Below are 236,527 nucleotides of genomic sequence, written 5' to 3' on the forward strand. Positions count from 1 at the left end.
TTTCCATCACTGCCAACGTCAGCCTCATTGGCACTGTCAGTCTTTATAATTTTAGCGATTCTGGTGGGTGTGTAGTGGTATTGCACTAATGCTTTGATTTGCTTTTCTCTAATAACTAATAAAGTTGAGGATTTTCTGTATATGTTGTCCACTCTTGATATCTTTTGCAAAGTGCCCATTCAAGTCTTTGCCCATCTTTTTCTATTGGGTTGTCTGCCTTTTATTTTTATTATTATTTACTATGGGATTTCTTTATATATTCTGGATATGAGTATACTCTGTGGTTTACCTTTCACTTTTTTTTTTTTTTTTTTGGTTAAAACTGCTTAAATACCAAAGACCTCACAGGGAGTGGAAATACTGTCCTCATATACATCCTCATTATAATCCATTTTGGTCTAGGAAAACATCTTATTCCCCAAATCACCAAATCATAATCTGGGCTGTAAATTGAATCAAAAGGATAAGAAATGTGACTGCCTCTCCCATTTTGAAAAAGAAACAAGCTTTCAAAGGGTCCAATTCAAGAACAGACATCAGAAGAAGAACTTCTTAGCTCAGGAAGCCCTGCCCATTGACAGTGTCTTTTGTCCTATCTTGGGGGGGACACTTTTACTATGGTCATGTAGGTCTGGGACCCAGAAAGGGTTTTCTGCTTACTGACCTTTTCACTGTTAATGAAAAGGTGTTGTTTAATGACCAGAAGTTTCTAATTTTCACATAGTTCAGTTTATGTGTATGTGCATGCACATGTGTGTCTTGTTTGAGATATCTTCCCTCATCTCCAAAATGTTTTTCTGTGTTATCTACTAGAGGCTCAGTTGTTTTATCCTTCACATTTAGCTCTCCAATTCCCCTGGAATTGATTCCTTTTGAACTTTCTATTGAAGCATGATATACATGCAGCAGACTGCAAACTACACACACCCAAGCAACTGACATCCAGATCAAGAACAGGAGATTGCACATTCCAGAAGCACCCCTCTTGCCCTCTTCCAGCCACACCCTTGCCCCAAGGGTAACCACTAATCTAACATCTTGCGTAGATTGGCTTTGCCTAGTTTTGTATTTATGCAAAATGAAATTGTACATTATGCAACTCTTGCTTAACCTGTTTGTGTGTAGATGTAGTTCATTTATTCTCGTTGTTATATAGTTTCTCATTGTGTGAATATTCCAGTTTGTCTATTCTGCTGTTGATGAGCATTTGGGTTATTTTCAATTTGGAGCTATTATAAATAGTGCACCTACTAACATTATAATATATATCTTTTTTTTTTTTTTTTTTAATTTTTTTTTTTTTTTAATTGTATAGCTACTTTATTTATTTATTTATTTATTTTTGGCTGTGTTGGGTCTTCGGTTCGTGCGAGGGCTTTCTCTAGTTGCGGCAAGTGGGGGCCACTCTTCATCGCGGTGCGGGGACCGCTCTTCATCGCGGTGCGCGGGCCTTTCACTATCGCGGCCCCTCCCGTTGCGGGGCACAGGCTCCAGACGCGCAGGCTCAGTAGTTGTGGCTCACGGGCCCAGCTGCTCCGTGGCATGTGGGATCTTCCCAGACCAGGGCTCGAACCCGTGTCCCCTGCATTAGCAGGCAGATTCTCAACCACTGCGCCACCAGGGAAGCCCAATATCTTTAAGTGAACACATATACTGATATATACTTGGAAATAGAATTGTTGCACCATAGGGTTTACTTACTTTCAGCTTAAGTAGATACTACTAATTTTCCAAAGTGGTTGTACCAGTTTATACTCCTTACTGACGTTTGGTATCGCCTGTCTTTTTAAGTTTAGCCATTCTGGTGGGTTGGTAGTGGTATCCCATTGTGGTTTTCATTCTATTTCTCTGATTACTAACACAGTTGAGAACTTTAAAAACAATATATTTATTGTCCATTTAATTAGCTTTTGTGAAGTGTTTGTTTAGGTGTTTTGTCTGGTTTTCTATTGGGTTGTCCTTTTTTACTGATTTGTAGGTGCTTTTTTTTGGATAGAAGTCCTTGCGAGATAGAAGTACAGTGACTGTCTTCCCTCTGTCTGTGGCCTTTTCACTCTGTTAATGCTGTCTTTTGGTGAACAGAAGTTCTTCATTTTAACATAGTCTAATATACGAACTTTTCCCTATATGGTTAATGTTTTTTGAGTCCTCTTTAAGAAATCTTTGCCTATGCCAACACTATAGATCTTTTCTTCTAAAAGCTTTATTGTTTCCCCTTTCACATTTGGATTTGCAATCTGTCTGGAATAGATTTTCATACATACTCTGAGGTAGGGATCAAGATATGTTTTTTCCTCATCTGGGTATTCATTTGATCCAGCACCATTTATTGAAAAGCCCATCCTTTCACCATTGTGCTGCAGTGCTACCTTGTTCATAAATCAAATGTCTAAATATGTGAGGATTTAATTCTGGATTAGCTATTCTGTTCCATGGATTTAGTCGCCTATTTTTGCATACCATCTTACTGTCTTTATAATAATAAGCTCTATTTTAAAACTTGATGTTCACCTCAAAAAAGAGCCACTTTTTTTTTCAAGATTGTCTTGGTTATTATTGCCCTTTGCATTTTAATAGAAATTTTAGATAAATCTTGTATCTAAAAAAGAACCCATACTTTGATTTATATTGTATTGGATCTGTGGATGAAGGGAATTCTTTTTTTTTTTTTTTTTTTGCTGTGTTGGGTCTTCATTGCTGTGTGCGGGCTTTCTCTAGTTGTGGTGAGCACGGGCTACTCTTCGTTGCGGTGCATGGGCTTCTCTTTGCGGTGGCTTCTGTTGTGGAGCATGAGCTCTAGGCACGCGGGCTTCGGGAGTTGCAGCACGTGGGCTCAGTAGTTGTGGCTCATAGGCTCTAGAGCGCAGGCTCCAGTAGTTGTGGCGCATGGGCTTAGTTGCTCCGTGGCATGTGGGATCTTCCTGGACCAGAGATCGAACCTGTGTCCCCTGAATTGGCAGGTGGATTCTCAACCACTGTGCAAGCAGGGAAGTCCCTGAAGGGAATTCTTATCTTTACAATATTGAGTATTCCAATCCATAAACATTTATTTAGATCTTCTTTGGTTTCTCTTAGTGTTTTATAGCTTTTGTGTAGAAGTCCTATACCTCTTTTACTAGATTTATTCTAGTTATTTAATAGTTTCTGATGCTGTTGTAAACAGTATCTTCTATTTAAAAAATTCCATTTTCTAATCATTGAGTGCTGGTATATTGAAATACAGTTGATTTACAGTGGAAATACAATTGATACTGGCATTGTATCCAGCAGTCTTGCTGAAGTTATTTACTAATTCTAATCATTAATGTATAACTGTTCTTTTGGATTTTCTACATGCCTAACCCTGCTCTTTGAAAATAATGAGTGTTTTATTTCTGCCTTTCCAATTCTTATACCAGTGCTTTATTTTTTACCCTATTGCTTTGGCTGGGATCATCAGCACAATGTTGGATAGTCCTTTAGCAGGCATCACTTCATAGCCTGGGGGCAGGGGGGCGTAGGGGAGGGAACCCTCATCTCCTGATCAAAGTTAACACCACCAATAATGGAACAAGTCAAAAGTCTTGTATCACCTACTAGGATGCAATGACAAGAACACAGCATTGCTTTGGAGAGTCATGTCAAAGACACTTGACCTGAATGGAAATATGAAGAAACCTCAGACAAGCACACACTGAGGGACAGCCTACAAATAACTGGCCGGTCATCTTTAAAAGGTTCAAGGTCATGAAAGTCAAAGAACCAAGGAACTGTTCTAGATTGAAGGCTAGAGCCCTGATGAGTACATGCAGAGTGTGATCTAAATTGGACCCTTTTGCTAAGGGCATTATCAGGACAGCTGGCAAGACTTAAATCCAGTCAGAGGACTGATGGTAGGAATATACCAATTTCCTGATTCCCATGGTTATGTAGGAGAAGATCCTTGTTTATGGGAAATAACTTAAAGTATTTAGGAGGTGGTAGGATATTACATCGGTAATTTACTTTCAAATTGTTCAGGAAAACATTTCTTTGTACTATACTTGCAACTTTTCTGTAATTTTTGCCTTGTGATTGTTTCAAAATAAAGAACAAAACAATCCAAACTTCACTTCATTCCCGAGAGAACCACCAGGTGGAGTCCTTAGACCAGAGAGCTGATTTGACAAGCCCTTCTCTAATTCAATTAAAAACAAAAGGGTAAGCAATTATACACCAATAAAGATGTCAAAAAACAAAGAACAAAACAAAAAAAACAAAAGGGTTTATTTCTTTACTTTAAAAAAGGAAAGTAGTATGGGTTTCCCTTGCTTCAGCACACGAACAGGGACGTAAGCTATAGCTGGTTTTATTCATTTTAGGGTATCTCTAGGAAGTTGAGAACAGGTTTTCTTTTTTGATTGCATTTCTCTTAGCTAGGGTTTCTCAGCCTCCTCGGCACCGTTGACCTTTGGGGGCTGGATAACTCTTTGCTGTGGGGACTGTCTTGTGCGTTCCACGATGTTTAGCAGCATCCCTGGCCTCTACCCACTAGATGTCAGTACAGATGTCTCCAGGGAGACAAAAATCACCCCCTGGGTGAGAACCACTGTCTTTGCAATGAGATGTTCTCTGCTCTGGGCACGCTGGTGCCCATCTGCTCAACAGGACCACCCTTAGTGTAGCTGATACAGAGTGGGGGGTGCCTGGGGGGGCAGCTTTGGGTGGTAGGAGCTGCTGTGCCACGCAGCGGGTGCTGTTGCGTGCACGGACAAGCCGCAGAGCCTGGGGCGTCGGGACGGGCCTGAGACAACCAGCAGGACGGATAAAGCCTGGGCTCACCAAGGAAAGCAGCCGAGAAGTCTGGGACAGGGTGCAAACTCCTCCTTTCCCATGACAGTCGGCCCCTAGCTGCCTCTCAGCCGGCCGGGCAGAACCTTACGATGCCAGAGAATGGCTTTGGTGTATTACTTTCCATCACCTTTGCTTGTTCTTATTAAAATAACCTTCCTTTTACTTCACTTCTCCACCTCCTTCCCCTTTGCGTCCTGTAATCTAAACCTCCACCCCTCACCTGCTCCCAGGGGCCCCAGTGTGCCCCAAGCTTGCAGGCTTAAGGCCCCTCCAGCCACATTATCAATGATTTAAGTGCAATGAATGGCAGTCCCCCAAGTTCAAGGGAACTGCACCACTGGCCACATTTAGACTATGTTGCCCCCCGCCCCCCGCCGTTTTGTACTTAAAGCTCCGTTCACCCCTCTCCTTCCCACTATAAGTGCATCTCCTGTAAAAAGTGCAATTCTCCCCAGCCCTTTGAAGAGGTACAAGGTATAAAACCAGCAGTGGCCTGGAAGGGATGGGGACATGCATCTGGAGACCACTGTGAGGTGCCAAAGACTTTGGGGACAAGGTCAGAAAAATGTCATCCCCTGGCAATGAAGACAGTTTAAAACGAATGCCTCGTGGCCGCGTTTGGCCAGCTGCAGAAGTGACCATCCCTCCTGCCGGGAGCCGGCCTCCCTCCCGGGGCACACGATGGAGCACCCTCGCCAGTGTGCGGCCCCAGACAAGTCACTTCAGCTCTATGAGCCTCGGTCTGTGAAATGACGGGTTCAGAGGACGTGCCCCACGAGTCCATCACGCAAAACAAAATCCATAGACGTGTCCTGCCCCAACGGAGTCCAGATAATCTTAAGGTCGGACCATTTGCAAACAGGCATTTTATGTGGTCGGTCCCTTTTAACAAGGGGGTGATTGGTCCTTAGGCCTTTGTGAACACCTTCCCAACTCCACACTGCACTCGCCAGCCCCAGGACAGGCTGGCCCAGCCACTGCCGGGCGGGTACGTGCTGCCCGCTGGGCTTCTTGTAGGTGGTATCCTTTGGGAATAACAGGACTTGATTTCTGGTTCGGCTGCAAACATGTTAAACCATGAGTTCTCAGTGGACAAAAAGCTCTAGGGGCTAAAATGGTGCCCCGCACCAGAGGTGCTTAGCAAGCTGCCGGTTTTAATTCAATCAGGCTCCTGGTGGAGGTTGAATTCTTACTGATATTCTGCCCAGTCCTGGCTACTGTCTCCCAAACACACTCACTCAGTCCTTCATTACGTCACGTTGACAACTCGGGCCAAGTCCTGCTCGTGGCGGCAGCTAGCTGGCTGGTCACATGGCCTCCCCCGCTTTCCGAGAGCTGCACGCTGCTCCCCACCTCCGGCCACGTGGTCACTGGAAGGGCTCCGGGGCCACGTGTCCCTGTGGCCAGAGCTGGTGGAACCAGGCAAACACGGATGCAAGGCAGACGAACCCGGGCCTGAAGCAGATTCAGAAATCTTGTTTAGAGGGTTGGATGGGCACCAGTTTTTCTTGGGAGCTGTGAGTGGTCTTGTCATTGGTCCCATCAAGTGCACAGAGAGGAGGCACTGCTGCAATGAGAAGAGGGTCCAGGTGACACTTAATGCTGGTCCCAGGGCTCCCAAGCCCCGGCTGCACCTTTCCTGAAATTCCGAGACAACCCTGGAATCCCAAAACAACGGCCCTCCCCCACTTTTGTCTTTTCCCAAGTCAGTTCTAGTTGGTGCATTTCCTATATTTGCAGACAAAGGACTCCTAGTAAGTACAACTCCAACCTCAGAGAGGCCAGGGTAAAAATCCCATGCAGCGCGGAGCCCACGGGTGCGGGGATTTCAGCCATGGTGCGGAAGACAAGCTGTAACCTAATGAAATCACACTCGCAGCTCTAGGTGAAGAGGCTTGCAGTCTGGGCTCCTCCGGGACAGAAAGGAGGCGTCCTTACCTCCAGCCCCTCCACCCAACCAAGCTTTTGTGGCCTGAAGAGGGTCTGTTTGCCAAAGGACACCCTGGAGCTGGAACTTTGGGATTCTCCCACGACTTTGCTGCAGCATTATTCACTAAAGCTCAAAGACCTTGAAATAAAAGCACACATAAAGCCATTTCACACACTGGCCAGTACCCACGTTTCAACGTTGTGCCTTGGAAAGAAACACAGGCTCCTTTGCCATGAAATGTTAACTCTTTTATTAATTTAGGGTTAACACTGTATTTGCTTTGTGGATTTCATTTTCAGAGTTGTGGATTCAACAAACAACAGCTGGGCTCCCCCCCAGCTGACAGGGGACTCGTCAAACGTGTTACAGTCACAGAGGGGAGCAGGACGAAATGGAGAACGAGCTCGAAAAAATTTAAGGCAAATGTTACTCCCATATTAAAGGGACTTGATCAAGCAGATCTGTGCATATCAATGAAAATATATGAAATATTTGTCAAAATAATTAACATCGGTAAAAATTAGAACACGTAGCTTATAAAATACCCACACAGGTTTGGCAAAAATAAATCCAACCGTGTCGTTAGGCTCATAGCACACACAGACACAGGGGCGCCCACCTTAAGAACAAGTCTCCTGAAAAGCAGGGCCAATGTATTTTCAAAGCAATTCCACAAAATGGGACACGACAGACAATTAACAATTCACAGGCTGGGTTTACATTTTGGTAGGAAGAATTGCTTGGTCGTTGGGGCACCTTTTGGCCAGCACCCGGGACGCCTCCTGGGGACCCTCTGTGTTAGGCAGAGGTGACCGTTCATCTGGGCCATGAGACTCCCAGAGACACAGACAGGATGCAGAGACCAGGGACCTTCAGCTCCCTCAGAGGAAAGGGCGGCAGAGGAAGGAGGGTCCCTCCAACCCATCCGTTTGGGATTTGACTTTCTAAGCCATGGCAGCAGTTTCAGAAGTCGCTGATTATGTAGAAATAGATGCTCCATCCCCAGCGGTCGCACGTTTTAAGCCCCGAAATCTGTTTTATTTACAGTCTGACCAAACCGTCCCCCAGACTGTGGCAGGCAGATGAGCAGGTATGCCCCTCAGCCCTCCATCACGCAGGGGCACAGCCCAGGGGTCTGCGGGCTGCCCAAAAGCACGGGGAGAAGAGCAACGCACCAAGCATCCCGCCTTTCTGCTTTGGTCTCGAAGATTCAGTAAACTTACGGTCCCAGAAGCTGCTCTGAAGCCGGAGCTGTGGATTCCTGGAATTCGTTCCACTCCCGTTGTGAGTTAGCCAGAAGAACGGAGCCAGCAAGCAGGGTGTGAGAGGGCATCGCTGACACCTCCTCGAAGCCCTCACCCACCTGGCCTGGGCGCCCAGAGATGCTGCGGAAGGACCTCGCTCCTGGGGAGATAAAGCTGTCAGATGCAGGGCACCACTCCTGAAACGGACTCTGGCCGACAGCCTGGAGGAAGGTGGACGGACAGACAGGAGGGGCCCTGCCCTGTGCGGGCGGCCGGGCGCCCCTACCCGGCCAGGAGGCAGGTGCGGCAGCAGAACTGGATGAAGAGCTTGCGTTCGCAGAGCCGGTTGGACTTGACCATCTCGCAGAAGGTCTCATCGGCTGGGCCCCCGGGAAGGAGAGAGGAGGGACATGTCAGATTTGGGGGCCAGTTAGGATTGTTCCCATCACCCCACTCTGCTGGGGACATAGGGGGAGCAGGGGCGGCAGCCCTCCCAGTCACCCCCGTGATGTGTGGCGGGCCTGGCGCGGCGGAGGCCAGAGCTGAGTCTGGGAGACAAAAGCGGACTCGGGGTGGCAGGGGAGTGGGCAGGGCCTGGGGACACCTGGGCTGTGCCAGGGAGCCCTCGGGCTCCCTGTGTCTCTTCCTGGACAGCTGTGCTGGGGGACTTGGGAGGAAGATGGGGTCAGGCCTGGCAGGGGCAGGATGGAGGCTACGCCATGATCCCGGGGACACCCCAAATCGGGGAGGAAGGGGGTCACCAAGAGGGAAAGGCTGAGGGGGAAGGGAAGAGCCACGGAGGCCGGCCCCTCCCCTCGGCAGCTGGCTTTTGAGGATGTTGCCATTCATGGGAACCGGGAGACACCCCGGGGACAGCCTCACTTTCTCAGGCTGGATACATAACCCGAGGAGGTGGCTTCCTAAAGCAGGAGCTTCCTGGCCTTTGAAGGGACATAATTCTGCAAGCCAAGAAAACCACCTTGTGGTCCACAGGGCGTGCCCAGGGTGCTCTCTGCGGGCTTCGCGCTCTGCCAGGCTGGGGCCGGTGCCAGCTCCGTGCCCACGGACAGCATGGCACTGGCGGTTCCCCTCTCCTGCACGCCAGCCAGCTCACAGCGCCCAGAGCCAGCCCCAGGCTGCTCCTCCCTAGGCTTGCTGAGCCATGGAGGCTCCTTCTCGCCACGGCACGTCTGCCCGCGGCCCCTGCACTGGGTCTCCAGGCCAGAGTCCTCTGCCAAACTTTCTCTTGCCCGGAATCCCCAAATTGGTCTCCTCTGAGCTCCTGTTTTCACAGCCCATCCTTGCCTCTCCTCATCGGCTTAGAGCACCAGGGCTCTCCCACAGCACAGAGGCAGGTCCTTCCCATGGACACACGGGCCTTGACACATGTTCAGGGAGGCTGAGAGCCTTCAGGCCTCCTGACTTTGACCTCCAAGGTCTGGCCTCTCCTAACGCATGTCACCACACCCAGGCCACCTTGGGCTTATGGCAGGAGAGTGGGAACGGTACGAGAACAGAATCATTTGTAAGATTTACTCAACGGACCGACCCACACTAGCTGGGCTGGTGGTGGAAATGCCTCTCTGGTCAATGTGAGAGGCCTAAAGGGAAGGGAGGAGGCCCAGGGGAGAGCCAAGTGGTCATCGAGAGGAGGGGCCACAGGGCTGCCCAAGGGACTGCGGTCCCTGCGTCTTCTTTTCCTTTCTCTTCTGCCCGGGGCAGCCCCGGGGTGGCTCAGGGGCCGTCACCCACCCATGCTCACCGTTGCTGCACGTGTGGTTGGTGACGCACGAGGTTCCCAGCTGTGTGAAGCCTGTCTTACACCGGCTGCAGTTTCTGCTGGAGCCTTCACAGCTCAAGCAGCTCTCATCACACCTGCGGGGGAACACGGGTTCCCAGATGAGAAAGAGGCACAGCCACTCCAGGTCCCTTCCCAGAGCCCTCCCACCCTCCTGCACTGCACCCCCTGGCTGTAACCGTACCCCTCACGACGGCCCGAGACTCTGGCCAAGCATCTGCACGTCTCTCCTCTATTGCCCTGGGAGGGCGGAGACGGTCATGGCCAGTTGGCAGGAGAATGCCTGGAGCTGAGGATGGGCCCAGGTCTCTGAGCCTCCCTGTAGCTCACCTGGACGCCCTCCTGGGCACTGTGGCCACAGGTGGCTCCCTGAGGATGTCAGCATTGACTCTTGGGGCTCGGGGCCAGGCTCCCCCGAATGTGACAGACATGACCCTGGGGCTGGCCGGGGCTGAGCCTCCTTTGTGGTGACGTCGGCCTCCCCGCTGGGGACAGGGGGTGGGGATGCCCTTTCGACCTGTCCCGAAGACAGGACCCAGGACTATTGCTAACAGAGTGCCATGACCTTGGGGGTGGGAGGGTCAGCACACTCCACTGTCCCGTGCGTTTATCTGCGTCTGTCTGTGGCTGCGTCTGTGGCACTGGAGCTGAGCAGATGCTCTGGAGACTGTACGGCCAGCAAAGCCTAAACGACTCACCATCGGGCCCTTCACAGAAGAGCCTGCCGACGCCCCTTCCTGCTCTGGGCCATGTAGGGACCTGGGCTGTACCTGCTGCCTTCTCTGCGTCCAGCTCCAGGGACTGGGTCTCCCCAGACCCACCTCCCAGCTCCCTGTCAGTTGCAGGCCCAGCAGACCCGGGAGCAGGGCTCGGACAGGGTGGGCGGGGCATCGGGTAGGCAGCGCTTGGGACAGATGCCACCTCCCACGCAGCGACCAGACGCCAACAGCAAGGCTCACTGTAGGCCTCCTTCCTGAGCGGGCCTGTGCCGGCGTCAGATGCCACCATGGATTCTGCCTGCACAGGGCCTCCGGGACAGCAGGCCCTCAGCCTGGATGAGAGGTGGCTTTTGTTCTCCTGGGGTCACTGAGGGCGTCTCCAAACTGGAGATCGGGCCCATAGTTTATAAACGTGTAAACCCACAGGCAAACCGCATCCAGGAGCCCTTCCGACTTCCTCCTCCTGCAGCAAGAGCCTGCCCTCCCCCCTCACAGACCCTGGAGCGGGAGGACGGGGCCCGTCGTGCAGACTCTTACTGCGCACTTTGGGGAAGACCCCAGGGCCTGGCCCCTGTCCTGCTGCACTGCTCTGGCCGGGCCACAGGCCCCTCGTGCCACTGCACAGGAGACCACTCCCCCCAACTCCCGCTTCTCTTACAGATGATGTCCGCTAGTGACACGGGAGCTAGGGCCAAGCCAAGCCATGTAATTGGGGGTCAGCTGTCTCGAAGGCCGTGGCTGAGGGTTGCTTTGCTAGAAACAGTAAGAGGGCGGCTACAGCGGAGACCCGGCTGCACACAGCTCCCTTGCTTCTCCAAATTCAGCCTCACAGAGCCCCAGGATCTCCACGGCAGCCCCCGGGAGCTGTGTCGGTTTCCTTCAGCCATGTAACCAATGACCACAATGCAGCAGCTTAATCCACCACTGTTCAGCATCTCCCAGTTCCGCAAGCAGAAGCCTGGGCAGCCTCGGACGGGCTCTCTCTCGGGCTCACAAGGCCCCGGTCAGCTGTCGGCCAGCCTGGGCTCGGATCTGGAGGCCCCGGCTTGGGCAGGAATCTGGCATCAGGCTGCTCCCCCAACTGCCTCGGGGCCCCTGTTTCTCTGAGAGACCCTCTTGGCTCCTCCATCAAGGTTACCGTGCCTGGCAGGTGGTCCTCTTGGGCAGGGGGCTTTCAAGACGCCTCTGGTTCTGCTCCTTCTGTGGTACCGCCCTCACCCCCAAACACCACAGCGACTGTCCTGCCAAACTCTGCAGGAGGGCGCCCACTGCAGTCCTCTCCCTGCCCTGCTGCCGGGGCCACTTCCCCGCCTCCCGTCTTTAGGCTGTTCCAGGTGACAGTCAGATGGCAGAAATCTCGTCACACTGGGCACAGGACAGAGCAGAAGGCCTGCCTGAGTCTTGCCCTGCTTAAACATACCCAGGAGGGGCCGGGGGAGGGAGGGTGGTAGGAGGGTGGGGGGCAGACACCCCACCGAGTTGCTCTGTCTTCAAAGAGGTCCTTGCTCCCTCTTCTAGGTCCTCTTCCTAAGTCTTGGGGTGTCCGGTGCCTCTTTTGAGATACTTGTCATGGACTGTTCTCAGCCGTGGGCCTCAGCGTAACGGGTCTTGACTCGGCATCCAGGCCGCCAACCTAGCAGGCCTGCGTCCCGGCCTGGCTTTTCCCCATGAGCCCTGGCTGGCTGCTCGCTCCCTCGAGGCTGCCCTGGCCAGCACTCAGCATTCTGGGGCCTTCGGGAAGCCAGGCTCTCTGAACGCTGCTGCTGCCTCGGTGGGGAGAGGCCCTGCGGAACCAAGGCCATTTGTGCTTCCAGGGGAATCCACACTGAGGGGTCTTCAGAGCCCTGGGACTCGGGAGACGGGAATTCTCTGAAGTGCTGGCAATTCACCACCTTGGCGTCCCGTGCAGGGCGCTTCCTGGGGGTATATCTCTGAGACCTGCTGTGTCAGCCCCAGCACTGGAAGCTCCTCCAGGACTTAAAGCTTTGCCATGCGTGGAGGTGAGCACCCAGGGAGCTCCTGCCCTCCTCAGCCAAGGAGGGGCTCACGGGGGCTGCCTGCCCCCTGCCTCCTGGCGCTGGGGACCCCATAGCTTCTGGGTGCCCTGCGGGGGCTGTTTGCCGTACTCGTGGGAATTCCCAGCATCCTCTGAGAGCCAGGGTGTCTGACAAATGAAACCGATTATCACTGTGTAATTCCACATTGTCCCTGGCTGCCATACTTAGGGTAATCACCCTGGAACCAGCTGGCTGGTTAAAATGAAACTTTACTTCAGACACCGGTGCCGAGGGTCCTTCACGGGACTCAGCAAGGCTGGGTGAAGGTGGCTGGGAAGTGGGGCTGAAACCCTAACCCTCTTTGAGTGGGTCCCACAAGCGCAAGGACCAGGTGGTCTCTCATTTGCTCACGTAGGTTGTTGGTGTTTGTTTGTTTGTTTTAAAGAATAGGTTACAATCCAGAAGAGTTCTCAAACACAGCCTGAGGGGATCTCAAAGACCCCCCCCTGCAACTGTGGGCCCCCAGCTGTGAGCTGCCAGACGGGCATGGTCTCCCTGCACTGCTCTGAAGTGGGCGCCTGAGGCTCCCTCTTTGAGTCTACGTCAGAGGGACGGTCCCTTCCCCACTCCCACCACCACGATCTTCAAAGTCACCTGCAGACTCCTCATCGTCACTCTCACCCTAGACGAGACAGACTGCCCTGCCCTGTTCCTGGGCTCCAGGTGATGAGGCCTGACATGAGGCAACGTTCAGCAGGACAAGAGGACACCGAGCAGATGGCTTCTGCTTTCACTGCCCACATCCCGTGACAAGAGAGAACACTTCTCAGAGCCCCCAGAAAAGGACGGTGCGCCTTGCGGACACGCGGGAGGGAGCGGAAAAGGAGAACGAGCAGGGTTATAACATCTCTGCATTGCCTGGAAGCGGCTTTAGAATGAGGGAGTTGTCGGGATCTTGTATCTTCTCTAAATTATCCAATTTAAATTTTAAACAAATCCTACACGTGGTTTCCTTAATGACGTGCTGTGAACGCACTGTGGTCCATGGTGCAGGTGGGGCTCGCTGGAGTCTGCCCTGGGGTGGTGGCTCTGCCAGTCAGGACCCGTCCTCCGCATCCTGCCCTCCCAGCCACGCAGCGCCTGGTACACAGTAGGTCTCCACAGGTACTCAGGACGTGAACAAAGGCATGAGGGCCGCCGCCTGACTGTGACCTTGGCCATCACCACCTGTAGGGCCCCCTCCTCTGTAAACGGGTTCCTGTCTGCCCACTGTACCCACTGCTGTCGTGGAACATGGCCCACCCTGCCCCCAGCCCCTGGGACAGGGGCCACCAGACACAGCCCTCCTGCCACTCCTCCACGGGCACCGCTGACCGCCCTTCGCCGGCCATCGCGGGCTAAGTCAGGAGGACTTGCCTGGAAGGCGCACATACCTTCGGCACACTTTGTGGGGCAAGCCCGGCATCTCCTCTGGGTAGAACCCCTCGCCACAGGCTGGCACACATTTCCAGTCTTGGAAGTGGAAGTTTGGGGCACAGTGAATACACTCTTCTCTGCTGGGCCCTGAGGGGTGCGGGAAAAGCAGCAGAGGTCAGGGACCGCCCACCTGCCCATCACGTGTCCCAGACCTGCTGCAGCACCTGTGAGATCCAGGTCCTATTCAGACGCCCCAAGGCCACCACACAGCTAGATTCACCCAGGTGCCACTGTGCGTCTGCACTGGGCCCTCCTCGCCACTCCTGGGAGGTGGGCCTCATGCCCACATCTCATGGATGGGGACATGGAGGCTGCACCAAGCTCAGCACACCTCCCGCTGCCCGGGCCGCGTTCATCGGCCCTGATGCCAGGTGCCTCCTTTCCCAACAGGCCTGGGCCCGATTTCGGCTAGGGCAGCCACAGGTAGCTCTGAGTGCTCAAAATGTGGCCTGGCCAAACACACTTACACACTGGATTTCAGAGACATAGTTAAAAAAAAATGTGAAATAGCGCATTGATTTTTTAAAATATTGATTACATGTAGAAATGATAGTATTTAGATACAAGGGGTTAAATAAGATGTTATTAATTATTTTCACCTGTTTCTTGAGGGAACTTAAAGCTGCATCAGTAGCTCACATCGTATTTCTAGTGGACAGAACTTGGTGTAAGAATATGTGGGAAAAGGGAAAGAAGAGGTTTGGGGGCCTGGGGTGGACAGGTATTTGGTGTGAAGGATCAGGACTCTTTCAACAGAGAAAAAACAACTAAGGGCTTATGGGGTGAGGCGTGGGGACCAGAAAAGGCAAAAGCTCTGAATGAAGGATCAAGAGTCGTGAAGGAAAATCTGCAGCTCAGTCAAGAGGACTCATCAGCCTGGGAAGGCAGTGGCCCAGAGTGAAGAAACCGTGCTGTCCATCTGTCTGTCTGCCCATCTGTTCATTCATTCAGGCCAACAACAAGTCAGTGCTGGGTGTGCACTCCGTGTCAGACTCCCCAAGGAGCATCAGAGAGGCAGCGAGGTGGCCACTGGCTGATGTCTTAGAGGATTGAACTCAGGGAGAAACCATCTCAGATGCTCACGGAGACCACAGCCCCTCCTTAGACCTCCCCCCACTGTGGTCTTGTCTCGGCTCGAGGCCTGACAGCTGAGGCAGAGGTGTCCGGCCATCTTCCTGGAGTGACTTCTGGACCTACAGGGGGCCTCTGGGCTGCGTCATGGGAGGACTCCTTTGCAGACAGGGGTCTGCAGGGTGGCTCTGCCAGCCCCGAGACTTGGTGCTCTGGCAGCTGGTTTCTCCTTTCAGAACCATAGCTTCCAGCTTGGAAGGGGATTCTGAGCTCACCCAGGACTGAGCGTGAGGCAGAAGCGGGAGCCCTTGGGGTTCCAGGGCCTTCATGAGGAGTAGCTGCCCACCCGCCTGGGATCTCCACAGGGGTGTCCTCCCTCTGTTGCTGCAACGCAGTGGGAGAGCCGCCCCACAAATGCGTCCGGTTTATGTCCTTCTGGATGGACGGTTGCTCTTGTGCCGCCAACCCCCATCACTTATCTGCAGGGAGCATCTGGTGTTGGTGCCCCACCCAAACCCCGTCACCCATGTCCTACTGCCTGGGCCGCCAGGGTCCCCAGTACCTAAGGAGCTTCTGCAATGGGAAAGAACACTCATTCCTGTTTGTTCCTAGTTTAATGCTCAATTTGCTAAACTTAAAAGCGGATGAAACTCAGCTGGGGTTAGAAGAAGAGAAAGCCCTGGGATGGGCGGAGGCGACGGCCCCATGACAACGTGAAGGTGCTCAGTGCTGCTGAGGCGTGCACTTCAAAATGGTAGGTTTTATGTTCTGGATCTTTTAGCACGATGACAAAAGCTGAGTCAACAAAAATCTCCTAGAGCAACTATTTTCACTACCACTAAAAATTGTGAATTTTGTAACTCGAAGTCTCTCAGGGATTCCATTTAGTCACAAGGCTTTGCAGGCGTCAGACACTTGAAAAGCAGACACAGATCATAAAAATCGTAGCAAAACGGGTGATGCTTAGGCAGGATCCACTGCATCATTTGTGGGGCCAGGACAAACTGAAAACGCAGGGCCCTTATTCAAAAGGCAGGAAAAACGTGCTATGAAGGGTGCTAAGATACAAAACGCGTTCCTTTCTTCTGCCATCTCTCTCTTGACCTGTCATGGTGGTTTTTATCTGCTATTTCATGTCGTGCTCCCCTGGGTGAGGACCGGCCCTCATGCCCCTCAACCCCGCACACATGTGCCCCATTGGCTGCTAGCCACTGACCCACGCGCCACGCCATGCCGACCGGGTCCCCTGCACCCACCCAAGGCAGAGGGGTTCCCCAAGGGATCATATCCTCTGTGCCAGAGGCTCTGGGTACCTGGACCAGGATGGGAAGAGGCTTATTCCTATTGAGTCAACACTGAGTGTCCCAAGGTACTGCTGGCCTGAGGTGGGGACAGATGCCACCGTGCTCCATGCTGTACTTGTGCCTAACCACGACCCTCCCCACACTGCACCCAGGCCCCTCACAGGCGGGGAGCAACAGTGGTCACGGAGTGGGAGCTGGGAGGGGAGGGCCAGGTGGCCTAGGCCTCCAGGGGCTCCCGACAGGGACCTTGACAGGCAGTGAGAAGCCTTCAGCTCTGGAAGTGGGTGGAGTCCCTGTCCCAGCAGTGGCCGGGGTGGATGCACACGTCCCAGAGCATAGAGGGAACCCGGGCAGGCGGGTGTGGGGAGCAGGGGAGACCCCTGGACAGCCTGACCCCTCAAGTGACAAAGAGGTCGCTGGACTGGGTGAGAGAACCCACAGCGACTATAAAGCTGTTTGCCAGCAGGCAGTGTGGGGATGCAGAGAAATGAAACCACATTGAATAATTGAAATCAAAAGCATTATAAAGCCACACGCCTGAATTTTATGGATTCAAGTGACTATGAAATTTAAATAAGTGACATCGGTGATGCTCTTAATCAACCTGGGCTAAACAATGAGTCAAAGAAACAGAATGAAAATGACAGGCAACAAGGCAAACGCTAGGAAAGGCTGCTGAGCCCCTGCCTTTTGGGGGGTTGTCCCAGGAGGGGGCCCCAGGAAGGCACATCTTCCAAAGGCCTTGAGAGTGCTGGTCTTGGCCATGGCATGTCCACTTCTGGTCAAGGGTCAAGGGCCCCTTGACATGGGCTCACGTGGCCACACTGGGACGGCCGCCCCATCCTGCCATGCATCCCGGGACCCATGTTAACGGCATCAGTGACCTAGCAGAGACCTAATTCTTACATTGTTACTGCAGCAAAAACTCAACCTGATGTGGGTTTCTTAGAACAAGGACCAAAGCACTGGGTCAGGAAGGAGGGTCAAGAGGAGAAGATTCAATCAGAAATATATATGAGCCCACAAGCTCAGAATGTGCTACAATATCCTGGTGCCAACAACTTTGCAGCAGGAAACCCAACAAGACAATCATTCTCTGCGATTCTGCATAAAAACTGTGCCTGGAAGGCAGCTGTGCTATCATCTCTGTGGGAAATTACAATACACACAATATTGTTTACAGAGATCTTTTCCTCTTTTGAGTAAAATGTTCAAAATAGGGAAGATAGGTACAAGGAACTAAGGCTATGTTTTAAAAAGCCTTCTTCCTTCACCACGGGAACTTGCCCAGCCTCTCCCCGATGAATCATGAACCCCCGGCACTGCTACCCTGAGGCAAGGGCTGGGTTCCACGCAAGAGCTCATGAGCATCCCTGCCCGGCCTGAAAGCATCCCCTACCTGGCTGGGCTCCTGACACCGGGAAGCCCAGGCTGCTCCAAGTGGGCCCTTGTGGTTTTTCTTTCTTTCTTTCTTTCTTTTTTTTTTCAATTATAAAAATTGTGGTAAAATGTACGTAACATACAATTGACCATACTAACCATTTAAGCATACAGTTCAGTGGCATTAAGTACATTCATATTGTTATGCAAGCATCACCACCATCCATCCATCCCCAGAACTTTTTTATCTTCCCAAGCTGAACCTCTGTACCCATTAATCACTATCCCCCTTTCCCCTCTCCCAGCCCCTGGTAGGGCCTCTGGGTTTTAATGCTGCAACACCCACGGAAGCCCGTAAGTCCTAGGGCTTTCTGGGTTTCCAGGTAGTCAGCCCACCGGCCTGGGGAACTCGGGCTCCAAGTGTGGCCCCCGCAGGCCGTTAACTCACCCACGCAGGTCTGGCAGGTGGGATGGCATTCCCCGCACCTGATCAGCTCAGAGTCAAAGTAGGTGCCTGGCTCACAGTCTGGAATGCAGCTGCCCCGTGCAAGGCTGTTGAAAAGAAAAAAAAGGCACTCTTTTATATCCTTTCCAAAGCTCTAATTCAATTATGATTTGCCCTCAAATGCCTTTCATGAGAGGAAATGAAAGTTGCTAAAGCACAGCTCTTGGCGTCACTTAAGGTTCTGAACTAATGAAAGCGGCAAAGCTGTCGGGCAGCATCTCGAGTCCGGCTGGAAGGGACACCCGGGCCTGGAAGCAGAGTCTCCGCCTTCTGGTGGCCGGTGGTCCCGAAGCTCCTTCCCAAAGCCCCGTGGCCTCGGCCCCTGTGCGGGAGGCCATGCCCTCCACGCCTTCTGTGCTCTCCTGCTCTGTGACACCTTCTCTTCACTGACACCAATCACACTAGAACCCAAGGCCCACAAGGAGAACTTGAGCACGGGTGGGTCACCCCACTGGCTCGGTCTCACTGGGTGCAGCCCTGGGTGAAGCCTTGGCATTTGTGATGCGTGAGGGGGGTTGGCGGCAAGACTGACCCTGAGTCCCAGTGGGCTCCTGCCTCGCCCTTGCTGGAAACATTCTGTGCTTCACAATGAACCTGAGATAAAATCCGCTCCTGGGACCTAGCAGCCCTGCCTGCTGTGGCTCTGGCCTTCCTCCCTCACCTCGCTTGGCCAGGCAGTGAGCGCACGGCTTCTGGAGCAGACCCTCTGCCCCTTCCCAGCTGTGCAGCCCCGGCCCCGGGCAGGCCAGCCAACCTTCCTGCCCCTCCGTCCCCTCAGCTGTCCGTCAAGGCTCCTGCGTGGTCAGGTTGCTTTGAGGACAGAACCTTGGCAGGTGTCGGGCACCCAGCAGTGTTAAGTGGGTGTTGGCGGCCATGGCCGCTTCAGTTCCCAAGCTCACTGCTGCACATGCTGTAGATGGATCTGCTGCCTGACACATCAAACACGTGCCCCAGGGTCTGTGAGATCCAGAGGCTCCTGCGCTTGGTGGGGGGACGTCGGTGGGGCTGAAAGCATCTCTGTATCAAGGCGGAGGCCGACCCCAGGGCTCCCTCTCGTCCCGGCCCCCAGGCCACTGCACCAGCTGTTCAGTCAAGTCTTTACTAACGGATGTTCCCAGCCTAAAGAGATGGACGCACGGCTTGGCCGCCCTCACTGCTTCAGTGTGACCGATGATTTGAAGCCACAGCTAAAGGGGATACTGGGCAATAAAAGGAAGCTTTCTGTGGATTACGGCTGATGATGTTTCAGTGTCCACAGTCCTCTCTGACTGCTCGTCACGGCTGCACCGCTGCCTCCACCTGGGGGGCTGCTGCCCGAGAGGCATTTTCTCCCCAGGACACAGCTCCTGGCCTGAGCATCTGACCTCCTCTCCCCCACCGGACCCACAGGAGCAGGGACGAGCAACCCTCCCCAGCACATCCCCACTGGGAAACAGGCTCCAGGGAGCTGGAAACACAGTACCTCCCCCTGACACCCTGAGTCTCTGGCCTGGGTGGGGGGCCCTGCAGGAGGGTCCCGCAGCCGAGCTCCCAGGCCTCAGTGGCGGCCAGCTGAACCTCTCCGCCTTTCCCTTCTGGGGCTCCCCTTCCTCCACATGTCGCCCCTCCGCTCCTCATCCTGCCTCGTGCAGCTCCCCGGTTCAGAGAACGGGCATGACGTGCGACTCTGGGGTCCTGTTCCCCTTCCCTCCCCTGACTCCCAGGAGCGTGGGGCAGTGGACCCTCTTCTCTCCGATCCCCTGATCTGAGAGGGTGGGTGTGGGGCGGGCTTGGGGAACCTTAGTCATGCTGCTCCAGGAAACTGTTCCTCTCCCCGTTAGTAAAATGTGAAGAAGAATGCCATATATGTCACATACATCATAGGTTGCTGTGAAGATTAAATGAGGCAGTATTGGTGAGAGCAGCTGGAGTAAAATGCTTGTTTTCTTCCTTCACTCCTTACTGCAAAAGAATTCAACCCTGTGGGGCTGAATTTGAGGGGACAGGAGGGGAGGCTGCAGGACCGGCAGCATCCTGGTGCCCTGGGGGCCAGGTAGAAATGCAGAGTCACAGAGCCGCTGGGTCAGCACCTGAATTTTAACAGGAGCCCGGTGATGCCCCCCCGGCCCCGCCCCTGCTCACTGCCCTCGCTGACCCGTCCCTTTCTTCCTTAAAGTGCAAACCCTGGTTCAAGACTGGATCGCGGGAGGGTCCACAGCACAATTTCGAACAGAATGATTTCTAAGCTTCTAGATGGTAACTTCAGGGAACAAGTAATGTATACTTGGTGGCAGTAAACAGGCTACACCAACATCCCAAAATATTCCAGTAAAAAATCATTAGCTCGGTAAGATGCTTTTAAAGGAGACGTGGGCTGAGCTTGGTGGAGCCGGGCAAACCAGGAATCTACACAGTATCTCCAGGGAGCAAGCCCCCTCCGCCCTTCCCTCAGTCATCCAGACTGGGAAGGAAACTGGAGTGAGTGGGGCTCGGTGCCTAAGAAAGGGAGCTCTGTGCTTCGTTAGAACTCCCCACCCTTCCAGCCGCCAGCCCTACTTTCTATGAGAGGATCCACTCTCTCTCTTACCAGTTCTCCACATGTTGCATAAAATGTAGACATTTTCCCCATCCTCTGACTTTCTATCATAAACAGCAATCTCTAAGTGGAAATCTGATTTTGACTCGGAATCTGTATCCTGAAAGGCTCTGGGCCTCTGAAATTTTAGCTTTTAGGAAAAGGTGGCACACACTTGGTAAATCAATGGCAGACACTTATACCAGCATATACCCACGGCCGCGCCTCAGGTCTGAAGGGAGGGTCTTACCTGAATCCTTCTTTACAGACAGTACATTTCTCTGGTTCATCCATGCACTTTTTACAGCTTGGGTGGCATTTAAGGCAGTTTTTCTGATCTGGAGAAAAATAAGAGGAGGAAAAGAGAAGAGGTGGGAAGAGTGGATGTGGATCAAACCCGGGCAAACGAGACTCGGGTGTTTCAAAGTGGGGTTGATGGAACAGCCGTCACCGGCGTTGTCTCCAGACGGGTGACACGGTGACCGACCGCCAGAGGCATGTGGAGACCGCGTGCCCAGGTGTCAGATCACAGGCCTTGCACCTCTTTTCTGGAGTGAAGTCCTCACACGACCTTGAGGCTTGGAGGTGGGCCCTTTCCAGAGGAGACGTGCTCTAGTCCTGCATCTTCCCCCGGGACTGGAGCCAGCGGAGCAGAGTTTACCGAGGTGCCAGTCTTCCTAAGTGTGACCGGTGGGGCCTGCGGGTGCCCCTGAGCGACCCCACCCACCCAGGGCCCTCACAGGGGTCTTTGCTGACACGTTGGCGGTCACCTGCACAGACATGAATCTCCGACACCCACCATACCTTGCGGGAAGCCCTGGGTCTCGGTGATTACCCAGGTCACTCTTCCTGGCACCCGATCAGCACCACCCTGTGCTCGGGGCCTCCTCCTCGGGGCCCCACAGGTGGCATCACACACACGCTGCAGGGGCTCAGCGAGGGCGTCTGGGGGTGACCGAGCTGGCTGGTTCTTGCCCAGGGGTGGGGTGGGGGTAGGGATGGAGGAGCCTCTGCCCCGAAAACAGGTCTGGTTGCAGCCCAGGGCAGGCGTTTGCAAAGCCTGTGAAATGTGTCTTCTGTGACTCTTTGCGTCCCCTCTAAAGAGTGTGGTTATTCCATGGCTTTATATGTCCCTAAGGATTCCCTGGCTCCTTCCCCATAGGAGTGAGAGCAACGCTGTGACGGGACCCCTCCTGCAGGATGCGGGCCAGAGGCAAGCTCTGGGAAGCGCTGCCCCCTCCCTGCACAACGGCCAACACGTCGTCTGAAAACTGTCCTCCATCAATTTAACTCAAGCCCTCTCTTTGGCCTCTTCCAGGCCAAGGTGAGTGTTCAAACCTTGGCATGAGGTCCCAGCCCCAGAGCCCATCCACCCTACTTCCCAGGACAGGCAGGATGGCAGGACCCCTGTGCTGCTCTGAGTTCACTGGGTCATTGCTAGCTGTGGGCCCTCTGGCCTTGCTCAACTTCACTTCCCCATCTGCAAGGTGAGGAAAGCGTCGCCCCCCTCCTGGGAGTGTGGTCACTATGTAAAGTGCACAGCCAAGACCAACCTGTCCCCCTGAGCCCAGTTATGCCCGGCAGCAGGCTCCTCTTCATTCACGGAGACCCGCAAACCTCCCCGGCCTTAAACCCCAGTTTCAGCTGAGCGGCTCTTGCTGGGAGGGGCTTTCACCCAGTTCCAATCACCAAGGCCACAAGCCGGTGCTGGGTCCCGCACCCCGCCCAGCGCCCACATCCACTGCTCCAGGAGAGACTGCAGGGCATACCCGGAAGCCCTTCTATTTGGGTGTCTGAAATCGGTCTGAGCCTGAGAGCCGCTGGCTCAAGCTACCTCCCTGTCCATCCTGAATAATGGACATCGACCTACAGAAGTGTGACAACCCCAGACTACGGGGGCTCCATTTCTGAGTCACTTTGAACCATCCTGGCCAGGTTTGGGTGTGAACTGCTATGCACTACCAGGGTCCGAGGGCTTTGATTTCATCCTCTCTCCATCCCTCCCGTTAAGGGTCCTTTCTCAGGAGGACAGAGTACACAGGAAGCGGAGGGCGGGGAAAATTCTCCCAGGAGAGGGGACCCCAGCCCAGAGAGGGGCTGACTCCTCATTTCTAGGCCTGGGGACACACACTTACTTTCATCAGCATAAAATCCGGCGGGACAGAAGGTCACACAGGTGTTCACCTCCTGATGGTGGTAGAACCCGCGGCGGCAAGACAGGCACTGGGTGGGGCCCCGGCCCGAGCAGGTCTCGCATCCCTTGTGGCAGCGGCGGCAGCGGCGGGCTGCCATGTCCCCAAAGTAGCCCAAGGGGCACACGTTCACGCACTTCCTGTGGGAGCAGATCAGGAGAGGACTTTCCTACTGGCCCCAGCCCCACGCCTACCCGGCAGCACGGGGGTCAGGCCGAGGCAGGGCAGCTGGCCAGGAGGGAAACCTTAGCTGCCTCCCCGTCAGCAGACTCTGAGGAAACAGAGGCCCCAGGGCGGAGGTAAACCACTAATGCCCCTGAGAAGTTCCTGATGCAGGAGAGGGTTGAGGGCTTGCATGGGAACCTGGGACTCCTGCCCTTCCAAAGTTTCCCCGAGGGGGGCGGGGGCACTCGCAGGTTATGCTTGGCTTCCTTGGGCAACACCATGATGGTATCTGACTTTTGGAATGTTCAGCTCCGGCAAAACCCCACTGATAGTGCCCACGGGCAGTGAGCGGTCTCCAGGCTGTGTCCAGCCAGCAGAACAAACGTCTTCGCACAGCGCAGGGAGGGTGTGGCTGTGTCTGGGCCCCGAGGACACCGTGAGAGTCCCAGCCGCACCCCTGCCAGAGCCCTGGTGGGTATGTGCTCCCCAGGAGGGCTGCACCCCTGCCTGGGCGCTCAGGGATGGGGGCTCCTCATTCACGGCCGATTGTGCTGACTTTTAGAACAGTACTGGCCCTTAAGATGACATCTGTCTGCAGTTCCCACGTGGCTGTCATGCCCAATACGACCCGTTTTTGTTTAGCAAAATGGAAAGAAAAAAGTTTATAAGCACAGACAAAACAATGCCACGGCCTCTGAGTTCTCTGTCATGGTCACGCGTTATTTATGAGATGAGAATAAAAGGTTACAAAAACAAAAAATTCCCAAGCAGTGACCCTCAGGATGATCTCCTTTCCGGGGTGTTTGGTTAATTCCCAAGTATGGTGCCAGGCCGCGGGGGTGGAGAACACAGCTTGGCCACCTTGGCGGGACGCTGGGCGTCTCCAGGACACGCCGGGGCAGCCCAGCCCTTTACCTGCTGGTCTTGACGCTCCCCAGGCTGAAGTGGACACAGTTCAAGCACTGGTCTGCATTGGGGCCGTCACAGCCTTTGTCACCACACTCCGGATGGCACACACCTTGAAGAAACAAGCATTTCCTTTCACCCATAGAGAGGCTTTCTCAATCACGTCCAGTCTCCTAGGACCCCATGTCCGGGTCTCACAGGCCCCTGCTGGGCCAGAGCACCCACCCCTGCGGGACGCGCCTCAGCTGGGAGCCAAGCCTGGCTCTGGGCTCCAGTGTCAGAGGGTCTGATGACTCGAGACAGGGACGGCCCGAGGACAAGCAGGACAGCCGGTGGTGGGTGAGGACCCGGGTGGGTGAAGACGGGCATTGTGAGGTTCTAGAGGAGCAGCCACGGCGGGGCGGGAGGGGCAGGGGACAGCCTCATGCAGTGCCCTCCCCTGCAGCAGAGTTAACGATGCTGGACCAGCCACCAACTCTGATTTCCATCGTGAAGGACAGAGCAGCGTGATACGGGGCGTTGAGGGTTTGAAGGCGCTAAGGAAACTGCGGCCAAGCAGTGAAGATCCGACAGAAATTAAGCGGGAGAGGCTGGAATAGAATGCGCCATGTCCCTCACACGCGGTGAAGGAGGCAGGTGGGTTTCCATGTCCCTGGTGGGTCTGGGGTGGGCGGGAGCCGAGCCCTTTTCAGCTCCCCCCTCTCTCACCCTCAGAGGCGGGCATCCTGTCTTCCCTCGATCCCCAAATTCTAACTCTGGGAGCCTGTGTGGTGTTGTCAAAGCGACGGAGAAAAATGCGGGAGCTGGGGGACCCCATCGGGCCCCCCTGTCCTAGGTCTCCCCTCCACCTGCGCCACGGGGAAGAGCCCAGTTTGACTGGCTCTTGCCCTCAGGCCGGGCGGCCCCTCCACAGGTGTCCTCCTCACCTGGGGGCCAGGGCCGGTGCTGTGCTGGGACCCCCACCTCCCTTGCCCCCCAACGCTCTTCCTCCTCTGGGAGATGGTTCTGGAAAGCCTCCCCGTGTGGGGAGGGAGGGGCCCGGCGGGGCGTTATGAAAGTTTTTGAGTCCTTGGAAGAAAAAACAACCTTCTACAAGGTTTTAGTTGTCGGAGGGGGTGGGGAGTGAGTTCAGAAGCAAAGAAGAGGTGTCTTGCCAGCCACCAGAGTTTCCTGGGGACGTGAGGGAAAGACAAAAGTCCCCATTCTCTGCCACCCACAATGGGTCTTTGCTGAGGGGCACAAAGCCCTCTTCATTACTCTTTAAAGGGCCTCCAGACCTTCCCAGTGTTAGACTCAGCTGTATTTGGCTTCCCTCCCTGAAGGTTTACCGTTGCTGACATTTCCAAGGTTCTCATTGTGGGTCCCCCCGTGAACCCCTTTCAGAGCCGCGTTCATCCCTGGGGATGCACTAGACGCTCCTTGTGGTCTGGGTGGGGGAGGGCGCTGGGGTCGTGCTGGAGCACAAGGTGCCCCCACCCCTTCCCAGGCCCCAGACTCACTCGATTTGGGGATCGATTCTCATCTCACTTGATCCTTGTTCGCCTCATCCCAATCCACTTGTGGGGTCCAGCCCTCCCCGCTGAGCTGGCCTGACACCCCGCCTTCCCCTGCGGTCACCTCTCCCCGAGGCAGGCCTGTCTCACGTGAGAAAGTGAACCACTTCCTAGTCCTAAGGAGAAGTGGGGGGACAGGGAGGAGACGAAGCTCCCCGCCGGCAGGATCTGGTCTAGCGTGTCCACTGCCAACTTCCCAGCACCTGGAAAGGCGTTCAGCACAGGGCAGGCGCTCAATAAATATCTGCCGAGTGGCCGAGGGTGAGAGAACGGATGAAAGGAGAGGGGCAGAAACTGGGGAGGCGCAGTGCCCTCCCGTCCACACACAGGACGGGAGGGCCTCGGGGAAGGCCTGGTTCGCGGTGTGTGGACTTCACAGAGCCCCCTCCCTCCGGGGCCTCTCTGTGGGGCAGAGATTAGTCAGGAAGCCAGCGGGAGCCCCATGCAAGGCAGGGACGACCCAACAGCAAGGGCAGCGGGACCCCGCCAGGGCATCTAGGTGACGGCCATGTCCAGCCCTGCTTTGGAGAGCTCGGTAAGAACCACCGCCCCCATTCAGGGTGCTTGGGTCCATATCTGTAAGCGCCCTCCCCAGTACGGCTCTCTACCAGATGACCTCGACAAGCCCAATATCGAGACTCATTTCTGCCATGAAACATTCTTTTATTTACTTATTTATTGTTTTGGTCTCGCCTTGCGGCACGTGGGATCTTAGTTCCCCGACCAGGGATCGAACCTGTGCCCCCCTGCAGGGGAGCTCGGAGTTCTAACCACTCGACGGCCAGGGAAGTCCTGAAACTTTCTTGAATTACATCCACCTGCTTGGCCATCTTGTCCCAACGCCACCATCACTCCTAAGAATGCACCTGGGTGTTCTCTGGTACCGCTGTTAACTCATTCTCTGGGTGAGCACATGCTATTCACTACAATTTGTATTTGTGTCTCCTTTTCTCCTTTTCTCAATGAGCCCGAACGTTCCTCAGAGACCCACTACCTTCCCGTCTCACCTCCCAGGGCTCCAGCTACAGGGCAGCATGACCCTCGTGCTGAGCCGGCTGGATCACAGCTACTCCCTTCTGCAGGGTGTCAGACTGACACAGGCTTATTTGAAAACTCTACCTTGAATCCTTAGTGGAGCAAATCCAGGATAAAAAACATGCATAAACAAACATTAGAAAGCAACTGGGGAACTCTCGATGGGTTTTGTCATGGGCTTAGACCAATTCCTGGAGGACCAGGTGGATTCAGTAAGTATCACAGTCGTTCTCAGCATTCACGCCACCCAAGAGAAGTGCGCTGGGCCCCCTGTGTCACTAAGAGGCCCGAGGTGGGTGCCAGGGTAGAGCTGTCTGCACAGAGACCCCCTTATGGCAGGGCTGGTCTCTTCCTTGAGGGCCTGTGACCGGGGCATGTTACCTAATGCTTTAGCCCGCCTGTTGGGTGAGTGCTGACGTGCCGTGAGTCTGTGACCCACGCAGCCCTGCGGCCTGTGAATCAGCTACCCTGAGCCGTCAGGCCGTTGGGGCAACGTCTCCAGGCAAAGGCTGCCTGGACTCTCGGCTCCCCGCACGGCCCTGCGTGGCCAGGCACCCTGTCCTCAGCCCGTGTGTCCTCCTCTCCTGAAGCCCAGGCTCCCCTCTGTTCTCACGAGGTCCTGTCCTCCCCTTGCGGCTGCTCTCCTGTAGCAGCCCTAGCCCCTCCCCCTTCCTGCCATCACCCCAGCTCCCTAGCCCACAGCACCTGAGCACCCCAGACCTGCTGGATCAGTCCTGGGGTGCCCTGCAACCAAGCATCCTGGGAGAGTTACCGGGGACCTCGGTCTGGGCTCTCCAGTACTACCTCCCTCCACCCTGCTGCTCTGCAGATGGCTGGGTCCCAGCAGGCTGGCCATCCCCGCAAAGCCCTCTACCTTCAGGACCTCGGCCACTGACGTCTCCCAGGCACCTGACCCCGCCCTTCCTCCGGGCTGAACCCCCAAGCCTCCTGATCTCTTAGCAGCCCCCTAGGTTGCATTTCCACACCCTCATTAACTTTGGGAACCCCAGGCCCCACCACGACCCTGACCCTCCACCCACTCAGCCTCTGGCTGCCTCCCCTGCCCCCATCGCCAGGGGGTGACAGTGGTTGAGAGTGTCCCCTACCTGTGTCCACCTCACAGCTGACCCCTTCACAGGGCAGCTGTCCTGATGGCTCTGGCGAGGCACCTGACACCCCCATGAGCCCCCCCAGGAGCCCCGCTCCCCTTCCGTCCTGGGATCCTTACTGTCCACGGGCGGCTGGACTCCCCTCTCCACCCCTCACTCACCTCCTCCCCTTTACTCCTTGTCCCAGGGAGAGCTGGCTCTCCACCTGTGTGCCCCCATCACAGCGCTGCTTGGTGCCCCCCGCTGCCCGACGGAGGGTGGGGCCCAGAGCCCCCCACGCACTGTCTGCATGACCAGCTCAATGCCTCTGAGAGATGTCCCCGGCATGCAGCCACCCCTGCCAGCTCACCCCTCAGCTGTGCGTGAAGCTCCACAGAAAGCATCAACAGGGACTTCCCCGGTGGTGCAGTGGTTAAGAATCCGCACTCCCAATGCAGGGGGCCCGGGTTCGATTCCTGGTCAGGGAACTAGATCCCACATACGTGCCGCAACTAAGAGTTCACATGCCACAACTAAGGAGCCCAGCTGCTGGCAACTAAGGAGCCCACGTGCCGCAACTAAGGAGCCCACATGCTGCAACGAAGACCAGACGCAACCAAATAAATAAATAAGTAAATAAATATTTAGAAAGTCGTCGAAAATCATCGCCCCACCTCAAAATCTCCCCTGCCCAGCACCCTCTCTTTCTCCCTGGGCTTCTGCACCTGGGCTTGTTTGTCTGTGACTCAGAGGGCTTCCCCCAGGGCACCAACGAGATGCTCCTCCACACTGCTCCCCCCCCACAAGCCCTCTCCTCCTCTCCCTCCACGCCACACCCCTCCTGCCCCCTCCCCTCTCTTGCTCTTTCCTGCTGTGACTGGTGCACCCGCCCCACTTGCCCCTGAGATTGCACGGAACTTCCCCAAGTGTCGGAAACACACCTTAGTCCCAGAGACCCCTCTAACCACCTGGGCCAGGCTTGGGAAGGACTGAGCGGCCTGGGCTGCAGAACAATTAGAGTGAGATTCCAGGACAGTGTGAAGTTAGAGTCATAGCAGATTTTAAGGGAAAAAAAAAAAAAAAAATCAGTCCTTTATTAATAATTACTGAATCTTGCCACAGTTTATAAATCACAGGGGGAAACAGAGCAGATTAGTCCATACATAATTCAATGCTCCATTTTAAAGGCACGGTAGAAGAAATTTAAAATTGAATCGGCCATAATTTATGCTTGATCTGTATTGGTGGAATTCTCCATTTTGTTACTTTTTTTTTTCAGAAGCTATTAGATAACTCAAAGCATCAATATTCTTAGATCTCACCCATCATTTATCAAGTAGCTGTAACATTTAGCTAAGGAAAATATGCCCAACCAGAAAGGCTCTGTTTCTCACAAATCACTGGGATGGTTCAGGGGGAAAGGAAGAGCTTGCCACCTAGCACGCTGACCAAAACTGTGCCCAGCCCGGCGGCTGGGAACGTCCTTCTGCATGCTGCCCCAGCTCTCAGCGTGGAGCGCTGCAGGCCCAGAGCCGAGGGCCACCCTGCAGTGGTGCAGCAGGAGGAAGAGGATTTGCAACGAGGCATCTTTACTTCCCGTGAGAGGCTTGAGCTGCTTCTTGCAGCATCAGTGTCCTCTGACATCAGGTCTGAGACCCTGTGCTGGGTCTTTCTCCCAGCCCCTGGGCTGGTCAAGATCTCCACTGCCAGCAACTCCTGGCTGTGCTCACTCAGCCCAACCATCCTGGGCTCCCGGTAGCACCCTGGTCCTTCCCACATTCTGGTCACAAGGACTGAAAGTGGATGGACTTGGGAGAGGGTCAGGAGGCTGAGACGGAAGACGGGGGCCCCTGAGGAAAAGGGGGCGCCCCAGAGGAGTGTCACTAGCCAGGGGGCAAGTCCCCGTTCTGGTTGGGCATAGGGAACCTCTATTCCCGGCCTGGGAAGGTTGGCGAGTACTTACTGGTTTGAAGCATACTTACTGGTCTGTAAAATATTAGGAGAGCCATGGGAGGGAGGAGCTGTGAGTGCAAATTACCATCATTATTACGACTCCCAGGAAAGAGGAAGGCCTACAGCCCTAGCCCCGCCTTCCACCGGGAACAGCCCGCGTTTTAAGAGCTACACTGGAAAACCGAGCATCTCCTCTGGCCTCAGGTTCATTACCTGTGTAGTCCTCTTCGTCCTCGGGAACCTCAGCCTGGGACGGCGACAGGGCGGCCTTGGGTGGCTCTGGCTCTGGGGCCGAGAGCTCCAGCATCCGGGAGCGAGACTGATGGGCGCTGAAGGTGGTATAGGGGTGCTGGGCCGTGCCGTACAGGATGAGGCTCCACTCTTTCAATTTCCCTGGAAGGCACCGGACCCAGACTCACCCGAGGGTCAAGAGCCTCCTTCGGGAAGCCCTTGATGCGCTCTGGCCCCTTGGTCTGGCCGGGGGCCTCCGTCACCCACAGAAGTGCCTGGCCCTGCCCGGCTCAGGTCCCCGAGCCCTCCCCCGACAGCAGGGCTCTGAGCTCAGCATCTTCCCCTCCTCGTCACCTGGGAACCAGGAACCCACCTCCTGCCCAGGCCACAGTCTCCGTCTCTGGGTCTCGGCACAGCCTCCCCGCATTGGCCCCCACCCCCATGATGGGCAGCAGCCCCCTCCCCGTCTTGGAACATCCAGTGGGTGGATCTGGGGCGGGGCCTGGCACTCAGCCGTGTCCCATTGTCCCCAAATGTGGTAACTGGGTTACACTGAGGAGTCCTGCTTTTTGGATGCTCCACCCTGGGTCTCGGGCTCCCTCCATCCCAGTTAGTCCAGGGCAGGGGGGAAGTTTGGCGGGTGGCACAAACCCAAATGTCCGCCGAGGCCGGGCATGGGGAGGACCTCCTCAGAAACAGGAGAATGCCTGGCACCCACGCTGGTCTGGGTGTGGGGGGAGGACAGAGGCTCACGGGAGAGCAGCCGGCTGCGCCCGGGGATGGGGCAGGGGCAGCAGGGGGCAGCAGGCGCCCCCCCCCCAACCACCGCCTCCACCAGGGAGCGAGGCCCATGCCGCTCAGTGTCCTCAGGTGAGAACAGAAGGGGAAACCTGGCCTGCAACGTCCAGGCGGGATCCCTGATGTAATAAAGCACACAAGGGCCGGGTTGGACGTGACCATGGGCCATGGGCCGGCTTCCCTTCTCACCACGGTGTGCCCAGCATTTGGGACTGTGTGACCATGTCGGGGAGGTCACTGCTGTCACTGTCACTCAGGCGAGGGGCCGAAGGCCAGTGTGACCTGCCAGAGGACACGCGGCTCATGCTAATGGGCACCCCAGCCCCTCAGGGTTTATTGAGAAGAGGATCAACCCAACACGAATCGATTCTGTCCCACGGCGGGGCACAGAGCAGCACTGTTTCCTTTTAACCATCATCCCGGCCAACTAAGCCTCCAGGTCCTGAAAGCCTGCAGCCTCCAAAGCCCCTAAGTCAGGCCCTGCACTGCTCGGGCCTCTCCTGGCCTGGCCAGGATTGAAGGATGTGGGTCCTTCGATTTAAAAGAACCGTCCTGAGCTGACTGTCTCCCAGGACATGGTCTCCAAAGGGCTGGGCTCTTTCCGTGGCCATTTCCCTAATGCAGTGAGCGATGCTTACATGAGAAGTATTGGTGCTTCACACGGGTGCAGGTGCAGCAAACACAGGGCCTGTCTATGAACGATCATCCATTCTCAACTCCCGGGGATCAAACTAAAGCTACATTTCAAAACCACAAAGGCTCTGGACATTTGAACTGCCGAGTGATGAACTGTCATTAAGGGGGAGAATAAAAACTACAGGGCAGGGAACAAGGGCTCCGTGAGCTATAATTCGAATCGAGATTTATTTCAATCCTATATGATGTCTCCAAAAACACCCACCAAAGGCCTCATCACTAAAATTAGATTCTTATTTTCGGATAGAGTTTTGGTAGGACAAACAAGAGAAGAGGGGCTGATCCAAGCTTGGGATCGGCACACACCCTGTGTGAGGGGGGAGAACAGAATGAATTCCAAGAAACCAGGGAGCAGATCCTACGAGTTCTCATCACGAGGAAAAAACCCAGTTTTTTTCCTCTTTCCTTGTGTGTGTCTATAAGAGATGATGGATATTAACGAAACTTATTGGGGCAATCATTTCCCAATGTGTGTAAGTCATTATGCTGTATGCCTTACACTTATCAGTGCTACATGTCAATTATATCTCAATAAAGCTGAAAAGAAAAAAAAAAATCCAAGAAACCAGCAGTAGGAGCTGTCTTGCGGGAGGGGCCCGGGAGGGGAGACTGGGGTTCAGGAATGGAAGAGAGACTTCGTTTTTATTGTTTTCTCTTCCAGATTGTTTGATTAAAAAAAAAACAAAACCGTGGCATATATTATATTACCTTTCACATACATCAATTTTAAAAATTAAGTTTAATTTAAAAATCTAGAAACAAATTGGTTATATGGTCAAGGAAAAAAAAAAACACGAAAAAGCTGTGGTACTCAGGGCTTTTGATTTACATTTCCAAATAATCAACAAATGTGAATGGCTCAAAATCTACAAGTATAAAAGGGAACACAGTGGAAGTCCCCCTTCCAGCTGCTTCCCCATCTCTCTCCATGGCAACCGGTTCCCTGTTTCTTGAGCACCCTTCCGGTGGTGTTTTATTCTTATCCAAGCAAATATGAGCACATATTCTGCCCCGTCCCCTTTATCAACACACCTGGGAGCACCTTCTGCACTTTGCTTTTTCCATTAAAATGCATCTTGGTCATCTTTCCATCACTGCATCAGAGAGGTATCGCGTCACTTACTTAACAATCCCCTCTTGACAGGCATTTAACTTGTTTCCAAATGTTTGCAATTACAAACAGTGCCATAACTGTGGTCACACGAGGAGGTACCTGTTGAGGTTGGCAGAGCAAGGAGCCTGGAGCTGCAAAGTCTGGGTTTGAATCCTGGCTCTGCCACCGACTAGCTGTGTGGCCTTGGGCAAAGTACTTAATCTCTCTGTTCTTCAGTTTCCTCATCTGTAAAGTGGGGATAATAATAATAATATCTACCTCATAGAGTAGCTTGGGGGATTAAATGACTTTAATGATGGTAAGAGATTTAGAACAGTGACTGTCATATGGGAGCTGTTGCACAGAGTTTGTTAAATAAAATCTAAGGAGCATATCATTTCACATGTGTGTAAGTGTATCTGTAGTCTACATTGTTAAAAGTAGAATGGTGCGGGGGGAGGGGCAGGGATCAAAAAGGATGTGAATTTGTCATTTTGACAGACATTGCCAAACTGCCCTCCACGGAGTCTGGTCACATCACACCCCTGCCAGGAATATACCAACATACCTGTTTCCTCACAGCCTTGGACGGACAATCTGACAATTCAGAGAAGTTCACTTTGCATTTCTCTTATTGACACAAGAAGCTGAGCATCTTTTCAGATGATTAAGAGCTTGACATCTTTCTGATTTGATAAAATTGGAAGTAATTTATAAATTCAGAAATTTGCCAAAAATATTTGCCGGGGACAAGTGATGAAACTTTAAGATGCATTAAAAGTGCACTTTTGCCACGTTTGTACCAAAGATTTACAAGTGGACCAAGAAGATGGTTGCTCACACTTGGTTTAAATTTCTGTTCCTTCTCTCCGTCCGCAAGAGATATTCACTAGAGCCTCTGAGGGCCCAGGTGCCGTGCTGGTGACTTAGGAGCACAGAAGAAAGAGCGGCAGGGAGACGGCAGGAGGAGGGAAGGAGACCTCCCCTGTCCTAGAAGGTTCTGTGCGGACAACTTGACCTGAGGGTAAGGTTTAGACAGTGGTGATTCTAGAGACATTTTCCTCCTTTTTTTTTGTACTTAAAGGTGAACATGCTCTTTTTACTTCTACCAAGAGAGTCTCTGGTTTTTTTGCCTTCATAAGACATGAAAACAAGTATTCCAGTATATGGCATAATTTGAAGTGCAATTCTCTTTTTAAGTTATTTTTTCCTAGTTATAAAAGAGGGATGATTATTAAATACTGAAACAAATAAAGAAGAAAATAAAAATCACCTCTAACTTGTCTGGCATATTCTCCTCTTGGCTATTTTCTATGCGTGTTTGTTTGTCACATAGTTGAAATCACGCAGGACAGCAATTTCTCTTTCTTCTCTAACTCAGCATCATGTTAATCACATCCAGAAATCATTTCTTCACCCGTTTAATGTCTTCTCCCCTTCATCAGACCAGAGGTGTCATGTGGGCAGGAATGTGCCTTTCTTATGTGGCATACTGGCCTCAGCGTGTGGCAAGTTTCTGGTATGTGTGCTCAACAAATGTTTGCTAAATTAATACACTGATATCTTAAAATATCAGCAAACTATTTCACTGTATGAATATAAGCATTTTCTTAACCAATCTCTCATAATAGGTTATAACAGGACATGTGTTTCAGTTTCCTTTTCATTTTTGGTTTTATACATGAATTTGCAGGAAATATCACTTGCTGCATCTGAACTACTCTCCCCAGGTCGATTCCCTGAAGAGAATACAACATTGTGAAGGCTCTTGACACATAATGTTACGGGGCCCAATAACCCCTTCATGGAGTTTGGCATCTCATGAGGCTTGATTCAGAAACTGCCAGGTGAGAGACCACAGCGCACCTGGGAAGAAGCCCACCTGGTATACAGCCCGCCTCCAACCCGCAGTCCCACCTGGGGCGAGTCAGAAGGATCAGACACCAGTGACTTGACATCACAGGGTAAGGCAGAGACGCACAGGAACATGCAGCTCTGGGCTCTAGGCTTTAGGGTGGTCCTCTCCTCTCGCTGAGTCAACACTTATCCACGACCCCAAGGGTCCAGCCCACGCGAGGACCAGGTCCCACCACGCTCACCAAGCCCAGAGCCCGCCCTCGCTTTGAGGAGATGAGACACCTGGAGGGAAGAACCAAGGAAGAAGCAGAAGAAGAACGATCCAGGGCTACACCAGACCAGAGACCCAGTCCACACTCCACAGAACTGCCTTCCAGAGGTGGGAGGACTTTGGAATGTTGATCTGCTTTGGACAAAGCGTTTAACAAGAGTGTATTGATTACTAGTCAAGACGTCGGCATGCCTGTTCAAGCTTACCCTTACAAAACCCAACTAGCACCATTCATTCCTTAATTTCCTGGAAGAGGTCTGAAAAGATGCCCAAATCCAAATTCCCTGGCTTTCTCTCCATCAGATTCCTGAGCCCCTAGAAGAAAGAAGGGCAAATCCACCTGCTTAAACACTCAGGGCCAGCACTGCTTGTGAGAGGCAGAGGATAATCCTAGCTAGTACCCCGGAGGCTGCCGATAAATGGCTTTATCATCATTCACCATCTTCAATGCATTTCCCCCTCAATGAACTGAATTTGTAATGAACAAACAGGATTATTCCTATTCAAAGAAAGAACGAGAATTAAGGGAAGACTGAGGTTGAATTTGCCAATAGGGAAGTACCAGCAGTAATGAAGCTTTTCTCTTCCAGCATTCTGAATTAAGCATTAAAAATCCTTGAGAGGGGAATTTACAATTGGAGACAAACCAGCTAGGAGCGGGGGAAAGGTTTTGTTAGATTAAGGACTCCGAGCTAATACTTTTGAATTCCTGGGTTTTCTTTGGCCATAAGAGAAGCTATTAACAATAAAGAATTTACTAATTCTCCCCCCACCTCCCACCACATTTACAACATTCACAGAGAAATTCTTTAGTTGAAACACAGTAAAGAAAGAGAAGTCTATAATCAAGAAATATGTTTCAGTCTAAATAACACTCCAGGGGAAGCCTTTTCCTTCTGAGGTCTAGGGAACCTGTTTACAAAGTTTAACGCAGAGGTTTGGGTAGAAGGATAAAAAAGGCTCTCCTCCTTCTGTTTATAAAAATATACAAGGATGCTTTAAAAGGGTGAATTTTATGCTGTGTGAATTACATTTCAATAAAACCGTTATATGAACTATTATACACTCACAGAAATATCAACCTTTACTCAATGAATTTAACATAGTTATAAATGTGCTTTAAGTCCACATTATGGCAAACAAGAGGTAGGAAGATAGAGAGAATTTAGGAAATGGCCTAGAAAAGAAGAAGGAAGAGTGCGCACATGTATGTGTCCCCTATGGACATGCACACATACACACATGCGTGCACACCTCCAGAGCCGGAAGTAAAGCCAGGCAGATGGGAGAATCTTCCCTATGATCTCGTAGCCATAAAAACCCTTCAAGATGGTATTTTCAGTGCCAGAAGGAGGATCTCAGAATCCCAAGCGCCAGTGTTTCTTTGGGTGAAGTGTGGAAACACACATATCAGGTAAAGAACAATCATTTGTACAGTTTGGCAACACACAAAACTGCACTTTTCTTAATGGCACCTACAGGGTGAGATAGAGAACACTAAAATACCATCTTTCAACATTTTTCAGTTAGTTCAAAGTAATAAATTAACAGTTTGAAAAGACAAAGTCTGCTACACGGGTTATAACAGGACAGCGGTCCTTCCCGCCACCCTCTCCACCTTTCCGCGTCCTGCCCCAGACTCAGCCTCTCGTAAGGCTCCGAGGGGGCCCTTCTAGGGTAAATGCTCACGTGCTCCGTCCAAGCTCCTGAATTCTAGCCATTGTCCAATGCCTCCTTACCCAGGACATCGAGAATCCTTTCTCTTACACTATCCTCCACATGCCCACCCCACTCGCTCTTCATTTTCTGGGAGGTTTCCTCTTCCAACCTATCTCTTGCCTTTCTAATTTTTGCCTCATATTTTAAAATTTCAAGTCATTTATCTGGTCCTCCCAATGTTCCTTTTTAAAATGCAGCATCCTGTTCTTATTTCAGCACTGAAATGCTTTATCTTCCCTGAGGATACCTATGAGATAACAGAAATTATATATTGGTCTCTACCCCCGGTTCCTGGCACAGGGCTCCTAAAACCCTTGTCAATTCCCAAGTGAAAAAAATACTAGGAGCAACTTTTGTTCTAATGAGGTGACTCTGGTGGGCTCCTGGGTGGTTCCTGGATGGGGGCTGGTCACCAGAAAGACCAAGCCAGGATTCGGAGCTTGGACTTTTCAGCCCCACCCCCCATTTCTCTAGAGAGGGGAAAAGGGCTAAAAACGGAGTTTGTAATTGATCGCGCCTACATGAGGAGGCCTCCATAAAATCCCAATAGCATGGGGTTCAGGGAGCTGCTAGGTGGGTGAAGACATCAACCCAGCAGGGTGATGCGTCCCAACTCCACAAGGACAGAGGCTCCTGCACTAGGGACCCTCACAGACCCTGTGTATCTCTTCCTCTGGCTGTTCATTTGTACCCGTTTATCATAGCCTTTAATAAACTGGTAAATGTAAGCAACTGTTTCCCTGAGTTTTGTGAGCAGCTCTAGCAAATTAACTGAACCCAAGGAGGGGGTCTTTAGATCTACCGGGCAGCCGGTCAAAAGCACAGGTGATAACCCAGGCTTACAACGGGTGTCCGAAGTGTGTGTGTGTATGTGTGCGGGGGACAGTCTTGCGGGACTGAGCCCTTAGCCTGAGGGGCCTGACTCTGTCCCCGGGTAGGCGGTGCCAGAACTGAGTTGCATCGGAGGACGACGTCCAGATGGTGCTGCAGAGAACTGTTTGCTGTGGGGGGAAAACCCCACACATTTGGTGACTAGAAGTACCGGAAGTGAAGAGTTCTGTGTTAACAATAAAGGAGACACACAGGAGAGAAAACACAGGAGGGAAGAAGAACTGGCCTTTTCCCTACTTGGTTTTCTATCTTGTAACACCAACTACAGTTTTTTTGAAGTTTTGTTGTTGTTGTTGTTGTGCTTTTATTTGTTTGCTTTTCCTGCCTGAATTCCCTCTTACCTCTAAGTTTATTCTCTTCAGGGTTTGTGTCTGTTTTAATGTTGCATAATCTTCTCGAACGTGTGGCGGTCCTTCTATATTTAGCAGTGAGGCACTTAGAATGATTAGAAGTTCAGCATGCTGAAATGTGAAAACGCACTTTTTGTTTATTGATTTTGTATTCGGCAAACTTGCTAGCCTGAACAAAATGAGAAAGGAAATGTTATCCTTGCACGCCAGGTAGCTTAGATGTAAACGCTTGTTTTCATAGTAAATGCAAGCACTTCCTATCAGAAACAATGGAGATAAGAAGAAAATGTAATATCTTTAAAGTGCTGAAATGAAAAAAAAAAAATAGGGCTTCTCTGGTGGCGCAGTGGTCAAGAATCTGCCTGCCAATGCAGGGGACACGGGTTCGAGCCCTGGTCCAGGAAGATCCCACATGCCGTGGAGCGACTAAGCCCGTGCGCCACAACTACTGAGCCTGTGCTCTAGAGCCCACGAGCCACAACTACTGAAGCCCGTGCGCCTAGAGCCCGTGCTCTGCAACAAGAGAAGCCACCACAATGAGAAACCTATGCACCACAACAAAGAGTAGCCCCTGCCTGCCACAACTAGAGAAAGCCCGCGTGCAGCAACGAAGACCCAATGCAGCCAAAAATAAATAAACAAATAAAAAATACTGCCAACCTAGAATTCTATATCTAGAGAAAATAGCCATTCAAAAATGGGTGGAGGACTTCCCTGGTGGTGCAGTGGTTAAGAATCCACCTGCCAATGCAGGGGACACGGGTTCGAGCCCTGGTCTGGGAAGATCCCACATGCCGTGGAGCAACTAAGCCCGTGCGCCACAACTACTGAGCCTGCGCTCTAGAGCCTGCGAGCCACAAATATTGAGCCCACGTGCCCCAACTACTGAAGCCCGTGCGCCTAGAGCCTGTGCTCTGCAACAGGAGAAGCCACCGCAATGAGAAGCCCGTGCACCACAACGAAGAGCAGCCCTCGCTCACCACAACTTGAGAAAGCCCACACGCAGCAACAAACACCCAACGCAGCCAAAAATAAATTAATTTTAAAAAATGGGTGGAGTCACAGCACCATCACAATGACTTCCTCTAAGCAGAGTCAAAATCAGTGTGTCAATAAATAAACCTATTTTTAAAAACAAACTGAAAATGGGTTGAAATAAAGATATTTTGGAATAAATCCATGCAGAGCAAATTCACGGCCAGCAGACCAGCATGATAAGAAATGGTGAAAGAAGTTCTTCAGGCAGAAGGAAAATGGTCACAGATGAAAATCTGGATCTATAGGAAAGTACAGAGTACCAGAAATGGTGACCATGTAGGTAAATATAAGAGTAGCTTTTTTTTTTCTCTTAATTTCTTTAAAAGACAACGACTGTCTTTAAAGCAAAAATATCCCTGCAAGATGGAGTTTGTAATGTGTATAGAAGTAACATATAGCACACAACTACAGCAGAAAGTGGGGAGGAGTATTAACTCCAAGTCTACTGCGACAATCACAAAATAGGCTAAAAATCCTAAAGGAAATAAGATGGGATATTCAAAAATATTTAATCCAAAAAAAGACAGGAAAAGAGGAACTTTTTAAAAATACGGTTGGATTTAGTTTGTTAATATTGAACTTGGGATTTTCCTATTTACGTTCCCAAGTGACACTGGCTGAAAAGTCTCCATTCTCATAGTGGGCTGTTGGGAGTTGGTATCAAGGATACTCAGGCTTCATCAAACTAACTAGGGACTCTTTTTCCCTCTTTTTCTACTCTCTGGAAGAGTCTGTGGAATATTGACATTACATTTCTTCCATTTAAATGTTTAGGAGAATCTGCCAGTGCATCTATCCAGCCCTGAGTTTTCTTTTAAATTATAGAATCAATTTCTTTAATCACACAATTTTTTGTTTCTTCTTGTGTCAATTTTGCTGTTACATTATTTTTGGTCATTTCACTTAACATTTCATTTTTTTGGTCACAAAGTTGTTTATAATATCTTCTTATAATAACTTTGATGTATACAGGATCTATAATAACATTCTTCTTTTTCATTCGTGAAATTATATACAGATGACCCTTGAACAACGCAGGGGTCTGGGGTGCCAACCCCCACGTATAACTTTACAGCCAGCCTTGCATCTGCAGATTCAACCAACCACAGACTGCGTTGGACTGTAGTTCTTATTTACTGAAAAAAAAAAAAAAATCTGCATCTAAGTGGGCCTGCACAGTTCAAACCTGTGCTGTCCAAGGGTCAACTACATTCTCAGGTTTTTCCTTGACCAGTCTTCCCAGAGGTTTATCAATTTTATTAGTGTCTTCAAAGGGCCAACTCAGGGCTTTTGTCAATTCTCTTTACGTACGTTTGTTTTCTATTTCATTGATTTCTGCTAGTTTAAAAATTCCTTTTTCCTGCTGTCTTTGAGTTTATGTTGCTGGTCATTTTCTACCATCAATTTTTTTTTTTAACATCTTTATTGGAGTATAATTGCTTTACAATATTGTGTTAGTTTCTGCTGTATAACAAAGTGAATCAGCTATACATACACATACATCTCGATATCTCCTCCCTATTGCGTCTCCCTCCCACCCCTCTAGGTGGACACAAAGCACCTACCATCAATCTTTAGCCCTTCTTCTTTTCTAACACATGCAGTTGGGAACATTCATTCCTCTCTCATCTCTACTTCACCTGCATTACCTGTTTGGATATGCAGTATTTTTATTATCATCCAGTTCCAAAGATACCCTATTAAATTATTATCCTTTTTTTAAAATAAATTTATTTATTTAATTTATTTATTTTTGGCTGTGTTGGGTGTTTGTTGCTGCACACGGGCCTTCTGTAGTTTCAGCAGGCGGGGGATACTCTTCATTGTGGTGCGCGGGCTTCTCATTGTGGTCGCTTCTCTTGTTGTGGAGCACGGGCTCTAGGCGCATGGGCTTCAGTAGTTGTGGCACATGGGCTCAGTAGTTGTGGCTCGTGGGCTCTAGAGCACAGGCTCAGTACTTGTGGCACATGGGCTTAGTTGCTCCGTGGCATGTGGGATCTTCCCAGACCAGGGCTCGAACCTGTGTCCCCTGCATTGGCAGGTGGATTCTTAGCCACTGTGCCACCAGGGAAGTCCCTCCCTATTAAATTATGATTATTTTCCTTTGACACATGAGTTGTTTAGAAGTATTTTTTAACTATCAAATGTATGGGCTTTTTCTAGTTATCTTTTAAGTTTTGATTTCTTACCTGTAATCTCAGAGGACAGGGCTTATATACTACCAATCCTTGGAAATACTCTGAAGTTTGCCAAATGGCCTACTACGTGGCCAATTTTCATGAATAATCCACCTGTGATTGAAAGGCGAGTGTATTCTTTGGTTGTTGGGTGTAGGTCCATTGGTTAGATCTAAATTGTCAACTGTGAAGTTCAAATCTTCTCTTTCTACTGATTTTTGTTATTTTGTCTATCAAATATATTTGAGGTATGCTAAATCTCCCACCTTGTGTGTGAGTCTGTCTTTTTCTCTTTGGAGTTTTAACAAATTTTTGCATTATGTATTTCAAGGCCACGTTAGAATTGAACCAAATCTTTTATCAACGTGCAGTGACCCTCTTCAGCTTTGGGATTGCTTTTCGCCATAACATTTCTGTTTGTCTGATGTTAATGTAACTACATCAGCTTTCTTTGGTTAGCATTTGCTTGGTCTATCTTTTCCCATCCACTTTATTTTTAACTTTGCAGTTTTCTTATATTTTAGATATTGTTCTTACATATAGTTCCATCAGTCTGTCTTAGCAGGAAGAAGGCAGCATAATTAAACTAGGATAATCCAATAAGGCTTTAATAAAGAGACTATTTACAGAGGTGTCAGCAGAGCAAAACAGAGCCACAAGGGACGATGGAGTTCCCCGGGGCTAGAAACAGAAGGGGTGTTTAGCCCATAAGTGTACAATAGTCTACTGGCAAGGGGAGGGTGGGTCTGTGACCCCGAGGGATGCTGGAGGGATAAATAACTCTGAAAGAAACATCTCCTTCCTCCTTCCATTCTCCTGCTGGAGTTTCCCCCTGGCTGAATTCCACCACCAGCCACAGGCAGAGAGTCTGTGGATAGACCAGCCTCAGACAGAGTGGGGCAGACAGGAGTGGACAGGGGTCTGGTAGGTAAATCAAATACGCCTGGCACAACAGCAAACACATGTAAAAAATCTAATCTGACAATCTTTGTCTTCTAAATGAAGCAATCTATTTACCTTTATTGAAACTATCAATACACCTGGACTTATTTTCACAACTTGTTTTGTATATTTTAGTTGTTTTGCTAGTTGTCCTGTTCTTGGTCTTTCTGTTGCCAGATGCAGAAGCCCACAACATCTCTTAACATTTCGATTTTGTCTTTGTTTTGGGGTAATTCGTTAGCAATTTATGAAAAATATTTACCTTATACTAAAAAAAAAACCCCAAATCAAACAGATTCTGAAAAAGATCAAATCACAAACTGGGAATAAAAAAAGAATTATCGAAATTCTGGAAAAGAAATTTAAGATTATCTTAAAAATATATATAAGTCAAATAACAGACCAGAAAAAATATTTATAGGAGCTATGACCCGGAAAGGGTTATTACATTTGTATTTTACATGGAGTACCTATTAGCTTAATAACAATACTGACTATTCTCTGGACAAAAAGAGAAAGGGCAATTAAACACACACACACACACTTTGTACACAAACATTTGGAAAAGTGTTCACCCTCCTTAGTAATTATCACAACGCAAATTAAGGAAAGATATCATTTATCTCCTCGAGAGCTGGCAAATGAGTGCCTACTTGTGCCTGATGAAGTTGTATGTTGGTTCAACCATTTTGAAAAGCAAATTAGTTAAATGTATCCAGCGCAGGTATATTTGTGGTTTCCACCGCTTATTTATCCTAGTAATTTTACTTCTGGTGAACGATCCCAAGGAAATAATTTTAAATTTAGGAGAAAGCTTTCTGCACTAAGCTGTCTGTTTATAATAGCAAAAACTCCAGAAAACAATCTACGCATCCCAACGATAGAGGGATGCCTAAATAAATGATGGTATTTCTACTTGGCGAAGTATTATAAAAATACATAAAATGCTGCTCACAAAGGATATAAAATGACATGAAAAAGCGCTTGATATGCAAGTAACAGAAAGAAATACAAAGTTATGTACGCAGCACGGTTAGAACGCAGTAAAACATCAAGACGAAAAAACACCAAGTGGAAATATAGACATATTGAACATGATGTGCTTCTGAAAATAACAAAGTCAAATGTTCAAACATTAAATGCACTTACATATTCTTGGCGCAGGGGGTGGGGGGGGGGATCTGGCTGCCAGAATGCTGACCAGTGCAGGTGTACCTTTGTACCTGATGCAACAGTGGAGAACCTGAGGAAGGGGTTTCAGGAGAGCTCTTCCTCTTTCCATACATTTTATTTTTCATCTTCATCAACATTTTGTATTTTATTTGCAAAAATGAAATATTAAAGAAGAAACTCATCTCTTTGTTACATCCACGACCAGGCGAGACATAGGGTGATGAACAAAGCCACAACTCACGTACGTGCACCTGAACAAGCAGGGTGTCACGCTTCCTTTCCTCCTGAACTAGGAGACTTTGGGCAACAGCACCACCGTAACAGTCCCCTGAAAGAGCAGAAGGGAGGCAACGAGACCAACTGAAACACTGAGTCCTTTCGAAGCAAATGGGGTAAAAAATGGAACTTTTGGACAACCGTGTGTATGGTGCCTGGAAACCTCCCGGAGTCCTCAGTTCTTTCCAGGAAGCGGGAGCGATTCTCCATAATCACACTTTCCAGAAATGAGAGTTTAGTGACAAATGTGGAAGCCAGCACACAAGGCACATGCTTGAAATCTAAGCTGCCAGTATGAGATAAATTGAGCCATCAAACACAGATTGCAAAATCTCCATTCTTCTTTTGGAAGTGAAGTCTAGCTCAAAGCAGATGTCAATTCAACCGTGGTCAATAACACCAGCAAGAAAATGAGAACAGCTATGCTCTCAGGAGGAGGAAGTGTATGAAAGAGCTACTGAACAGAAATCAAGTGATAAATGGTATATTTATAAAGGGAATATTTCCTGCCACATCAATAAACACAGGATGTCACAGTCATCAACGACTGCAGCCCTCCAACGTGAGTCAGTGAGCCCTGAGGAAACTCAGGGCTGAAAAGAATACTTGCCTTCTAGCAGCCATCAGACTGCAGCCACTCCCTGCGGTGAGCCCTAAGGAAACTCAGGATGTGAAAATACAGGATACTGGCCCCAGATAGCTGAGGTGCATATCAAAGGAACGATTTCAGTGAGCCCAGACTCTTGCATCTTCCCATACATAGACAAGCGCTAAATTCCTTAACTTGAGATATCTGGCTTTCTTTATTTAACAATAATTTTTTGACTTTCCCAATTACCTGCTCTTTGTTGCAAAATTCCTATGTATCTTGGCTCCCCTCTCGCCCCGTCGGAGCAGTTTCTCAGAGTTATCGCAAACACTGTCTCCTGGGCTGCAGTCCTCATTTTGCCCCAAATACAACTTAACTCGCAGGTCTCACGTTGTGCATTTTTTAAAGTCATCACAAGAAACCATGGAACGTTTTATGATGAAAAAAGGGAAAGAACAGTCACACCGGAGAGACTAATTTCTACCTCTTTTAACTGATTATTAAACGGGTTACTGAGTGTGCATAGCTGAAAACAGTTGATTCAAATTATATGAGCTCTTGATTTAAACAAGGTTCAGGGCTGCGGGTACCTTCATTCCCTCCATCATCCAACACCTGCTCATTATAGCCACGTTCCAAGGGCTGAGCGCCAGGGAGAGAGGAGAGACCACATCCTGCACTTCCTGTAGTGCAGAATCACACCCAACCAGTTCTAATGGGATGCCCGTGATGACCCACCCCTCGCAGTAGTTCACGGGGATTACTGAAGCGCACACTTAGTCTGCCACTGACCACATGCTTTAGGCAACATTCTCTAGAGAGCAAGCACTGCGGCAAAGCCCAGGGGCTGAGGCTTCACCGGGAGGTGCAGTCCTGGGGCAACAGGAGTGCAGAGGAGGGGCGGCCGGGAAGGGGGAAACAAGTACCAAGCTGGCTGCAACTTCACACCAAAGCAGCAGGTTGCTAGGCCAGGGGAGGTCTTCCGAATGGGCATTGTGGGGCATGTGCGAAGGATGTAGGCCTTTCTCTCGGCTCTCCCTGGGCAAACCTCCCGTGCACTCCCAGGTGACCTGCCCCTCCACGTGGCTAGATGCTGGTGTGAACTAAAATATCACCTGCCATATCAGTGAACAAAGGATGTTGCAGCCATCAAGCCATGACATTACAGCCACCCTGACGTGAGCCCTGAGGAAACTCAGATGGAGACAAACGGGCTGCCCACTGCCACCCTCAGCCACTGCAGCCACCCACAACGGTGCACCCTAAGGGGACTCAGGATGGAGAAAAGCAGGATACTGGCCCCAGATAGCTGAGGTGCATATCAAAGGAATGACTTCAGGGAGCCCAGGATCTTGCATCTTTCTATACACAGAATAGCACTAAATTCCTTAACTTGAGATGTCTGGTTTTCTTTTAAAGATTTTTTTTTTGGATGTGGACTATTTTTAAAGTCTTTATTGAATTTTTTTACAATATTGCTTCTGTTTTATGTTTTGTTTTTTTGGCTCGAGGCATGTAGGATCTTAGCTCCCTGGCCAGGGATCGAACCTGCACCCCCTGCACTGGAAGGCGAAGTCTTAACCACTGGACTGCCAGAGAAATCCCTGGTTTTCTTTAATTAACAATAGTCTTCTGATGTTTTGACTACTTCATTGCAAAAACTCCTCTACATCCTGGCTTCCCCCTTGCCTCTTCCGAGCAGTCCCTCAGAACTATCTGCGAGGCTATGTCCCAGGCTTAAGTCCTCAGCTTTGCCAGCCAAGTAAAACATAACTCTCAACTTTTAGGTTGTGCTTTTTTTTTTTTCAGTCGACACTGGGAAGCCTGGATTTCACATGTCACTTGGAAGTGGAGAGAAAAGTTACAGCTTCCTCACGTCCTCTTGGGTTTGATTGGCCCCCTATGGCCAACGCAGCTCCTACCTGTGTGGGAACAAGGCAGCTGCGCCCTAGCTGAGCCTTCACCTCAGTGGAGGCTGGGGGAGCTGACGTGAGGCCAGACCTCTCCACTGGGCAAGAGGCGAGGCCCCAAGGCAGCGGGGCTGAGGCAATCTGGGGAGCACACGGCGAGTGCGGTGTGAGATGTAGGGAGTAAAGTGTAATCAACACACAGGATTCAATGCAGAAGGCATGAACTACCACGAGTAAAGTTCGAAAAGAATGACTTCCCTGGGCTTTCTTTGGTCCCTTCCCTTCCATTCAAGGGAGCATCGCAGCTTGCTAAGGCAGAAATGCAGAATGTGACACAGAAGAGAGAGCGTAACACTGAGAGTTATCAGTCAGTGCTTTAGATATTTCAGCTCATAACCCTAAAACCTCAAAATTCCTCACCAAGTATCTGTTCATATAAAATCTACATTTGAACCTCACCCAGGCCTGTGATGCAGATACTATTATTCGCGTCACACGTGTGCAGGAAGGGAGGTTCCAGAACCAGGTTCCAGAACCAGGCCAGAAAGTGGCCTGGCAGGAACTCAGATCACACCTGCCAGGCTCTGCTCTGGGCTCACCCCATGCAGGGTCCCCAGGCCTGAATGCTGCGCCTGACTCCGGGCTCTGCGGAGCCTGGTCTCCCTCTCGCCACCCGTTTCTCACAGACTCTGCCTCCTCTCAGTCAGGTCAGCGTGAATGGGGCGCAGGCTCCAGCTTCGTAACTCTCCTGGGCCCCTGCAGCTTTACTCCGCACGTTTTGGCAAACACACCAAATGCTGCCCGGACCTCTTTGATCTTGCCCCGGCTTCACCTTTCAGGTTTGGGGGAAGGAGAAACCCAAAGATGGGATTCCACGGAAGGGAGCCGGTGGAGTCAGGTGCTCTGGGCCAGGTCCAAAGAAAGCCAAGGCGTGTGGGAACATCTTACATGGCTCTGCCCCAGGACTCACTGCATGCACACAGAGCCACTCAGGGCCAGGGCAGTTCGCCGTGTATTATCTGCTCACAGCAGTTTCAAAACCAAGCTGTGAGCAAATTTTTGCTTCTTTTGTTTGGGAAAAATGTTGCTTAAGAAGAAGAAAGGATAGAAATGGACCTGCTGAGCTCCAAACTTGAAAGAATTGGCTGGATGGCAACCCAGCATGTCCTCAGCACAGCACCCCTGGATTCTGTTGTTTCCAAATTCCTGGGCTCTCCAGAATCACAGCCAGTTTAATCTTCTTCAAAGGTATGGAGACAGGTCTCTACCTGTTCCCTCTGGGCTGGAGCTTTCCCGGAGGGAAAATGGACCAGTTCCCAAAGGCAGCGGTTAGAACCTATATATGTGAGAAGAGGGGGAAAAGGGACTGAGCTTCCATGACAACCCATCCCGTGCCAGGTCATGCTGGAAATATTCATTCCCATTAGGTGCCCAAACATGCCCACGAGGGAGTTATTATCACTCACAAGGTCTCCTAGGCAGTAGTTGGTGGAGCTGGAACTGGGACCCAGGCCTTTTTACGCCTATATTCAGGCTCTCTATACCAGGTCATGCTGTGGCCCTACCTGCAGAATGCCAGGCACATTCTCGGCTTTGTTTTGTAATCCCCGGAACTTCTGCTTGTTTGCTTGTTATCCTGATATTTACCTTCCTGTCTCTGTTTTAATTTGTACTTTCTTCCATTACTGCAAAGATTAAATAGCTTTTGTTTACTGGTTGTCATTTTTCTTCATGAATTGCTCTTTCAAGCTCTTTGCCTATTTTTCTACTGGGATGCTTCACATATTTCTTAGCGATCTGTGAGACTTCTTAGTGATTCCTTACACATTAAGGCTATAATGGTATAAACCTCTGTTTGCAATCATCTAACCATGGGATTTGAGATGAAGAAGGTGTCTGCCTGTGTATGGAATTTTTTATACCAAATACTGTCGTAATTATCCCCCTTGGAAAAATGACTTTTTAGCATATTGAGAATTCAAATGATGACTGTTTACTGATTAGCAAGATTTAGTAAAGAAAAAAAAAAGTAGTTTGATTTTGTAAATAAGCAGTTAAACCAATGGCGATTAGACCTTATTCCTCCAAGTGGGTCTTGGAAAGAAATAAACCAATGAAATAAGAGCCCCTGATTGTGCTGTCTGGTCCTTGGGGAGGGACCAAGGCTCTGCTCAGGAGGGCTGGCTACTGGGATAAAAAGGAGTTTTGGGGTTGGGGGCAGAGCACTTTGTAAGGTCTGAGTCTCGGTCACAATTGAATGTATCCACCTTAAAGTATACTCATCCCAAAAAAAGGCCTTTACCTAAAGAGGTAAAATTGTCATTATATGCAGATGACATGATATTATATATAGAAAACCCTAAAGACTACACACAAAACTACTAAAACTGATAAACGAATTCAGCAAGGTAGCAGGATACAAGATTAACATACAGAAATCGGTTGCGTTTCTTTACACTAACAATGAAATAGAGAGGGAACGTTAAAAAAAAAAAACCCTTTTAAAATTGCATCAAAAAAATAAAATACGTGGGAATAAACCTGACCAAGGAGGTGAAAGAATTATATGCTGAGAACTATAAAACATTAATAAAAGAAATTTAAGATGATTCAAAGAAATGGAAATATATCCCATGTTCTTGGATTGGAAGAATTAACAATGTTAAAATGGCCATAATATCCAAAGCAATCTACAGAGTTAATGCTATCCCTATCAAATTATCTGTGACATTTTTCACAGAACTAGAACAAATAATCCTAAAATTTATATGGAACCATAAAAGACCCAGAATTGCCAAAGCAATCCTGAGAAAGAAGAACAAAGCAGGAGGAACAACTCTCCCAGACCTCAGACAATACTACAAAGCTACAGTAATCAAAACTGCATGGTACTGGCACAAAAACAGACATATGGATCAACAGAACAGAATAGAGCACCAAGAAATAAACCCACGCACCTACGGTCAATTAATCTTTGACAAAGGAGGCAAGATTATACAATGGGGAAAAGAAAGTCTCCACAGCAAGTGGTGTTGGGAAAGCTGGATGCATGCAAATCAATGAAGTTAGAACACACCCTTCCACCATACACAAAAATAAACTCAAAATGGCTTAAAGTCTTAAATATTAGACATGACACCATAAAACTCCTAGAAGAGAACATAGGCAAAACATTCTCTGACATAAATTGGACCAATGTTTTCTTAGGTGAGTCTCCCAAGGCAATAGAAATGAAAGTAAAAACAAACAAATGGGACCTAATCAAACTTACAAGGGCTTTTGCACAGCAAAGGAAACCATAAACAAAACAAAAAGACAACCTACAGACTGGGAGAAAATATTTGAAAATGATGCAACCGACAAGGGCTTAATTTCCAAAATATACAAGCAGCTCATACAACTCAATAACAAAAAAACAAATAACCCAATCAAAAAAGGGGAGAAGACCTAAACAGACATTTCTCCAAAGAAGACATACAGATGGCCAACAGGCACATGAAAAGATGCTCAACATCACTAATTATTAGAGAAATGCAAATCAAAACTACAGTGAGGTACTACCTCACACCAGTCGGAATGGTCATTATTAAAAAGTCTACAAATGCTGGAGAGGGTGTGGAGAAAAAGGAACCCTCCTACACTGTTAGTGGGAATGTAAATTGGTGCAGCCACTATGGAAAACAGTATGGAGGTTCCTCAAAAACTAAAAATAGAACTACCATATTACCCAGCAATCCCACTCCTGGGCATATACCCAGACAAAACTGTAATTCGAAAAGATACATGCACCCCTATGTTCAAAGCAGCACTATTCACAACAGCCAAGACATGGAAACAACCTAAATGTCCCTTGATGCTTGAATGGATAAAGAAGATGTGGTACATATGTATGATGGAATATTACTCAGCTATAAAAAAGAATGAAATAATGCCATTTGCAGCAACATGGATGGACCTAGAGATTATCTCACTAAATGGAGTAAGTCAGAAAGAGAGACAAATACCATATGATCTCACTTATATGTGGAATCTAAAATATGACACAAATGAACTTATCTACGAAACAGAAACAGACTCACAGACATAGAGAACAGACTTGTGGTTGCCAAGGGGGGAAGCGGGTCACGGAGGGATGGAGTGGGTGTCTGAATCACTTTGCTGTACAGCAGAAATTAACACAACATTGTAAATGAACTATATTTTAATAAAATAAATTAAAAAAAAAAAAAGAAAAAAAGTCCTCTACCTATACAATTGCCAATATGCAGGGGTGTGCTGGGCCGGCTCACATTGACTTAATACAGCTGACTGTTAACACTTTCAAGACTGTTGTGAGCGGGTTCTTAACATAACTATTATTAAAAATTAAACTACATAAAATTATGATTAAATTATATTGAGAACAAAGGTAACAAATATTCAGAAATCACCACTTCCTAATTACTTTATCTTGTCATTTCCTATACTCTGGGCGTTATTTACATCTATTCTGTCTACATGATGGAAATACTCTCTACTGGTGGCCTGTGCGTCTCCTTCCAACTCTATCTTCACAGTCAACACCTTGGTAGCTTGAAATCGGTCATGGTGGGAGAATTTATACGTGGAAATGGACAAATGCAACAAATAAGGACTTCATTTATTGTTGATTTTCTAGACTGAAAGTGACAGAGATAATGTTAATAACAGATTAAACTTAAAAGTGTGTTGTGTTTATAGTCATTACACTGGGAGTGGCATAAAAAATTATGAAAATATTCTTCGAGTTTTTGAAAAGTATTATCCCATTCAGCAAAAAAGTTGCTTGTGTTGTTGGCAAATGAATGAAGTTCAGACCTATATTTATGTCGCAAAGACAGCTGCTCATCAACTACATCCGTAGGTTGGCCATGGATAAGAGAGTTTGGTGAAAATTTTATTGATTGATTGATTGATGCATGCATGCCACACCTCGTGGCATGTGGGATCTTAGTTCCCTTAGTTCTTGAACCTGTGCCCCCTACAGTGGAAGCACAGAGTCTTAACCACTGTACTTCCAGGGAAGTCCCTGGTGAAAATTAATGAAAGCATTCTCTGAGTATCGATGGGCTACATGGAATTTACAGTATGAAGAGGGCATATTTTATTTTTATTTGTAAATCTTGTTCTACACGTACTTTGTGTCAGTAGTTTATAATAAACGTATGTGATATATAGACATACATAATTTCCCCCCAGAGCACTGGTAACTTGTTAAACACTTACCGTCACATGGGACAATATGGTTCCATGTGTGGGAAAATGGGGCCTGGATGGGATGCCTCAAAAAGTACCCAAATAAACAGGCCTCTTCATCACCAAGTAACGGAGCACGTACTCAATTCAACTGCAACATGTAAACAGGCTACAGCCACAGCCTGTTTTTGTAAAGCTCTGTTAGAAAACAGTAGGCTCTTCATTTACATATTTTCTGTGGTTGTTTTTGCACTAAAATGGCAGAGTTGTTGTTGTCACAGAGACCAGAAAGCCCTTCACAGAGAAAGTTTGCAGTCCTTGGGCTACAGATAAGTGAAAAAGACCATCTGCGAATGACTCAAGTTTGTACAAAATATTTTATAAATATTTTTCTAATTTTAATATTATGGTATTTTTTGCCAAACAGAAGTTTCTAATTTTATGGGTATAAATCTACCAAGATAATGATTTCCTTTCCAAATGGTGAGCCAATTGTCAATATCTTTTATTCAACGCTTTATTCTTTCCCCGCCAGATTGAAATGTTACACTTAGTGTGTCTACACGGCTCTATTTGTGGACTATCTATTCTGGTCCCCTTGACTCATCTGTCTATTCTGGCACCAATAGTTATTATAGTTTAAAAATATGTTAAATATCTGCATTTAATTCTTTCAGAATTTCTCTCCCTAGTCGCACTCTTACAGAGAACTTTATAATCATTCAGTCGAGCTCCCCACATCCCTTAATTTCATGGTGATATTTGCTGGGAGTGTTATAAAATGGTAGATTTGCTAAGAATGGATTAATCAATGATACTGAAGCCAGGCACAGAGTGTATAGGAAAAATCCTTAAAGATCGATAACTATCTATCCTAAGTGCCTATTGTGTTTCAAGAGCTCTGGCGGGTTAAAAAAATAAAGGACCATGCCCACACCTGTCAACCATAGTGAGGTCTCAGAAGTCAAGTGCTCCCTGGAGCCTCAGGCCAGGTGAGGCAGCCTCTCAGGAGAAGGGCTTCCTAGAAGCCCTGACCCTCATGCACAGCAGATGCTCCTGGTACCAGGCAACTGTCAGCCTTTGTTATTTCATTTGATTTTTAATCTTCTAATTGCAACACTTTAAAGTAAAAAACCCAACTACAAATATCCTAAAGCCAGACCCGTGAAAAGCACTGGCCACAGGGCTAAAGAGGAAAACATCCACGGAGAGTGCCTGCCGGGTGCACCTTGGGTGGGTGCGTGGGGACTCACCCACCGGGAGGGATGGAGTGGGCCGGGCCTGTCTGTGCAGAAGCACACCACCTGACTCCAGGCTGCGCCCTTACGCTAGATGAGCTCCGTCAGGCTCTATGTGGGGCTTGAACCAGCTTCCTCTACCACAGAAGGAGGATAAAAACACACAGTAATTGCCATGAGGAGTAAGCTTCATAACACTGAGCACCTCACATGTGCCGCTTCATTTAATCCCCCCAACAACCCTATGCAGAGGAGGCCTCGAGGCTCAGCGGGAGGAGTGACCCGTCCAGGGCCACTGCTGGCGAGACGCAGGACAGGGGTCTGCTGAGCAGGCTGGCTCCAGGGCTCAACTGCTAGGCTGTGCAGGTTCTTTAGAAACAAGCAAACACACACGCACACGTGCATACCCACCACACCCACACATGCACGCGCACACACATGGGTGAATGCACACACACGCACGTACATACCCACATGTATACAGATAACTTACCTATGGGCACACACATACACACATATGATACCCACTCCCATACGTGCAGGCACATACACACTTACTCACTTGCACACACAGAGTTTGGGACCCTGCCTTATTCCTTCATAGATTTTAGACTGACTGAGAGTAAGAAAGTCCAAAGAAACTAGTTCTTCAGTGGCGTACTGAACATTTTTTTTTTCACACTTGTGGAGAATTGAGGTGTATTTGCTCTAAAGCACCTACATCTTTATTTTATTTAATTGTGCAAACCCAATCTGCATAATAGTTTTTCCTTCTGACCACTTTGGAAGAGATGTTCCCCATACATGTATTTTAAAAAACTTTTCATGATGTGAATTTTCAAATAAACACAAAACAGGGAAAACAGTACAATGAATTCCCAACGTCCCAACAATCATGGACATTTGGCCCGTCCTACTTCGTCTGTTCATGCCCTCCCCATCCTCCACTTTCCCATCCTACACCCCTGGAGTGTTCTAAAGCTAATCCTAGACATCACTAACATTTCACTTGTAAATACTACGGTGTGTATCGCTAGCAATAAGACGTTTTTATTTTCATAAACCTTAATTCCTTATCGGCTAGGACTCTGTTTAAGATGCCCTGATTCTATATGGACTTTTAGCAATGAGATAACACCCAGTGCCTAATGGAAAATACATAAGCACTCATTATCATCATATTCCTCTCGTTCCTTCAATGAGAGTCTGGAAATGCTATGGAAACCAAGAGAAACCCGGCACATGTGGGTTGCTGCTCTTTTGGAAACAGAGACGATAAGAGGAAAAAAGAGAAATTTTAACTGAAGAGAAAAAGTGAATTCCCTGAGTTCAGAAGAACAACAGGATTTTTTAAAATGCCATCAATTGTCTCAGAAAGTCTATTTATTACGATGTGAATGCCAAGTACGTAAGACTAACTCCTGTTGGGGCCATTAAATAAGATATCTGGTGCTGATCACAGAAAGAGGATTGGAAGGATGCTTGATTATGCTTCCCATTTAAACATCGATGGCTCCTGACTCCCCCTCGCAGGGGAAGTGCAGGCCCTGCACAGAGAGAAACCACAGCCCCAGCAAAGTCTCCATGTGGGGCGCTGAGCAGGGTGCTCGGGGGTGCATAGGGGAGGGAGGAAGAAGCATGTTTCAGCCCTGTGCCTGCCCAGTGGACTCAGCGCGAAGCAGGTAAGTGTGTGAATGAGTGAGAAGACCAAGGGAGGACATCCCGGTGCTGCTCAAAGCTGGGCCGATCCCAGCCGAGCAGGGAGGACCCACAGCCTCACGCATGTGCAGGGGTGCCTGCAGGAGCCCCAGGTCACAGCGGTGCTGGGGGCCTCCCCGCACCCAGATGCGGAGCAGTGTGCACACCTGGGCCGGGAGGCTGGCCTGACGCCGGCAGGCGTACAGGCTTTGCCTTGTGCCCCAGGTGTGATCACCAACATGAGCTCGAGGTGAGGAGGGCGGATGGGGAGGTCCCGCCCCTCAATTACTGGGCCCGGGTCATCACGTCCAAGTGACCCCCTGAGGAAAGTTTGTCCATCCTCATCTTAAAGGGAAAGAGGTCCAGCATTGGGGCCAGATGTCGTTATGTATGAGTTTGCATCCCTCCCAAATTCATATGCTGAAATCCGACCCCCAGCCTTTGGGAGGTGATTAGGTCATGAGGGGGGCTCCTCAGGAATGAGATTAGTGCCCTCACGAAAGAGATCCCAGAGCGCTAGTGAGCTCTCCCTCTGCCCTGTGAGGACACAAGGAGAAGGTGGCCGTCTGCAACCTGGAAGAGGCCCCCACCAGAACCCGACCACACTGGCCCCTGATCTTGGGCTTCCAGCCTCCAGACTGTGAGAGAGACATGCCTGTTGTTGATAAGCACCCCAGTCTATGACACTCTGCTATAGCAGTCCGAACAACGACAACAGCGATTCAGGAAAGCAGGGGCACCAGGAGCCGACCCCAGGCCTGCCCCAGGCAGATGCAGGAGAATGAAGCACACGTTTCCCAAAGAATTGGAACTTTCTGCGTTCAGTGCCCAAACTGAAAAGCTAGAGCATTCGAGATGGAAACTTTGTAAAATGCAGCCACTCTTCCCTGAGAGATGTTCTGCAGGATGGGACCCCTGCTCTGCTCTGACGGTGCTGTCGGCAGCTTGCGGTGCTGGGCCTGGCCTCTCTCTATGTGGTGGTGGTGTGGCCTGTGGGGGAGGTGTTGGGGGAGGGGGTTCGGCCAGCCTACCTGCCTCTGGGGTGCCCTCCCCACCACACCTGAGCCCAGCCCTGCTCCCCCAGCGAGCGGCAAGGCAAGGTCCTAGTAGCCCCAAGTTGGGACTGATTAGATTTCAATAAAGGTGCGCTGAACATGGATGGGAATGATTGAAACACTACTTGGAAAGGCAACCCGGCTGTGAAGCAGGATTTGTACTCAGTCCCATCCCTAACTTGCCTCCGGAGGAGCGTAATCCCAGGAGAAGACACACCCTCTCCTTGGCCCAGGAACTGAAGAGAAAAAAGAATGAGTAATCTGCTCCTCAGTCGTAAAAAAAAGAGTTTTAAAACTAACAACATAAACCAGGCTCAGTGTGACAGGAGGTGAGTACTGCTTGAGGGAGCATGTCATTCAGACAACTCAGTTACTCAGTAAGCCCCGGGTCTTATCTCAGATTTTAGAGCACTCTCACCCAGCATACCACTAGAACTGAATTGGCTTTCTTTTTTTTAAGCAATTACGATGCAGAGATTTGAGGGGGACTGAAATGAACAGAGACGCAGCCTCGCACCCCAGGACCCATTCTTGGAATCACTGCAGAGGAAGGACAGGGGCCGTGCTTTCTGAGGGCAGTGACCGTGTGTTGTTGCTTTATTCCTGGCACGGAGGCCAACGGAGACCCGGTACCTACAGGCCACCTTGAGCTGACAACCAGGGAGGGAACGACATGCCCACTGGGACCCATCACAGCCTCGGCACCAACAGCATCTCGAAGGCCTGCATTTCTACTGGGCTTCAGGGTCTGCGTCAGGGGGAAACCCTAGTCTTCTGTGTCACCTTCGCAGGCTGCGGTCCCACCAGACTGAGCTGCACGGTTCAGGGTCTGGTTGCCACAGTTCTTACCCTCTCCCTCCCACCCCCATCCACGTGCAGAGACGCCGATGGAGCCAACGCAGACTTCGGCTGCGCTCAGGGAGGAGGTGCTAGGTAGTGCCTGAACGGCTGAGCAGGTGGCTGAACGGGCGGCCGAGATGGGGAGCCCGGCCTCGTCCTGCCCGGGAAGCAGGGCATGTGGTTTGTCAACAGCCACTGGCTACCAGTTTCCACAAGGCTGCCTCAGGAATGGTGTTTCTACAGGGTGGAGCTCAGACAAATGAACCCACCCCAGGGGCCGCTGTAGGAGCAAGGAGACCCTCTACGACAGCACTGAAGGAAGGGTCCCCACCCCCCAGAGTCCAGCAGGTCACAGAAGGTCAGAGCTAGAAGGTACCAGGGGGTGTGTATTCTGCACCGGTCTCAACCGGCCCAGGCCCAGATGCCACCCACACTCAGGGAGGGAGACGGCCTGTTTCAGGACTTAATTCGGGGTTGCCCCCCGCTCCGCTAAGCCTGTGTCCTCTGCAGCAGGCAGAGCGTCGGTCACGGGGTGATCACCCCTGTCCTCGTCCGTTCACCAAACATCTTCTGTGTCCATTACCAGCCATGCAGCAGGAGGCACTGGGGACACAGCAGCCGCCGGAGGACCAGACTCCAGAGAGCAAATGTCAGCAGGACAAAGGCAGAGCCAGCGCGTGCGGTGCAGGCCAGAGGCGGGGAGCAGATGGGCAGGATGGGGTGGTGGGGAGGTGCACGGCATGCAATTCTGCGCTGCACCGAAGCAGCCCCCAGCTCGGCACGTGCACCCGTGTGGAATCGTTACGGAAACAGATTCCCTTCCGGCGCCCACATCCTGCAGGCACAGGGTCACCCCACTCACCCCTGGGGGAGCCCGTCCACACGCGTGGCTTTCAAGACCCGCCATTTGCTCACAGCACTGAAATGTGTGCACCCGACCTCCAGGTCCACTTCTCTACCTGGATATGTCACAGACACCTTCAAACTGAGCTCCTGATCCTTCCCCCAGCACCCACTCCCCCGCGATGTCCCAGATCTAGGAAATTGCACTCCCTTCTCCTGACGCACAGGACAAACCTCCGGAGTCCTCAGGGCCCCCTCTCCTCTCGGAACCCACATCAGATCTGTCAGCATGTCCTCTTGACTCTACTTTAGGAACCAGCTGCTTTCAATACCTCCACTGCTGCCCACCCCGCCCCAGTCAGGGTCACCTTCACCTCACACTGTGATGGCCTCCTAACTGCCCCCTACCGCCTCTGCCCTCTCCCCACTCAGTCACTGCGATCCAGCTGTCAGAGTGACCCTGCCCACGTGGTGGTTCAGACCATCTCTCTCCTCTGCTCACAATCCCTCCAGGGCATCCCACCAACAACAATCCTGACGACAGCCCACAAAGCTCGGCGCAATCTGGCCTTGCCGCGTCTCGGGCACCACCGGGCACACTGCATCACCACCTGCGTGTCGACAAAACCCCAGGGGGAGCACTAGACGAGGAGGCCCGGGGTCTCCTAGGCGCCTGCCTGCTCCGCTCCCACCCAGCCCCACAGTAGGCTGTCTGGAGCTGGGTCTGGAAGAGGAGCGGGGTCCGGACAGGCCAGAGAGCGCGGAGGAGCCATCCAGGCCAGCGAGGCCCCTCCCAGGATGTGGACGTACCACACAGGCTACGGCCAGGAGAGCATGCAGCTCGGCTCCACGTCCCAGCCGAGGATGCTGAGGCCCAGAGAGGAGCCTGGACTTACTAAGTGCTGAGAAACATGAACACCCACGAGGCTCATCCCGCGCTTCCAACAGGCAGGCTGGCTGTGGCGTGTGGATGCACAGCCTTTGCTGCTCCCCTGCGTGAGTGGCCGGGCTGGTGCCGGCTGGCGCGGGGACTCTGCCTCTGCCCGTGGCGCAGGGGACGCATCGGCCTGACCCTTGCCCTTTAATAGGGCCAATGCACTCTGGGACTTTTAAAGGACTACTTGAGGAGCGTCTAGTTTTAAAAGACGTCAATTTCAAGTGATTTAAAATTTTAAGTTTTTGTATTTTCAGAATTTGTTCCACTAATGTATTGCATTAATAGTGATTATTTTAAAGGCAGAAAGAAAGTGATTTGGGGGGCGCATGGGGGACCTCGGAGACGACTTGATCACTTAAAGTCAATTTTTTTGCATAAAACAAGTCAATGCTCCTCTCTCCTCCCCAATTTAAAAAAAAAAATCCGTGAAACTGTTTTACAGAGAATCAGAAAAGAACCAGGGCAGAGGAAGGGTTTAGGGTCATCAAAAAGAAGAGCATGTCTGCAGAGAAGGCCGCAGGGAACAGCTGATCAGAGAAAACAAAGGCTGGGTAAAACTGTTCCACAGACAAGCCAGACTGGAGAACAGTCCCCGCACTCCACTAGGAACCCGACAGAGGGACTTTGGTAGAGCTCAGCACCTCGGTGGTGACTACAGGACAAGACATCACAGTTGCCTGCTTTTCCTTCCTGGTGTATGTACCCTGTCACCTAGATCAACGCCTGGCCAGTAGCAGGCATTTAATAAAGATCGGTTAAACAGACGATTATTAGCTAAGAGTTATGAAAGGGAGCAAAAATTACCAGAGAAGTAAACAATCTGAAAATATTTTAAAAACCATTCCATTTACAATAGCATCAAAAAGAATAAACTACCTAGGAACAAATATAACCAAGGAAGTAGCCTGAAAACTACAAAATACTGCTGAAAGAAGCCCTAAATAAATGGAAAGACATCTGTGTCCACGGATGGGAAAACTTCATGATGTTAAGACAGCGATACTCTCCAAGTTGACCCACATATTCAGCAAAATCTCTATCAAAATTCCAACTACCCTTTTTCCAGAAATTAACAAGCTGATCCTATAATTCATATGGAATTGCAAGGGACCCCAAATAGCCAAACCAATTTTGAAAAAGAAAAATTCAGAGGACGCACATATCCCTGATTTCAAAACTTACTACAAACCTTCAGTAATCAAAACAGTGTGTTAGGGGCTTCCCTGGTGGCGCAGTGGTTGAGAATCTGCCTGCCAATGCAGGGGACACGGGTTCGAGCCCTGGTCTGGGAAGATCCCACATGCCACGGAGCAACTGGGCCCGTGAGCCACAATTACTGAGCCTGCGCATCTGGAGCCTGTGCTCCGCAACAAGAGAGGCCGCGATAGTGAGAGGCCCGCGCACCGCGATGAAGAGTGGCCCCCGCTCGCCGCAATTAGAGAAAAGCCCTCGCACAGAAACGAAGACCGAACACAGCAAAAATAAATAAATAAATAAATTTAAAAACAGTGTGTTACTGACATAGGGAGAGACCTATGGACCAGTTGAGAGTCCAGAAACAAGATTATACATTTATGGCCAATTGATTTTAGACAAGGTGTCAAAACCATTCACTGGGGAAAGAATAGTCTTTTCAACAAATGGTGCTGGGACAACTGGACAGCCACATGCAAATGAATGAATTTGGACTCTTACCTCACACTACATACAAAAAGTAATTAAAAATGGATCCAAGTCCTAAACGTATAGAGCTAAAACTATAAAACTCTTAGAAGAAAACATAGGTTTCAGGACTTCCCTGGTGGTGCAGAGGTTAAGAATCCGCCTGCCAATGCAGGGGACATGGGTTCGAGCCCTGGTCCGGGAAGATCCCACATGCCGCGGAGCAACTAAGCCCGTGTGCCACAACTACGGAAGCTGGAGTGCCTAGAGCCTATGCTCCGCAACAAAAGAAGCCACCGCAATGAGAAGCCCACACACCGCAACAAAGAGTAGCCCCCACTCTCTGCAACCAGAGAAAGCCCACATGCAGCAATGAAGACCCAATGCAGCCAAACATAGATAAATAAAATAAAGTAAATTAAAAAAAAAAAACATAGGTTTCAATCTTCATGGCCTCAGATTAGGCAATGGTTTCTTAAATATGATGTTAAAAGTGAAGCAAAACTAGAAAAAATAAACTGAATTTCATCAAAGTAAAAAACCTGGGCTTCCCTGGTGGCGCAGTGGTTAAGAATCCGCCTGCCAATGCAGGGGACACGGGTTTGAGCCCTGGTCAGGGAAGATCCCACATGCCACGGAGCAACTAAGCCTGTGCGCCACGACTACTGAGCCTGCGCTCTAGAGCCTGCGAGCCACAGCTACTGAAACCCACACACCTAGAGCCGGTGCTCTGCAACAAGAGAAGCCACTGCAATGAGAAGCCCGCACACTGCAATGAAGAGTAGCTCCCACTTGCCACAACTAGAGAAAGTCGGTGCACACCAATGAAGACCCAATGCAGCCAAAAATAAATAAATGAAATAATTTTAAAAAGAAACAAAACTTTTGTGCACCAAAGGGCACTATCAATAAAGTGAAAGAAAAACCCACATAATGGGAGAAAAAATTTGCAAATCATATTATCTGATAAGGGTCTAGTATCCAGAATATTTAAAGAACTCTTACTCAACTCTTGTTGTATGATTATAACTCAATAATAAAAGACAAACAATCTAATTAAAAGTGGGCAAAAGACTTGAATAGACATGTCTCCAAAGAAGATATAAAATGCCAAGAAGCACATGAAAAGATGGTCAACATCACTAATCATAAGGGAAATGAAAATCAAAACCACAATGAGATACCACTTCTCATCCACTAGGATGGTTATAATTAAAAAAAAGTGCTGGCAGAGAAATTAAAATCCTCATATCTTGCTGACAGAAATGTAAAATGGTCTGGCCACTGTGAAACAGTTCGGCAGTTCCTCAAAAAGTTAAACACAGTTACCATATGACCTAGCAATTACACTCCTAGGTATACAGCCAAAAGAACTGAAAACACATGTCCACACAGAAACTTGTACATGGACGTTCATAATAGCTATAAAGTAGAAACAACCCACCTGTCCATCAACTGATGAATGAATAAACAAAATGTGGGAGAGTATTTAGTCATATAAAGGAAAGAAGCACTGACACCTGCTACAGTACGGACGAACCTTGAAAACATCAAGCTAAATGAAAGAAGCCAGTCACAAAAGGTCACGTGTTGTATGATTCCATTTATATGAAACGTCCAGAAGAGGCAAATCCAGAAACAGAAAATAGGTGAGGAGTTGCTAAGGGCTGGGAGGGGTGGGGGATGAGGGTGACCGTTTAATGGGTACTGGGATTTCCCTCTGGCGTGATGACAAAGTTCTGGAATTAGATCGTGGTGACGGCTGCACAACATTGTGAATGCACTGAAAGCCATGGAATTGTACACTTAAAAACAATTTGAGCAGTGACATTTATATTATGTAAATCTTACCTCCAAGAAAAAACAACACCAAAGAATGATCCAGGTACTGTAGTTGAATAAAAGTCTAGAGTTAACAAAAGGATTGAAATACAAAAGTTGCTGGGACTTTCCCAAGACCCACTGACCTTGTTTCTCTGGGTTGCGGACCTGGGACGGCATGTCCTGGATTTCCAGGGTCCATTCCCCCTCGGCCTTCTCTCCCCAACAGTGCACGGTCATGAACTCCCAGTTTGTAAAGCCTTCGTTGGAATGATCCAGCAACCTGCAATCGGAAACGTGGGGTCAGAACACAGGGTCCCCGAAGGGATGGTGGCCGGGGTGACCAGCCCACCGAGGGCTCTCCTGCCTGGGAATTATGCCCAGGTGACTGCAGAGCTGGCTGAAGTGCCTCCCAGGGCAGAAGGGGGCTGGCCCGTGGCTGGCCTGAAGGTGCAGGAGACGCTGATGCCTTCAGGCCCTGGCTGTGCAGCACAGCCCTGCACGGCACCTTCACCTCCGTGACCTCACTGGGTCTCCAAACACTCTAAAAGGAAGGCAGTCAGGCTGCACAGGTGCTGCCAGCATAAGGCAGGGGCTGGGTCAGCGGTGGGCTCCTCCCCCCACCCTAATTCGCAGATGAGAGGCCCCGGGAGTAGGGATCTTCTGCAGGTCCCCCCTCCAGTGACTGGCTGAGCTGGAATGCCCTCAAGGGCATTTTGACTCCTGTCCTGGGTTCTCTCCATCACCAACAAACGCCCCCATGTTCCACCCCAGGAGGGATCCTACAGAGCCCGTGACCCCCAGTTCCTGGATGGAGGTTGGGCCACACCATCCTTCCCCCAGAGCCACAAGATCATCACAAAGGAGGCCTTTCTAAAATGCTGGTTTATGGAACGAAGGAATCTTTCACATTTGTCTGAGAGCCAGCTCTTGTGGTTCTTCTCCAGAAGATACAAGTAAGAAAAAATGAACAACTACTCAAACTTGTGGGAAAGATGTTGTCCCTTAATCTCCAGGGCTTAGCAGGTTTCCACAGCTGCATTTGGGGGAGGGAATGCAACAGGCCTGGTGGTTTTCCACTGCGGGCAGGAGGCACCCCTGGGCGCTCCTCCCATGGCCTGTGTCCCCTGCAGGTGCAAGAGCCCCCTCAGTCCTTCCAGACTGGAAGAAGGTCCTTCCTGTTGGACCTTCGGCCCCGGTCCATTTTCTCACGCTTGGTTCAGGCAGAAACAGGGAGCAACTCATGGACACCCTCCCTCTGCAGCACCCAGGGCCCCTCAGTCTCTGTAGAAGGAACAGACTCCGGACCCTTCTGGACTCTTCCTTCACGGCCTAATTTTCTATCTCTATTTTGGAATAACAATTTTTTAATGTAGAGGCTCTTTACTGTTCATCAGAAATTCAGATATATGTTTTGTGTGATGTCAGATTCAATTCCCACTTGGGGGTTCTCCAAACATCCATTGTACAAAAATGTTTATCAAGGAAATGTGCTTTGCGTGGACAACAGTGCGGGGAGGGGAAATCCTCTACTTTCTTCTAAGAAACCACAAAGGTCAAGGCTGATCTTCACACACGATGCCAGACTGAATCTAAGGCACTGGGGACAGAACAAAGACAAGCTCTTTCAAGGGCTGAGGTACTTAAGACGTCAGCTTACTCGGAGCAAAAAACACCTGGAAACCCGAAAAAAGCTTCTGAATTAAGCAAGATGTGAAATAAAGTAGAAGGTAATCAATCCTGCACTTGATCTTAGCCAAAAGGCCGAGAAGCGATTGGATCCTAAAACACAAATTCTTGGTATAGTCACACAATCTGCCTTGGAAAAAACCAAATTCCCAAGACTCAGATGACGACCCCAGTGGCTCCGGATGGGTTGAACATGCTTGATGGCGCTGGCTCAGCGTGACCCAGGGAGCGGGCAGCTGTGAACCAGGCGAGCTCAGCAGTGCCCGCTCTCTCATCCCAGGGGCTCCAACCCTGGGCCTGAGCAGAGGGATGGAAGTTAGGAAGGGATGAACACAGAGCCGGGTGCTGGAAGGTTTCTGCTGACGGGTAGGCAGGTGTAAGCAGGATGGGAGCACAGCTAGCCCCTGAGCCAGGGACCATGCCAGTATTTCCACCTGTATCATCACATCCAGTTCTTGTAATACTCCTAACTGTGAAGGAGGGGTCACAGGACGTTTCCAGAGTTGAGGAGCAGTGGCCAGCTCCCAGGTGCCCCGCTGGGAGGTGAAGGAGCAGGTTGTGAGCTCAGGCCTCTGGGCTCCAGAGCCCACGCCGGCCCTCCCTGGTCACTGCGGCCCCCACCCCAAGCCTCCCCATGCTCAAGGTCAATGCAGGCCACCATTTGGGGTCTGCGCCCAGCTCCTGCCTCAGATTCAAGGGTTGCCAACTTGGATGCCTCTAGGCATCTGGCCTGGAGCAAACGGGGGTCCAGCGAGGTGACCTCACGAGAGCCTGGGCACGAGCGGCCCACGCCCGGCCTCAGTGCTGGTGCAAGGACAGGGCCCTGGGGTGCTCTAGTGAGTATTTGCCCTGGAACGTGAGCCCAGTATCGGACAGCTTCCGATTTTTCAAGAAGCACTAGAAATTTGGACTTTTAAAGGAAATCTCTAAAAGTTCTGATTAATAGTAACAGCAACTCTGGTTGCAACATAGCACAAAGCTGCAGCTTGCCAGCCGGCACCCTCAAAATACTCGTGCGCATGGTGGTCTCCCACGTGCAGAGGGTGTCCCGGGCCTACCTTCAGAGGGGAGATGCCACCTGTCACTCTTGTGCTATGAGTGGGGAGCCCAGCAGGGGCCAAGCTTGGTGCCCAAGCCGTGGGAGCTGATGAAGCCAGGGTCTGGTCTCCGGGTGTGTCCAGCGCACTGAGGACAAGCCCAGGGCTGGGCCCACCGTCTCCTGCCACAGAGGGACCGGGCTGCTGGGGAGGCAGCGGGTGGCAAAGAGGACACAGCACACTCCCCTCTCTCTGATGGAGGCCGACTGCCTCTCTCCGTGTCATGCAGAGCAGCCGGGGACAGAGGGGCATCAAGAGAAAGGGCCCCTCCTGCCTGGTCCTGTCTGGAGGCTGTCACTCACCCCCATTTCTGAATCCTGCAGCTGCAAGAAGGGCTGCAGCCCTGGGCAGGGACCCAAACGAGGCCAGGGGGCCCAGGTGGAGCACGCAGGCAGCGGGGGCTGCGGTCCAGCGGGCAGGGCTGTCTCAGGGTGCGTCCCAAGGGGTACTGGGCACGACTGCCAGTTCTGTTTTTCAAGAGAAGCGGGAAATGCTGATTTGTCCGTGAAACCTTTTTCCTCCTTCTGCCTCGTAGCTGGAAGGAGCCGGAAAAGGAGGCCCAGGCCCCTCTAGCCTCCCCCGAGCTCCCGATACCACTTCACTCTGATGACCTGCAAGTCACATAAATGCAGCAAAGCGCTTCTTCTTGTCTCGAAATCTGTCGAAGAAATGACTCCACAGCCTTGCACAAACAGGGCACCACAAACTGTACACCGGGCTCCAAGAGTTCAGAACCCCCCTGTCAGAGCATCTGCTCCACAGGGACCGTCCTAGTGCATCGGCAAGACCTCCGCAGAGAGAAGCCTCCTAACACCTGTGCGTCTCCCTCAGAGCCTCCTGCCCGTGCAGGCTCTACCCCAGGACACAAAACAGTGCTCCTCTGACACGCGTTCTCCCTTAAAATGCAGAATGAATACGATAAAAATTATCTCCAAGGACCTCAGCAATGAAGTCATAGCCAGAATTCCATGCATTTCTCCACTAAGCAACGAAACAACCACAAACCTTTGTCACTACTTACTGCCTGAAATGGAGAGTTTCCCAGGGCGGCTTCGAAGGGCAGGTTGCAGGAGGCTATTTTTTCAGGTTTGTTGGGTCTACGTGTGAGTGTCTTCAAGAGACAGAAACAGCTAGACCCCCAACGTGCCGGGTGCCTTGCAGGGCCACGTGACCTTGAGGTGAGCCCAGCTCCCGCCCCGGCCCCCCAGGCCAGCCTGGATTTACCTCTTTGCCAAAAGCTGAGACTTGGTCCCTGAGGGAGAAATCAAGTGGATCTGCAGGTCCCCTCGGCGTGGGTGGGAGACGGTGATTCGGGCCACCACATGCTCCAGGTAGCCCACACGCTGGTCGGAGTGGTCGGCGCAGGCGGTGGTCAGGGCGCTGGTCCTCAGCGTCTGCACCACGGGGATGCTCCTGGTGGAGGAGGGAGGGGCTTAGCACTTGGCACCTGAAGCCCTAAGTCGTGCACGAAGGGGACGGAGCCAGGCCTCCCGGCCGCAGCCCCTTGGTCTCACACTCAGAAGTGCCTGTCGGGGTTACATCACCTGCCCAGAAGAGGTTTATCGTTCTGGAATTTGCTTAGAGACATTTAAAGAATGTCTTCTTGTGCAGACTCGGCTAACGTACCCATGGATCCGCCCCCTCGGTGCCCTAACCCTTTGGCCAGCTCATCTCCTCAATGCCTGGGTTCTGCAAGGCTTTAAAACCCCAGCACTTCTGTCTCAAAGACTGGCCTTGAAGATATAAGTCGTGATGCTGAATGATAACAACAGCAAACATTTCCTGAGTTGGCTGTGTGCCGGACACCAGCCCCTGTTGTGAGAATTCACGAGGACCGACCGACCCGTTTGATCCAGAGAGAGATCAAGGACCGTGCCCAAGGTCACAGAGCTACTGAGAGGCAGAGCTGGGGTTTAAGACTCTGAGTCCCCAGAGGTGCCCAGCTTGTGTGGACCCACACTCGTGTTCAAGAAACCAGGAAAGAGGAGACGGACAAGGGACCCAGGGCCAGACCTGGCCTCTGGTGCTGAATGCACTGGTCGAGGCCACAGTGACTGGACAGGAGATGGTCTGCTCCGGACCGTCTGCTTGAAGGCTGGGGACCCCTTCCTCCCCCGCCCCGTGAAGGGAGTGGATGACAGTTCTCTGTACAAACTCAGGGGAGCTTTATCATCTGGGGTGGAATCTGAGGACAGGCACCAAGCCCCAGTCATTCAAGACTCAGATCCACCAGGATTTTCTCACGTGCTCCCCAGATGGAGCAGACAAGCCTGCACACGACGCTGCTGCAGAGCCCCGGCCGGGCCACCCTCTGAGTCTGCACCACCGCGGTCACCCTAATGGTCTGTAAACTGAACAAAGGCCACCCTCCGCCCAGCAGCACAGGAATAATTCCCCACCGCTTGGCCAGCGCTCTGTTTATTATGGGGAGCGCTTTTCCCATTATGCCTGACTTCCCTCTGGGGAGGTGCGGGGCTCGCAGCATGGGTTCAGCATCTCAGGAATTATGTCGCTTGGCTCGACTGGGCCCGAGTCATAAAAAACAATCAAAACACTTATAAACAGTGATGTAATTCCCTCAGAGACTCTCTAAATATTTGAAAACATGATTTGCATACATCCTAAATTGATTTAGAGATGCTGAGTTCTTCCATTGCCTTCTCCCAAGTTTCACTGTCTGTGTTTACAGGTCAGTGGGGCCCCCCGCTGCGGGAGACGCAGCGCAGAACAGAAAGCTCTGGAGAGTTCCAGCCCCGCCGGGCACACATGTATCTCGAGGTAAATTATTCCCGGCCCTCTTGCACTAAGAAGGCAGTGTGGGTGCTGGGGGGAGGGGACCCCTCCGTGTGAAGACTCACTGAACAATCCCATGCTCTCCTAGGCTGAAGAGCAAGATGTGGGTGAAACAGAAACAAAAGTCATAATGAAGTTTTAAACTCTGTACCTGCCCCCACTCCCGACCATTTGCCAATTAGGATGCGGAGCAATCACCCTGCTCTAGAAACAGACCTGGGATCCCAGCTAGGAAACCTTAATCCTAGGGATGAGGTGCAGGCATTCAGAGAATAGGAGCAGGAGAAAAAAAAAAGGGCAGCCCGACCCCCCTCACGGCCGCCTCCCTGGGCCAAGCCCTGGTGTGGACATCCAGAGGAAAGCGCAGCTCAGGGCGTGTGACGTCCTCAACAAGACTGTCAAAGCCTCTTGCAATCTGCTGTTTTTACTCCTGCTCAGGGACCCCAGCTGCCAGGCCCCGAGGTCACAAAGGTTGGCCAGTCTGACGCACAGAAGCTGCAGGGTTTAGGTTAAACAATGCATAGAAACACAAACACAGGTAAGTTGTACTTTAATCACCAAAACTGATTTAGAGAGATCTTACAGCTCCCAAGATAACCGAAAATGTTCCTCTGCTACTAAACTCCGAAACTGTTGTCTGTGCACAAAGCCATCTTCCCAGGACCTAGGGGAACCGAGGAGTAAAAGGTCCTATAAGACCTCCCTCCAGACCCAGTGATATTCAAGCTCTGGGGGCTGCCCTCCTTAGAAGAGGGCTCTGGGGACAGAGACGTGTCACTTCCTGCTAAGCCACACGTCAGACTTAATTATGGACCTTTCAGATGTTCCTTCATCCTAAGGCCCCTCAGCAGCTCCCTTCTCCTGAGGGGGGAGGGATACCAGCCCACAGGCTTCATAGTAACTTCCCGGTACCTCCATCCATTAGATAATACCATCTAATTGCTTGTAAATGCGTAGAAACAAGTTCGCAGTTTACTAAATTCAAGGCGCTAGCCAAATCACAACGCTTAGAATCTTATGGCATCAGTGACATTCAGAGCCAGAGGTAGAAATGTTTTCTAGTAAACCAAGTGGCTGGGAAAAGCAGGAGAAGGTGGGCCATGGGCAGAAGCTCTCTGCCTCCCCGCGTCTTTCTGCTCAAGCTGGGAAGCCACTACAGGTCAGCACACGGAGACCTCCTTTCACTGCACTTCGCTTAATTGCGTTCTGTACAAATTGAAGGTCTACAGCAACCCTGCGACAAGCAAGTCTGTCGGCGACACTTTTCCAAAAGCATTCGCTCACTTAGTGTCACGTTTTGGTAATTCTCACAATACTTCAAACACTTCAGTATTATTATTAAAAGTTCTGGTGGTCTGTGATGAGTGATCTTTGATGTTACTATTGCAAAAAGATTATGACTCGCTGAAGGCTCAGATCATGGTGACCCTTTTTTGGTGATAAAGTATCTTCTATTAAGGTATGTACATTGTCTTTTTAAACATAATGCTGTTGCACACTTAACAGACTACGGCACATTGGAAACGTAACTTTTATATGCACTGGGAAACCAAAAAATTCATGTGACTCGTTTTATTGCAGTGGTCTGGAACTGAACCAATGATACCTCTAAGGTCTGCCTGCATGCCTCACTCCCACCTTGAAGACCTCTCCCCAGCTCAGCTGCAAGGCCAGACCTGTGCCTTGGCCCCGAGCATCCCCAGGGTGACGCCACCTTTCCACGGGCAGGGCTGGGGCCAAGCGGGCCGTGCTCAGTTCCTCCCCCGACAGTCCTGAGGTCACGTGGAGCAGGAGACCCAGTGGAACCAGAAAGCAGCAGCGTCCTTCCCCCTGTGGTATTTGGCATCTGTCTGGGGGAGAGGAGGCTGCTGCAGAGCCGAGGACCATGACAACAGAGGGTCATCCAGGAAGGTCAACCAGGAAACCCCTGCATCGACCTTCTAAAGGGTCATGATTGGATGGAGAGGGGTTAATTGGGACAGACTTATTAGACTTAGGAAGGCAACATGGCCTGTGGGAGGGCCTGGGGCCATCTGTATGGGGACAGCAAGGAGGCTCTGAGTCACTTCCTGGGTCTATGTTCCAGGATGACCGTTTTTGGAAGGAGGGTCATGAGAGTCTGAGGCAGAGATTCTGTGACTTTCTTACTCAGGTTAGTTCACATTTAGGATTTTCCTTAGATGAAATTACTTTTGATTATCAAACCACAGATGATCATTTAGGCTGCAAATAAAATTTAGCTAAAAAAAAAAAAAAGAGGCCAATCCAGTATATTAATTTGGACAGGGCTGTCCATGATTAATTGGGCTATAAGGTGTTTTAAACGCACAGTGTTTAAATTTATGGTACATAGTTTTCTTCTATGTGAAATGAAGGGGCTAAATTAGCTGACTTTTAAACATTCCTTCCAATTCTAAGGTTCAGTCTGACGGGGGTGGGGGGAGACAATGAAATTACAGTCAATCCTCATGATCATGAGTCCATATTTGCAAATTCACCTACCCACTAAAATTTATTTATAACTTCAAATCAATACTTGTGGTGCTTTTGTGGTCATTTGCAGAGAGAGAGGCAAAATATGTGAACTGCCCAGCGTGTGTGTTCCCAGCTGAGGTCGAACAAGCTCATACTATGAACAAATGTCCTTCTGGTCTACCGAGTGCCACGTTTTTCACATTTTTGTGCTTTCTGTTGGTGGTTTCACTGTTTAAAATGGCCCCAAGCACAGCGCTGCAGTGCTGGCTGATGTCCTAAGCACAGGAAGGCACTGATGTGGCTTGTGGAGAAAATCCATGTGTTGGTTCAGGCATCGTCCAGGCCTGAGTTACAGTGCCGCCGACCATGGCTCACTGTCGACGAGTCAACTATACACTTTAAAGTGTCTCTAGACAGAAACACACATGAAACAAGTTTCTGTATTGACCGGTTGACAAAAGTGTCGTGACCAGAGGCTCCCAGGAATGATGGTGCTGCATTCATGAAGTCAGCATTTGTAGTGACGTCATAGAACTACTGTGAACAATGAGAATCACGGTATCGTTCAACTTCAACTGCTTGTCTTAGAAGTAGGGAGCGCTCACAATGTGGGGGAAACAGGTTTTTTCTTTTTTTTAGTTAATTATTTATTTATTTTTGGCTGCGTTGGGTCTTCGTTGTTGTGCGTGGGCTTTCTCTAGTTGTGGCGAGCAGGGGCTACATTTTGTTGTGGTGCGTGGACTTATCATTGAGGTGGCTAATCTTGTTGCAGGGCGCAGGCTCTAGGCATGTGGGCTTCAGCAGTTGTGGCACGCAGACTCAGCAGTTGTGGCGCACGGGCTTAGTTGCTCTGCGGCATGTGGGATCTTCGTGGACCAGGGCTCGAACCCGTGTCCCCTGCACTGGCAGGTGGATTCTTAACCACTGCGCCACCAGGGAAGCCTGGGGAAACAGGTTTGCATCAAAAAATAAGCTAAGGGGACTCCCCTGGTGGTCCAGTGATTAAGACTTCACTTTCCAATGCAAGGGGTGCAGGTTTGATCCCTGGTCAGGGAGCTAAGATGCCTTGTGGCCAAAAAACCAAAACATAAGACAGAAGCAATATTGCAACAAACTCAATAAAGATTTTAAAAAAATGGTCCACATCAAAAAGTCTTAAAAAAAAAAAAAAGCTAAGGAGGACAAGGGCTGCAGGAAAACAAACAGTTAACTAAAGGGATATGAGGAGACAGAACAAAGGTCGAGGGCCTGGGTATGGTCACCCCCAGCGCAGGACTGCAGAGCACCCCTTGAGTTTCCTTAAGGCACCCAGGCCCATGTAGGATGCCATGATGGAGGAAGCCAGGAGCAGCGGCCTCATACAGTAGCAGGCGGGCACGGATCGGATGCCCTGGAGAGGGGCTGGGAGGGCAGGGAACCTGCGCAGTACAGAGCAGGAAAGAGGGGCTTCTAGCTGCCTGAAGAGCCGTGAGCCCCAGTTGTGTGCCACAGCCCCCCTGCAGAGCCCTGGAGTCGGGCCGGCATGGGTCCAGCCACACAGGTGCTCCGGGCCAGCCCAGCTGACCTGCTGCACGACAGACACCAGGGCCCGGCCCCTTGGGTGGTGGCGGCTGACGGAGACTGCAAGAGCCTGCAGGTAGCCAGGGCCAAGCTGCCTTCCCGTCTCAGAGCCAGTGTGCCCCGCAGCCGGGATGCAGAGGGATGGAGGGAAGGTGTCCTGGGGGACATGGTTCCATCCTGCCTGAGCTCCTGGGATGCACTCCTGCCCAGAGGGACACGGTTCCCGGTCTTCCCTCCTGAGTAGAAGGACCAGGCCACCCTAGTGTGACCTTCAGAGAACGGTGTTCATTGGCATTAAGTGCAGGCGTCCTGGTGAGGGCTGTGGCCACACCTGCCAGTTCTGCGTGAGGTCGTGTGGGTTCTGAGCCAGGGGCCTGGGTGTCCGTGGTCACAACGAAGAGCACTGTCACCCCTCTATCCTCGCCCGCCCCTCGGCCCTAACCGGGCTGTCCTCCCCTGGGGTACATCCTGTTCAGGGAGACGGTCCCCAGGGCCATGACCCGAGGAGTCACAGGGCCACCCTCTCTGCAGATCCTGCCCGGGACCCAGCCTGTGCTCAGACATGAGCATGGCACCCACTGTGCCCTGGGGGACCACTCAGGCCCTGCTGGTGCCCCTCTGCTGGCCTGCTCCGTCCAGAACCACCCCCACCCTTGAGTCAGGCTCAGGCCAGGAGGAGCAGAAAGGCCAGCAGCACAGCAGGAGAGAGGCTGTGATGGGCGGGGGCTGGGGGCTGCCATCACAGACCCGTCGGGGGAGCTGTGCTCGTTCCCTTCTGAAGGAAGGCCATGCGGACACCCCTAGTGTGGATGCTGTACATCTAGGGACTGGGGGTGGGGGATTTAGCCTGTCTCTGTCGGGATCCCCCGCCCGAGAGACAGTAATAAGTCCCTGGGGTCATGGAGAAGGTCAGGGAGCCGCCAGGAGAGACGGGCCTGCAGGCATGGGCGCGGCGAGGAACGAGAGGGGCCAGGCCCCTCACTCCGAGGCGCTGCCAGATCTCCCTGGGCCGTCTCTTTACAGCCTGTCACCCACCCCCACCCCGGAACAGCCCCCCGCCCCACAGAACAGGCTGTGGTGTCTGACCCACCTCTCAGGCACCCACAGGGAAAGCACAGCCTACGCAGCTTTCAGGGAGTGCTGAGTGTCGGTGCAGCAGGAGGGGAAATCCCTTGAACTCGCTGGGCACTTTTGCGATTGAGAATGGCTTGTTACGGGCCTTACAGATGACACCGGTGAAAATATGAGCTGAGCCCGAGTCTCTGTTGTGACATTCAAACACACGTGGAAGACATTCTTGCCTGGTCTTGGGCACAGATGGTTTTAAATCTCCTTAGAACTTTTGTCAATTACAGGAAGGTAAATAGGATCATGAACAGTGCCATCTGCCTGTGCAAAATTATTTGAAAGTCTGTGGGTGTCAGATAGAGAAGGATAAAATGAACACTTTTATAGCCTTTCTAAAAAAGTGAAAAAGAAAATCAAGCTTAGTACAATTCCCGTGAATGAAAAAGAGGCCCAGCTTTTAAGTATCTTATTTGGCTCGCAGGATTTTCTAGCCGGCACTTCCCTTGCGTCTTTAAAAACCCAGGCTACGGCGAAACAGTTTATGACATCCATGTCTCCTAACTTCGTGCTGGAAAGACAACCGGAGTCTTCTAAAGCAAAGAGGACTTATGTACTGGTCTTCGGCTTCAGCAGGTTTGGAAGATTACCATCTAGACAGCTTGTGGTTTAGTGTGGCTTGTCTTTTATTAAAGAACTCACCCACCACACAAAAGATACTTCAAAACTAAAAGCTTTGAATATTTAGGTTTATCTATAGAGCAGACCATTTATTTCTAGATGTTCAAGAATTAACTGTGCACTAACCACATGCTGTTTACTTTTCTGGTATTTCATTAAACCAGACTGCGTGTGATGTCATTTTATAACAACTCTGCTTGTAAATACGTAGGTGAATGTGATGGATGACAATTATCAGGCCCTTACTGTGAGCCGGGCATTGTTCTAAGCACTCCGTGTGTATTCACTCATTCAAAACCCCCAACCAGGGTGTGAGGTTTGGGAGTTGTTTTAAATCCCCACGTCATAGATGAAGAAACTGAGGCTCAAAGGAGTTAAGAAGCAGCCGCGGCTGGCTGTCAGTGCTCTTCATTCCTGCCCTGCCCGTGACCACGGACACCCAGGCCCGCTGGCTCAGACGTCACCGCAGAACTGGCAGGTGTGGCCACAGTCCTTGCCGGGATGCCTGCACTTAATAGCAAGGAACACTGTTCTCTGAAGGTCACAGTAAGGTGGCCTGGTCCTTATACTCAGGTGGGAAGACAGGGAAACGTGTCCCATGGGTACATGGGTCCGCACAGGGCGGCCAAAGAGGCCCCCTCCCCCCTTCCTCCCTCTCTCTCTCGGTGTTCTTCTCCACTGGAAGCACTGAAGCCAGGTCTGGGACATTCACGGCATCCTAAGATTCCACCATGAGAAGGAAAATCCAGAAAGAGGCCAAGACAGTGGACAGCTGTCTCCGGGGACCCCTGGACCAAGAAACATCTGCAGAGAGGGAGCAGGGAGAGGCAGAGGGAGAAGCAGGCGTGTGGGAAGACTTCCTTTTCATCTGTAAGCTAAATGGTCCCAGCAGCTTAGGCAAAGCTACACAAGAACCCTGATGAAGGAAACCAGCCATAAGCACTGGGGGTGCTCAGCGGCCCTGGCTCAAGCGACCCTGGCAGGCAGGCTGCAGCTCTGCCGGGAGATGAAGCCATCAGGGCTAAACACGTATCTGCCTTCCAGGCGGGAGCACTTGGCTGTCTGTCTCTCTCTTGGCTCTTATGTCCTTGGGAACAACTGAATGTGCAGTTGAGGTTTGGGACAGCAGATTGGCTGAATATTCCAGAGAGTCTGAAACTGCTAAACGTAAAGATGATTTTCCCTTAGAAACAGAAGTGCGATTCTTCCCGTCTGCTGGAATTTGCGGGGACCTTTGCTCAAAGGACAGGAACAATGTCACACTGTGTGGTATGGCTGTGCCCCTCAACCCATGCTGTCTAGACTCCGTGTACCAGCACTTAAAAAACAAAATAAAATAAAAATAAAAACAACCCTTCGCCACCTAGGCACCACTCTCCCATCTTAAAACTATTTCTGGCAGGAGAAGAATGCTTCATTCAGGAGCTGCCCCAACGGGGAGGCCAGCGGAAAGGAAGGGCTGCAGCCTGGACGCGGCCGGGCAGAGGGCAGCCTCGCGGGTGGGACCCAGCCCCCGAGTCCAGCACCATCTAACCTGGAGCTTGAGTGTCTGTGTGCCAGGGGTCTTCCAAATAACCAAGCAAAAGAATGCAAAAGGCCTCTTAATCTCAGAAAACCTTCCACTTTCTCCTGAGTTTGACAGTCTAAGGCTCCCCAGAGAAAACGATGCTTTCAAATGTCAAGGCTGAGACTCGCCTGCTGGCCGACCAGCTCCTCAGGCCTTGGAGGGAAAACCCGGCAGTCAGTCTTCACAATTAGCAGCAGGAGGGAAATGCAATTTTTCAAAAGATCCTTCTGTGGCTATTCATCCAACAAATACCTTCTGAATTCCTACTGTATGCAAGGCATCAGCAAGAAACACTTTGCTCAACATTTTATAGCAGAAGGGCATATTATAAGAGGTAGATGTCTTTAAGGAAGGGGCGATCTCAAAGAGAGTGATCTATATTTGTTGATAAAGCAAGAATCCCTTTTAATCACCCCATCATTTCTTTTTTTTTCAAACACACATTTTCCAAAGGTAATAAACAGTTACAGATAGAAAGAAATGCATTCCATTCTTCATCAGATTTTAAAGCCTAGAGAAACACCATTCTGAAAAGGATAAAATGGACAGCGGCAACAGCAGAATTCAGGAGAATAATCTGATTTCCTCTCCTAATGGAATAGGGTTCTTGCTATTTTATTTACTTTATAGCTGATTTTTTTGGCCATGTGACACAGCCTGCAGGATGTTAATTTCCCAACCAGGGATTGAACCTGTGCCCCCTGCAGTGGAAGCGCGGAGTCTTAACCACTGGACTGCCAGGGAATTCCATACAGCTGATTTTTTTAAGAACTACCATATGACCCAGCAATCCCACCACTGGGCATATACCCTGAGAAAACCATAATTCAAAAAGAGTCATGTACCACAATGTTCACTGTAGCACTATTTACAGTAGCCAGGACATGGAAGCAGCCTAAATGTCCACTGACAGATGAATGGATAAAGAAGACGTGGCACATATATACAATGGAACTTTACTCAGCCATAAAAAGAAAAGAAATTGAATTATTTGTAGTGAGGTAGATGGACCTAAAGTCTGTCATACAAAGTGAAGTAAGTTAGAAAGAGAAAAACAAATACTATACGCTAACACATATATGGATTCAAAAAAAAAAAAAAAGGTTCTCATGAACCTAGGGGCAGGACAGGAATAAAGACACAGACATGGAGAATGGACTTGAGGATATGGGGAGGGGGAAGGGTAAGCTGGGATGAAGTGAGAGAGTGGCATGGACATATATACACTACCAAACGTAAAATAGATAGCTAGTGGGAAGCAGCCGCATAGCACAGGGAGATCAGCTTGGTGCTTTGTGACCACCTAGAGGGGTGGGATAGGGAGGGTGGGAGGGAGATGCAAGACGGAGGGGATATGGGGATATATGTATACATATAGCTGCTTCACTTTGCTATGCAGCAGAAACTAACACCACATTGTAAAGCAATTATACTACAATAAAGATGTTAAAAAAAAAAAATCCCAGTGTTTACACTTGAAGCTTATCTGAGTCCATGCTGTGCACTCTGAGCTTATCTGAGACACCGTGCTGATGTGCACTCTGGATACTAAACCCTCTCCTGCCACAGAGAAGAAGCGGGGCTGCCACCCTGGTCCAGGACCCACGGGGTCTCACTGCGGACTCTCGGGGCCGGTGGAGGTGCCAGAGCTACGGCTCCAGCCTCTAGGAGGCCGCTCAGCGCTGCTGCCCATCTCGCCCCCAGCCGGCAGGGCAGCTCCCAGGTCTGGGTGGCTCTGCTAAATATTACGGCTAAGAATTTCCGATCCTAGGCTGGGGTTCAGGCTGAGGGACGGACGCCTCAGAATGGAGCAATTGACAAAAGGGGAAACTACAATGACAGCAAAAGGCCTCAGAACAGTACTGGATTAAGAATCGATTCCTTTTCCTGTTTCACAATCCACAAGAAAAAAATGCACACATGTATACAGACGCACTGCACGCACCCACATACGCATGTCCCCACCAGTGTGCACAGGAATGCGTGTATGAACACCTATCTCCCCCATCCCCGAAATACCTTCCAGCAGAGTCCAAAGGACACACGGGAAGAGCCGAGCTCACCTGGGCCTCTTGTCTGTGACGGCGACACAGCTGTGCTGCAGGGGCACCGCAGTCCACTTCTTGGCCTCCACGACGAGGGCGTCCGCGTCTACCAAGCCAAATCCATAGAGGTGGCTAACTGAAAAGACAGGGCCTTCAGACCCCGCTCCCCACTGCCACCACCGTCCGGGGACAGGCCACCTGTGTCCCTCCAGGGCTGCAGGGCCCCTGCCAGCGCCTGAGAGCCCCGGGCCACAGCACCCGTCCTTCTGAGGACACTCCCAGCTGCTTTACTCTCTCAACTCTTTCAGGCCAGGAGTGAGGGCCAGAAAATACATCCCATTTTGGTGCAAAATAAAGGAAGTGTTGAGGGGGGGCTAATACTTTCTTTTTGTAAGATGAGGGCGAGTTTCTTTATACTAAAGGGACTTCCTGGCATCTGCGCTCCCCGAATTTTGAACCGGACAAGAAAAGCAAAACATGAGATGCCTTAGTTCACGCAACCACGACGTGCAATAAGCACAATAAAACAAGGCGCTGCTCATCTCTTTTGCCATTTGCTTTCCCTGCTGAATTTCTAGGGCATTCAGGGAGAGCAGCATCACCCAGCACACAGGCTGGCCCAAGCTGGTGTTTAATTTGGCCAACGCAGGAGAGTTTCAGAGGTGAATTTAAGAGGCAAGGTCAAGAACTAGATACAATCTCTTTTCCTATTTAATTAGGCCAAAATTGAAATGTAGGTCAGCTCTTGTTACAGCACACCACTACCACAAACATTCCTGCAAGACAAAGATGCATCAGGCCTAATCAATGGCCTCCTTATTAAAAGCAATGTCCCTCGGAACTTAGGGTAACAATGCTTGACCTATATTTTTCAAAGAGTAGTATCAGGCTTGGTGTCAAAATAGTTGGACCTGAGCTAAAGAAAAGGAAAAAAAGTCCTCCCTACCATACTATGGCTGAACGTAAATCTTTTTCAAGTATCTCTGGTAAGAAGCGAGACAAACAAAGCCAGTGGCACAGTCCTATAATAACCTGCTCAAGAGGCTCCAAATATCTGGGTTACAAGCCTGGACTGTGGGTTGATTTCATGGTACCTGTGTCTGTCCCAGGCTATGATGGGGATAGAGCCCTTTTAAAACACAAGGGCTTGATGAGAGAAGTTTTATAGTTAGAAAGTAACTTATATAACTATCTCAATGTCCTCCTTGTACAGGTGAGGAAACTGAGGGATAGTTTCAAAATCGTAGAGCTACCCAGGGCTAAGAATGCAAGTTGTCCTTAGGTGGCACATAAGCAAACATCATTTATCTTAATAATTATGGATTTGTTTTAATGTGCATTAGAAAAAACATAACTACACATCAAACCCATGATTAACTAGATGTAATAGAGCTTCCTTTTAAAATATATTTCTTTGTGTAAAAAAAATAAAAATAAAAATAGGCAAGCCCATTTAAAGAGAACCATGAAGTCAATACTGGTACAGGTGGCCCCTGACGTGGCAAAAGTCGTGAGGCTTAGCGAGCCCAGAACTTGAGTGACCTTAGGGTGCTTTCCTTAAACTACTGGATTTGTACTTTTCATTCTCGTGACACATAATTAATGTTATTTGGGGGTTCTTTTTGAGAAATTTATGTCCCCGCCTATACAGGCTCCAGGAGGTCAGGACCCACCCAGCCCCGGAGTCTTGGCCGCACCTTTATGACCAGCACCGTTCACCTTCCAGTCATTTGCTTTGAGGTGGGCCGGCCTGGACGTCTTCACCAGCAGGTGCTGGACGTCCCTCCAGGTCAGCTGGCTGCTGCAATGACACAAGGACAGACGGCTGTACTCACGTGGGTTTGTAAGGCGGCCGCAAGGCCCATCAGAGGTGGGGCGCTGGGAGCTGGCCTCGTGCCTGGACTTGAGGAAGGCTCCGCGGGCTCCCCTCCTTGTCAAGGGTCAACGTCACAGCCTCTTTGTAAAGAACGGTTTCTAGTCATCAAACCCTGAGATAAGATAGTACAATGGGTGACCAAAAACCCACAGTGTTAAAGCCCAGCCTTGCTACCACGATCCACCTGAGTCTGTATGAGGCTCTATGGCAAACTCTGGCCCCGGGGAGAGGACAGCCTTACATATCAGCACGTGTTGGGAGAATCTGGACTGGTCTTCACTATGTGAGTGAGCGTTCCGTGGGCCGGGGCACGCCCAGCCATCACCTACTCAGACCCCACGCCCAGGACCACTGCCCACACACTAGAATTTGAGATTTTAGTAATTCTACATTAACAATATATTCATTTTGGTGCAGAGTAGAAACATTTCATTAAAAGAACACTTGCTCATGATTAAAAATGCAGAGATGAGATATCTTGGACACTAAGATACATTTGCTTGCCTTTTCAACACTCCTCAAAACAGGATCCACCTGACAACGATGCTCTCAGAACCCTGCTCTGTCCACAGCGCTAGGACCGCGTCACAGACAAGAATGGGAGCTCCCTGGGGACTTCCCTGGCGGTCCAGTGGTTAGGACTCTGTGCTTCCACTGCAGGGGGCATGGGTTCGATCCTTGGTTGGGGAACTAAGATCCTGCAAGCCATGCAGCACGGCCAAAAAAAAAAAAAAAGAGCGGGAGCTCCCTGGACGTGGCCTTCACCACGTCTTCTTAAGTAGCACCTGCCCTGGCCAGTCCTCACAGGCATCTTTCCAACTGCCCACTCTTTGTGTGTGTGTGTGTGTCTGCAAATATACATAACATAAAATGTACCACCTCAACCGTTTTTAAGCGTACAGTTCAGTGCCATTAAATACATTCACCTTGCTATGCAGCCGTCACCACTGTGCGTCTCCAGAACGTGATCATCTTAACCCACTGAACCTCTGCCCCCATCAAACACTCACTCCCCATCCCTCCCCCTGGCCCCTGGCCAGGCCATCCTACTTTGTCTCTATGGATTTGATGACTCCAGGTGCCTCACACAAGTGGAGTCCCAAGGTATCTGTCCTTCTGTGACTGGCTTAGTTCACTCAGCATAATGTCCTCCAGGTTCGCCCACGTTGCTGCAGGGGTCAGAACCTCCTTCCTTCTCAAGGCCGAATGACATTCCATAGACCACATTCATCTATCGATGGACATCTGGGTTGCTTCCACCTTCTGCTATTGTGAGTAATGCTGCTGTGAACATGGCTGTATAAATATCTCTTCGAGTCTCTGCTCTCAGTCCTTTTGGGTGCACACTCACAAGTGGAATTGTTAAATTATATGGTAATTCTTTGTTTCATTTTTTGCGGAGCCATCACACTGTTTTTCACAACAGCTGCACTATTTTACTTTCCCAACAAATGCCCCCTCTTTGCCTGCTTTAGTACTAGAAGCTCACCTGTGGCTTGAGTCCTGGGGGGCCTGTGTACTCCTCCTCCCTGGGGGCTCCCGCTCTCTGGGGTCTAGCCCTGGCTTCCCCTGATTTCTCCACCACGCTCTCGACACTGTGCTGGTCCCCGGCCAGTCAGTGGCCTCCTGGCTGCCTATCCCAACTGTTCCCATCAGTACAGTTTCCAGACTTTTTCTTGGCACAAGCTGACCTGCTATCCTCCCCTTATCCACTGCCCTCCTGAGGACCACAGCCAGCCTCAACTGTTAGCGGAGGACCTGAGGCCCCGAGTGGCCCACGGCTTTGCCCTCTGGTGGAGAGGCGCATGCACAGGCTTTGGAGTCCAGACGGCAGATGTGCCTGCCGCCCTTTCCCCTGCTTGGCCGGGCTCGTCACCCCTCACATCCACAGGGTCCACCAAGGATGGAGAAAGCCAGCCCCCCGGGAGCTCAGCACAGATGCCAGGAAGCCTGGGCTTCAGACCTGACACAGAAAGGGTCCAGAAAGGGAGGATGTGAGAAACCATCTTACTAGGAGAAACTCCATTTCATTTTTGATGATAGTAATGAAATCACATATATAGTTGTATGAAAACATGTCTAAGAAATGGTGTTTAAAATGTTTTTTTAAATGAAGAAGGGATTGCTGGGCCTTGGGGGTGGTTCTCACACATAAGGCTCTTCCTTCATCCTTGTCACACACTGCTTCTCCCCCTAGGTGACCTGGCTTTGTCTGGCCTCCTTCCACAGCAAAATTGTTGCACACATGAGCAGCTGTCCAGACACCACCCCGGCCTCCAAAGCCCCTCAGCTGAGGCTGGCAGTGTCCCTGGTTACACCAAGTTCCTTCCTGGACCAACCCTATGCGTTTAAATGCTCTAAGTGGACACTGTTTCCAATGACGTGTGCTTGACCTACCACCTGTAAAATTCTGAGGATGAGCTAAAATGATGAGGCAGTGATTGGGGAATTCATGAGTCCACAGGCCAAGTTTAATGGGACAATCCGGCACAAAGCGGGGTTTGTTTTCTATTTAGTTTCAACTAACAAAACTCCTTGCATGTTTCCAATAAGGAAGGAAAGAAAATATAAAACAACGAATCACCAAGTATGTAAAAGCAACTTTCCACACAAGCAACTATTTAGCATTTTTTAAATGAGCCTCAGGACTCAGAAGCTATCATTTTGGCCTGAAAATCAAACATATTTCGCTCTTTCTTTGTGAAATGGGTAGCATTTGAGTTTTACGCTCTTTCGCCTGATGCAAATCAACAAGCAAACATACACAATTAGAAGGATTGCAGCCACCCAAATATAACTTCTGAATCATTTAAAATCTCATCTGCAGCAAATGACTCCTTCAAAGGGCTGGGTTGTTCTGAGCCAGTTTTGATAGTTAAATTAAAATCTGTTTTTGACCCCATGACTGTATGTGTAGTAGACTCTCTTTTTCTGAACCATCCACCCATTGACAACTCTAGGGGTTTTATTCAGCTTAAAGCAGATAAATCATCACCACTGTATTGTCAACTTATGAACTAAAGTTGACAAAGGGCAGCTGTATCAGCCTAAAGTGTGGTCTTGGGGTGCGGTGCAGGCTTGGGGCACCCCCTCGGTTCCCTGTGCTCCTACGAAGGGCAGGAGACTGTGAGCTTGAAAACGGGAGAGAAGGGAAGAAGCCACTCATGCCCGTGAAGGAGAAATCCTGACGTGAACCTGGATGACACTAGGCTGAGTGAAGTGAGCCAGACACAGAAGGACAAACACTGTGTGATCCCACAAATTCGAAGTCCGAGAGGAGTCAGGTTCATAAAGACAGAAACTAGAACGGTGGTTGGCAGGAGCTGGGGGAGGGGGAAATGGGGAGCGTTATGGGCTGAATTGCGTCCCTTCCCCAAAATCACACGTTGAGGCCCTGACCCCCAGGACCTCAGACGTGACTGCACTTGGAGATGGGGTCTGTAGAGAGGTGATTAAGGTGAAATGGGGTCATTAGGGTGGGCCCTGATCCAACATGACTGGTGTCCTTATAGAAGGATCTAAACACACACACACAGAGGCCATGTGAGGACACGGGGAGAAGGTGGCCACTGGCACGCCAAGGAGAGAGGCCTCAGAGGAAAACAGCCTTGCCGACACCACAATCTTAGACCTCTAGCCTCCAGAACTGTGAGATCGTACGTTTCTGTTGTTTAAGCCCCGCCTGTGGTGTTTCATTATGGCGGCCCCAGCAGACCACACAGGAAGCTGTCTGATGGGTACAGGGCTTCAGTCTGGGCAGACGAAAATGTTCTGCAGATGGCTGGCGGCGACGGTCACTCAACAGTGAATGTGCTTAACGAGCACCACCCTTAAAATGGTGTGTAAAATGTAAATTGTACGTTATGTGTATTTTACCACAATAAAAACTTTTTTAAAAAAAGGAAAAGGGGGGAAGGTAGGTGGGAACTTACTTTGCTTCCAGCGCCAAGGCGATGATGCCGGCCACCATGGGGGCCGAAACTGAGGTCCCGGTGTGGCCATCGGTGCAGCGCTGGCGCAGATCCGTGGTCACCTGGGCGGGGGCAGCAAGCAGCCAGGTCAGAGGCTGCTCAGGACACTGCCCCTGGGCAGGCGTGACCTTGGCCCCAGGGACGGAAGAGGTGCTATGCAGACACACCTTGGCAACGGAGGTTTCCGCGTGTCTGGCACCCCCTGCAGCAACAGGGTGATGGCGGGGTGGGAACGGGGTCAAGGCAACAGCCCCCCACCACTGCAGATGCAGCCCGAGACTCAACAGAGAGACAGAATGAAACAGAGGGGCCTCCGCGGCAAGACCCCCTGCCAGGGCCCCCATCAACAACCCCCAAGTCACTCCAGACTTCAGAGCAGGGAAACATGGGCAGGTGCCGTCTGGCCCAGAGAGCATCTCTGCCGTGAGCCAGAGGTCGGCCATTGGTCAGAGAAGGTCACAGAGCACTCTCCACCAGGACGTCCTCCCAGGTAGCTGACAGTGTCCCAGAGCACCCAGTTCTGTCTGCAGCAGGAGCTACACCTGTGCCCCTTGGTGACGGGGGTGGGCACTGATTCTGGGCCTCACCACAGTCCAGCCTGACTGCACCTTCCCTTTGAACTGAAACGGAGAAGCACGCGTGGGTACAGCTGGGAGATGCCTGTTGTGCTGGATGGGACACTGGCCGTAGTGTGACTCCCATGCATTTTGCAGGTGGAACTAAGGCTGCTAACCAGCTGACCTTAAATCGCGGATTTATCCTGGATTATCTAGCAGGCCCGATGTAACTACAGGGAGGGCTCTTAAAAGTCTGTCACAGAGGCTTACGAGGGACCTGACCCTCCCTGCTGGCTTTGAAGAGGGCGCTGGGGGGACAAAAGCCAGGAACATGGGTGGCCCGCAGAAGCTGGGAACAGCCCTCGGCAGCCAGCCCACACGGAAACAGGAGCTCAGTCCTATAACCACCAGGAACTAAGTTCTGTGAACACCCTGGATGAACAATGAATGGATTCTCCCTCCAGCCTCTGGAAAGGAATGCAGCCCGGCCAACACCTGGACATCAGCCTCGTGAGACCCAGTGGAGGCTGCAGCACTTCTGGCCCACAGAGCTGTGAGATGACACAGCTGTGCTGTTTCCAGCTGCGAAGTTTGGGACAATTTGTTATGACAGCAATAGGAGACTAATATACCCACCAACTGCTAGGCTCCAGCAACCCATCTGCAAAACCCTTGAGAACGAATTTCCCCCGTGGTAACAGTCCATATCCTCTTCCAAACACGGCATTTTCCTTCCTCATGATTCAGCTGGGCCGACCATCACCAGTGAGAGGGATCCAGCCCGTGTCACACACACAGAGGAAGATTCGACAGGGATGCTGGTGGAGACCAGCCTCCTCCCCCCTCCTAGTTCAGCAGGACCTTGACACTGGGGAGGGCAAGGGAGCAGGGATGAGGATGCAACCTCTCTGACCCCAGGATCTTCATCTGCAAAGGGGCTTAATGCCAAGTCCTTCACGGGGCTCCTGTGAAAGCACAGCTGGCACCTGGCACATACTTGTACTCAGTCAAAGGTGGCCAGTGAGGGAAACTGAGATTGTGTAGGCAGGAGACCAAGCTCCCAAGAGCAGGTAAGGCTCGTGGCTGGCTCTCCAGCCTCAGAGAAAGGGGCATGAGTAGAGGGGCCTCCCCACAGGGAGGGGATGGCTGAACCAAGGTGGGCAGCCCCTTCCTGAAACCCTACATCCTGCTTGGTACTTGGCCGTGTTCAGTGAGTGAATGAATGAGGGAGAGATGCCGCTTCAGGTGCAACTTATTTGATCACAAGCCCTGTCTCAGCACCGGGCAATCCCTCGCAGGTCGGCACTCGCTGGATGGTAGCAAGAGAAGAGGACGAGGGGTCCGAGCTCCAATTTCCATGGACACCTGCCTGAACGTGCAGACGCGAGCTGCCCACCATCCAGGGCAGGGGCTCACCCCCTGGCAGGGTCTCTGAGGGACTAAGGGACTCAGAGCAAACACCTGGCCTTGTTGAGTTGGGGGAAAAAACAAAAGCCAAAACAAAAAACAACCTGCCACCCATACTACCAGGGACGAGCACCAGGACAGCAGCTGCAATGGAGTGTGATTTTCTCTTTCACCCTCTGCCCAGTGACACCCTTCTTACCATACATTAGGGCTCAGAGAATTTTTTTAAAAAAGAAAAAGAAATTAAGGCATTTTGTAGCTAAGGCGTGTGCCCACGCATGCACACGTACACACATGCAGATGCCGTGTGATTAATTAAGCAAATAAAGCTGCAAGCCCTGCTCCCAGGGATGGGGAATGGCATCCACCCAGCACAGAGCCCCCGGCACACAGCACCTCCCTGCCCCCTCCAGCCAAGGCCTCTGTCAGGTTCTGCTTAATGGGACTCCAGCAAGTCCGTGTTCAAACGAGCTAGATTCCTAAATGAACAGGACACCATTCAGAATCTCAGCCCCATCCCAGGGGTGCACGGTCCAGTAGAAAAGGAAAATAAATTAATACCTTCGTGAACCAGCCCGGGCCGCTGCCAGGCTGGCGGTGGGAGGATCGCGGCTGACCTTCCCGCTGGTGCAGAGCAAATCAGGGAACGGGAAGCCTGCACGCTCCCGCAGAAAAATGTAAAAATATGCCTGCAAATAATGTCTAAAGATGTGGCCAGGCAACAGGAGAAATGAAAAGACGCCAGTGAGCTTTCAGGTTAAACCAGTTGGCCAGCTCCACGGTCTCCTTTTTTAAACGTCTAAAAACCATCTTAATGACTGTGCATTTGAATTCTGCATTGATTTCAACTTGAAACCCTCCCCTCTTACATTTTTTTAAAGTAGGAAAGCACGTAGGGAAGGAACAAGCACAAACTTCACCCATCACTAAACTAAAAGTTACTTTCTAAAAGATAAACCGCACTTATGTTCATTGAAGTGAGCGTAACCGACAGAAACCACTCTCAACCTGAAGTGTCTGGAAAAGTTCTTTTGTGAGGAAGGGAACACCTAGGACACTCGGATTTCTAAACTGTTTCAGTACAGAAGCAAGACTTTCTCTCACTCTGTTTTGCACGTTGAAACTGAACTGGCCAGTTGGATCCCAAGCGATGTGACCACAGAACGTAGAAAGCTAAAAAAAGACACCGTGCTGAGAATACACCCCGTTCTTAAAGGGTATTTTTAGATCCCTAGAGACAGAGAGGGTTTTAATTGGTATTTTGTGCCAAAATTAGAAAGGCAGGGTCTGAGGAAGGTTGCCAAGGGCCTGGGGTTTTCCTTGAGGCACAACTAGTTCCCTGACGGCAAGGCTGGGCCTGGGGCCAGGTACACACTGCCCTGACTGGCCCGTCCTCCTGGGAATGGGACGAGGAGCTCATCCCCCAGGGTTCCGCCGAGGACTCACGATTTTGCGCTCGTAGAAGGCCCCGCTGCTGTAGGTGGTGGCCAGGGTGGACGCACACTCCTCTAGGTACCAGGGCTTGTAGCCGTTCTCGGTGGTGCTGCTCACGGAGATGGTGTAGATGCTGTTGGTGTAGCCATCGCAGGAGCAGTGGTCCCCCTCTCGGCCGCCGTTCCCCGACGCCCAGACAAAAATGGAACCCAGGCCCTGCCGGCCCTGGAGGGGAGAGGACAGGTGTCAGTCCACACGGACCCCCAGCTGGTCTCACCCCTGTCCGGCGCCCCCCTCCGCCCCTGAAGAGGGAGGGGGCTGAGGAGGATGCACTCAGACCAGACAGAGGCCGCCCAGTGCGTGGTTTGTGGGCTGGTGGGCTCCGTCGTTCCAATTTTCATAGAGTGTTGGCGGCAACAGCTATGACACCGCAGAATCACAACGTCATACTGAGAAGCTGGCCCAGAAAGTCCTCCCTGTTCTTCATGGGAAAATCAAGGCCCTCACACAAGCTGTTCTGTCCCAGAGCAACACCAGTAATTTCCACCGCAATGACCCACGATCAAAAAGACCAAGCAGCGCCCTCAAGTACACTGAGATGAAAGCTGACGGCTGAATTTATGACGTTAATTTTTCTGGGGGAGGAAGAGGGCAAAAGTTCCAGAAAACCCAGCTGCAGAAGCATCCTTCCTGGAGAGCGAGCTCCTTGAAAAGCGGGTGGGCCCAGGATTTGCAGGAACAAGGGCCAAGGGCCAGAACACCCCGGGGCCATCCTAGGAGAGCGCCCCGGGGCTTCCCCACGGGTCAGCATTGAAGCGGCCACACTGCCAGTGCAACCAAGGCCAGCGGCTTCACCTGTGTGTAGGTTTTCACATTTAAGGACACACATGTGACAGCAAGTCTCTGGAAGACAGTAGCAGGTCAGGGGAGCTCCTGCAGCCTCTCCAACCCACACCCATGGGATCCAACCAACACTCATCCCAGCCACAAACACCAGCTAAAGAAGAACACCAGTTCCAAGACGGAACCGACCCGTTCGGTCCGAAAGGCTGGATGGTTGGTGGGCACAGCCAGGCCCAGAGAGCGGTGCCAATACCCGTCTCCACGTGGGCTGGCGGCTCCGGCATCCTTGCCAAGGATACTCCTGTCCAAACACACAGGAGGAAACTGACACTTAGGTCCAACAACTGGCCAATTTAAAGAAAATTTTCAACAAAATCATACAATTCCCCGTAGCCCGACCGAAGCGCTGCTTCTGACAGGATGCCTGACACACCCTTGAAGCTCAAGTCCACCCGGACTGAGGGCACCCACCCGCTCCAGAAGCACCCGGACACCCCACTTTTGGACCAAGTAGACCACAGGTCCCCACCCTTTTGTGCCTGTTTGTCTTCACTCCCACATCCCCACCAGTTCCAACCTGAGGCTCGAGGGACAGCCCAGTCCCAGGGCTCAAAACTGCCTCATCCACTCCGTTTTCCACATCTCGAAGGTAGACCTGCCCAAACGGCCAAGAGCTCGACAGAAAAGTTACTTACAGTTAGCAAAAAGGGCAACCTTCTGGAAAAAAGGCACAAAGGACTAAGGACATGCGTGTGTCTGTGCCCATAACTACCTGTAGGAAAAGATTAATCAGAAGCTCGTTCAAAGCAACGAAAATTGGAATGAAAGGGTGTTGAACCCATCAGAGCCTATCTTTATTTCACCTCCAACTCCTCACCTCACTCCAAATTATTTATCAAAGGCTGTCATTTTGCAAAGCAGGACAAGCGACCTTACTGCTCCAGCAGCATGGAGAATGGCCTCAAAAAGCACTTCTCACACTCGTGAGGAGAATCCCCGGGGGTCTCGCTACATCGCAGACGTGGGCTCAGCTGGTCCAGGTGAGCCCAAGATTCTGCACTTCTGACGGGCTCCCAGGTGATGCCAGCCCTGCTGCTTGGGACCCCACTTTGAATAACAGAGGCCTGAATGCCAAAGACTTGCATCTCTTCACCTGGCACTTTGCAGGTACCACTAGACCCATGAGTTCTCACAGGCATCAAGGCGTCCAAAGCCTCTTTCCCTTCTGAAAACAGTTTCCTGGAAAGGGAACGTGGGAACAAGGCAGAGGAAACACCCAGGTCTGAGCCATCTCTAAGGACTGCATTTTCACTTTCCGGGTCTTCCGTTCCTATGGAAGCCACAGGACAGAGGCTCTAGGGGACGTTTCAACCCCGGCTATGAACTTGCACTTCTGTTCAGGAAGCCACCACCTCAACCCCATCGGAACGTATTTGAGCATCTTGCCTGGGAAGCGGAGACCTCATCCACGGACTCAGAGGGCTAGCACATGCCCGGCATCTGGACAAAGCCAGTGCTTTCAGCCACAGTGACACTGACTCTCCCCTTCTGGGTGACAAGCCACATGATGACCAACATCAAACATATCTTTATGCCAAAGTACAGAGTCTGATGTCTCCTACCACCAACCCACACCATCTACCAAAGACGAAGCCAGATTTTACAGAAAAAGGATATAGGTGACAAACAACAGGGCGTCGAGGAGGAAAAACAGATGGGAGAATGTGGTTCGGTCTGAGATCATCAAATCTCTAGGAGGATTTTCAGTGACAACTTCAGACAGCTGCGATTTAAGGCTCCCTATGTGGCATATTTTATTCAGAATGACTAAAAAAAAAAAAATGAAATGACTTCAGTATTTCAAGAAACTGTGACAAGAATGGCGGGGAACCACATGGTCCTCTCCGCACCTTCCACACTCCCCTGAGAGCTGGATGAAGCCGGTGTTGCTCAGAATTCAGGATTGCTCCTCTGTGGGGCACCACGGGGGGATGGGCAGAGGGCGATAAGGGCTGCTTTCACTATAATCCTCTGGTACTATTTGATTTGTTAACTATTTATTAACCACATTTTAATCATGCATGGTTTACAATAAGGTAAGAACTTTTAAAATACGTTTAAAAAAATACAGATAATAAAATGGGCTTGACCTGGCCCCCCGTCCTGTTTCCTGTAGAAGCCAGAGTATAAACCCTGCCTTGGGGATGCCTGGACCTCCTGACCCAACCCTGCCAGCATCGCCGGGCCTCCCAGGGCCACCCGGACGCTGACCACAGCTCTGTGTCTGCTCCAAGAAGCTGTCCTTGCCCAGAAATCTGCCTTGCCACCCTGCTTGTAAGAGCTGGGTCATCTCCAGGACACCCCCCCACCCAGGCTTTCCTGACTCACAAGGACCCACAACTGATGACCACAGAGTGACTGGGCTGGACCTCCCGAGAGGAGCCTGCCAGCCTCCTCTGCTCCCCCTCAGCCGGTGGCTGGAGGGCCCATGCTCAGATGTTTGCTCGGTGTAGCCCCCAGTGGGGTCCACCCCACACATCCTAAACACACTGGGCTGCGAGCTGGCAGGGAGAGAACACGGCCAAGACCTGCTGCTTCGGGGGTTCTGGCTGAGCACACTCCCCGTGATGGACGCAGACCGCTCCACGGCTCGGGGTTCCTGTGAGCAGGTGGGCCGAGGCCCAGACTCCCCTTCCACCTGCACTGTCCCAGGTAACAGGCCAGGTGGTTAGTCTGGGATCCCCACCACCTACCTGCATACTCCCCTCAGCTGGGGGCAGTCAGGCTCCAAGGCTCAGAGCCAGGGGGCTGGTGAGTGACCAGCTGGTACTTTCCGGAACAGCTGCTCTGTAATGAGGTGACGTCCTTCTGCTCCCGTTGGTGGACGGCCGCTTCCCTGAGCCCCCAAATGACTTCTCCCTCGCTCTGGTCCTGGCACCATCGCTGTCCTGCTTTGGGGCTCTCCCCTGTCACTCTAATTCTGTGTGTATGCTGCTCACATTTATTTATTTTTTAAATTTTTTTTTTGGGGGGCCACACTGCACGGCATGTGGGATCTAGTTCCCCAACCAGGGATGGAACCCACACCCCCTGCAGTGGAAGCACGGAGTCTTAACCACTGGACCGCCAGGGAAGTCCCTCAAGTTTATTTACTGTTACCTACGTGACAAGATTTCTTCTTACCTATATGACATGTTGGTTGTTTAGTAAGACATACTTTGAAACAGCATGAAGATGGTCCCATATTTGTTTCTTAAAAAGGTGAGTGAACCCAGTTCCTTCTATATGCATAGAAGTGTTAAATAAAGAGCATTTGGAAGATCATCTTTGGGTTTGTCGGATTGAGAGTGTTTTTAATGTTATCTTTTTGGCTTTATTCCTTCTGATGTCTCACTGTTAAATATTTTCACTATTCCCCCCATCCCTGAGGCTCCCTTGCAGCTCTGAGTTACTCACACCTTTTTAATGCCGTACTCGAAGGCCTGTCTGGCCAGTCGGCCGGGCCCGTCCACGGTCTTCCCGTCGTCGTCCGGCCCCCAGCTCGCGCTGTAAATGTCGATGTAGTTGGGTCTGATGCCCAGGGACTTGGCCTCCACCACGTCGGTCACGTCTCCGTCCAGCATGCGGATGCCTGGAAGCACAGGCCCGTGACAGTCGCATGGAAGGTGGGTGGGTGGGTGAGGTTCCGTGCGGATGTTGGTCCCCGCATGGCCACTGGTCCCCGTGTGGACCGTGGTCCCCGCACAGCTGTCCGGGGTGCTGGGCACAGCATCCAGGCCCCATGCTTAGCTGGGACACCAAGCTACTGGAAACTCCTGCTCTTAGAACCTCGAAACTGTACTCAAACACAATGTCAGAGACATTCACGGCAAAACAAGAGTGAGATTAGGCCCGGGTGACATCAAAAACTCAACAAGAGTACTCACAGCCACATGGGTGCTGACCGAGGAAGGGGCTGAGGTCATCAGAGAACCAGCTCCTTATAGCTGGACAGCCTTAAAGGGGAGCAGCAGAGATAGACTTCAACACCGTCTGCTTTACCTGCCGGCTCTCCATCTATTTCCCTTCCCCTCGTCCCTGCCTACCATGGACTGAACGCTTGTGTCCCTCCAGATTCACATGCTGGAGCCCTAACCCCCGAAGTGAGGGCATCTGGAGGTGGGACTTTAGGAGGTAACTAGGTTTAGGTGAGGTCAGGAGGGTGGCCCCAGGGCAAGATTAGCACCCTTCGCTGGCTTCCTGTCCCCTCCACCGCGTGAGGACACGGATGGTGGTCGTCTGCCAGCCACCACGTGGGCCTCACGGGGAACCAGTGGGCCAGCACCTTGATCTTGGACTTCTAGCCTCCAGAACTGTGGGACGTAACTGTCTGTGATTTGGGCCTCCCGGTCTATGACCGCCCGAGTGATTCAGAACCTCAGGTGCCTGGCAGTAGGACAGCGTGGGGATGCCACCATCGTTCAGACACGGAGACGGCGGCACAGGACAAGTGGGGGTAGATGCCTTGTCACCCCCTCACCCACGGGAGGGACATGGGGCAGGCCACGGGGGAAGCCCTGCTTTGACCACCGGTCGTGACCAGCTAGTGACTACAAGAGCTACCTTGTCTCACTAAGCTTCTGTTTTCTATAAACTGTGATGATGAAAATTATTGTATCTATACAGGTGCCACAAACACTAAAAAGACGGTTCATATAAAGTGCCTGGAGTGCGGTAAGTACCCAGTGTGTGTCAGCAGCTGGTCTGACCCCACCTGTAAAAACGGGGATAGTGAAACCTACCTCCGGGGGTTGTTAATAACTACTTTTTACCTTTATTTTTAAAACATTTACTATTTGACATGTATGAAGGATTGCCTGGCACAAACGTGTTAGTTATAAAGCCTAATAAAATAACAGACACACATGAACATCCATCTAGGGAAAATATGAACTTGAGCCACTGTGGCCTCAACCCAGGCCCTGCCCCTCACGGAGGAAACTGCTCAGAATTTTGGACTAGTCTTTCCATTGCCTTTAAAAACGGGTGCTGTAATACAACTGTATGCATAATACACTGCTTAGCTTTGCTTGTACTGGGAATTCATCCTTTCTTGGTTATGTATGTTGTAAACATCTTCTCCCAGTTGATGCCTTGTCTTCTCACTTGTTATGGTGTCTTTTGATAAACAGAGGTTCTTAATTTCAAGAGAGTGGGAGCCAATTTCCCTTTGAAGATCAAGGGGGTTATTACGAGGGCCAAATCTTTTCTGGGTTTGTGGGCATCTGTCGTGGGTTGGTGCCACTTCTGCTGCATCAGCTCATCGCACTTTCTCCTTTCTCAGATTTCTGGGTGGACGAGGAGAGTCAGAGTAGCCCCAAGTACCATCCTTCCCAGTTGCTAGTCTGTGTGCCCAGGGCCTTTGCCTCTTTGGCTGCGTCAGAGACACTGGGCCCAGAGGCTCTTGGAGCCACGAACCCCAAGGAGGGGCCATAACCAGTACAGGACGTTGGCCACGTGGTGTGGCAAAGGCGGGGCCCCAGGCAAAATAAAGAGCAGCTCACAGCTGGGGGAAGAGAGCAGGGGTCAGACAGTCCTGGGGTGGAATCTCATCTCGGCTGCATGTGACCTTGGCCCAGGGTCTCAAAGTGTCCGAGCCCTTGTTTTCCACAAAACTTACCTGCCAGGGTAGTCGGGAGGATTAAATATTTGTTAAGGCCCTGGGGCCCTGTGCTTTTTGAGAAATGGCAGCTGCTTTCTTTATGCCCTTCTATTTGGCAATGGATTTTCCAGGGCAAGAGACCCCGCCGGTCACACTGTAGCCACAATCAATTCTGATGTCCTAGGGGTGACATTTAACCTGCTATCCTAGGGCTTCTCCATGCCAGTGATAGGTGTTGGGATGCCTCTTTTTGAACAGGAACAAGATGCCAAACGACATCTAAAATAAGTAAAAACATAAGACCAGAATGCTTTCCCAACACTTCTCACAATGCTCCTCATCTTGGAGGAAGAGTAACTGACGTGTGAGAAAGAAAGCATAACGTATTTAGATTTTAATGAAGCATCTATTTTCCCCAACACTGACAAGTTGCCAACAAGGAAAAGGTAAATATTTTCAGTGGAAACCTGCTGTTCCAATATTAGCTTTAAATGTGAATGGCTCTCTGGAAACGCCAAACTGAAGAAAACAGTCATTTCTCCAATGAAAAAATAAAGACCCATTTCCCATAAACTGTCAGGTACAAAAATAATGTGGACAAATCATTTGGATGGCAGAGCCACTCATGGTTGTTAGCGTGCTCACGACTCAGCAGTGGGCTGGGTTCAGGGCTCCCAGGGTAGGATGAGCAGGCCCGAGCCGTCCACTCCAAGGGCCAGTCTGTGGCACCAGATGGGAGGAGTGTGAGGAGGAGGAGGACGGGGCTTTGCAGGGTCCGACAGGTTTGCGTTTGGGTGGACAACTCCTAGTGCTGCCAGGGCTCAGCCCCCCAGGGAAGAATCACACAGCTTGCCTCACAGGAAACAATAAACTTTCCATAAACTGGCCTGCACCCAACGATAGCTTCAAGGCCCCAGGAGAACCTGATGAAAGCAATGATTTTACAAGTCTCTTGATGAAGTTAAAAAAACTAACCGGGACTTCCCTGGTGGCGCAGTGGTTAAGAATCCGCCTGCCAATGCAGGGCACACAGGTTCGAGCCCTGGTCCGGGAAGATCCCACATGCCACGGAGCAACTAAGCCCGTGCGCCACAACTACTGAACCTGTGCTCTACAGCCCGTGAGCCACAACTACTGAGCCCGTGTGCCACAACTACTGAAGCCCACGCGCCTCGAGCCTGTTTTCCACAACAAGAGAAGCCACCGCAATGAGAAGCCCGCGCACCACAACAAAGAGCAGCCCCTGCTTGCTGTAACTAGAGAAAGCCTGCGTGCAGCAACGAAGGCCCAACGCAGCCAAAAATAAATATAAATAAATAAATTTATTAAAAAAAAAGCCAAAACACTTTTTTTTTCATAGTGACCTGTCCTTCCTCTCTTTTCCTGCTCCAATTTATGGTGGGACTTTGCAAACCACAGGCTTGTATAAGGCAAGGCAAACCCGTGGACATGCAGATGACCATGTGAAGCAGCCCGAGACACAGCATTTCCCCTGAAAACGTCCTGAAGAAGTTCCATGTTCAAAGGCAATGGATTTGTCTTCTATGTCTGTGAGTCTCTTTCTGTTTTGTAAATAAGTTTATTTGTATTTTTTTTTTAGATTCCGCATATAGGCGACATCATATGATATTTGTCTTTTCCCAAAGGGGAAAAGGGTGGGGGATAAATTAGGAGTTTGGGATTAACATACACACACTACTAAATATAAAAGAGATAACCAACAAGGACCAACTGTATAGCACAGGGAACTCTACTCAATACTCTGTAATAACCTATATGGGAAAATAATCGGAAAAAGAATATTTATATATAAAATATATATAAGACTGAATCACTGTGCTGTACAGATGAAACTAACACAACAATGTAAATCAACTGTACTTCGATATAAAATAAATAAATAAACAATTTTTAAACAGTAAACAGTAAGATCAGAGTGTGCTGGATTTGGAGACGGGGTTTTTAAAGGGGTAATTAAGCTGAAATGAGGTCACATGGGTGGGCACCCATCCAACATGACTGGTGTCCTTTTAAGAAGAGGAAATTCTGACACAGACAACACAGACTAAGGGATGACCATGAGAAGACACAGCGAAAAGCAGCCGTGTGTGCTGGTCTAGAGAGAGGCCTCGGAAGAAACCAGATCTTCCGACACCTTGATCTTGGACTCACAGCCTCCATAACCAAGAGAAAATACACTTCTGTTGGTAAGCCCCAAAAAAGGTAACAGGAAGAACAGACACACACACATACACACACACACACACACACAAGAAGTCAGCTATCAGCCGGTTATTAATGTTTGCAGGAAGGCAGGGGAGTGGGGCACGGGGCCCACTTTTGTTTATTTAGAAGTAATGTATTTTGCCTTCAGCAAACGAATGGCAATGCTAGAGCAATAGAGGCAAGTAAAATGAGATTGTAGCTTCCTGAGTGTGACAAATAGGCCTCCCCAACAAATTTTGCTCATTAATTCTGAGTTTATTTTCATAAATCCACAGAGAATTGGTTTTTGGTTTTTTTTTCTCCCCCCACTAAAACTACAGTACATTCTGTTCTACCAACAGCCACTCTGGGCCAAGTGAGGTTGCAACAGTTGTTTAGAAATGCTAAAAACCTAAAAGGTTTCTGTTAACTCTCATTATGGCCTAAGACAAACAGGGCTCTCAGATCTCTAAATACACCCACATGTGACAGCCTCCTCCTAGGACCCGGGGGGGCCATGGTCGGCCGGGTTGTGAGCCACATCTGCACTTGCCATTGTCACACGAAGTGCCTGGAGACCCGCGGCCGACGGCCAAGCCAAGTTTCCCCTGGCCTCCTGCTAGGTTCCCAATCTCCCTCTGTAGTGGAAACACAGCTAGAGCCAGCGGTGCCCCAGTGAACTCACGGGCCTGTCCTGCCACGGAGCCCTGGGCCCCTCCTAGGTAGGTCTTGAACCGGGTCTCTTATTTTCTGTATTCTGATGCTTTGACCTCTTGGGGCCTTGCTGACCCTGCAGGGACTGACACCTCCATGCTCCAGGGCTGGCCAGTTCCTGGAGATGGTCCAGAACTCCCCCAGGAGCACATCTTTCCTACGCAAACCAACCAATCCAGAGCTCACACCCCCAAGCACCCCCCCCCCTTTATGGGGCTTTTACACTTGGGGTTACTCTCCACCTGCCCTAATCACCCCAGGGCCAGGTATCATACAAGCAGGGGCAGCCCCTAAGCCCTGAGCCCTGAAATGATTCAAACTAGCCCATCCTAAGCCTGCTCACCCCACCTCGCCCATTCTTTCCTGCAGAAACCACAATAAAGGCTGAAGCCCACAGGTCCCCTCGCTCCCTCTGCCTCCTGACCGACCCTGGTGCTTTTCCGCGTGTCCTCCACGCCAGGCATAACCCATCCTCTTGGGAACTGTGAGTAACAAACTCTGTTCAATGGCCATTGTCTCCTGATCTGTGGGCCTTGTCATACCTAAATAGTAATGAAAACTCTATTTTATAACAGGTCACTCTTTTATAATCAGGTTCTGCTGATTTTTCAGAGAACTATAAAAAAGTGGAAGAACCTCAGCAATGCTCTAGAGATTTGAAACCCAGACTGACTTTCGTGGTCTCTCCACCAGGGAGCAGGGGCCAGAGAACAAGGCGATCCAGTGAGAGCTGGCAGCTTGGGACAGGGGACAGAAGAGCATGATGGGGACCCGAGTATCCATCCTGCAAGTGGGAACACGAGGAGCCCTAGTGGATGTGCACCTGTGACAAGGACGTGAGCACATGCCCTGAGCTGGCCTTTGACAGAGACCAGAACACGGTGGCGATAAGACAGTCACACCCAGAACAGAGGCCACCGGCTTGTCACGTAGGCTTGGACTTGTTCCCTGTGCTCTCCCCGGCCTTTCTCACACACCCCCAGAAGCGGAGCTGCTTCCCACTCAGTGTCTGTGAGGACAACCTCAGGAACCCCAACACGCAGCCTAGAACCGGCTCACCTGTCCTTGGGGCGGGGGGCTGCAGGGCAGCGTGGCAGGGGCGTGGCCACCAGGGGGACACAGGGTACAGGAGCTGTGGCCACGCTTGTCCATCTCCTCCTTCCCAAGGCTCCTCTTAGCCTCGGGGTCCCAGACCCAGCAGGCGGGGGGTCTTTGATGAGAATGTGGGGCTACAGCTGCCCACAGTCACTAAATCCCCCCAAACCTCCCAAGGCATTTAGAATCCTCCTGCAGTGGAAAATGCACTTGGAGCCTTTGAAGATTAAACTGTAGCTTAAACTGTCCTCTTAAAACACTCATAAGCCTAAACTGCTTAATGGAAACACTAATGAGACTGAATTCTGTGAGTCTGAATTAACATAATTAAGTAATTTATGGGCAAGGATTAATTTAGCTGTAATGCACTTAACAGTCTCATGTTTGCGAAAAGAAAGGCATGATTCAGTTCCCCAGTCAAAACAGAGAACAAAAACACCAACAGGAATTTGCCTGCTGCTGTTTCACTTTTCCTTCCCAGAAACAGAGTCAACAGACTGAAAAGATGCACGTCCTTCATGCAGCCTGAGCAGAGAGTTTTTCAGTTTCAGGGCATCTGCCAGGCCCGGGAGGGGTTCCTGGCAGCCGCCCATGGCCCTGCTCCCTAACAGCCTTGGGATCTGTCCCTTGGGCCAGGGGTGCTTCTCCGAGCTGGACGCAGGACAGGTTGTGCTCCAGGTGACACCGTCCTGACCCAGGGAAGTCTCTGAATCTTGTTAAGCATCAGTTCAGGGGAGCAACTCCCCAAAAGACTGATGCCCTTTAGAGTTAAAGGGGTGAGGGCTTCACTGCCTGCCTTGCAGGTTCCCTGACAGAGCAAGTTCTGCTCAGGCCGGGGTGGGGTGGACAGCTGGCTGCCCAGAAAGCCTGTCTCACAGGGTGCTGGGAGGGGCCATGAAGCCAGGAGGACGTGATGCAGCGGCCGGGCTCACACCCAGGGGCCTCTCAAGGCACCGGCAGGGAGGGTCCTGTCTATGGAGCTCACCTGGCGGGTGAGATGAAGGAGATAATGATGATGATGATGATGATGATGATGATGGAGCTGAAGGCTGGTAGGTGCAGGCAAGTCTGAGCCCACCCACCACCAGTGCTGACCAGAAGCAGATGGGGAAAGAGGGAAGGGGCATTACAGGGAGTGAGAAGGGGAAGATCAAACATAGGGCTGAAAAAAAAAAAAAAGGTTAACAGAGTGAGAGAGTAAAGAGAGGTTAAGTGAGGAGAGAGGATGGGGTGAGGCCCGCCATCCTTTCCCTCCACCTCCCACGTTGCCCCATTATCGGAGGAAGGACAGAGTACACAGCTTAGTACATTTGAGGCTGAGAGAGAGAGCAAGGCTGAAATATCTTTGGAAGGAATGTGAATGCAAACAAGGAAAAGAATACACGTGCACACCATGGACCCTTCCTTCCTGCTTCTGTTCCTGCTCACAGGGCTTGGTGGCAGCTGTCCTCATCCGGCCACCACCGTGTCCAGCATCAGAGAACCACAGCCACAAAGGGACAACCCGGGCTTCAGGTCAGCAGGCCTGAGTTCACATCCTGGCTCTGCCTCAGCAGCTGTGTGGACCTGGACATGGCAGGGAACTTCTCTGGTTGTCACTTTCCCCTGGTGAAAAGTGGCCATGATAATATCCACCTTGCAGAACCATTCTGAGGATGAGATGCACAGACGAGTATACATGTCTGGTGCAGCATCTGGTAACTAACAGCAACCAGTGACAGCACTTAGCACCATCACAATAAAAATACTAAGGAGCTTGGACCACGAAGGAAAACCGAGCCCTCGGTCCACCTCTACTCAGGGCCCGAATCCCTAGAAATAACAGGAAAAAGAGAAGAAAACGAATAAAACTGTAACAGCCCTGGAAACAAGACTGGCAGATGATATGTCCAAGGAACTGCGGGAAGGCAGTGAGCAGATGGGATGAGGCTGCAGGAGGAAGCAGGGCCTGGGTGGGGAGGCTGCTGCCGAGGGGAGAGCAGTGCCAGAGGAGCAGGGCAGGGGCGCCCAGGGTGGGCGTGGGCAGCGGCAGGCTTCATTCAGAGGCCGAGAGGCAGGACAGAGCCCGGGGATGGGGAGGCCGCCACCGCCCTACCAGACTTCAACATCTTCTCTCAACACTCGATAGAACAGCCAGACAGAAAATTAGAAAGGATGAGGAAGAACTCAACACCATCAACCAACAGGTTCTCATAAACATTTTTAGAACATTCTACTCAACAACAGAATACACGTTATTCTCAAGGGCCCACAGAACATATTCCAAGAGAGATTAGACCCTGACCTCAATGAATTTAAGAGAACTGAACTCCTACAGAATGTGTTCTGCAACCACAATGGAATCCAACTAGTAACTGACTTACAGAGGGAAAATAGAAAAATCTCCAAGCAGCTGGAAACAAAACAACACACTTTTAAAAAATCCACGAGTCCAAGAGGAAGTCTCAAGGGAAAAACAAAACAGAACATTGAACTGAATGAAAAGGAAAATACAACATACCAAAATCTGTGAGACATGGCTACACTATTGCTAAGAGGGAGATTTCTGGCACCATTGTTCACATCAGAAGAGAAGAAAAGTCTCAAGTCAGTAACCGAAGCACCCACTTCAAGATCCTAGAAAAAGAGGAGCTAAATAAGCCCAAAGCAAAAGGAAGGAAGGAAATAATAAAGAGCAGAAAACAGTGAAATTGAAAACAGAAAAACACTAGAGAAAGTAAGTGTAACAAAGAGCTAATTTTGTGAAAAGATCAATAAAACTGATAAACTTCCAGTTAAGAATGACTAAGCAAAAAAAAAAAGAAGACACAAATTACCAATATCAGGAAAGAAACAAAGAATATACCCACAGATGCTACCAACAGCAAAAGTGTAATAAGGGAATATTACAAACAACTCTACACAAATATACTTGATAAATTCGATGAAATGGACCACTTCCTCAGAACACACAAACTACTACAACTCACCCCAATATGAAAAGGATAATTTGAACAACCCTATATAACTTTCCAAGAAACTTAGTTTGTAATTTTTAAAAAATCTCCCCGCCAAAGAGATATGGTTCCACTGGAAGATTTTACTAATAGTTTAAAGAATTAACACCAATTCAACACAATCACTTCCAGAACATAAAAGAGGAGGGAACACTTCCCAATTCATTTACTGAAGCTAGGATTACCCTGATAGTACAAAGACAGTCCAAAAAAAAAAAAAAAAAGAGCAAGAGAGAGAAAGAAAAAGAAAATTACAGACCAAGAATCCTCATGAACACAGACACAAACACCCTTAACAAAATATTAGCAAACAGGTTTCAGTAATATATATATAAAAAAGGAAACACCATGACCAAGTGGGGCTTGGTCAGATTCAGTACTGGATCAATATTCAGAAATCAACCAATATAACCTACCATATTAACAATTTAAAGAAGAAAAATCACATAATCGTGTCACTCAACAAGGAAAAGGCAGTGACAAAATTCAATACCCATTCATTTAAAAAAGAAAAAAAACTCTCAAACTATGACTAGAAGGGAACATCACCAACTTGCTGAAGAGTATTTACAAAAAAAGCCTACAAGTAACATTATACTTAATGGTGAAAGTCTGAATGCTTTCCCCTAAAGTCAGGAACAAGGTAAAGATGTCTGCCCTAGGTTGGAAGTTCTAGCCATGGCAACAAAACAAGAAAAGGAAATAAGAGGCATAAGGATCAAAAAGAAGAAATAAAACTGCCCTTATTTGTAGATGACATTATCAAGTATAAAATCTTAAAGAATCTACTCCTAGAACTAATAAGCAAGTTCAGAAAGGTTGCAGGATATAAGATTAACATGCAAAAGCAGTTATATTTCTGTATGTCAACAATGAACACATGAACATCAAAATTAAAAATATAATGCCTGGGACTTTCCTGGTGGCGCACTGGTTAAGAATCTGCCTGCCAATGCAGGTGACACGGGTTCGACCCCTGGTCTGGAAATATACCACATGCTGTGGAGCAACTAAGCCCGTGCGCCACAACTACCGAGCCTGCATTCTAGAGTCCGAGAGCCACAACTACTGAGTCCGCGTGTCACAACTACTGAAGCCCGCGTGCCTAGAGCCCGTGTTCCGCAATGAAGAGTAGCCCCCGCTTTGCGGCAACTAGAGAAAGCCTGCGCACAGCAACGAAGAAAAAGGAAAGAAATACAATGCCTTTTATCAATGCTTAAATAAAATGAAATATTTAGGTATAAATCTAACCAAACATGTATAGGACTTGCATAGTGAAAGCTTCATAGTGCTGATGAAAGAAATCAAAGAAGATCTAAAAAAATGAAAAGAGGTATTGTGTTTGTGAAGACTGAACATAGTAAAGATGTCAGTTCTCCCAACTGATGTACAGGTCTAACACAATCCCTACCAAAACCCCAGCAAGATATTTTTTGTAGATATTGACAAGATAATGATAAAACTTGTATGGAAAGGCAAAAGAACTAGAAAAGTTCATATAAGTTTGAAAAAGAACTTATTGCTACCACTAAAGTGGGAGCAATCAGTCTACCCCATTTCACAACTTTTTGTAGCTATAATAATCAAGACTCTGCTGCACTGGGAGAGGGACAGACACATAGATCAATGGAACAGACAGAGAGCTCGGAAATAAACCCACACAAATATGCCCAAATGACTCTTGACAAAAGTGCAAAGCAACTCAGTGGAAGAACGACAGGCATTTCAACACATGGTGCTGGAGTAACTGGATGACCATAGGCAAACAAAACAAAAAACAAACAAAAAAACCCCTTGACCTAAGTCTGATACCTTATACAACATTAACTCAAATTGGATCTCTCAAAATGAAACTCAGAATATATAACTTTTATAAAACTATAAAGCTTTTAGGGAAAAAAAACCCAGAGAGTATCTTTAGAATCTAAGATAAGGCAAAGAGTTCTAAGATTGATACCAAAAAACATGACCCTAAAAGGAAAAGTTAATAAATTGGATTTTATCAAAATTTTAAAATTTTACTCTGGAAAAGACCCGGTTAAAGAGGATGAAAAGACATGTTACAAAATGGGAGAAAATATTCACAAACAACATAATCATCAAAGCACAAGTAGCTAGAATATATAAAGATCTCTCAACACTCAATAGTTAAAAATTAGAAAATGAGAAAAAGACATGAAGAGACATTTCACTGGAGAGGATAGATGGATGGCAAATGAGCACATAAAAAGATACCCCACATCACTAGCCTTAGAGAAATGCAAATTAATGAGATATTACGATATACCTATCACAATGTCTAATACAAAAAAACAGTGACAATACCAAACATTGGCAAGTATGTAGAGAAACTGGATCATTCATACATTGTTAGATGTCAAATGGTAGAGCTTCTCTGAAAAATAATTTCCCAGTTTCTTAAAAAAATAAACATGTACTATTATACAACCCGGCAACTGCATTCCTGGATGTTTATCCCCCCAAAATGAAGACAATGCTCACACAAAAACCTATACAACAATGTTTTTAGGTGCTTTACCTGTAATATCCAAAAACTAGGAACAACCCAGATGTCCTCTAATGGGTGAATGGTTAGACAAACTGTGTCACATCCATACCATGGAATACTACTTATCAATAAACTACAGATATACACAACAACCTGGAAGAATCTTCGAAGAACCATGCTGAGTGAGAAGCACCAGTCCCAAAGGTTACATGGTATATGGTTCCTTTTTTTTTTCTCACTTGTTAGCTTATGTCTCTCTGGGCGTCATTCCTGGCACGTGGGGTCCCACTCTTTGGAACCTTCACTGGCCATCTTTCCTCGTTTCTCCCCTGGGCACGAGAACCGCATAGGTACATACATCCACCCATCTCCCGCATCTGTAGACGCCTCCTGCCTCTTGTGCTATTTGGCCAAACTCTGATGCTCCCTCAGTGCCTTCATCTCCGGGTCTGTCCCAGTGGAGCCTTCCTCCCTGGGGTAGTAGTGCAGGGGATTGGGCCACAGGTCTTCGCTGATGATCTCAGCAATCCTGTTAGACCCTGGGCAGTTGCGGTCAGACAACCAGTTGAGGAAGTTAAGGCTGGTGGTGTCCTGCCTGCGACTGGGGGCTCCCAGTTCATAATCCCAGAACCACTGGACTGGAGTGTAACGAGACGCCCTATATCCAGCGATGCTAAGGTGTTACTCCTTAATGATCGCGTTGTTCCAGAAGTAGGGGTTGTTCCAAAAAAAACACATCAACTTGCAGCGGTGCCTGGGATGGCCCAGTTCCTGCACCTCCAAATGGATCATGTAGCTAAGCATGTCTTCATCTTGGTCATTGATTATGGCCAACATCTGGGGGTGGTTCATAACGGCTCTGGCCCAGAAGCCAGGGATGCCCTGGAGGATGGCCCTTCTGCAATCCAAGTGAGGCTTCTGCCTCTGACCGATCTTGTGCTTGAGCCAAGTGTAGGCCCTGCTGGCTTGGGCATTCAGAGTGCTCAGCTCTAACTGCAGGGCCTCCAGCGCCTCCAGCGGGGGCCAGGCAGTCATGGGTCACGGCCCAGGCATTTCCAGCCCCTGCTCCTGGGGCTTCTCCTCCCGCTCCTCTGCCAGCACCTGCTCCCACTCCTCCGCCACCACCTCCACCACTTGTATGATGTCCTCCACCAGCAGCCCCAACTCCTCCCCGATCCCCGCCACCTCTCGCTCCTCCAGAGCCGTGCCTTGCTGCACAACCTCTACCCTGAAGATGGTGGCCCTCCTTGCCCGACCCACCAGGTAGCGCCCGCGGTCCCCACCGCACCTGGGGAACTGCGGGCCCCTGCTTCTGAGGACCCCCTCCCACACCTAGGATGACCCAGGGTCCCTGGGCAGCGCCGCCTTCCCCAGGCCGGCCTCACTCGCCATGTGGTCCTGGCCCTGAGCCGGGGCAGCTATGAAGGAGCCGGAGGTGGAAGCACAGCATGTGGCCCACAGAGCAGGCCCAACGACTAGAGTCACCCTGCAATGCGGACTTGGGGGGGTGGGGGGCCGACTGGGGTGGGGGTTGGGAACGCATCTCCATTTTTTTTCAAGTTTTATTGAGCTTTATTACAAATCAATTAGACAATAATAATCACAAAACTAAGGTCAGAAATTAAAGATAAAAAATTATTCTGACCACATAAAAATAAAATTTTTAACACCAATATTAAATAACAATTATTAACAAACTGGAGAAAAAAATATTTGAACATAAAAAAGTTAATAATATTTCTATTGATTTAAAAATCAATATATGCTAGACAGACATTGATTACAACCTCTAGCTAAAAGTGAGGGAGGAAGAATCTTGAACTTCATTTCTTCACATGTTTAAAAATAAAAGAAAAAGAGATTTTTCAGTCAATTCTTTTGGATTCAAAAATTTTGGATTTTTGTTTAAATTTTAATCTCTCAACTCTAATTCCTTCTCAGGAAGTATGATGGGGGAAAGTTTACATTTAACTCTCTGGCATCTATAATGCTGATATTAATGGAGCATCTTTATGTATACATTGTAATTGGCATGTTTCTATTTATCAATACCATGATTTAATCCTACCACAGAGTATTTAACAAACTCTGTTGGCCAATGTGGTTGGATACTCTGTAATAGAAAACAGAGTGATTTCTTAATCCTGGTTACTAACTGGTCCTTAGAGTTAATTCACTTTTCTGAGAGGAAGACAGTCCCAAACATTCCTGTTCCCAAATTATGGTTCCGTTTTACATCATTTTTGAAATGAGAAAATTACGGAAATGGAGGACAGAAGAGTGGTTGCCAGAGGTTAAGGAAGGGATTGGGGCAAGAGTGGTTGTGGTAATAAAGAGGCACCATGAAGGACCCTTTTGTGACCCTGTTCTGTATCTTGACTGTATCGGCATCAGTATCCTGGTTGTGATGCTGTTTCTGTAGTTCCAACAGGAGATCACCATGATGGAAAACTGGGTAAAGGATACACTGGATCTCCGTGTACTGTTTCTTACAATTGCATGTGAATCTATAATTATTTCAAATACACATTTCATTGAAAACATCAACTAGAAACCCTAGAAGGTAAATTCTTTTCAAAACGTAAAAACTGCAAAGATAGGGTGTGTCAGAGAGCTGGTCAACTGAGCTTAGGGATTCTCCCAAGACCCAAGACAAAGGGTCAAAGGGATAGAAAGTCTGAAGAGGCCAACCTCTAGTATCTGTCTAATAAGAGTTCTAGGAGGATGGAATGAGGAAAAATAAAGCAAAAGAGTCAAATAAATAACAGAAGAATTTCCTGAAGCCAAGCACAGAAGTCTTTGAATTTCAATCTCAAATCTAAACAACGGTGACCAAAGAAACTGGCCCACCTTTACAGTTCAGCTCAGATAATTGTTGGAGTATAAGGAAAAACGGTTAATAACTCACTGAGGACTAGGCAGGAAAAGGAAAACAAACTCACATCAACACACACAGGTCAAATTCCAGAACAAGGAAAGAGAAAAGAATCCTGAAAGGTTCTGGAAGAAGAAGAAAGTTATCTGAAAAGGAACAACAATTAATATTGGCACCAGATGCCTCGTCAGCAACGCTGCAGGCCAAAAAACCAGGGAACAAGGTTTTTGAAATTCTCAGTGAAAGTTATTTTGAACTTAAAATCTAAACTCAGCCTAATTTGTTGGAAGAAAATAAAGACTTCAAGAACTCAGAAAGTTTACTACCTAGATAGCCATCCATATATACATCAAGCACTCAAAAATATCTTTCGAAAGAATGAATGACTTAGTAGAGAAAAAGATCTTGTAAACTAAAAAACTTAGCATAAAAGAAAAAAGATTAAAGAAAAAAAGGTGACCAAAGAGGGACTTCCCTGGTGGCACAGTGGCTAAGAATCTGCCTGCCAATGCAGGGGACACAGGTTCCAGCCCTGGTCCAGGAAGATCCCACATGCCGTGGAGCAACTAAGCCTGTGTACCACAACTACTGAGCCCACATGCCACAACTACTGAAGCCCACACGCCTAGAGCCCATGCTCCGTGACAAGAGAAGCCACCGCAACAAGAAGCCCGCGCACTGCAACGAAGAGCAGCCCCTGCTCGCCGGAGCTAGAGAAAGCCCGCACACAGCAACAAAGACCCAATGCAGCCAAAAATAAACAAATTAAAAAAACCCAAAAAACTCTTAGATGGTATCAAAATTAAAAAAAAAAAAAAAGAAGCCAGATACATGCTGATTGCAAAACTAAGGTTAAAAATAGAGAGATGAAAAACATATGAGGAAAGTGATGATAAAAATAATTTAACAGGTGTGGTGATATTAATATCATCCAAAGAATAATTAAAGGCAAAAAGAGAATAAGACAAAGAGGGGATTTTTATATTGATTAAAGAAAGACTCATTACATCAATATGCGATGATAACTTTTGTACATCTTATAACTATGAAATGCATACACCAAAAATTGAGAGAAATCGACAAATCCACAATCGATGTGGAGACTAACATCCCTTCTCAGAAACAGACCAGGTAGACAAAACACAAGACGCCCAAACACCTGAATGAGCTTCATGCAGCCACAGGTGACAAATGCGGCCCCTACAGGCACCAGGCAGGCAGGATGAACGGCTGACGTGGACAGGTGAGGGGGATGGGTAAACCATCCTTTGAAGGTGCAGCCACTGTGCAGCCCCAGCTAAGTGTCGCCATGAAGGAATGAGGGTCCAGCAGAGCCAGAGCTTCTGATTTTTTTTCAAGAGAAACCCCAAATCCCTATTTTCTACATAAAATCTCTTGATTTGTAAATGTTTCCTCAAGTTAAAAAAAAAAAACAAAAAACTTGTGTAGGTCGTACAAAACATATCTGCAGGCCAAGGCAGCCTGTGGGCTCCTGGTGGCAACCTCTGATCTAATTTATATAGACTTTTGTACTCAATAAGCGCAGAATAAAACTACTCCTCAAATACTCATTGGAGTGTTGACAAAAACTGAACATGTACTAAACCACATAAAGAATTTTTTAACAAATTCAGAAAGGCAGAAATTATACAGAGCGCAGTCTCTGATCCCAATAAAGTTAAAAATCAGCAACAAAAGGAGCACCAAAAAAGTCTATGCAGTTGGAAAAAAACTTAAATCCCTTATAAATAACTTTTGAGTTATAGAGAAAAAAATCAAAGCCGAAATAAAAAATTATTCAGAAATGAATACCAATAAGAGCACTGTATAATCAAGCCAGAGATAGGTAATGAGAGGAAAAAAAATAAAACGTTTATTACTTATTAAAGCACATCAAAGCCTGAAAATAAAGAACAAAACATTCTATTCAAAGGAGTTAGGAAAAAAATAATAAAAATTTAAAAGCTGGAGGAATTAATAAACAAACAAAAATAGAAATTCATGAGTTAGAAAATAAAAGAACTAAATCAAAAAATAAAAATTGGTCTGAGCTGTGGGAGGGAGATGAGGTGGCTTCCAGGGGTTGAGAGGGTGGAGCTGGGACTCAGGCTGAAGCTGTGTTGGCTGGCGACCCCGTAGTTCCCGGGCTGAAATCTGAAACTGGCCCCATTCAGGGAGGGAAAGGAGAGCGCAAAGGAAGAAGCAGATTGCTCTGGACTGCCAGGAGTTGTGACGGCTCCAAAACGGCTGTGCATTCCACTGCCTCCGGCTGCTCTCCAGAGGGACAGGGCAAAAAGCCGAGTTCTTCAGGGAGGAATCAGGGGGACCAATTAAACACCTGGAAGCCAGAGGGGGCAGCAGGGGATGCTCAGTGAGGTATGGAGACTGGCAGAGGAGAAGGAAGGAGTTGGTTCAAGATGCTGGCATAGGAAGATCCTGAACTCACCTCCTCTCATGGACACACAAAAATCTACAGCAACATATGGAAATATTCCCTCTGAACAGAACCTGAGAAGTAGCTACAGCTACTCCACAACAAAGGATAAAAGGGCCACATCAAGGTGGGTAGGAGAGGCAGGGACATGGTCTCGCCAAGCCCACCCCACCCCCCACTGCCAGCATGGAGACCCAAAGTCTGGAGGGATCTCACAAATACATAACTTCCCCCTGAGGAGCCAGAGGGTTGTTGTCCCATGTCAGGTACCCCAACCTTGGGGATCTGCCCTAGAGAGACAAGCCCCCCAAACGTCTGGCTTTGAAAACCAACAGGGTTTTTATTTTTTTGGCTATGCCGCAGCATGCAGGATCTTAGTTCCTTGACCAGGGATTGAACCCGTGCCCCCTGCAGTGGAAGTGCAAAGTCCTATTTGCAAAGCAGAAATAGAGACAGAGATATAGAGAACAAACTTATGGATACCAAGGGGGAAGGGAGGGATGGGATGAATTGGGAGATTGGGAGTGACATATATACACTATTATGTATAAAATAGATAACTAATGAGAACCTACTGTATAGCACAGTGAACTCTACTCAATGCTCTGTGGTGACCTGAATGGGAAGGAAATCTAAAAAAGAGGATATATATATATATATATATATATATATATATATATATATATGTATGTATACATATAACTGATTCACTTCACTGTACAGCAGAAACTAACACAACATTGTAAAGCAACTATACCCCAATAAAAATTTTAAAATAAAAAATAATAATTAACAAAAAAGAAGGAAATGGGAAGGGGAGCAAGAAGCGTTCCCTACCATAAAGACTCCACTTAAAGGGAATAAAAACAAGTGGGTAATTAACAGTATCTTGAAAATTGATAAACAATTCCCATCCACCCACACACAACTTGCAGTCAATAAAAATGTTTCATTTAGGGGAAAGTGAAAAAAAATAATTAAGGGGGTTAGTTTTAGCCATTAAGGAGTCTGGGGGTGAGGTGATTCACTTTTGCACCTGAAAAACATTTTCAATAAAACTGAAGACTAAATATCTTTCTTTTAAAAAAAAAGAAAGAAAGAAAACCAATGGGGCTTATGTCCAGGAGACCATAGGGCTGGAGGGAATGGAGATTCTGCCCTTAAAGGGCTCCCACGCAGACTCACTTGTTCCAGTACCCAGCACAAAAGCAGAAGCTTGAAAAGAGCCTTGATCTTATGTGAAAAAGATTCATTTGAAAATCCTAAAATATCTGCCAAAGGAGCAAAAGCCTGTTGGGAGTCTCTTCAGGGAATGAGGCTGGCAGGTGCCATTTCTGCCCTCTGCCCTCTGACTCTAACCTGTTAGCACCTGTCCTCCCTGCCCCCCCTGCACTGCTGCTGTAGCCCCATCAGAGGCAGCAGGCAAGTGCCACAGCCCCCCACAGTTCCCCAAAGTCAGTGGGTGCATGCAGCCCACACATGGGATGCCCTTGTGTGCCAAGCTCTGGTGGCCAGAGAGGATTGTGTTTCTGGGGCTAACAGGTCTGAAACAATCAAAGAGGTAGTTCAAGAGACAACCAAGAATGAGGGCAACTTTAAACAATAAAGTTCATCACCTACACAGGGCCACGCTATCAAGACTGGGAGAACTGTTTCTCCTAACACAGAGACGAAAACACAGAGAGTCAAGCAAAATGAGGAAACAGAGGAATTAGCTCCAAATGAAAGAACAAGATAAAAATCCCAGAAAAAACCCTTAATGAAACAGAGATAAGTAATTTACCCAATTAAAAGTTCAAAATAGTGGTCATAAAAATGCTGAACAAACTTGGGAGAAGAATGGATGAACACAGTGAGAATTTCGACAAACAGACAGAAAATATAAGAAGGTAACAGGCAGAAGTCACAAAGCTGAAGAACACAATAACTTAACTGAAAAATACACTGGAGGAGTTCAACAGCAGACTAGATGAGGCAAAGAAAGGATCTGTGAGCAGAAGACAGGGCAGTGGAACTTACCCAAACAGAGAAGCAAAAAGAAAAAATAATTTTTTAAAAAAAGCGAAGATAGCTTAAGGGACTTATGGGACAACATCAAACACAATAACATTCGAATTATACAGAATGCAGAAAGAGAAAAGAGAGAGAAAGGGGAAGAAAATTTATTTGAAGAAATAATGTCTGTAAACTCCCTTACCCTGGGGAGGAAGCAGACATCCAGATCCAGGAATCTCAGAGAGTTCCAAAGAAGATGAACCCAAAGACACCCACACCAAGACACATTATAATTAAAATGTCAAAAGCTAAAGACAGAATCTTAAAAACAGCAAGAGAAAAACAATTTGTTATATACAAGGGAACCCCCATGAGACTATCAGCAGATTTCTCAGCAGAACCTTTGCAGGCCAGAAGGGAGTGACATGACATATTCAAAGTGCTAGAAAAAAAAAAAACTTCCAACCAAGAATACTCTACTGGGCAAAGTTATCAATCAAAATTGAAGGAGAGATAAAGAGTTCTCCAGACAAGCAAAAGCTAAAGGAGTTAATCACCACTAAACTGGTCCTACAAGAAATGTTAAAGGGAATTCTTTAAGCTGAAAAGAAATGGAACTAATTGGTAACAAGAAAATAACTGAAAGGGAAAGTCTCACTGGTAAGGTAAATAAGGTAAATATACAGGAAAGGAAGTGGGTTAATCACTTATAAAGCTAGTATAAAGATGACACGACAAAAGTAGTAAAAATAACTGTAATATTTAGTTAAGGGATAGACAAAATAACAAGATGTAAAAAGTGACATCAAAAACATAGAATGTGGTGGGGGGTAGTGAAAATGCGGTTTTAGAATGCACCCAAATTTAACTTACTATCAACATAAAATAGATTGTTGTATATATAGGCTGTTGTATGTGAGTCCCATGGTACCCACAAAGCAAAAACCTACAGTAGATACACAAAAGATAATAAGAAAGGAATCTAAGCGTAACAATACAGAAAGTCGTCAAAACACAGGGAAGAAAGCAAGATAACAAGAAAGAAACAGAAAAACTACAAAACAGTCAGAAAACAATTATCGGGCTTCCCTGGTGGCGCAGTGGTTGAGAATCTGCCTGCCAATGCAGGGCACACGGGTTCGAGCCCTGGTCTGGGAAGATCCCACATGCCACGGAGCAACTGGGCCCGTGAGCCACAATTACTGAGCCTGCGCATCTGGAGCCTGTGCTCCGCAACAAGAGAGGCCGCGATAGTGAGAGGCCCGCGCACCGCGATGAAGAGTGGCCCCCGCTCGCCGCAATTAGAGAAAGCCCTCGCACAGAAACGAAGACCGAACACAGCAAAAATAAATAAATAAATAAAATTAAAAAAAAAAAAAAAAAGAAAACAATTATCAAAATGGCAGTAAGTATTGATACATTCCTATCAATAATTACTTTAAATGTAAATGGACTAAATTCTCCAATGTTTATCCACACTTGAATGGATAAACAACAACAACAACAAGACAACTATATGCTGCCTATAAGAGACTCACTTCAGATGTAAGGACAAATACACAGACTGAAAGTGAACGGATGGAAAAAGGTGTTTCATACAAAGGGAAACCAAAAGAAAGCTGGGGTAGCTATACTGATATCAGACAAAACAGACTTTAAAACAAAGTCTGTAATAAAAGACAAAGATGGGCATTAAATAATGATAAAGGAGTCAACCCAATAATAAGATATAACATTTGTAAATATTTATGTATCCAACATAGGAACACCTAAATATATAAAGCAAATATTAACAGACCTAAAGGGAGAAATTGACAGCAATACAATAACAGTAGGGTGCTTTAATACCCCACTTACATCAATGGATAGATCATCCAGACAGAAAATTAATAAGGAAACATCAGACTTAAATGATGTTTAAAAGATGGACCTAATAAATACAGAACATTCCATCCAAAAACAGCAGAATATATAATCTTCTCAAGTGCACGTGGAGCATTCCCCAGGATAGATCATATGTTAGGCCACAAAATAAATCTAAATAAATTTAAGAAGACTGAAATCATATCAAGTAATGGTATGAAACTAGAACTCAATTACAAGAAGAAAACTGGAAAAATCACAAGTATGTAGAAATTAAACAATACGCTACTGAACAACCAATGGATCAATGAAGAAATAAAAGGAGAAATTAAAAAAATACCTTGAAACAAATGAAAATGAAAATAGAACATACCAAAATCTATGGGATGCAGCATAGACAGTTCTAAGAAAGAAGTTTATAGCAATTCAGGCCTACCTCAAGAAACAAGAAAAATTTCTAATAAGCGATCTAACTTTATAACTAAAGAAACTAAAAAAATAAGAAATGAAGCCCAAAGTTAGTAGAAGGGGAGAAATAATAAGGACCAGAGTGTAAATAAATAGAGCCTAAAAAGACAATAGAAAAGATCAATAAAACTGGTTCCTTGAAAACATAAACAAAATTGACAGACCTTTAGCTAGACTCACTAAGAAAAAAAGAGAGGGCTTAAATAAAATCATAAATGAAAGAGGAGGCATTACAACTGATATCAAATAAATACAAAAGATCATGAGACTACTACGAACAATTATACATGAACAAATTGGCCAACCGAGAAGAAATGGATAAATTCCTAGAAACATACACTCTTCTAAGACTGAATCATGAAGCAATAGAAAACTCGAATAGACCAATTACTAGTAGGGAGATTGAATCAGTAATCAAAAAACTCCCAACAAACGAAAGCCCAGAACCAGATGGCTTCACTGGTTAATTCTACCAAACATCTGAAGATTTAATACCTACTCTTCTCAAACTCTTCCAAAAAAATTAAAAAGGAGGGAATGCTTCCAAACTCATGTTATGAGGCCAGCACCACCCTAATACCAAAACCAGACAAGGCTATCAAAAAAAAGAACATTACACAGGCCAACAACCCTTATAAACATAGATGTAAAACTCCTCAACAAAATATTAGCAAATCAGATTCAGTAATACATTAAAAGGATCATACCTCATGATCAAGTGGGATTTATTCCAGGGATACAAGGATGGCTCAACATCTGCAACTCAATCAACATGATACACAACATGAATATAAAAATCGTATGACCATCTCAATGGACGCAGAAAACACATTTGACAAAATTCAACATCCATTTATGATAAAAACTCTCAACCAAGTGGATACAGAGGGAACATGCCTCAACACATAATAAAGGCCATATATGACAGGCCCACGGCTAACCACACTCAAAAGTGAAAAGCTGAAAGCTTTTCCCTTAAGATCAGGAACAAGACAAGGATGCCCACTCTGGCCATTTTTATTCAACATAGTATTGGAAGTCCTAGCCAGAGTGATTGGTAGGAAACAGAAATAAAAGGCATATAAATTTGAAAGGAAGAAGTAAAACTATCACTATTTGTGGATGATATGATTTTATATATAGAAAACCCTAAACACTCCACACACACACAAAAATTGTTAGAACTAATAAATTCAGTAAAGTTTCAGGATACAAAATTAATATACAAAAATCTGTTGCATTTTATACACTAACAACAAACTATCAGAAGAGAAATTAAGTAAGAATTAATACCATTTACAATTGCATCAAAAAGAATAACACATCTAGGAATAAATTTAACCAAGGAGGTGAAAGACCTGTACACTGAAAACTATAAGACACTGAAGAAAGAAATTGAAGATGACACAAATAAACAGAAAGATATTTCATGTTCATGGATTGGAATAATTAATATTGTAAAAATGTCCATATTACTCAAAGCAATCTACAGTTCCAATGCAATCCCTATCAAAATTCCAATGATATTTTTCACAGAACTAGAACAAATAATCCTAAAATCTGTATGAAACCATAAAAGCCAAAGCAATCATAACCAAGAAGAATAAAGCTGGAGGCATCATGCTCCCTGACTTGAAACTATATTACAAAGCTATAATAATCAATATAGTATGGTATTGCCATAAAAACAGAAACATACATCAGTGGAGCAGAATAGACAGCCCAGAAATAAATCCAATCATATATGGTTAATTAATTTACAACAAAGGAGGCAAGAATATACAATGGGGAAAGGACAATCTCTTCAATAAATGGTATTGGGAAAACTCGACAGCCATATGCAGAAGAACAAAACTGGACAAATATCTTACACCATACACAAAATTAACTCAAAATGGATTAAAAACATGAATGTAAAGACCTGAAACCATAAAACTCCAAGAAGAAAACATAGGTGGTAAGCTCCTTACCATCACTCTTTGGCAATATTTTTTTGGATGTGACTCCAAAGGCAATGGCAACAAAAGTAAAGCTTCTGCTCAGTGAAGGAAACCATCAACAAAATAAAAAGGTAACCTCCTGAATTGGATTAGATATTTGCAAATCATCCGTCTGATAAGGGGTTAATATCCTTAAGAACTCATTCAGCTCAATAACAAAAAATCCACAATCTGATTAAAAAATGGGAAGAGGATCTGAATAGATGTTTTTCCAAAAAAGACATACAGATGGCCAACAGGCACATGAAAAGATGCTCTACATCACTAATCATCAGGGAAATGCAAATCAAAACCACAGGGAGCTATTATCACCTCACACCTGTCAGAATGGCTATTATGCAAAGGACAAGAAATAACAAATGTTAGTGAGGATGTGGAGAAAAGGGATCTCTTGTGTACTGTCAGTGGGAATGTAAATTGGTGCAGCCACTATGGAAAACGGTACAGAGACTCCTCAAAAAATTAAGAATAGAACTGCCATATGATCCAGCAATCCCACTTCTGGATATTTATCTGAAGAAAATGAAAACCCTAATTCAAAAGGATACATGCACCCTCATGTTCATTGCAGCATTATTTACAGTAGGCAAGATACGGAAACAACTTAAGAGTCCATTGATGGATGAATGGATAAAGAAGATCTGAGACACATATACAATGGCATATAATCAGCCATTAAAAAGAATGAAATCTTGCCATTTGCAACAACAGGGGACCTTGAATGTAAGTGAAATGAGCCAGATAGAGAAAGAAAAATACTGTATGATTTCACTTATATGTTGAATCTAAAAACCAAAACAAAACTCTCAGATACTACAGTCCCCCCTTACCCATGCTGAATACATTCCAAGACTTGAAGTGAATGCCTGATACCATGGATAGTACTGAACCCTATATATACTATGTATTTTCCTATACATGCATACCTATACCTACGAAAAAATTTAACTTATAAATTAGGCACAGTAAGAGATTAACAACAATAAGAATAAAATAGAACAATTATAACAATATACTGTAATAAAAGTTATGTGAATGCAGTCTGTCTCTTTCTCTCTCTCTCTCAAAATATCTTATTGTACAAATTTAATGCCTTTTCCATATTAACTAAGCACTCATCATGCACTGTGGCCATAACTTTTGCAGTTTGAGGTTCAACAGCAAAACTAGCACAAATTTCTTTTCCTTCTTCACAATTTCATGGATAGAAGATTTGTTCTCACCGTAGTTCTTAGTAACCTCAGCATATGATTTTTTCGTTTCCTTATTAAATCGAGAACTTTCACCTTTTCACTTAAAGGAAGCACTTTACAGCTTCTCTTTGGCATATCCGAATTGCCAGCATCACTATTCCTTGGGCTTTGGGGCCATTAGTAAAATAAGGGTTACTTGAACACAAGCACTGTGTTACTGTGACACCCATCTGATAACTGAGATGACTACTAAGTGCCTAATGGAGGGATATACTAGACAAAGAAATGATTCATGTCCCAGGCAGGGCTGAGCGGGTTGGTGCGAGATTTCATCACGCTACTCTGATGGGCGTGCAATTTAAAATTTATGAATTCTTTATTTCTGGAATTTTCCACTTAGTATTTCAGGCCACAGTTGACTGAGGGTAACTGAAGCCACAGAAAGCGAAACCATGGTTAAGGGGGCACTACTGTACAGAGAACAGACTGGTGGTTGCCAGAGGGAAGGGGGTTTGGGGTGTGGGGGGGAAATGGGTGAAGGGGATCAAGAGGTACAAACTTCCGGATATAAAGTAAATAAGTCACGGGGATATAACGTACCGCATGGTGAATATAGTCAGTAATACTGTACTGCAAATTTGAAACTGCTACGGAAATGAATCTTAAAAGTTCTCATGACAAGAAAAAATATTTCATAACACTGTGGGGTGACAGATGGTAACTAGACTTATTGTGATCATTTCACAATGTATACAAATATCGAATCATTATGTTGTACACCTGGAACAGTATAATGTTGTATGTCAATGGTATTTAAATTTAAGAAATCTAGTTCTCTGAAAAACCTATTTTATAGGAAATAGCAAATTTTTCACTAGTCTGATCAAGGGAAAAAGGAGAGATACCATGAATAAGATTAGGAACAATTATAGCTATAAACATGGAGAATATATTTTTTAATTATGAAAATATGATATAAAATTCGTATGTCATATATTTGAAAATCTGGAGAAATTGATGATTTTCTAGGAAAGTTTAACTACTAAAATTCCCTCAAGGAGAAATGTAAAGGCTGAACAGACCTAGCTCTTTAAAGAGTCACCATGACTGGTCAGACTGATTAATAAGTTCTACCAACACTTCAAAAAACAGGCAATGTCCACAGTATATAAACTGTTTCAGAACACAATAAATGCTAGAAAGCTTCCTAACTCATTCTACAAAACCAGCTTGATTCTGATACCCAGACTCGTGAGGGACATCACAAAAAAAGAGCAACTGTAGCTCAATCTATCTTATAAATAAAGATGGAAAATCCATGCATAAAATATTAACAATTGAATGCAGTACTGTATTAAAAGAACAATACTCATAATCAAATACAACTCATTCCAAGAATGGAAGGGTGAAATTTCCAATGTTAGGAAATCTATTACTGCAATTTACTACATTAAACAGATTAAATAGTAAAGTTGAAAAACAATAAAATCACCTCAATAAATGCTTTTTTTAAAAGCATGTAATAAAATTCAACATCCATTCCTGATCAAAACTCTTAGAAATCTAGGAATATAAAAATTTCCTTAATTTAATAAAGAGTAACTGCAGGAAACCTACAGAAGACACCTACAAATGGTATAACACAGGATCATTCCTGTATACATCAGAAACAAAACAACAACACCTATAGACAACCACTATTAATTATTCATCAGGAGTTCCTATACACTGAAATAAGACATGAAAAAGAAATGACAGTAATTAATATTAAAGGGATAAAAGCCACCATTTACAGACAGCTTTTATTTACACCTGTCTAGAAAAGCCAAGAGAATAAAAAATAATAGCACCAATAGAGTTTATTAAGGTGGCTAGGTACAAAAAACCTACACACAAAAATCAATAGTTTTTCTATATCCATTTCAATAATAATTAGCAATATAATTTTTAAAAAATCAACCTAGATATAAACCTAACAAGAAATGCATAAGATCAATATGAAGACAGTGATAAAACTATTTTAAATGATGTCAAAGAAGACCTGAATAAATAAAAACATACCATGTTCCTGGGTGGGAAGACTCAATACTGTAAAGATGTCAATTCTCCCCCAATTAATCTATAATTTCCATGTAATCCCAATCAAAATCCCAACAGGATTTTTTATGGAACTTGATAAGTAGATTCTCAAGTTCACCTGAAAGAGAAAATGTGCAAGAATAGCCAAGAAATTTTTGAAAAGAACCTTAAGAGAAAATTTATCCTATCAGTTATCAAAAATATCTTCTTAAATCATGATAATTTAAAATGAAGTATTATTTAGGGATTAAAAGACTAACGAAACATAATGGAGGATCCAGTACACATAGGGGAATTTAGTATATGATAAGGGTGGCATGCAGAGATCACTAAATATTAATTCTGGAGAAAAATACAGTTAGATTTCCCCTTCACAACATTCATAGAAATAAATTCTACATGGATTAAAAAGCTTAACAGAAAAGGCAAAACCATGACGGTTTCAAGATGAACTATTCTTCTAAAGCTAAGTTTTTAGATGAAATATAAAACAGATTTATTATCTTGGGCTTTTCTAAGCAAGATCCAAAACCCAAGAGTCATAAAGGAAGATTAACAAATGTGACAACATAAAAATTTTAAACAGATTTTTATTGAAATATTACGTATAGAAAAAAGGTCAAAAATCATCAATGTACAGCTCTACAACTTTTTAAAAATTAAAATTTCTCTGAAATGAAAGTTTGGGACTTCCAGTTAAACATGTAGGAGTGATCCACTCTCCTCTCTGAAAACAATAAGATGACACATGCCTCTGTGATTCCCAAGGGTATATAATTTCTCCACAAAGTAGTGATGCACCTCAGGTCCATATGACCGGGGCATGGGTGGCTAGGGGAGTTTGTTTCTTTGCCACACTGTATTGCATTTATAGCAAAAATGAAAAGCCACCTAAATGCCCATTATTTTAGAAACAGTGATGTCTGACCAGGAATCACACAAACACATCATCTTTCCAAGAACAGGCAGTTTCTGTGGCATGATTTGTTGGAGGAGAAAAAGTAAGTGACAGTCAGATATGCCCCTGTCCCTGCTGTGTCCGCATATAATGAATTAATGCTAATTCACTGGTGAGGGGAGGGGATCTCTCAGAGATACTGGACCGGCAGAAGAGAAGGATCTGGGTTCACAGTGCCTACAGCCTAGCTCACTCCCCCTTCTCTTCCTTCCCATATTTTAGCATCTTACTGGCTTAGAAAGAAAGACCCCAATCCTCTCCAGCCAGTCACTAATCATAACCAGAAAGTGACTAGCATGACACCTCTGCAACAATGCTGCAAAAAATAAGGAAAAAGGGGGCATAACATGTGCACGAAAATGATGAAAACTAAAAACAAACATTTCTCCATAATACCCAAAATTTAAAGAAAAAATGACTTCTCTATGAAGCAAGAGCTCAAAGAGATACAAGGATTCCATGAAGAAATAACAAGACAAAAGCAAGAGGCCCCAAGTGTGTTCATCCTCAGGAAAGAAACAGATGGAAAAAATTAAAGACTTTTAGAAATGAAAGCTATATTAGACTTTTCTCTAGGGAGAAAAAGGCACTGGGGAAACTGTCAGAGACATGGAGGACAAGCCTGAGAAAAGCTGAGGAAAAATAAAATAGAAAAGAAATGTTAAATATGTTTAGAAAGAGATATAGAATTCAGGAAATCGAGATCCAATTTATGTATAAGTGGTACACAGGAAGCATAGAACTGAACATATGTAGCTAAAAATATTCAAAAATCGTGACAAGAAAATTTGCCTAAAATTTTTAAATACCCAGATCTTTTTAAGGATACTGAATCCCAAGAACAGCTGCTATAGAATAACCCTCAGCCAGAGGTGGCCCAGCAAAGCTACTAGACTTCAAGGATAAAGGAAGAATCCTATCCAAGCCAAAAAGTCGTCACCTACAAGGGGAAGAAGTTGGGCTGGCTTCAAACTCTTCCAAGCAACGATGAATGCAGAAGACAAACAGGTGATGTTTACCAAGTTCTGTAAGGCTGTAATATATAAAAGATATAATTCAGGTGTAAAGGCAACCTTCAGAACTTCTCAAACATGAAAGAAAACAGCACCTGTTGGCCTTTCTTGAAAAAGTTACTTGGTGGCAAAGTCCAGTGAATTAAGAAATGAATCAAAATAAATGGCTCAGGAATGGAAAAGCTGTGCTGAAAATGATGGTGGTGACCAAGACTAAAAAACTGTGAGAATCATAGTGACAGACAGTTAATACTGAACCCCAACAATGTAAAAACAACATCAAAGAAAATAAACAAAAACCCTAGGGGCTTCCCTGGTGGTCCAGTGGTAAAGAATCTGCCTTCCAATGCAGGGGATTGGGATTGACATGTATAAACTAATATGTATAAAATAGGTAACTAATGAGAACCTGCTGTATAGCACAGGGAGCTCCACTTCGCTGTACAGTCGTAACTAACACAACATTGTAAAACAACTATACCCCAATAAAAAAAAAAGAGGAAAGAAAAAAAAATGCAGGGGATGCGGGTTTGATCCCTGGTCAGTGAACTAAGATCCCATACGCCGTGGGGCAACTAAGCCCGCGAGCCACAAGTACTGAGCTCCCATGCCTCAACGTGAGAGCCCACGTGCCGCAAACTACAGAGCCCACACGCTCTGGAGCCTGCACGCTACAACTAGAGAAGAGAAAACTTACACACCACAACTAGAGAGAAGCCTGAGTGCCGGAACCAGAGAGAAGGCTGAGCACCACAATGAAGAGACCGCATGCCGCAACTAAGACCCGACACAGCCAAAAATAATAAAAGAAAATAAATTTAAAAAAACAACAACCTAATATTGAGGTGTGGGGTGAAGAAGTGAGAACAAACTGAAGTAAATGCTAATTACTCGATATGGGAAATATGTAAAAACAACAAAAAAATGTAACCCTGGCCTCTTAAGACTGTCACAATCTTGAGGCTTTGTTTTTTTCAATAAAAGAGGGATATTTGAGAAAATATCTCATTATAAGGAAGTATTTATGTGAAGTTCAGCAATTCCTTCCCTTTAAACTTGTTTCTTTTTCTTCTGTTAAATTCACATAAACCAAATAAATTAAGCATAAAGTTAAACAGTAAACAAACAAAATTAAACATAGAATTAAATCTGAAGTTCAGCAATATTCAGTTTGACTTACTTTCTCTTGTGTTAAGTTTGCATAAAATTAAACTTAGTATATTTTACTGAAAACAAGTACAGATCTTCCTCGACTTATGATAGGGTTACATCCTGGTAAATGAATCATAAGTTGAAAATATTAGCCCAGCCTACCTTAAACACGCTCAGAACACTTACATTAGCCTACAGTTGGGCAAAATCATCTACAACAAAGCCTATTTTATAATAATATGTTGAATAGCTCATGTAATTTATTGACTACTATACTGAAAGTGAAAACAGAATGTTGTATCAGTTGTTTGCCCTTGTGATTGTGTGGCTGACAGGCAGCTGGGGCTGCCACTGCCAAGCATCATGAGAGAGTATTGTACTGCATATTGCTAGCTCAAGAAAGCAGCAAAATTCAAAATTCAAAGTAGGGTTTCTACTGAATGTGTATCACTTTCACACCATAGTAAAGTTGAAAAATCATAAGTCAAACCATCATATATCAGGAACCATCTGTATAGTATGATCAAATGTTAAAGAAATAATATTGTCCATCCATCTATCCATCCACCCATCCATCCACACTTCATATATACGGTTTAAAGATTTTTGTTAAAGAGTAGAAACTAAGAGCTGGGGCCTGAAGTCAGCTTGGTTTGATCTTTGGCAAGTTACATAAACTTTCTGGCCCTTATCTGTGAAATGGGGATAAAAGTAGCATCAATGACATAGCGTTTTGTAAAGATTACATAAGACAATACATATAGAGACCTTAGATCAGTGCTTGTGATCTAGCAAGAGCTCAGTAAGTACTGGTTATTCCTGTTTTCACCAGGATCCAGATGATATTTTACCTTCCTTGTGCTCTTCTGCATTTTGATACAGCATTACATATATTTTGGAGTTATCTTGACCTATTAGTAATGTTCTAGCAAGCATATTATTTTAAAGATATAATTTGGACAGTTCTACTACTTTCATTCGATTTATTTTTATGTGATAAAACATGTAAGAAACATGCAATTCTACAAAGAAATCTGGTAGAAAAAATTACTCCATTTTTATAAATATATAGTCAAACTTTTAGGAGCCCATCTGTGGTGATTTTAAACCATAACCACAAGTCTTTGACACTTTTCCATTCAAAAGGTGCAGCTTAATTTCTCTCCCCTTGAGTGTATGTAGAATTCATTTCTAAAGAATAGAGTATGACCTAAGTGACAGTATGTTACTTCTAAGACTAAGTCATAAAAAAAACATTGCTGCTTCCTCCTGGTTCTCTCTTTGAATCACCTGCAATAAGGGAAGCTGGCTACATGCCATGGGGACACTCTAAGAACCCCATGGAGAGATACACATGTTGAGGAAACGAGGCCTCCTGCCAACAGCTAACAAGGAACTGAGGACTTTAGCCAACAACAAAGAAGTGACCCATCTTGGAAGTGGATACTCCAGTCCCAGCCAAGCCTTCAGACTAGTCACAGCCAACCTCATGAGTGACGCTCAGCCAGAATCACTCATTTAAGCCACCATCTGTGCTAGATAACAAATGTTTGTTCGAGTAACTGTCACGCAGCAATAGATAACTAATACATCATCTATTTGGTAAAGAAATAGAAACCATGTTTTAGTGTCAATAATGGTAGAGTAGCTTCTATCACACTAACTCTTCTAAAAGTAATAATTATAAACCCTGGACTAAATACTTATTTAAGAAAACACCACCTTTTTAAGGGCATTGGAAAGCAACCATAAGAAGGCAGAGGCAGGCAATTCAGTTCTTAAAAGAGCAACAATACTGGGTATGATGCAAGTTTATACTTTTCCTCTGAGGGAACTCCCCATTTCTCCTGATGCAGAGAAGCTAGAACTCCATCAGGAAAATGCAATCTTATTCTCCTGGGGAGTCATGGGATGGAGTCTGGGATTGTTAGAGCGGCTGGAAATTGAGAGAAATCCTAGAAAGGAGAGAGCTACGGAAGAGGACATACATAAACTTCCCTCAAACACTCGGCTAACCGCTGGACTAAACATGTTTGGGCAACTCTCTAAGAAGTCCAGGAGGAAAGGAATAGCTGGAGGCTGAATGACTGAGTGAGCAGATGTTCCAGCTGCTGCCCACTGCAGGGGAGTCAATTTGGAGTTTGAGTCTTGCCAAGTTAGAGGTGTTGGCTAAACACTTCAGTCTTTCCGCTGAAATACCAAAAGGGTCACACTACCTAAGAGTAAAGATTATGTGCTTGGGCTAAAGGATTTTCTCTAAGGCTAAGGACAAATCAGAAAGGGATCAATCCTAAAAAAATGAAAAATCAAGCCTCCATAAGTTCAAACTGAACTGACAGCAAGAACTAAACTCAACAGTATTCAAGGATAACAGGATCAAGAGTCCCTACAATGTAGCATAACAATGTCCGGTGTACAATAAAAAAATTACTAGACATGCACAAATGTGCACATTGTAAAAAGAAATATCAGTGATTGAAAACATACCCACATTCCCAATTTATCCCTCCCCGCACCTTTGGTATCCATAAGTTTGTTTTCTATGTCTGTGAGTATATTTCCGTTTTGCAAATAAGTTCATTTGTATCATTTCTTTTTAATATTCCACATATAAGTGATATCATATGATATTTGTCTTTGACTTCAAATTGGGAATTTGGGATTAACAGAAACACACTATATATAAAATAGATAAACAACAAAGACCTACTGTATAGGACAGGGAACTATATTCAATATTTTGTAATAACATATAATGGAAAAGAATCTGAAAAAGATGTATATGTATATGTGCGTGTATAAATCCACACACATATGAATCACTTTGCTGTACACCTGAAAACTGTAAATCAACAATACTTCAATTTTTAAAAAAAGAAACAGGGCGGAGTCAAGATGGCGTACTAGAAGGACATGGAATTCATGGCTCCGCAAAACTAGGGCACCTACCAGGCACCCATGGGGGACCACGGACACCTAACGGGACTGGAGGAACCCCCAGCGACCGGGTAGGACATGGGACGTGAGCGAAAGGAAGGGGGAGGAGAAATGGAGGCAGGACGGGACTGGCGCCCCTGAGGGGTGGCTGGGGGAGGAGAAGAGATCCCACACCCGAAGGGGGAAATTGGGGAACCACTGGGAGGGCAGAGAAACAAAAGAGAGCGTGGCCAGGTTTCCCCTGCCCACTTGGGCTCCCAGGAGCCTTTTGAGATCCTGGGCCTGATCCTCTGCCCACCGAGGCCCCCTCCAGCCACGTGGGTCCTGAGGGAGTGGGAGGGAGGGAAGGGGGAGAAAAGTAAAGGCTGGACCTCCGGGACCAGCACCCCTGAGTGGCGGCTGTGGGAGGGGAGGAGTTCCTACACCCAGCGGGACCCACCCATGGTTAGGGGTCCAGCGGCGAGGGGGCAGACCCTGGGGTAGATGCTGGGCATGAAGGAACAGAAGGGAACGCAGCCAATGCTTTCCCTGTCCACTTAGGCACCAGGAAGCCTGCTGGGCTCCCGGGCCTAATCCTCTGCGCTCAGAGCCTCCCTCCTGCCACGCAAAGCCCAAGCCCCGTCCCTACACCCCCACCCAGGGCCCTACATCTACACTTGGAGACCCCCTCTGAGACCCCCTCCAAAGCGCTGGGCCTAAACTCCACCCACGCATCCTCACTCAGGGCCCTACCTCCAAACTCTGGAACCCCACACTCCAGAGGCCCTCCTTTCGATGTGCTGCCTCTCCCCTTTCACTCAGATCCTAAGCAGAGGCGCCGCCCCATGCTCAATCGTCACCCCTCCCACGCACCTAGGTCCTGCCCCACCCTAAACCCCACCCCTGCCTAAGTTCCACCCCATCCTGCCTAAACACCCCCATAGCCAAGGCTTTTTTTTTTTCTTTTCTTTTTTCCTCTTTTACATTGGGATTCTGTTTTACCTTGTTGATTCACTGTTGTTGATTCTTTTATATTTTTATTTTTCCTAATAAATCTTCTATTTTTCTAATTTTATTTTACTCTTTTTTATAACATTAACATTTAAAAAAAATTATTAGCACCTTTAATTATTATTTACTTATTTATTTATTTTTTTGGCTGTGTTGGGTCTTCGTTTCTGTGCGAGGGCTTCCTCTAGTTGCGGCAAGCGGGGGCCACTCTTCATTGCGGTGCGTGGGCCTCTCACTGTCGTGGCCTCTCTTGTTGCGGAGCACAGGCTCCAGACGCGCAGGCTCAGTAGTTGTGGCTCACAGGCCTACCTGCTCTGCGGCATGTGGGATCTTCCCAGACCAGGGCTCGAACCCATGTCCCCTGCATTAGCAGGCAGATTCTCAACCACTGCGCCACCAGGGAAGCCCCTTATTTTACTCTTTATACTTTGTTAGTGATCTCTCCTTTTGGCTTTTTGCCCCCACCCACCCTTTTTTTTTTCTTTTTTCTGCTGTGGTTTTATTATACTTTGTTGCAGCTGTTTCAATTATAGTTTTATTTTTCCTAATATATTTTTTATCCTTCTAATTTTATTTTGTTTTTTATTTTTGATATTGTACTTCTCCTTTCTTTCTTTCATTTTTTTTTTTTTTTTTTTTATAACGTGCCACAAAGCTTGCCAGATCTTGGTTCCCAGGCTGGAAGTCGGGCCCAAACTCCTGTAGTGGGAGATCTGAGTCAAAACCACTGGACTAACAGAGAACCTCAGACCTCAGGGAATATCAATTGGAGTGAGGCCTCCTGAAGGTCCTCATCTCAGCACCAAGACCCAGCTCTATCTAACTGCCAGCAAACCCCAGTGCTGGATGTCTCAGGCCAAACGACCAGTAAGACAGGAATACAGCACCACCCACCAAAAAAAAAAAAAAAAAAAAAAAAAAAGAAGTGACACAAAAATATGCTACAAATGAAGGAGCAAGGTAAAAACCTACAAGACCAAATAAATGAAGACGAAATAGGCAACCTACCTGAAAAAGAATTCAGAGTAATGATAGTAAAGATGATCCAAAATCTCGGAAACAGAATGGAGAAAATACAAGAAACATTTAACAAGGATCTAGAAGAACTAAAGAGCAAACAAACAGTGATGAACAACACAATTACTGAAATTAAAAATACTCTAGAAAGAAACAGTAACAGAATAACTGAGGCAGAAGAATGGAAAAGTGAGCTGGAAGATAAAATGCTGGAAATAACTGCCGGGGAGCAGAATAAAGAAAAAAGAATGAAAAGAATTGAGGACAGTCTCAGAGACCTCTGGAACAATATTAAATGCACCAACATTTGAATTATAGGGGTACCAGAAGAAGAAGAGAAAAAGAAAGGGGCTGAGAAAATATTTGAAGAGATTATAGTCGAAAACTTCCCTAACATGGGAAAGGAAATAGTCAATCAAGTCCAAGAAGCACAGAGAGTACCATACAGGGTAAACCCAAAGAGAAACACGCCAAGACACATATTACTCAAACTATCAAAAATTAAATACAAAGAAAAAATATTAAAAGCAGCAAGGGAAAAACAACAAATAACATACAAGGGAATCCCCATAAGGTTAACAGCTGATCTTTCAGCAGAAACTATGCAAGCCAGAAGGGAGTGGCAGGACATGTTTAAAGTGATGAAAGGGAAAAATCAACAACCAAGATTACTCTACCCAGCAAGGATCTGATTCACATTCGATGGAGAAATTAAAACCTTTACATACATGCAAAAGTTAAGAGAATTCAGCACTACCAAACCAGCTTTACAACAAATGCTAAAGGAACTTCTCTAGGAAGGAAACACAAAAGAAGGAAAAGACCTACAAAAACAAACCCAAAACAATTAAGAACATGGTAATAGGAACACACATATCAATAATTACCTTAAATGTAAATGGATTAAATGCTCCAACCAAAAGACATACACTGGCTGAATGAATACAAAAACAAGACCCGTACATATGTTGTCTACAAGAGACCCACTTCAGACCTAGGGACACATACAGACTGAAAGTGAGGGGATGGAAAAAGATATTCCATGCAAATGGAAATCAAAAGAAAGCTGGAGTAGCAATTCTCATATCAGACAAGACAGACTTTAAAATAAAGACTATTACAATAGACAAAGAAGGACACTACAAAATGATCAAGGGATCAAACCAAGAAGAAGATATAACAATTGTAAATATTTATGCATCCAACATAGGAGCATCTCAATACATAAGGCAAATACTAACAGCCATAAAAGGGGAAGTCAACAGTAACACAATCATAGTAGGGGACTTTAACACCCCACTTTCACCCATGGACAGATCAACCAAAATGAAAATAAAAAAGGAAACAAGCTTTAAATGATACATTAAACAAGATGGACTTAAATAATATTTATAGGACATTCCATCCAAAAACAACAGAATGCACTTTCTTCTCAAGTGCTCATGGAACATTCTCCAGGATAGATCATATTTTGGGTCACAAATCAAGCCTTGGTAAATTTAAGAAAATTGAAATCGTATCAAGTATCTTTTCCAACCACAGTGCTATGACACTAGATATCAATTACAGGAAAATATCTGTAAAAAATACAAACACATGGAGGCTAAACAATACACTATTGAATAACCAAGAGATCACTGAAGAAATCAAAGAGGAAATCAAAAAATACCTAGAAACAAATGACAATAAAAACACGACAACCCACAACCTATGGGATGCAGCAAAAGCAGTTCTAAGAGGGAAGTTTATAGCAATACATTCCTACCTCAAGAAACAAGAAAAATCTCAAATAAACAACCTAACCTTACACCTAAAGCAATTAGAGAAAGAAGAACAAAAAAACCCCCAAAGTTAGCAGAAGGAAAGACATAATAAAGATCAGATCAGAAATAAATGAAAAAGAAATGAAGGAAACAATAGCAAACATCAATAAAACTAAAAGCTGGTTCTTTGAGAAGATAAACAAAATTGATAAACCATTAGCCAGACTCACCAAAAAAAAAGGGAGAAGACTCAAATCAAAACAATTAGAAATGAAAAAGGAGAAGTAACAAATGACACTGCAGAAATACAAAGGATCATGAGAGATTACTACAAGCAACTATATCCCAATAAAATGAACAACCTGGAAGAAATGGACAAATTCTTAGAAAAGCAGAACCTTCCAGAGTGAACCAGGAAGAAATAGAAAATATAAACAGACCAATCGCAAGCTCTGAAATTGAAATTGTGATTAAAAATCTTCCAACAAACAAAAGCCCAGGACCAGATAGCTTCACAGGCAAATTCTATCAAACATTTAGAGAAGAGCAAATACCTATCCTTCTCAAACTCTTCCAAAATATAGCAGAGGGAGGAACACTCCCAAACTCATCCTACGAGGCCACCCTCACCCTGATACCCAAACCAGACAAAGATGTCACATAGAAAGAAAACTACAGGCCAGTATCACTGAGGAACACAGATGCAAAAATCCTCAACAAAATACTAGCAAACAGAATCCAACAGCACATTAAAAGGATCATACACCATGTTCAAGTGGGGTTTATCTCAGGAATGCAAGGATTCTTCAATATACACAAATCAATCAATGTGATACACCATATTAACAAATTGAAGGAGAAAAACCATATGATCATCTCAACAGATGCAGAAAAAGCTTTTGATAAAATTCAACACCCATTTATGATAAAAACTCTTCAGAAAGTAGGCATAGAGGGAACCTACCTCAACATAATAAAGGCCATATATAACAAACCCACAGCCAACATCGTTCTCAATGGTGAAAAACTGAAACCATTTCCTCTAAGATCAGGAATAAGACAAGGTTGCCTGCTCTCACCACTATTATTCAACACAGTTTTGGAAGTTTTAGCCACAGCAATCAGAGAAGTAAAAGAAATAAAAGGAATCCAAATCAGAAAAGAAGAAGTAAAACTGTCACTGTCTGCACATGACATGATACTATACATAGAGAATCCTAAAGATGCTACCAGAAAACTACTAGAGCTAATCAATGAATTTGGTAAAGTAGCAGGATTCAAAATTAATGCACAGAAATCTCTTGCATTCCTATATACTAATGATGAAAAATCTGAAAGAGAAATTAAGGAAACACTCCTATTTACCACTGCAACAAAAAGAATAAAATACCTAGCAATAAACCTACCTAAGGAGACAAAAGATCTGTAATGCAGAAAACTAAAAGACACTGATGAAAGAAATTAAAGATGACACAAACAGATGGACAGATATACCATGTTCTTGAATTGCAAGAATCAACATTGTGAAAATGACTATACTACCCAAAGGAATCTACAGATTCAATGCAATCCCTATCAAACTACCAATGGCATTTTTCACAGAACTAGAACAAAAAATTTCACAACTTGTATGGAAACACAAAAGTCCCCGAATAGCCAAAACAATCTTGAGAAAGAAAAACAGAGTTGGAGCAATCAGGTGCCCAGACTTCAGACTATACTACAAAGCTACAATAATCAAGACAGTATGGTACTGGCACAAAAACAGAAATATAGTTCAATGGAACAGGATAGAGAGCCCAGAGATAATTCCATGCACATATGGTCACCTTATCTTTGATAAAGGGGGCAAGAGTATACAATGGAGAAAAGACAGCCACTTCAATAAGTGGTGCTGGGAAAACTGGACAGCTACATGTAAAAGAATGAAATTAGAACACTTCCTAACACCATACACAAAAATAAACTCAAAATGGATTAGACACCTAAATGTAAGGCCAGACAGTATAAAACTCTTAGAGCAAAACATAGGCAGAACACTCTATGACATAAATCACAGCAAGATCCTTTTTGACCCAGCTCCTACAGAAATGAAATAAAAACAAAAATAAACAAATGGGACCTAGTGAAACTTAAAAGCTTTTGCACATCAAAGGAAAACATAAACAAGACAAAAAGACAACCCTCAGAATGGGAGAAAATATTTGCAAACGAAGCAACTGACAAAGGATTAATCTCCAAAATATACAAGTAGCTCATGCAGCTCAATATCAAAAAAACAAACAACCCAATCCAAAAATGGGCAGAAGGCCTAAATTGACATTTCTCCAAAGAAGATATACAGACTGCCAACAAACACATGAAAAGATGCTCAACATCACTAATCATTAGAGAAATGCAAATCAAAACTACAATGAGGTATCACCTCACACCGGTCAGAATGGCCATCATCAAAAAATCTACAAACAATAAACGCTGGTGAGAGTGCAGAGAAAAGGGAACCTTCTTGCACGGTTGGTGGGAATGTAAATTGATAAAGCCACTATGGAGAACAGTATGGAGGGTCCTTAAAAAACTAAAAATAGAACTACCATATGACCCAGCAATCCCCACCACTGGGCATATACCCTGAGAAAACCATAATTCAAAAAGAGTCATGTACCACAATGTTCACTGCAGCACTATTTACAATGGTCAGGACATGGAAGCAACCTAAGTGTCCATAGACAGATGAATGGATAAAGATGTGGCACATATATACAATGGAATATTACTCAGCCATAAAAAGAAATGAAATTAAGTTATTTGTAGTGAGGTGGATGGACCTAGTGTCTGTCATACAGAATGAAGTAAGTCAGAAAGAGAAAAACAAACACTGTATGCTAACAGATATATATGGAATCTTAAAAAAAAATGGTTCTGATGAACCTAGGGGCAGGACAGGAATAAAGACACAGATGTAAAAATGGACTTTAGGACACAGGGAGGGGGAAGGGTAAGTTGGGACGAAGTGAGAGAGTAGCACTGACATATATACACTACCAAATATAAAATAGATAGCTAGTGGGAAGCAGCTGCCCTGTACAGGGAGATCAGCTTGGTGCTTTGCGACCACCTATAGGGGTGGGATAAGGAGGGTGGGAGGGAGACACAAGAGGGAGGGGATATGGGGATAGACATATGCATGTAGCTGATTCACTTTGTTATACAGCAGAAACTAACACAACACTGTAAAGCGATTATACTCCAACAAAGATGTTAAAAAAGAAAAAAGTGAAGAAGGCATTCCACAGGAAAAAAAAAAAAAAAGAAACATACCCACAAATGACTTAGGTATTGGAATTAGTATAAAAGACTGTAAAATAACTCATAAGTATGTTAAAGAGTCCAAAATAAATTATAGGTATAATGGGTGAAGAGAAGGGAAATGTAAGGAAAGATTCGGAAATATTAAAAAAAAAAAAAGCCAAATGGACATCATAGAACAGAAAAGCACAATATCTAAGTAGAAAAGAAAAAAGAAAAAAAAAATTCATTGGGTGGAATCAACAACAGATTGGAAACAACAAAAGAAAGGATTAGTGAACCTGAAGAAGACAGTGCAAAAAAATTATCTAATTTGAAGCACACAGAGAAAAAAAGATTTTAAAAATGAACACAGCCTCAACCTGTGAGGTATATCAAGCAATCTAACAAGTATAATTGCTGCCCAAAGAGAAAAGAGAGGAAACAGGATTGCAAAAAATACTGACAGACATTTTTCCAAATTTGATTTAGAAAAAAAGTAATAATAATAATAATCCAGGAGGAAGCACAGCTAACCCCAAGCTGGATAAATATGAAAGAAATCACACCAAGGGGCATTATAGTCACAGACAAAGCACAGATAGAAAAAAAATATAAAAGTAGCCAGAGGAACAAATCACATTACATAAAGGGGAACAACAATAAGTATGACAACTGACTCATCATCAGAAACAATGGATGCCAGAGACAATGGAATAGCATCTTTAAAGGGCTGAAAGAAAAACATGTCAGCCTAGAAATTCTATGTTCAGCAAAATTTTTTTCAAAAATGAAGATGAAATTTAGATAAATTTCACCTAAAAGCTGAGATGACTTCTCGCCAGCATACCTACATGTAAAGAAATACTAAAATATTAAAGAAATTCTCAGGCTGAAGAAAAATTGAAACGAGTTAGAAGAAATATGAAGCTAGAAAATAAGGAAGAGCACTGGGACTGATAAATATGTAGGTAAGTATATTTCTTTCCATAAGTATTTTAAAGCCAACTGTTTAAATAAGAATAAACACTGGGTTTATAATATATGAAGTAAAACACAAAAACAATGGCATAAAGAACGACAGTGAGTGTGAACTCAAATAATGTTTTAGGTTTACATACTATACATGAAGTGGTATAATATTAATTCCACATAGATTGGAATAAATTAGGATATCCATTTTAATCTCTTGAACAACAACTTTAAAAATAAAAAAGATATAAAAAGGTAGAGCTCATGGTCACACCAGGGGCATCTCAGAGAAATTCCCTGCTCTGTGTCAACACGTGGAGAGAGAGGCTATGTTAGGGGTGCCTGAAGGCTGCCCTGTCCAGGGTGGGCTTGGAGGGAGGGGCAGGAAGAGGTGCGGCTGCCTGTGTGGAGAGGCTACAGCTGTGTGCAGCAGCCTTGGAGACGTGGCTGTTACAGGTTCCCTGGGTCAATGCCAACCTCAATCCCACACTATGTCTCCATTGCAAACCCAACACCGTGTCACAGACAGTTATACCCGTTGTCCAAGGACACAGAGCCAGTGGGTGGTGGGAATGGAACTGGTACCCAGGTCAGCCAGGGAGACTTCTCATGGGTCTTCACTCATCAAGAGCTCCAAGGAGAACTTACACATCTCAACATAAAAGAACTATCCACGAAGGAGTGAGGCCAGGTGACAGTCTCCTGATCTGTTCTGCAGGACACGCCCTTGGTGGTTAATGATGGCTGGTTAAATCCCAGACACTTCAAAGGTTTCCAAGGGAAAGGGCAGGCAGAGGGTCCTAAATAAGTGAAAGCTGGGGACCTTATTTTCAAAACTCAAGAAATTCCCCAAAGACTGCGTGACCCAGAGTTCTCCACATTGTGCTGCTCGTAGTAGAGCTGAGGGAGCTACAACCACCTCCACAAAGGCAAAGCAGCAGAGAAGGCCACACCCCAGGAAGGCATCCCAGCATGGCCATCAGCGTGCGTGTGAGCACCTCCAAACCGAGAGCCAGTGCCCCAAGGTCATGTGGAGGGTCGAGGACAATTCATGCCCCGGCCACACCTGCTCAGTGCCAGCTCAGTGATGTGCACCTACCAGGCACTGCAGAGGACTTACTGACTGACTGTCTGCCAGTTTGAGTTGTCAATCTGCCAGGCTCAGGGGGCGGGGGCAGGGGCAGGGGCGGAGGGCGAGGAAGACGTGTGACTCTTTGCTCTAAAGCCCCATACTAACAAAAGAAGCTTGACTCACAAATGGAGAAACCAAACAACAGAACCAGAGACACCCAGGGTCAGGCGTACTCCTTAAAGGGACCTGGAAGGCTGACCTCCCCCAGTAAACAAGACAAGGGGGGACACCTGGATTTGGGGAGCACTCCATGAAGCAGAGAGGGTGTGAGAGGCCGTAAGTCATGGGTGGACTGAGCAGAACGGAGCGGCGGGGAGAGGTTTTTGGGGTGAGGCAAATGTTACCAGCCCGTCATAAACAGGGGAGACCAGGCATCTCTGGGGGGCACTATGACAAATGTCCTCTGGCTAAAGCCGAGGGACGGGGCAGGAGCAGTGGGCCAGGATGCTCGAGCGGGAGTTGGGGCCAAGGAAAGGCCTTTGTCCCAGGTGAAAACTGTAAACCCTGCTGGGAATGTCAGAGGGAGGGCATGATGGGCAGCAGGAGGCGACCCACGCGGCCTCTTAGGACTGGTCTGCTTGACAGCGGTGAGTCAGCAGCCAGACCCACAGGACCCGCAGAGGCTTTTCAGGCAAACCGGTGAGCAACACCTCCGCCTCCAGGCCCCTGGCAGCGTGAGGTCAGGCCCAGGGTCCGACTCGGCCACTGAGGCCAACAGAAGTGCAACTGCTGAGACTCGCAGGAGGGACACGTCCAGTACCCCTGCCCCAGGCCCGAGCCCCCGGGCAGCACACTCCTGGGCCTTACCTCCGATTCTTGCATTGTACGCAATGCCCACGATGCAGTAAGAGTTGTTGGCTGAAGCGGCGACCTCTCCTGCACAGCGCGTACCGTGTCTGAGACAAAGGAAAAAACAAAGTTAGGACTCCGCCAGCACCTTGCAGTGGGTTGGGTTCAGTGCCCTGCTCAGCTCTCCTGCAAGAAGAGTCATTATCCCTAAGCCCGGGGAGGATGCTGAAGCCTTTTCCCCACATCCCTTCCCATCGCCTGCTCTGCCGGCTGCTCCAGGAGGGGCATCAAGTGGGCTTTTGCACAGCCCTGGGTCGTCCCGATCCCCACCCCCGCCCTGCGCCCCATAGGCTGGCAAGGCCTTCCCGCCGCCCTGCAGACACAATGCTCCCGCGTCAGGCTGAGTATCCTGCTCCGGCGCCAGGGGCCCAAGCATCCCTCCTCCCAAGCTCTGCGTCCCCGCGACCGACAACACAGTGTAGACACCTGCCTGGCTGCCGAGCTGAAGTAAGAACAAATGAGAACCTAGATCCTGTGTCCCCTTGTGTCCCCCTCCTCCCACCCCATGCTCACCTCGGGCAGCCCCCCCACCCTTTCCACAGCCGTTGCAGCAGGAGCCGAGGAAGAAAGCTCGAAATGGAACACTCAGCAGCGGTGGACGGACTAGGAAGAGGCCACATGAAAAACAGATCGCTCCCCTCGGTAATGACCCCGTTCTGCAACATGCTGCATCGGGTCAGTTCCTCCAGCAGAAGCCAAAAAATACCGGCAAGTTTAAGGAGCACATCTTTGAGAAGAGTCCACAGGGGATCAGAATCACTGATTCAACTTTAAAACCACCTTTGAAACTAGTCCAGGGCTCATGTATTAGCCCCAGAGAGGCAGCCTTCTGTCCTCTGGACCTCATGCGCCCACAGCCAGGGCTGCTCCCAAGTCACGCAGCCCACCGTCCCACTCAGCATTCAATCCTGCCCTTCATGGATCACTGTGCAGTGTCTGGATTATCCCTCCTGGCTCCCTGCACTCGGGGCTGGGAGACCAGGTGCCCTGCACCCCTGGTGTGCTGGCCGCTGAGTGGGAAGGGCACCTGGGGACGTGAGGCTGGGGCCTTTGCGGGCTCCCCAGAGCGCCGTGGTCCGTCGTGTTGACCGCGTTCGCCGGCCGAGCCTCCCTGCACAGCACCCTGTGGGCACCAGGATTTGAACCTCAGAATCAAATCAACCACAACCTAAAATATTATGGACGAAGACACACCTTGGCAAGCATCACGTCAACAGTGGAGAAGAAAGGGACTTCCCTGGTGGCACAGTGGTTAAGAACCTGCCTTCCAATGCAGGGGACATGGGTTCCATGCCTGGTCAGGGAACTAAGATCCCACATGCATGCCGCAACTAAGAGTTCACATGCCACAACTGAGGAGCCCGCCAGCCACAACTAAGGAGCACACATGCTGCAACTAAAGGAGTTGGTAAGACCGCAGCTAAGACCCGGCACAACTAAAACAAATAAAATTAAATTTAAAAAAAACCAAAAAAAACAGTGGAGAAGAAAGAAAGGGCTTCTGTTCTTCTCTAAATATTTTTGGAAGAATGGGAAGAGCTCGGGGCATGGGGCATGCTGATGGAGAAACGACAGGCAGGACACAGCAAACGAGCTCCAGGGCTGGGCTGGGGAAAGTGGACCTCACCCCCAGCGCTGCCGATGACGGAGCCGAGTCACCTGATCTCTCCAGACCTCCTCCCGCCTTCATTTGCAAAGTGACGATCACAAGCGTCACTGACTGAACACCCTCGGTGGGTGTCCCTCACCCATCACCTGACTCCCACCCACGGCCCTGGGGCATGGGGCGCCTCAGGCTACGAGACATCACCCAGCCTGCACAGAGGCACACAGCCAGGCCCAGGATCGGAGCCCCGATTTACCCAGCATCATTCACTCTCCTGCCACCTCCCTCGTGAGGTCACAGACAGACTCAAAAAGGCTTGGATATTGACCCATGCACTGTGGTCTGAACACATCCGGCTGTGGAGACCGCAAGATTTAAGGGTTACTCTTTTCAAATATTCCAACAGTGTTTCGAACAGGAACGATGCTGGTCCAACATCCATTGCTAGCTGACCAGCAGGGGTGACGCCCCTTAGGAAGGGGCCGAATCCACCGAGGCTGCCCTGTGCCTGAAGGGCTGTGCGGGGCTGGCTCCTGGCTCAGCCCCAGACCCGGCCAGGCAGCCGGAGAGGTGCCTCTGGCCCGTCACAGTTCCAGGATCCTGACTGTGGGCCAGCTCAACAGTGACTGCAGGGAGACGGAAAGGGAAGCAAGGAGGGGCTGGCCAAGTGACCAAGTGACATACTTATTCTCATTGCTGGCATCATATCGCGGAGACGGGTCGTAATCGTTTCCGTTGACGTCATAGCTCGCATAGGAATCCTAAGAAACGAAACCCTCATGACCGAAGAGAAATGGCCCAGCATATCACAGCCCTGCTTTAAATTGTTTTTATGCCTCAACTGGAAACAGAGAAAAACGCACGCTTGGTACTCTCTTACTATAACTGTAATTATATATATATATATATATATATATATATATATATATAAATATAAAATGGTGGGAAATACACATAACAAAATTTACCACCCTAACCATTTTTAAGTGCACAGTTCAATGGCTTTAAGTACACTCACACTGCTGGGCAGCCATCACCACCATCCATCCACAGAACGCTTTTCATCTTGCAAAACTTCAACTCTGTCCCCATGAAACACTAACTCCCCATCCCCCTCCCCAGCCCCTGGCACCCAGCATCTACTTTCTGTCTCTATGAATTCGACTCCTCTAGGGACCTCACGTAAGTGAAAGCATACAGTGTTTGTCCTTTTGTGACCTAGATAATGTCTTCATCGATGTGGCTGATCCATGTAGTAGCATGCATCAGATAAAGGTTCATCCATGTGGTAGCAAGTGTCAGAATTTCCTTCATCTTATATTTTTAATATGTATGTTTTTGTGTACATACTTATAATCACAGTATTCGTGTAATTTCCTAACCTCCTTTTAAAACACATTATAAAAGCTCTCCAGATTGTTGACTTAAAAACTGTCATCCTTTGCAAACTAGTATATATAGGATGGATAAGCAACAAGGTCCTACTGTATAGCACAGGGAACTATATTCAATATCCTGTGATAAACCAGAACGGAAAAGAACATGAAAAAGAATATATATATATATATATATATATATATATATATATATATATATATATATATATGCATAACTGAATCACTTTGCTGTACAGCAGAAATTAAGACAACACTGTACCCCAGGTGCCTCAGAATACTAAATACCTTTCTTATATTTACTACATGCTGGGATCCCTTCTTTACATTTATGAAGCCATTTAATCCTCACAATTACCCGAGGAGGTAGTAATCCTGTTACTAACCCCGTTTTACAGATGGTGACACTGAGGCACAGAGAAGTCAAGTAACTTGCCCAGGGTGTCTCAGAGTTAATAAGCCACGGAGCCAGGACAGAAGCCCCAGCAGTTTGGGTCCAGAGCCCATGTCTTAACCCTGCCATTTCTCACGTTGCTGATGTTGATCTGATGGCCACCTCCATGCACACGTTTCTGAGTTTCTTAGGATCCGTTCCCAGAAGTACATGTGAATCCTCTAAAATGTGAATGAATCCCTCTGCAAACCCCTGGCTCCGGGTAGCAGGGGATCTGGGCTCACCAGCCCACCCAGCTCGGTTTCTGTATTGTCTGATATAGCGAGGGGTAGGCACCTTATCATTTTACAAATGTGTCCTTATTTAATGACCCGCACAGTTGAATGTCTCTGCATGCCAGTTGCCAGTTTTAAGGCTTGACTTACATAGTTTGGGGCCAGGTCAGGGTGATTCCGCTCTATGCCATCATCCAGGATGGTGACCACCACGTTTTTTCCCGTGTAGCCCCGCTTCCACGCCGCCTGGACATTCATTTCTGATCGGCAGCGACTGTTCTTGTCGCCACAATGCTGCAGGCACAGAAGACACAAAGCCCCCCCAGCACAGACACACCTGACACAGACCCGCAAACCCAGCAGAGGTGCTCCTATGCTCATAAGGGAATACAGAGAAAATGCTTTCCCGTGCCTGATAGAGCAGGACCCTCTTTCTACCACCCATTTCTGGGAAGGGTCCACGTGGAGGCTCTACTGCTTTTTCTGCCCTCGCAATCTGTCCATCACTTTCCCAGGACACCCACTGCCCTTCAGGGGCTCTGTTCACTACTCACCATGTAGTGACTCATACACCGTGCAGCCAATCGCTCCCCTGCTCAAAGAGCCCCTCCCCTTGGACTTTCACATAATTAAAAAAACTTCACAAGAAAGCTTGCACCTCACAGCATTAAAACAGGAGTTTTACACTCAGATGAAGTGTGTCTGTTTGGAGCTGTCATGAGAATTTAGCTTTGTTGGGGGAAACTGACCCATCTCAGAAACACGGCACTGCAAACGCTCCAGGGACAGAGAGGCCCACACCCTACTCACCATGTACCACATGTTGGACCAAATGGGGTCGTTGAAATAAAGGGCCTGAGGGTCGCTTCGCACCTGTCTCTTCACCCTGCGTTTAACTTCTTGTTGTTGGAGCCATTTCACCTACCAGGGGAGAAATGCAGTTACTTTTTGTTTTAAAAATGATCTCCTGGTTTCACGTGGCCTCCTCGTAGGTGCTCCAGCTATCCTTTTCCATGAATATCTGTGTCTATTAGATGCCTTGCATGGTAAATTCCAAGGAGATGTTTTCACTTCAAGTGACCATATTTGAAAGATAAGAACTAGTCTGGGTCTGTAGGAGAGGAAATAGGACCACTCTCATAGAGTTTGAAATGATTCTACTAAAAAAAAAAAGACCTTGTGAAGTTGTCAACAGATTCTCTGGTGATCCTTGTCCCTAATTAAAAGGAAATACATGCAAGGGTATGAAAAGAGTGAAGAGAGGGGAGAAACCGGTCAAATGGTGATCAGGAGTTGGAAGTAAAATGTTTTACAGGGAGGATACGGTTAATTGTGATAATCCATATATTGGCATTTTTAGCAGCTTCTGCAAACATGGTACCAAAACATGTACAGAAAAAAACCTAGAAAGGGATACAGCAAACTATTAATAGCAGCAATTCCTTGATGGTGACACTATTATTCATTTAAAATTTTAAAATTATTTTCAGGGTTGTATAAACTTCTTTCAGTCGGCATGATCTGCCTTCACAACCAAGGCAAAAAGCTTGAGAGGCAGGATAAATGTTATTCGAGAGCAGGAATCCAGGAGCCTGGCTGCCTGGATTCAAAAGCCAGCCCCACACTCACCAGCTGCATGACTTAGAGCAGTCAGTTAGCCTCCCTGGCCTCATCCGCACGATGGGCGTCACTGTGGCTTGTCATGAGGGAGCGCTGGCATATAAACTGGCATATAAACTGGCATATAAACTGGCATATAAACTGGCATATAAAGCAGGCACATCACTGCTTGGCACAAGGCTGTACTATCCTCACATGTGTGTATGTGTGTGTGTAAGAGTTTTTCAAGGTGGAAGAGTTTTTTCACTTTTATTTATTTACCTATTTATTTTAAAATTTATTTATTTATTTATTGGCTGTGTTGGGTCTTCGTTGCTGCGCTCGGGCTTTCTCTAGCTGCGGCGAGCAGGGGCTACTCTTCGTTTCGGTGCGCGGGCTTCTCGTTGCGGTGGCGTCTCTTGTTGCGGAGCACGGGATCTAGGCACGCGGGCTTCAGTAGTTGTGGCGCATAGACTCAGTAGTTGTGGCTCGCGGGCTCTAGAGTGCAGGCTCAGTAGCTGTGGTGCACGGGCTTAGTTGCTCCGTGGCATGTGGGATCTTCCCAGACCAGGGCTCGAACCTGTGTTCCCTGCGTTGGCAGGCGGATTCTTAACCACTGCGCCACGAGGGAAGGCTGAGTTTTTTCACTTTTAAAAGATGTGGGACCTGAATCCCCGTGCCCTGAACCGAAACATTTTCTTGGTCCTGCTGCTATGGGCCCCCTGAGTCAGTACACCTCCCGCTGGGGCTCAGCTCTGCACAGTGCGCTGAGACGGGCAGGATGGGGGCACCGGGCCCTGCTCTCAGAAGTTTGTGCTCCAGTCGGGGGCTCCCCACCACACAGCGCAGGGTGTGATGCAGGCTCCAAGAAGGCAACAGGTGGCCCAGGGCAGAGAAGGTGAAGGGGAAGAGGAGGAGGAGGAGGATGGAGCCTCTGGGAGGGTGATGATGGGGGACCCTGGGTGACCTGGAGGCCAGGCCAAGGCGGGTGACCCCAGGGGAATGAAGGCACAAAGTCCGAGGGTCAAGCTGCTCCCCTCAGACCGCTCAGCCTTGACCTCCCCACATGGTCCTGAGGGAGGAGAGGACAGCCTCATTCACATCTAAGGGTGACGACTGATCTCAAGGCATTGTTGGTCACCAGGACAAAATGCTTAGAAAGAAATATCACAGCCTGTCCCCCCAACAATGTGACTTGTCTACAAAACACCAGAAGATCAGCTTCCTGAGAAATGCCGCAGAGAGCTCAAAAACAATTTGGATTAGGCACTAAAACAAGCCCAGGCCCAAGTCCTGGATCATTTAGAGTTGCCACTGATAGATACTTCCATGGAAAATAAAACTGTACAGTGAGATATTCTGCTCATAACACCCTCTGATGGCATTTTGCAACTTCCTCATATATTACTGCCTGAACCAGAAAGCTTTTACTCAGTATAAAAAACCTAAGACTGTATTTCCTAACCTGCTAGGCAACCTGTTGTAAAGTACAGTGGTAGGCAAGCCACTGACAGCTCCAAGCTCCCGGGATGCTCCCGTCCACCTTGCCTGGCTGACTCACTACCCATCTTACCAGCACCAGCGCCTTCCAACTGTGGTGCCCACCAGGCTTTACTTCCTGTCACAGAGGAGGTGAACCCTCCTCTTCCAAGCCTGAGTGGGTGACTCCCCCGAATCAGGCAGGTGACATGGGAAAGCCTGTTGCCAGAAGTCACAAAACAATCCCCTAGTGGGACAAAAGAGTGAGGGCACCTGGCCTTCAATCGTTCCTGGGCTCTGGGTAAGAACCCAACTTAACACACAGTTCTGAGGGTGGGCTGTGATGGCCCAGGGCCCGCGGCAGAGCTGGAGGCTCTCCTTGTGGCGTGCTCCCAGGGCAGCCCTCTCTCCTGAGACAGGTCATTGTTAAGACTCTGACAGACAGCCAGGCGCTGTAGGCCAATGGAACTGGATATAACAAATTACTCTCCAGGTCTGTGGAGATGGATTCACAGGTGACCTCCCAGTCACAGAGGCTGACTCAGCCAGCGGTCACTTGGTCAGAGCCTGCTACCCATCTCCTTTCTCCAGGCTCCAGCCACTGCCTTTCTTCTCACCCAACTCCAGGAAAGGGTGGGGGCTCCTGGATCCCATCATCCTGGCATTTTCCAGATTTGCCCTGATTTCTCTGGAGAGCACGGCCCCCGTGGTCCCTTATTTGCTCACCAAAGCTGCACTGAGTCTCACTGTGTGTCCGGCGCTAGGTTCTGGGAACATGAGTATGAGTGTAAATACCACTGGTTCCCATCCAGGACCAAGGCCCCCCTCCCACCCTCCAGCTCAGACCCAGAGCTCTACTTCAGGGGCTCCTCAGGTTGGAACCCAGAGCCAGCTGGCCTCTCCGGGAAGGTCAGGGGTGCCGATGACCCAAATCCAAGTGCCTGAAACTTTAGCTTTCCCAAGGGGTACCCTCATCATGAACAGTGATGTTCTTTATGACAAAGGAACACACAGTTCAGGATCCCTAAGGACGTGCACTCGTGGAATAGATTCTTCCGCAGAGCTCGCAAACAAACGGTGAGCTGGAACTGACCAATCACAAGTACTGAAACTGAAACTGTGATTTAAAAACTTCCAACAAACAAAAGTCCAGGACCAGATGGCTTCACAGGCGAATTCTATCATTTAGAGAAGAGTTAACACGTATCCTTCTGAAGCTATTCCAAAAAATTGCAGAGGACGGAATACAAGCGGTCAGCTGGTGGTGATGGGGAGAGTCAAGCTGGGAGGGGGCCTGACTGTGATGTTCTTCCTGTGATTATCTCTGTGAGGAAAAGCAACTTGAGATGCTCAGAAGAATTGGCAGTACTCTTCCTCCCCTAAGAGGGCTAGTGCAAAAGGAAAGTCATCATATTTTGCTGGCAGTGTGCCCGGCTGTCACTTTACACTGTAGCTACGCTCATGCTCTGATCATCAGATCCCTCAGAACTCCTAGAGGAGGTGTGCAGACCTTCTCTTGGTGAAAAAGGCAGGGGACAGACAGCGGTACACACTGTCTGCCTTTCAAGGCCATAGGAATATACTTGGAAGGTAAGTCCTAAACCCAGGTAAGCCTGCAAATGAGTGGGCCTGGGGCACATTAAAATATACATTGTGACTAAGCGTGCGTGGTAAGAGCTGAGCTCTTACAGTGGGTCCCCAGCTTTCTTAGGAAGAGCACCAATCACTCTGCAAAGCCTTCAGATCACTGGAGTGAAGGAAGGGGAAATATTGCTGAGAAGAAAGGCCCTGCTCATTCCACATCACTCTCTTTAGGTTTTGTAGAGAGTTGACTGGTGGCCTCCCAAAAGGTACATTCACCCGGAACCAGTGAATGTGGCCTCACTTGGGAAAAGGGTCTTTGCACATGTAATTAAGTTAAGGCTCTGGCGATGTGGTCATGCTGTGCCCTAAATCCAATGACAAGTGTCCTTACAAAGGACAGGCAAAGGGAGATTGAGACACAGGAGGAGGAGGCCTTGTGAAGACAGATTCCACAAGCTGAGGAGCACCTGGAACCACCAGGAGCTGGAAGAGGCAAGGAAGGATGCTCCCTGAGAGCCCTCGGAGGGACCACTGCCCTGCCAACACCTTAGCTTCAGACTTGTGGACTCCAGACTGTGAGACAACACATTTCTGTTGTTTTAAGCCACCCAGTTGTTGGTCATTTGTTACAGCCGCCCTGGGAGACTGACACAGGTTTAAATCACAGCCTTGATCAGGGTTGAAAGTTTAAATGTTCGAGAATCCATGAGGCTGTCCTGCTAACAGAGGATCCGGAGGCCCCCAGAGGATGGGCTGAGGCTGCAGGAAAAGCACTGGGGCGGGGGTGGGACTCAAGGCAGCAGCTCTTACCCAAAATTTTATTTTTTTTATTATTTCGTGCAGGATCTTTGTTGTGACATGTGGGATCTTTTTAGTTGCGGCATGAGAACTCTTAGTTGCGGCACGTGGGATCTAGTTCCCTGGCCAGGGATTGAACCTAGGCCCCCTGCATTGGGAACGTGTAATCTTAGCCACTGGACCACCAGGGAAGTCCCCCCAGTATCTGAAAAACCAGAACAGAATGGCCATCCCGGTGTACCCAGCGGTGCCAGCTCTGGCTGGCAGCCTCACCCACACAAGCCTGCAGCCCCCACCCTAACGGCTCTCCCCTGCACATCTCAGGGCCCTGGACACCTCTCCCCGCCGTTCTCTCAAACTAAAGCTGCCCCAAAGTGGGTCCTGCCCCCTCTACCCAGGTCCCTCTCACCCTCCTGATTCTCCTAACTCATCAGCACTAAAGCCCACCTGTCCCCCAAGTCAGAACAAAGCTGGGATCCTCTCCAACACGAGTGTCACACATTCCATCTCCTCAAGGGGTCAGGATCCCATCCCCAACGTTCACCATGGCAACGATCCCCTGGCATCTGGACGGTCACGTGACTCTCGGGGTGTCCCTGCCCACTGGGCCCCCTCCAGCCCCGCCTCTCGCCCCCCCCGGCACCCCCTCGTCCGCAGGCCTGACTCTCACGGTGCCCCTTCACTGGGCCAACTTACTTGTGTTCCACTTTAACCCTCCCCACCCTGGAATCCTTCCCTGACACCCAGGGAGGCCAGGGTGGCCCCCCGGGCTCCTGTGCCCCCACAGGTGTGTGCATGGTGACGCTGCCTCCACCCCAGGACATGGACATCAACTGTTCAGAAGCCCACTTTCCCCCAGAGGGAGGCATGCATCTCAGGCACGCTTGTTTCTCCACCTCTCAGCCAACACCTGCCTGTAACAGGGACCTGCTCAGCAAAGATCTGCTGGACTAAAGTCCTGTCCTCTTTCTTCCTGAAAAGGCAAATTGAAAGCTGACGCTGCAAAGTTAGGTGTGTCTCTGCCAGGAGCGAGGGGCTTCCCTGACCTGACTTGTCCGGCACGAACCGCAGCTGTGGTCGGATGTGTCCGGGGTCGGTGTGACTACCCTCTGCTCCCCACTGGCCTGTGCGGACCATGTGGGCTGTGTTTCACTCACCACTATACTTCTGTGTGCCAGGCGATGCATGGTATACAGTAGGAGTTCACTAAATGCTCCCTGAACAAAGGAATGAAGTTAAATGAATACCCTTCAGATATCAAATATGTTATAACCACAGTCAGACTTGCAAAAACACTTTGGAGTAGACAGTGCGACTGGGTCTTCATGACCCCCAGGTGATCTGTGTGGACTTTTTGTGGAAGATCAGTGATTTTGGACAAGAGCAAGGTCTGCCACCTGCAACCCCAGCTCAACACAGAGTATCTCTCCTGGGCAAACCTCTATAAACCTGTATAAAGTGTCCTGACTTCTTCAAAGTCATATTTTGAAGGTGGGACTTCACTCTGACCCTCTTCCTTTTATCCATTTTCTGTATGTTTCCCGTGAAACATTTTTGTCGCGAAGACTTTATCATCTTCTCATGATGAGGTGAAGAGCAACGCTTTCTTTTGAAGGCAACGCTTCCTCCAGCTTTCTTCTTGAGAAGTCAAATTAAAATTCGGTATCTGTTGAATGTCACTCTGTAGATAAGAGGAGGTAAACTTAAAAGATGCTAGAGGGACTTCCCTGGTGGTGCAGTGGATAAGATTCCGCGCTCCCAATGCAGGGGGCCCAGGTTCAATCCCTGACCAGGGGACTGGATCCCATTTGCAAGCCGTAACTAAGAGTTTGCATGCCACAACTAAGGAGCCCTGGAGCTGCAACTAAGGAGCTCACTTGCCGCAACTAAGACCCGGTGCAACCAAATAAATAAATAAATATTTTTTTAAAAAAAGAATGTTAGAAAACTATTCCCTTAAAAAAGTTTATGTTTAAAAAAAAAAAAAAAAAAAGATGCTTAGAACGAAGTCATGCAAACGAGCAGGATCCCAATCAGCGCTGCCGGTTGTACAACGGCCCGAGCGTCGTCTAGGCAGGCGTGCCTTGGGCAGCCCCAGCCGCATCCTCTGCCAGAACAGAAGCAGCCTGGCACATCAGTCCTGGGTTCAACAAGTGCAAAAGGGGGTTGCTGTCACGTTATTTTGAAGTTTCACGAGCCAATGTCACCAGAGAGAGCATGAATGACCCCTGCGTTCCACCCAAAGCCACCACACGCCTACGCTCTGCCTTAAAGCCGTCGACCTCTAACAGGCCCCGCCAGGCTCGGGAAGCCCCAGGGCATCTTTAGGAGCTGGTAGGTCCTAGAAGGGGCTCCAGGGGCTTTGCTCTGAGAGGGAGCTAAGGCAACAAAGGCTGTTCTCCGAGATCCTCGTCCCCATACCCTCCAGATCTCCACCAGTGCGAGGGGAAGAGCAGTGCGTTCTATTTAGGGTTCGTGTTCGTGCACAGCTGTGTCCAGGGCAAGGGAGACAGCTCTGGCCAGCTTCCCCTTTTCTTTTTCCCTTATCTTCATCAAAGGGAGGGACATTTCATTCTGTCACTGTGGGAGGACGGGGATTCCCTCCACCGTTCGCTGTGACAGAGCCAGCCCTGCCTGCAGATCAGGGCAAATCCATGGAAGATGTCAGAGGCCAGACCCCCAAGTGTCCAGGGGCCCCCCGATCCTCAGGCCTCTTCCAGGAGAGAACAGTGCAGCGGGAGCATGGGGGAAGGTCAACCTTTGACCCCATCCTCTGTGCCTCAGCCTCCAGCCGAGGAAGGGGCCGAACCAGCCCATTTCTGTGACCCCTGCACTCAGCAGCCTGGACCCTTACATCTCAAGTCCCGTCAACACCGACGGCTCTCAACACCTGTCCCGACACGTGTTGGGTCAACTTTCCACCAGCTGAAGAGCAGTGACAAGTTAACTCGCCAAGTGAGGATTCAAAGAAAGGAAAATAATCCTCCCTGACAAGTGCACGTCACCTTACAGTTTGCAAGGTGGTCCTTCTCTCAGGACAGGCAATGGTTCAGGCACGTAGGAGCTGAGTGGTAGCCAAGCTGGGGACTTCCCGCCTGGGGCCCAGAGATCCTGGAGGATGGAAGGGCAGGCTTACGTCCCAGGAACCCCCAGAAGCTGTATGCAGAGCAGCGTGGACATGAGCACGTGACTTCTTTTCTCCTCTGGATAGAGAGAGAATGTCCACGACTTCCATCAGCTTTGCAGAGGGGCCTGTGATTCCGACATGGTTAAGAAGCATGGGACTCAGCCGGGCTCGTGGAGGTGGCAAGTGGACTGGGGTCCGACTCCATACGAGGATTGATACTCCCACGCTTATCTTCCTGGGGCAGAGGGCACCAGCCCCACAAGCGAGTGATGGTTAAACAGCCTTGTTAGATCATGTCTCAGGGAGACGCTCGAGCCCTCCTGAGGGTACCACCTAGGGTGGGGAGGAGATGCCGGGTTGCTATGGAAATCCATGAGCCAGGCCAGTAGAAGAGGCAGAGGAGAAGGAAGACGAACCAAAAATCTAAAAGCTGTTCTAACTCAGACTAGAAGACCTCCCCCTCCTCCTCCCACGTCACAGAGGCAAGCGGGGACCCAGGCCTGTCCCCCCTTCCTCAACAGGCCACTTCTCGAATTCGTTCCATCCAAGCTGAACTACACGGGCCAAAAGGTGACCGCTTTGCTGGTGAGAGCCGGCACCACTCCTCCTGCTAATACTGGGAAACATGAACGGACTTCGGGAAATCAGGGCTCTGATGGGAAGCACCCCATCCCCCTGAGGGATGCCTCTACTCACACATGCCTCTACTCACACATGACCGACAGGTGGCTGAAGGACCCCTGCTCCCCACGGTCACCAGCCAGACGCCGGTCAGCACACTGCCCGGCTGGCTCCACGTCGGTCATTCTGCAGCCTGATGAATTCAAGCCCTCTTTAGGGTTTTTGTCACAATTTAACCAAGGCCACAAGATACTTCTAAAGTCGTTTAGGTAAAAAGAAGTTGATGAGCAAATGGTAACAGATACAACTTGCTACCTGAACCTACTCCCTGAAAACTGAGATCTGTTTCAATAAACATTGACTAAGGGTCCGCCTGCTATTTACTGGGTAGCCTGCCAGACCTGGAGTGAAAGCAAGTGAGGGCAGCCCTGGCCCTGGAGAACGTGACACCCCCCGGCACAAGGCAGGCTGTGTGCGTCTCACCCCGAGCTCCCCCTGCCCCCCATCCCCCTGCCTTTCACGGCTGCTGCCCGGCCTCGCGCTCCACGCCTCCTGGAACCACCTGCAGCTCCCACCAGCCGTGTCCCTGGTCCCGTCATTACTGGATCCCCAGCAAATGAAACCCTTCCTCGCTCCCACCTGGGCCTGCGGTCCTGGCACTGTCTCCAAGGCGGCCAGGAAACAGACATTACAGGAACAAAGTGGGGGCCCGAGAGCCAATGGATGGGCTCCTTACCGCCCTCACGGCGCTGGGAACCTCAGGGAGGGGGACACCCACGTGACCACTAAACCCTTTAAGACGGTGCGTCCCCTGCAGCAGCGGGCAGCTGCGAACACGGCCAGACGCACTCTGGCCCTGTCACTTCCGTGCTGGGACAAGATCTGAACAGCCACGAGCCCTCCGCTCCTGGAGTCCCTGGGGAAGGCAGATGCTGAGGGGACCTCACAGACCCAGAGCACTGACATCCAACTGCCAGGAGCAGCCGCTAAGCCATCTCCCGGTGGCAGGGATGCATAGGCCGAGACCAGAGAGAGACACAGGGGTAGCCAGTATGTGCAAAGCCTGCGCAGGGGGAAAGGGCAAATGTCATCCGATGAGGATCTTAAAGGCCAGCGTGGCGGGGGTCCAGGGGCCACAGGGAGGCCAGACCAAGGGGGACCTGGGCAGGACATTCCCAGGGGCGGTGGCACCATGACAGGGGTGTTTCATAGGCTCCCTCGGGACAGTGGAGAGCAGACTGGTGTTGGGCAAGGATGCCCACAGCTGGCCAGTGAGAGGGGCCATGCAGCGTCCACATGCCAGAGGACAGGCCTGGGGCACGGGCTGCATGGGTGGTGGACGGAGGGTGGGGGAACGGGCATGGGGGAGGGGCTGCTTCTCTGTGAGACAGAGGTGCGGTCAGAGGTGCTGACTCGGCTTTGGGATGCGGTGACTTTGAGACATCTTGGAGGCATCTAAGTGGAAGCGTCAAGCCTGCCGGTGAAATCATAAAGCACCATCTTTTAAAGCCTATTTGAAAATTCTAACTGCTTACCAACTGGTAGCATCCAGTTCACTAGATCCAGCAGGGTTGTGCTGAAACGTGAAGAGACAGCTGAAGCCCTGCTGTCCCCACGCGGGTGAACCTGTCGGGCCCCGTGTGGCAGCCCACCCTCCCCCCAGCCCATCTCGCAGTTCATCCAGATCAATGTGGTCACTTCCTGTCTATGTGCTGGTATTTGCCAGGAACTTTTTGTTTGTTTGCACTCCAAATGGCTCTAGCACACAAAACTGTCAGATAAAATTCCCTCTGTGGTTAATGGAAAGATCTGCTTAAACGTTGCATCACTGCTGGAAAAAAAAAAACTGAGCTCTGATTAGACTCTGGGGCAAAGTCCCATCCTACAAAACAGAATGCCCACTCCGGCCCTGGAAATCATTTTCCAGCTCCTGAGCGTTGAAGGACTGAAACAAAGCATCAACCCGAAGCCTCCCACCGCCCCGGAAGGAGCCACCGAGGGCCCCCCTAATAACATCTTTATCCTCCCATTTCCGTCATCCATCTGGCTGAGCATGCAAGGGAAGGGCTGAACCAGAGTCATCATTCTAAAATGTAAGGGTTGGAAGATGCAGCAGCAATGTCGAACTATAAGCCAGCTTGGAATGTAATCAGAACAAGTAATTTTTTAAAAATTTGGGAGCCCTTACAGCTATTGGCTGGTGCTTCAGTAACATCCACCCTTCTCCCGACTTTTGGCAAAAGAACAAGTTAAAAACAAATGCCCTCAGTTGGCTTAAATGACAGCCCTTGGAAAAACCCAGTGATTGATACTGCACCCTGAGAACAGTTGGGCTGTTCTCCCAAGGAGAGGGCTGGTCCACAAACCCCTTCGAGCAAAATGGCCCTTTCCAAAGGTGGTTAAAAACATCAAGTAAAGGTGATTAAGAATGGAAGGAAAACAACTGCATGATGCTTGTACAAGATCGGAGCAAAGAGATGCTTAATAAATGTGTGTGCACGTGTGGCTGAAGTCTTAAATCTTCCCTCCCGCTCGTGTGTTGTTTCCGTTTTGTTCAACAAATGTACACTCTATCAGTTTTCATGCGAAGTAGGGGTGGGTTGTAAATTCCATCACTTATCAAAGCAATTTTATACAATAGGGACTGGAGCTAATTAAAATAAAATACCATCTGCATTCGATTGAGCTTTATCCTAAGCCCTATAACATTCATCTCCAGTTTGGTCATTCAAACACGATGGCAACTGCATTCCAATGACTTAGAATAATATTAAATCATCTTTTCCCTTTCTCAATAATATTAATTACACAACTCTCCAATCGAGAAGGTGACACAAAAACGCTTTGCTCACGTGGGAAAATGTCCTGGTGCTGCAGGACAAGGTAACACTAAACACTTTTGTAAAATAGCTAATTTTACCCAATATTTCACTGGAACGACTAGGTAGAGTAAATATTAGAGTGACAGCTAATTGGTATGGTTTGCATTAAAACTAGACTGATTTAAACAGAGGCATTTCAGTTACAATTCTGAATTTGTATTCGGAATTGGGTTCGGATGTCTATGCGCGTTCCCTGGGGCTAAGCATTTAATTAGAACTGTAGGAAACAATCAGCCAATCACGTGGGAGTCCCAGGCAGTGCTGGAATGTGAGGGCTGTTTACCTTTTCTCTCTTTCCTCTTTATTGGCAGGATGGTCTGATAGCAGCCCTGCCAGGAGCTTATTAAGAAGCTCTGTACAAAAGGGATTTTTTTTTGAAAAACTTAACTGCCATAGCCTTTGGAAGTCTCTCCTTCCTTCTCTTTCCTTCAAGGACACAGCTGATGACCGGAATACCTTGCCCTCAGACCCAGACTGAATGCAGTACTTTGAACCCACCTACAATGCACAAGCCCATCATCTCAGATGCCTTGGAGGAGGCTGGCTGGGGCCCACCCGGAATTCTCCTCAGCCGCCTCCTGCCTTCTGACGCTCGGGCTGCAGTGTCCTGCTCCGCTGGTGTTGACAGAGCAGAGACCCGCTGCGTGGGCATCTCTGCATCCCCTGGGGCACAGGGCCTCACACCCAGCAGGTGCGTAATTAATATTTTTGGAAGGAAGGATGGAGGAGTTGAGTTGAATACCTTTAAGAGTTTTAAAATTTAGTCACTAAAAAAGAGTGGGTGCCCCCTAAAACACAGATTAACTCTAACTAATAGAAATAGTTCTAACAATTGAGAAACAGCTTAATTCTCCAAAATCCCTCAGGAAATGAGACAGGCTGGGACCTGGGACCCTTTGCTGCAGTGCTTGCACCTGGACAAACGTCTCCTCAAGCAACAAAATACAAAGAAACTATAAGGGACTAAAAAATAACTGCATGCATGCACAGTTGGGGCAATTTATGGACAGCAAGATACAAAAAGACCAAAAACCCAACTGCCACCTCTGAAGAGCTGGGAGCAAAAGCAGGGCACTGCACACGCCCCCTGCACTCACCACCACCTAAGCCACCCCTCTGGCCACACCCCCTACCCTCCCCCCATATAAGGAGCCAGCTCACCCCCCATCAGGGAGCTAGCAAGGGCACCTGTTGTTTGTTCTCGCTCCCCGCTGCTGCAGCCGGGCCCCAATAAAGCCTTGCCTGAATTTCTTGTCTGGCCTTCCATCAGTTTCTTTTGATTAAGGAGGCCAAGAACACTGGTCAGTGACAGAAAGGGGACCAAGAAACCCACTGTCCCATCCTCTTCTCATTGCACATCTATACGGGGCTGGAGGCGGGGCAGGGGCTCCCCCATGCAAACAGAGCACCCCTCGCTGTGACTCCCTCTGTGGGAACAATAACTCTGAAGACTTTGGACAGAGAACAAGTATGCCGTCCTCACAAGACAGATCACTGCTTGCTTAAGAGAAATTGTGGAGGGCACTGCAGCAACTCCCTTCCTAGCTTAGAAACGTCTCCGCACTCTGACAGGTGACTGGCCACTGCGAACCTCAGCCCCTCAACCCGCTTCCCCCAACCCCGCAGCCGCATAGAACCCACATGTCTTTGGTGATGGGCCGAGCACTCTGCACTCAGCTCTACGGTGATTCGGGTCTGCTCACCCTTCTCCAGTGGCCCTATCCTGTGGGAATGAGCTACTACCACCTGGCTTTGCTTCTGAGAAGAAAAAACAATACACCAGCCCCTTTGAAAAGCGTTCCTTCAAGCTCCATGGCATGAACACACAGGGGTATAAACACAGCCCCAAACGGTCAGGTGGGAGGATGCATGTAAGGTGCCTGAGCACATACTAATCCCTTCATAAACATTAAATTCCTGGGACTTCCCTGGTGGTCCAGTGGGTAAGACTCCATGCTCCCAATGCAGGGGGCCCGGGTTCGATCCCTGGTCAGGGAACTAGATCCTGCATGCATGCCTAAACTAAGAGTTTGCATGCCGCAAGTAAGAGTCGCATGCTGCAAATAAGAAGTCCATATGCTGCAACTAAAAGATCCAGCGTGCCGCAACTAAGACCTGATGCAGCATGCATCCATGCATGCATGCATAAATAAATAATTTAAAAAACAAACAAAACAAAAACATTAAATTCCTTTCCCTGCTATGAAGGAAGAATGGGATTAGCACAATATTTGCTATCTATCTCCTTCAGTCTGTCCACCCATCCACACTTCCATCCATCCATCCTTCTACCCACCTATAAAATGAACTCAGAACCATACACTACATGTCTACCTTGTCAGAGCCCAACTGCACGAATTAGTTTCACAGGGACCACTTCCTCATGTTCTTGAAACCAGACCACCACAAGGTCATGTCCTGGAGAAATGTTTTAGGTGCAGTTCTCAGGGATACACCATCTCTCCCACCACCCCCAGCTCCGCCAACACAAAAGTATCCACGATTATCAGTGGGGTGGCTTGGGACAACACCAAGGCCAATTTCCCCAAGGAAACTTTATTATCCACGTTCTCTGCGGATCACTGAAGGAGTACCACGTGCCAGCTTGGGAGCCCAAGTGAACATTTCACACATTGCTTTTAAGAGAAGGTGATTTCCATGTTCTAAAACTACGATTTACCAATGGCCTCATTTCTTTGTTGGGGCTGCTACTGCTTCTCACTTGAACTTCACTGTCCCTCATAGCACTCAATGCCCTGTGACATATCACATATTCTTCTATAGACTGTCAGCCCCACCATCCACTCTGTGGACACAGCGTGACATGTAGCAGGTATTCCAAAATCACCTGGTGAATGAATGAAGTCATCAAAGGCTCACTTGACCATCTGACATTTTTAATCTTACCAAGTATCTGTTGATTGATATTTGTCAAATATTAAACTAAAATCTATGCAGAAAGTATAATTAACCACCCAATAAATATGAACTATACTAAAAATGTCAGCCTCTTTTCAAATTACATTTGTTTTCATCTCAGAGATCACAGGAATTTTTAAGGAAAAAAAGAGTTATATTTACTGCCCAGGTTTTTAAGTTCATGGTAACCATTAAGATATGTGTTATGACAATCACAAAAACATCCACTTGTCCAAATCCTAATTTCATTATTAAAATGCTAGCTTGAATTGCATAGCCTTTATGAGTAAGATTCACATATTTATCTCCTCTGACTACTGTGTATTTTGTTGATTTTTAAAGATTTAAAATATTAGATCTACAGTGATTTGATTGGAAGTCAAGAATTTAAATTCCCAAGTCTCCCAAGGAACCCAAATATTTGGAGCCTTTAGATGGTCTGATATGTAGCTGCACATCTGTCTTGTTTTATTCAAAGTGGATATGGAAAACTAAAGGCTATCTAGAATCCCATTAAAATCCAGACTCAGGCATTTTCAGAACCACAGACCCAAACAATAAGCAAACAATACCCTAGGCCCTAAAAAAGCATCCTGCACAGGGAGCAGAGATTTGTACCTGGGGGTCCATCCTGAGGAAGGTGTGAGGGCCTCTGCTACTCAAGGTTGATCTTTTAAAGGTTTTGCTATGATAAAAGTGGTAGTAATCTTCCAGGTTTCCGATCTGCAAAACAAGAAGCAGGATATCACCAGTCAATAGTCTTACAAAATCCTGCATCCCATAAACATCTCCCCCTTCCTCTGAGAGGCTCGTCCTGCTCCCAAAGGAAACATACCCTTCGTTACACTTCCCCACTCAAGTCTCTGGCAGACTCAGCGTCTGTGAACGTTACGGTCAATTCAGAGACTCCTTTTGGATAAACAACACTAGTAGTATTTTCCAATGAAGCACACACTCCCCAAATCTTGCAATGAGGTCATATCATTTAAAGTTTGTATTATCTTGGCCAAGATTTTTAGACATGAATTAATGTTCATTTAGGGTCAAGCATCCCTGAAATAGCTAAGTTAGTGTCAAGTCAGGTCTACACCAAAATATTCATTTATAAACAAACTCCATCCTCTCCACCCCACGGGTAAACTGAAATATCTAAGAATGAACATTCACTCTCAAGTGCAACAAGGGAGCCAAGGCAAACACTCGGCCCCATCTGCTTGGGGATTGCAGAAAGGTCAGCTGAGAACATCCAAGCCCCCAGGGTGTCCCAGTTTTCTGCCAGCAGTGGTTTGTCAGGACAGATTTCAGCCTGAGGCCTGGAGGGGACGTAGAGGAGCAGTCAATGTGGCCCTCCGATGGGCTGCCCCCGCTGGCCACTCCCCGCAGCACCGACTTGCTCTCGTGTCTCACGACCCTGGAGCATCAGGTCACCGTTCTCAGAAGACATGCTTCTCGTTCTAACTTCCACTGGTTGTTGAAAACAGCTGGTTGGTCACCATCCTTGACAGCTGGAGGTCACCATCCTTCAGCTTTCTAACTGAAGAGCAGAGCTTTCTGACCGAATACTATATAGACTCTCATGCTGCCCTTCTCAGGCTAAACCATCCTAGTTTCTTTTCCAGCGTCTGATTAAAGAGTGAATTTAGGGTGAATTGTCCTCTAGAGCAGTTAGATGTCGTGATGATGCACCTAGGTTTCCAGTCAGATAGACCTAATCCAAGCCCTGCCCACTCCCTTCACCGCCAATGATCGTGTGACCTCAGGCAAGATTCACCTCCTGCAAATCTCAACTCATGTGTAAAATGGGGATAAAACTACTTACCCCATGCAGTTGTTTAAGTAGGACTAATGTCCACCCAATTCACCAAGACCTTCTACTCACAGACATTGCATCTGCTACAAGATGTCCCCAGCAGAGAGGACTGGCCCAGGCAGAGACCTGGAGGGACGTGGAGATTCTGAGTGGCCATTTCCACATCTTTCCACAAGAAGATCAAGCAAGGATCTACAGAGAGAGCCCACTTTACTATACCCTTCAGCCCTCATTGCCAGAAAGCCTGGCAGTCTGGATGCATCCTGTTCTTGAGTTTCTAGAGACACCCACTTGTCCTTGAAATAAAGAACGCCCTTGTTCACTTAAGCTTGCTCCACGGTGTTTCTGTCGCTTACAAGCACAGAACAGTGAATACCGTAATCGTCATGAGGGTAAGCAGGTATCATCTGTATAGTGCCTAGTTTAGTGCCTTGAACCTAGTGGGTGTTCGAGAAATCCTGGCCGTATTGAGCTGGGATTCTCTCTCTAGCTCTTCTCCAAGGCTCCTTCAATCCTTCACGGGGTCTAGGATGGACCTCAACTCAACCATTCCTGCTGGGTGACCTGGGCTTCAGACCCTCCATGAGTCTTACTTTCCTTGTGAGAAAACTAACTACTACTTTTAAGGGTTGCTCCAAGACTCTCTCTCTCTATATATGTACAGAGTCAGGTACAGCTCTTTATATATAAAGAGCTAGCTGAGTGCCCAGCAGGTAGTAAGTACTCTATACATAGTTCTCTGCAATTATGATTCTCAGTTCATTTTCTACCTCAAGACACTGTTCTACCATCATAAACCTCATTATTTCTGCCCTATTTTGCACAAAAGCACTTTTTTCCCTCCTCCTACAGTTAACTGCTCACGTCTTCAACAAAGTGAATTGTTATGTATGTCAAAGGGCTCCTCCTAGAACAAGCCAGAGCTGTTATTTAGCAATAATGGAGTCTTAACTTACAGCAATGTTTAATCAGCATGTTTGCTTATAAACTGCTACCTTCCCTGGGAGATGTTTCACAACTTTTGGTCTTTTAACTCCAGGCATTCAAGTCAATTTCCACTCGGGGACATGGAGAAACTAAGAGTTGAATCAAATTTGCTGGCAAGGGGATGGATTAATTGAAGAGCTGCTGACCCTAAGCAGACCCATGTCAGGGTAACCCTGGAAGCCATTCAGGACAGCACCTGCCTTCAGAGCAGCCAAGCCTCTCTTCAAAGGCCAGTCCCAAGGCCATCCAGGCCCCTGCCTCTGCCCCTATCCAGCCACATCCTGAGCAATAGCTCAGAGGGTCTGCGCTGACAGGAGTCATTCTCTTTGAGTAATTCAAGGGAAGAACAGATGGTTCTCACAGTCCTGACCCGGCCAACTGCCCCTGAGGGCAGCAATGGCCAATGCCACATCTGTTTGGAAACTTATATTCAGCCCAGCATGGAGGCTGAGGGTCTGGGTTAGGGTTAGGATCTGGGGAGGGTTAGGGTCTGGGTTAGGGTTAGGTTAGGGTTAGGATCTGGGAGGGTGAGGGTCTGGGTTAGGGTTAGGTGCAGGGGAGAAGGGGACGCCAGCCAAGGCCCCTCCTCCTGCCCTGACAACCCCAGCTGCAGGAAAAGCTGGAATCTGACTCAGGAAAAAAGGGGAGGGAGTTGGGTCACTGGCTATTCGGAAATCTGGAAGCGGCCCTCCAGATCCCCCTGAGATTCTGTGCACCTCCATCCACCCTCTGCCCCTCCAGAAGCCGGGGTGAGAGCATGGGGAGAGACACCTTCCTTCCTTGAAACCAAAGATTTGAATGTCAGGCAAACATAGGCCTGACAGGGCAAGGGACAGAAAGGGCTGCCTGACGCTGGAATGACTGCAAGGGTAGGAAAAGGAAGGAAGGAGGAAGACAGGGCCCAGATGCTCAGGAGGGAATCCAGCTACTGTGAGAGGCCTGGGCACCCTCTGCAGCTTGGATGAACATGATATCCCGAAGCCTGTGGCTACACTGTGTGGTTATCAAGTACTAGCTCATTCAGAGCAGTGGTGGGCAGACGATGGCCCATGGACCAAATCTGGTCTACGTTCTGTTTTTTTACATTAATTTTTTAAATTGTGGTAAAATAGACATAACACTTATGATTGTAACAATGTTTAAGCGTATAGTTCAGGGGCACTGGGCACATTCGCTCTGTCATGTAACCGTCACCACCTTCACCTCCGGAATCTTTTCATCTTCCCAAACTGAAACTCAGTCCCTGTTAAACACGAGCTCCCCCTCCCCTTCTCCCGGCCCCGGGCACCCACCATCTGCTTTTTGTTTCTGTGAATTTGACAACTCTAGCTGTCTCAGCGGGATCATTTGCCCTTTTGTTACTGGCCTGTTTCCCTTAACATGATGTCCTCGAGGTTCACCCATGCTGCAGCAGGTGTCAGAATTTCCTTCCTTTTTCAGGCTGAATCATATTCCATTGTGTGTACAAGTCACAGGTTGTTTATCTGTTCATCCACTGATGGGCACTTGGGTTGCCTCTACTTTTGACTATTGTGAATCATGCTGCTCTGAGCACGGGTAGGCAAGCATCAGTCTATGACCCTGCGTTCCATTCTTTTGGACATACACACAACTCCTGTTTTTATAAATAAAGCTTTACTGGGGCACGGCCACCAGCGTTCACTTACCTCCTGCCCACAATTGCTCTCATGCTGTGATGCCAGAGTTGAGTGGTGGCTACAGAGACCCTCTGGCCCCCATGTCTAGAACATGTCACATGTGGACTTTACAGAAAATGTCTGCCAAACTGCGATTTCTAGCATTTGTTGCTGAGTGTGTCTAGGGAGTCCACCAAAGTCTCTGAGGTTGGACATGGTTTCTCTAAGGGCTGGGGACCACCAGTCCACACACCGAGGGGCTCTGCTTAAAAACACAAGTGCAGCTGCCATGCCAGCGCCTTCAGCATCTTACCTAGTCATTGAGCTGCCCTTTCTCCAAGCACTATCCTTGTCTGATGCCCCCCGGGTCACTCCTGTCTGTCTGACTCACGCTGCGCTGCCCTCTGCCCAGCTCTCCCCCTGGCATTAGGCCTGGGTCAGGAATATGAGGTTTCCGAGATGGGCAGAAGGTTGGAAAGGATCAAGGGATGGCAGAGCAGGAGGCAGGTGCCCTGACCGCAAGTGGGACACAGCCCAGCTTGGATGACGTGGCATTTACGACATAGCCATATCTTGCCCCGTCCCCCTTGCCCACGCTGTCACCTCCCCCACCACAGCCATGTCAACCCCAGTTATGCCCTCCCCACCTGGGAGCTGCCCCTTGAGCTCTCTGGGTGCCTTCGTGAGATAAGAGGATAGGAGGGCAGGTCACTCTGGGGACGTGGCCACTGGCCTGGTTAAACACGAGGGACAGCTGACTGTCCTCTGGCCTCCTGTGAGGGGTGGGGGGAGGAAACACGGAGATGACCCCATTTTACAGATGGGAAGACTGAGGCCCAGGGGGGTTAAGCCCAACGTTACCCTCAGGGGCTCCCAATTCCTTAGCCAACTCTCCCCATTGTGCCCACAGACAAACAGGTGATGACATCTTACACCGAATGACAAACAGATACACAAGTTAGGGCTTAGGACTATTGCTACACTTTTGGTGCAGCTTCAGGGTCAAACTGACAAGACTTGGAAGCGGAGGAATAGACAAAAAAGGTGGGGTTGGCACAAAGGCATCTTAAATTCAGGATAATCCCCTAAGAAAGAAAACGTTCTTATTTTTACTTGGCATTTGCATTGACATTAAAGTAGGTGCTCATCCTGGCTCGGCAGCCCTGGCCATCCTGAATGCCGTCCCTTGGCCTGGCCTTGCTGTGCTCCCCTGGCCACCACGCCCATGCTCTGGGCGCCGCTTCCCCAGCCAGTGCCTAAGCAACCTGCTCCGTCAACACGGGGGTGGCGGTTGCAGCAGAACCCTGCTGCCTGAGGGCCCTGGCAGCCTCCTCTTCCTCCTCCGGAGCACGGAATAGATGCTCTTCCCCATCCTCCCAGGCTGCCCACCAGTCCTGCTCGGCGCTGAACCCCCAGACCCTCAATCTGTTCTTCCTCAATGAATCTGATCTCCGGTCTGCGAGGTGTTTTTTGTTGTTTTTCGGGGCGTGGGAGGGGAGTGTTGATCACGACATAAAATTTCCATAAATGCTTTTTCTCTTTCGTATCCTTCATATTTTCACAATGCGTTAATTAGAGTCATTCTCTCAGCCTGCCACCACAGAAAATGAACAATCCGCTGAGTCTGTGATGCTCCCATCACTTCACTCGACACTGATATGTAATTATACACATTAGGTGATAAAATTGGTAACATCATTAAAAATCTTGCTAAGAGTTCTCAGCCAGAACATTGGAAGAAATGAGATCAAAGAACCCATAGTGAGGAGAGCTGGATGTGGTTTCTCTCTAACAGATTCCTCTGTTACAGGGGTCCCCGACCCCCAGGCCTGTTAGGAGCCGGGCCGCACAGCAGGAGGTGAGCAGCAGGCCAGCGAGCGAAGCTTCCTCTGCCGCTCCCCATCGCTCACAATACTGCCTGAACCATCCCCCCCAGCCCCCGTCCGTGGAAAAGTTGTCTTCCATGAAACCGGTCCCTGATGCCAGAAAGGTTGGGGACCTCTGCTCTTTTAGACACTTTAAAAAAAAACCTAGTCACACATGCACTCGGTACAAAATCTGGACGGTAAACAGGGTATAGAGTTATAGGGAACAGCAAGTCCCCCTCTTCCTTCTCGCAGCCACTAAGGTCACCGACTTTTGCTGGGGGCTCCTGGTTCATAACAAGAACAGTACCCAGGCCGCAAGCTGAGAGTTCAGATGCATTAACTTGATTCTTGCAACAACCTTACGAGGAAGGTGCCAGGAGCACCCTCATCTTGCAGATGGGGAAACAGAGGCACCACTTAACACAGTGGTTAAGTGACTGGCTCAAGCCCCCCACCCCACCCCACGCAGCACAGTCAGGAGGTGAATCAGAGTTCACACCCTTAACCATCGCCCCTCTGCCTCTCGACACACCTGCAGCATCACTGCCATGGGGATCCCACTCATCTCAGTCTGGTCCCCGGCAGCAGTTCGTTCACACACAGCCCAGTGCCTCACGGGGCTCACGTTCTTTCCTTCCAGTGCAGGAATCAGGAGAGACACTATTACGGTCCACACACACATCTGTTGCACTGTGTCTGTGTGTGAGTGTGTGCGTGGATGGATGGGCATGGAAATGCGTGTGTCTGTGTATTTATGTGTGTATGTATGTATATAGATGTATGACTGCATGTGTGTGCACACAGATGTGTGTGTGTATACACACATATGTTGTGTATTCAGATTTGTGTGTATATTTATGTTTGTGTGTATATAGTTGTGTGTGTTTATGCAAGATTTACACATAAATGGCCCTGAGATGCAACCAGGCAAGTCTTTGGTTTTCCCACAGCCCTCACATCCGAGTGGACCTCCAGGGCCACTGCAGGTCACCCTAATTCAGAACCTCTGCATCTGAGGCTTGGAGCAAACCCGCTGTGGGCCAGACCTGCCCCCAGATGGAGGTTCTGGTTCTAGAGGTCTGGAACGCCACTGAGCATGTGGATTCCAAAACCCATCCCCAGGAGACGCTGAGCTGCAGCCGAGAATCGTGTCAAATCCCGAGGACAGCCCTTTCCAGGAGAAGGCCCCTACCCTCCTCCCCTTCCTGCCTGGCACTTCCCCACTGGTCCTGCCTGGGGCCCTGAGCATGCTGTGCTGGAAAGGCTGAGTCCTCCCTGTTCTCGGCAGACCACCTGGGGTGAGACGACCCCAGCCACAACCAGAGCATGCATCCTTAGATCAACACCATCTTGCTGCCCTCACCTCCACACAGATCCGTTCCTCCTCCCGAGGAATCCCTCATCTTGGTGAAGGCACCACCATCCTCCGCGTGCATCCAGTCATCAAACCCTCTGAAAGCGACCTCTTGAATGGTTCTCGAGCCTGGCTGCTCCCCAGTGACCCCGCTCCAGTGCAGGCAGCCCCACCGCCCTGCCTGCACCAGGGCAGGGCACTGCTGGCCTCCTAGTCTCCATCACACTGCCATTGCCATGCCAGCTCTGCCCCCTCTAGGGGCATGAAGCCCGAGTCCTTCACAGGGCACACGAATGTCTCCACAACCAGGCCAGGCCAGCTCTCCGGCATAGGCCTGGCCTCACCTGCCTCACCTTCTGTTCTCCAGTGACACTGCTGTGTTTGAGGGACCCTCGCGTGCTCTTTCACACCCCCGAGCCTGCTCATGCTGGACACCTCACACCAACAAGTCCACCTCCCACTCTGATTTGAACCATCACCTCAGCTGTCACTGCCTCCAGGAAGCCCTCCTGGACCTCCCAGGCCCAGGTCTGACTACATGTACCCATCACAGCCTATCCTCCCTCCCTCCCTCCCTCCACGCTAAGCTCCTCAAAGGCAGAAACTGTCATCTGTATAATTCTCAGGCCCTGGCAGCGTCTGGTGCACAGCAGGAGCTCAAGAAATGTTTGGTGAAATGAACAGACCTTGAGTGACACTGGAAGGACACATGTCTTCCCCTGTCCACCTACATAGGGTTGTCCAGTTCGGCCGTGACCAAGACCTCAGGCTTCCCAGCTGTTTTGCCTTTGGGCTCTCTCTAGCCCCCTCCCAGGACAGTCCTGAGGCTGTGGAGGCAGGCCGACCACCCACCAGCTGTGTGGCCTGGGCGGGGCCCAAGCCGGCCCCTCTGACGTCCAGTCACAGGGACATGGGGCTGAGCGAGGCCGGCGGTGCAGGGCTCTGCACTCCCTCCAAGTGGCCGGCTGTGGAGAGGAAGCATCTCAGTGACCACAGGTGGGGAAGAGCGTAAACAGCTTGCAGAGCCCAGCAAGGAAGGGGCAAAAGCCAAGTGTGATGGGGGAAAGGCCCGGGCTGGGGGTGTTTATAGGAAGAGCCTCTCTTGTCCTGTTTTTTCCTGTTAATGTGAGTACAGCCAGCTTCAAATCACCTCCCTGCTTATACAGGGCAGGTGTGAGGTAGGAGGGATCTGTGGGTGCTGCCAGCTGGGGCACACCCTGCCTTCCTGGAGGAAAAGAAGATGACTTGGTGTTTTTTGCAGAGCCTCGGGAACAGAGGAGGAGAACCTCATCTAATTTATCACGTTTGCTTTGCAGCAAAGTCACTGATGAGCATGCCGGATCCACCCCAAATGACATCTGATGGTTCCAAAGGTCCACCCGCCCACTCAGGCCTCCGACGGACGTGACCTCAGATGCAGGTGCAATGCTGTAAGCCCTCGAGTCAGCAAGCTGGCTTTTGGGGGGGGGATGGCCAAGCACATACTTTGGTCAGTCCACTGGGATGCCACCCACCTCCCCAGGCCAGCACAGTGGCATCTGCCTCAGAGGAACAGCTGATAAGTCACAAAGTGTCACAATTCAAGGTCTCAGAAGCCAGTGGGCTGCAGATGAGGCTTCTGACTTTGCAAAAAAGTATTCACTTTATCACTCCCATAGCCTGCCCTTGGATGGAAACAGATGTCCTGAGCCCGGCTGCTCACAGCTGCAGTGGGCCAGCTCCTGGAGCTCCTGGTCTGCAGGGCCTGTGTCTTCCAAGGGCCCCGGCTCTTGGAGGAGAGTCTATGTTTGAAAGTGACGGGCGTCAGAGTTCAGTTATATAATGTTATTCATCCCAGTGGGTCTGCTTAAGAAAAACATAACTAATTAGACCCTATAAAAACCTACACACCAAATTAATTCAGCCTTGCTGAAGGACTTCCACCTTTAGAAAGTTATAAACATAGATGGCCACTGAACCTATATTTAGCCAGCACAGAGTTACTTGGTATTTATAATTAAGGAAGTCCAGAGAGAGAGAATGGACATTTTGTTGTTACTTTCAAAAGCATTTTTAAAAAAATCCTGCTTCCCATTTCGGTCACAGATACACACAGCAACATTCTGTTACTACAGTGATTACAATTCTGACCCAAGTTAAGGTTATTACACAATTTCCTAGTCTCCTCAGATTGCTTTCTTCAACATGTATCCAACCAAAGCACGCAATTAAGCTGCTCAACTTCCTACAAATTCCTGAAAAATCATTAATTTTTACTTAGCAGACTGCATTTTCTCTTCCCTGAAGTCACCAAGCCAAATTGTCTAGCTTCAGGTGAGGACAGTTAATGTATACATCTGGCCTCAACCTATACCTTTAATATTCACAAAGAGACATCTGAAAAACTCTACAACCTTTTTGAAGCTCTTCATTTCAAACCATTTACTGGTTAAAGGTTTCTTTATGGCTGTCCGGAATTAGTCGTTTTGCCAGATTTCTAAGCCATCACCCACGTGGCTGATTTGATGGTGAGGGTGGGTTCACCCCCGTGTGTCCCCGCTGCCTGCTAACCGCTCTGCAATGTGTTTGGTCTCCAGTGGGGAGAGGTACCCCCGACGCCCACAGGGCCCAGGCAGGGACCCCACGACCGGGAGGTGATGGGTGGGTAAAGAGTCGGGAACTCAGTACTGCTGGATCTCTGGAAATCTTCCAGAGAAGCCAACGTTCAGATCCTACATGAGCTCTTGCAAGTTTTTATTATTACACTGGCAACTAATTCTAAAATGTTAACACCCCTGTGCGGCCCGCCTAAAACAAACCTGTGGGCTGCAAGCAGTCCGTGGTCCTTGCGACGGGGGATCTAGATATTTGGTCTGGACTTTCCCCACTCTAGGAGGCCTGCTGCTGACTTTTTTCTTGCTGAGTACGGAAGACATAGGGGGAGAGGCTTATCTTCAGAAACTCTCATCTGGAAAATTAGCCAGGGAAGAGACAGTCTGGGACACACATGCCCAGATTTGCTCTTAGCAAAGAGCATCTCGGCTTGTGAGTGGAGTAAAACATGTCCATGACCTTCAGCACAATGGCCATGCACAGCACACTTTGGGGGGCCAGCAATGCCGGGGATCCCCTGAGCACCCAAGGAAACTGGGGGGGGGGTCCATCTGGGTCCTACCAGCCCCCTCCCAGGCTCCCCAGAAGGAAGGGCCAGTGCTGGGCTGCAATTTGGGGCAACTTGACTAAGGCAGGTCAAGAGGTTACAAGGTATGAAAAAAAGAAAAAAAAAGATTTGTAGGGACTCCCCTGGTGGTCCAGTGGTTAGGGCTCCACACTTTCACAGCAGGGGGCACAACCAGGTTCAATCCCTGGTTGGGGAACTAAGATCGCGCATGCTGCGTGGCACAGCCAAAAAAAAAGATTTTCGTCCTTACGAAAAAAATGTTTAAAATTCAAACTTTAGGGGCTTCCCTGGTGGCGCAGTGGTTGAGAATCTGCCTGCCAATGCAGGGGACACGGGTTCGAGCCCTGGTCTGGGAAGATCCCACATGCTGCGGAGCAACTGGGTCCGTGAGCCACAACTACTGAGCCTGCGCGTCTGGAGCCTGTGCTCCGCAACAAGAGAGGCTGCGATAGTGAGAGGCCCGCGCACTGCGATGAAGAGTGGCCCCCGCTTGCCGCAACTGGAGAGAGCCCTCACGCAGAAACGAAGACCCAACACAGCCAAAAATAATAAAATAAAAATAAATAAATAAATTTAAAAAAAAATTCAAACTTTAATATCAAAAACTCTCAATGTGAGAGGAGTTATGCTAAGGGAAATTAAAAAGTGTTTTAGAGAAATTAATCTTCAAAATTTTTCACTTTAAAAATAAATAGCTCTTATACCCAAAAGAAGTGAAAGCAGAGACTCGGACAGATATCTGTACACCCATGTTCACAGCAGCATGATTCACAATAGCTGGATGCAACCCAAGTGCCCATCGATGGATGAATGGATAAACAAAGTGTGTTCTATGCATACAAGGGACTATCATTCAGCCTTAAAAAAGGAAGGACAGTCTGACACCTGCTACGACACGGATGAACCTTGAGGACATTATGCTCAGTGAGATAAGCCAGACACAGAAGGACAAATCCTGCTTGATTCCATTTATCTGAGGCACCAGACGAGTCACATTCACAGAGACAGAAAGTAGATGGTGGGGGCTGGGGGTGGGTTAGTGTCTGACAGGGACAGAGTTTCATTTTTGGAAGATGAAGACGTTCTGGAGATGGTGGTGATGGCCGCACAGCAATGCGAATGTGCTTAATGTCACTGAACTGGACACTTAAAAATGGTGAAGATGGTAAATTTTATTACGTATATTTTACCACAATTTAAAAAATATATCTCATCTCCTCTACATTCTTGCCCCCCCTTTCCTAAAACTGACTCCTCTCTGGTGTCACTCTGGGTGTTGGGGACCTCAGCTCCCATGACAGTGGCATGTGGAGGTCTGAGAGGGGGAGGGGCCATCAGCCCCAAAGAGCCCAGAACAGAAACAGAGGCCAGTGACGCTGCTCGGCTGTGATTACTAACTACTCTGGGCTCCAGGCAGCTCATCCCCATCCTATGTCCCTCTCAATTATGTGGTTTCCCCTAAAGGGAAAAGAGACACCAGGGAGGGACCTGAGCCCATCACCCCAGCTTCCTTCCTTATATCCTGACGCCCATCCCAAGTGACAGCCTTGAAGGTCTGCTGACCAGGGGTCCCATGACCCACCCTGGAAGCTGGCCTCTCAGTGGCTGGCCCTGCTGAGACAGGAGGCTTAGATTTCACGGAAACCTTCAGTCTAAGCACATCAGTGCCCAAACTCAATAATGCCCATTAAGAACAGACGGAAAGAGAAGCACGCACTGTCCTTTGGCTTCTGTGACTCAACCCCCCGCCAGTAGTTCAAAGTGAAGAAGCTGCTGGGGAGTCAGCTGTCATGATTTCACAAACACCCAACTCGAGGGACACCCTTACCTGGATGCAAAGCACATCTTGGTTTATAAACTAAAACAGCTTTGTGCAACTGTTTCCATCTGGGCCCTTTTACTGTGGCATTTGGAACTTTTCACGCAGCTGCTGCATTAAGGGGTCAGGGGACCACGGTGGCTGCCAGCCTCTGTTTCTACTCTCTCTCGGGAGGAGCTGGATCAGCTTCTCTCTCTGTCCCTTTCATGTTAACATTACGGTTTATGGAATATTTGGCCATAAAAAATTTCAACAGAGCTTTAGTATTCAAAGTAAAACTTCAAAAGCACTAATTTGTAGGTGAGAAGTCACTGTTTGAAAGGAAAGTGGGACAAAACAGATTATCCTGTTCTCTGTCTGCCCTCTCACCTCTGCCCACGATTCACTAAGACGATGCACACGACTGACTGACGGCCGGATGAAGGCCTCCCCCACGGGGCGCTGCCCTTCGGCTACCCTCCTGTGTTTACTGCCCCGGACACACCCACACGACTGCCCGCTCACGCCTCCACTCTCCCCACAAGGCTCTGAGCAGCTCCCGAGCTGGGCACTATTCCAGGCTCTGGGGTCCTGCAGGGCTCACGCAGCCCAGGACCTGCCTCCGGGGAGGGCCCCCAGAAGTGAGCGCCGCAGAGCAGGGAGAGGAGGGCCCCAGAGGAAGCCCTCCTGCCCAGCTGGCACTCAGATCTCAACTCTGAGCAACAAGCTACCCAAATGCTCCCTAAGACAGAAACGGGGACCCACATTTGGAGAGGCTGGCATCCTACTAGTGGAGAGAACCTCTTCTCTACTGGGCTTTCAAGGAAAGATGGGGCCAGGGCAGGGAGGTGACAACAAAGGGACCCCGGTCACCACCTTACATGGACTTGGGATGGGGGGAGCGGGGGGACTCCAAGTTGCGACTGTGGCCTTGGAGCCAGGCCGCCGGGATCTAAATTCCAGCTCCTCCATTTAACTGAAAAGAGACTCCAGTCAAGTTCCTTAATTTTTCTTTGCCTCCATTTCCCTTTCCAGGCAATGGGGTAACAGTACACCTCCACCCCACCCCCCCATGGCTGCTGGGAGGATAAATGAGGCACGACGCATGTGAATGCCTGCACGGGGCCTGACACATGGCAGGCTGTCGTTCAAGTAGCTTTTTTCATATTATTTCTGTAAGAAATAATACACATCCCACTTTGGGAGGGAAAAAATGGTTTGCAACAAAACCAGTTGCAAAGTTAGTTAGGTAACAAATCCCATTTGCCCTTTGATTTCAATTAAAAACATATATATATACATTCCCTGGTGGTCCAGTGGTTAAGACTCCGCGCTCCCAATGCAGGGGGCCTGGTTCGATCCCGGGTCAGGGAACTAGATCCCACATGCATGCTGCAACTAAAAGATCCCGTGGGCTGCAACTAAGACCCAGTGCAGCCAAATAAATAAATAAATAAATATTTTTAAAAAAACATATACATACACCTCTTTATTAGTGGTCCCTGTGGGGAAAATAATCCCACCTAGACAGAGCCAATGAGGCCAGTGTGAACACTCCCCACCCGCCACTGGCCAGGCCTGTGCTGTGGGCACGTGGGAACCCGCAGGGCTGGGGGCCTCCACGCATGCGCCGCGCTGCCTGCCCTGTCCGCGCATCCTCGGGATGTTTCATGTCCCTGAGATGGACTTAACTTCTTGTCCCTCTTATTTTCATCCACTCATATAAAATGAGGTTGCAATATATGATCACTTCCAGGCTGAGCCATTTTTTTCAGTTCTGTAAAATGAATTCATGCTTCTGTCATCATTCATGTTCACAAGTCTGTAAAGACAAACTCTCTCCGAGTGACTCGCTCACTGGGTTCTGTGAGGTTCTGTCTGATTTATGATCACCACTCACTGGAGCCTAGAACTGGCACTTCCACACCCGCATCAGCAGACAGAGATGACACATCTCCTCCGAGGGGAACGGGGTCCAGGGCTTTCCGGGTGACCCACAAGGTCGCGGCCGCACACCTGCGCTCCCAGGGCCCAGCGGCTTCTCTTCCAGAGCTGGGTCAGCAGTGAGGACCTGCCCCCCTCCCAGAGGATGATGGGCAAAGGGGAAGGGAGAGCCAAGTTGTGGCAAAGGGAGCATCTGTCCCGAGACCCAACAGGACACAGGTGCTCTGGGGTCAATTTCCCTCTTTGTCTCCCTGTGAGGAAGGGACCCGCTCTTCCGTTTTTCAAGAGAAGCTGAAGCGGGGGAGGGATAAATTAGGGGCGTGGGATTAGCAGATGCAAACTACTATATATAAAATAGGTAGACAACAAGGACCTACTCTGTCACACAGGGAACTATATTCAATATCTTGTAATACCCTATAATGGAAAAGAATCTGAAAAACAAAATATATATATATAACTTGAATTACTTTGCTGTACACCTGAAACTAACACAACATTGTAAATTAACTATACTTCAATTAAAAAAATAAAAATTATTTTTAAAAAGTAGGTAGCACTGAATTTCTTGTTCCTGAATAAAATGATACCATTTTAAAAAAATGAAAGAGAGAGGGCTTCCCTGGTGGCGCAGTGGTTGAGAATCTGCCTGCCAATGCAGGGGACACCGGTTCGAGCCCTGGTCTGGGAAGATCCCACATGCCACGGAGCAACTGGGCCCGTGAGCCACAATTCCTGAGCCTGCGCGTCTGGAGCCTGTGCTCTGCAACAAGAGAGGCCACGATGGTGGGAGGCCCGCGCACCGCGATGAAGAGTGGTCCCCACTTGCCGCAACTGGAGAAAGCCCTCGCACAGAAACGAAGACTCAACACAGTCATAAATAAATAAATAAATAAATAAAAGAACGTGAATTTCTTTAAAAAAAAAAAAAAAATGAAAGAGAGAAGCTGGAAACTTAAATTCCTATCTGAAATCTCCTAACGTTTATTTTTTGGTAATTTTTATTTTATATTGGACTATAGTTGATTTACGATGTTTGTTAGTTTCAGGTGTACAGCAAAGTGATTCAGTTATACACATACACATATTCATTCTCTTAAAAATTCTTTTCCCATTTAGGTTATTACAGAATATTGAGCAGAGTTCCTCCCAATGTTTAAATGTTAGCAACTATTCCAGTTTTCTAAAAACATTCTAATTAGAATAAAATACACCTGGGGGGCTGCACACACCCCTGGGCCACCGTGGGACCTGGCTCCTCTGCCACGCCCTCTGAGTTCGCTCCCCCCTCTGGGGACCATCTCCCACCTCTAGGGCCCCCTGCCCTGCTCTGCATCTCACAGCACATACCCCTCTCAGGGCGTCTCCCCGAGAGGAACAGACCCAGCAGCCTGGAGGGAGTTCTCTGCAGATCAGCTCCTTTCAAAGACCTCCGCTCTGTTATGTTTCTCCCCAGTGATGACGACAGACAGACGTGAACGCTGTCAAATGGTGACTCAGATTCTCAGATTCTCAGCGATGGGTCTAATTACTCAACACATCACCTCTCAAACCTCTTTCTTCCCCAAATCCAAGCTACGTTTAGCAGCTTTTGGTAGATCTCTGTCAGCTTCTATATAACTCCTCCACATCAGCCTCACCTGGAGAAAAACAAATTGCCTTCCATTTCATTTGATGACCCCTACCTGCCATGGAACTTTCCTCAAGAATTCTTTTCTGCACCTGGCTATTTACTGCCAGCAGTTCTGCTGTGGTTCTGCAGGCCTCATATTCAACTAGAATGGCTGTACGTGTGGCTTTTCTCAGCCAAGGGAGAGAGGCTTTGGGATAGAAGAAAAGATCAGAAAAAGAAACTAAAACGCAACTTGTTTTGACAGGCTATCCTGCCCCCAAGTCAAAGAAGCCATTGCCACCTTGCTCCGGGCACCTGGAGATCCCAGAGTTTGGAAGGGCTTGTGAATCACACCTGCGTGCCGTGCGGGGGAAACTGGGCTTGTGAATCGCACCTGCGTGCCAGGGGAAGCCGCGCGTGTGGATCCCCTGCTCCACCGCCAGCCGTATCCACTGCCATGTAATGTGACAGCCCAACTTCCCTCATCCTGGACACCCACATGGGTGAATCGCCCCAGCTTCAGACACCAACTGCTCACTCACTCCACACCCCCAAGCCCCCTCCAGGTCCCCTCTCCCCACCCCCTACCCCCTGAATGTCCTCACCCAGCCCTGCTCCTAACTCCTCTCACTGAACCCTTGGGAATCCCTATTATTTTTTTAAAATGGGGGAATTCCCTGGCAGTCCAGTGGTTAGCACTCTGTGCTCTCATTGCCGAGGGCCCAGGTTCAATCCCTGGTCAGGGAACTAAGATCCCACAAGCCTCGTGGTGTGGTCAAAAAAAATAAATTAAAAAAAATTTTTTTAAATGGAATAGGAAAAAATATTTGCAAGTCATGTATCTGAAAAGGGGCTAATATCCGGAATATATAAAGAACTCCTACAACTCAACAATAACAAAACCCAGATTAAAAATGAGCAAAGGACTTGAATAGACATTTCCCTAAAGAAGATATTCAAATGGCCAATAAGCACATAAAAAGATGCTCAACATCACTAATCGTTAGGGAAATGCAAACCAAAAGCACAATGGAATACTATTTCACACCAGTTAGGATGGCTACTATTAAAAAAAAACCTAAAAAAGCAGAAAATAACAAGTGTTGTCAAGGATGTGCAGGAATTTGAACCCTTGTACACTGCTGGTGAGAATGTAAAATGGTACAGCATTGTGGTTCCTCTAAAAGGTAAACATAAAATTACCATATGATCTGGCGACTCCACTTCTGAGTATATGCCCCAAAAGAATTAGAAACAGGATCTCAAAGAGATCTTTGTAAGCCAGTGTTCATAGGAGCACTAGTCACAGTAGCCAAAGGTGCTCACTGAGAGATGAATGGATAACCAAAATGTGCTCTATCCACACAACGGAATATTATTCAACCTTGAAAAGGAAGGAAATCCTGAGACCTGCTACAGTCCAGATGAATCTTGGGGACATTATGCTGCGTGAAATAAGCCAGTCACAAAAGGATAAATATTGTAAGATTCCACTCCTACGAAGCACTTGGAGTCGGCAAATTCATAGAGACAGAAAGTAAAATGATGGTTGCTAGGGGTGACAGGGGAGGGGAGTGGTAAGTTAGTGTTTACTAGATAGAAATTTTCAGTTTTGCAAGACAAGGAGCTCTGGAGACGGACAGTAGTGACGGCTGCACCGCAATGTCAATGTACCCAATGCCACTGAAATGTCCACTGAAAAATGGTGAAAATGGTACATTTTATGTTACACATATTTTACCACAGTTGACCACTTTTTAAAAAAGCCTCAGGTACTTCCCTGGTGGCGCAGTGGTTAAGAATCCGCCTGCCAATGCAGGGGACAGGGGTTCGAGCCCTGGTCAGGGAAGATCCCACATGCTGCGGAGCAACTAAGCCCGTGAGCCACAACTACTGAAGCCCGCACGCCTAGAGCCCGTGCTCCGCAACAAGAGAGGCCACCACAATGGGAAGCCGGCACACTGCAACAAAGAGTAGCCCCTGCTCGCCGCAACTAGAGAAAGCTGGCGTGCAGCAATGAAGACCCAACACCGCCAAAAAAAATAAATAAATAAATTTATAAAACAAAATAAACTTATAAAAAAAAAAAGCCTGAAACAAACAAAACATTCCTCTACCGGTCTGGTATTTCCGTACACAGTCTCGTCTTAGCTGAAAGCCCCAAGTTGCCTGGGACCCCCCAGTATACCGTGTGTGTCCTGGTTTTCTCAGTCCTGGTGTCTGACCTGATTATTCACAGCTTTCCTCACTCTCAGAAACGTGACCGTGGGCCCCTCCCAGGAAAGAACGCCTCCAGGCCGACCCAAGTTTCCTCTCCCTGAGTCCATACCGCCCACCACCATGTATTCCCGGCTACACCCCTCATGCCACCGTCAAGGGGCTCGCCCTCCTCTCATCATCATTTTGCCACTGACACATGACTTTGACACCCTGGTAAACAACCCTCCTGACACCCTGGCCTCAACACTCCCCTCATTCTCTTCCAGACCACCTCCCCCATTCCAGCAACCGTGAGCACGTTCCCAGCCAGGCCCCCACACCCAAACCCCTCCCTCGCCACGACTCTCCCCTCCCGTCCATCATGACCTGGATGCTCCCGATCACTGGTCCATCCTGCCCATCCATCTAACCCAGCCTGGTCCTTTGGGGCCACTGTTTCAACCATGTTGTCCTTAGAACCCTACACTGCCTGTCCCTCCCACCTTCAGCCATCCTGCTTTTCCAGTCCCCGGCACGGCTAAGGGCATCCTTCCCACCCGGTCAAGCTGTCATGACATTAGACCCTCAGCACTGCCGGGCTTCTCAGTGACCAGAGGACACCCTCCACCACAGCACAGGCCCACCCAGCTCAAAGCCCCTCGGCTTTCTCCCTCCTGTGGGTCCCCTTCTTTTAGCCCTCCGACAACTCTCTCCTGCCTCTTCTTAAAACAGGCCTTTCCCAGGGCCTCTGGTCCTTGCCCCAAACTGCCCCTTCTCTCTGGCCCTCCTCCCACCAGTATTCATGCTGCTCTCGTCCAGCCGCCTCCCCCCTCATCGGACAGAATCCTCCTCATCCTCCACGGTCAGCCCAAACCTGTTTCTCCTTAATGAGCCCCAACTCCAGAAGCCGTAAGGCACAGAGATATCCCCGGAGAGCAGAGAGGCGCGTGGACAAAAAGTCAATGGAGATGCAGAGGGTCTGAGCAGCTCTATCCAGAGGCGTGTTCAAGAGGGCTCAGAACTCTGCACCCAACCACAGAGGACAGCACTCTTCCACACACACAGGACATTTTCAAAAACTGACCCAGGACCAGGGCTAAAAGCAAGTGTGCTACAGCATCAAAGAACTGATCTCCCAGACAACACAGTCTCTGATGGCGGTGTAATTAAGCTGGACATCAGTAACGTAAAGAGGGATTCAAAAATCCCACACACTTGGAAATTAACAAACATGTTTATAGGACTCATAGGTCAAAGAAAACACCATAATGGGAATTTTAAAATACACAGAATGGAATGAATGAAAATACTACATACAACAACTTATGAGCATCAGTGAACACGACAGTGGAAGGGAAATGTATAACCTTAGGTGCTCCAATTAGAAGTGAACACACTGAAAATTCACGAGATTGTCTTACTAAAAATTTTTAAAAATAAATAAACCAGAGAAGAAAGGAGATAAATTTAGGAGGATTCTGCAAAAATAGAAAATAAATTTATAATAAAGAGAATAAACAAGGCCAAAACCTAGGAAGAAGGGAATGAAAGGAGCGATATAACCACAGATAAAGCAGAGAATTTAAAAATAATAAGGAAACACTATCAACGATGGTAAGCTAACAAATTTGAAAACTTAGACAACACGAACAAGTCCCTGGGAAATTATAAAAACTAACAAAGAAAGAAATACAAGACATCAGACTTTCCATTAAAGAAACTGAAGCAGTAGTTAAACATCTTTTCTATCACACAAACAGGCCTATACGTTTTACGGGTAAGCTCTACCAAAATAAAAGTGTGGATCATCCCAGTCTTGCACTAACTCTTCCAGAGAGTAGAAAAAGAGTAAAATTTTATAAGGCCAGAATATCTTTAATATTAAAACCAAACAAGGACAGTATAAGAAAGGAATATTATGGGTTCATTTTACTCATAAGTATAGGAGCAAACTCCTAACTAGAATATTAGAAAACCAAATTCTTCAATGAGTAAAAAAGGTAGTCCACCAGGACCAAGTTTGGTTTATCCCAGAAATGCAAGGGTATTTTAACATTAGAAAATCAATAAATGTAATTCATTACATGAATAGATTAAAGGAGATGCAGGAAAACTTTTGCTAAAATGCAAAACCCGGGGCTTCCCTGGTGGCGCAGTGGTTGAGAATCTGCCTGCTAATGCAGGGGACACGGGTTCGAGCCCTGGTCTGGGAAGATCCCACATGCCACGGAGCAGCTGGGCCCGTGAGCCACAATTGCTGAGCCTGCGCGTCTGGAGCCTGTGCCCCGCGACGGGAGGGGCCGCGATAGAGAAAGGCCCGCGCACCGCGATGAAGAGCGGTCCCCGCACCGCGATGAAGAGTGGCCCCCGCTTGCCGCAACTGGAGAAAGCCCTCGCGCGAACCGAAGACCCAGCACAGCCAAAAATAAATAAATAAATAAATAAATAAATAAATAAATAAATAAATAAATAAGAAAATCCTTTAAAAAAAAAAAAATGCAAAACCCATGATAAAAAGCTCTTAGCAAGTTAGAAAGAAAAGGGAACTTTCTTAACCTGTTAAAAAGTTATCTATAAAAACAAATAGCAAATATCAATCTTAACAGGGAAATATTGAAAGTATTCCCTTTAAAATCAAGAGCAAGTTAAGAATGTCCAAATAACCAATGTTTTATTTATCATTATACTGAAGGTCCAGCATCACCAACAATAAGTAAGTAAACAGCTTAAATATTGATCAGGAAGAAACAAAACTACCATTATTCACTGGTGATATGACTATCTACTTAGAAAACCATAACAAATTTATAGACAAATTATTAGAAAGAATAAGGAGTTTATAGTAAGGTGGCTGGATGTAAGAACAGTATTTTTTAAAAATAAATTGCATTTCTACATACTAGCAACAAATGTTAGAAAACTTAAGGTACCTATACATTTAACAAAAGATGTGTTAAGTCTTATATATAGAAAGTTATAAAACTTTGCTAATAGACATTAAGGGAGATGTAAATAAATAGACATACCATGTTCGTGGACAGGAAGACCCCATATCATAAAGATATAACAAATACATTAAACAGATTTATATATTAAATAAAATTTCAGTCAAATTTCAAACGGGGTTTTTGTTTGTTTGTTTTGTGAAACTTGTCAAATTGATTCAAAGTTAACATGTTAGAACAAAGGGCCAAGAATAGCCTAGATATTCCTGAAAAAGAATAAGACTTGTCCTACAAAATATCAAGCCTTATTATAAGGCTACAGTACGAAAGTTTGTGATGCAGTGGGTCAGGGACAGACAAATAAACTCACAGAACAGAAAAGAGACAAACCCATGCAAATACAGAACTTGATTTATCAGGAAACATCAATTAAAATGAGGGACTTATCAAATTATGATGTTAGGAAATTCATGGGGTGGGGGGAGTTAAATCCCTTCTTCACATCAAATACAAAAACAAACTGGAGCCAGATTAAGTACTTAAGTGTGAGAAGTCTAACTAAAGTTTTTAGAACTTATGGGAATGGGCCAGATAGCTTCTAATTAACTCCCTAAATCTATTGAATACTTTCCTCCACCCGGCTCTCAGCCCCAGTAACAAGGACTGCATCAGCGAGCTCTCTGCCCTCTGGCTGAGGATGGGTTTGGTCCTGGAAAACCTTGGGAAGGTAGCAGAGGGAGGACGGAGAGAGTGAAGTTGTCCTATTTACTCCCCTGACCCTCCCTGTGGGGGTCTCTTCAGGCTGCCGTGTCTCCCTGAAAGTCACTGTTCTTCTCAAGGCACCTGGTCAAAGACATCTCTCCTCCCAGGCTCCACCACTTTTCCCTCCCTATTCCTTCAGGGCCATGGGACAAAGGCAACTCTGCTGTTAACAGTCCACCCACATCTCTGCAAAAGGTGAGTCTACCTATTTACCCTCCTCACAGTACCCTAATCTTTCCTGCTGAGATCCTGACTGATAAAGTAATCGTTACTGGAAGTGATCCTAAAATAGACCCTCAAAATGGGATACTGGGATTGGGTTGTGCATACACTTCCAGAGCACTGAGATAATCACCTTGCTGGGGACGGAGTGTGTGTGCATGTGTGACTACGGGTAATCCACAGCACTGGATTACACGCAAATCCACAGCATCCGTGATTACACATAATGATACGTGGGATGAAGTGAAGGAGGAGGTGGGGCCTTGGGAGAACAGGGGCCGTAGCAAACATGATTGCAAAGCTTGTAAAGTTGGGTCGATTCTGCTTATGACCCTAGAGAGCACACATCGGGGAAAAGAGAAATTAAAAGCTAAGAATCAGTAACTAAGAACACATGTGGAGAACCAGAAGACCCCCATGGCAGCCCCAGAGTGTGATTTTAAGGTTCCAGAGTAAAAAAAAAAAAAAAAATTGAAATGCACAACACTCCTAGGTAAGTAACAGTTGGGAAAGGTGGGAAGAAGAGGGCCCATCAGACCCAGGCAGACACTGGCTGCAACAGAGGACTGACCTGCCCCACCTGCAGAAACAACCCTCCCACCAGCTGTGAGGGGAAAGCCTCACCTCTGCAAGAAAAGCTACTGCTTCACAGCGGGGGGGGGGGGCCTCTCTCCTCAGGACCCAGTGCACTCCCCTCGCCGCCTACACCCACAAAATGAGGTGCGTCCCAGGGATCCAGGAGCTACCCTGGGAGGAGAGAGCCAGTGTGTACCAGCAGGTGCCTGGACCACGCGAGAGCAGGCGGATGGGATGTAAATGGTCCAGACAGAGCCAGACTCACAGATACGAGTGCTTTCCCCACAAATGGGGTGTGTAATGTGTAACTCAGATACGCAAGGCATGTTTACAGTTGGTAAGATTGGCCGATCAACATAGAGAGTGAACCAAATCCGATGGCTGGTGAGGTCAGGATGCTGGAACTACCGACACCCGTGAGGCAGTGGCTCTCCAGACTCCAGGGCACTGGGTCCCCAGGGGCTCATCACACCCGACGGCTGGGCCCACCCACAGAGGTTTTCATTGAGCAGGGCCGTAGTGGGGTCCAAGCAACTGTATCTCTTGCAGGGTCCAACATGCTGCTGTGGGTGGTCAGTGGGGACCCCAGGAAACAGAAATGTTGGAGGGATCTGTTCTCTGAAACCTGCTCAGCCACCCCTCACCAAGGAGTTAAGAAGGTGCCTGGGGGAGGCAGGGCAGCATCCTTCAAGGGCTCCAGGTGGCCATCCTCTCTGTCAGGCAGGTGACCAAGGGTTGCTCCAGCGTCTCTCAGTGGGAACCACGGGATTCTGAGAGGCAGACGCCAGTGGTGGGCACAGCCGATGGAGGCCAGGAGGTAGGTGCGATGATGACCCTGAGCAAAGAGATGGAGTGAGACCCAGGAAAAGAGGGGCAGCCTCTTGACACAGAGAAGCCGAAGCCTACTCAGCTGCTGCGCAGCCCTGCAGTGGGGATTCCCAGTATCTCAGTGCCCAGACCCAGAGCTCTGCAACAAGCACAGAAAGACTGGGTGCCTTTAGGGGAGAGCCCTTCCTCACACCTCCCCAGGCTCCTGCAGCCCCCTCCCGGTGGCGGTGCACTGGCGGAGGGGCATCCAGACCTCCTGGCAGCTATGAGCCTTGAGCTCTGAACTTGCACTGATCCCACATCCCTGAAATGCCACCGTGGCCCACGGGTCCTGCCTCTGACTGATGTAAACGCTCCTTGTATTCTGTTTTATTTTGTTCATGGACCAGGTCCACCTGATGCTGTGTCCAGTGCCCCCAAGGGCCCCTGCTGGGTCATTTCCCAGATCCAGAACACAGAGCCTGGCAGGCACGCCAGGGAATGGCCATGGCCCCACTTTGGCTCTGGAGTGGGGGGCCTGGGGCTATTATAAAGAAAGGGCCATGGTGCCGTCTGCTCCTTCTGCAATGCTGAGTGATACTGTGGGCGAGCCTTCTGACCTCAGGTAAGGAAGGGTTTCTTCAACAAGAGCAGAGGAAGCGCTATCCACAGAGGAAGAGACTGGCATCACCAGGGGCAGGGGGTGGGGGGTGGGAAAATTGGGAATACTCTGTTACAAGGCACCTGTGCTACCCATGAAGTGGCACAGGGCTATCTGAAGGTGGACTTAAATTAGTTAACGGTGTATATTGTGAACTCCAAGGAAATCTCTTAAAAAAATTTTAAAGAAGTATAATTGATATGCTAAGTGAGGAGGTAAAATAGAATTATCTAAGAGGCTCCATTATAATCAGAGAATGTAGAAAAAGCAGGAAGGAGAACAAATATAACAGAAAACAATTAGAAACATGGTAGATATTAAGCCAATGATATCAGCAATCACTTTAAATGTGACTGGCCTAAATATACCAACTGAAAGACAGAGAAAGAATGGATGAAAAAAAAAAAAAACTTTTGTGCTGCAAAGGGCAACACCAAGAAAGTGCAAAGACAACCCACAAAATGGGAGAAAGTATTTGCAAATCACCTATCTGGTATGGACTTGCATCTAAAATATGTAATAATAAAAGACAAAACAATAAATGGGCAAAGGATTGGAACAGACATCTCTACGGAAGACATGCAAAAGGCCAAGAAACACATGAAAAGATGCTCAACGTCATCAGCCATCAGGGAAACGCAAACCAAAACCAGAACAGCACTAGGATGGGTACAAAAGACAGATAATAACAAGTGTAGATTACAGTGTGGAGCAACTGGAATTCTCATACACTGCTGGAGAGACTGTAAAATGGTGAAGCCACTTTAGAAAGCAATCTGGTAGTTTCTCAATAGGTCAAACATAGGGTTACCATGTGACCCAGCAACTCCACTCCTCAATATAATCCTAAAGGAGTGAAAGCACACACCCACACAAAAACTTCCGTGCAAATGCTCACAGCAGCATTACTCATAAGAGCCAAAAAAGTAGAAACAACCTCAATGTCCATCAATTGATAGACAAATAAAATATCCATATATTGGTATATCCATACAGTGGAATATTTGGAAATAAAAAGAATAAAGTACTGGTACATATTACAAAATAATCTTGAAAACACACTAAGGGAAAGAAGCCAGTCACAAAAAAAAACCACATACTGTATGATTCCATTATATGAAATGTCCAGAGTAGGCAAATATATAGAGACAGAAAGCAGATTAGTTGTTGCTTAGGGCTGGGGGAGTGGGGGCAGGATGGGGAGTAGCAGCCAGTGGGTGTGGGGTTTCTTTCTGGGGTGACGAAATGCTCTAGACCTGACTGCATTGACGGCAGCACACCCTGTGAATGCATTAAAAAACACTGAATTGTACATTTTAAATGGGTAAATCATACAGCACATGAATTATATCTTAATAAAACGGCTATAAAAAAAGAGGAAAGATTGATACATACAATTATGTAAAAGTTAATTCTATTTAATCAGAAGACACGTACACAAGTTTTAAAAAAATTCACAAACTGGGAAATACTATTTCCCTCGCAACTGATAAAGCACTGGTATCCAGTATACATAAACCCAGTCATCCCAATTCTAGGCATGTACCCAAGAAAAACTCTGGCATATGCGCACCACAGGTCACCACAGGTCACGCACAAGGCTGTTCTTAGCAACAATGTTCTTAGTAAAAATCACAAACATGCATTGCCAGGAGAAGGACAGATACATCATGATTTGTTGGCCAATGACTATTGTATAGCAGTGAAAATAAATGAACCACAGCTAAGCTGGGGCTGTGGTTACAATGTGGCTGAGCCTTAGAAACATGTAAGGGTTGAGGGGAGGTCCCAGAACACCACACAGTATATCATTTTTATAGAGCTCAAAAGCAAAACTAAGCAAGGTATTGTCTAAGCATGTCTTCTTCACCTGTGGTACATGCACTGTTTGGACAGTGGTTACCCTGTGGGGCTGGAGAGATGGGGGCAGGGTGGGGTTAAATTAATTATACGAGGAGGCCATTAGGCTGAGGTGGCTCTAAGGCCTTAGCAGCCTGCATTTACAAGCAGCCAAACCCAAGCTTGTAAATGCCTCAAGGTTAAGAAATCAAAACCTAAGGACAGCCAATCATGAACAGCTAACTAGGCTTTCCCAAATAAGGCAACTGCTGCAGCTACAGCCTATCAAATCACTTCCTTGCTTTGCTTCTGTGTCTCCCCTATAAAAGTCTTGCTCCTGTCTGTACAGCGTTAATAACCACTTCCTGTTTGGCACTGCCTGATTCAAATCAATTTTTGCTCAAATAAATTCTTAAAATTTTCAATATGCCTTGGTTTATCTTTTAACAGTGGTAAGGAGGTGGCTGTAAGGAGCAAATGAGATCAAGCATGTAGAGCAGTTTCTGGCCCAATAAGCGTTTACCATCCTTGTCATTGTCACTGTCATCATCCTATCACCATCGTCATCCTCTTCCTCATAATCCTCCTCCTCCTCATCCTATCATCATCCTTATCATCATCATCCTCACCATCATTATCCTTAACATCATCATCATCCTCACCATCATTATCCTTATCATCATCATCATTGTCTTCCTCAGTATTTTCCTTTGGAATGTACAAGTGATCTCCCACTGCCCAGTCCTCCAGTATCACTTCCACACCTCCCAGCCAACTTACCACATTCTACTGGTTGGTTATTGGTGCAGGTGTCTCCCTGGCTGGAGAGCAAGTCCTGAGACCAGCCTGCCTCCTTGGTGCTCTCTGTGTTCCCATAGCAGCTAAGTCAGAGCCTGCCCTTCCCTGAACTGCTGCTTACTCTGAGCAACTTTAAGAGGTGGTTTCTCTCTTGTTATAACACAAGACCCCCTCCTTCCTGATCATCCATAAGACACTAGGAGCGTACTACAGCCATTGTGATGCATGGCTGGCAGACACTACCTCAACTTCCAACACCTCTTCTACCCGCCTCTTCTGTAGAGGTTGTAGAATCTAAAATCCTGATTTCTCAGACTCCCTTGTAGCCAGCATAGCCAGGGACATAGTTCTATCCCATGAGCTGTCAGCACAAGTCCCTGGGGAAGGTGACCTTTCCTGAATAAAAAGGGAAGGACTTCACCCTTCCACCTTTTGCCCCCAGCCCTGTCTCCTACCTGGAACTTGGACGTGAGGCCTGAAGGGGAGGGAGACACCGACAGGCCCCGCGCCAACCCTGGAGGGCCCATCTCCAGACCTGCTGTGTGCACCTTTGTTTCAGGCACCATCTTCTTGTTTAGCAGCTGAATGCATCCCGAGCTACTGTCCCACGATGCTCTGAAATTGGTGGCACATTGTCCTATCCCCCAGCAGAATGAACATCTCCACTCTCAGCAGGGGAGCTTTTAGATTACCGCTTAAATTAAATTGCAGCAATCTGATCATTTCATATTTCAGCTCTCACACCCCAAGATGGACTGTGACCCCAGGATGCCACGAACACCCAGCATTCCACAGCTCCTCCAAAATCAATACGGAACCAACCCAGGCAAGATGTGGGGGAGGAGCTACAGCAGGCGCTGGTACATGGGAGTGGGCCCTGGGCTGGTGGTCACAGTGTCCACGTGGGAGGCCTGCGCAGAGCATCTGTTGGTCCAGTGGGCTCACTCATAGCTGCACTAATAACCACCATCCCTTTTCAGTCATGTAGATGTTGAGGTCCACACCGTGATACTCACAACAGCCAGATGAGAACGCTATTTAGAAAGTGATTATTACAATCATACGTTATAGATCAATGCATGACTTGACACCCAGAGATGTGAACTGGCTCGTCAGTTGCTGACCAATTTGCAGACAAAGTGCTGGGATTAGAACCCAGCTCTTCTGATCCTACAGTCTGTGTTTTGGCCACTGGCTCTGACTGCAAGAGCCACCAGATCAAAATAGCCTGATAAAATGAAAAACACCCATTGTGGGGAGATTTGGCTCTTACAAGAAGAGCAGCAGAAGAGGAAACAACCCACCTCTTGCCCTCCTGTTCCTGAAGTCTGATTATGGCTCTTGCTCATTGAACTAGGAGAGTCAGTGCTCTGTGCAATCCCTCCTGAGTGATGTCAAGACTAAAAACAGTTTGGGAAAAGGATAAAATCCAGCATCCCCAGGCACACTCTTCTCCGTCAGGAGTGAAAGTGAACCTGTCGGTTGTAATCAACAGGCAAACGCACGTTGTACAGAGCTGCTCCAGGCCCCAGGTTGCCGGGTCCAGGTAACAAACTATTCCTTCCTGAGCTTCTGCGTTGGCTCTCAGGTGCCCACACAGGCTCACTGATAATAAGTTTTACTTCATCTAAAATTTTCTTTCATCCTCCAGAGAGGATCATTAACCAATTAATTCCAAGCAGGAGTTGTCCTCTTTTGCATCCGTGGTGATGGACATGAGTCTGGCTGAGCGTACCAGGCAGGGGGACGGCTGAGGAGGGCGCATCCCATGTGGGGCTGGCTGGAGCGGCCACTGGCCAGGTGCCTCCCTGGGAGCCAGTGGGCAGGCTCTGTGGCTGGGGTGTCCTGGCTTCCCAAACCATGGCCCACTGGCTCTTTCTTGGTCTGGCTTAACTTCTACCTTTCCCACCCTAAACTTTTCACATCAGTTCATCTTTTCCCAAAAAAAAGATGAAAGGTATAAGAAGCAGTATGTCTGAAATCTTCTCCATGACACGTTTTGCTAGCTTTGAAGTCCTACTTTAAAAACAGACGGTGCCTTCCTAGTCTGACTCCAATGCCTGACATTGGAAGGACATGTCACTCCCCTCTTTTGGTATTAACAGTAATCACCGTGATGATAATATTATTAGTATTAACATGCATGAGTGTCCACTTCGGGCCTGGCTTTTTCCAAGCACCTGTCAGGGTAACTTCTGTTCTCCAGTAGAAAAAGCACAAAGAGGTTAAGTTACTGGCAGTAAAGAGAAGCACCTTCTTTCATGCCTTCATTCATTCGATTTTTATCTTAGAAGGTAGTTCTGTGGTTTTCCCTTTTGAGTGTGTATTTTTAAACTCCTTATTCATTCATCAATTCATCCATTTAAAAGCATTTGTTTGATTCCAGCTTTTCTAATATAAGGGGCTACTTAGTTTTTTGTCCCATTAATATGTTACGTCAGGAATCAAAAATCCCTTGTTTTATATGTGGGAGATAAGGCACTGTCCTGGCTGTTAGAACACAGCAGGCAAATTATGGCTATTTACATATTTATCATATTTAATACATTTTATTTTGCCAGCTCCTCTTAAAGCACATTAAGTATTTAATTAGTTTTATTTCCTTTTAGAACTATGACATTTTATTTGTCGCTATAATGTAATAAGTGTAATGTCTTTGTTTTCCCCTTGAGTCAGCTAACACTTTCTCTTTTTCATTATGAAATATTTTCTCTTTCCTTCCAAGTTCTCTCCTAACCAAGTCCTTTTTTTTTTTTTTTAATAAATTAACTTAGTTTATTTTTGGCTGCATTGGGTCTTCGTTGCTGCGTGCAGGCTTTCTCTAGTTGCGGTGCACGGGCTTCTCATTGCAGTGGCTTCTCTTTGTTTTGGAGCGTGGGCTCTAGGTGTGCGGGCTTCAGTAGTTGTGGCTCACGGGCTCTAGAGCGCAGGCTCAGTAGTTGTGGTGCACGGGCTTAGTTGCTCCGCAGCATGTGGGATCTTCCCAGACCAGGGCTCGAACCCATGTCCCCTGCATTGGCAGGTGGATTCTTAACCACTGAGCCACCAGGGAAGCCCCCAAGTCCTTATTTTAATTCACTTTCCCTGTACAGTGTGCTCTAAGACGATTTTATTTCTGAAAAATGTCACATCTTCCTCTCAGTACTAACACTCTCTTCTTACTTTATCATTGTTCCCTATTTTCACTTAACGTCCTTTCATGGCTATTATGTTACATGTTCCAAGTTTTATAACCCTCCGGCATTCATTTTAATAGAATTAGGAGAATCTATAAATAAAAGAAGCTTCCTAGAATAATGCTTTCATTCTTCTCCACTCTCCCTACCCCCCCTTCTCACACATGCCCTAAATTTACCAGCAGACGGGGAGCTTCCTCTCTCAGGCAGAGATTCTCTGGCGAGGGGCCTGAGGGCAGTACCTCTGGTGCATCTGGCCTGGGGCAGCCCCGAGCAAGGCAGGGGCAGGATCCCAGCTTAGGACAGCCCTCCGTCAGGACGGTTGCTAGTCCAGCTCTCCAATCCGATGACTCAAGAGAGGCTGAAAATTCTGTACAAAGTCAATAATTCAAATCCTGGAACTAGAAAAGCACTGCAGAACAGGCCCAAGGAGGTAAGTAGCAGGCCAGCAACCCAGACCAGCACCGCTGTGCCAGGGGTGTCTGTTGCAGGCTTATCTACCTGTAGGAAGGTCCTTCAACAGCAGGACTCTGCTCCTTTACGTGGACTGGGTGCTTCTCCCCAGGCTGAAGCTCTGTCCCTGGGAAACGAGCAAGTTAAGGGCTCAGGGAGCCACAGTAATCCTTCCAGATGCAGGCGTGACCCCAGAACACACCTTACCAAAGCAAACGTCCCCCAAACCCAGATTCCATGGGGCTTTCTCTGATGACCTCACTGGCCCCATGAAATCCCTAGGCTTCTCATCCTTATCTCTACACACAGATTTATGAGTATGTCTCCAAGGACAGCAGGGGATGTCTTCCAAATCTGTCCTATCCCCACCACAACCCTAAAGATCCTTTTCTCCCAACATTTTATTGTGAAAAATTTCAAGCATACGGCAAAGTTGAAAGAACTGTACAGCAAACACCCAAATACCCACCGCCCTGACTCCACCACTGACAATCGCTACAGTGACTCTATCACATTCCTCTCCATCTATCCATGCCTCTATCCATCTGTCAATCCATCTTATTTCCAGTGCATTCCAAAGTAGACTGCAGTATCAGTACACATCCCCTAAATACTTCAATATATACATCATAATGGGGAGTTCAATACTTGCTTACAGATTTTCTCTTTTGAAGTAAAATTTACACATAGGGAAATGAGTAATTGTTAGTTATACACTTGTTAAGTTTTCATAACCGTGTGTACCTGTGTAGCCCAAGCCCCTATCAAGAGGGAGAACATAGCCATCACCCCCAGAAAGTCTCCCTATGCACCTTCCCAGTCAATCCCCACCCCATAGATTAGTTTTTATTCCACCACAGATTGGTTTTGCCTGTTCTAGAAATGGAATCAGATGGCTCTCTTGTGTGAGGCTTCTTTCACTCTGTACAAAGCCTGAGATTCATCCACGCTGTTACATAGCAGTTGCCTATTCCTCTTTATTGCTGAATAAAGATGCCCATCGAAGGAATACATCACATTGGTTTATCCATTCTCCTGTTGGTGGACCTCAGAAACTTAAGGAATTGTGATAAACAAGCTCAACAACCCAGGAAACTCCATAAGCCTCTAGGGGAAAAAAAGTCAAAAAGAGTTTGCCCCCAGATTGCTGAGAAACCAGCAGGGGGACAGGCAGGCTGGTGTCTTGCTCTGACGGATGGAAACACGTGTCCGTCTGATTCTCTCAGCAGAGCACCACGACCTGCTGGGGAAACCATGGCACCCGCTCCTGCTGGCCACAGGAAGGCTAGTCACAGCGGCCAACATGTCATCTTCTGCTATGAAAGGCTGATGCAGAAATCAAACTGGGCTCGATGCTAACAAAACTCCCCCAAAAGACCTCAGGACAAAGGCGGTCATTTAGAACAAACTGGGCAGTTCCGGCGAGATGGCTATTCCCTCCCGGCTGCATCCATTGTCTATAACAATCTTTGAGCATCTCTTCCGTGCCCAGGGTGCATGCAGAAACACAGCCCTGCCTGGAGACTTGGAGCCTAATCCATACAGCCTGACCACACGATTCAAATGAAACACAAACATCGAGGGGAGAAAAGCAGTGGCGAGCACGCCAACAAGTTTCCTTGGCTTTGCCGGGAGAAAAGAGGTCTCAGTGGAGGCACCGAGTCATTTCAAGACTCCCCCGAGGAGGTGAGTGTGCTGGGGAGACCCCGGGGAGGAGGCTGAGCGGTTGCCTGGACCCAAGACAAGCCCAGGCTGCTGGCACAGCCGTTGGCACAGCTCAATGCACCGCAAGTGACAAACTTCAGGAAAGGAACCAACTGCTGGAAAGTAAAACCAACTTTTAGTGAGACAAACCAACTGGCTTGAAGAGAGGCTTTTCTAATGGTTCTACGTAGCAATCGAACTTCTGACACAAGAAGAAAACAGAAACACATCCAGGGCTCTTTGCAAGTAAAAGTCAAGTTGGAAAGTGGAAAGATGCTCCTGGTTAGGTTGTGGAAATGCACTTCCTCAGTTGGAGTAAGAATGACACAGCTTGTCCTTATGTGGGGTGGTCAGTCCCAGCCCCTGGCCACGAGCCTCAGAGATGGTCTTCCTGACTTAGCGAACCCACCTCTACCTCTGGGGTTTGTTTGGATTTCAAGGCTACTTGGTGTGAGAAGTAACAATTTGGTTTTAGGGTGTTCCTGGTGTGGCCATATATCACAGGAAGGTAGAAAACCATGTTCCTTGAGAAAGCAAACCAAAAAAAAAAAAAAAAAGACCTAGAAAGTACCAGAGAGTTCATTTTGTACAAGGACACGAAACTCTGGGAACAGAAAGCTTCCTTTCCCATAAATGGGCTTTTGCATCTTGAACTTAAATGGAGGGGTGTGAGGGTGTGGAATCGACAAAGTTGTGGTATATAAACTTGTTTAAGCTACTGAAACAAATCCCGCTGCTTGTTTGTGGCTAATAATTTCATATTCCTGCAAAAGAGAAATTGAGACGTGCCTAAGATCTCAGGCATGAACGACTTATCTATCTATTTATTTATTTATGGCTGTGTTGGGTCTTCGTTGCTGCGAGCAGGCTTTCTCTAGTTGTGGAGAGCGGGGGCCACTCTTCGCTGCGGCACGCAGGCTTCTCACTGCAGTGGCTTCTCTTGTTGCGGAGCACAGGCTCTAAGCGCCCGGGCTTCAGTCGTTGTGGCACGTGGGCTCAGTAGTTGTGGCTCTCGCGCTCTAGAGCGCGGGCTCAGTAGTTGTGCGCAGGGGCTTAGTTGCTCCGCGGCATATGGGATCTTCCCGGACCAGGGCTCGAACCCATGTCCCCTGCATTGGCAGGCGGATTCTTAACCACTGTGCCACCAGGGAAGTCCATGAACGGCTACTTTGATAGCAAAACAGAAATAAGGTTTCTTTTCTTTTTACAGAAATTAGGCTTTATCAAGAGGAACCCAAATAGGGATATTTTTGCTTGTTTATGTTTAGGAAAACAGCAGAAGATCAAGACATGTGTTAGACCGAGTGCCTAGTGGCCAGAAATGGACTTATTTTTCCATGTTAAAATCTGTCACCAGCCGGACATACCTAAATAAACCCCGACTGGGACAAGGAGGCACAGATCCAGGTACGCGGGGTCTAGCAGGGCTGCAACCACGCACCTCTGCCGTCCCCTCCAAGAGGACACTCGGAGAGTTAACGGTGGCGCCGAGGCCCCGTCTCCAGGGGCAACGCCAGCCGGACACACCTCTACCCACTCAGTCCTTTGCACGGTGCCAGGCTTCACGCCAGCACCCAATAAATGCCTGCTGAATAAAGGCAGCAGCAAGTGAATTCCTCTGCCCTCTAATGACATGGTACCCAGGACTTCTCTTCCTCTCTTGGTATTCTCCTCTCTGCCCTGCACCCCTCCTGACGACACCCCTCCTGAGGGCTCAGCCAGTGGGAGGTACCAGCCAGGTGAGGAGGCTGCAGCCTCACCACCCCAGCTCTCACAGGCTCTGCTGACCCTGTTTCCTCCCTTTGTCCCCTCAGCCCAAGGTGGGTAGCAGCTCCCCCCCCGTGCTGGCCAACAGCCTTGGTTGGTTTCTGTCACCCAGCTCACACGTCTATAAGCAGCCCCGCTGTAAATGTGCCTCTGCCTGAGCCGTTGAGCTGGGTTGCTTCCCGATGGGACGCAGATTAATGCTCCCACGCATGGCCCACCTGCTCCCCGCTTTTCCTCCCTTTGCCTATGACAACCCGTGGACCCTTCCAGGTCTGGTTCAAAGGCCACTGGTCACAAAGCCTCCCTTGAACCTCCCAGGTGAAAATCAGCCCCGCTCTCCTATCATCCTAAAGCATGTGGACTTCACCCCTGTATTATTTCCAGTATTCCTCTTGCAACGGTTACTTAAGTTCTTTTCTGCTGTGGGTAGGGACCCTGCCTTGTTCACTCTGAGTTACATCAAGTGACCAGCCCAAAGCCCTGCAAACAAAGGGAACTGCGGATTTTACTTCCGAGAACAAGCAGCAAACACACCCTCTGAACAACGTTCAAAGTAAAGTGACAGACGGGAGAGTCTATTTACCAACAGGAGATTCATATCCACAATATAGCGACGGCACCTACGGATCATCAGGAGAAAAGAGAAATAACCCAACTGAAAAATGGGCAAAGAAGATAAGTCGCTCAGAGAAGAATTAAAGTGATTAATAACTTTATGAAGAGGTATTTAACAGTAATCAGAAAAAGGCAAAACAACCACGAGAGCTCATTTTCACCTGTAAGAACTAGCAAATTCGAGCATTGATGACCTCCCCACAGGACCACTTAGGGCCTGGCCTCCACACAGTTTTGGGGTCAGTGCCACTCGGAGCCGCCTGCCTGGACCGACCCCCCCCCCCACCGCCGCCCCCATGCCAAACACAGCTTTGCCTCAGCAGTTCCCCAGTCTCTGGAGCCAGACCATCTCAGTTCAAATCTTGGCTCTGGCACTTACAAGCTCTGCAAACATGGACAAGTTACTTAACCTTTCTGTGCCTTGGTTTCCTCATCTGTAAAATGGGGATAATGACAGTACTTACTTCACAGGGTTTCTAAGATTAAACGAGTCAATTCCAGGAAAGCACATAAGGGCCAGCAGGTGTCTGTAATTGTTATTCACTACTATAACTACTACTTGTTTTTGCTATTATGTATCCTACAGAAATTCTCATACATGTGTACAAAGAGGACGAATAGGGATGACCACCGCAATGTTGTTTATAATATCCCCCAGAAAAACCCCAAAAACCTGGAGGCAAATCAAATAACATTAAGTCAATGCTGTAAACCAAATATGTCGCTTCAATATAATAGTTTTAAACTGTTCCAAAAGAATGAGGTAGATCTCTGTGTACTTGCATAGAAAGCTTTCCCAGATGTATTGTTAGGCTAAGAAAAGCTAGATGCAGAAAAACATGTTTGGCACAATCCCATTTATGTAAAAAATACCCCCCTAAACTCTCCATGTAAGTGTGCTGATGTGTTTGTGTAACAGGACACACAGATACTAACGTGTGGACAGTGGTGGCGTCTGCGGGAAGGTTAAGTTGAGGATGGGATGAGGGGAGGAAGGAGATTTGGGGTTTTCCCTCTTTATACATCTGCACTGTTTGAATCTTTATGACGGGAGAATATTTATAATACATGTGTAACTTTATAAAATAAGGAAAAAATACTGCATACAATCCTTATGAGTTGAACTAAGCACAGGATATCAGGGTGGGGAGACGGGGAATGTGACGGGCGCGGGAACCAGGGCTGTGAGGCCTGGTAGCAGGCAGCCGGGCAGGGACGAAACCCGTCCACTTCCTTAGCTGGTGCTGGCATTCCAGACCAGCAGCAATATCCACCTTCCCGAGGACTCACAAAGAATCCACTGACCTAAATGTCAGGGGAAAGATTAGGTAAGTTATGGGCCAGCCACTAAATGATGCACTGAGCAGTCATTAAAAATTGCGCCACAGGGACTTCCCTGGTGGTCCAGTGGGTAAGACTCTGCACTCCCAATGCAGGGGGGCCCAGGTTCGATCCCTGGTCAGGGAACTAGATCCTGCATGCATGCTGTGACTAAGAGTTCACATGCCACAAGTAAAGATCCCGCGCGCCGCAACCAAGACCTGGCACAGCCTAAATAAATAAATATTTTTTAAAAACTGCACCACAGAACAGTTATAGACCTGGAAGGTACAGGTGCAAAACTGTACAACCCTATTTGCCTAAGACATTTGTGTGTGTGCATCCATATATACAGATATATACGTGCACACAAACACACACTCTCACACAGTTAAAAAAAAAAAAAATGAAAAGAAACGGTCCAAAATGTTAACAGTGATGATTATCTTTGGGTGGAAGAATTATAAATGATTTTTTAAGTTTTCTTTGTTCTTTTCCATATTTTCCAAACTTTCTATACAGTGTATTCTTTCTGTATTATACAAAGAAAAATCAAGTAATGACAATTTCACATCCAGGCCGTGCCACTCTCTGTGCAACCCTGGGTCATGAAGCCCCTTCTCTCCGGTGCTGGTTTTTTTGCTGGGTGTCCGCTTGACAGTTTTCTACTCTCCTTCCGGCTCCGGTAGGCTGTGTGAGGCATCCAAGGAAAGCTCCCCGCTCCTGAGGCTCTTAGAGTCCAGAGCTTCGGGCTGCCTTCATTCCTGCATGGATAAGCCTTTGAAGTGAAGCCCCGGCCCAGAGGCCTGAGAAGAAGGGAGGGTCCGAAGGTACAGCCGAGCCCTCCGCCTCGCTGGGAGGGTGCAGGTACCTTCCCAGGGCACCCCTGTGTCTCAGCCTTCCCTCTGCCTGGACTGCACCCTCTGCCTCACCAGTTAGAAGACCCCGACTCCAGCTCCCCGGCCAGCCCCGCTGCCACCTGCTCTCCACAGCCTTTCGCAACGTGGACACTGGAATCGAAGGCGCCCGTGTGGAAAGCCTTGCTCTGGCCTGGACTGAGCCTTAGTGAGTTCCTCAGCTGCTCGGTGCCTCAGTCTGCTCCTCTGTGTAACGGGGTTAATAGGGCTCTGGGGTGATGATCAGAGCAGTGCTTGGTGAATAGGAAGAGCAGCGCAGGGGCTGGCCGGTGGCAGTGGTGATGGGGGTCCTGGAACCCAGTGGCCAAGTGACCCCCTTCTAATGAAACACAGTCACTAGGTGCTTCTGGGAGGTGGTGTGGGAGCAGAGGGCGGGGCTGGGTCCCGAGCAAACAAAAAGAACAAAGACGCTGACCACAAGAAGCTGCGGTCTGGTGGGGAGACAGACACCCTCGCAGGCCGTGGCCCTGGAGCCTGGGAGCCAGAGCTCAGCCCTGCTGGGCAGCAGACAGGTCAGGAAACAGCACTTCAGCTCATCCTGAAGAGGAGCAGGTTCTCCAGGTGGACCACATGGGAACAGGCACCCAGGTTAAAAAGCTGCCCCAAAATAGCAGGTGCAAAAGAAAGAAAAGGCATATGGATCATTTCCAGCATAGCAGAGGTCCGGACCAGCTGGAGCATCTGGCAACTGTGAGGGGTTCTGGGTGGAGGATGGAGAGGCAGGGACAGGGGGACAGCTCGCTCCCCAAGGGCTGAACCTGTCAGGCTTTGCTGTGGAGGAGCCTCTGTGGGTTTCAAAGCAGGGAAACGACAGCACGAGGTGGGGAACAGCCTAGAGAGCAGTGAGGCAGTAACCCAGGCGCTGTCAGAGGCAGGGAAAGGGCTGCAGGCGAGACCAGGAGGCAGAGAGAAGGAGCTGCAGCCAGCAGACGGGCACCAGCGGAGGAGGGAAACTCAGCGATGCCCTGGTTTCTGGCTTGGAGGACAGAGTGAGGACGGGTGAGCAGGGGAACAGCCTCGCCTCCTCCAGGCCAGGGGACCCCAGGCCCTTATCTGATGAGCGGGCCAGCCTGCCCTCCCCCTCGCCCCCTCCTGCCCAGACTGTCCACCCCGGGGGAGTCTGACAAAGACCCCGGGTTGGGCTGGGGCCTTTCGGGGGCAACAAGGTTCTGGTCGAGTAAACACAGGAGGTCATCTCTGAGAACCGCTGCACAAACAAAAAGGGGAGGTCTGGACATCGAGGTCCCTTTCGAGCACCTGACCAAGACGCTGGACACAGTTTATCCACCCCCATGGTGGATGGTCCGTTTCTTCCCACTGAGAAGACAGTCACCCAACAAGGACTCTGTAAGTGACAGATGCTGGCCAGCGGTAGGAATTTATGAGGCCCCAGGAAGGGTTAGGAAGCTGAAGCCCATGGCCCTTTCTGGCTGGATCGTGCCCCACGGTGGCCCATGGCTGTCCAGCCCTGTGGAGCGCAGCTGGTTTGTGCCCAAGCGGCCAAGGGGGAGACAATGAGACTGTTTCTTCCTCTCCACGGTGCCACCGACTTGACACTGAGGGCATTGATGGGCTGGTTACCATGGGAACTCGAGCTGCTGATCCCATCCCATCCTGTGGAGCGTGAGGCTCCCTCCAGACAGCTGACGGCTATTCACCCCGTTCTGCGCAGCACTGGACCGAGGGCCTTGTGCCTGCTGCCGGGTCTTCAAAATCCTCCAAGAGCAGAGGCACCGGACCTCAGGAAGACCCAGGACTCAGCAGGATGATGCGACCCTTGGGATCTGAAGCATCTACGGTGGGCTCCAGGGCACGGCTGGGCCGCAGTGTGTAGCCGACCAGACCTAGGAGCAAACTAGAGCATCACGGGCTGGCTTCTCCCCATGCATCCGCGCAGAGCCGGGAGGGGCCGGCTGAGCATGACTCTGAGAAGCAAGGGATTAAGATAAAAGGTGTGGGTGGAGATGGTTGGGTCCAGACACCGAGAGGAGCCTGGTCACAATGCTCACATCCTGCCCTCCACTGAAAGGCTCTCACAGGGCAGGGGCCACCTTTTCCTTATCTCTGAGGGCCCAGCACCCGAGCATGAGCACATAACAAACACTGGCTGAATAAATGAGGGCGTGTCTGCTGGGCCCAGGCTGCCCTGGGAAGACGGCTCTGCCATCAGAGAAACGGCAGAATCGGACCTGATCTCAGAGGGCAGCCAGACAGCCGATGTGGACTGAGGCACCACAAAGTCCAGAGCCCAGGAGCAGAAACACACAAGCCAGCAGACAGGGTCAGGATGATGGAGGTTTGGGAGCCCAGAGGGCACATCTGCAGAGCTGGGGAAGTCAGGTCCAGCCACAGACGGCCAGGAAGGATGAGGCGCTGACCAGGTGGGCGGGGGAAAGCCATCCTAGGCAGAAAGAACAGCACAAGGAAGCTGAAAGGGAAGCAAGTGCACGAAGTGAGGGGATCAGCGGGGCCGGAGCTGAAGGCAGCGGACTGGGCCTGCACGGCGTGGACGGGTGAGAGGTCTAGGCCTGTGCCGGGCGGTGGTGGGGAGAAGCCGGGGGGACCTAAGAACCATCCAGGAGGCCAAAGAGACAAGCTTGGTTATGGACAGGACAGGAGGCGCGGGAGCAGTGGTGACTTCCAGGCCTTGAGCTTCAGGTGGACGGTGGTCCCTCCCGTGGACGGGGACACACAGAGAGAAGGAGGTTCGCAGCAAAGGAGGATCGTCCCGTGGAGAACGTGCAGACCTTGAGGGACTGCATGTGGCATCCTAGGGAGGGGTTGGTTTTTTTCCCTCCACGTGGAGAACTGTGAGTCGCAATGCTGATGAGAAGGAGCCAGCGCAGGCTACTCAGGATGGAACACGCCACCTCCAGCACCCTGTGTGCACATAAGCAGGTGGCAGGAAGGAGGGACGGCGGCTGGCGGGTTTGTCCGCTGCTCACCCTTGTTTGAGACACAGAGGTGAGGATCCTCTGCCAGAGGGGAGGACGGGGCAGGCGAGCCGAATGGGAGGACTCTGGGCCCTGGCCTGTCAGTCACCAGTTTGTAACCTGCAGCAAGTCACACTTAACCGGACCTGAGGTCTCTTCACAGTGAAACAGGCCCTGTGACACCTGCCTGCAGGTTGGTATGAGGCTCCGTGGGCGACAGCACCCCCAGGGAATTGCCCACCAGGCGCAAGCACACGCCAGGGCCTCCGGTCAGTGCGAGGCCACGCCACAGTCCAAGCTGGAAAGGAGACGGCGCTCACAAGCGCAGCTCAGAAGGCCTCCCCAGGCAGGGTGCCGGGAGGAGCAGGGGGAGGGTGTCAGCGCCTGGCTGGGCTGGGTTAGACCAGAGGAACTACTTTTTAGAGGCAAGATCTGTGCAGAGACTCAGAGACCCCGAGGATCCCGGAGTATTCCCCAGGATGTGGACAGTCCTGCAAAGCCCAAGACCAGGGAGGGGGCCCCAGACAGTCCTCAGGCTCTCTCACCCCATCAACAGCTGTGTTTCTCATTTGCACCCTTGGTTTCTGCCTAGAGAAGCTCAAACCCTCCCAAGGGACCAGACAGCCAAGCCAGCCACCCCAGCCTGGTTCCAAGTCCCCCTCGGATGCTGCCCTTGGGAGCTTTCCCGGCTCCATGTGCTGCAACTCAGCCTGGCACACCTCTCTCCACTGCCGCCCCATCAAATAAAACCCCGTCCACTTTGATCCATTACCATCCGAATAAAGATAGCAAGTGGGAAGGTGTGATACTACACAAGCTTCACAATCCCAATTTTGTTTGTACCCCCGGCTCCAGCTCACACCAGAACCTCCCCCTTGCCATTCGCAGGCCAGCCACCAGCATGGCTCCTGGTTCAGAGCATAAAAGACAGCCTCCAGCCGAAAATCAATACCAGAGAACTATGCTGCAGGTGACTGGGGAAGCTGCAGGGCTTCCCCTTGCCCCTCCCAAGCCCCCAACACTCCCTGGAACAAGTTCTGGCCCATTATTTTAACACCCAGCTAAAGCTTCAGCTTGTTTTCAGTTGTAAGGACAAGCCGTCCGCAGCATGACAATTTTCCTGTTGACAAGTGAATGACAAAGGCCCACCTGAAATTCGGAGCCAGGTATGCTCCACTCAGCAGCTATTTTAAGTAAAACTATTTAAGGCAAGTTCAAAATCATTGAAGGCTCTTAGATCTTTTAGGGCCCTGGCAGCCAGCCTACCGTTTTATGTTCAGACTCAGAACCAACAAATTAGCTCAATTCCCCAGGCAAAGCAGAAACGTAAGGGCAAGCGTGGTGCCTCAGTGCCACCTTTAAGGTAAACATCACTTCTAAGAGCTGCAGACGTTGAGCTGCTGTGATTTGGTTTGTGCAAATGGCTTGCTTCCTTTCTTTTCACGTGAATACACAACTTGTCTTTTCTCGGAGTCAGCAATGTCAAAGGTAACGATGTAGGTTGGAGGCCACCTCTGCCATAAACCGACCTGAGGGAGAAAGAAGCCTGGCAGAGGGAGAAGGCAGTGGCCAGCAGCAGGGTTCCTGGGCTCTGGGTCCAGCTCTTTCCCAACAGCCTCATGAGCTGCAGCCAGGCATTGTTTCCCTAGGTCACCATTTCCTTGACAAGTGGATCAGCCCAGCCTGGGGAGTGTAAAGCAGGGGCTTCTCATGCTGGGTCCACAGCTACCTGTATGCCCACAGGTGGCCCAGAAACACAATGGTATGTGTGTATGATGTGCATTTTTCTTTTCTTTTTCCCCCCTTTAACATTTCATGTGTATCTGTGTATGTGCACATGTGTAGGTGTACGTGTATACCCATATAAATACGCACGTGTGTATATGCATGTACATATGGATGTCTGTATACAAGTGTATATATATATTTATTTTATTTTATTTTATTTATTTATTTATTATGGCTGTGCTGGGTCTTCTTTGCTATGTGCGGGCCCTCCCCAGTTGCAGCGAGCGGGGGCCACTCCTCGCTGCAGTGTGCAGGCCTCTCACCACAGCGGCCTCTCCTGTTATGGCGCGCGGGCTCCAGGCACGCGGGCCCCAGCAGTTGTGGCTTACGGGCTCCAGAGCGCAGGCTCAGCAGCCGTGACCCTCAGGTCCAGTTGCTCCACGGCATGTGGGATCCCCCCGGACCAGGGCTCAAACCCTTGTCCCTCACATTGGCAGACAGATTTTTAACCACTGTGCCACCAGGGAAGCCCCTACAAGTGTATATATTACTATATATGATATATTTTGACACAAAGAAAAGTGCAATACACTTAAACATGATTTTATAACATATATATTACATATATGTCTACAAAGTGCATTAGGAATTAGAACACTGCAGATGAAATTTGAAATTCTACTACTAACTAGAATTTGCTGCGGATCCTTCCAGCCCAAGCTTCTATACTTTTACTACATGTGTAAACATTCATAAATATTACAGAATGGCTCAGTGTTTTTTCAAATTTACATAAATACTATTACATTGTGCATCGGCAACTTGCCTCTTTCACTCAACATTATTTCTGACATTTATCTATGTAGAAATAAGTGAGCTAGGCATGTATCTAAGTATTGTTGAGTACCCCATGGTGTGGCTATTTCGGTATGTCTCTCCATTATTCTGCTGATGGATATTTAGGTTGTGTTTCCCTTCGTTTAAAAATGCCCCTGTGTTCATTCCGGTACAAGTCTCCCAGTGCACCTGTGCAAGAGTTTCTCATGACAAAGCTAAGATGTGGACTTGCTGATGTGACCTGACCCCAGATTGCTCTCCAAGTAGTTGTCCCCATTTCCACTCTGTCAGCAGCATCTGAAAGTCCCAGCTCCTCTACAGCCTTGGCAACACTTGATACTAACACGTTCCCAGTCTGCCAATCCGATAGGTGTGAAATGGGATTATTGCCTGAAGGTGCATTGCCCCAACAGCTCCCAGGGAGGCTGGGCATCTTTTCTCATTGGGGTTTCCTTTTCATTCAATTCCCTATTCATATGCCTCCCCATTTTTCTACCTGGCATTTATCCTTTTTCTTATTGATTTATAACTTTTTAAATAATCTACGCATTAATCTGTTATATGTTATAAATACTTTTCCTACTCTCTTATTTGCTTTTCAACTGTTATGATGCCTTTATTATACAGAACTTTTAATGGATCAATCTCTTCCCTTTTTTATTTGATCTTTTTGTGTCTTGTTTAAGAAATCTTTTCCTTTCTCAACCCTCCTACGCTGTTGGTGGGAATGTAAATTGGTACAGCCAGTATGGAGAGCAGTATGGAGGTTCCTCAAAAAACTAAAAATAGAACTACCATACGATCCAGCAATCCCACTCCTGGGCATTCATCTGGACAAAACTCTAATTCAAAAAGACACATGCACTCCTATGTTCATAGCAGCACTATTCACAATAGCCAAGACACAGAAACAACCTAAATGTCCATCAACAAAAGAATGGATAAAGAAGATGTGGTACATACATACAATGGAATATTACTCAGCCATAAAACAAGAATGAAGTAATGCTGTTTGCAGCAACAGGGATGGACCTAGAGATTATTATACTAAGTGAAGTAAGTCAGAAAGAGAAAGACAAATACCATACGATATCACTTATATGTGGAATCTAAAATATGACACAAATGAACTTATCTATGAAACAGAAACAGACTCACAGACATAGAAAACAGACTGGTGGTTGCCAAGGGGGCAGGAGGTGGGGGAGGGATGGATTGGGAGTTTGGGGTTAGCAGAGGCAAACTATTATATATAGGATGGATAAACAACAAGGTCCTGCTGTATAGCACAGGGAACTATAACCAATCTCCTGGGACAAACCATAATGGAAAAGAATATGAAAAAGAATGTATGTATATGTATAAGTGAATCACTCTGCTGTAGAACAGAAATTAACACAACACTGTAAATCAACTATAATTCAGTAAAATAAGTTTAAAAAAAAACGAATCCTTTCCTTTCCCTATGTCATAAAGGCCTTCCATGGCAGTTACACATTCAGGCTCTCATTCCCTCTGGCGTTTGTTGTTACGGAGTGTGAGGTGAGGGTCTGGCTGCCCTTCCCTGTGGAGAGTCAGCCCTCTCAGCACCGTTTACTGAACTGTCCAGACTTCCCATCCACATGAGCCTCTTCTGCTCACATACAAGCTCCCACATATGCCTGGGTTGGAGTCAACTCCACCGATGGACCAGACCATCACTGGGCCAAGGCGGAGCTGCCGTGATCACCAAGGCTTATGGTGGCAGAGACGCTGCCCATCTTCCTTCTCAGAGTCGTCTCTGGTATTCCAAGACCCTCCTCTTCCTTTGTGTGATTTCATACTCCATATCAAAACCTATCGGCACTTAGGTTGCTTCCATGTCCTGGCTATTGTAAACAGAGCTGCAGTGAACATTGTGGTACGTGACTCTTTTTGAATTATGGTTTTCTCAGGGTATATGCCCAGTAGTGGGATTGCTGGGTCATAACGTAGTTCTATTTTTAGTTTTTTAAGGAACCTCCATACTGTTCTCCATAGTGGCTCTATCAATTTACATTCCCACCAACAGTGCAAGAGGGTTCCCTTTTCTCCACACCCTCTCCAGCATTTATTGTTTGCAGATTTTTTGATGATGGCCATTCTGACTGGTGTGAGGTGATACCTCATTGTAATTTTGATTTGCATTTCTCTAATGATTAGGGATGTTGAGCATCCTTTCATGTGTTTGTTGGCAATCTGTATATCTTCAGATGAATGGATAAAGAAGATGTGGCACATATATACAATGGAATATTACTCAGCCATAAAAAGAAACGAAATTGAGTTATTTGTAGTGAGGTGGATGGACCTAGAATCTGTCATACATAGTGAAATAAGTCAGAAAGAGAAAAACAAATACCATATGCTAACACATATATACGGAATCCAGAAAAGAAGATGGTTCTGATGAACCTAGAGACAGGACAGGAACAAAGATGCAGACATAGAAAATGGACTGGAGGACACGGGGAGAGGGAAGGCTAAGCTGGGATGAAGTGAGAGAGTGGCATGGACATATATACACTACCAAATGTAAAACAGATAGCTAGTGGGAAGCAGCCGCATAGCACCGGGAGATCAGCTCGGTGCTTTGTGACCACCTAGAGGGGTGGGATAGGGAGGGTGGGAGGGAGACGCAAGAGGGAGGGGATATGGGGATATATGTGTATGTATAGCTGATTCACTTTGTTACAAAGCAGAAACTAACACACCATTGTAAAGCAACTATACTCCAATAAAGATGTTAAAAAAAGTTTTTTTAATTAAAAAAAATACTTTGTTAAAAAAAAAAAAGTAATACCACATGGTTTGAAAAGTAAATGCCAATATATCAAATTCCACTATTAAAAGATAAAAATTCCCAAATTGTCAAAATTTAAAAAAAATTTTTTTAATTAAAAAAATATACTTTGTTAAAAAAAAAGAATATTACATGGTTTGAACAGTAAATGCCAGTATGTCAAATTCCACTATTAAAAGATAAAAATTCCCAAACTGTCAAAATCAAAGATAAATGAATCGCTCATACCTGGCTTAAAAAAAAAAACAAAACCTATCAGTACCACAACTAGACGACATTGAATTTACACGTTAATTCAGGGGACCTGTGACAGTCAGCCCTCCCATCATGAACATAATCTGTCTCTCCATCATTCAGGCCTTCTTTCTCCCAATGCTTCTTTAAATGTTTTGTAATCTTCTCCACGGAAGTCTCGCGCTTCTGTAAGATTTATTCCTAAGTCTCTAACAGTGCCTATGCTGCAGGGAATTATAATTCCTCTCATCTTTGCAGCTGTGGCCACTGTCGGGCAGCTCCTGTTGATCAAGCACCCACTCAACTCTCTCATTAGTTGGTCTCCAGGTTCTCTCGGATTATCCTTGTGGCTAATTTTGTCATCTGTCAAGAGTGACATTTGACTCTTCCCAATCTTTATTCCTTTTTTTGTAAATTGTGTTGCATTATCTGGGGCCCCCAGGGCCAAAAGAGGCTCATTTGTCTTGTTCCTGATGATGCATATTTTTAAATGGAGCGGATCCAGAGCCTTTATCAGACTCTGAAGGGGACCCACGATTCAAGAAAGATGAAAAACCACTGGTCTAATTTACCTTTGCACCACATAAAATAAACAGAATCAGGTTATCAGTTGTATGAGAGAAAGAAAGTAAAGCAATCAAGCCAGAACTTGAGCGCAGCAAAGACCCAGGAGAAAAAGTCAGGGCAGGTACCGGGCATAACACTAACTGCCCATGAAGGGTTTGGGGAAAGAGTCACCCAAAGGAGACCTGGGACCAGAGAACGTAGCAGGAGATGAAGTGGACAAATCACAACTGTTGGAGGGGACACACTCTTGTTGTGTAAACACAAACAGCTTCCAGCCCGCGCTTCACCGCAGTTCATTCACCCATAAATCAAAGCTAATAATATCTACATCTTATTTATGAGTCACAAATTCTCCTGGCTGAAAAAGGCAAATAAGGTTTTTAAAGAGTTCTTACTGAATAGGTAGAAGGTGGAGTGCTCCAGGCCTTTTCCACATTAGCAATGCACTTGGGGGAGGTGGGCAGGAAAGCGGGTTTGGGAATAAAGAATAACAGACCTTCCTTGAGTAACTGCACGTGCGCGCACGCGCGCGCGCACACACACACACACACACACACACACACGAGTCGCCTGACACAGCTCGTATCCTAAACCAACCAGCCCCTCGGTTTGAGAGCGCCTCCAGCGGCAGCCCCCGAAGCACGCCCACCAGGCTGAGCGACCACGCTGTGTGCAGTCCACCCTGGCTGCCCTGGACCAAGTGGGGAGACCCTGAGACGCTCCCCCAGAAGGTCCCGGGTGGAGGGGTGCACACCCTGAGCAAACTTCTCTCCCACAGGCAAAGTGAGGACAGCAGACTTCATGCACAAGCAACTCAGTGAATCAGAAGTTGTTTCAAAGATCGGGAGCGGCCAGGGGACTGGCATTTCTGATCCCCGAGGACAGAAGTCATGAGGGGGAGTCACCGTGCCTCTCTCGGGCAATGTCCAGGAGCTCTCCACTCAACTTCAGTTCCCCTCTGCTCATTTAATTATAAGAGCCAGAAACCCAGGCACTTTGTAATTTACCATGCCATTTAAAAGTCACTTTTAGCGGAAGACAAATTGCTGGGCCATCTGGGCAGAGCAGCCAAGTGTAGCAGGAGCTGGGGCCCTAAGCCAACAGTGTAAGCAAGGCACCGGATGGACCCTGAGGAGCCCCTTCTTCAGTCTGGACCATGAACCAGGGAGATTTAGGAACCACAGGGAGAATTGAAGCCAGTGCTACCCAAAGGCAAATCTTAAATCACAGGATGTTTGGAGAGACTTGAGTGGTCAAAATACAACAACAAAAAAAGATATACAAGGATGTGATGGGTTGTTTCAGACACACTCTAACCTGCGATGTGAAGTACAGTTGAAACGGGTAGAACCCACTTTTCCCGAAGGTGGCACATTTCACATTAGCAGCATCCGGACTAGACTCAGGATGCAAAGAGATGTCATTTACATCAGGGCCGCACCACACTTTGCTAGCTTCTGTCACGGATAACGATGAAACTAAATTTAACGCTGCTTGGCAGTAGGGCTTGAGTTATGAGCGCGCGAGTCTCTGTCACTCCATTTGATCCTCTAAGTGTGTAGTTTGTAGGAGATTTGTTCACCGTACGGAAAGGTCCACTGGTGGGACCGCACATTTGAGCCTGCTGCAGCCCCTCCACCCGCCATAAATCAGGATCAACCCGTCCCACTGCCACCCCGCAGGGTTGGAGCAGGAAAAAGGGACCTGCCACCGAGGTCCTTTGGAGTTATGCAGCCTGTGTGCCCGGAGCTTGTCCCCTCTTGCTAACTGACAGCAGTCCTGAGAGCGAGGCCGCGGGAGAACGCCTGGCTCCCCGGCCAGGGTCAGGCCCGGCAGGTGCTCTGCGGCCAGAAAACACGGGATCGTCTCAACCACTGCACACGTACGCACTGTCACTGCCCGGACAAATGGAGAAAATGGGAAGTGACTTGCCTAAGTTCACACATCTGGTCCGCAGAGAACTACCATCAGAACCCCGCGCGGAGGCCCAGAAACAAAGCCAACTCCCTCCACCCCCGCCGTCACCGCCAGAAGCCTGGAGGGGTTTCAAACGCGGGACAGCCGCCTCCGACCCTCGGCGCGACTGCCCGGTCCCGCGCCACCCGGAACGCCTCCCCGACGACGGCTCCCGGGCACAGGCACCAGCCGCCCTCCCTCCGGGAATCGCGGACACTTAGGGAGCGCACGTCACCCCCGGAGCCGCCTGCCCCTCCGGCGCACGCACAGAATCCTGAGCCCCGCGCGGCCCGTCGAGGTCAGAGGGCCCGGCGCGGAGAGGCCGGGGTCGGCGGCGGGACGAGCTCGGGGGACACGGAAGACGGCTCCCACCACAGGCTCCCCTCCCGTGCGGCTGGGCAGGTGCCCGCGCCCGGGTCGCTGCCCCCGTCGCGCCGGGCCTGCCCCGGCGTCCCCGCCGAGGGCCCCGCGCGCCGCGCTCCCAGGCGACTCCCTGCAGGGCGGCCCCTCGCGCCGCGCCCGCCGGAGGCCGGGAAAGTTTCGGGCGCGCGGGGCCGGCCGAACTCACCTGGCCCAAGTTGAGGTAGCCGTGCGCCGCGGCCACGCGGTCCGCCGCGGCCGGGCCGCCCAGCACTTGCACCGCCCAGTGGTTGGTGTAGACGGGGCGCGGCGGCGGCGGCGCGGAGCAGGCGGCGGGCAGCGCGAGCAGCAGCAGCCAGCGCCAGGGGCGCGGCGCGAGCGGCCGGAGCCCGGGCCCGCCGGCGCCCCCCGTGTCCGTGTCGGTGTCCGAGTCCCCGGCGGCGGCGGGGGCCCGGGGCGGCGGCCGGGGCCCTGGCGCGGGCGGCGCGCGCGGAGGCATGGCAACGGCAGGCTCGCTCGGCGCCCGAGCGGCGAGTGCGCCGGGGGGTGGGGTGCCGCCTTTTAAAGCCGCTCCGCGCCGGAGAAGCGCCGCCGCCGCCGCTGCGGGCGGGAGCGAAGGAGGAGGGGACGGCCGCCGCGCGTTCCCGCCCGCGCGGCCCGGCGGCGCCCTGGCCCGCACCCGACCTTCGCGCGCCCGGGGCGAAGCGCCCCCCTGGAACTTCCCGCAGACTTCGGGGGCCCTCAGGACACGCGTTCCACTGGCGTCCAGGAGGGCCCGGGTCGTCTCAGGTGAGTCCCGTTCCCAGCCTGGCGGGCTGGGGGCCGGCGCCCCCCTCCGGTCGGGCAGCCTGGGGGCCTCATTTGCCTGATGGTGTTTTGACCTGCGTGCGAGGCCTTGCTCTTGCTCGTCCCTGCGTGAGACAAGCGGCTCGCCCTAGATCCTGGGTTCTGGGGGAAGAAGCCACAAGGAAAGACAGGTCAGGGCCCGTTCAGAACTAGGCCTGATGGAAGGGGCTTGGTGAGGGGGGCAAAGACGTTTGGCAGATTAGCTGGCTTCGGGAGGAACCTCGGGGGACAGCCCCTAGGTTGCAGCCCACTGGGGGGTAGACGGTGCTCTGGATCCCGAGCTGTCCAGTTCCTAGCTGTGTGATCCTGGGCAAGCTGCTGTCCTTTCTGAGCACAGGGCTCCACCTGTGATTGCGGGTGACAGTAGTTATCTACCCCGTGGGGCTGTTTAGGGCATGACATGAACGCTGGCCTTGCAATAGGCTGTTGATAAGTGTTTATATGAGCGCAGGGCCTGCCGCATGGTAGGTGATCACTAGCTGTGTAGACTCTTAAAAGCTCCCGCTGACCTGGGACCAGTCAGTGGGAAAGTAAGTGGAATCATCTTGGCCCCTGCTGCCTGGAGCAGCCTAGAATCCAACAGAGACTTATTTGGTGCACCTGGAGAGCTGTAGAAATGTTCACACCTGCAACAGGTGAATGGCAGGGTCTCTTCTCCTATTCCTCCCAAGGGGTATTGGTCCCAACTGGCCACATGTGGAAAGCAAGCCTTTATTACCCTGATTACTAGCGGCTGGCAAAGAAACAAAAACTAGGCCACGAAGGCCTTGAGGTGGGAAGGGAATCGTGCCCTGATGGTCTTGTCTCCAGGAGCAGCCCCTTGCCTTCGGGCTGCTGTAGAGAGCTCACTGTGCGAGTCCGTGGCTTGGCAGGTGGAAGGTCAGTGACGAGGGGCAGGAGCAGGTGGGGACGGAGCAGGACCCATGCCGATGGCTTCCCCGGGTCCTTTCCAGCCTCCCTCTCAGGAGCCCTTCGGTTTCATAACCCACATGATTCATCCTTTCTGCTGGCGTGAGTCACCCCAGTGGAGGTGGGAGAACAGGAGGCCCGACAGGGACCAGCCAAATTCTTGTTCACAAGTGCTCCTGCCAGGGGCCCCTCTGGAACCTGGGGATTGATTTCCCACACTTTCTTCCCTTTTCTGCACTAAATGCAGTTTGTCCTCCCTTTCCTCCCCTGGCCAAGTGGGCTCAGCCCACGATGCAGAATGCAGGCCCTGAGTTTCCCTCCTGCAGATGGCCTCGCCCTGCCCACGTGAGAGACAGAGGCCCTAACACAGGCTGGGCTGCCCTGCGGGAGACCGCACTGCCCCGAGAGGGCAGAAACAGTGCCCAGAACCCATAGCCTGTCTCTGCCCAATGCCACCCTGGCTGCCCCCAGAGGAGGGACACTGGATTAAAGGCCTCCCTCTGTCACTTACCAGCAATACACCTGTCACCTTTCTGGCCCCTGTTGGCCAGACTGTCCCTTGGCCCTGTCCTGGACCCTGTGTTGTACTCCTTCAAGTATGTGATCCTCTTCAAGCTAAGGCTACACTGCACATAATCTAAGTTATTATGAAGTGGCTCATGTCTCCCAAGAGGATACTGCCACAGCAGCAGTGATTTTGACAGACAGAGATAAGGGTTTTTCCATAATAATTTAGTAGATTAAGGGATTCAGCCCACTGAACTGAGAGGAGACTAAAATGCATCTGAATTTTTATCTGGAGGGATCCGAATTTATTTTATTAATAGATCTGCTCGTTTGGGGCTAAACTTTCCATTTACTGTGGACGTGCCCAGACAATATCTTGGCTTCAATGTTGTTGGGAGCCCAGCTTCCCAAAATGAACATCTTAAAGCACCTGCTGTGGGTTGCCCATTGATTTACAAGGTGACAGGACAGCTCGATCCCAGAAGGACCAGCCCTTTGCACTGTGACTGGATCTGGAATAAGACCTGCCTCGTCTTCCTGTAGGGAAGGGGTTTACCACGCACTACAGCTCCAGCTCTCCAGATGGCCCTTGAGGGCCACACAGCTCTGTAGGGACGGGGAGGTGGGGCCTGCTGCTTCCCTAGACTGAGGTCAGCAGGCCTGCGGATGGACAGGACATGGACCACAAAGGTGACTGGAGCCAGGAAATTTTTCAGAAGTTTTTTTTTTTTAATTTTATTATTATTTTTAAAAATTATTTTTTGGTCACACTACACGGCGTGTGGGATCTTAGTTCCCCGACCAGGGATCCAACCCACACACCCTGCATTGGAAGCGTGGAATCTTAACCACTTCGAAAGGAGGCAATTTCTGGATCAAATTCTGTTTCAACACACCCCAAGTGGCTACGTGAAATCTTCTGCTATCAAGTGGTCTGGGCAGTACTGGGCACCCCTTGGCCCCAGCTGTGTAATCCTGTACTTGCTGTGAAGGGATCAATGGTGGGCATGAGAACACGTAATTCAGTAACATCTTCCCAGTGATGCCACCTCCTCTTGTCTGATTTGGGAAGATACTAGCATAAATATCACATCTTTGTATTAGCATTTTCTAAAACTTCTGAAGGGAAGTTTTCTAAAACTTCGGAAGTGTGCTAAGTTCGGTAGGTTGGGGTGGCATCCCTCAAAGAATGTCTGATGGGCACCACCTTCAGGATGTGGGAGAAGAGCATGCACTCAGCAGAGCTTCCCTGCTACTTGTGTGCAACCCCGGGCGAAGTTATTCCAGTATCCTCTGCCAAAATGGCAGTAATGATGCTGTGCCCATGCAGGGGAGCTGCGGAACCAGTCAAAGCTGACAGGGGCCAAGCCCCTTGCCCAGCCTGGCACCAACTACACGCTGAACAAATGGTGACACCGGTGACCACTGCTGCCGCCGGGCACCAGGAGCCTCCAGTGGGGTAAGATGGGCAAGGCTGCACACTCTGTCCCTCTGTGGGGTTCACGGGCACATAAATGTCCTGTCCTTCCACCAGGCCTAGTTGCACATTTCCTCACATCTTAACATCCCTGAAATCGGGGAAAATCTCACAGTCAGTGTCTTGTTGGTCACCACTGGCCTGGACCGAAACTGACTTCTTCCTGAGAGGATTTGTGTTTGCTCCTGCCAGTGATCTGGGTGGGACACAGCTCCTGAGACCCCTTGGGGACCACGTGGGTGGTGTGACCCCCAGCTGAGAACCAGCTTATGGTTCAAATGATCAGTGCAAGCGTTTCTCCCTGCCTCCACCATGGCCAGGGGAGAGGCCAGAGGGCTCCCTGCTGTCCCTCTCTGGTGGTGGGTTTATTTCTCATCTTCTCCTGCACGAACGGTGTAGCCTTTCACTGGCACAGCTTCATGGAAGAGTCCCCATGACACTTCCCAACTTGGACACTTTTCCTTTCTCAGTAATATGTCAAATCCTGATGCATCTTCCACTCAAGGGTGTCTCTTGGATTTGATGAATATGGCATTAATGCCTCTAAGACATATTGCAGTAAAGATGCCTATTTAACTCTCTCAAATGTATTTGATGTTTCTTCTTGTAGCATCTATTAACAATCCTATGGCAGAGGTACAGAGAGTGCCGTGTTTTTAATGAAAATCTGTTTTGACTCCTTTGGCAAAGCAAAGGTCTTCCATTGCCTGGTTAGTGTGAATTTTCAAATTCTACCCTTCTCTCAGGAGAACACCTGGATGCTTTAGACTACACAGCATTCAGAGGTGTGATGCCCGGTGGGACACATTCTGTAGAACTGACAGCCCTGCCACCAAGCCTGGATAACACACACGGTCCCTAGCCTGGGGGGACAGGAGATGCTGACACAGACACCACATAGTGAGTGGGCCTGTGATGAGAGTGGGCCCGCGAAAGAGTAGACCACTGCCTCCTTCCACCCCTTCCACACACACCCCGTCTCCTCACCCCCCACCCCCGGTCCCGAGAAAGCACCCAGGCCCAGGGCTTCTACAAACCAGGGGTCCCCCAATTGACTCCAAGTCTTTTCACCCAAAATCCTTCTCGCTGTGGCAGGTCAGGGGTCTTCCCTTTCGGTCTGTGTTATTGCCAGTTTATCTCATCGTCTCCTCAGTGTGGGCTGATTCATATTGGGCTTTACTCCTTTTGGGGGTGGGGGGCTGACAATCTGGGGGGGTGCGTGGAGCAGCTCTCTGCCCACCCCACTCCCACCCACTCTTTGCCTCTCTAGTTAGACTCTCCCTTTTACCTAGATCCTCCTCCTCTTAACAAAGAGTCTTGTGAAAACTGCTTCTCCTGCAAAACAATTATCCTGAATCTAGCAATTATGTATCTCAGTGTTCCTTTCATAAACTACCAGGCGGAAATTTAGTGTCAAACAAGGAATTTAGGAGCAAAACAGCTGAAACTCCCTCAGAAGCTCTTCCCAACTAAGAATGAAAGCTTTGCCATTTCTCTGTTTTCCCTTCTTGCCTTGGCTCCCAGGAGGCTCCGCGCCCCATGTGATAGAAAATCACAATGGTTTACTTTCTCCTTGCCACAGCAGTTAGGATGCCTCTGGTTACAAGTACTAGAATATCCAAGTAAAAGGCACGTGGACAATAAAGATGGCTCACTATCCCATGAACAGGAATTTGGTGAGAGCTGGATCCAGGGTTGTTAATTCAGCAGCTCAGTGATAGCAGGGCTCAAGATAGCCTTCCTATCCTTTGCCTGGCCTTCTCCTCACGGACAGAGATAACTGCCCCACACTGGGGCAACTCAAGATGGCCTCCAAGGAAGGAATGGCAGGAAAGACCTTCCCTCTCGTGACTGTCCCATCTCCTTAGGGGAACACACCCAATGTCCAGTCCATTTCACCTCAGGCCCCACTGACCTGAACTGGATCACAAACCCTCCCCCACCCAGGTAATCATTGACAGAGTAAGCGGGGTCGCCCACGTTGGTTTGCATCAGTCTTGGTTTTCCTCCTGGGGAAACATCACCGCCCCAGACTGAGCAAAATCAGAGATCTGCTAGCAAGACGCCGGTCCAGGAAGGCTGCTGGCTGGGCCTACCATCTCCTCCCCTCCCTTTCTATTTCATCACCTTCATATAGATTCAGACTGCAAATGCATATTTATTGAAAGGAAGAACAGAAGGGAGGAGGGAGGGAGGGAGGAGCCCCCCACCCCCATGCCAAGCAGACCCCCAGGATCGCACTGCATTTTACCCGAGCCCAGCAGATGGGCAACAGGATCTGCATCTTACTCCTGGGTGAGGACATCATTCCTTTGATGCCAGGATGAGTTTTGGCTTCGTTGCCTGAGCACTCTTTCCAAGTGAGAATAAATTAGGAACTTGGGCTCCGCCCCCCACACTCTCTGCAAATGGAGCGAGGCACAAGCTGGAGAGAAGAAGAGCTCGAAATCCAGTCCTTTCTAGACAACCATTGTCTCGGGAACCCGAGTGTATAAAGAGATAACGGGGAACGTGCAGCTCAGGGGCCGGGCTGGGTGCGGCGGAGGAACTGGCTGCTGCGGCCAGAGGCAGCAATGCGGTCCGTCACTCCTCTGTCCCGCCGCCCCCACACCGTGGGCTCCTGCTCTGGCAATTGCGCACACTCATCTTTTCCTCTCCCAGACCCTTCCCCTCATCTGCACGTTTCCCAGCGCCCCGCCCCCCACCCTATACAGGCTCCCTCACCCCCCTCTCCCCTCCGGCTCTTACCACCGAGGCCCTGGAGAAGGTCACCTGGCTCTTCACCTAAGGGTCACTGTGCTCCTGGCTCTCCGTGGACTCAGCACCTGCGACCGCAGCCGACTGCGGATGGAGAACCAGCCACCCGTCTCCCTGACACCCGCCATCCACACCTCCGCAGTGGTGCAAATCCCCACGCTCCTTTCTCCACCTCCCACCCTGTCCCCACCCTCACTCTCCCGAGGCCCCGCGTCCTTCTTCACCAAGTTCTCAGGGGAGACCGTCCCCTCCCACTGCACCCGTGGGCTCTTGTCTCCCCACCCTGCTGCCCGAGGGGACCCCACTCCCTTCCTGGGCACCCCCCTGCGCCCCCCCGCCCCGCCACGTGGTTCTTCAAGGGTGTCCCTGCACCAGCTGCTGAGTTCTCTCTTTGCTGCTGTGATTCCAGCATCTTTAAAACAGCGATAACGACGAACTCTCCAGCTACCCTCCCATTTTTCTTCCTCCCTTTATAGGAAAACAAAACTCTCAAAAAGTTGTCTCCACCCAGTGTCTCGGTTTCTCTCCGGCTCTCTCAAACCCACGCCAATCAGATCACCCCTCACTGCCCGAAGCCACACCCTGCTTGCTGTCACCACTGCCCCGGGTGGCTAGAGGCCAGGGGCCAGTTCTCAGCCCTGGTCCCCAGAGCCCTTCCTGCAGCATGTGACCACTCGTCCCTGAAGCCTTTCCCACGTGGACTCCGGGACACCCCTCCCCACCGCGCTGGTCCCCCCAACACAGAGGCTGCTCCTCAGTCTCCACTGCTGGTTCTTAGCATCAAGGGCCCCAAGCCCCAGTTCTGGGCTTCCTCCCTCTCCCCTGCCCACCCACCTCCACTGCCCCACCGGGACATCAGTCATTTTCATCACCGCGGGTGCCCATTACCGGCTGATGGTTCCCAACCTGTGTCGCCGGCTTGGACGTCACACCTGATCTCCAGACACTGAGGACATCTCCCCTCTGCGTCTAAGGCTCATCACACAAACTGAGCTCCTGCTCTTCCCAGCCCCCTAACCCACCCCCAGATTTCCCATCATGGTAAAGGGCAGCCCCAAAGCCTGCGGCCCCCTCAACCCTGCCCCGAGTCTAGGCTCTCAGGGAATCTGGTCATTTCTACCTTGGAAATCCATCCAGAGCCTGAGTACTTCTCACCACTCCGACTGCTACCGCCCTGGGCCAGGCCACGCTCACATGTCCCCTGGTGTAACTCAGCAGTCTCCTAAATGCCCTCCCTATTCTGCCCTTGCCCCTTGAATCAGCCCTCAACACGGGGGATCATGTGAAACAGAGTCACATAGGCCACTCCCCAGCTTAGAGTCCTTCCAGGCTCATGCAGAGCAAAACCAAAGTCCTTGCAGCCCCAGAGGTCCCTTACAACCCACCCCAAGCCTCCACCCCCACCATGCACAGCCCGTTGGTCAGATATCGGAAGACCATTGAAATGGATGGTTTGAGCTTCCCGGAGGAAGTGACTTTTAAGCTGAGCTCAAAGAAATAAACAGGAAATACCCAGATGAGCAGACATCAGTCAGGTCTAAGTAGGAAAACAGAAACTGCACCAAGTGTTTACAGTGGAGGGAACTAGTGACATGGATGATCGAAGAGCTGAGATGGGGGAGGGAGGGGCAACCCGACATTAACACCGACTCCCCCACCCCCGGTATGACCCGGCTCCAGGCAAAGTGCCTGGCAGTTGGTCCGGCATGTGCAAAGGCCCTGGGGCAGGAGAAAGGTGGTGTGGTGGGAGAGCTGGAAGAGAAGCAAAGGGGCAGGGGCATTGATAGTGAAAGGAGGGTGGCCTGAGAGGGGACACGAGGCCAGGCTGGGGTAGCTTCACCAGCCCTGGCAAGAATTTGGACTTAATGCCAAGAGGAGTGGAAAGCAGAGGAGAGACGCTCCCGCTGTTGCGACCAGCCAAGCCTCGTGGCTCTCAAGCCTGTATCTGCAGCCCTTCCCATCTTCAGAAGAACACACCTTGGATCCCACACCTTCAGCTCTTTACTCAACACCCTCACTGTCTCTGGCCTCTTAAACACCAGCCTGCTCACCTCCGCCCTGCCCAGACCCTGGCCTCAAACGTTCCCTGTGACATTCATGGAAGTGTTGTTCCCTCACCTGGCTCCTGCCTGGCTCCCGTCCCAGCGGAGGCCTCACCGTGCACACACAGGCTGTCAGGATAACTTCCAACCTGGCTCTCTGCTCCAGCTCACTGCCCCTCTAACCCCACCCCCAACCTGAGGCTTGGTTCCCACGTGCTCTTGGGAGCCTACTTAGACCATTGTGAATGTTTGCAGCCAACAGGGTGGAGACCAAACTCCATGAGGCAGAGCCCTCATGGCCTTAGCAAGCTGGCACTGTCTTTCTTGCTCTTCCTGCCCCATCGTGGGCCAACCACCTTCCCAGATGGACCAGCCCTTCAGGCCCAGGCTGCTTGGATTTCGACACCTCCTCCCTGGGTGTGCCTTTCTCCCCTCCCCGCCCCCACATGCAAATTCCTCCTGCTGCAAGGCACCTCCTCCATGAAGCCTTCCTTCACCAAAAGCACCCCTCCCATGCCCCAGCCGTCTCCCTCTTGTCCCCAGGCAGAACTGCTCACCTGGCTGTGCTGCCTTATGTTCTGGTTCTGGAATCTCTCACACCCAGCTCGGTGCCAACTGGGGGCTGAGTCTCAGAAGCTGCTTTACATCTCTTGGGGCTCCCTGGGCCTCCCTTTCCTCCCTGGTAGGAAGAAGCCTCAGACCTGGTGCCCTTCCCCTGTACAAACAAGCTAGAACCTCCTTCTGGGGTTTCCTACAGCAGTCTCTTCCAGAACCTTGGAGGAGGATAAGCTAGTCTGACGTGGGCAGGCAGGACTGTGAAGGGAATCCTACAGGTTTAAAAACAACCCATTGGAGCCCTGGGTTTTTCCTATAAATATGATTGCTGTCATCCTAAATGTCACTCCGTCCAGGTTATCTATCCCTCAGGATCAGGTGACAATGATTTTGCTAAAAGAATCAAGACCAGAAGACCTGACTGTAGATGGCCAAGAGCAGCAGCAGATCCAGGGCCAAGGGCAGTAGAGCTGGGTCTCGTCGACGCAAAGCAGCCCTATGACCAGGGCAGGCGTTGGGCTTGCCGAGCGGGGGCTGCAGGAGTGCAGAGGGGCTTTATGACGAGTCGGTGCATCATGTGAAACAAGGGGCCTAGAGACGAGAGAAGCCTGGTGACCACAGGCCCCGCGAAGCAAGACGCAAAGGCACCCACGTTCCTTTCCACATGCTGCTTCAATTTTCTGCTGACCTGAACATAGCTTCCTGCAGGATTGCCCTGGTGCGGGCCCCGGAGTCCGGTCTCAGGCAGGGTGGGGCAGCGGGCAGTGGGGTGGGCTCTGGGCAGTGGGTGGAATCCAGCCCAGCACTTGCTGGCTGTGTCACTTTGGACAGGTCACCTTGCCTGCTAGGCCTCGGTTTCCTCCGCCGTAGATGAGACTTAAAACGGCCCCTCCATGGAGAGTAGGCAAGGTCATTCATGCAGGGCCAGGACCTTGAGGGCAGCCAGCAGGCTGGCAGCAAAGCTCCTGAGACGTGTGTCTCTGGTTTGGCAGATGCTGGCAGGGGTTGTGGTGACAGCAGAAGCGTGGGGTGGCAGGGCGCTGTGCCGAGTTACGTTTAGATGTTACTAAAACCTAAATGGTTACTTATCTTGCTTGGATCTATGTGGTGAATTTAGGGCTTCCAGAAATCCACTTGAGGCTTTTTATATATTCACTATTTATAGTCTAAACTCCCAAATTCCCAACCCAGCCAAAATCATTCCTGCTGTGTTTTCTCTCCACCCAGACGCACTAGCAGCAGAGAACACAGCGGCGTGAACTGCGGCCCCAGCAAGCCCAGCACTCTTTCTCCTCGGGGAGCGAGACCCAGGAACTCCTCTGCCCTGTGCGGGGCCACTGGCCACCATGTCCAGTCCCACCAACAACGCCACCAGGCCTGCTGTTCCATACGGTCATTTCCAAAAGGTGGAAAATTTGGTAACCAAACAATATTTCTGTGACCCATACGATTTTGCGTCTAGCTCTCTTCATCTGGTTAGGGGCTAATTCCCTTATTATTTCTCTTCCTCCTGAGCCCCTTCTACCCCAGTCCTGTAGGGCGATCTTTCGCTACAAACCAGCAGCATGGAGCAGTGTGCTCACCCCAAGCATGCAGTCATCATGGGTCACAGGTGGTCACCCTTGTTCTCTCAGTCCCCACCCTTGGGAACCTTCTCGCTCACGGCCAAGATGCTGCACCTCTCAGGTCGAAGTTCATGGAGGGCTTGGGGCACAAGCAGTACCACAAGACAGCACAGCAGGAAGTGAGCTCAGGTCCTGTCTCCCGGAACAGGCAGGGGAGGGTCTGGACAAAGCAGATGCCCAGGCAGGAGAAGGAGAGGCAGTGGAGCACTGTGGTTAGAGCAGAGATTCTTGAACTGACCATCTAGGTTCTCAATCCAGCTCTGCCATTCCTAGCTGTGTGACCTCAGGCAAGTCAGTTAACCTCTCTGGGCCTGGGTTTTCCCAACTGAGGATAAAATGGGCACAAAATCTGTGTTCACCTCAAATGAGTCAATATAAAGTGCTCTGACTTGTGACCAGTGCTTAGCATCACGTAAGAGGTGTGATCACGAGGCCAGACATCTGATGGCTACCTGTAAACACATGCTGCAGAAGCTTGGGTGCGGCTGTGTGAGCACGAATGTGCCCCAGGCCGGCCAGCCCCACGGCGCCGCTCCACGGAGACCGATGCTCCACATCCCAGACACAGAAGGAGCACGCAGCGCACAGACAGCCCCAGGGCCATCAGGAGGGAGCCAGCAAGGAAGGAAGGAGGAAGTGGAGGCCAAGGAAGGCAGGACAAAGTGGGGGCAAGGAAGAGAAACACTCATGTCCTACTGAGGCCTCTGCCAGGCTTTCACGTACATCTGTGTCTCATTTGTTTTTAAAGCCGTCCTGTACAGTGGTTATCATTCCTCCCATTTTACAGATAAAAGTGAATGTTCTAGTCAGGGTGGAAGGGTGGTGGTGAAGGCACAAGACAAAGGTGGAGGAGGAAGCCGAGTCACGCCCAGAGGTGCCTGTCCTGTCCCGCAGACAGTGAGCGAGATCCTTGGATGACGGGCAAGGCCCGCGAGGCCTGGAGGGCGGGGAAGCAGAACCCTCCGCTGGTCCACCTGGGGGTCGGCAGAAACGGGCGACAGGCCTGGGGAAGTCACTGGCTCATGGTGAACACCTGTGCCATCCCCACCCCAGGGCTGTGCTCCTGGGCACTCAGGGTCCCTCCAGAACTGCCCCCGGGGTCAGCAGACTACACTGTTGCCCCTCGAGGAGACAGAGGAGGGAGGAGCCGTGTCTGGAGCAGCCAGCCCAGGGAGGCCAGGAGGGAGGCCAGGGTTTCCAAGCTGGGGAACCCCTGGGTGGGGGGCCCGCCAGCCCCGGAGCTGCCTCCACTCTCTGCCTGTGTCACCTCCCTGTCAGAGGAACTCAAGAAAGTGAGTGCCCTGGGTGGGGGCAAAACTGGTCCTTTGGGACACAAAGCCCAAGGATGCACCCACACCCCATGGCCTTCCTCCAGAGGCAGCAGCGTGGCCACATCTGAGGAAGGGCACCGTCCACCAGCCCGGGGTTCACATTTCCACAGAGCAGTTGCAGGACTAGCTGGTAGGCTTGCAGATAAATGCTAGATGCCCAGTTAAATTTGAATTTCAGATAAACAATGAAAAAACTTTTCAGTATAAATATATCCCACACAATAGTTGGGATATACTTATACTAATTATTTATCTGAAATTCCAACTTACCTGGCTGTCCTGTAATTTTCTTTGCTAAATCTGGCAACTTTACATGGGGACCAAATGCTTCAGCTGGAATTGGGGAGGGCAGGGTATCACTAATACGTTAAAAATGAAGTGCCAGGCGAAGGTTTTGGTTTAAAAATTCAGAACACCTTCTGATGGGGCCAGGAATCAAGGCAATGCAAACCACTAGAAGTGTCTTGCTTTCATCTTTTTGATGCCTCCCTACCGAAGGACAAGGCACTCTGTCTATCAAGGGTCTAGAAACATCTTTCTGCCCCCAATGTCTGTTTAGAAGGGAAGCCTACCCCTGCCAGTGGTATTTGGGAATTGAATTATACCTTCTTTTTTAAAACAGAAAAAAAAAAGTCTTCTCTCCGGGGCAGCATTCACATGCCCATGAGCTCTGCCATCAAGTATGAATATTCTCTTAAAAATAAAAATTATGGTGTACTTAAAAAAGGAGCATGTTATGTCAGCACTGGTGATAAGACAATTTATTACTGTCTACAAAAAGAAGGCTCTAATGATGTGGTGGAAGCTGGCTCAGTGGGCTATAAATTATGAGCCATTCTCTCGCTGGCAGAAATAAATCCTCCTGTCAAGTCACTGCGCTCCCCCTGATGGCCACGGGCTGCGGAGCGGCAGTAACTACATGCCTGTCACCTGGGGAGCAGCCCCACTCCACCCCTTGGGGCTCCCCCAACTAGTCCACACAAACCTCCCACGACCTGCAGTCACATCTTTGGGACACATGTCCTTTTTGACATGAAAAAATAACAACTGTTTATGGTCTTCTAATAGGCAAAACAAAAAAGAGAAAGAGAGAGGAAGGGAGGGAGGGAAGGAGGGAGGGAAGGAAGGAAGGGGAAGGGAAGGAAGGAAACAGAATGCAGAGTTCATTGGGAAAGGAGCAGGATTCGAGATCAGAAGGCCTCATTGGACACCCTGCTTTGAGGGAAATGCCCTTCCCTCCTGAGCCAGGCTTTCCCTGGCTGGAAAATGAAGGACTTGGGCTGAAGGGGAGACCGGCAGGGACTGCTGTTCCCACAGGTACTGTGCTCCCATGCGGTGATGAGCCTCCTGAGCGGGAGGGGTTCAAGAAGAGCTGGGGCAGCATCTCCTGGAGATGGTGAGGAGGGGCCTCCTTCACCCTCCAGGAAGCTGAGCTCACACTGACTCCCAGGGCCAGCTCCCCAATTCCAGAACTCAGTGTAAACAGCCTCAAGTCCCACCCACCCACCTCTGGCAGAGCTGGTGAGCACCCCACATCTTCCCCTCCAGTGGCCTTACCACTGTCCAAAGGCGAGCTGTGCAATCAGCCCCTTCCCCTGGAGCCCGCTGTCTGCATCCAGACAGAGATGTGCACACCATGAACAAACAATATGGGTGATCGCTAGGCGATAAATATGACTACATATGTCTAGTGTGTATGAACCTGGGGTTAAGTGCTTTCCTAGAATGGCTGAAGGATTAGTTGGCAGGGTTGCCAGACAAATACTAGATGCTGAGTTAAATTTGAATTTCAGATAAAGAATGGGAAAAAAAATTTTTTTAAGTAGAAGTATATCCCACACAATAGTTGGGATATACTTATACTAATAAAATGATTTGCTATTTATCTGAAATTCCAACTTACCTGGCTGTCCTGTATTTTTATTTGCTAAACCTGGCAACTCTAGATGGGGACCAAATGCTTCAGCTGGAACTGGGGAGGGAAGGGTATCAATAATACTTTAAGAAGAAGTGCCAGGCAAAGGTTTTGGTTTAAAAATTCAGAACACTTTCTGATGGGGCCAGGAATCAAGCTACTCAAACCATTAAAAGTATCTTGCTGAGCTCAGATACAGGCCATTAGGCATCTAGACAGATTAAAATAACATAAAAATAAATAAAAGCAAAGAAAGACACAGACAGGGAGGGAGATAAGACTAAACGAAACACCTGAGACTATCGTAATAACCCTCGGGGCCTCAGGCGGCAGCATCCATGGGAGAAGCGGTGGCTCGGAAATGGCTCATGCCAGGGAGGTTTTGCGAGCTGGTGTATCAGGCAGGATTTGGGTGACCCAGGAAGCACCCCTTTGCCTGCCAATCCCCCTCCCATCCTGGCCCCAACGGGCTCCGCCCAGGCTGTGCTCGTTCCCCGCCCCCCCAGGGTCCTTCCCTGCTCCCGCTACCCACCCTGACACCCCAGCAAAATGGACAATTGTCCAAGTCAGAGGCACCCCTCCCAAACAATTCCTATTTCTTCTATTTTGTCATTTCCTTTCACATCTTATCTGTCTTCTTGAGTTTTCAATTATTTTTCCTCCATTTTCTTGTTACTTATTTTCCCCCAAAAATTGTTTTTCTGATTGTCAGCAAGACACCTGTGCCTACATATAACCCAACATGAATTCTGTCTGTTGCCCTTTCTGCCCCATGGGACTAGGCACCCGTGAACTTTTCCGTGAACTTTGCTTTGCTGGGGCAGGCGTGGTGAGAGACACAGCACGTGGGGCAGCTCGGACACCAGGCAGGAGGCCATGGGGACACACACTGCCCTTTGCAAGGAGGAGTCCAGGAGGAATGTCAACAGCACTGTCTTCTAGTCCAAAAGGGGGGGCAGGGTTAAGGGTTAGTGACTGCAGTTCTACATTAACCAGCCCTTCTGGGGATCTATAGAATAATGACAATGTTTGGACTGTCGGTGTCAAGGCTGTAAGCAGTCCTAGGGTTGTCTGGGCCACGGGTTAAACAGAATCTACGATACAGTAATTTACTGAACTGTTCTCTAATTACATGAAAATTGTCATCCACGTCTGCCACACACAGGAACAGGGTGCCAACCACGTTCTGATTAATCTACGTGTTGTCAGGTTCATGGAGAGCTGGCTGTACCTGCCATTGCTGGACCCAAAATTCTTCCTGTTCTGTATTATTTTGTGCTTTTTCCCAGAGAAAAATGATGGATTAAAGCAGAAAAGCAGGTACAGGCTGTCCCCAAATGAACACGTTAAAAGGCAAAGAGATATCGAAATGTCAAACTTTTGTCACCAGCCCATCATTTGAACGCTTTTCCAGCCGAGCGCATCTGCAGTGACATCGACCCCTCCCCGTGCTTCGCCAGGCAAGGGGGGTGCTCCCGCTGGCCGTCACCAGGGACCTGGACCAAACCCTGATGGGGGGGGGGCGGTCATCCCTCGTGTTGGAGGAGCAATCAGGATGCACCGTGTCAGTGGGTGTCTGGGAGCCAACCAAGCGTTAATAGCCCATCTTGGCCCCAGATCCTCTAACACGGCCCTGATTCTGCTCTTCTCAGAGCTTCACATGAAGGTGACGCAGTTTCTCGTTTCAAGTGAGACCGAGATGCACACTACCTCCGTGCAGACACACATCACTCAAAGCTTTTCCCACAGATGCCAAAAGGGTCCGACCCACAGCTCCAAAGGCAAAGATAACCAAGTGGTCATTAAAACTAAACAAGTGCAATCAAGATAAGAGTCTAAGTGCTAGTGGAAAAGACAGCGGCACTGAAAATAGCCTGAAGGGGCTGGCAAGATGGCCTGCATTTTTGGCCAGGTGAGAATTTTTTCCATGTGAAATATGTAAGCGATGTACAGATTCCACCGATACCCTAAACACCAGATTGGATCTAAAGGTCAGAGCATTCGCTGATGCTGAAATTCAGGGGTCGCCCAGGCTGTCCACGCCATCCTTATGCACCTCGGCTCTTGGGGTGGTAGGGGTGAAATGGGGAGGGAGATCCCTTGGGGCTGGGCCCACACGCCTGCCGTCTCCGAGGCCTTCGGACGCTGGGCCTGTGACCTGGGCTGTTAGACGTGGTCCACTGGAGGCTTAGCTTGGCATGTAAGAGGTCATGCAATGTAGGAACTACCTCCCACAACGAGACAGGAAGGGAAGTGGGAGAACAGGAGGCCGTGGGCACCTGCCAGGTGGCAGGTCAGCTGCCAGCTCACTGGGGTCTGTCTGCTGGGACCCAGAGGTGGCTGTCGGGGTGAGGAGGCAGGTAAACAGGAAGCAAAAAGGGTCTCCAAGTCTTTTGAACTAACCTGGGCTTTCTTACATGATTCTCTCATAAGACCAGCATGCAAGGGACCCTCTCTGAGCAGAGGCCACTACAGAAGTCTGTCAGAGCAGGGGCGGGTGGAGGGGGCTGGGGGAGAGGTCCAGCTGGCAGTTGGCTCTATCACTAAAGGTCATAATAATGGACTTTCTTTTATACTTAGTCTTGTTCTGTTCTTAGGTCTTCTACATCACATTCTACCAAAACCACTCGGTCATTTTGATTCATAACTCAGACATTTTTCTTATCATCCACCTGGCACACACATGCGCACACACACGGCCATCAAAACAATACCCTGTGTCCACAGTAAGCTCATCCTTAATTTTGGAGAAGTCCTAATGAGGAAGGGACTGTCCCTCCTACTCCCAGCGAGGCCACCATCCTGGAGCCTGATGACAAATGGATGACAAATGCTGAAGACCCTCGTGTCCTGATGGTCTAAGACACTGCTTTTCACTATCAACTTTTTCACATCTAGTTCTCAGAACAAGGATGTATTTATTCACAATGCAACTGTTTTGTGCCTGTCTCCGCCTATCAATAACCAGTGTTATGGATGGACGGGCCCTTGTGGTTCTTATTATGACTGCAAGATACCCTTCAGCAACAGCCATCAGGAAACTTGGAGAAAATAAAGGTTTATTACCTACAGGACCTGGAAATTACACAGCCACACAGAGAATTCTAGGGCCTGGGCTTCTGCTTTTACTGGGGTTGAGGGTGGGGCCCAGGGTTTCACAGGCTCGCTCACTATTGGTGAATTTAAAACACAAGAGCAGGAAGGGAAAAAAAAAAAAAAAACAAGTGGCCCAAATGGTTAGTTATTGAAATCAACCAAGATCTCTAAAACGGGGAGCCTAAGTGAGGGAGGCAGTCTGGCTCTCTATCCAGCCCTGTGGCTGGCTGTGTGTTTACAGACAGCCGTCTTTGAAGTGGATGCCTAGGCGATCAGAGAGTAAGTCAGGCACTTGCATTGCAAAACAGAAAAGACAAACAGAAACGAAAAACTGTCTGGGCTTGCACTACATCAACATTTTATTTTATTCATTTAAAGCTTTTCAGAATGCTTTTCTGAATATACGCGGTAGAAGAGGACACATAATGAAAAGCAAAGACCACCCACTCTGTTCCCTTCCCCACCCACAGTCCCAGAAGCTGCCATCCTTTTTTTTTTTTTTTTTTTTGCCATCTTTAACCATTTCTGCATTTGGCTTTTCTGGTGGTTACCATCTTAATTCTAGCACACTATGGCTCTATCTTGATATTCAGCTTGACTCTTTGCTATGAACCACAGGCTTTTCGCTAACCCACTACTCCCTCCTCTAAATTTTAAGAGTTACTATTTAAATTTTTCTGTTGGCTACCTTTGAAACATTGTCTCACACCTAATCTTACTTCTTCTTCTATTGTTTTCAGACAATCTCTTAATTTCTCTCAACTATACCCTGAAACATTTAAATTGCCAGAGTTGATAATTTTATATACTATTTTATGAACATAATTCTTTCATGTTTTGTCCATAGGCTGATTCTAAAAACCAAAAAAACAATAAACACTGTTTACGCTATTATGACTTAGTAAATATTGTCCCTTCAAAGTCAGTCAGGATAGTAGGATTTTATTTCCTTCTCTGTGGGTCCAGTGTCATTAACTACAAGATTCACGAATGGTCAATCATTAAATTCTTGTCACTTTGCTTCCTTCACATTTAGACATAGACATGAGCTTCTCACATAACTTTTTGTTCTTGGAATTTTTATTTGCCTTATTTTTTCTTTGCTGGATCTTTGATATTACCAAGCCTCTTAATCCTACTATTTCTTGAAGTTTTTTGCTGGAATATATCCTGCAGTAACAGAAAGAGCGCTTTGGAGATCAGTTTTTAGAGTACTTATAAATCTAAAACTCTGTGTTTTCTCAAATGCATAACAATTTTCTTCATATAGAATACTGAGTTTTAAATTATATTTTTCAGAATTTTTTCTTCTTCTAGTATCGAATGTTCCTGGTAAGATGTCTGAGGTCAGCATTATTTTTGCTCTTTCAAGGATGACTTCTTCTCTCCTGGAAGCTTTAGGAATTTCTCTTTATATGTGATGTCCTGAAATCTCTTGAGTCTGCATCAAGGCATGAATCTTTTATTCTCTGTCCTACTTGGAGCTTGGAGGGTCTTTTATTCTGGAGATAACTATGTTTCTTCAGTTCTGAGAAACTTTCTTCTATAGTGTCTTGATTCTTTTAATTTTAATAAAAGTTGTACATTTACATGGTTTAAAAATCATATAGTTCTATAGGTCTTACATGAAGTTAGCTGTTTCCTTTCCACACCCCAGAAGCCACTACTTTTGATGCTTTTAGCCTCTGATATTTGCCTCTGTATTTGTAAATCACATGCTTAAATTCCAATGTATTGATTTTTGTTTATTTTAAATATAATGTATTTACTTCAGACAATGGACAATAAGGGTTCAGCTCTTGCACTCCACTCCCATACCCTAAAATACATTTCTTTCCCTTCCCATTCTTCTAATAGAATGGTATAATTTTTGGACAAATCAATATTTAGCATTTATTATGACTGTAAATATTATTTGAGGCTGTAGCATGTGGTACATTAAAATTTTCTTTCTTATACAATTTTTTGTTTTCACTGGAGGCAATTTTTTTTCCATTTGTTTAGCTTTTTTAGGTACCTATCACAAATTCATCCCCAAACTCTTCAACAGAAGAAAAAATCTCCCCTTTCCTGGGAAAGAAAATATGAGCAATTTTTTAAAAATTCAGGACACTGCATATCTGAAAAGCATGGTGAGAGTTTGAGGATATAGAATTCTAAGACATCATTTTCAACAAGAATTGTGAACGTCTTTCTTATCCTTTACCTTCAGCCTTGCTGCTGAGAAGTCTAATACAGGACTAATACTAGGCCTTGTGTGGGCCTATTCTTTCTCTCTGGGAACTTTAGTGCCTTTTTTTTTTGTCCCCAGTGTTTTGAAACTTTTCACTGGTGTGTCTTGTGTGGCTTTGTTTCCACTCATCATGCTGGACAAGTGGTAAACCCCTCAGACTAGAAATCCATGTCTTTTGTGTGCAGGAAATTTCCTTGAGTTGTTTCTTTGGTAAATTGCCCCTCCATTTTCCTTCTTCTCTATTTTTGAAAGTTCTATAATTTAAACTGTTCTATTTCATGCTTAGTCTAATTTTCTTAGTTTTTAGCTTCTATTTTCCATTTCTTTGTTGGAGTTGTTCTAATTATTAGGAGATTTCCTCAACTTTCTTTCCAGGCTTCTACTAAATATTTCATTTCTGCTTTTTTATTTTTAAATTCCAAAATCATTTTTGTGTTCTAAATCCTCCTTTCTACAGCAATATTCTTTGATCAGCCTTACTGAAGTATAATTAATATGTAATTGTTCACATCTAAAATATACAATTTGATAAGTTTTGACATATGTATATACCCATGAAACCATCACCACAATCAATATAATAAATTTTTCTTAGATGAATTACGCTTTTGATAAATTTTTCCCTGACTCATGCTCATGAAGATTTTTTTCCTATGTTTTCTTTATCTAGAAGATTTGTAGTCTTAGGATTTACATTTTGGTCTATGATCCAATGTAAACCAATAAACAGGGTTCATTTTTTTTTTGCATATGTGTATCAAATTGTTCCAATGCTATTTATTGAAAAGCATTGAAAAGCATTATCCCTTTCTCCTTGAATCACCTTGGGGTCTTTCTCAAAAATTAATTGCCCATGCATGTGTGAGTCTATGTCTGGACTCTCCTCTCCTCCACTGATCTGCTTGTGTATCTTTACACCAATACCACCCTACTTGATTACTGTAGCTACATCATAAGTCTGAAAATCAGGTAGTGAAAGCCCTCCTCATTTCTTCTTCTCTTCAAAGTTGTTTTGGCCATTCTGGGTCCTTTGCATTGACGTATAAATTTTAGAAATAGTGCATTAATATCTACAAAACAATCTGCTGGGATTCTGATTGTGTTAAATCTATACATCAATTTGGAGAGACCTGTCCTGTTAATAATATTGAGACTTCTGATCCATGAACAAGGCGTTATCTCTCCATTTGTTTAGATCCTCCTTAATTTCTCTTAGCATAAAGGTATTTCACATCTTTCATCAAGCTTATCCCTAAATATCTAATTTTTTGATGCTACTGTAAATGGTATTGTTTTTGAAACTTTAATTTCTAATTATTCATTGCTAGTATATAGAAACACATTAACTTTTTTTGTACATGGATCAAATATCCTATAATCTTGCTGTAACTACTTCTTAGCTCTAGTAGCTCTTTGTAGATTTTGTAAGGACTTCCTACAAGAATGATCATGTCTATAAAGGAGGACAGTTTTTCTTCTTTTTTCCCATATGGATGCCTTATGTTTTTTTCTTGCCTTATTGAATGGGCTAGAATTTCCAGGACAAGGTTGAATAGAAATACTGAAAGCAGACATCCTAGCTTTGTTTCTTGTCTTAGAGGGAAAACATTCAGTTTTTTTTTTTAACTTAAAAGATCACTTTCTTAGAGGTACAACGTAATAATCATAAAAGAAATCTTGTGAGAGAAAGGTGAATTTTTCTAACAAAGCACAACATAGTGAAACATAATATTGTGGGTGCTCTTCCTTTTCTTTTTTTAAATAGACTTTATTTTTCAGGGCAGTTTTAGGCTCACAGCAAAATTGAGCAGAAAGTACAGAGAATTCCCATATACACCGGCCCCCACACATGGACAGCCTCATCCACTATTAACATCCTGCCCCAGACTGGGACATTTGTTACTGTCTTTTCACTGTCTCCATGGTTTTACCTTTTCCAAAATGTCATATAGTTGGAATCATACAGTATGTAGCCTTTTCAGATTGGCTTCTTTTACTTAACAATATGCATTTGTGTTTCCTCCATGTCTTTTCATGGCTTGATAGCTCGTTACTTTTTAGTGCTGAATAATATTCCATTGTATGGATGTACCACAGTTTATTCATTCTTCTACTGAATGAAATCTTGGTTGCTTCCAAATTTTGGCAATTATGAATAAAGCTGCTATAAACATCTGTGTGCAGTTTTTGGGTGTGGATGTAATTTTTCAACTCATTTGGATAAATACCAAGTAGTGCAATTGCTGGATTGTATGGTAAGAATATGGTTAGTTTTGTAAGAAACTACCACTGTCTTCCAAAGTGGATTTTGTGTTTTGCATTCCAGCAGCAATGAATGAGAATTCCTGTTGCTCCGTATCCTCACCAACATTTGATGTTGTCAGTGTTTTGGATTTAGATTCTAACAGGTGTGTGGCAGTATCTTACTGTTGCTTTAAGCATTCAGTTTTTCACCATTAAGTTTGATGTTAGCTATAGGTTTTTCATAGACACCTTTTATCAGGTCAAGGAAGTTCTCTTCTAATTGTAGTTTGCTGAGCGTTGTGACCAGGAATGGATGTTAGATTTTGTTAAATGCTTTGTCTGCATATATTGAGATGGTTACGTGATTCTTCTTTTTTAGTTGCTAATATGATGAGTTACTTGATTTTTTAATGTTTAACACTGCATTCCTGGGAAAAATCCCACCTGGCAATATGTATTGTAATTTTTATTTACTGTTAGATTCACTCTGCTTAATTTTGTTAAAAATTTTTGCATCTAAATTCATGAAGGGAATTTGTCTGTAGTATTGTATTCTTATAATGTCTTTGTCTGGTTTTGGTATCAGAGAAATGCTGGCCTCATAGAATGAGTTGCAAAGTATTTCCTCCTTTTCAATTTTCTGGAAGAGTTTGTATAGAACTGATGTTATTTCTTCCTTAAATGTATGGCAGAATACACCAGCGAAGCCATCTGTGCCTGGAGTCATCTTTTTGGAAAGATTTTTACTTACAAATTAAATTTCTTTAATAGATTTATTCATATTCAGATTATATATTTTTGATTCAGATTATCTATTTCAAATTCAGATTCTTTTTATTTTTTGTGTGATAAAATATTCATAACATACAATTTACCATTTCAAATATTTTAAATATACAATTCAAGGGCACTAAGCACATAAACAATGTCCCATAACCATCACTACTATTTCCACAACGCTCTCATCATTCCAAACAGAAACTCTGTACCCATTAAACAGTAAACCGCTTTCCCCCCCTCCTCTCAGTCCAGTAACCTCTATTCCTCTCTATGAAATTTGCCTATTATAGATACTTCATGTAAGTGGAATCATACAACATGTGTCTTTTTGTGTCTGGCTTACTCACTCAGCTTAATGTTTTCAAGGTTCATCCATGTTGTAGCAAGTATCAGAATGTTGTTTTTTATTATGGCTGTTTCTTTTTGAGTGAGCTTTGAAAGTTTATATCTTTCAAGGGAAGTCTCTTTCATCTCAATTATTAAATTGACTCATATGAAGTTATTTATAATACTTTATAATTTTCCTTTTAATATATATAAAGTCTGTAGTGATGTCCCCTCTCTCATTCCTGATATTGGTAATTTGTATCTTTGATCTTTTTTTCTGGTACTTCTGGCAAGAAGCTTATGAGTTTTATTGATTTTATCGAAGAACAAACTTTTGGTTTCACTGATTTTTTTCTTTTGTTTTCTATTCTCTATTTTATTTATTTATACTCTTTATTGTTTCTTTTCTTCTGGTTTGAGTTTAATTTTTCTTCTTTCTCTTATTTCTTATAGTATAAGCTGAAATAATTTATTTGAGACTTTTCTTTTTTCTAATACAGTAAGTCCCCTACATACAAACCTTCCAGTTGTGAACTTTCAAAGACGCAAACATGTGTTTGCATGTCCAATCATGTAAGTTAGTTCACATGTCTGGCGTTATCTGTAAAAGTTGGGTACCTAGGCTAACTCCGTTGGACTTATGAACAAATTGGACTTACGAACGCACTCTTGGAATGGAACTCATTTGTATGTAGGAGACTTACTGTATATGCATTTGGTACTATAAATTTTCCCCTAACTAAAGCATAGTGCATCCCACAAATTTTGATAGGTTGCATTTTCATTTTGATTCAGTTCCCTCTTGATTTCTTCCTTGACCTTTGGGTTATTTTAAAATGTGTTGTTTAATTTCCAAATATTTCAAGATATTCAGCAATCCTTACATTATTAACTTTTAATTACATTGTGATCAGAGAACAGACTGTTTGATTTAAATTCTTATACAGTTATTGAATTTTTTATTGCCCAAGAATATACTATTTTAGTGGGCATTCCATATGTACTGCAAAAGAATGTGTATTCTTCTGTTGTTAAGTGTAAAGTTGTATAAATATCAATTAGAACATGTTGGTTTAAAGTATTGTTCAAGGCTTCTGTATCTTTACTGATTTTCTATCTACTTTTTATTCAAATTATTGAGAGTAGAATGTTGAAATCTCTAACTATAATTTGGATTTGTCCATTTCTCCTTACAATTCTATTCACTCTCGCTTCAAGTATTTTGAAGTTCTGTTATGATGTGCATTAATGCTTACATTTGTTTTGTACACTCTTGGTAACTTGCTTCTTTTATCATTATCAAATTATCATCTTTATCCCTAATAATATTCTTTGCTCTGAAATTTAATTTCTCTGATAGCCACTCCTTCTTTCTTTAAATTGGTTTTAGACTACTGGATCTAAATTTTTTAAATTTTTCACCTTGTATGCCTTCTTTCAACTTTTACTTTTAACCTGTTTGTGTCTTTATATTTTAATGGGTTTGTTTTAGAAAGCAAATAGTTATCTTGCTTTTTTAATTCATTCTGACTATCTCTGCCTTTTGATTGGGGATGTTTATACCATTTACATTAAGTGTGATTATTAATGTGTTTGGGTTTAAATACATCATTTTGATATTTGTTTCCTATTTGTCTCATCTTTTATTTGTTTCTGTTTTCCTTCTGTGCTGGCTTCTTTTGGACTGAGTATTTTTATAATTTAATTTTATCTCCTCTTTTGGCTTACTAGCTGTAAGCCTTTACTTTCTTATTTTACTGGTTACTTTAGGGTTTATGGTATACATCTTTAACTTATTACAGTCTCACTTAAAGTAATATTATACCATTTTGTATGTAGTATAAGAATTTTACAACAGTATATTTCCATTCTTCCTCCCCTGAATTTTGTGCTATATTTTGTCTAGATTTTACATGTTATAAACTTAACCCTCTATGGTTACTATTTTTATATTTAAAATTAAGACTTTTTTAAAAACAAAAAAAGAAATCTTATATTCACATACACATCATTTCTGGTGCTTATCATTCCTTTGTGCAGATCCAGTTTTTCTTCTAGGATCATTTTCCTTCTGTCTCCATGACTTCTTTTAAAACTTCTTCTAGTTTGTTTCTGCAAGTCGTAACTTTTTTCTGCTTTAGTGTTTCCCAATTTCTCCATGTATAAAATTCTAGTCTGACAATGTTTTTTTTCCTTTCAGTACATTAATATGTTGCTCCACTGTCTTCTGGCTTGCTTTGTTTCCAACAAGAAGTTGCTATCGGGGCTTCCCTGGTGGCGCAGTGGTTGAGAATCTGCCTCCCAATGCCGGGCACATGGGTTCGAGCCCTGGTCTGGGAAGATCCCACATGCCGCAGAGTGGCTGGGCCCGTGAGCCACAACTACTGAGCCTGCGCGTCTGGAGCCTGTGCTCTGCAATGGGAGGGGCCGCGGCAGTGAGAGGCCCGCGCACCGCGATGAAGAGTGGCCCCCGCTTGCCAGAACTGGAGAAAGCCCTCACACAGAAATGAAGACCCAACACAGCCAAAAATAAATAAATTAATTAATTAAAAAAAAAAAAAGAAGTTGCTATCACTTTTATCTAATAGCAGTGTATATTTTTTTTCTGGCTGCTCTTAAGATTTTCTCTTTACCTCTGGTTTTAAGCAATTTGATTATGATGTGTCTTTGTGTAGTTTTCTTTACATTTCTTGTGCTTGGGGTTTACTGAATTCCTTAGACCTGTGGATTTATAATTTTCATCAAAATTGGGGAAATTACAGCCATTATTTCTTCAAATGCTTTTTCTGCCTCCTACCCCAACCTCACCCCACTATCTTCTCCTTCTAGAGTTCCAATTACATATAATAGGCCATTTCAAGTCACCCTACAGTTCAGTTTCATTCATTTTTCCAGATTTTTAGTTGTTTTAGAAGAGAGGATAAATCTGATTCCTGTTACATTTATCACCAGGTAAAATAGAAGTCCAATAATCCTGTTTAATGGATAGATTTGTTTCTAAGATTTCAATTATGATTTTTTAAGCTTTCTTCTGCTTATCACAAGAGGGTGATGCTCATCAGGATACACAGGATGAGGGAGGGAATCCCAGGAGGTCTACCTACTTCATGTAAAGATTTTCAAACATTCTTCCTCATTTGAGCCTCACCTAATCCCTTCATTCAGAGTTAACTGATGCTTTCAACTCCAGAGTCTTTTGGTAGTTCTTCAGTTTCTAGATTTTCCCCTAGTGTAGGCTTCAGCTTTCTTGGGTCCATTAACAGTTATTCCTCAGCCATCTACCTCCCAGCTTCCAAACGGATTGCTTCAGTCTCTCCTCCCATTCTCTTTGCCTTTACAGATCTATCCCCCCATTTTCATTTTATTGAAATTGCTTCCTTTGTGAGAAAGCAACCATAAATTCAGGTGTTTTCTCTGCCATGTTAAACCAGAAGATAGATCTATTTCTAAAATATCTCTATTTGGAGCGCAGCCGGGGTTGCACCATGAGCAGCTGTACACTGGGGCTCGGGCCTCCCTGATGATTGACTGCCCCACCAGTTTCCCTACCTTCTCTGGACCTGGTCATCCTGTTGACACTTCTGTCAGGCTGCTCTGTTACGTGGCGCTTTCAGACTGCCCAGCACTGAGAGCAAAGGCATGTACCTTATAAGCAGGATATGGCAGAATTTTAAGCCAATCTGAAAGTCTCTGTTTTTCCGTGAGGGACTGCCCATTCGCAGCATGGATTTTAACCAAGGCAACAGCATCACTGTGAGGCAGAGGGACACGGGTATCCTGAATAAGAATAATATACTCTTGAGATTGAAGACAAGATGGCAGAGTAGATGACCTTGAGCTCACCTCCTCCTATGAGAACACCAAAATCACAACTGCTGAACAACCATCAATAAAAAAGACTGGAACCTACCAAAAAAGATACTGTACATCCAAAAACAAAGAAGAAATCACAATGAAATGGTAGGAGGGGCACATTCATGATACAAAAAAATCCCATACCACCCTGGGTAGGCGACCCACAAACTGGAGAATAATTATATCACAGAAGTTCTTCCATGGAAGAGTTCTGAGCCCCACGTTTGGCATTAGGAGAAGGAGCCCCAGAGCATTTGGCTTTGAAGGCCAGCGGGTCTTGATCACAGGAAATCTATAGGACTGAGGGAAACAGAAACTCCACTCTTGGAGGGCACACACAACGTCTCATGCACACTGGGACCCAGGGCAAAAGCAGTGACTTCAAAGGAGCCTGGGTCAGACCTACCTGCTGGTCTTGGAGGGTCTCCTGGGGAGGCAAGGGGCAGCTGTGGCTCTCTCTTGGGACATAAAAGCTGGTGGCGAACATATACAGAGTACTCATCTGAGGGCTGACATCTTGCTTGGAACATTAGCACCAAGACCTGGCCCCACCCAACAGCCTGTAGGCTCCAGTGCTGGGACTCCTCAGGCCAAACAGCCAACAGGGTGGGAACACAGTCCTACCCATCAACAGACAGGCTGCCTAAAGACATCTGAGCCCACAGCCACCTCTAGACATGCCCCGTGACACGGTCCTGCCCACCAGAGAGCCAAGACCCAATTCCATCCAGCAGTGGGCAGGCAACAGTCCCTCCCACCAGGAAGCCTACACAAGCCTTTAGTCCAGCCTCACCCACCAGGGAGCTGACACCAGAAGGAAGGAAACTATGTTCCTTAACCTGCAGAACTGAGTCGTAAACACAGGTCAGAACCTACCCTGAGACCAGCTGGTCCCTGGCCCTTGGGTGATGAGAGGAGAGTATACTGCTGGGACACATAGGACTTCCCCTACAGAAGGCCACTTCTCCAAGGTCAAGAAACATAAATAAGCTACTACATCCATAAAAATACAAATATAAGTTTAAACAAAATGAGACAGCAAAGGAATATGTTCCAGACAAAAGAGCAAGGTAAAGCCCCAGAAGAACAACTAAGTTAAGTGGAGACAGGCAATCTACCTTAAAAAGAGTTCTGAGTAATGATAGTAAAGATGATCCAAGAATTTGGGAAAACAATGGATGCACAGAGTAAGAAGTCACAAAAAGTTATTTTTTAAAACTTTTTTTAAAAAATTTATTTACTTTTTATTTTATTTATTTTTGGTTGTGTTGGGTCTTTATTGCTGTGCATGGGCTTTCTCTAGTTGTGGTGAGCAGGGGCTACTCTTCATTGCAGTGCACAGGCTTCTCATTGTGGTGGCTTCTCCTGTTGCAGAGCATGGGCTCTAGGTGTGCAGGCTTCAGTAGTTGTGGCACGCGGGCTCAGTAGTTGTGGCTCGTGGGCTCTAGAGCACAGGCTCAGTAGTTGTGGCTCATGGGCTTAGCTGCTCCGCAGCATGTGGGATCTTCCCGGACCAGGGCTCAAACCTATGTCCCCTGCATTGGCAGGCAGATTCTTAACCACTGCACCACCAGGGAAGCCCCACAAAAAGTTTTTGACAAAGAAATAGAAAAAATAATGAACAACCAAACAGAGTTGAAGAATAAAATAACTAAAGTGAAAAATACACTAGAAGGAATCAATAGCAGAATAAATGAAACAGAAAAATGGATAAGTGACCAGGAATACAGAGTGGTGGAAATCACTGCCTTGGAACAGAATAAAGAAAAAATGAAAAATGAGGACAGTTTAAGAGACCTCTGGGACAATGTCAAATGCACCAACGTTTGCATTACAGGGGTCCCAGAAGGAAAAGAGAGAGAGAAGAGGCCTGAGAAGATATCTGAAGAGATAATAGCTGAAAACTTCCCTAACATGGGAAAGGAAGCAGTCACCCAATCCAGGAAGTGCAGAGAGTCCTATACAGGATTAACCCAAGGAGGACCACGCTGAGATACACAGTAATCAAACTGACAAAAATTAAGGATAAATAGAAAATATTAAAAGCAGCAAGGGAAAAGCAACAAATGACATAAAAGGAAATCCCCATAAGTTTATCAGCTGATTTTTCAGCAGAAACTCTGCAGACCAAAAGGGAGTGGAATGATGTATTTAAAGTGATGAAAGGGGGGCTTCCCTGGTGGCACAGTGGTTAAGAATCTGCCTGCCAATGCAGGGGACATGGGTTCAAGACCTGATCCGGGAAGATCCCACATGCCGCAGAGCAACTAAGCCTGTGCACCACAACTACTGAGCCTGTGCTCTAGAGCCCACAAGCCACAACTACTGAGCCCATGAGCCCCAACTACTGAGCCCGTGTGCCACAACTACTGAAGCCCGCACACCTAGAGCCCGTGCTCTGCAACAAGAGAAGCCACCGCAATGAGAAGCCCATGCACTGCAACGCAGAGTAGACCCACTCGCCACAACTAGAGAAAGCCCACACGCAGCAATGAAGACCCAATGCAGCCAAAGACAAATAAGTAAAAGAAATAAATTTTTTTTAAAAAGTGGTGAAAGGGAAAAACCTACAACCAAGTGTACTCTACCCAGCAAGGCTCCCGTTCAGATTTGACAGAGAAATCAAAAGCTTTACAGAAAAGCAAAAGCTAAAAGAGTTCAGCACCACCAAACCAGCTTTACAACAAATGCTAAAGGAACTTCTCCAGGCAGAAAAGAAAAGGCCACAATGAGAAACAAGGAAAGTACAAAATGGGAAAGCTCACTGGTAAAGGCAAACATACAGTAAAGGTAGGAAAGGTTGGATACACACAAATAGGGTATCAAAACCACTAATCATAAGAGGAGGAAAGTACAAATCTAGGATATTTGAAATGCATTTGAAATTAAGAGATCAGCAACTTAAAACAATCATGTATTTATATAGACTGCTATAGCAAAACCTCATGGTAACCACAAACCAAAAATCTATAATAGATATACACACTCAAAAAATAAAAGGAATCTAAAGTAAAAATAGTTATCAAAACACAAGAGAACAAAAGAGGAAAGGAAGAAAAAAGACCTACAAAAAAAAATCCAAAACTATTAACAAAATGGAAATAAGAACATACATACCGATAATTACCTTAAATATAAACAGATAAAATGCTCCAACCAAAAGACATAGACTGGCTGAATGGTTACAAAAGCAAGACCCATATATATGCTGTCTACAACACAGCATAGACTTTACTGTTTTTTTAGTATTTATTTATTTATTTTTATTTTTGGCTGTCAGGTCTTAGTTGTGGCACACGGGATCTTCTGTTGTGGCGCACGGGCTTCTCTCTAGTAGTGGCGTGCAGGTTTTCTCTCTCTAGTTGTGGCGTGCAGGCTCCAGAGCGCATGGGTTCTGTAATGTGGCGCACGTGCTCCAGAGCATGTGGGCTCTGTAGTTTGTGGCATGTGGGCTCTCTAGTTGAGGACACGCAGGCCCAGTAGTTGCACTGCACGGGCCTAGTTGCCCCGCAGCATGTGGGATCTTAGTTCCCTGACCAGGGATTGAACCCTTGTCCGGTGCATTGGAAGGTAGATTCTCTACCACTGCACCAACAGGGAATTTCCAAGGCAGCACAGACTTTCAATAGACTTTAAAATGAAAGCTGTTACAAGAGACAAAGAAAGACACTACATAATGATAAATGGGTTAATCCACAAAGAAGATATAACAATTGTAAATATACATACACCCAACAGAACAGCATATCAATATGTAAGGCAAACGTTAACAGACATAAAAGTAGAAATTGACAGTAACATAATAATAGTGGGGGACTTTAACACCTCACTTTCATTGATGGATAGATCATCCAGACAGAAAATCAATAAGGAAATACAGGCCTTAAATGACACATTAGACCAGATGGACTTAGTTGATACTCATAGACCATTCCATCTGAAAGCAGCAGAATAAACATTCTTTTCAAGTGCACATGGAACATTCTTCAGGACAGATCACATGCTGGGCCGTAAAGTGAGCCTCAGTAAATTTAAGAAAATTGAAATTGTATCAAGAAACTTTTCCAACCACAATGCTATAAGATTAGAAATCAAGTACGAGAAAAAAAATACTGCAAAAAAACAAAAACACAAAAACGTGAAGCCAAACAATATGCTACTTAACAACCAATGGATTACTGAAGAAGACAAAGAAGATGTCAAAAAATACCTAGAGACAAAGGAAAACAAAAACACGACAACCCAAAACCCATAATACAAATCCTATGGGATGCAGCAAAGGCAGTTCTATGAGGGAAGTTTATAGCAATACGAGCTCACCTCAGGAAACAAGAAAAAATCTCAAATAAACAGCTTAACCTTACACCTAAAGCAACAAGAGAAAGAAGAACAAAAACCAAAGTTAGCAGAAAGAAAGAAATCATAAAGATCAGTGAAGAAATAAATGAAACAGAGACTAAAAAACAATAAAGAGATCAAGGAAACTAAAAGCTGGTTCCTTGAAAAGATAAACAAAATTGATAAACCTTTAGCCAGACTGATGAAGAAAAAAAGGGAGAGGGTTCAAATCCATAAAATTAGAAATGAAAAAGGAGAAGTTACAATTGACACCATAGAAATACAAAGGACCATAAAAGACTACTAGAAGCAACTATATGTTAATAAAATGGACAACCCAGAAGAAATGGACAAAATCTCAGAAAGGTACAATCTCCCAAGACTGAACCAGGAAGAAATAGAAAATATGAACAGACCAATTCCAAGTACTGAAATTGAATCTGTGATTTAAAAGCTTCCAACAAACAAAAGTCCATGACCAGATGGCTTCACATGCAAATTCTAGCAAACATTTACAGAAGAATTAACACCTAAACTTCTGAAACTATTCCCAAAAATTACAGAGGAAGGAACTCTTCCAAACTCATTCTATGAGGACAGCATCACCCTGATACCAAAACCAGACAAAGATACCACACACACAAAAAAAGAGAACTACAGGCCAATTTTGCTGACGAACATAGATGCAAAAATCCTCAACAAAATACTAGCAAACTGAATCCAACAATACATGAAAAGGATCATACACCATGATCAAGTGTGATTTATCCCAGGGATGCAAGGATTTTTCAATATCTGCAAATCAATCAGTGTGATAAACCATATTAACAAATTGAAGAATAAAAACCATATGATCATCTTAATAGATGCATAAAAGCTTTTGATAAAATTGAACATCCATTTATGATAAAAACTATCATGAAAGTGGGCATAGAGGGAACTGACTTCAACATAATACAGGTCATATATGACAAAACCCCAGCTAACATCATACTCAATGGTGAAAAGCTGAAAGTATTTCCTCTAAGATCAGGAACACAACAAGGATGTCCCATTTTGCCACTTTTGTTCAACATACTTTTGGAAGTGCTAGCCACAGCAATCAGAGAAGAAAAAGGAATCCAAATTGGAAAAGAAGTAAAACTGTCAGTGTTTGCAGATGGCATGATACTATACATAGAAAATCCTAAAGACACTACCAGAAAACTACTAGAGCTCATCAGTGAATTTGGTAAAGTTGCAGTATACAAAATTAATAAACAGAAATCTGTTGCATTTCTATACACTAACAGTGAAATATCAGAAACAGAAATTAAGGAAACAATCCCATTTATGACTGCATCAAAATGAATAAAATACCTAGGAATAAACCTACCTAAGGAAGCAAAAGCCCTGTACTCTGAAAACTATAAGACCCTGATGAAAGATATCAAAAGTGACACAAACAAATGGAAAGATACCATTTTCTTGGATTGGAAGAATCAATATTGTCCAAATGACTATACTACCAAGGCAATCTACAGATTCAATGCAATTCTTATCAAATTACAAACTGCATTTTTCTTAGAACTAGAACGAAAAAATTTCAAATTTGTATGAAAACACAAAAGACCCCAAATAGCCAAAGCAATCTTGAGAAAGAAAAACAAAAGTTGGAGGAATCAGGCTCCCTGACTTCAGGCTATACTACAAAGCTACAGTAACCAAAACAGTATGGTACTGGCACAGAAACAAAAATATAGACCATGGAACAGGATAGAAAGCCCAGAAATAAACCCATGCACTTATGGTCAATTAATCTATGAAAAGGAGGCAAGACTATACAATGGAGAAAGACAGTCTCTTCAATAAGTGGTGCTGGGAAAACTGGACAGCTACATGTAAAAGAATGAAATTAGAAGATTCTCTAACACCATACACAAAAATAAACTCAAAATGGATTAAAGACCTAACTGCAAGACCAGATACTATAAAACTCCTAGAGGAAAACACAGGCAGAACAGTCTTTGACATAAAGCAATATCTTTTTGGATTACATCTTCTAGAGTAACTGAAATGAAAACAAGAGTAAACAAATGGGACCTAATTAAACTTAAAAGCTTTTGCACAGCAAAGGAAACCATAAACAAAACAAAAAGACAACCTACAGAATGGGTGAAAATATTTGGAAACGATGCAACTGACAAGGGATTAATCTCCAAAATATACATATAGCTCATACAGCTCAATATCAAAAAAACAAACAACCCAGTAAATAAATGGGCAGAGGATCTAAAAAGACATTTCTCCAAAGAAGACATACAGGTGGCCAATAGACACATGAAAAGATGCTCAACTTCGCTAAGTATTAAAGAAATGGAAGTCAAAACTATAATGAGGTATCACCACACACTAGTCAGAATGGACATCATCAAAAAGTCTATAAACCATAAATGCTGGAGAAGGTGTGGAGAAAAGAGAATCCTCCTGTACTGTTGGTGGTAATGTAAACTGGTGCAGCCATTATGGAGAACAGTATGGAGGTTCCTTAAAAAACTAAAAATAGAGCTACCATATGATCCTGCAATCCCACTGCTTGGCATATATCCAGAGAAAACCATAATTCCAAAAGATACATGCACCCCAATGTTCACTGCAGCACTATTTACAATAGCCAAGACATGGAAACAACCTAAATGTCCATCGACAGATGAATGGATAAAGATGTGGTACATATATACAATGGAACATTACTCAGCCATAAAAAAGAATGAAATAATACCATTTGCAGCAACATGGGTGGACCTAGAGATTATCATAGTAAGTGAAGTAAGTCTGACAGAGAAAGATAAATACCGTATGATATCACTTGTATGTGGAATCTTAAAAAAAGGATACAAATGATCTTATTTACAAAACAGAAATAGACTCACGGAAATAGGAAACAAACTTATGGTTACCAAAGTGGGGGGGAAGGATAAATTAGGAGTTTGGGATTAAAATATACACACTACTATATATAAAATAGATAACCAAAAAGGACAGACTATACAGCACAGAGAACTATACTCAGTATCTTGTAACAACCTATAATGGAAGAGAATGTAAGAAATATATATATATATATCTGAATTACTTTACTGTACACCTGAAACAACACTGTAAATCAACTATATTTCAATAAAAAATTTTTTAAAAAGAAAGAACAAAAAAAATCTCTATTTTTCTTTGCTAATATTCTTCTCTCCATTTTCTGTCTGAAAATGGATAGTAGTTGGGTGCTGCCCTCTTGGAGTAATGCTTTAGGTCCCTTAAGTTTTCTCCCATATTTTTTATATCTTTGTTCTTGTGTTTCACATCCAAAAGGTTTCCTCAACTTTATCTCTCAGCTCTTCATCTGAATGTTTAGCTTCAAAAAATGCTTTCTTGATTCTTCCCTAGAGCCTTCAGAGGGAGCACAGACCTGCCAACACCTGATTTCAAACTTCTAACCTCTAGAACTGTGAGGGAAAGAATTTCTGTTGTTTTAAGCCAGAAATCAAACAACAAACAAACAAACAAAAACCGCTCCTTCTCATTCTCTTTTCATAGCATCCACTTCTGATTTTGTGGATACAAAATCTCCCCCAGATTTCTCTGAGGATTCTAACTAGATTTGTCAGGTTCTCTCTCTTCCCTGGGTTGTGTTTTTAATCTTATGCAGTCAGCTATTCTGTTCAATATTCTTGGTCTTTTTTTTTTCCAGGTGGCCAGCTTTCCCCATGTGTCTGGTTATGTTTAGTCCTCTGTTCATATTTGAGGTTGAAGGACCATATTTACAGTAGCTGGCATGTTGTGTCTTGTCAACAAGCCACACCCTTGAGCTAATAAAAGGCCTGGACGGGAGTATCACGTGTGAGGTTGGCCTTGTGCACCAGCAGACTTTGCTTTAGGGTTCACAAGTAGGATGCTGGTGCTCTTGGGACCATTCGTTGATATTAGAATGGGAAGTCACCAATACCGACACTAGGAACCTTGGATCTCCTTGGTCAAATGACTTTAGGAAGAGCCTTCTGGTTTTTTAGTTTGCTTAGGAGTAAATATCTAATGTTGGTCTCTCCCTGTGAAGTGACTGGGGATTTAGAGAAGGGACTGATTGACACAACTGTTGACAAACGTTTAATTAAACATTCTGTTTGACGCCCTCCTTCACTTTCCAGTCTCTCTGTGTTCTGTTGGGAGGACTGGCCACTGCTGTGAGCCCCACTGCCATGTTCTCTGCACTGCACACCCATCCTTGGCTTTTTCCCATCTGTTACCTGTGCCTTCTGCTCTCTATCTCCCTACATCCATTTTAATGTCTTATTTGCCTATAACCCTTTCTCCAACCCCCTTCCTGTTTGGGGATGTTTTTTCATTTTGTACCTTTTCATTGGGATTTGGAAGGAAAAAGAAAAATCCATGCGAAAAATCCACCTTCTTAAACCAGAAGTCTGTTTTTCCCCAGTTGTATGAGCCCTTAAGCTTCTGCAGAATAAACACATAATTGGTTTTTCCTTAACTTAGACAAACGTCTAAGTAGCAGTCAAAGAACGTTCCAAGTTCTTGAGCCAGTGGGTGCCATGGGTCTGTGGTGCACAGACTTGATGTCTGCTGGTTTGTGGGGGTAACAGAGTCCCCTGGATCTGAAGCCCCCCCCCCCCCCCCCCCCCCCCCCCAGATTTGCTGTAGCAAGATCTCTGACTCCAAAGGATTACAAAATACTGAATTCCTGCCGTGTACACCCAATAAGCAACCTGGAGCTGCATCTTGGGTTGATCTGAGTTACAGCCAGAGTGTATTGGTCCTTGGGTGATTCTATCCTGTGAATAATACATTACCCGAGCCCTGTGTTGGAGACGGATTGCCCTAATACCCATCCAAGGGACCTGTTGCTGGGATGTGTACAGCTCCAACCCATCATTCTGGTGCTGTTTTATTGATGCCAAAGAGTCCCCATAGGTGATGTATTACACAGCGGGGAGATGGCCCCTGGAGGAAGTGAAAGATCTGCAAGAAAACTCTTAATAATTATTGGAGAAAAGACAGCTACCATGCTGCACATAAAGAGTCTTTTTCTCCCCCCCTGTCAACTAGGGGAGAATACTGATATGCACTTTGCTTTTCCCAGGTTATCTCCTGCTCTCCTATTATACGTTTGGATACAGCTAAGAATAATTCTTCAGAGCCACCCTCCCCCCACCAAAAAAAATCCTTATCCCCTGAGTATCTCTGAACCTCCACAGATTCAAAGATGGGTAAGCATTAAAATGTCACCATCTCCTGGACTTGGTGCTTTTAAATTTCCTGTTTCACAACTACTGAGATGTAATTTCACGAGCAAAAATATCTGTCAGGGAGAATATTAAACAACTCCACACCTTCAGCCGTCCTGTCTTCAGCTATTTACAGATATGTTTTTAAAATATACCATTTAAATATGAACGGCAACTTCCTGTTAAACTTTGGATGTAGCAGCTGGCAAGAAATGTGGCCCCCCCATTGGTGAGAGAGGAAAAATTGATTTCTGTATACAAAGCCCTAACATAACAAACAAGCAGAAGCACTTCCTGATAAATAGTGCCAAGCAAACATTCATATCCTTGCCTCCACCGTATTCAAAATATTTTTGCTAGACCAAGTGCAAAGTATTATTATCATTAAGTTTATCCTCCTTGGAACTGACCAGTTCCAAGTTCTACCAGAAGGTCTGATAGGAGTCAAGGCTATGGACGTTTATCATGGCAGTTATTTTGGTTTTAATTCTCTTCCAAAAAACGCTGCAGAGCCATGGATGTATATAAACATCGCCGTACTTGAGGAAACCCACACCCAACAGCCCCAGGGCCGCAGCAGCCACCCCACAAACCAGCAAAACGGAAATTCCAGAGCAGTAAACAGTCAGAACTCAGATCCAGGGGCAGTCCCTGAGGGCACCATGGGGAAGAAACGCACGGACAGTGGCAAAGACATCTGGGTCCCCACGGCTCCCTCCAGCTGCCACCACGAAACCTGGCTGGGAGTGGATTTGGGTCCCAAGGAAAACCCGCATCTGTGTCCTCTTTGTTCACCAAAGCGAAATCCTCCTCTGGTTGTTCCCTTTGTTTAAACCGCAAACAAAATCCTGTTTACTGCCGTGCTACACGGGTCCGGAAAAGAGCCCTCGTCACACGTGCACAGGCTGAGGAATCTGCACATCCTGACAGATACCCAGAAGACCAGACGCCTTCGGGGAGAGTCGGGTCTTCCCCGTGTCCCGTTTCGGTCACCGCCTGACCCCGCGCCCCCTCCAGGGGACCACTCTCAGCGCATCCTTTCTTACATGTATTCTCAGACAAGAGCCGCAACTCCAGAAACTAGATGGAGTAAAACAAAGGCAACCTTGTGCCAATGTTTCCAAGTTGAAGACACGAGACCGGCACGTGACAAAGATCAACTTCGCCCAGGACAGG

General features: G+C 47.8%; 2 protein-coding genes and 1 long non-coding RNA gene across 5 annotated transcripts; 1 reads left to right on the forward strand and 2 right to left on the reverse strand.

Annotated features, from left to right (window-relative positions):
- Positions 1-6,981: 6,981 nt before the first annotated feature.
- Positions 6,982-199,740, reverse strand: PCSK6 (proprotein convertase subtilisin/kexin type 6). 3 transcript variants are annotated; one of them, XM_057544203.1, is made up of 23 exons: positions 199,450-199,740; positions 151,493-151,597; positions 136,676-136,786; positions 136,016-136,159; positions 134,487-134,563; positions 132,155-132,243; positions 89,520-89,692; positions 85,231-85,443; positions 81,782-81,882; positions 77,671-77,774; positions 75,992-76,079; positions 65,012-65,200; positions 61,148-61,284; positions 29,896-30,075; positions 29,712-29,750; positions 24,063-24,165; positions 22,926-23,122; positions 21,041-21,128; positions 18,180-18,283; positions 13,934-14,063; positions 9,749-9,861; positions 8,273-8,366; positions 6,982-8,146 (listed from the first exon to the last, which is right to left on the reverse strand). In XM_057544203.1, the coding sequence occupies exons 1-23, from the start codon at positions 199,738-199,740 to the stop codon at positions 8,098-8,100; spliced, it is 2,919 nt and encodes a 972-aa protein (XP_057400186.1). In that variant the 3' UTR covers positions 6,982-8,097. The 3 variants fall into 3 exon arrangements, with proteins under 3 accessions (XP_057400186.1, XP_057400185.1, XP_057400187.1); XM_057544202.1 differs by having other exon boundaries at positions 75,992-76,109; XM_057544204.1 differs by lacking the exon at positions 29,712-29,750 and having other exon boundaries at positions 75,992-76,109.
- On the reverse strand, positions 101,624-114,654 carry LOC130707738 (testis-specific Y-encoded protein 1-like). The gene is given in 2 exon segments (XM_057544515.1): positions 101,624-102,509; positions 114,650-114,654. Coding segments are annotated over 2 exon segments (891 nt in total).
- A 195-nt stretch (positions 199,741-199,935) lies between the features above and the next one.
- Positions 199,936-224,360, forward strand: LOC103012257 (uncharacterized). The gene is made up of 3 exons (XR_449776.2): positions 199,936-200,030; positions 209,562-209,752; positions 224,086-224,360. It is a non-coding gene; the product is annotated as an uncharacterized LOC103012257 (long non-coding RNA).
- Positions 224,361-236,527: the final 12,167 nt, after the last annotated feature.

The sequence above is a fragment of the Balaenoptera acutorostrata genome, chromosome 3, assembly GCF_949987535.1.
Source record: "Balaenoptera acutorostrata chromosome 3, mBalAcu1.1, whole genome shotgun sequence".
Lineage (NCBI taxonomy): Eukaryota > Metazoa > Chordata > Mammalia > Artiodactyla > Balaenopteridae > Balaenoptera > Balaenoptera acutorostrata.

What these genes read in the sequence shown, in the direction of transcription:
- PCSK6 (XM_057544202.1), bottom strand. Translation starts at nt 199,740, where the DNA reads ATGCCTCCGCGCGCGCCGCCCGCGCCAGGGCCCCGGCCGCCGCCCCGG. An exon ending in GCCTTGGCGCTGGAAGCAAA is followed by an intron (nt 77,775 to 81,781) that starts GTAAGTTCCCAC and finishes GTGTCATTGCAG; the next exon opens with CAGCCAGCTGACCTGGAGGG. An exon ending in CACCTGCCAGACCTGCGTGG is followed by an intron (nt 14,064 to 18,179) that starts GTGAGTTAACGG and finishes CGCACCCCTCAG; the next exon opens with GGCCCAGCAGAGAAGAGTGT.